At 47.2% G+C, this 235,018-nt stretch overlaps 5 protein-coding genes across 12 annotated transcripts; 2 read left to right on the top strand and 3 right to left on the bottom strand.

Annotated features, from left to right (window-relative positions):
- The first annotated feature begins 1,577 nt into the window (after nt 1-1,577).
- Nucleotides 1,578-13,231, top strand: SLC12A9 (solute carrier family 12 member 9). The gene is made up of 13 exons (XM_054074875.1): nt 1,578-1,848; nt 4,136-4,270; nt 4,443-4,580; nt 4,804-5,103; nt 5,330-5,437; nt 5,550-5,661; nt 5,772-5,929; nt 6,192-6,274; nt 6,465-6,589; nt 7,896-8,088; nt 8,258-8,432; nt 9,296-9,442; nt 9,791-13,231. Exons 1-13 carry the CDS (start codon nt 1,662-1,664, stop codon nt 10,636-10,638), a joined length of 2,709 nt encoding a protein of 902 aa, XP_053930850.1. The 5' UTR covers nt 1,578-1,661; the 3' UTR covers nt 10,639-13,231.
- A 2,737-nt stretch (nt 13,232-15,968) lies between these two features.
- On the top strand, nt 15,969-27,049 carry ECEL1 (endothelin converting enzyme like 1). 3 transcript variants are annotated; one of them, XM_054074449.1, is made up of 18 exons: nt 15,969-16,044; nt 17,725-18,615; nt 20,701-20,769; nt 20,922-21,032; nt 21,583-21,675; nt 21,930-22,054; nt 22,507-22,729; nt 22,873-22,971; nt 23,060-23,134; nt 23,621-23,724; nt 23,920-23,978; nt 24,148-24,199; nt 24,445-24,512; nt 24,620-24,744; nt 25,025-25,090; nt 25,308-25,403; nt 25,964-26,040; nt 26,289-27,049. In XM_054074449.1, the coding sequence occupies exons 2-18, from the start codon at nt 17,872-17,874 to the stop codon at nt 26,386-26,388; spliced, it is 2,286 nt and encodes a 761-aa protein (XP_053930424.1). In that variant the 5' UTR covers nt 15,969-16,044; nt 17,725-17,871; the 3' UTR covers nt 26,389-27,049. The 3 variants fall into 3 exon arrangements, with proteins under 3 accessions (XP_053930424.1, XP_053930422.1, XP_053930423.1); XM_054074447.1 differs by lacking the exon at nt 15,969-16,044 and adding an exon at nt 16,069-16,253; XM_054074448.1 differs by lacking the exon at nt 15,969-16,044 and adding an exon at nt 16,069-16,330.
- A 101-nt stretch (nt 27,050-27,150) lies between these two features.
- LOC104057859 (intestinal-type alkaline phosphatase) lies at nt 27,151-30,601 on the bottom strand. Of its 2 annotated transcripts, XM_009559298.2 has the most exons (11): nt 30,456-30,601; nt 29,794-29,910; nt 29,563-29,678; nt 29,162-29,336; nt 28,836-29,008; nt 28,613-28,747; nt 28,442-28,514; nt 28,198-28,356; nt 27,922-28,113; nt 27,694-27,804; nt 27,151-27,607 (listed from the first exon to the last, which is right to left on the bottom strand). In XM_009559298.2, the coding sequence occupies exons 1-11, from the start codon at nt 30,523-30,525 to the stop codon at nt 27,345-27,347; spliced, it is 1,584 nt and encodes a 527-aa protein (XP_009557593.2). In that variant the 5' UTR covers nt 30,526-30,601; the 3' UTR covers nt 27,151-27,344. The 2 variants fall into 2 exon arrangements, with proteins under 2 accessions (XP_009557593.2, XP_053930435.1); XM_054074460.1 differs by lacking the exon at nt 30,456-30,601 and having other exon boundaries at nt 29,794-30,122.
- A 627-nt stretch (nt 30,602-31,228) lies between these two features.
- On the bottom strand, nt 31,229-34,561 carry LOC104057858 (intestinal-type alkaline phosphatase-like). 2 transcript variants are annotated; one of them, XM_054074492.1, is made up of 10 exons: nt 33,774-34,085; nt 33,474-33,589; nt 33,232-33,406; nt 32,957-33,129; nt 32,749-32,883; nt 32,600-32,669; nt 32,353-32,485; nt 32,044-32,237; nt 31,786-31,902; nt 31,229-31,583 (listed from the first exon to the last, which is right to left on the bottom strand). In XM_054074492.1, the coding sequence occupies exons 1-10, from the start codon at nt 34,000-34,002 to the stop codon at nt 31,297-31,299; spliced, it is 1,629 nt and encodes a 542-aa protein (XP_053930467.1). In that variant the 5' UTR covers nt 34,003-34,085; the 3' UTR covers nt 31,229-31,296. The 2 variants fall into 2 exon arrangements, with proteins under 2 accessions (XP_053930467.1, XP_053930466.1); XM_054074491.1 differs by adding an exon at nt 34,481-34,561 and having other exon boundaries at nt 31,560-31,902; nt 33,774-33,890.
- A 1,455-nt stretch (nt 34,562-36,016) lies between these two features.
- On the bottom strand, nt 36,017-227,346 carry DIS3L2 (DIS3 like 3'-5' exoribonuclease 2). Of its 4 annotated transcripts, none has more exons than XM_054074487.1 (22): nt 227,021-227,132; nt 224,242-224,955; nt 207,975-208,133; nt 207,530-207,672; nt 201,769-201,822; nt 197,541-197,642; nt 167,120-167,357; nt 154,717-154,823; nt 153,276-153,523; nt 146,426-146,599; nt 129,501-129,580; nt 113,527-113,639; nt 106,427-106,534; nt 100,555-100,788; nt 74,395-74,474; nt 46,474-46,657; nt 45,182-45,268; nt 40,876-41,023; nt 40,468-40,598; nt 40,121-40,225; nt 39,338-39,439; nt 36,017-36,576 (listed from the first exon to the last, which is right to left on the bottom strand). In XM_054074487.1, the coding sequence occupies exons 2-22, from the start codon at nt 224,933-224,935 to the stop codon at nt 36,478-36,480; spliced, it is 3,390 nt and encodes a 1,129-aa protein (XP_053930462.1). In that variant the 5' UTR covers nt 224,936-224,955; nt 227,021-227,132; the 3' UTR covers nt 36,017-36,477. The 4 variants fall into 4 exon arrangements, with proteins under 4 accessions (XP_053930462.1, XP_053930463.1, XP_053930464.1 ...); XM_054074488.1 differs by lacking the exon at nt 227,021-227,132 and adding an exon at nt 227,212-227,346 and having other exon boundaries at nt 36,018-36,576; XM_054074489.1 differs by lacking the exon at nt 227,021-227,132 and adding an exon at nt 208,698-208,918 and having other exon boundaries at nt 36,019-36,576; nt 224,242-224,376.
- Nucleotides 227,347-235,018: the final 7,672 nt, after the last annotated feature.

Genomic DNA, 235,018 nt, shown 5'->3' with positions numbered 1-235,018 from the left:
TCCCGCCGAGGGGCTCCGCTGCCCGCTGGGGGCTCGCGGCCGCCGCGGGGCTCGCCCCGGCCCCACCGTGTCCCCCCCCCGGCCCCGGTGCCGATGCCAACCCCATTAACCTAATTGGCGGCGGCAGTGGGACCCCGAGGCCCGGGCAGATCCCAGCCCCGGCGGCGGGAGGGAGGGAGGGACGGCGCCCCCGGGGGCCCCGATTGTCCAGTAATTGGCGCGGGCAGCGGCGGGGGGAGCGGGCACCGCTGTCCCTGCGGGGTCGGTACCGGGATGCCGGCCACGGGGTGGCTCCGTGTCGGGGGGGTCAGAGAATCATAGAATCATCATAGAATCATCAGATTGGAAAAGACCTTTGAGATCATCGAGCCCAACCGAACCCATCCACTGCTAAATCATATCCCTAAGCACTTCATCTACCTGTCTTTTAAACCGCCCCAGAGATAAGTGATTCAATCACCTCCCTGGGCAGCTGTTCCAGTGCCCGAGAACCCTTTCGGGGAAGAATTTTTTCCCAATGTCTAATCTGAACCTCCCCTGGCACAACCAGAGGCCACTCCCTCTCGTCCTATCACTTGGGAGAAGAGACCAGCACTCACCTCGCCACAACCTCCTTTCAGGCAGTTGAAGACAGTGATAAGGTCTCCCCTCAGCCTCCCTTTCTTCAGGCTAAACCACCCCAGTTCCCTCAGCTCTCCTCACGAGACTTGTTCTCCAGCCCCTTCACCAGCTCTGTTGCCCTTCTCTCGACACGCTCCAGGACCTCAATGTCCTTCTTGTACTGAGGGACCCAAAACTGAACATAGGATTCGAGGTGCGGCCTCACCGATGCCAACTACAGGGGCACTATCGCTTCCCTGGTCCTGCTGGCCATGGTGTTTCGGATGCTGGCCAAGATGCCACTGGCCTTGTTGGCCACCTGGGCCAATGCTGGCTCATGTTCAGCCGGCTGTCAGCCAACATCCCCAGATCCTTCTCTGCCAGGCAGCTTTCCAGACACTCTTCCCCAAGCCTGTAGGATCAGGAGCACGTGGCAATGTGGAGGTGCAGGGGACAGGTTTTGGGTGCCAGGAGGAGTGGGGAGAATTTGGAAGTGGGGGTGTCAGTGCCAAGAACCAGGAGAGGGGAGGGCTGGGGGGAGTCAGGTCAGGGGGTGAAACTGTGTCACGGTGGGGGTGTTGGGGACATCTGGGGCTGAGGGGTGCGGCAGGGGGGAACACTGTAGGGCATCTTGGGCGTCGGGGGATGCGACAGGAGGACGACTGTGGGGCATCTTAGGGGCCGGGGTGTGCGGCTGGGGGGAGCTCTATGGGGCCTGGGATAAGGATGGGGTGCGGGTGGGGGTGTGGGCGTGGCCATGGGGAGGGGCGTGGCCAGTCAGGGCTGGGGCTCGGGGGTGTGGCCAATCCCGCGATTGGTGGGCGTGGTCAGAGGGGAGAGAGGGGCTGGGGCGGGGCCTATGAGAACATTGGGGTGTGTGGGCGGGGCGTGTGGGCGGGACCAATCTAACGGGGCGTGGTCAATCAAGCGGGGGATGGCCAATTCGGTGTGGGCGGGGCCGGGGCGGGGCCGGCGGGGCGGTCCCGGGCGGCGCCGCGGGGTCGGGGCCGCGCGCATTTCGGGGCCGGCGGGGGTCAGGCCGGGCCGGGCCGGGCCGGGCCATGGCGACCTCGGAGCGGAGTGCGCTGCTCACGTACCGCCTGTGCGGCGGCTCGGGCGAGGAGGAGCGGGGCCGGGAGCGCGGGCGGGCCGCCGCCTCCGCCGCCCCCCGCAAGCTGCCCACATTCCTGGGCGTCGTGGTGCCCACACTGCTCTCCATGTTCAGCGTCGTCCTCTTCCTGCGCCTCGGTGAGTGCCGCCACCCCCTCCCGGCCGCCACCCGGAGCCCCGAGACGCACCAGCCCTGGCTGGTGCCCCCAGTGCAGGCTCCCTGTCCTCTTGCCCACTCCCCAGCCCGGAGCCCCGGGTTCCTCCCTTCGCGCTGCCAGCACCTCCCAGACTGACGTCCCAGTGTTCCACGTTGGGTCTCCAGTGTCCTCCCAGTGTCCTGCCGGTGCCCTCTCCTGAGCTTCCCTCTCCCTCTTTGGAGTCCCAGTGTTCCTCACCAGTGCCCCTAGTCTGCGGCACCAGCGTCCTCCCAGTGCCCTCTCCTGAGCCCCCGGTCTGGAGTTCCAGTGCCTTCGCAGTGCCCTCTCTATTTTCCCGCAGGCTGAGGCCCCAGTACAGCGTGTCCTCGGCTGACCCCTCTAGTCTGGGACCTGAGACCCCCAGGACTCCTGCTCTACCGGCTGGACTGGAACCCAGTTAGGGGCCTCGGTGCCCCCACTAAGTGATCACAGTCTGAAGCCTTGGGGTTCCTGGGGCAGGACTCCTGTGCATTCCCAGTGCTTTCCCAAAACGTTATTCCAGTTCCCTTGTGTCCTCCATCCCCCAGCGCTCGGACCTCACTGCTCCCCAGGCATCCCCCGGTGCCAGGCTCCAGCACACCAGTTCTTTCCAAATCCCACAAGTTGTTCCAAGAACAGGATCCTGCTGTCCCCCACCAGGCACCCAGCTGTCCCCCAGCACTCTGTGCTGTTCAAAGGGCAAAGATTGGGTCCCAGTTTGCTCCCAGTTTGAGTTTTGAATCTATTACTGAGCAGCCTGGGAGAACTCGAAGGGGCAGACTGGGCATGGACCGAGGGAGGAGGCAGCCCTTTGGGAGGCCGTAGGGTGGGGATATACCCCAGCCCAGCCCGAGGCAGGCAGAGAGAGGCCTGGGACGACAGTTTCTGCCCTGGTCCAGGAACAGGAAAGGCTTTTCCTCTTTAACTTTCCGCCCACGGAAAGCCTAAGGCGGGAGCTGGCTGTGTGCCTGGAGGGCCCTGAGGGGCGTTGAGCCCCTTCCGCTACCTGGGGGACCTCCCTGAGCTGTGGGCACAGCTCTCCCCCTGCCATCGCTCACCCCCTTCCCACTCTCCTGCTTGGGGTCTTCAAATAGGCTCGGACCTCCAACCCCTACCCCACGGTGGGCACCAGGGTCCCCCCCTGCCCTGCCTCCCCCAGGGGTGCAGTAGCCGGCGGGGGGGGGGGGCGCTGGAAGAGAAGAGCAGGGCGGAGGGGGAGGGCAGCTGCTGCAAAGAGGAACTGTCCCAGTCGGAGGGGACCGTGCCTCCCCCAGCTTCTCCCTTGCCTCAGACACTCCCCAGATGTTCTCCGTGTGAGCAGCCCTTCCGGCTTACCCTTACATTGCTCTTTGGGCATGCTTTTATTTCCCCCACGCCGTGCTTACCTCCACTTTTTTGCCTTCGAGCACCCTGCACCGATCACAGGGGATGCCCACAAACCCAGCCTGTCTGCTCGAGGGCTCCTTGTGATTCCTGTGCCCCGGCCGTGCCCTGGCACTCCCCTCGCTGCCCACAGACGTGGCTGCGGCCTGGCTTGTGGATGAGAGGATGAGATAGGGCACCTCCCTGCAGCCGCAGGCAGCCCTTCCTGCCCACAGTGCCACTGGCTGGGCTCACCTCCCGTCACCCCAGGCAGAGCCACGGGGGCCTCTGGGTGCACTATCCTGGGGAAAAAAAACATACCATGGAGCCATGCCTGGCTGACAGAAATGCCCTGAGGCTATTTTTGCCTCCTGCTTTGCAGAGAGCGAGCAGCGTGGCACAGGAAACCCTGTGGGGAGCCCATTGCATCCTGGTGCCTGATCTGGGTTATTAGGCGCCCACTGATGGTGACAGCAGGGCACAGGGGTCCCAGAACCCCTTTGCCATGCCCCAGGGACGGGTGGGCAGCAGGGCCTCTGCCCTGTTGGTTTGCTTTTTGGGGTGCGCCCCTCCAAGTTGCCCATGCCCAGGGTGCACCTGAGCCTGTTCCTGATGCGGCAGGAGGATGGAGATACCCTGAGGTGGGATAACCAGCCACGCTGGCCCTGGGTGCTGCTGTAACTGGGAGGTGGCAATACTGTGAGGTAGGGGATGTTCCTATCCTGATAGGGAAAGAGATGGCGCAGTTGGGGAGACAAGGGACAGCATAGGGGGATGGGAGCAGCATGTGAAGTGAGCTCTGGGCAATGATGGTACCTGGGACACCTGTCTAGGGGCTGGTCTGTGCACAGCTAATGGGCACATTGGCCTCTCCCCATCCTCCGCAGGGTTTGTGGTGGGCCATGCTGGGCTGTACCAAGCCTTGGCCATGTTTGCAGTGGCGTACTTCATCATTGGCATGACGGTGCTATCTGTGTGTGCCATTGCCACCAATGGAGCTCTGGATGCTGGAGGAGCCTACTGTATCCTTTGCTGTGGGTGCTGCCAAGTTAGGGCACATGATCCAAAATTGAGTGACCACCCAGCAGCCTCAGGGTGGCACACTGGGGCTGGGACCCCCTTGGCCTGGGAAGGAGGGATGGGGGCACCTGATGGTGGTCTGGGCTGCTGTCATCTTCCCTTGACTCGAGTAAGACATGATCAGCCGTGCCCTGGGCCCGGAGTTTGGAGGTAGCATCGGAATCATGTTTTTCCTGGCCAACGTGTGTGGCAGTGCCCTCTATGTGCTGGGGCTGGTGGAGGCAGTAGTGGACAGCTTTGGGATCCCACCTGGTGAGTACACCTGTATGTGATGGCAGGGGTCAGTGGGTGTCCCATACCTGAACAGCCCTCGTGCCCTGGCCAGCGTGCCAAGCACCATGCCCAGCATAGGCAGCGCAGCTCACACAGCCCTCTGGCTGGTGAGTTGGTGCCCATCTTGCCTGGCACAATGCCGGTGGCTTTCAACTCTCAGTGATGCTTTGAGCTCCACTGATCCTGGCTTGTCTCTGCGCAGGGCAAAAAGTGGGCACAGGCGTCCAAGTCCTGCCCCAGAGCTACTGGTATGAGCTGCTCTACGGCACTGTGCTGCTGGCCCTCTGCCTCATCGTGTGCCTCGTGGGTGCCTCCATCTATGCCAAGGCCACCTTCCTCATCTTTCTCATCGTTGCGGGCGTCCTGGGGACCATCCTCGTAAGCTTCTTTGCCACGCAGCCCATCAGGGTGCCCATCCGCCTTCCCAGCGTCAATGGCTCCAAGATTGAGAACGGCTCCTTCACTGGCTTCTCCCTTGCCACCCTGCAAAGCAACCTAGGGGGTGAGAAGAGGCTCTCCCCATGCTGCCTGCCATACCCACCATGGCTCTGGCACGACCACATTGGCAGGGGCTCACTGGAGGGTGAGGGGAGCTTGTGGGCACAAAGCAAATGCTGTAGGGTGGTTTCTCCCAATTGTTTGGGTGTGGGTTCATTGAGGAGAGGGTATATGGTGGGACTGTGCTACCCCGGACAGCCCATCACAGCTTGTGCCTCTGTGTCTTGCAGGTGGGTATGGGGTGGACTACACCACTGGGCAGAAAATGAGCTTCAGCTCCGTTTTTGCGGTGATGTTCAATGGCTGCACTGGCATCATGGCAGGCTCCAACATGTCAGGTACAGTCAGGGAGTGCTGAGCTGGGTGGCAGTGGGAGCAGGAGCCAAAGCTGGAGAAGAGCAGGGGAGTGCTGTGTCTAGGGACATTAATGCTGCCTGCTCCTGCCTGCAGGGGACCTGAAGCGCCCAAGCTACTCCATCCCACGGGGCACCATTTCTGCCGTGCTCTTCACCTACCTCGTCTACAACCTGCTGGCTTTCCTCATGTGTGCCACCTGCAACAGGTACGGCCACCCATCCCCTCGCCAGGGCCATGGGTGCCACGGTGTGCCCAGTGCCAGGCCATGCTGGTCTGAGCCAAGGTGGGTGCCAGCGTGTGTATGTTCCTCTTCAGGATCCTCCTGCAAAAAGACTATGGCTTCCTGCGTGACATCAGTATCTTCCCACCCATGGTCACTGTGGGCATCTATGCTGCCACCCTCTCTGCAGCCATGAGCAACCTCATTGGGGCATCTCGCATCCTCTATGCCCTGGCTCGAGATGATCTTTTTGGTGAGTGCCTGGAGCATACTGGCACCTGCCAGAGCTCACCTGGCAGGTTTTCCCTGGCAGGGACCAGTCCTGGCACCAGGAAGCTCTCTTGCTGATGTGGGTGATACCTTGTGGTTTGGCTTGTGCCCTCTTGGGTTACCTATATGTCCTGGCATTTGACGCTATGCCAATACCCATGGTGGGGACAGGATTCCTGGCTGGAGGCTGAGCTTGTTGGTGCCCACTGGGATGCCCCAGCCCAACTTCCTCACTCTGCCTGCAGGCCGGGCGCTGGCACTGGCCAAGAAGACATCTGCGAGTGGAAACCCTGTGATGGCAGTGATCCTCTCCTGGGTGGTGGTGCAGGTAAGTTTGGTGATGATACTCCTTTACTGGTCCTGCTGGGTCAAGGTGGGTTGGCACCTGGGCTGGTGCTCGCATGGTACTGCCCATACTTTTTTTGAGGATGCCAGCATGGCATGCCTAAGCTTGGCAGAGATGGCTTGGGCTCATGCCAGGGATGCATTCACCCTCTGCCCTTTTGTGCTCTCTGCAGCTGGTGCTCTTCTCTGGGAAGCTCAACACCATTGCAGGGGTCGTGACCACCTTCTTCCTTCTGGTTTATGCCACCGTCAACTTGGCTTGCCTGGCACTGGAGTGGGCATCAGCCCCCAACTTCAGGTACCTGCTGACACAGGGGAGGGAGGCTGTGCTGAGATGCTGTGGGCACACACCCTGTCCTTCCAGCCATCTGTCTGCAATTCCCCTGTCATCCCTGTGCCCTCTGCCCCTCTGCAGGGCAGACATGCTGAGCACTTCTCTTGTGGGCATTAGGAGTGGCAGAAACAGGCCCATTCCTTGTGAGGGAGAAGGAGACAGGTCCCAGTGTGGCACTAGCTTGGCACAGTCCCTATGCCTTGGCACCACTTTGCTGAATGGGTAAAGATAAATCCAACACCACCAGGTACCACCCGCCCACTCCCCTTAGGCTTTCCAGAGGTAATTTATAGCCTGTGTCGGCCCGGCACTCCCAGGGAAGCTTGCCAAGCAGTGATGGAGCCCACTTTCCATTAGTGCTAATTAACCTAACAGGGAAGGGGGAGGCAGGAAGGGAAGGAGGTTCCTAAGTGGAGGAAGGAGAAAAGGTCTTTCAGAATGAAGAAGTGTGCATAGCAGGCAGCTCTGGCCTGGGGCAGGGTACAGGGGGTATGCTGGCACAGGGATGGGCCTGGCAAGGCTGCCCAAATCTGTTGAGAGTATGGCAGGGTGGTGGCGGGAAGCCTCATCTCCCTCCTGGGCGATGGCTGTTGCTCTTGGTGCAGGGTGCTGTATCTCCAAAGCAGGGAGAGTCACCCAGGTGGGGCAGAGGCAGTGCCCAGGCAGGGCTGGGTGGCACTGCCTGGAGGTCCCCCATGACACTCCATTCTCAAGGGGGAGCTGGTGTCTGTGCCAGACTGGGGATTACCCTCCCAGCCACTCCCTCAGCTGGGCATGGATGGGGTAGGAGCAGTGCCTGGGGGTGAGGCTGCTGGGGTGGGTGGTGACAGGTCCCTTGCTCACCCCACATCTGATGCTTCCCCCTCAATACTGAGGTCTCCATCAACTGCAGCAGAAAAGGATTTTAATTACCTTTCAGGAAAAACAACAATTAGAGAAAATAACAGCTTCTCGCCTTCCCGCCCTCCTGTCTCTCTGCAGCAGGCTGAGTGGGCGCTGTGGCTGCCGACACTGCTCAACACTGCCTGGCCTGTGGGATGTGCCCATTACCTTTGCTCCCTCTGTTTGCCAGGGGCTGGCAGGAAGGGGCCATCTCACCTCTGTGCCCTGTCCTGCAGGCCTCTGAGGTGCCCAATGTGCCCTGGGCTGGCACAGTGGTGTTCACTGGAGGTGGCTGTTTGGCACCTTGGCACAAGCTGCCTTGCCATGCCTGCCTTGCAGCTGGCACAAGGGCCACATGGTAGCAAGTAACTTCTTCTCTCTGCTGCAGGCCCACTTTCCGGTACTTCACCTGGCACACATGCCTTTTGGGCATCGCGGGCTGCTGCGTCATGATGTTCCTCATCAGCCCTGTGTCAGCCTCAGCAAGCCTGGGCTTCCTTCTCCTCCTCCTCCTTGCCCTCCACTACCTCTCACCCAGCAGCACCTGGGGCTACATCAGCCAGGCCCTCATCTTCCACCAGGTGAGCTCTGGCCTCCTCCATGGTCTCCTCATGGGATGGAGAGCTGATGTGTCCAATCTGGTCTCCCCATGGCAGCTCCCTCCTGGGCAGTGTTTGCTGGGGCTGACATCCCACAGAGTGATTCACTAAAGGAAAGAGGGTTCCTCACCTGCTGCCCTCCTCTCCCCAGGTGCGGAAGTACCTGCTGATGCTTGATGTGCGGAAGGACCATGTCAAGTTCTGGCGTCCGCAGATGCTGCTGATGGTGCAGAACCCACGGGGCAGTGCTCGTCTCATCGACTTCGTCAATGACCTCAAGAAGAGTGGCCTCTACATCCTGGGCCATGTTGAGCTGCAGGACTTGGGTGAGGGTCTGCACTGTCCTTGGCACTGGTGGCCTCTGCCCCTTGCTGTAGTGCTGTGGGCCTCCCAAAGTCCTTGGTGTGACACTGTTACCCAGCTTGCAGCTGGACAGGGTGGAAACAGCAAAGGAATGTTGGCGTTTGGGGCACATATGTGACATCTTGGGCTTGACTTGATATGTGGGACGTAGGTGGCTTGTGCTGTCCCACACCTCCTGCGCACACATGCTTGCACTAGTGTACTGCAAGCTTGTACATGCATGTGCTCAAGAGTTCTTCCCTACCTGTGCACATAGGGCTGCTGCAGGTGTTGGTGCATGCATGCATACGTGGCACATGTCACCCAGGCTGCTCTGGGCCCCTGGGCAACATGGTCACATTGCATGGCTCAATGTCTGTTCACAACCAGCATGCGTGGGTGTCTTGCACACATTCAGCACAGCCCTGCACATGTGTGTGCCAGTGCCCATCCTCACCCCATGCCTGATGCTGTGCGTCCACGTGCTTCAGGCATGGTTGCAGCCTGGTGTGTGTTGGTTCGCACATGTGTGCTCCCTGGCATAAGCCGTGGCCAACCCTATCCCTGCCCCCAGTGGATGCAGGGGCTCTTCTCCCCCCTCTACCGTTGCCATGGTGACTAATGGCCTGAAATTGGGGAGGGGGGATGGGGCTGCTGGCTATTTTTTATATATTCATGCATAATTTCATATCTGGCTGGAAGCGCCTGCTTCTACCCTCCCTGTCTCATGAGTGCTGGGGTGGCCATGGGGGTTGGTTTTGCGGGGGGGGGATGCTGTGGGGATAGCGGCGTGAGCTTCTCGTGTGGGGTACCCATTCCTCTGATCCTGTTCTCACCTCCCACCCAGACACGCTGCCCTCCGACCCACTGCAGCCCCAGCAGGACTCATGGCTGAGCTTGGTAGACAAGCTGAATGTCAAGGCCTTCGTCAGCCTCACCCTTGCACCCTCGGTGCGGCATGGTGTCCGGCAGCTTCTCTTCACCTCTGGCCTTGGTGAGTGGCACCTGGGTTGGGCATGGGTGAAGGTTCAGCCCACTGTCCCTGTGGGGTGATAAGTGCCAAGGGCTTTGGAATCAGCTGGATAGATGATGCCAAGGGGGTTCGAAGCATCCACTGAGAGTGGTGCCAAAACCAAGCTGGAGATTGGAGAGGTGTTGGATGGGCAATGCCAAAGCTCCATTGGGTCTTGGAGGCATCTGAGTCCATAATGCTGAGGGGTCTTTAATCACTAGAGTGAGCAATGCCAAAGCCAAGCTGGCTCAATGGCATTTGCAGTGCCAGGAGGGCTGGTGGCTGGGTCTCCAACTCTGCTTAGCGGGGCCGGTGTGGTCTCTCTGGCAGGTGGGATGCGCCCCAACACTCTGGTGCTGGGCTTCTATGATGATGCAGCACCGCAGGATGGTCTGGCCCGGCACCCCGCCTTCACCAGCACCCGTGAGGATGTCCCCTTGGGCTTCCCCCCGCTGCGGGCACCTGATGACCCCAAGCTGTTGTCAGCTCGGGAGTACGTGGACATCGTGGCTGATGCCCTGAAGATGCTTCGCAATGTCTTGCTGGCCCGGCACCTGGAGGGCCTGGACAAGGCCTGGGAACTGCGTCGGGCTGCCAGCTCCCCACCCGCCATCCATGTCTGGCCCGTCAACCTGCTGCGGCCCGACAGCGCACGCTATGCGGACACCTGCAGCCTCTTCCTGCTGCAGATGGCCTGTGTCCTCAACATGGCACGAGCCTGGCGCCGGGCGCGCCTGCGCCTCTTCCTTTGTGTGGAGGCAGGTGCCATGCCCCACGCCCAGGAGGAAAAGCTGCGCCAGCTCCTCAAGGACTTGCGTATCCAGGCCCAGATCCAGCTGGTGCCCTGGGATGCTGTCACCTGCCTACACTGGCAAAAACCCCGGGAAACCCCAGGGGGGCCGCTGCCCACCAGGGCGATGGAGGAAGAGAAGGAGGAAGGAGCTGTGAACTTCCCAGCCAATGCCACCCAAGTGTCGGATGAGTACATCTGCGCTGCCAACAAACTGGTCCTGGAGCAGAGCCCCACGCCAGCTGTGCGCTTTCTTTACCTGCCACGGCCACCGGCCGACACCAGCCTCTACCTGCTCTACCTGCACCAGCTGGAGCTGCTCACCCGCGGGCTGGGCCCCACTGTGCTGGTGCACGGGGTGAGTGCTGTCACCAGCACCCAGCTTTAGGTCACCTCCCAGGTCCCTTCCAGCTCCCTGTGCCCTCCTTTGCCCAGTGCCTTTAGCAGCCTAAGCCTGGTGCTGGCCCCTGCCCCGGCCACCCCTCATCCCAGCAGGCAGGGAGGGGTCAGGTGCCGGGCGCAGGGGGCGGATTGTTTTTTTTTCGGGGTGTGTCTCCTGCAGAGGGTTAAAGCTGCCCTGGCAGGATCTGGGCACAGCCCTGTCTCCAGCCAGGCTCTGCTGAGCATTCATGGTGCCTTTTCTGTGGGGTAGTAGTGGGGGATAGCGGGATCCCTTTAGGGCTTGAGGTCTGGGAGCCCCAGTTGGCTGCTGGGAGCCACTTGATCACACCCTGCACTCCCCCTTCCTCATGCTTCCCCTGTTCCACAGCCCCCAGCCTCTCCTCCGCTGGCTCCTCCGGGCACCCAGCCAGCAGCGGGGATTGATTAAAGGCAGCCTCGACCTTGGTGCCCCAGCTCCTCGCCATCCTCCCTCCCTTTCATTAGGAAAAATGAAATGGGAAGCAGTGGGGGAGGGGAGTCCAGATGCCTGGATTCCCTGCCTGAGGCTGGGGTGCAGGGAGCAGTCGGGTGCTGGCCCTAATGGCTGTGGGGTATAGCACCCCACACCTTTTTAGGCAGCCCCAATGCTGCTAGGTGGGGGACACCCTGGTGCATAAATCTTGTTGGGTTCCCTCATGGGCTCTGAGCCCCTGCTAGTGAGGGGGAAATTATGTGGGGTGGGGTCCTTGCTGGATACCTAGGTCTCTTGGCCCTGCTTTGGGGCAGGAATAGGCATTGTCACCTCCCCACACCCATCATGACCTCAGGGGAGCTGGCATTGCCCCTTTCCTCCCCTCCACACACCCCTTATTGATTAGAGGAGGGCAGGAAATTGCTTGGGTACTGGATAATAAATCCCTTGGGTGCCTGGCAGGTGGGCAGCGTGCCCGGGTGCTGCTTGATGGATCACTTCCTATTAGCCCTGGCACTGGGTAGCTGCTCTGGGCCAGCCTGGGTTCCAGTGGATGGGACAAGTGTGGCGCTGCCGACTGTGCCTGCTCTTGCCAAGCCTGATGTTGCCAGCTCTGCTGGAAAAACCCAGGCAGAGAGGTGTTGCTGGGGAGAAAAAACTGTGTGTGGGGGGGGGGAAGCCTTGTTCCCCATATTTTACAACAGATTGTACCTGAATTTGTACCCAAATCCTCACCCCAGCTGGTGGTCCTGGGGCTGGGGCTGGCTTTGCTCCCTGTTGCAGGAGAGGGGTGCCCGGAGCGGACACCATGCAGCCCGTGGGGTTTATTTACAAACAGACGGGAGCTGGCACAGGGCAGCCGGGCACCAGCGGGACCCAGCGGCCTATAATGTTAATTATCACCACATAATTAAAAGCCCATAAAAAGCCTCACACTTCATTAAATTAAAGCTTCCCCGCACCGTGCCGATGGGCTCCAGCAGAGTTAACCTTGGCCGTGCCAGGCACTGGCTCTACCACAACTGGAGACCCGTGGCCGGGGGCATGCAGCCCCCCCACATTGTTGTAGGGGTGCATGGGCATGCTCCAACACCATCACTCAGGGGGAGCACACCTAGCTGTAGGCACAGTGTCACAGATATGGGGATGCTGTCCCAGTTGGAGATGCCCACATGGTATTGTGTGGACGCGTGTGCCCACAGCACCCCTGCAGCCACACTGTCACATGCACCAGAATGTGGGCAGAGGGCTGACACAGACACACATGAGCACTCCCAGATGTGCACATGCAGTGTGTGTGACCGCTGCAAAGGCAGCATTACATGCCAGCCCAGCAGCTCCGGCGCACAACACCCACGCGGCACACACCTACACAAACAGGATTTTTCCCACCCTCCCTCCTAACATGCAGACAAACAGACACACAGGCAAACAGACACACACCCTGTCTTCTCCAGGCTCCCATCCATTGCTGCCAGTGCCTGCCGAGGTGACGAGCTGTGGGAAGAGCACCCATCTGTGCCTGCCTTCTCTGTGCCTCAGTTTCCCCAAGGGCACAGGGGAGTGCCTGGGGAACCACCAAACCCTCCTTGTAGCTGGGTGCCCTGAGACAGGGGTGCTGTGCTGAGGTCTGCAAGGGGGAGGGATTGTATGTGTTAAGGAGGGATATGCATGGACTAGGAGTGTGTGTGTTTGCACAGAAGGCGGGGGCTGTGCTTGGGGGTGTGTGTGTGTGCACAGGGGGTCTGTGAATGCGCAGAAAGGCTGTCTATCCATGCACATGCATTGGGGTGTTTGTATATCCACCCCTAGGTGTGATGTGCTGCTGTGCACACATCTCAAGGCAGGGGAGCACACACACATGCGAACACAGGGTGTGCAAACTGGCACACGCGTGTGCGTGGCACCCCAGGCACTGCCACCAAGCAGGGCTGTGGGCAGGGGCCAGCCGGGGTGCTGTGGGGGGCAGGCGCTGGCGGCTGCCCGTGCCCTGGCCCCGCGGGGGTGGGCAGCCAACGGGGCCTCGGCTATTTCTTGGAAATTTCGTAGCATTCATTTCAGTGCAAATAAAAGCTGTCATTGCCGGAGAAATGATACTGATCGGGGTCTGAAAAGACAGCAAATTACCCGCCTGAAAATGCACCGCTGGAAAAAAATGCATATTAAACACACAAAAAGGCACTTTGCCATCAGCCGCGCTTCCCCCGCCGCTCCAGAATAACCACACTTTACATAATTCTCCCTCTCCACCTCCGAATTAATTTCGCAGACAGAGGTAGAGGCAACCCTCTGACAATAGCCGAGGGGAGACGCGGCAGCGGAAGCGGGGAATGGGGCTGGGGCTGTTGGGGAGGTACCTGGCTTTGGGCTGGAGGCACAGTGGGCAACGGGGTGCTTAGGGTTGGGGTTGGAGAGGACTGAGGGCTTTGGGAAGGTGGGATCCATGGGTGAGGGTTGTAGATGCTGCATGAACGCACCCATCTGTGGGCTGGAGTGCTCCTGTCCTTCCCACTTTGGGTAGTAGGGATAGGATCCCTTGGGGTGGGATTTGTGGGGTGATGTCCACCCCAGCAGGCACTTCTTGGGCCAAATGTTTCCTGTGAGAGAGAAACTCTCACCCCCGACCACCAGGATGAGCCCACCGTGTGCCCATCCTAGAGCTAGGCACCCTCCCTGGAGGCAGGCAGGTGCTGGTGGGGTGCACGTACCCAGCGTGGCGGGGACCCCCATGCACTGTCCTGCCTGTCTCCCATCCGCAGTGCCAGGCACATGGGTGGACCCAAAGGCCGCTGCAAGGCCATGTTGCCCGCCCAGGCTGATATCCCCAAACTAAAACCCTTCTAAGTACCACCCGGGAATCTGCCCCACTGGGCATGAGGGCACCATGCCCTGCACCCTGGCACTGCCAAGGGGGAGCAGTGGGTGGAGTGGGGGAGTCCAATAGTGATAGTGTGGGTGTTCAGCACCGAGGGGCTGGTGGAGGGGAGAGCATCAGAGGTTGGCACTGTGCTGCTTTGCGTTTTCAATGACAGACCCATGCCGGGTGCTCGGGAGAGTGGAAAAATCTTATTTGTCACCTGCTGGTGGTGCGCGGAGGCTCCCGCGCTGTAGCTAATCTCGGGGAAAATGAGGATGCTAGCAGGGTGGCCCGTGGGATGGGCACGGTGGAGTGGGGCTGGCAAAACAAGTGCTGCCCTGGTACCTGCTTGACGCTGGAGCCATGGGCCGCAGAATGGACAAGACCCGCAGGGCGACCCCAGTCTGGTCATACCCAGCAGTATAGGCACTACGGCACAGATCCTGCCTGCTGGGGGTGCATGGACTGGGCAGCACTTATGGGCACTCTGGAGCAAATGGCCTACCCCCTAGCCCTGTCTGCAGACAATCCCTTTTCTCTCCAGCCTGGTTTCAGGAGCACCGTCTTGCCTCACAGCACCAGCTCCACAGGTTGGCATTGCCCGTGCAGGCCCTTGAGGCACTTGATGGAGATTTTTCTGAGGGGAGAGCACTCAGGAGTAGGCACAGATACTGCCTGACCCACCTGTATCCACACACTGGTATCTGCCTCGTGCTTGTCATACCCCAGCTTTTTGAGATGCCAACTGCTGTGGGACGCCGCAGCGCTTTGCGGCCGACTCAGATTTATCCATTATTTTATATCCACACGCCTTTAATTTTTACAGCCCTGTTGGAGCAATACCCAGGGCTATTAATAATGCCAGCCCCCCTCCCCCTCCCCTCCGGTGAGCATCCATCATGCTCCCACCAAGGTGCCAAGCCAGTCTTGGGGCTGGGTAAGCAGAGGAATGCAGAGGCTGGTGTGGTGGTACAGAGCGCCGTGCCCTCACCCTCCAGCCAGCCCCCTTGGTGAGCAGCAGGGCTGAGCATCGTACGCCCACCCACAAAGCAGCCTGAGTCTGGGTGCACTTACACCCTGCTGGGGTTGGTGGTGCTTGGCTGGTTGGGGTGCCCAAGCTGGGAGCATCTCCTGGTGGTATTCACAGATCCCCTTTGCCTTGGTGTGTGCCCCAGGAAAGCTTTGCTGCAACTTCTGAGTGCGTGTGAGCGTGCCAGAGGGCACTTGTAACAGGACATGGATGGCAGCGCATCTTCGTATGTGTGTGCGTGTACTGATGCGTGCTGGTGTGCATGGGTGTCCATGGGATGCACATGTGTGCTGCTGCCTGGGCTGTTGCATGTCTCGGTGCTGCAGGAGGCACCTTGCCTGGGCTGTGTCCAGCACCCCGGCACAGGAGGGTGCAGTGAGGGCTGTGCCCGCTGGACAAGCCAGTGGGTCTCACTCCAGCTGAACCACCCGTCCCACGCCAAGCAGGGTCCCCACGCCAAGCAGGATCCCATGCCGTGTATGGCACAGCACCCGGGGAGACGCCGGTTCCCGCCCCCCAAGCACCCAGGGCTGTGCCAGCTCGGGGTGCGGATGTCGGGGCGCCCCGAGCGTGGCAGCGGGACGGCCGGGCGGGGCGGGGGCGCCACGGGCACTGGGAATTGCTGGGCTATAAATCTGCTTGCTGGGCCCCCCCGTGGCAGAGCGGCTCACGATATTTATGTTGGGGATTTATCTGCAATGCAGTTTAATATTCCCGGACCTCCGCGTGTGTGCGTGTGTGTCTGAGTGCACGGCCCCCTCCCCAAGGCCCCCCCGCCGCCGCCCCCCGTGCCCGCTCCCTCGCTCGGAGCCTCCCGGGCTCCGTTCCCTGCCCTCCCACCGCCCTGCCCCTTCGCAGCCCACCCGGCAGGACGGGACGGGCGCCGGGCACGGCGGGGGATGCGGAGCCGCCGGGATGCGCCTGGCACCGGGTGCCCCCCGTGCCCCTCCAGGGGGCGGCGACAGGGTCCCCGGACGGGGGACACCGGGCAGAGCGGCGCTGCCAGCCCGGTGCCGGGACCCCCCTGCCTTGCCTCCCCGCCGGCGGGGATGAGGTAAGGCTGACGGGTGGCACGGGGCTGCTCCATTTGCATAATAATCTCGTTAATGGAGCCTGGCCTGCGGGAGAGCCGGGCTGGAGACGCCACCCCCTCCCCGCCCCGCTGCCTCCCTCCGGCCCCGCCGCTCCGCCAGCCGCGGCGCGGGGCGCGCAGCCGGACGGGCAGCGCCGGGCAGCCCGCACGGATCCCACGAGCCCGAGCAGGTGAGACCCCGAGCATCCCGGGAGGCGACCCTCCGAGCATTCCGGGAGCATCCCCGAAGTGTCTCGGCGAGCGAGCGGTGAGCGACCCCCGAGCAGCCGCGAACATCCCGGGCGGCATCGCGGGGAACATCCCCCTAGCATCCCCCCAGTGCCTCGGTGAGCAGCGCCGGGGAGCTCTCCCCGAGCCTGGCGGCGAGCACCTCGCCAGCATCCCCCTAGTATCCCGGGCATCATCCCGGAGACCACTTCCCGAGCATCCCTCGAGCATCCCCCGAGCACCACAGGCATCACCCCGGCAAGCACCTCCCGAGCATCTCGGGCAGCATCCCTCGAGCATCCCGGGCAGCATGCAGGCTGCCATACCCCGAGCATCCCGGGCACCCCCCGCTTTCCCCGCGCCCCGCCGCCGGCACCGCGAACTTTCCGTCGGTGGCAGTGGCAGCTTCCCGGCACGGGCACCGCCGGGCTGCGGCGCCGGGCACAACTTTGCCCAAGTTGCGGAGGGAAGCGGGAGAGCAGGGCTTGGAGGGACCCCGCCACAGGGATACCAGCCACCTCCCAGGCAGCTCTTTGTCCCCAGCATGTCCTCCCCCACCTGCAAATCCTGATGCCATTCTGCACCGAGCAAGGACTGAGGTCTCCTTTTGAAGATGTTCCTCCCCCAAATCCATCTAAGCCTCCCTCATTTCCCCATGGGCAGAACCCCTGCTCCCCTGTACGGCGTCCCTGACAGACTCCTCTGCCCTTCGAGCACCAGCCAGCAGAGAGGTGTCCGGTGGATGGGTGGGAAAATGGAGGGAGGGAATGCTATGAGATGTCCATGGGGTCCAGGGCTCCCCCCAGACTGGAATTAACTTTGCACAAACATCATACGGCGCACCACAATTTGACACAACGCAATGCAACACAGCGCACCGCGACCCAACCCAACACAAAGCAATGCCACACCATGGTGCAGTGCAATGCACCCGGCGCAGGGCCACACACCCTGACCCAACCTGCAACACCTCAACCCAATGCCTCCCCCTCCAATCTTCCCAAAGCCCTCAAATCTCCCCAAAGCCCCTCTTCCCCAAGCTGCTCATCTCCCCTCTGTACCCCACCCAGAGGGACTGGCAGCCCGGTATCCCCTGAGGAGGCAAGGATTCTCATGGCTGGTGTGAGGATGGGCTCACCAGACCACTTCAAACACTCATCCAGAGTGGATGCTCTCGCCAGATGTGCTGAATGGACGGGAGGTGTGTGGGATGGAGCTGTGCCAGGGGTTGAAACCCTCCTGTGATTGTGCAGACAGGACCCTGCCCCATCTCTAGAGGGGTTAGCAGAAGGGACAGCCATGAGACAATTCACAGCCCCCACCAGGGCACACAGGCAGGGATGGCAGCACAGGCAACCATGATGGCAAGAAGCAACCCACTCTTCTCTTGCTCCTCCCCAAACACCCCTCAATCAACTCCTTTGCCTTTTCCAGGAGCTTCCTGACTCACCTGGGCACCCTTCACCAACTCCCTGCAGTGGGCATGCCTCCAGCATGAACTGTGGGGTGCTTGAGCTTGTCCCCCACCTGCCTTGAGCCCCTCCACACCTGAGCTGCCCACGAGGACCCCCATCCTTGGCCATGGAGAAGACTTACTCATTGACAGCCCACTACGACGAGTTTCAGGAGGTGAAGTATGTGAGCAAGTACCAGAGTGGCACCCTGCCCAATGGCTTTGCCCTCCAGCTGGGCACTGGGGCTAAGAAACGTCGCGGGGGGCTGCCACGCTGGAGCCGCCGGGAGGTCTGCCTGCTCTCAGGGCTGGTGTTTGCTGCGGGGCTCTGCGTCATCTTGACATGCATGTTGGTCCTCAAGTACCTGGCGTCTGAAAGGGACAGCTACTGCCTGGAGGGGTGCCAGGAGAAGAAGGCCTTCCTGCGAGCGTCCCGCTTCCTTAGTGCCAACATGGATGCCACCATTGACCCCTGCCAGGACTTCTACTCCTTCGCCTGTGGTGGCTGGCTCCGACGACATGGTATCCCTGAGGACAAGCTGGTGTATGGCACCATCGGGGCCATTGCTGAGCAGAATGAGGCCAAGCTGCAGGCGCTGCTCAGTCGCCCCGTGCGGCGCCGAGCCCCTGGCTCAGCTGAGAGGAAGGTCAAGGACTTTTTCCGCTCGTGCCTGGACCGAACTGAGATTGACCGGCTGGGCCCACGGCCTATGCTGGAGGTGATTGGGGAGTGTGGTGGCTGGGATGCCACCCCGGGCCGTGGGGACCTCAACGAGCTGCTCTACAAGACGCAGGGGGTTTACAGTGCTGCCGTGCTCTTCTCCCTCACCGTCAGCCTGGATGAGAGGAACACTTCCCGCTACGTCATCCGGGTGAGGGCACCCTGTCCCTGGGGCTGCCCCCCATCCCAGCCATCCACCTGCACCAGTGACAACCACACCTGGTGCCACTGTCCTCCTTGTGGTGGCACTGCGCATCTGCCCAGTGTGTGGGCTTGGCTGCAGCAGCTGGCCGGGCTGGGGACAGCCGCCATCCTTGGAGACATCCACATCTCCTTACCGTGGGATTGCTGTGTCAGGCTGCCCTAGCGTGAGGGTGGCACCTTCAGGACTGGGTTGGGGAAACGGGCAGTGGGACATAAGGAGGGAGGCGGTGCTGCCTACCTGGGTTCTGGGGACAGCTAAGTGGGGCATCAGGGTCTCCAGTGTGCTGGCAGCCAAACTCCTCACCTTGGCATCCTGGCTGCCCTCCGGAGAGGGCAAACCCTAGGCAGCTCCAGGGGAATGCCTGCCAGCCCCACAGCACTAGATCAGGGTGCCAGGGCATTTGCCCGCGGCTTTGTCAGGCTTCCCTGCCTCTGCCAGCCCATGTCCCTTGCCTTGTGGTACCAACAGGACATGGGTGGACTTTGTCTGGGTGGCCAAGCCTCAAGCACCCTTGGTGGGTGTGGGAGTATGGTGGTGGCATAGCAATGACATGTTGGGAGCACCATGGTGGGCATAGGAGAGCCATGGGGATGGCACAGCAGTGGGAACACAGTGGTGGGAGTGGAGGGAGCATGGGGGTGTGCACAGTGTGTGTGTGTGTGGGGGGCTGGTGGGCATGGCAATGGTGTGGTGAGGATGAGATGTTTGGGATGGCGGGAGCACTGCGGGGGACACAGTGGATAAGCTGCATTGTTCCTTGGGAGACTGAGGGGCTGGGAGGTGAGTGAGTGTGTGAGTGAGTGCGAATGTGAGTGAGTGAGTGCCGGAGCAGCGGGGCCGCGCTGGCACCGCCGTGCGCACACTAGAGGGAGCGTGTGTCACAGGGAACGGGGCGGGGGTGCAGCTGGACACGGGGGTGACAGGGGGGGCGCGGGGGGAGGAGGGGGTGACAGTCGGGCTGTGTCAGTGCTTTGTGTGTGTGTGTGTGCAATGGGTGTGAGTGTGACAGGGGGTGTGAGGGGGCGGGGGGAGCAGCGTGTGCACACGCATGTAGCAGCTGGGGGGACCCAGGGACGCGGCAGCGCCTGTGCAGGAAACCAAAGTGGGGGGTGATGGGTGGGGGAGAAAGGCTGTGGGTGCTGTGGGTGGGGGAGAAAGGCTGTGGGTGCTGTGGGTAGGGGAGAAAGGCTGTGGGTGCTGTGGGTGGGGGAGAAAGGCTGTGGGTGCTGTGGGTAGGGGAGAAAGGCTGTGGGTGCTGTGGGTGGGGGTCAGCGCTGCGCTGGGTGCCTGGGCAGGGGGCTGGTGGGGTGAGAAACAGCTCAAGGCCTGAGCCAGAGAGAAAGGGGGTGTGCGTGTGTGCACATGGAGGGGTGTAACACGGTGTGTGCAGAGGGGTGTGAGGGGATGAGGGCGCGTCAGCGTGTGCACATGTGCTATGATCTGTGTAATGTGGGGGGTGTACACATATATGCAAGTGTGTTCAGGAGACACTCAAGCCTGAGTATGTGCATGTATGGTAGAGGCTGTGTTTGTGCCTGCAGGACAGCAGGGGAATGAGTGTGTGTGTTTGTCTGTGTGCCTCCATGTGAGTGTGTGTGTGACTGTGTGTGCATGCGTGTGCAGGAGGGCTGGGTGCAGTGGCTCATCCCTGCAGTGTGGCTCATCCCTGCGGCTCCCCATGGGGCAGGCTGAAGCGCAGGAGCAGGGCAAGCTGTAGGGCAGCTGTGGGGCCAACAGTGGGACAGGCATGGGACAGTCTGTGCGGGCCGCACAAGTCAGGCCATGGAGCAAGGGCCTGCCATGTGCTCAGCACTCCCATCCCATTGCCCACTGCAGCTCTGGCAGCCTCAGGCTGGAGCGAAACTGAGGCACGGGACTTACCCATGCCCAGGGCTGATCATGCTGCCACACCACAGCCCATCCTGCAGTATGGCGGAGGCAGGAGGTGCCTTGCCAGGGGAGGCTGGGGGTGCACTTGCCCAGCACAGCCCCTCCTCCCTTTGCTCACCTATTGCCCCCATCTATCCCCAGATTGACCAGGATGGGCTGACACTGCCCGAACGGACTCTCTACCTGGGGCAGGATGAAGAGAGTGAGAAGGTGAGAGGGGGCCACCGATGCCGCAGGCATGAGGACTCCAGGAGTGACACTAGCACCCATCACAGATGGCAGGTGGAGGCCACCCTGCTTTTGGCAGTGCTGGGGACAGGGTACCTGTTGGGTGGCACTCAGTGTCCCTTCCCTTGACACAGATCCTGGCTGCATACCGGGTGTTCATGGAACGGCTGCTCACCCTCCTGGGGGCTGAGCACGTGGAACAGAAGGCCCAGGAGATCCTGCAGCTGGAGCAGCATCTTGCCAATGTGAGGAGGATGCCTGTCTTGGGCTTCGGTGTGCCCCTGCCCAGCCCTTGGGCACCCCAGTCCCAGATCTTTTGGTACCTCCGTGCCTGGTCCTTAGGGACATCATATCAATCCCCTTGGGAACCTCCACTCGCAGTCCTTGGGGACTTTCATGCCTGGTCCTCAAGGATTTCAGCCTTTTGAGGACACTTTGGCAGATCCTCAACACACCAACATCAAGGGAACCCCAAATCCCAGCCCCTGGGACAACCACTCCAGCCCTTGGGGAGTATGTTCAGCCCTTGGGAACACACTCCAGACCCTTGAGAACTCCATGCTTGGCTCTTGGGGACATTAATTCCAACCCTGGGGGAGCCCTATGCCCACCCCCTGGACAGTCCAACTCCCTGTGGAATCCCAGCCCAGCCTTTAAGGCAGCAAAAGGTTTCTGGGGCAGCAAGCAGGGAAGGTTGTGGCTCAGCAGCCCCCCTTGCCCCACGGCTGTGTCCCATCCCTGTGGCACCCCAAAGGCAGGCAGCAGAATGGTGACAGCCATGCCCACCCTGTGCAGATCACAGTGTCTGAATACGATGACATGCGGAGGGATGTCAGCGGTATGTACCACAAAGTGACGCTGGGTGAGCTGCAGCGCATCACCCCTACAGTGAGTACAGCCAGTGCCCAGCCTGTCACCCTGTGTTCCCCATCTGCCTTGTGCCCCTCATTTATCCCTGTCCCACTGCTCCATGCTCTTGCTGGTCTCACACCCCCCTCCCCCCGAGATAAATCCACTTGAGGGTAATGAAAACACCCTGCACTTCTCAGGGTGGTGGGAGGATGGAAAGCCTGGAGGGACTTCCCTCCAGAGGGACAAAGAGAGTTGTCCCTGTGCCCACCTAATGGTGCTCAAACTGGCAGCTCAAGTGGAAGCGCTTGCTGGACCGCATCTTCCATGACAACTTCTCAGAGGAGGAGGAGGTGGTGCTGCTGGCCACCGACTACATGCACAAGGTGTCTGACCTCATCCGCGTGACACCTAGCAGGTGAGGGGGGCTGGCACCCCCTATGCCCCGGCACCTTTCCCAACCTGGCGGCAGATTGGCAACGGGAGTGGGCATGGGGGTGGGCACAAGGTATAGACCAGCTGTGGCTGGTCACCTGCCCCTCTGCCACCTCCATCCTGGGGAGGTTAGGCTGGGCATGGGGACCCTGGGAAGGCTCCTGGGAGAAGGCACTGTCATGAGTCCCACAACACCTGGGTCATCCCTGGCCACCTGCTGATCCCCTCTCCCTATGTTAGAAATCGCCAGACTCATCACACAGCAGGGAGGGATGTGGTGCCATCCTGTTCCTGTGCCCCAACAGGACATGGCCACCCCTGTGGCCTGTCTGGTCCCTGAGCAGGGATGTCCACACATGGCATATGTTCCCATCGTCCACACTTGCCTGGGGATGTGCCCAGTGGGGCAGGCGTGATCCTGCTCCCCATCACCAGGATCCTTCACAACTACATGCTGTGGCGCATCGTGGTGGTGCTGAGTGAGCACCTCTCCACTCCCTTCCGTGATGCCATCCACGAGCTCTCCAAGGAGATGGAGGGCAATGAGAAGCAGCTTGAGCCAGGCAAGATCTGCCTGAGCCAGGCCAACAAGCACTTCGGCATGGCCCTGGGTGCCCTCTTCGTTGAGGAGCACTTCTCCTCTGCCAGCAAGGCCAAGGTAGGTGACACTGTCTGTAGGCACAGAGCCACCGTGTCCCTCCTGCCCCTTGCCAAAGTGGCCACCTCCACCTGACACCCCATGAGGGCTGTCTGGTGGGGTGATGACCGGCACACCGCGGCAGTGCCCATGACCCACCATAGGTGCAGCAGCTGGTAGAGGACATCAAATACATCTTGGACCAGCGCCTGGATGAGCTGGACTGGATGGATGAGGAGACACGGAGAGCAGCCAGGGCCAAGGTAGTGGGCTTCAGTGTGGACCATTGCTCTTGGCCCTGCCATGGCCCATGGGCTGGAGGCCTGACCCTGCTGCTCACTTTGCCTGTAGCTCCGGTACATGATGGTGATGATTGGGTACCCCGATTTCCTGCTGAAGCCAGAGGCCATCGACAAGGAGTATGAGGTAAGGAGGCTACATGGGGGCATGGACACAGGGAGGGGGAAAAGTGGTTCCACCGCTACCTTAAGGACTGCAGAGATCAGGATGGGGAGATGTCACCCCAAAACAAGCCACCTCCTGGTAGCTCATTGTGCCTGCCACTCACATCACACAGGCAGTGCCTAGTGTCTGGGACCTGGGACAACCTCCCCTTCCCCACACTGCACACCCTCCCCTCCCCAGCAAGTTCAGCCCTGTCCTCAGGAAAGGCTAGGGTGCTCCTAGCCCTCTGTGGCCTAGAGACCCCATGGAGATGACAGAGACGCAGTCGCCCATGTGGTCACACAGCATGGGATTTGATGATACACTTGTGCCACATCCAGTCCATGACCACACCACAACCTTGGTCCCCAAGGCTCACAAGGGTGGGAGGACTCTGCTCTGCTCCCCACACTCTTGGGGCTGGCACTTGGGGATGGTGTACTCTGTGACATGGCTGTGCCCCCCTAGTTCGAGGTGGATGAGAAGACCTACTTCAAGAATATCCTCAACAGCATTGCCTTCGGCATCAGGCTCTCAGTGAAGAAGATCCGGCAGGAGGTGGACAAGTCAGCGTGGGTATCCCCTTGACATGGGGGGAGCGCAGGGGGACACAGCATGACCCCATCAATGACCCCTGCTCCTGTGGCTGGTTGCCCCCCACCAGGGTGTAAGCTGGAGGGCACAGGGAAAGCCATGAATGCCCACCTGTCCCTCCAGCTGTGCCTTTCCATTCCCTGGCAGCCTGGCACCACTGTCTCTCCTTGCAGGTGGCTGCTGCCTCCCCAGGCACTGAACGCCTACTACCTGCCCAACAAGAACCAGATGGGTGAGGCATCGTCTGGCCCCTCAGACTCAGACCCTTGGGGTGGGACTGTGGGGAGGGCCCAGGGTGGAGATCAAGGCGCAGGGTCCCCTGGTGCCAGATGGTGCTGTGGGTGGGCATGGGGCAGGGCGCCTCTGCCCTCTTCAACTGCAATGCTCTCCTATGTCCTCAGTGTTCCCTGCTGGCATCCTGCAGCCCACCCTGTACGACCCTGAGTTCCCACAGTGAGTGTGGGGCTGGGAGATGGCTGGGGGTGCCAGGGCAGGGGCAGAGACTGAGAAGAGGGGCATCATCAAGGGGTGCCAGGGCAGGGTATGAGATTGGGAACAGGGGCATGGCTGGGGGAATGCCAGGGCAGGGGATGGAACTGGGGACAGGAGCATGGCTGGGAGGTGCCAGGGCAGGGCATGGGGTTACCAGGTCCTGGGATCACATCACCTCTGCCAGCACTGTACCCTCCTCTCAACAGGTCTCTGAACTATGGTGGGATTGGTACCATAATTGGGCATGAGTTGACCCATGGCTACGATGACTGGGGTGAGTGACACCCCACGCCACGCTTGGGGCAGAGGGCAGCTGGGCAGGGTGGTAAGCAGGACGCCTTGGGCTCTTGGTGTGACTGGTGGCGGCGATTGCCTCGGCAGGGGGACAGTATGACCGGCATGGGAACCTGGTACACTGGTGGACGGAGCGGTCGTACAGTAAGTTCCTGAAGAAGGCGCAGTGTATCGTCAACCTCTACGATAACTTCACTGTCTACAACCAGCGGGTGAGAGCCCCTCGCTTGCCGGGCAATGCCTGAGCACATGCTGCCTCGTGGTGGGGTTCCTGCTGCTCTGTTGCTGGGGCTGGGTGCCCGCAGGAGAGCATGGCACTGCCTGCCTAACCCTGAGACCCAACAACTCATCCATCTCATCTGGGGACTGCTTAAGGGCCCTGGATGTGTGTGTGTAGGGGGAAACTGAGGCACAGCCTCAGTACCAGGGTGGGGAAGGGGTGATATCTGGCTGAGGAGGGCATCTCTATTGATCTCATTCCTCTCTTGGCAGGTGAATGGCAAACACACATTGGGGGAGAACATTGCTGACATGGGGGGGCTTAAACTCGCCTACTATGTAAGTGTCTCCCCACCCTAGGGTGTCATGGCCCTGGCAGGGCCATGGCGCAGCTGCTGGTGCCACCCCCACGGGGTAGGCAGAAGAATGCCCATCCCCACCTTGCTCCATGCATCGGGGAATAGGCATGATTCTGCTTGCTGGTTGCTGGGGGGGTTGGGGAGGAGGTGATTTGAGGGGCACCCACACTGTGCTGAGTGCATTCCTTGTTCTCCAGGCCTACCAGAAGTGGGTGAGGGAGCATGGCCCCGAGCATCCCCTGCACCACCTGAAATACACCCATGACCAGCTTTTCTTCATCGCCTTTGCGCAGGTGAGCCCTTGCTACCCCCACATGTGCACGCACTGGGGTGTGAGGGGTCACCCTATATGGGAACAGTGGTACTGAGAGACATGGTGAGAGCTCTGGGGAACCTGGTGCCCATGGCCAGGAGCTGGGCCCAGCTCCATCAATAGGTCAGGGGGGCTCAGGGTATGGGGCTCATCCTTGCAAGGAGCACCCTGCACAGCCCTGCTATTTTGGGGCACCCTGCAATATCAAATGTGTCCCCTCTCACCTCCAGAGGCCCCACAGTAAAAAATGCACGTGACCCCAAACTTCTAGGAGGACTCTACAGCCAGGCAGCTCAAATCCCAGGAGACCCTACAATAACAAACATGCCACTGTGCTCTCCCAACTGACCTATGCCACATCAATGGAGCTCCCAGGAGACCCTACAATAACAACCACAACCAGGGCACCGCTGTTCTAGACACCCAGCAGCTAGAAGGGCTGTCATACCCTGGTGGGTGCCAGCATCCCATGGGTTCTTGTGGCTGCCAGGACGCAGGATGCCCCATCAGTCTCACCATCGGGGTCCTTTCTCCCTACAGAACTGGTGCATCAAGCGGCGATCCCAGTCCATCTACCTACAGGTGCTGACGGACAAGCACGCCCCGGAGCACTACAGGTACCAGTTCGCCTGAAATGGGGAGGCACAGTGGGTGTCAGCCTTCCCCAAGGCTGCTGGTGCCATGCAAAGTGGGTTGTGGGTGTCCTTTGGGGTGTTTGCATCAGCTGTCTCTGAGTGCTCATCTGTGGGGCAGGAGATGGGGTGCTGCTGGAGTGAATGGGTACCCCAAGCAGGGTGCATGGCAGCAGCATGGGGCAGGGGGGGCTGGTGGGCACAGGCTCTGAGTTGCCCCCCTCTCCTGGCAGGGTCCTGGGCAGCGTCTCGCAATTTGAGGAGTTTGGACGGGTTTTCCACTGCCCCAAGAACTCGCCTATGAACCCAGCGCACAAGTGCTCGGTGTGGTGAGGCTGATCCCCCTCGGCAGGCTGGCATCCCCCAGTCCCCATCCCTGCCCATGTGTTACTTTGTGCCCACCCCACCTTTGTGCCCATCTCCCCCTCCTACTCTCCAGGCAAAGGGGGCACCCCTGGGTGACATGAAGAGGGTAACCCCCCAAAGACGGACACTCACAAGAGGGGTGGACGCAGCGGGGAGCCAGTTGGGGTGGCATGAGGTGCTGCTCAGAAGCAGCTGCCTCCTGACCCATCCACTCACTCCCTTCCTTTCCCCTGCACTGTGAATTGTGGGAGGGGAGTCCCCATGGAGAAATCAAGCAATGCTGGACACCCCTCAAGCACCCATGTACCCCCTCTTCTGTCCATCCACCCCAAACCTTTCATCCAGCCCTACCGCAGTCAGGCCATTGCTGGCTGGGGCAGGGAGGGTGAACTAGAAATGCTGTGGGGCTGTCTTGTGCCAAAAGTACACCCTGACCAGTGCCCTTCCCAGCACTCCTCATACCAGTCCCATCCTGTCCCCACATCAGCCTGGCCAGCAATGGGCACAGACAGCAGGGCCTGGGGCTGGGTGATGCCAACCTGCTCCGGGAGTGCGGGGACTTGGATGCCCACTGTATTTTTCATTGCTGTTTCTGGTCAATAAAGCATTGGATATGCCAGGCGGGTGCAAGGGGCCATGGCTGGGGGCTGCACAGGGATGTGGAGCAGCAAGCAGCACCACCAGCCCTGCCTGCATGGCACAGGAACCCCCACACTGCTAACATTCCTATCCAATCAACATAACACCCCACGTTTATTTAACACTGTGGGTGGCGTAGGACTCCCCCGTGCCCAGGATTTGATGCTCCACAATTGCTGCGTCCAGACCAAGGATGATCAAAACCACCACTATCCACCTATGGATGCTGTAGCCGGGGGGACGGATGGGGACATGGTCCAGCAGCACCCATGGGTGCTGTGGGGTCAGTGGAAGAGGGGCAGGAGGATGGTGGGCAGGAGCAGGACCAGGGCACTGGCGCGGGCACTGGGGGCAGAGTCTCGCTGGCGGCAGTTGACATAGGGCTCGAGGCAGGCAGCATAGGCCATGACGTGGGCCACGTAGGTCTGCTCCTGCACCCCGTGGAAGAGGTGGGCCATGGGGCCCTTGGCCAGGATGGCCACATCCTCACCACCATGGGTCTCAGAGTCGAGGGGCACAGCCGCTTGCTGCAAGTAGTTGTACTGATCTAGGAAGTGGCAAGAAGGGGGTGAGAGGAGCAGCGGTGGCACCCAGACCCATCCCATCACCTGGCTGCAGCCCCTCTGTCCTCACTGGCTGTGATTTCATCCACGTCGGGTCGCTCAGGGTCTGGGTAGCCTGGCCCATTCCCATAGAGGATGGATGTGTAGCTCTTCTTGTCAGCAGCTTTGCTGGGGGCCAGACCTGGGAATGGGGCGGTAGAGGGGAAGATCAGCCAAGAAACCCCCATATCACCCCTCTGGCTGCAGCCAGGGCACCCTGGAGCCATGCCCCACACTTAGCAAGTGGGCAGAGCCCTACCGAAGATGGATGAGCCACGCAGGGTGTAGCCACCGAAAGAAAAGACGTGTGAGTGGTCAGCAGTGACGACAGTGAGGGTCTGCGCCTCGTCTGTCAGTTTGCCTGCCCGCTCAATGGCCCGGTCGAACTCCACTGCTTCCGTCAGTGCCTTATGGGCTTCACCGTCGTGGTGGCCTTGGTCAATCCTACCACCTGCAGATGGACACCCACAAGGGGCTGAGGACCCCTGTCAACCCCCTTAACCCTTACCCACACTGGGAACCCCATCTTGCCCACCCCAGGAGACAAGTCCCAACTTATCTTCCACAAAGAGGTAGAAGCCATTGGAGTTCCTGCTCAGGATGGTGATGGCCGCCTCTGTCATCTCAGTGAGCGATGGGTCCAGGGTGGTGTTACGCACCAGGCTGTACTTCATGTCTGCAGGTTCAAAGAGACCTGGGAGGGGGCATATTAGGGACAGACTCAGTTCCTGCATGTGTCCCAGTGGCTGTTGGGTTCCAGCGCATGGGGCATTTGTTACCCATCAAGTAATTCACATTGGGGTCAGCAGCAGCAGCCAGCATCTCTGTCCTGTTCCAGACGTAGCGGGCACCCTGCAGGCAAATCCCATGGCAAGGGGTGGTGGTGGTGGTGTGTCAATGGGTGACTAGGGGTAGCGGGCAGAGGACCATCTCTCCGCCCCATCACTCACCGGCCGTTTGTCCAGCCACATGTTGATGAGGTTATATCCATCCTCACGCGTCCCGTTCCCTCTGCTGTTGGTGGGATACTCAGGGTCCGGTGTCCCCAAGGGGGTCATATATTTCCGACCACCCCCCAAGATGACCTGGAGGGGATGAGATTGGCACAGTGTTAGCAGGGCGCCTGGTGAGGGGGTCCCGTCCCTCCTCCCTGCTCCATGCACTGATACTCACGTTGATGTCAACGTTGTGGACCAGCTGCCAGGCGATGTCCTTGCAGCCCTCGTTGCGGGCATCCAGGGGCATGCTGGCATCTCCATACCAGTCGCGGCTCACCACATGGGCGTATGCCCCCGAGGGGGATGCGTGCTGCACCCGCGTCGTCGTCACGATGCCCACTGCCTTCCCTGCCAACCCCCACCCGCCAGACCCCGCAAAGGGTGACGTGTGGTCCCCCACCATTGAGCCCTAGGATGCTCCTGAAGAGGGCAGCCTGTGGCTTGATGTCCCTTATCCCTGCAGAGTCTGCCCCGGCCCCAACACCCTGTGCCCCTCATTACCAGCTTTGCGGGCTCTCTCCAGCACTGAGATCACCTCATTGCCCATAGTGGTCTTGCACTGCTCATAGCGGGCAGCCGCACTCAGCCCCACCGTCTTGTAGTTGCCCTTCACTCCGCAGAGGTAGGCTGTGGCCGTCCCTGCGCTGTCGGGGACCTGCCGGTCCACGTTGTATGTCTGCCAAGGACATGCACTGGGCTCAGGGCGTGCGGTCATTGGTAGAGGCACCCAGCAGAGTTCTTCCCAACCCCAGCACCTCTTGCCATGCTCACTCGTACACCGTAGGGCAAGCGTCAGACGGGCAGGGACCCATGCACCCCATATGCTCATCCCTGGGGTGCTTCTGTGCCAGCAGCCCTGTGGGCATCATCCTGGCCCCATGCCCAGTGGGGCAGGAATTTACCTTGGAAAGAGCTACATAAGGGAAAGCATCCAGGGCGAGTGGGGTCTCAGGGCCCGGATTTCCCTGCTCCTGCCCCTTTAGGATGCGGGTGGCTGTGATGGTGGGGATCCCAAATCCTGGGTGAGAAGAGAGGATCCCAGTTATCTTCTGGGCTGGGTGCTCTCCCTGCACCCAGCTCCACGAGGCAGCAGTGATGCCAGCCTGCCTGCCCAGCGTGTCAGCGCGACTCACCATCCCCAAGGAAGAGGATGAGGTTTTTGGCTTCGCTTATCCTGGGCTGAATATTGAAAGCGGCCTCGATGGCTGCAGCCGCTTGCCTGTTCCAGAAAGATGGCTCCTCCTCCTCCACTGGGACAGGACAGCACCTGTCAGTCCCAGCTTGCCAGCACCTGCGTCTCTGGGGAGCCCGCACCCCTGGGGTACCTGCACCCCTGGGGTACCTGCTCCTCTGGGCGTTCCCCATCCTGGGGCCTTCTCTGACATGGACTGAGCGAGTCAGGGTGCTATTTGGGATGGTGAGAGGTCACACGGGCTGCACCCACTGCCTGGCCTGGGGTTCTGGGGAAGGAAACGAGGGGGTTGCAAAAAGGGAAATGACGGGGGAACTATCTGGCAGGTGGGATGAGGCCACATCCTTGGAAGGGAGGAGGTTACAGCCACTTCCCGAAGCCCAGAAGCAAGCAGGAACCTGACCCCACAGGGGGAAAACTGTCTCAAAGTCCGTCAGCAGAATAGCAGATGTAACTCCCATTAACCCTTGCAGAGACAGGCAGCCCCTGGTCCCCTCCCCAAGTCCTCCCTGTGCCTAGCCAGGCAGCTGCCCTGCCAGGTTTCCCCCTTTCCTGAGCACCCACTGCAGCCAGCTGAGAACCTGACCCCATTCTTGTCCTCACCTGGGATGGCAGCGGTGCTGAGTCCTGCCCAGAGCCCCAGGCAGAGGGGGAAGGGTGCCAGGAACTGCATGGCGAGATCCACTAGCCCAACACCCCTGGTGGTGTCTGAAACTCTAGCAGATCTGGGGAGGGACTTTGGACCAGGATCAGCCCTCGTGGGGTGCGCGGAGGGGTTCAGCCCCTCTCTTATAGCCTGGCTTCCCGCTGGGCAGACAGCACAAAGGCCATGGGGATGGGCTGCAGGCACCTCCTTGACACATCACCTTATTACTGCTGAGTGATAGTTGAACTTGGGGTGAGGTGATGGGCACTGCTTGGCAGGCATTGTTGGTGCCGGGTGAGGAGATGCCCTGGCCCAGTGTGCAACGGCTGTGCTGAGCATCAGACCCAGGATAACACAGGTATCAGGAGCACCCAGAGTCACTCACACAACAAGCAGCCCTGTTCTCTGCCCAGCACTTTCTTCAGCAATAAAATCCAGTGGTTTGGATTAAAACTTTGCTCCGTGGTCAGCCCCTGCCAGGAAGGTACCAACCCTCGTGTACTGTGCCCCTAACTGGTAAAGCTGAGGGAGACATGGCCTCCCCTCACCCTCGTTTCACCATCTCCTTCACCCCAATGCCTCCTGTGCTGGTCCAGGGTAGGAAATAGGAGCTGTGATCACCTGGGGAAACTGAGGCAGGGGGCAGGAACTGACTGCTGCTGCAAACCCTCACACGGCAGATGGAGACGAACAACCTGTGTTTTATTGCATCCCTTGATCCTGGCCACAGGATACATTCAGTGGGGTGGAGGAGGGAGACTGGGTAGCCTGGGTTGAAGTGGGGCTCCGCAGAGGCTCTCAGCCCCCCACCACGCAGGCAGCCATGCAGAGGGCCAGGAAGGTGAGCAGCAGCTGGGGGGAGCACTGGCTGCCATGAGAGGCCCTGCGGGCTGCCCTGCACTGGGGATCGGTGTTGTAGGGCTCAAGGCAGGCGGCGTAGGCCATGGCATGGGCGACGTAGTGCTGCTCCTGCACCCCATGGAAGAGGTGGGCCATGGGGCCCTGGGCCAGCACCACCACGTCCTCCCCGCTGTGGGTCTCTGTCTCCAGGGGCACAGCTGCCTGCTGCCTGTAGTCCTTGTCCTCTGCAGGGGGGACAAGAGAAACGAAGCTGGGGACAGCAGGATCCCTGCCACAGGGACTTGGGGCAGCTCCCATCACCCTGTCATCATGGTGATTCCTGACCAAGTGGTGGCACCGGGAGCCCATGCAGCCCCAGTGGCCATGCCCATGGGATGCTGGCCCCAGCCTGCTGTGTCCCCCACCCCATCTCCAGCAGGCTCCTACCCACTGCGGGGAGGCTGGCAGCTGGGCGGCTCCCATCACGGATGCTGTAGCCGGGCCCGTTGCCATAGAGGATGCTGGTGTAGGCTCGCTTGTCCTTGGCTTTCTTGGGGGCCAGCCCTGGCGCAGCAAAAAACACTGTCACTCCCTGTCCCAGCTGGCTCCCTCTCCCAAGCTCCTCACCTTGGCCGGCTCAGTCTCCAGTGAGAGCAAAGGAAGAAATGGGAACAGGGATGCTTGCCACTCCTCCTCAGGACCCACCAAAGATGGACGTGCCACGCGGCGTGTTGCCCCCGAAGGTGAAGACATGGGAGTGATCGGCCGTCACAACGGTCAGGGTGTCAGAGGAGGATGTGAGCTCGCCTGCCCGTGCCACCGCCCGGTCCAGCATGACAGCCTCCATCAGTGCCTGCTTGGCTCGGCCACTGTGGTGGCCGTGGTCAATCCTGCCACCTGCACAGGGAACACAGCCGTCATCCCCCTCCCTGGTCCCTTGGGACACCCACCATCTCCCAGGACCTGCATTCCTCCCCAGCCTCAGGCCCACTGCCTGCATGGGGCTACTCATCTTCCACAAAAAGGAAGAAGCCGTTAGGGTTTCTGCGCAGGATGCGAATGGCCTTTTCTGTCATCTCCACGATGGAAGGGTCCGTGGAGGCATTGCGGTTCAGCTCATACTTCATGTCCTTGGGCTCGAAGAGGCCTGGGGGAATGGGGGCAGGGGGGAGTGTCCACACCAGGGCCACTTTGAGAACCTACCAGCACCCCTGGAATGGGGAGGAAGTGTCACCAGTGGTGCAGTCAGTGATGATCTTACCCATCAGGTGGCTCACGGAGTCATCCTTGACTGCATCCAGGCCCTTCTTATCCCAGACATAGTGCGCGCCCTGTCAGCAAAAACAGAGCTGGTACCAACAGCGCGTGCCTCCTGTCTGGCATCAGGTCTCCTCCACCCCGGCACGGTACCTGCTTGGCACTCAGCCATTTGGCAATCAAGTCAAGGCCGTCCTTCCTGGTGCCATTCTGAGCTGGGTCCTCTGGGTATTCAGGGTCCGGGGTCCGCTTGGGTGTCATGTACATCCGCCCGCCACCCAGGATCACCTGCCAGGGAGCTCAGCAGACCCTACCAATGTCCCTGGTGTCCCCCCTCTCCCACACCTGCTCCCCGGCTCACATTGATGTCCGTGTTGTGCACTAGCTGGTAGGCGATGTCCTTGCAGCCATCCCGCAGCGCCTCCTTGGGCATGTCGGAGTCGGCGTACCAGCTTCGGCTGGCTGAGTGGGCATAGGCTGCACCCGGGGACGCGTGCTGCACCCGCGTGGTTGTCACGATGCCCACCGACTTGCCTGCAGCACGCGCAAGGGTTTACCGAGACCCTATCCAGCCATGCACGGCATGGAATGGCCACGCCATGCCAGGCTCTCTGATCATTGCCTGCTGCCCCGTACCTGCCAGCCTGGCGCGGTGCAGGATGGAGTCCACCTCGTTGCCAAAGGTGGTCCGGCATTTGCCATAGACAGCTGCCCCACTCAGCCCCAGCGTCTTGGCATTGGTCTTCACCCCACAGAGGTATGCTGTGCCCGTGCCGGCGCTGTCAGGCACCTGCCGGTCGATGTTGTAGGTCTGGAAGCAAGCAGTGGTCAGTGGGGTTCTGGGCAGGGCGGCCACCTCCCAGTGCTGCCCCACTCACCTTGGCCAGGGCCACATGAGGAAAAGTCTCCATGGCCAAGACGCTCTCCTCACCCGAGCCACCAGCCAGCTGCCCCTTGTAGATCCGAGCTGCCGAGATGGTGGACAGCCCCATGCCTGCGGGCATGGCAGAGCCATGGAGTGGCAAGCCGTGAGGGATGGTCCCGCCCTCCCCAGGCACTGCCCAGGGCCAGCCAGGGAGGAGGGGACCTGCACCAGCCCCATCCTCTCGCCAGCTGTGTCTTCCATCTGCTGCCAAGCCGTGGAGCCACGAGGCCTGGCTGGGACCCAGGGCACTCACCGTCACCCATGAAGAGGATGATGTTTTTGGCCCGTTGTGCTGCCGGCTGCAAGGCTAGGGCCAACTGCAGTCTTCTCTTGGCCCCTTTGTTCCAGTACTCTGGGTTCTTCTCAGCGTCTGGAGTTGAAAGCAGAGCTGGGGGCATGCAGGGGCACTGGGCAGCCTGAGGGTCCCCAGGGACATGCTCGTCCCCCCCCATCTTCCCCCCTCTGCAGATCAGAGTGGGCATCTCCACCCAAGGGACATAAAGCAGCTCCAAGTCCCCTTCCTGGGGGCCTCAGAGGGGCCAGGAGCCCTTTGGGGATCAGCCCAGTCTTTGGCCACCCTCTGCAGAGGGGGAAACTGAGGCACAGTTTGGCAGGGAAGTTCTTGTGCTTCTCAGAACAGGTGATGAGGTGCCCGACTATCAGCCCTCTGTGAGTGTGCCACGTCTGGGCCACCACAACCAGCTTTGGCTATCGAGCCACTTGATTCAAAGCTACTGCCAGGGAGTTAAGCGACAGTGGGGCTGTTTTTGTGGGGGCTGAGACAAATCCATTCAAATGCTGGGGTCCCAGACCACCCTGTGGTGGCCGGGAGGGTTTGCCTTTGCCGGTATACCCTGGCGAGGTGACAGCTTCCCCGAGACCCGCAGAGAAGTGGCACCAGCCCCAGCACCCCCCCCACCAAGGGCTCCTACCAACCCTGTCCCACTTGTCCCCTGTCACCTGGGGCTGCAGCAGAGAGCTGGGAGAGGAGGCAGAGGAGAAGGCAGGTCCCAGCGGAGAGCGGCTGTCCCATGCTGACCACCCCAGGTTCCTCACTGAATGCTGGCTGTGTCCAGGGCAGGGGGGCAGCCCTTTATGGCCCTTCCCTGTCCCGCCGGAGGGCTGAGCCCCATCACGGATGAGATGATGGGCTGATAACATTCAGGGACTATCTCCCAGCCCTGCCCAGGGCCCTCCCAGTGCCCCCGGCCCTCCCTGGGGCCAGCCCTCCCCCCAACCTGCGAGGGAGGACCTCCAGCCCATCCCTGGGGACCATGCTAGGTCCCCCTGGAGGACATGGGTGTCCTCCCTGGGGACGAGGACAGCTTGGCAGCTCCACGGGGGCAGCTGCCTGTTGGACCCTGGGGAGCAGCAGGGAGGGTGCAGGTCAAAGTGCTGTTTTTGCAGACAGGCTGAGCTCGGCTGGGTTGGGCTGGGCTGGATTGGCCTTTTTTCCTCTGAGACAAACCCAAGGAGGGGGATGTCGGGCTGAAGGAGAGGACGTTTTGCCTTTGGTGTCAGCATCCTCAGGTCCCCTCTCCCAAGGGACACAGTCACACACTGCCTGTCTGGCCCTGGGACAGCTCGTGCCAGCACACCCGAACAGCGAGGTAGGGAACAGCCCTGTGTCACCAGTGCCCATTGACAAGCAGGAGACCCAGGGAAGAACAAGCTGAACCCACCCACTCCCACGTCCAAAGGTGATGCCCATGTGTGGTTATGCCAGGTCATCTGGAAGGACACTGCCAGCAGCACAACCCCCATAGACCATCAGTGACTCTGATGGCTTTCATGGTTTGCCAGCTGCCAGAGGGCAGGTTGACTCCCCATCCTGAGCCAGGCAGCTTGGGTTCGTCCAGCTCCCGGCTCCTGCAGAGGGCAGGTGTGTCTGTGCCAGGGCCGCATCTGTCACCACTGATGAGGCAGAGTGGAGGGCCCCCTCCCAGCATGGCTCGACGGATCCACTCCTTCTCCTCAGACAACAACCCCTCCACCAGCTGCCGCTCATGGTCCCCATGGAAGTTGTGGCGGGTGGCAGAGCAGCCCGTGCTCCCCGGGACACTTTGCACGGCACAGGTGGGGGACATGGGGACAGGTAGCAGGCAGAGGTGCTCGGAGACTGCAGAGGGACTGGTCAGTCCACGAGGGGCTGGATGCTCGCTCTCTCAACAGCAGGGAGAAGCAAGGAAGTGGTGCTGCAGCGGGGTTGGGCTGGAGGCCAGGGTGTCAGGGGCTGGAGAAGACATCCAGTGACTCCCAGTGAAGTGACTAGTGGCTGGAGCAGGAGCCAGGAGCACACATCCACCCAGTCGCCCACACCCTCCTGCCGAGCCCATGCTGGGGCTGGGGGAGGTGGTGCGGCTGCTTGGATTTCACAATGCCTGGGAAGCAGCAGGCAGGGCTTCCTGGGAGACAAGTTATTGCTGGGATTCCCAGCTGGGGGAATGTGAAGGAGACAAAATAAAACCTGTGCAAACCCCCCACGGTGCTGCTGACCAGGCTTTTATTACATGACACACAACCCTGCAAGAAGCCCCCCTTCATGGCCCCATGGCTGCACCCCACTGCAGCCCACTGCGTCCCACCTGGGCAGCGGAGGCTGCCCCTCTCCACTCCTGGGAATATGTGCCCCCACTTGGCCCTCACCACAGACACCCAAGGTGGTTGGGGAAGGACACCCAAGGTGGCTGGGGACAGACACCACTGCCTTGAGAAATAAAAAGAAGGCATCAAGCTAAAAATATCTGAGAGCAAAAATGCTCTGCCTCGGGCAGGCTCAAGCCCTGAGCCCCACTCCCAGCTGGAGTTAAAAACCAAACCAGAAATAAAAGGGCACCAGTTTTAAAATGCAAAACCCCAAACTCCTCGTGGGTCCTCTCCGTCCCCGCTGGGCACTGATGCAGGGCCTGGGAGGTGAGCAAGAGTCAGCAGCAGGGAGCACACACAGCCCGGGGTGCTCACTTCTCTGAGCTCGGCCTCTTGAGCAGGGCGTTGTACTTGAGCGGGACACCATCTGACGTCAGCACGACCTCCACCAGTGTGAAAATGGTGATCACCTTCAGCAAGGAACATGGAGAAAAAAGGTTTATTCAGGTGGCTTGGGCAAATCAGACCAGAATTTGCTTAGAGCCATGCTGGCCTTTGCTGCCTCCGCTGCTGCACCTCAGTGGCAGGGGAACAGGGCAGGATGGCTTCAGTTAGCTCTGATGGGGTCCAGGGTGCTCTCAGGACTGGATGCAGCATGTTCGAGGGCGGCACTGCTGGGCTGCAAAGCCAATCACAGAACCCTAATGGACCTAAATAAGCCTCCCAAAACATCCTCACTTATTGCAACTGATTAAGTCCCAGTCTTGTTCTCTGTGCAGCCTGGGAAGGACCGTGGATGATTGTGCCCTTGGCTTTGGGTCCCAGTCTCCCCTAAAGCCTGCCCATGCCTCCCTTCTCCAGCTGGAGAACACACATCATCCATTAATGAAACGACTTGGCCAACCGCCAGTGGCGAGCTGCGGCAAGAAGGGTTTTCCACATAATGCTGAGCATTTTCTTAGCATCCCACAAGGAGGGAACGGCCCCCCCGTGCCCGCAGAGACCCAGGAAGGGAGCATGATGGATGAGAGAGATGCAAGGGAATAAAGACCCCAGAAAATCAATCCAATCAATCCCTCCTGTTCAGGAACATGCTGCCATCTCCCTAGTCGTCTGACTCCATCTCTTTGTGCAATCGTGTGGATTAGAAGTGCAAGGCATTGACCAGGTCTGCCCATGATGCACACTTCAAGGACTGGCAGGGCCACCGGGAAGGGGCTGCCCTGGGCTGTGCTCGGGCCTCTAGGGGCTTCACTTGCTGCAGCCCATCCCCAGGACCTGTGCTACAGCAGGGTTTGACAGCACCATCCGCTCAGGGCTGGCCCACGGGAGGAGTGAGCACAGTGCCACCAGCGTAGCCTTGTCAAACCCTTCCCAGCTCATCCAGAGCCGGCTGCTCCAGATTAATCATTCAGAGCAGGAAAATCTCATTGAGACTTAACCATATCAAAGTGGCCAGCAAGGAGCAAGCCACAGGGAAATCCTTTTGCAGACGGCTGCCCAGGTAGCTGCTGGCAATCAAGCACCAGCCTCCTGCCTGCCTGGCTGGCAAAAGCACACAGGACACTGGCCATGGGCAGCCCACCCCCATCAGGGGGACTCAAGTGGGGATTATCAGGGCTCTCCTTTGGAAATCATGCCTCATCCCTTTGCTAACTGACAGAGAACAGACCAATTTCACACGAAATCCCTCAAACCCACTTCATACTCAAGCCCTGAGTAATGGCCACTGAGATCCTGGCCATCTCTTGGAGCTCGGGGAGAGATGGGGGCAACACCTCCCCTCCGCAGTAGGGCCAGACTGCTCAGACCACTCCACAGCTCCCCACAGGCAGACACTCCCCCTGCCTGGCCAGGCTGAGCCAAAATGGGAAGCAGAGGCCAAAAGCTGGGGCCAGGAAGGGAGCAGGAGGTAACTGGTGCCACAGGGTGTCTGGATGACATCTCCTGCAGTTCAGTGTGACTCCCAGGGGATCTGGCTCATCCCAGCTGAATGAGCTGGAGATTTATCGACTCAGGGATCTGCTGGCTCTGAGGACAGTTCAGAGCCTGCTCCCAGGGGAGGGCTCTGGTGTTTTCTTAGGAGGTGTGGAGGAGTTCCTTCCATTGCCAAGTGTTTGCTTAACCAAAATGGGCCCTGCTCATGCTGGGCCATCATTTTTCAAGCAGGTCTCTGCTAGGGTGTAAGTGATACCGGTTCCTGTAGGAAAGGAGGAACTGAGGCCACTTTGGCTGCATCCAGGGGGCTTCTCGGAGCCAAGCTGAGAAAGGAAAACCCAGCTTCAGAGGGAGGGACGCTGCAGAAAGCTGAGGACCTTGGTGAGTTCTGACCGCATTTCCTCTGGGAAGGAAAGGACTCCCCAGGACACCAATTGTACCAGATGGAAGGGTCAGCCCAGCCCTGTATTGGGAGCCCTTCTCATACAGCCCTAGGTGGACAAGGATGGATTGTGCTGGGCTTGGTTGGAAACAGGGTTCAAGAGCAGAGCCCCCGGAGCAGTGCAGGGAGAGGTTGGGACTCAGCCCTCCAGTGCCTGCAGCAGGCAGGGATCACAACAGTCAACACAGCTGTGATTTTATAGTGATGCCAGACAAAAGCTGGCAAAGAAGCACCACTTAATCAAGCCGGACAAAGGTGATTACTCCCTTTGATAGAGTTACCAAGTTAATAGATGACAGGGACACAAGATAGAGATTTCTAGATGCTGTTAAACCATTTCACACTGTATCGTAGGAAGTCTGACAAAAATTTCCTCCTAATCGGGTCTCAGCTGTCACAGGGATGGAAACCTGATGGAAGCGCTGTGCCAGTGAAGGGGCAAGGAACGCCAAGATGGGGGAAGGGTCTAGACAGAAGCTGCCTTAGGCTTAATTTTACTTAACAACTTAATTGATGATCTGGAAGAAGGAAGTAAACAGTATGTTAATTCAGTTCCTGGAGGAAGCTAATTGGGAGGCAGGGCACACAGCAGGCACGCAGAGTCTGCAGGCTGTGGAGGGGTCAGGTGTGGGTGCAGCAATGGGATGGAGTGTGGCTGGATGGGAGAGGAGGTTGAGGGTGAGGTCAGGCTTGATGGCAGGGACACAGAGGGACAGCAGGACCTGACAAGCTGTAAGTCAGTCCTGCCTCCTGGACCTGTTCCTGCAGAGATAGTGGGATCCACCTGTTGCACACAGCCTCCATGCCAGCCCCATGGTGTTGTGAGCCCGTCCCACGCTGTGGGGTCTTACCTGGGGCACAGATTCCTGCTCCAGCTTCTCTGGTTCCCACATGAGTGTCAGCTCCGGCTTCCTCCCTACCTTCTGGAAGTGGAAGCCCAGCAAGGGCAGTGCCTGTGGGCAGGAAGAATGTTGGGAACAGCCTGTGGCTCTGACAACATGCCCCTGCTCAGCTCTCTTGCTTGGCCTGCGGATGGGGATGACACTGATTTTGCCTGGCATGCTGCCTCTGCAGCTCTTTAACAACTGGGATGCCGCAGCCTGTGAGCCTGAGCCTAACAGAAAAAACAGGGGCTGCTGTGATACACGAATAGCCCATATATCACAATACATGTCCTGTTCAAAGATGTTATTGCCAGCCATATAACCAGGTTATGAAGAGAAGATGCTGTCACTAACTGCAGGTGCTGGCCTGCAGTGGTGCTGTCACAGCCCCAGATCCACCGTTTGATTAAATGAAATGAAACCCAGCCTCTTCCCCTTTCCTCACTTCAGCTTCATGTTGATGTCTGTGCCCCTGAATCTGTTTTTATTCCCTTTTGCCTAGACTAGATCAACCCCAGCACACTGCACGGAGGAGGTGGTACTCAGAGACTGGGCTGTTCCACACTCCCCCAGCCCCTTCTGCTTGCCTGGGGCCGAGGGATGGAGGGAAACCCCCAAGAAAGCTCCCTCCTCTCCAACCAGCCCAGCTCAGGAGCTTTGCTGGCTGTGGGGTTGTCACAGAAGGGCACCAGGACAGCCTCTGACGATGCTAGGCTGGTACAGCCCTCTCTCTCGGTGTGAGGTACTTACATTGCAGTAGATGCGCTTCTGGACACCAAACTTCAGCACCAGGACATCAAACGCCTCGTTCAGGACACCCATCACCATGGCCTCTGACTCCAGAGGACCACACTCCTGTCAAGAGACAAGGCTGTCACTACACCAGCATCTCTCATCCAGCCATCCCCAAGGGGTCATAGCACCTCCAGGTCCTGGAGCTCTGGTGGCGGTGGTGGCCACTCAGTGCATCCCCTCACTGTTTGCCATCCCCCAGGCCAGCTGGGCAGCCACACAGCCCTCCGCTTGGTGACATCCAGGCTGAGCCTTCATGGGGAAGTCCAGAGATGCCTCAGGGGAAGATAAGTCTTGGCTCTTACCCTGACGAAGACAGCGAAGAAGAGGTCAGCACTGAGCTCCTGCACCCTCTTGGAAGCCATCTTCCGGTCGTTGCAGTGATCTGCCTGTCTCTGGATGGCCTCCTTTGCCATCTTGATGGGGGAGCTGACACCTGGGAAGGGGACAAGTGACAATGACATGCCCATGCTCCCTCCCACCCTACAGCCATGCCACGGGACCCTGGACCCAGATGTCCAGCTCACCTTTGCGTCCCTGTTATTTGAGGGTACCCACACCCCAGGGAGTTGCCCCATGGGATGCAGACTCCAAGCACCCACCACCTGTGGCAGGCAAGGGAGGAAGCCAGGAGTCCTGCCTGTGCCGGGCACAGCCACCCCCTACCCTTGCAGCTCCCAGAACTGCTCTGCAAGTGTCCAGATAGCACCTACCGAGCGATGCAGAGAGGAGACGGTGCACGATGATGTCTGCATAGCGGCGGATGGGCGAGGTGAAGTGTGTGTAGAAGGGCACGTTCAGGGCATAGTGGCGAAAGAGGATCTCGTCCTCCAGGATGCCGGTGCAGAAGTAGAGAGCCATCTGAAACGGGTGAGAAGCAAGGAAAGGGTGTGAGCAAGGATGGTGGCAGAAGCCTGCAGGAGGATGGAGGGGTCTGTGTCGGTGAGACAGAGCCCCAAAAGCCAATGGTCCTTCACCTGCTGCTCAGTTTGGGCTGTGCAGGGACAAAGCGAGTGCTGCAGGAACTAAGCACAGAGCAAAGAGGACAAAGCCACTGTGGGGAGCTGCTGGCTACTAGTTGACCCTGTCTGGCTCCAAGGATTGCACCAACTTTCATATAACACACGAGTTTAAGCAGCCTCCTGCTTCCGCTCAGGCCTTGGGGCTCATTTGTGATTCCGCCTGTCTTCCAGGGCAGAGCCCAGCCTGTCCTGTGCCCACCGCGGATGCCCTGGGTCAGGCTGCAGGCTCCACACACCCACTGTGTCTGCTACGAGAGCACTGGGGGCTGGGATGAGTGGCTCTCCTGTTCACCAAAGAGGAGGAGACAATCCTGCTGTGATCCCTGCTGCTTCATCCCAAGATGACACCTGGGAAACTGAGTGGCTTGGCTGCCCAGCTAAAGCAACACTGGGTCTGTGATGGGCCCGTGCTGCCCAGCAGCCTCTTCAGCGGGAACTTCTGGCCGCACCACTCCTCTTATCCCATGTGTTACAGCTTTTATTTTTACATCTGTGAAACTCCAGCCCTCAAGGCTGGGAAAACAATGGGGCCTAAACTCAGGCAGGGAGTGGAGGCTGTGTGGGTCAGGGGGGTTGTGGCAGGGTCACAGCACAGTGGCAATTGAATGAACCTGTTTAAAAATAAAAGCAAGTGATTTAAAAAAAAACAGGAGTAGCCATCTCTATTTGCAGAGCCGTCCTGAGATCCATGGTTTGGGCAGCTGTATCCTCTGCTCTCCAGCCCAGTGGTGCAGCCAGTTCCTGCTGAGCAGCAACACACTGATCCGGGCAAGTAAATAGAGCCGGTTAAAAAAAGCAGCATCGGTCCCAGCCTTATTATGAGACCCAAGAGCTGGGATAGGAGCTGTGGTGGCTGCCAATTTCCACAACCCAGAATTAAATTGTTTCTGATGGACTCCAGGAACTACAGCCTCCACTCAATTAGCTCAGCTCCCACCGAACAAGGCTCTGCGTGGTCGGGCAGGGAGACGTGCCGAGTGCTGGAGACTGCTGTGGGAGAAGACAAGTGCCCTTGTGCAGACAGCCAGCATGAAATTGCAGGGGCTTTACAGCACCAGGCTCCCAGGCAGAAGGGAGGATGGTCCCTGTAATGCCAGGTAGGTGGAGAGCAAAGCAAATCCGTTTGAGGAAGTAATTAAAAATCCCTGCTATGAGAAAGCTACTCGGAAGGGCTCATCCCTTCCCTACACAAAGCAGTGCAGGGCAACCCCTGCCTTGTTTTAAGGTAGAAAAAATGCTGAAGGTCCTGCACAGTTTGCTGTTGCCTAGGGCACTTCTTCCTGATGATGTGCTGGCAAAACTCAGCTGCTGCTGGGTCCAGTACCATTTTTTACACCCTTTTGGCAGCTCATGACCCTCATGAGGTTGGCATCAGCTTGGGTATCATAGCAAAAATACGCCTCTGGGCTGCAGTAAGGTTACACACTGCAGAGAGCCCAGTCCAACAGGTATCTGATATTCATCCTCACCACGACAGCGCTACCCCCAATGACACCAGCCTGGCATAAAGCAGATGTTTCCTCATTAATAGATTTGACTCACAAGTGGTCTCAGATCCCCACTGTTTGCTGCAATCCCTGGAGAACTGCCAGGAGCCTGGAAATAGAGCAGCCCCAGCCAACCAAGGGCAGCTTTTGCTCTCATAGACAGATTGAATCCCCGAGTGACTGAGTCCCTGAAAAATGATATGTCGCTGCTCCTTCATCTGTTACGAGCCTCCTGGCATGGCAATCCAGGCGCTCTCCCAGACACACACATTACTAGTTGCTTCCCATCTCCTTCTTCCTCCAAAAGACCCATGTATTGACCACCATCTTGCAGCAAAGATGGAAGATGCAGGATTGGCGTGGCCATGGGTTAAACCCGTGGGCAGCCCGTTTTGGCTGCTTTAACTGCAGCCTTGTCCCTGAAATACCAGCTTTATCAAGGGAGCTGAGATGCGTGCAGGGATATGGGTGACTCCTTTGCGCCCTGGGTCCAGACGGTCTCGCCACTTCATCTGTCAGAGTGATGGCCCAGCCCTTGACACCGGCACGGGCCCCTGCGTGGCTGTGCTCTGCAGCTGTCAGTGTTCAGATCCGTCCCCTCCCCAGTGAGGGACCGTAGTGTCCAGGGACACAGGCAGGAAGGCGCTGATTCTCCCATTTGCTCTAATACCGGTGGCAGACATTAAAAAAACCCTCCTCCCAGGAAAAGCTTCTCCCTTACTGTCTGCTTTTTCTGAGGGGCATTGACGCAGCATTAAATAACCTGTCCTCCACATTTAGGAACACCTGCCCACCTGCCCGATGGCTTTGGGCAAGTCTGAAAAATCTGTTTACAAGTTCAACAACTTGTAAACAAGTAAGCTCACCCCAGGATCAAGACAGATTTCTGCTTCAAATAATGTGAGCACCCCATCATGCGCAGCAACACCATCCTGCCAGGGAATATGGACAGAAGGGAATGCCAGCAGATGCGGACACTGCTCGCCATCCAGGCACAGACTGCCCTGCAGGGCCATTGGGCTCAGCTGTAAGTGGGGTTTTGCCTATTACGGGAGTGTGCCAGGCAGCAGGCTTGCCAGGCCCAAGTGGCGCAGCACACCTGAACACATGGGTACCTTGGTCTTACAATGAAATGAACCCAGTTCCAGCCAAAATCATGTCTCGTGGAATATCTCTTTTTAAAGTTCCTCCTTCCTCTTCCCCAAACTCTCTGTCTGGTATCTACTCCGCTGAAGACTTCACCCTCAAAACCTTGATACCTCTTTTGCATACGGATCTAACGTGTATTCACAGGGCTAAATCTTAACAAGAGCCACTGGCAGGTACCTCAGAGTACTCCCACCACTTCTCAGACCACAGCCTCAGGAGACCACAGAGGCAGCATTACAGCAAACCAGTGGGTCCCCAAAAGCTCGTCTCCTCCTTGGTGCCAGGGCGGAACCAAGTTGCCTTCTCCTTGCTCACCTCTCCTGCCCCAGAGCCAGGCTTGCTCCAAGTGCTGCTGCTGGCAAGGCCCAGGCTTGCGCCACAATCAGCAGGACCAGAGAGAGACCGCAGGGAATGGATGTCACCAGTGCGTTCACCTGTTAGCACCTTCCACCAGAAAAGGAAGATGTGACAGAAGGGACCAGGACAAGTCAAAGCAGGACAACACAGCCAGCTCCAGAGGGCACTCCCTATGCCTCACAAAGCAGCATCCTGAGCAGGACACATACATGAGGGAGGGATTTACGGAACAGCTTCAGTCCCCAGTCCCACTTGCAAGCGAGCATTAAGTCACTAAAGTACAGCAGGACTCCAGGCAACTGCTAATGAGTAAATGGAGCAAATAAGCTAATTAGAAGAGTGACAGTCAAATGAGTGATGTTGGGAAGATGATTCATTCCTGCAGCGATAAGCAGGCCATTTCCGGAACATGCCTTTCTCCCTGTGCGGTAGGACTACCCTCAGAAGAGGCTGTGCTACACCCAGTTGCAAACGAAGAAAGGCAGATGATTCACAAAAACTTTTTTGATGGTGACAAGCACCCAAATAAGTGTTCTGAGCTGCAGACACACCAAACACGACAATTAGTGTGAGCAGCACAAGCCTCTATCACACAGATTTTCACAGAAAGGTCTCTTAGAAGCTCTTAGAAGCTTGTGTCCAGGTACCATGTTCTATTTTAAGGCCATTTCCACACCCCTTCCAAACAAGGTCCATTCCTTCTTTGGACCACTTAGGATACCATGATGTGAAGAAATGGCACAAACATGAACCATGGAGCCCGCCACCAGCTCTTCACAGAGCAGGCTGGGTCCTTGTGAGCCTGCTAAAATCTCACATGTAACCTCAAGGGTGAAACATCCCAAACAGTATCAACAAGGACATGATGAGGGGCAAGGAAAGGCTCTGCCTGACCCTGCAATCCACTGAAGATCCACAGCCTGATACCCCCACTGCCACCTGCACAGAGCTGGAGACAGAGGGGAGGCTGCTGGCAGCCCCACAACTGGCAGTGCTGTTCTTACCTGCATGGGCCTGGAGAACATGTTGGTCAGCACTTCTTTCCTGGCTTCAGAGTATTTGTCAGCACCAAAAGTTTCATTTAAGCTTTTCTGGAGAAGAAAAGAGAGAAACCATTCAGTGTTGGCAACCTATAGTAGCAGAGGGACCCAGGCAGACCTTACTGGGGAAACAGCAGCTTGTCAGAGCAAAATTCCTCCTTTCCCTGCAAATCTCTTTGTAAACCAGAAAGCACATGTGAAACTGGTTTTTGCTCTAGTCATAGCAGCCTCAACAGGACTGCACGTGGAGTCCTTCTGAGTGCTCACCCACCTCCCAGGGTCAATGGCAGGGAGTACCTAGGGCACGGGGATTGCAGGCTCCATCCCCAGATGTGCAGCGTGTGAAAGCAACTGTAGCCCCTCTCCTGGCCTGCACTGGGCTCCTGTGCAGCTACTGAGAGCTTCAGAGCACAGACTAATGCGGATCTGCACAGATGTGGACACAGGAGGTCACTGCCTGGGGCCAGAGGAAAGGAAGGGCTGGAGGGTTCAAAGTGCGGAAGATGAGGAGCTGAGTGCACAGTCCCGCATCTGCTGACATAGCCTTGGCACAGCCAGCAAGTGGGGAAAGCAGTCCCAGCCAATGGAGGGGTGTGCAGGAGGCCAGTGGGGATGGGATTAACAGAGGATTATCCACGGTCCAGTCGCGGTGAGTAAAGAAAATCCTGGAACCTGCGCTCTGCTGTTCAGCTGGAGTTCAGCCTCAGGACACGCTCAGTGGAGGATCAGTCAGATACCTCTCATGCTGGCTGAGCCTGACCTTTCCCAGCACTGATCTCCAGTCCTTCCCAGTCACCCTGCTCCCCACCCTGCTCTCCCCAAGACCTTCAGGAGCCCAGACAGAAACACCCCCTTACAGAGCTACTTTTCCTGCGGTACAGAGCAAATGCCCTGCCCAGGACCTGCTGAGAAGGCAGAGAAAGGAAATGCGGGTCTCCCAGAGACGGCCTCTGCACTGAAACATCTCTCCCATTGCAGAGAGGGCAGCACTGGAGTCACTTGCAAGGCCCTTGTCACCCTGCTCTAAGCTCTGTGCACAACGTGGCTAATGGGGACACTCCAGGCCACTGCTGCCTCATGCTGGTGGGGTCAAAAGCAAGTGAGGGAGGTGTTTTGTTTTGGCATGGGATAGTTGTCAGCTCTGCTTGGGCAGATGGGGACAGGGAATAAACCACACGCTGCCACGAACATGCCATCACACAGCTGCCCACCCTTTGTCCCCACAGCCCTGCTCCCCGCCAGGCCAGGGCACTCACGTGCAGGGTCCCCGCGCTGCTGAAGTCGATGTCAAGGCCAACTTGGTTGCAAAACTCCATGAGGTCTTTCAGCAGCTTGGACTGGGGTGGAGGGTGTCGGCGAAGCAGGGCCTGCTCAGGGAAGGAGCGGTAGATTTGATGGGCCACGGCCATGTTCGCAAGCAGCATGAACTCTTCCACCAACCTGTAAGCATGAGAAAAACAACCCCACAGCCCCAGTTAGAGACGCGAGTCCCCTGGGAAGCCAGGCCAATCTATAGTGTTGGTAACTAATACGGCACAGGTGGATGAGGGACCAGCTTGTAGTTGCTGTTATAAGCAAAGATTAGATGTGAGACTGCAGCAAATCCCCCCCAAATTCTCACTTTCTAGCTGAGGTTTCCCCGGGGACTCAAAGCAAGACATCCTGCTGGCGTAGACAAACAGAAGTCAGTGATAAATTGACAGCTTAAATTAGGATAAAATAATCTCCCTTTAGGTCATTTTATCTCCTGAAACACTCGACAAGCAAAACAAACGCTGTGTGAAAGAGAGCACAGAAAACAAACACACATTGCTGTCTTCCTGGGCCAGAGAAAACAGCAGCTTGCTCACTCCCCCATCCTGAGCTTGACATGTGTGGTCAAGCCCAGCCACTGAGCCCTGCTTTTGTGCTGGGATTCCACTCAGAGCAAAAAGCAGCGTAGTCCCTGGGCAGAGCAGGCCATTAGTGTGTCTCGTTGCAGGGCTGCCTCCAGCATGCAGGTGATGCAAGGACTCTGGGTGCTCCTCCATGCAACCTTCAGACTGCCAGGTTACCCCAGGCTTGGGTGAGCACACCACCACTTCCATCTCTGAACATACACACATTGAACGGAAATCTCTGGGGCTACACACAGCAAAGAAAAGAAATCCTAGTGCTACAGATCGTCTTTGGAGCATTTATGGGTTACGCTACCAGCTGTAGGGCTCTGCCACAGGAGACTTGTTTAACTGGGCTTAGATAAGCAGAGAGATGTGCTTAACTGGGCTTCCTGCTATTTGCTGCGTGTATTCCCAAGGCTCCTGGCTGGTGCTAATTGCCAAAAAAGATAATAGATTTATAGAAGTAACCTTATCTTCTGAGCAATGCTCAAGTGAGCTGTCACTGATTACACCCGCTCAGCCTCATCGCTCTTGCAGGCAAAGCAGCGGTTTTGCAGGGCTGGCTGGGGGATCCGGGCTGGAGCTGGTGGTTCTGTAGCTCCCAGCTCTGACCATCACTGGGGGCACTGGCTACGTGAGATGTGCAGGGTGCTGTGCTCGTGGGGTACTTGCTACAGCAATGACACATTCCCAGCCTGGGAGTACTTGCCAAGAATTCAAAAGAGAAAGGAAATAAATGCAAGCCCAGAGAAGGAATAAGCACCTGACAGTGATAATCAGCAGTGGAAATGTTCATCTTTAATGGGAAGGAGCTTCCTTAGTAAGAGCCTTGTGGGTTCTCTCAGAGTGTGCTGTGCCAGAGGCCAATACTTGAGACCCCACAGGGAGGGCAGGAGAGACACCATCTCGCATGGGCAGTGTGGGAAAAGGTGGGGAGCAGCACAGCCTAAGTGGGGCAGGACCAGCCACTGTGTCCCCCCAGACACTCGCTGATGGGCAGATGCTACCCGAAAGCCAAGGGCTGGGTCAGGGCTGCCGGCGTGGGAGCGGGGTCCCTGCACACTCCTGATGGGCGACTTCCAAAAGGGTTGAGCCAAGCGCTTGCTGCTCCTGTGCAGCTAAGCCAGCAGATGGCAACATCGGTCCCTCTAAGGCCAGCGGCACTTGGGGGCTGCGGGACAGCATGGCCCAAGGGTGCTGGGCACCCCAGCTGCATAGCACCCCGCGGTGGGAGGCAGGGAGCAGCACTCGGTGGGTTATGGCATGACCATCCCCATCTCCTAGCTGCGGGTGGACACACCAGCTCTCACCCAGGTGCCACGCTTGTACGTGGAGAACAGTGGCCTGGCTCATACCTGGGAAGCCCTTTCTGCCCAAGCCAGCTCGCAGCAAGGCACAGCAGACAGCGCAGGCTGTGAAAGGCAGCCTCTCTCCTTCCTGTGGGTTAAGTGCAAAGAGAAAAGGAGACATTTCCAGCACTGGCCCCAGCTACACGGATGCACTCACGGGCAAAGGCTGGCCATGGAGCTCCTGTGCCTCCGCTGAAACGTGGCCTCTGTGGACCAAGGTGCAAACCCGTTTTTAAAGACCGATCAACAGACACTCATGAACAGCATCTCTTCTTTGTCAGAGGTGTAACATGCTTATGTCATATCCTACAGATGAACACTACACGAGTGCTCAAGCAGTCCCCGCCATTCTTGCTCTTGTTGTGCACTGGAGTGTGAGCCCTTTACCTCTTACCTCCAGCAACACGTCAGGCTGAATGCCATTTCCACCTGATTGCTAAGCTCTGTATTTTGTTTTAGCATTTTGGGGCTTGGGGCTTTTAAATTCTTCCTGGAGATACCCTTGTTCTGATGTTGCAGGTAGCACTGATTTCAAGGTAATAGCTGAGCCCCTCTCCTGCCAGGGATGCTTTTACACCTGCAGGAAAATTAACAGCACGTATTTCCCACTTTGCTCTGCAAAACCCTATCCTCTCTCCTTTCAACATGTCCACACCTGGAGCAGCCCCCAGATAGCATCCAAGAGAGCTCCTACCAAGAGGAAGTACCAGCACATGGTCGGATTGACTGCATGGGCAGGAAAGTCTTTTCAGGAAGGAGTCAGGAGTTTTGCACCCATGACAGAGTAAGAAGGATACGACCATAGATACTCAGAACTGAAGAGTTACCTTGCTTTTTCGCTCACCCAAAGGTACCCTGCATGTGGGGTGAAGAGAAGCCCCAGGATCCAATGGGTCAGTTCATGTCAGCTTAGGTTAAAGAACCACAGTGGCCCAGGAAGGCTCACTGCCCTAAGGTTGAAGCCAAACCATCCCACAGCGTTGGAGGGTCCTTGCCAGCTCTGGATCACTTGGGAGTCACAAAACTGCTCTGCACACAACACCCATTGCAGCAGCCCTGCACGCATGAAAGGGATCAACACTGTGGGGCTGCTCCATGCTAACTCCTAGAAAGGTTTGTTTTAAACATCAAGATTTAGTCCTCAGAGAGAGCAAAGCAGCTTCCAGAAGGGACAGGTCACAGCTGGGCTAATCCAGAGCATGTGAGAGCCTGCTGGGATCAGAGGGAATGGGCTGGGGACAGCAAAGGAGCTGGCACCTGCACCCAGAGTTAAGCTGGAGGAGTAGGGTCTGTGGCTCAGGACACAAGGAAAGAGCCAAGATCTGCAATGCACAGCTTAACATGGTGGTCTCACTGGACCTAAAGAAAAACTATATTCCCAAGGGTAGTTCATGCTGAGACTGCATGGGATGTTGGAGACTCAGGAAGATGAGCCAGGGAAGGGCAGCCTGTCAAGCCAGCATAGCCAGGCAGCTTTGTTGTGCCTTCCTGCCCTCCCCATTCCGCCTTTCAGGAGCACTTTCAGCTTAGCATCCTCACCAGGGCTTCGACTCGGCAAGCACTACACCATGGCTCAGAAAAAAGCAATCAGTGATGAGGCAGGCAGGAGGTAAGGCTGGCTGGCAGTGGCCAGGGGCCAGATCAGCACCTGGCACTGGTATGACAGGGAGCCGTGCTGAAGCTCTGGTGACTTGTGGGCAGGTCAAGTAAAAAGGTTTTTTGGTTTGTTTTGTTTTTTTCCTTTTTTCTTAAAACAGCCTAGCTCGGAGCTTGGCTCAGTGTGGCTGGCAGGCAGGACTGCAAAGAAAAATATTTCATGGCTAAAAAAATGGAGACAGAAAGACTGGTCCATCTGAACGCGCACTGAATGAATACCATGTGAAATGCATTCTAACGCCATTGCTACAGTTTCCTCTGGATTAGCTGAGCTATCCTTGGCTCCTAGCTCCATAAAATCCCATAAACAATCTGATCTGAACTTTTGCCCTTTCTGTGCTGATGCGAGGTTTCCTCTGCTGTCCCGCAGAGAGGACTGAGGGTTAGCAGGTGGCTGTCCCTCCCATAGGTGCCTTCAGATCCTGGCTGTCCAGTTCACAGAGGCTGCAGGAGGGAGCACTTCCAAACCTGTTCAACACATCATTTAACATGAGTATATGCAAGAGGGAGCAGAGGGAGGGACAGGATGGCTTTTGAGCTCTGTAACATGTATAAGTATCTTCTGCCAGCTCTTCCAATACCCAGCTTTTGCTTATGAGTAGCGGGCTTAGTGCAGGAGTCAGTGGGAGAAACCCTGTAAGAATTCTATATAAACTCTCTGCCTTATGAAAGGGGTCAAACAGAGTGTAGTTTTCAAAAGTACCCGCCTCCGAGTTTCAAATGTGATCAAGGCATGCGGCTCCTAAATCCCACTGATTGTTAGGGAGATTTCAGGCTCCTGAGATGCTCTTAAATGTTCTTGGTACTTTTCAAAGTATCTTAAATAATGGTCATGGCTCCTGTGGGCAAATAGCCACTTAGGAAACCATCCAGCTGAAGAGGACTGATGACATCTCAACAGCAGCCCCGAACCCAAGCTACTGGGCTGTAACTCTGCTTACACAGCTCCTACCAGAGCCAAACATCTGTGGGATGCAGGAAGAGGAGCTGCTCATTCAGACCCTGGAATTGCTTTAGTAGCAGCTTTACTATTTGCTCCCTAAAAGGTTTGCTAGACCCTTCCCAATCTCTTGACACTAACCTTGAAAAACTACTCACATCCTCAGCAAGTTGATTGGTTGACAACAAATAAAATATTGGTTTCTCATGCCAAATCTCTGCAGAGCAAAGCAGGGCAAGTAAAATGCTATTTGGCTGCTTGTCTCCATGGCAATGCGGCCAGGCTATACAGCAGCCACCGAAGTGCCCATTCTCCCTGATTAACTTGACAAGTGATATTAGCTAAGCAAGGTTCACTGCAAGGCAGCGACAAGGAGTACTTTGTTTGCAATCCAGTAAGTGCAGGAAGGAGGCAAGCAGCTTGGTTAAAGCAAAGCAACACTAAAACATCTGCTGTTCCACCAGTGTAACAGACTTGTAGCCTTCAGAGCAAACGGCAGTGACGCAGAGCTAAACATCTGAGCACGGCTCTTCCCCTATGCCGCCTTCCTCACCTCCACCCCCTGCTGTAAGACGTAACTACTGGGTGTAGCCAGGTGTTGGAAGTGCTCTTACAACTGAGGTGTAGACTCAAGCCAAGCCCAAAACACTGCAGCTCTCCCACGGCTATGTCGACTTTTTTGCTTTTGACAGGCTGGAGAAGTTGGTCCTTTCTTCATGCGTAGCTCCTCGTGAAAACCTGCTCCCAAAGGGACAGAGCTGAATTGTCCTGAGCTAGAGTCAGAGGACCCCTTCCAATGGTGGTCCCTCTGGTTGGGTGAGCCGCTATCAGGTAAATCTCAGCATGTTTCCAGCATCTCAAACTTGAGCCAAATGTAACCAAATAATTTCAGCAAAGGTTACCAAACTTCCTTCCCCTATCCCATTAAAAAAATCCCATCTGCTCCTTTCCATTGTATTTCCCCACCACACCACATGCTCCCTCCTATGCAAGGAACAAGGCTTTTGCTGTTCAAACTCCTCTCCACCTACAGATGGGTTTACCACACCAGCTCAGCATGAATTTGTGCGTCAACCAGCATTCAAGGCCTCTGGTTTCTCAACCCACAGCTACATGTCTGCCTCAAGTGTCCAGCTCTGCGCTGGGTCCAAATAGGGATAGGATAGTAGAGCTTTGAAAGCATCACACTTGGTTTGCCTGGGAACCTAACAGTGCCATGGGAGGCTGGTGCAGAGAAAAGGAAATCCTGGCCTGTCTGCGTGTGTCTGAGGAGGCTCTAAAGACACTGATGGGTATATGTCCCCTTGCTAAGGGCAGTACATTGCCGAGAGCCCTCGCTGTCTGCTGGCTTGAAGGGGATTATTGCTGCAGTACAACCTCATAACAAACGAGATCTACAGCCACCTCCTGGGAATGGGAATCTAAATTCTGCTGCATTCACCAAGAGAAAGTCACCTTCTACAAAAGGCCGCTAACAGTCCTGTACACGTCCAACAGCAGCATCAGCTGAGGGAAAACGGTAAAGAAATAGCACCACACTTCAAACTCCCTCCAAAGTGTTAAGTCCAAAGACGCTGGATGTGGTACGACTTTTTCTTCTTTTCTTTAAATCATGTACGTTTATTTTTGATTACAGCTCTTCCATGAAGCAAAGGAACTTGAGAGGTTTCTATAAAAGCTCTTCTAAAAGCAACATTAGCTAATCCCGCATCTCCTGAGAGCACAGCCAATGACAGAATCAAGCTCTTTGGTGAGTAGCTGGACTGGTGCTTGCGATGGCTCTTTTCCATGCAAAATCCTGCAAGAATGGTATCCTGTCTTCCTGGTGACACTCTGCCTATTCAACAAATAGGAACATCTTCAGTCACTCACTCCAGAACAGCACTGCTGCTTGAAGTATTAAAAAATCAAATCCTCTGTTATCCGAAAACTTGGATAGCAGTGTTACATATGAGCCTTGCAATGTTGGTGTGGAGCGCCCTTTGCCAATAACAGTTGCCAAAAGCCCAAAAGACCTACTTTTTTTTGAAAGAAAAAGTAGTAAAAGGCAAGAATGCTGGCAGTTCATGGCCTGATGAAAGTCATTTGTGCTTCTTTTGCAGCTAGCGGTAGCCTTGAACAAAGCAGAGCTGAATAATGGAATTACTCCACTTTCTGAGATTGCTCAATTAGCTCTTGGTTAAAACTGTTAACATTGAAACTTGATGAGAATAGCAGCTCTGAGGCAGTTTGAGATTCATTTTTTACTAAGCTAGAATAGAATTTTCCCTCTAATGAACTCCCTTTCTGGGGTACAATGAATGCCCTTTTTATTAGCTATGGTGCCTTCTCAGGAACAGATGCCTACAACACAAATGCATGGGAGGGTTTTCTGAATACAAATGTCACTTATGGGCCACTCTCACACCTTGACGCTGGAAATGCCATGAGACCACTCTCTTTGCTTATCCAAATTAACTGCGGTACGGTGGAAAACGATTTTAAGCTCTCAATAATAAAGCTGGGCTACTGAAGGCATTCAATACGATTAGGAATTAATTGCTTAAAGCCTGATGTACTGCGTTTGCACACAGGGATTTAGACTGCTAGAAAAACCTCAACCATTTGCCTAAGTTCCTTTGAAAATATCAACACCACTTTACAGCCTTGTTACATAAAAGAGCTGACTTAATTTGGTAGCAGGACGTCAGGCCAGACATCAGGGTGTGGAGTCAGTCATGGGGCCTCTGGCACCTCTTGGCGCTCAATGGCAAATGCTTCCCACCTGGCCTGGGGCTCCTCAACCTCATCTGTTATTTGCATGGAAGGGATAAAGGCAATGCCTGCCTGTCCCACCACCCTCCATCCCATCTCGATCGAAGTGGCAAAGAAAACATCACCAAACTGAAGAGTGAGCGTTGCAGAGGACGCAGTCTCTGCAGGCTGCGCCTCTTCATTAAATGTTAATATGACTGCAGTCTGCTCCTTTTCATGCAAATTGGTGGCAACCTTCAGACTCCTGGCATGAAGATGAAGTGTCCCTTTGAGACAAAACAGTGTCTTTAGCTGCTGCGGGCCAGCAATGAAAGCTTAGACCTGCACCCACATGCTGGGCCACACAGGACATGAGGGTACAAGGCTCCCTCAGTGACAGCTCCAACATTCTCCACAATTTTCTCAGAATCACCACATTTCTGAGCCCAGGGCAGAGGACTTCAGCATCAGCATCACAGACAGAGGAAGATCTCCCTCCCGGAATGGTCTTCCTGGATCAAGAAAACCCATGGGCCCCAAAGAAGCCCACAGAGTGCTGTTTGCCCAGCGTGGGCACACAGCCCTGTATTTACCTCCTCCTAGAAATGCCGCCAGTGCTGCCACTGCCTTACAGACCTCTCCACTCATGCTGGATGTCAGTATCAAACTGATGGCACTGGTTCAAAACTCCTCCATTCAAATGCAACCGCTTTGTCCTGCCTAAGCACTTCTCTGTGGGGAAGATGATGGCAGCATTAGAAAGGGTTTGCGATCCCTGCACTTATTTCCAGGAGCTGGATGGCTGGAAATCCCAGTCCAGACCCTCAGGGATTCCTATCAGATCTGGTTTGTCTTCCCAGGGAGCCACCAGCTCACCAAGATCTCATCTGCCAGAGAGAGCTATGATAGCCAGGGCCCTGCTTCCTCTCTGCAGAGCGGCAGGGGAGGGATAAGCAGTAACCACTAACGCACAAACTCAATGCTGTGTTCAGCTAACAGGTCTCATGGGGGCAATCACTGCCTGGACTGGCAACTCTTACTTTTGAGGATGCTTTAGGAAGGTCCCGAGCAGGGGTGCTGCCCAGGGCCAGTTCAGGAACCTGAGACAGTTTTCTCCAGCCCATGGGAACTGCTGGTGGACTTGAGAGCCCAGAGTCAAGCTGGGTCTGCAGCGGTACAGAGGAGAGGGGAGGTACCCCACAACCAGTGCCCAAAGCTGGACTGGCAGTCCACATTCCTGAAGCATATAGCCTGATAAGCTACTGGCTCCAAAAGTGAAGCTTATGACAAGAATACATTCATGGATGCATAATATTAATGTCATCCAGGACCTGGCTAAGGGAGGAATGGAAAGAATTCCTGAAGAAATGCAGACAGCTCCTCTCCTGACAGGAAAGCCTCCAGCCCCACACATCAGGTCAGCATAGCCTGTTATCAGGCTGTGTTTCCTACTGAAAGGAGGAAGCAGGAATGAAAGGCACTTTTCCTCGCTGTTAAAAGTTTACACAAGTGATTTATGGGTCAGAAAAATTAGCAAGTCTGTTGCTGAGTGCTCCATACAGCAGCATGTGTTACATGGCTGCTGACCAGAAATGCCAAGACCCATTAGATGGAAGCAAAGGCCAACACGACAGAAAGTTAAAAGATGCTTTTTGCCCATTTAATTAATTAGTCAGGTCTTTTTTCCATCCCCTGCAGCCTTCATTAATGTAACATTGAAGTGAAGGAATATTAACAATTCAGACAACACATTAATACTAACACAACACCTGCAACATGCAAATGTAAGTCCATTAGGTAAACAGATGATCTCGCGCTATTGAGGCGGAAATAACATTCTGACATTTCCTAGCACAAGTATCCTGCAGAGATACTGTCCATTACTTCTGCTCCATTATAAAGCCATGGTCCTTGTGTGCTGGGGGCTCCTCATCCGTTACTTGTCCCTGAAAGGATGAGAAAAACTTATATTTCCATTAAGACATTTGCCAGTTTCATATGGAAAGTGTCTTACTAAAGCCATGTCGTGAACCAAAAAGATCAGAAGGTATTTTTAAAAGCATTTTATGTTTGTGCTAGCAAGAAATGGACATAAATCCTGAAGATGATCGCTTATAAATATAAACCTATACTTGGGACAGCTCCAGAACCTGAGCTTTCTATTATGGTGGTTTAACCTGAGACAAGTTTTCAACGAGGGAGAAACAAAGAGTTAATCACCTGCAGAACCAATAGTGCTGTAGGGAGTCACGGACTCTTAGGACCAGCCTTCCTGTACCACATTCCCCATCGGCTAATGCTCTCCCAGATGTTTCAGCTGAGGAAATGTTCACACACTGTGTGTGTTTGTCCCTTGAGTGTTTGGCTTCGCTTTTTCCTAGCTTACCTGGCACTGACAAATCGATAACTTCCAAAGCAGGAGGCAGACTGATAGACAAGAGGGAAATAAAGAAGAAGGGATGAACACCCTGGACTGGAAGCATACCCTGAGATGACCAACCACTGGGGAGAGCATCCATCTACCAACCAGGACACGACGCAGGGACAAACAAGAAAGAGCCTGCAAAATCTCATAAAGAGATGAACAACAAAAGCTAGCCAAAAAGAGTTTAAAAGAATCAAACCATGCAAAGTAATCTAAATAATCCAGCAGCCAAAGGCAATGGACAACCCAACATGCACCCCCCAATGTTCACAAAGCGAAAGCCAGGCAATGACTTGCTAAGTAAGACCCTCTTTTCCTGCAGGTCTCTGGTCCAACCTCCCACTCGATGCAGGATAACTTCAAAGTTGGATCAGGCTGGCCTTTTCCAGTTGAGTTCTAGCAATCTCCAAGGACAACTATCTCACAGCCACTCTGGATCCCTGTTCCAGTCCTAAACCATGTTCATAAGTGTTGTTTGGGCTCACGGGAAGAGAACTCCAGGAGAAGCAATCACCCAGACTGGCCAGCCTTCAGCAAGAACCTTGCCAGAGGAGGACTGCTCAAGAGAAACTGGCTGCAGATCAAGGGGATTAGAGCAACCACCAGGACCGCTGGTTCTGACAAGATCCATGTCAGGAAAACACATCCAACTTAGCAAGGTCCCCAGTAGACAACACCCTAAATGCAGCTGTTGCCTGGCTGTGCGATGCTTTGCTGGGGGTGCTGCTTTCCAGGCAAGGCTGTGGCTGTGGTCATAGACCAGAGCTCACAGTGCTGTCCATCACTGCTCCAGTTCAACCTCAGATTTGCAGTTGTAGCACAGAGTGTGGGCAAGTTAAGGGGAATAGTTGTATCAATATGGAGTGAGGGATCCAGCTGGCTCTGGCTATATTATTCTTGGTTTGAAATGATTGCAAAGCACAACACATGAACCTTCTGGTTACCAGGACTTTCAAAGACATGGAAACCCTAGGAGGAGGGGAGCAAGATCTGGGGGACAAAGACAGCAGATTGGGGTTAAAACAACCAATAAAAGTTGGCAAGGGGATTAAAGGGAAAAGGGCAACACAGGACTTGGGGGTGATGTTTTCTAAATAGGGACTACTGAAATACTCCGGATAAATTCTGTTTTCAGGCAGCCTCTTGGCAGATTAAAATGTCCCAGAAGGTTTTATATCCAGCTCCTACAATCTTAAACTAAATATTAGGTGAGAAAAACATGTTTCTAAAGAAAAGTCAGGCATAGCCCTGAGTGAAAAACAATAAGCAGGAGAATGAATGTATCGGGTTTGTTGAATATACAATCAACAACAGTTTTCTTTGTCGAAAATAAAGCCAAGGGAATGAAATGCAAAGATGAGCAGGATGGAAAAGCTGCAGGAAATTTAGGCAGTCTGCCCCCATCCCACATCTCCCCTAGGCATGATTCTCACCCTGCCTGGCCTCAGCAGGCAGGCTTGGAGCTATGCCGTAAATTCCTGAGAGAGCCTTACCCCCTCTGCAGTGGGACCGACTCAAGGTACAATAGGACTTTTCCATCTGTAACTTCTCTCTTTTGACTTTTATGTGCATCGATTCAAAAGCTATTTGATTTACTGGCGTAGGGGTTGTCAAGAGCCTGGCTTGGTCTAAGGACAGCCTGAGGTTAAAGGCAGCAAAGCAATTTCACCACCCCGTCCATTACAAGAAAGTGTTCAGGTCTGGATTTATAGTCATGTTCCAGTGAGCCCACACATCATGGGATGCTGAAATTAGCCTCGTTTACGCAATGAGATCGAGAAGAAATGGCTAAGCATCCTAACGGAGTTCAGCACACAACAGAGAAAGCCAAGTGGTATGGGAGTGGGTGTTGAATGGCACGCTTGCTGTCAGAGAGGAGTGCGACCAGTTGTAGTGACAGAGGGCTGTTTGTCTCCAGCTGGAGCTACTTACAGACAGATGGATAGATGAGGTAGTTTCAATGAGACTGTAACAGGTAAGGATGGGTGGCATGGGATCTATTTCTGTAAGCAAGGAAGAATCATATCCTTAAAGCGCAGAGATGGGTGTGATGACTCTCCCAAGCTGGATAGTAAGAAAGGACTTTGTTTCACATCACAGTTGAGCTGAATTAGTAAGAAAGGACTTTGTTTCACATCACAAAGTCACTCTGCTGAGATTGCATAAAAGAGAGAACAAGCTCTGTTCATACTGAGGTCTGCAAAACCTCACATGCTGCTGCATGAAGGCAACAAACATCTGAGTCTCTGGCCATCACAGCCAGTAAGCCAATCTGGTTCCTCCTTTTATGGGTCCCTCAGGTGCATCTAAGAGCAGAAGAGCCAAAGCTGAATCCACCATGATACCCTGGAATTGCTCCTTTGGGCCACGGTTTTACTGGATTCAGGACAGTTTGGTTAAAATTAAGTCAGAGGTGTAATGAAGAAGAGCTCTTGCAGTGTTACCTTCTAAGCCCTGAACTGGAAGCTACAACCAGCGTTAAGCAGTGCAGACAAACCTTCTGAAAAAATCTACCATCACCAAAAAGCAGACACACGGATCTGTCAGCACATTTGTGCTGCTGAAGCCAATGGATCCCAGAACTGGATCGTGATGAGATTTGCAACACTGTCATCTTGCAAAGCCTTGGCAGTGCCTTTTAATCTTTGGAAAGTAGCATTTCAGGCATCAACTCCTGCTTTTGCATATGAGTTTTGCAAAGCCAAAACAACAACCTTTCTTGGAGCACAAGACATATCCTAAGATGCCCCGGAGTTTTCTTGTCCTACAGACATTGAGTAGTGATCTCCAAATGACAAAACAGAAATAAAACAATATATCCTCATGTTTTGGTAAGCCTCCAGTCCAGGCCTGACAAATACCTGGCTCAGCGTGCTGCATTTCTCAGACTACTTAACCCCTGAATGAACAGGGTAGCTCTGTACATTTAGAAGCAGGAGGCACAATATTAAATCTGCCTTTAGTTCCTAAATCACCACCTGGACTGAATGGCAATGCCCATCCCCTTTCCTAGTGCTCAAAACTGTGAGGCCACATCGGGAATCATCAGGGTAGGTCTGCAAGGACCCAGCTCTCTACCAGGAGTTGTTCTATAACATCAGAGTAAAAGTTTTAGGAGCTTCCCCCAACTGATCAACCTGTTAAATCCAGACAGTCAGGAAGAAGGCCAGTGAAGCTCTATCCGAAGCCCTTCACTGACCAGTTTCAGCAGGGCAGTAACACTCAGAACCCATGCCTGCAGCAGCAACATGACCATGCCAAGAGGTGTTAAGAGAAAGGGGGCACAGGTGTCAGTTATAATAGACAATCCAACTACCTAGGAAAGGGCAGGGATTATATGAACCTAGTAATCCACCACAGGGGCTATAACTGCTTCTCTTATTGCCCACATTTCACATGCCTACTTACTGCTGTCTGGACATGAGAGACACCAGCAACTTTTGTGAAGGTTCATGGCAGCGTATCCATCTGCAGCAGGAGTGGTACCAAATGCCACTGCAGACTGAGTCTGCTCCACAGCACACTAAGACAGATTCCACAAAGAAAGGAAACGGCTCAGGAGCGATGCATGGATGGACTGAATGTCAAAGCATGGGAACTACAGCTTATGGTACGTGCAATCCAGGCACACATACCCTCTTTGAAAGCCACTTTCCCATTGTTATTTAACATCCTTCAAGTTTCAGCCAGAGACGCAGTCTCCCATCCGCGCCCCAAACTGGCCTGGGAATAGCTGGGAAAAAGAAAGGGAGCTTGAAATGAACTGTGGAAAGATTTAAGTGCTCTAACCACTGCTTTCCAATACAATTTTCCACTTGGGGCAGGGAAGGAGGAGAGCTTGACAGCAGTTTAGAGCCAGTCACAATTGTGACAGGTTCTTCTTTTCCATTTCCAACTATCTCACAGGCAGAAGGAGCACTTTAACCTCCATTAATTATCACAGCCTTCTTCCAGCCCAGGGTTTCAGAGCAGCAGTGGTAAGCTCTTTAGGACCAGTTAGGAGCAGGTCCTGCCTCAAATTATGCTCTTCAGCTCAGTGCAGTAAAACTCACATTTGTAGAAGCAAGAGCTACTGCAACTCTTCCTACAGTACCTTAGTGTGCAGCTATGGGCACCTCCCATAGGCACCACTGCTGCCAGAGGAGAGGATCACACAAATGACTTCTTGCACCGCAGACTCTGAGAACAGGTTAACAGCCATTTAACAGACAGATCAGCAGACTCTGAGAACAGGTTAACAGCCATTTAACAGACAGATCAGTTGCATGCTCAAGCCCTATACACAGAAAAAGGAGCTTAACAGAGGAATACATCACTACTCCTTGGCTATTGGAGGCTCCTGACGTAACGCTACCACCATGTGAAGTTTATTGCATTTATCACTACTGATCATTAGATATGCTGCTTGAAGGTATGCATGTGGTGTTCAGGGAGACACAGACAGCTTAAATACACACAGCCCCCATATAATGGGGGCAAAATTATTATGAAATAATACTATTTGGTTTCTCCCGCTGTTCAGCTTCATTACCAGCTATCGAAGATCACTACAAAAAACCAGTTATGACTGAGACGTGCCTGTGCAGGGACTAAGCATGCCTTAGCTCAGCATTTCAGCCCACACTGCCCTGTGTCCCTTCCTGCTCTGCTGCTGATGGGGCTGGTCCACTCTCATCTGGTTTCCCCTGCCAAGATCCAGCCCTTGCTCCCACCCTCTCGCAGCACCCAACTGCAGGTACCATCCTTTCAGGCTCAGTGACGACAAGATGCGTCATTCTCCCTTCCTCAGTGACACAAGACCTTCGCAGAGCTGTCTCCTCTGACACTAGTGGCTTGCAACCTGCCCCCAGGTATTTTTAGGATTAGCCTTTGGCACTGAATAACTGAAGCGGGGAGATGCTGCTGCTGGATGCAGCCAGAGCTCCTCCTGGCCACCCCACAGTCACACCAGGAGATGCTGATGAGCAGTTGTCTCAGGGTTCAGGTGCTTCCTGGCTCTGAGTCAAAACCAGAAACAGTCACAGGGAAGGCAGTCACTTCCCCCACTTCACCACCTGGAACAGCTGATGGTTCCAACCATGGCAAATTCACCAATATACAGGAGGTAAGGAGCAAGGCAGAGTGCCTGCCTGTGCACAGACACGTCATAAAGGAGGATGGAGGACTGGCTGCAAATTCAGATTTAGAATGATTGGGACATATTGTGCTGGGATACTGAAGTTCATACAGTAGCAGCCGTCTGCAGCTCCACATTCAGCTCTGAGTCACACAGGAACCAGCCTAGGGAGCAATTACTGGTGTATACATGGTCTTTAGCTGCAACAAAAGGACAGAGAGGAGTTTCCCATCAGAAATCTTTATCTACTCCACTTAGGCTTGGGATGATACTTCCTCCTGCTTAGACAAGTGAACCCTCAGCAGAGCATCTGTTGCGGGGGGTCGAGATGCTGGAGGGGAAGCGTCCAGTGACGTTAATCGAGCATGAACAGCAGCCACCGCAGTACAGAAGGTTCACCCTGCCAGCATCACCCTACTCCCCTGCCAGCACTTGTGACTGCAGGAACTACGGTCCATTACGAACAAGCTGTTCCTCTAATTCAGTTCTCCTGACTCCTCTGTTAAAGAAGATTTTCCTGAAATTTTCTGTGGCTTTGACTAGCCAAATGCACTTTTAAATCTGACATCAGCCCCCTAGCTACCACGACAATGCTCCCTGCAAGTCCAGCCTGTGCTACTAAGAGCCACGGGGCAGAAGGAAACCTCCAAACCACAACGTGCTCCAAAAAGCAGGTCTGCAGCACTACCAAGTTCCCCACACCTTGATCCTTACCCCTGCATCCTTGTACACCCACGAGCTTCTTATTCTAGCGACCCCACAGACTACCCTAGAACTGCTACGGAAAACATAACAGTGAGCGCATGCCTAGATGGTCATGTTGTATGTGCTGAGTCTCACATTAATCCTACTTTCCACATTTAAAGTGTTAATGGGAACCTTGATGCATTTCAAAGGGAACATGCATGGATAGAAGATAAGACGGGTGAGTCTAAAACCCCACTTCCAGATTTCACATCAAGTGCTGGATTTGTTTATATCCATATGATACAATCCCCATAAAAGCAATCAACCACCACCAAAAGGAGATGTTTCAATATCTGCACAACCTCTACACAGATCAGGCATTAGGTTTGCTTTTATGATGCAGAATAATATAATGGATTTCTTCCACAAGTTCCCAAATGCTGTTATTAAGTATTGCTTCTCTAATAAAATATGCTGCAACACACAGTAGTACATGCCGTGGCATTTACACAAGTCTTTTCCTTATATAGGACTTGCTGGCTTTTAAACAAATCTGTCTCTTCTATAGACTACAGAAGCACAAGATGAGTAATTATGCTCTCTGCTTAATAATGTTTTTGCACTGGCCAATTTAACAGCTAATCTCCACAAACCTCTGAGATAGTCCCCCAGCAGCTACATTTGCATGTTGTAATCAAGTCTCGCTATTAAATCATACTTTGCAACAATAGCTGAGCTGTCAAGCACAAGCAGCGGCTCTCATGCTGGCAATGCACAGGCAAAAGCCCTGGATAAACACACACAAAGCCACAGGGCTCTGCCAGCTAAGAGAGCATCCCTTCACACTTCTGGGAGCTTGAGGATGGCTGCACCAACCATGGATCTCAGGACAAGCATCCTTTGTCTCTCTCTACTTTCTGCTAGGCAGCTTGCAGGTTATTTCCTCCAGGCCTGCATGTGGCACTCTGCAGTGGTGCAAAGGCCAGCTGGTTTGGCTGCTCTGCTCTGACTCCTCAGGCTGCTTTCGATGGTGTCTTTGAAAAATTGAGCACTCCAGGTACAACAGAGATCCCTTTGTTGCAAAGTCCTCCCCCTTGGCTGTATGGGCAGAACAACTTGTGGAATCATGTTGTGAATCAGAGCACTGCACCCTTCAGGGTTAACAACCCTCCTTGAAAACACCCTGCCCAATTTTCCAGTTTTTTGCTGTACTTGCTGATCACAGTACAGCATGAAGATGTGGCTGAGAGAGAGGGCAAGCCAACACTCATTCAGCCAAGTGCCAGTGGTCAGTGTTAATGGTGGTGTATTTTGGCTGTGCAGCCTGGGAATGGCTGGAGTGACACATGGCACAAAGCAGATGCCAGATATTTGATCGTTCCCTACTGGCTTCCATCAGGGACTGATCCTCTGCTCCTTGCTGTGCCAGTCACCCTTCCAAAAACCCATCCTCAAAGAGACACACTGACCCCAGCTTAGCTCAACACCTTACTCCTGCTCCTGTATGTTCACTGAAGCAACGTGTTCCTTCTCCCCCACTCTCCCATGATCGCAGTTGTCCCTTGACGGAGATAGAGACTGTGAAGATGCGAGTGACTCAAATGCATCTATGAAATAACTGCATCAGAAGGCAATTCCTACAAATCCCCTGCAGCAAACACCATTGCACCGGTTCAGGCTGTTACCAATGCAAAAATCTCTTGCTCTGAACCAGATTCGGCCTCTCTGCACTCCTGTACAATGTGCTGCAAATGTGCAATAAATAGCAGAGCTCTTGTTGAATTCTGCCTTTTGTACATACCATGAGGCAGAGTTTCAACACAGCGCTGCAGATCAGCTGCAGTCTGGCTGCATCAACGATGTCTTTCTGTTCTAATGATTCTTCCTACGCATTAGCACAACATTTATTTCTACCTTGCCCTGTACTTCTCATGTATCCAGAAATCTGGCAAGGTGTCTCTCCTTTTAACATGGAGACAGAGGGAAAGGAGAATTTCTTGCTGGAATGGGCTTGCTCTGCGCAAGCTGACAGATCAATCTAGATTCAATCTGTCTCACTGATTGCTGGGGGCTGGAACCGACCTCAGGCTGGCCTGACTGGGAGTGAGCGGGCTCCTGTGTTACACTGCAAACAAGGCACATCAGATCTATCTGAGCATGGACCCTCCCCTGTAAACTGGACACTAGTGCCCAGCCCCATGTTGCCAGGCAAGTGGCTCTGCATCAGATGGTGCTTGTCTGGCATCGAGACTGCAAATGACCAGCATGAAAACCTCATTAATAAGATGACTTGTCCAACAAGTGCCCTGTTTTACTGCAACAGAGCTGCCTCCCCACCTTTCTAGGTCCTATTTGACAGTAAAGTCCTTCCTAGGGGTAGCTCCAGTGGTGACAAGCCATTGTGGCTTTTCTTATCTGCTGGGACAGCTGCACGTGTAGCTGCTCACTGACCTGATTATGCTGAGATGAATAGGGTTTGCATCAACTCTTCTACTTAATCAGGCTGTTCAACCTGGACTGTCCGAGCAAAATGAGGTCATACCAGAGATGCAACACTGTCAGAGAGCTCTGTCAGGGCTGGCTTTCACTAGGGGGGTGCAACGAGCCATTAGGATGTCGGTCTCTGCTCAGCTCGGTCAGACACAGTAAGAAATATCTACCAGCAGCTCGGAAGGAGGCAAGAACTCTGCTGAACAAGGCAGAAGCAAGCAGCAATCCTACCAGTGAGAGATGCTCAGCAACAGTTAATCACCACTGTGTTCAAGCATCAAAGTTAACAGAGGAGCAGGAGGGCAGAGAGCAATGAGAGAGGGAGGGGAAGACAGGGATACAGAACTGCTCAGCTCACCAGACCAGTGCCAAGAGTAGCAGAGCCTCACAGTACAATAAAGCCACATAAGATCTAATCCTGGCTAAAAGGCATGCTGGGCTCTGGACTGCCTGTGAGTAGGCAAGCCTGCCCGTACCAGCCAAACGAAGCGTGGCAGGTAATCGCGCCCGAGGCAGCAGAGCTGAACCACCCCTCTTTGCAGTAACTGAGACTTGAGTAGCGATGACAAAAGTTCACCTTCCTCTACTCCCTCCTGTTTGATGACTGCAAAGTGCTTTATATATGCTAATAAAAAAGTCCCCAGAGGACCCCTGCTCTTTTCTGCTTTATAGAGGATGGTGGAGCAGAGACAGACAATGTGACTTGTCAGAGACCCATGCCAAGAGACAGCTTCAGAGCTGAGAGCTGACCCTGGACCTCCTGCCCTGCATGGTGACCTCGTCGGGGCTCCAGTGGGTTCACGAGAGAACAGGACATTTCCAGAGAGACCAACAGAGGCAGAAGAACTTGCAGGACATCTTGGCCAACAATGATGCTGCTCATTCAAAGGTACTTCTGCTCATCAGTGCCATTTTAGATGAGGCAGGTGAAGGACACAAAAATTCAGATGTTCAAAGCTGATCTGAGGAATTTAGAACCATCTCCCATTAAAATTAATGGAAACATTAATGCAAAGTACACTTAGATCCTCAAGCAGGTTCTTTCCAAGCAAGATCTTTCCATTAACTTGAAAGGAAATTGTACTCAAATCCTCTTATATTGCTGGGAACATCTCAGACGATACAGGCAAAGCCAGGTTCCAAATCCATTAGGCTCCAGATTGACTAGTGCACGGCAAATTGACAGAGGTGAAAGTGCTAAGCTGTAATAGGAACCCCACTCAGGGTGACCTTGACACTGTGAGGAGCTGAGCACACAAAACATGCCTGTGATTCAAAACTCTTTTTTTCAATGAAGAAGTCGTTGGGAGGCGTGGAGGAAACAGAGTCCATTGCCAGACTGATTTAGCTGCTCTGAACTATGGAAATGCAACTGAAAAAGCAGCAAGACCCAGAGCAAAGCACAGCAGTAACTGGGGAAGTAGAACTGCTCATCTTTGCTGCTCAGGATGGAGTAAGGAGGGATGCTTCCTTTCTCACCTTCTGATTTGCGAGGACATAATTTCGAGCAATAAAGTAGACTGAACGCCTAGCTCGGCAGAGTATGTGGAGAGGGGACAAGACTCAAAGCAAATGCCCTGTTCTTCCAGGCCCAGCAGCTGCCAAAACCCATCTTTGCAAAGAAGTGAGCAATGTCAGTACAAAACCTTAATGCAGACTAGTGTGCCAGGAATTTAAGACTGGGAGGACAATTCCAGCAGCTGACCTTCTGTGCCTGGAAGGCCTCATGTAACTACTGATCTATTAAATCCACTGACTTGTAGGGTCTAAAACACCTTCCAGAAATGTGCTTGTCCTTGAGAGATGGAGAATTCCCAGGTCTTCTCTTCGGACATTTTGCTAGTGGTTAATCTCTCTTGCTTTTGAAATGTGTGCTTTATTTCTAGTCTGAATGCTTCAGCTTTCAGCCAGTAGCTTTTTATGAGACAGCAATCCCAGCTGGCTGACAATCCACCCAGTTACTCCAGCTTGCATTGCCGATTCCCTGGGGAACAAAGGTACTTAGTGCTGAACAGACTGTAGAAGTCCTGCCCATGGCAAACTGAAAGCCCTCACTCTCTCCAGGCAGAAGGCACAGATCAAACAGTAAGTCAGCGAGCAGGACTGGAAGGCCTGTCTCTGAGCAGAGCATCCTTCATCACTGCCAGCACAACGCGTGCTCCGAGTACTCAGCATCCCCTTCACCATCTTTGGTGTTACTCCACTGCTTGCCACTGCACACAACTTCCCACTGTTAGTTTGTACCTAAGGTACACACTAGCAAAGCAAAAGAAGTTGGGACACGCACTTGTCCACTGGTCCCAGTACTCCCTGATTGTAACAGAGTGATGTTACAGCAAACCTGTACCTGGCAGAGAAGTCGCTCTGCGCTACAACTATTCCTTCAAGGACACAGAGACTAAGACAAAGCAAGGACTCCTCCTCCATATTTGTTATAAAAAGTATGCCTAGAAATCCTGCTGGGAGAGGGATGGCTAGGGGGTCTGGTGATTTTCTAGCCAGATCTCAGCTCAGGAGAGGTGTTTCCTTGACACAAAATCAATGCAGTGACTTGGGTTCAAGATGAAATTGAGTGGTGCTTCTTGTGGAAGGACAATTATTCACTCTTTCCCACGTTAGATCTGCTCTCTCCCATCTGCCTAAGGGCTAATTGGAGAGTCATCCGATTCAGGGCTAGTAAAAAAACCCAGATCCATAGGTTAGCAATTCTAGCCCAGATATAGCCCACTGCCTTGGGCATTAGTCAGAAATATATAGGCCAGGGAAATAGTGCTGAAATACTGTTGAGGGCTTCCAAACATATTGTTAAGCAAATGGATATGTAAACAGATCTCCAGGGATGACACATCTCTGACTCAATTACAATTGCATCTGATTTTCTCACCCACTTGACTGCCACCATACAGTCAGACATTTAAACTGACAAAGAGGTTGTACAGCTCCTCTCCAAATAAGCATTCTGAAACAGATAAGAGCTCAACGCTCCCCTCATTCAATACAGGGAGGGCGGGGAGGTCACCCACCCACCTGACTTTAAAAGCCCAGTTCTTCCTCCTCCTTGAGGGTGGGAATACACACTGACTGCTCTGGCACCCCATTGAGGATTTAGAGAGAGATCTACAGGTCAATATGGGACCAAAGAAAGCTTCAAATGATCATTTGGAAAGGGTCAGGTTATCTTCAAATCCCATCTGCTCGCTCAGAGAAAAGGCACGTTTCCGTGATCACTTTCCATTCACAGCCCACACATCACACTGACAATCCAAGGAGTTGGCAGTTACTGTATCTACAAGTACTGATGGACTGGAAACCTGTTATTAAGCAGCAGGGGGGCTGGAGAAGGCAGGTCAGAAAAGTAGCTAAGTACTACCTGGGCAGAGCCTTTTGCAAAAACCCTTCTTCCTCACCTAGAAATAGCCATAGGGTTCCTTCTGCAAGGAAAGAACAACTCTCCTCGAAGTCTCAAACAGCAAAGGCTATTTTGTAGCATATGTCCCAGCAGCCTTTGGTTGTGGCATACAGAAAACCGAGCTTGTAACTCAGGCAGGAAGGATTATGTATCTTTTGATGTTTTAAAGGTCAGCCTTTAGACTCATTCTACTGGACAATTTACCCTACACTGAACAAATGCCAAAACCAGGAGTACTGGTTTATCTCCACATACCGTGGCACAATAATTCACCAGCCTCGCCTGGCCAACTCCAATGCTTACTCTTTAGCAGTTGAAGGATACACATCACCTGCTGACCTGGGTAAAGTTTAGTGCAAATAAGTCAAACAAAAACCAAGACCCAGTATCAAAAGAAAAACTCCAACCCACTTAGTCTTCTCTTTTGTAAAGTATATCTTCTGGGAACGCCCTGGCTTGCATTTTGCTTACAATCCTATTCTCATCCACGCAGACACCACTTCCACCACAGCTTGGTAGTCTTTAAAGCCCAGAGGGGGCTGGCTTAGTCTAAAACCCAGGAGATGGCTACCATCAAAGCTATGGTATTCCTTTTCTGCAATGAAAATGCAGGCTTACTTATCCCAACTGCCTCTGATGCTTTTCTGTTTCTCCAAAGACAGCTAAACCCTTCCACAGCTCACCAAGGAAGAGCTACCTTCAAGTCAGCAAGACTTGGACAACACTTGCAGAAAGCCAGTGATGTGCAGAGATGTGCCCACAGAACTGCAGTAGCGGGACACGGCTCATCCTAGCTAAGCCACCTTGCCCAACGGTGCACCCTAAAGAGAAAATCCCACTCTGGAGAATTTGATTCAAGCTAGCAGATCTACTTCTGGAAACTGAATTAATTTTATTTTGATCTGCAATCTAAACAAGGCATTTCATAAGCTTCGGGTGAATAACTGCTACTAGACAACATCCACCCAAGCTTGTGATATCAAAGGATTACATGTATACGAATTTCTCCCACAAAATCCCAGTCTACTAGACAAAACAAACAAGATAAGATCCCACCTTCAGAGATTTCCCTAGCCACGCAGGTCAGAGTAGGGCAGAGCACATATTTGCTGATCACTGACCAGAAAATCAGATGCCATCAGGGAAGAAAACCACTTCCTTTAAACCAATACATGCAGTGCTGCTTCGCTGGGATATACGCCATGAAACAGCCATGTAATAAGGCAGGTCAGGCACCCAGCAACTGTGTGAGCTATGCAGCAGCTCCTTGTACAAACAATCCACTTTGCAAGCCTCAGTTTCCCATAAGGAACAAAACATATTATGGTAAACCTGCCAGCTCATTACAAAGCAACCAGGTCCATGCTAAAGTCCAACACATGAACTGTACACCTGGGAAGTACATCTGAAAACAAATCAGTTATGCTGTGTCAGCTGCTTTACATATATTGCACCTAGTACTCCTAGATCTCCTAACAAAAAAGAATAAGCCCCAAATAATTCTGTTTTGCTCTATTCAGAAAAATACCTCCCCCAAACCTCCACCCAAGCTCTGTTTACACCAAAGCTGCCGCAGCCCTGAATGGTAGCAATAAATGGACTGAGCTAATGTGTTAGTGACAAATAATCCGTTCAAACAACTCAAGCATAATTATAGGCTGGCTTTCCTAATGTAGCGTTGGGTACATCACTGCAGATATTACATTCACCTTATGAAAAGATTGCATGGAAGTGCTTAGTTGGTAACCCGAACAGCATTATATATCACTAGCCTGACAGCATCACGAGTGCATGCACCCTGGCATTTGAAGTCCTGGGGTTTTAAGTGATAATCCAATGTACCAGGCATCATTGATCTCTATATAAAAGGGGGCATCGCTTTTCCTTTCAACTGGAGCTATTTTTCACATCTCATCCTGAAGAGTTGTGTGGTGCTGCCCGCAAGTGGCTACACTGCACAGCAGCTTTATCTGTAGTACTCTGGGTCCCCAGAGAGAAAAGATGATCAATACTCCAACGGTGCTTTTGTAAGAGGTCTCTAAGTGCCTCCATGTGAGATGCAGCTCCTCTGGGCTTAGAAATTACTCTGAAGAGAATATGAAAGCCCCCACTGCAAATTTATAATCCCGATACAAACCCCAGCTGCAGCAAGGAATTAAAATGAAATTAATTGGCAAACTGGAGGCTGGTCTATCAACAAAGGCAGTGTCCATGATGTAAGGATGAGACCTACAAAAGAGACCAGTACCTGGAGTCTAAGGATGCAGGAAAACGATATTAGAGGAGAACAAGCTGCACACAAAGAAGTGACACAAAACCCTGCAAATATGACTCATGTAACAGGATGAATCTTGACAGGGATTTATGGCTCCTCAGCGAGTCTGGGATGGCAGGGACTGCATCATCTGAGAAAGGTGACAGTGATCAGAGAGTCATGGGAGGAAGACAAAAGCATTTCAAGAGTCCGGCTTGCTGTGTGTAGGTGAGCAGAGCCTAGGAGGTCTCTAGCAAAGTGTCTAGACAGTGACAGTGAATGCAGAAAACAGACTGAATCTTCTTTTTCTTGGATACGGCCAAAAGACACTGAACTTCTTGCAATTAATTTCTTCCAAAGGGATCTCAAGTTGGCTTTGGCTCTTCCTGCGCTTGGGCTGGAAGAAGTCTTTCATGTTCACCTGTAAACTTTCTTGACCTCATCCCTCCGCTGCCTGGCAGCTCACACGAGCAGGCCCAGTTATGCCGGTGAGACAGGCTTCAGAGCAGGCAGCCGGAGCTTCCTCAGCACAGCTGGTAGATTGGGGACTGGTGAGTGCACGTTGTAAGGTGGGATTCATGAGCCATGGTAGATGCAAATGGCCTTGATGGTCTTTTACTGCCTGGCAGAGTTTTGCAATTGGATTCTCTGCAAGGCCAGAGAAACCCAACCTGTGCAGAGGCAGAAAGCCAGTCCTACCCTCAACACAACTCATGCCGCAGTCACATCATGGGATGGCTGGCAGGGCTGTCCTCTCCTGGAGGTGACTGCACTGGGGCCATGTGAAGGCTGACAATACCGTGCTGTTCCGAATGTCACCCAGCACGCGTCACCAGCCATCTCCGTGTTAAGGCACAGCATTCCCATTGCAGGACAGCCTTCCCGCAGCAGCCGTGCGCAGCAGCACACTGCTCTGATGATTATACTGACTGATCTGCACTAGGGAGAATTTAAGAAACATGGCTTAAAAATGAGAAAGCAGACCGCCTGCTTCAGTATGAGGTCAGGTCCTTTCCTATAGGGTGAAGAAGGACTGAAGAGCTAGGAAAGACTGGCAGCCACAAGGAGGAAAGTCTGGGTCTGTGTCCAAGCAAGGCAAAAGAAGAGAAATAATATCACTGGGTCTCACCCCTCTTACCATAGGGGCAGTGAGAGCCTCTCTCCTCCAGCACAGCTCTTGGATCGCTACTGGGACTATCAAGTACCACCATTGTACACCAATATATTGTAGCAGGGGGTGGAAGAGCTCGGCACCTCTTCTGTTCTCAGTTCAGGGCTCTCAAGGCTCCACTGAGTTGGGTCTCCTCAAAATCCTCGGCACTCAGGGTGCAGTAGTAGAGTGGTCATCTGGTGAGCATTGTGGCTGTGAGCACTCCTGCAGGCAGGAAGGCGACGGGAAGCTGTCCAGAAAATTTCGCTGCGCAAAAATTCTCTGGCAGTGTTTTATCATTTTAAAGGGAACAAATTCCAATTGATTGCCCTTGTAAGAGTCTGCATGGTACTTGCACTTCTAGCCTAAGCGATAGAAATTTTAATTGCTCTGGTAATTACACTTTCAGCAATGCTGCGCTCCTTTGCTCTGCAAGTGGGAGGCCAGTATCTGCTGTTCTCCGGTGGCCCCGTCTGGCTGCAGCTTGGAACAGCATTTGCCACTTGGAAGGGAAGGGACACTCTGGTGACCAGGGCAACACTGAGCCCTGCCACACACAGCCCTGCTCACACGGATCTCTAGGGCACTGGGCACACTGCCCAGACCAGAACGGGATCCTGTCTACCAGGATCACCTCCGCTTCCTCCTGTTAAAGCTGGTGCTCAAGAGCTTCACACACCTGTGCTCCATCTGTGAGTCTGTCCCCAGCCTGTGTCCCCACCCTCATGCTCTGCTGAGGATGCTGTGCTCTGGGGTGCACATTTCCAGTCTCTCCTATGCACAAGCTTGTGAGGATGCACAGTGTATAGCCACCATTTCTTCTCTGGGATGTAAACCACTCCAAACCATGTTGCAGTCACAAATATTACATTGCTTTAACTTCTAGATACATCTTCAGAAGAATGCAGAAGAGAGTTAATATTCCCTTAGGTCCTGACGAGTACCATCAAAACCTGAGTAGGCCTGGGAGAACACAAGGCCTACAGTTTAGCCTAGGAAATTACTAAGGAAAAATTATCACAACAACCACCATGCCACTGTATGGATAACAAATAAACCTACGAAAGGCCCAGTGCTTCAGAGGTATGGTCTCTGCTTGGCTGAGCCAGAGCCGTTGTCTAGTGCTCCACTGCACTATTCCAACACAGCGCTCTGTTGCCAACAAAGCTGCAGCACGTGTGAGGTCCTCCAAAATCACTCAGGGTACAAACGGAACTGAGCACTCGTTTGGCTCAACGGCACTTTACCTGCAAGAACTCGTCAGCTGTAGCATAGACCTTCATGCTTCAGTCCACCGGCAAAGGATTGTTGGAGGTGCTGGGTTGAGTGCACAGGGCTTAAGGGGATAAGCGTGTGCACAATCTTAGTGAAGGTCTGCCTCAGACATTGGATCCTGCTCCTACAGGTTGGTCAAGCAGATTATAAAATACAAAGCACAGGGCCCCACAGTGCAGTGTATCTGCAGTTTGGATCCATCAGACATACACAATGTCTGGGTTTACTTGCATTCCCACTCGTTCTGCCCACACCACATTTTTCCAACCCCTGATCCCAGATTGCATGGCTCAGGGTGGCTTGGCTCCCACACTTGCCGGAAATGCAGATCACAGCCATACATCTCTAAATCAACAGCTGCCAACATGCCACAGCTACTTTGTCACATGCTGACCACTCACAACTAAAAGCAAGGTTTCCAAGTGAAATTGCAATTGGCCTTAGCACTTCAACAAAATAGTTCCACTCCCATCCTCAGAGCTTCCTCAAACAATAGCACAAAACATCCACTAGACTCAAGGGATAGGAAGGTCTGTGGCACAAAACCCACGACTGCTGATTTCTGAAATATACACCACACAATCAGAAACACTGGATCTATAAACATCCTTAACAGACCCCAACAGGTCTGGGAGTTTCCTTTTTCCTCGCTGTTCAATGTGTGCCACTGCCTTTAAATAGAATGCCCTTCCCTTGCTGATTTTATGCTTTTGTGCTGAACCACATCTCCCTGTTAGCTTGGTGGTGCTGGAAGTACTGGTTCTCCCCATCTACGCCTCCGGGGCCGGGATAGTTGGGATTGGATCATGTACCACATGCTAATCGCCCATCCATAGATGGGAAGGATTCTCCCAGAAATGATCTCCCTTCTTGTTTAAACACAGATTTCTCAGCTTAGGAAGGGGCATGTGCTGCTTGCAGATGTCCCTCTTCCTTGTCAGGACTGTTCTTGTCAGCGTTTCAAAGCAGATCTAATTACAGGCTGTTCTGTTCATTTACAATTTCATATACCCTCCTTTTTTAGGTTAACTTTCAATAACTGGCAAGAAGCAGAACTATATGGGTGGAGGCAACAGGCTATGGATTTATGACATGATGGTATTCAGGCAAAGTAACCCAGCGCGAACATAGAAATATCCTGAACTGTGCTGCTGCCATCAGTTTGATAATGAGAATGTGATTTGAAATAAAAACATCTTGGGTGCCAATTCACTACGGCAGCTAATAAAAATAGGCAGAATACCTAGAAATTAAGGACTCTGTGCTCCAAGCACATGCAAAGCTTGAATATCATATGGTGCCTTACAAAAACAGAGTGCGTGGCTGCACTGGGGCTGTAGTACCATAAATGAAAGGCCACTTCGTAAACCCATGCATGAACTTTGGCAGGGAGAATGGGATGCTCAGCAGAAGCGAGGGCTTCCCTCTTTGGGACTTGTGTAGTCTTGGATACTTTTACCCCATGCCCATATCCCCACAGTCACCTCAACACGAAATAGTTCAGTGTTTGAGCTTCAAACACCCCTGGGCAAAGCCTGGCTGAGTTCTGCCAGAGCCCATGGTACCCAAGAACTGGCCTTTTAGCCAAATAAAAGCAGCTTTTAAACGCTGTAGAAGAAAGATGCAGGGCCTTGTGCACTTCAAAGGATCTGGCCTTTTAGGAGCTACTCTCAGTTTCAGGTCAAGCCTGAAGCCTGCTTTAATCTACTTTTAAGTGGTACAAGCAGTGTACCACCTTCTGCCAGAGGGCAGGGCAGTCTCCTTTGAATGCACCTTCCCCTATCTGCTGTGTGCAATCTCCCGAGGGCCTTACTTGTTGCTGTCCCGGTACTGATAGATATAACAGCCTTGAGGCATCCCACTCTCCTGGTCCAAGGTAAACGAGAGCTTCAGCTGCAGAGAGGAGAGGGGGTGGGGGAGAATGAAAAGAGAGAGAAAAAAAAAAGGCAACATTTTAGGCTCTCAGTCATCACAGCAACTTCAAGTTGGTGAGGCTTGTGGGAGAAAGCTTAACTCATCAACACTGACACGCAAACACCGTGGCCTGGAACATAATGTGGGGTTCCAAACCTCAGGGAAAAGTCACATGCGTTGCAGAAACCTCTCGCTTTTTCCACCCTTTGTTACTATAAAGTGTTTGTGGTTCTTCTGAAATGCATGGGTCATAACGGTTCACCCCTCCAAACCCACCCACACACACCACCCTTCACCAAAGCGATTGCGGTTCCCCTCAGACACTAAAGAAATTAGTCTTCTCCATCGGCGGCTGTAGTTCCCACGAGTCTTTCTCTGAAAACTTTCCCGGCTCCATCTCGTTCCTCCAGTGCATTAGAACAGAGCAGAAACCACAGAGGGAAAGGTGACAGATTTTTCCTTCGGTGCAGAGTTATTAAAGAGCTGTTAGAAGGGTTTGCAGCTTGGATCTGCATCCGGCAGGAGGCTATGATGTGACCTGGAAGCTGCTTTCTTTGCAGCTCCAAGAAGGCATTCGGCAAGGGCTTTCAGATTTCAAACACGGCTCATTTTATTTAAGGGGGAAAAAATTAATCCTCTTTCAACAAGCAACAGAACGGTTTTGCAAGGAGACTTTTGCTGAAAACGTCTCCAGTGAGTTTGTACACTGAACTGCCTAGAAAACAGCATGGGACTGAGCCATGCAAGAGAGAACAAATCCAAGCAGACCCTCTTGCCCCAAAGAAAGACTGCTGGCTCCCAGACCAGTGTCCCACCCGCTTCTGCAGCCACAAAGTGCAGTCTCTGGGCTCTGCAAAAGGGCTGCAGACCCAACCAGCACCCAGCAAGTGGGTGGTAAGAGGGACAGCCTACTTTGAAGAAGGCAGCTGCAGTCTTCGTGCACTAAGTGCATTGACTTTTGGGGGGTTCATAGAGATTACTTATGGCAGGGTTGTTACCACTGCTGGATCATGCAGAACTCTTGAAACTGAACTATTTTGTGTTGAGGTGACTGTGGGGATGTGGGCATGGGGTAAAAGTATCCAAGACTTCACAAGGACTAAAAGACAAAGGAGACTTGTTATGATGAGCCCGACTTTTTCAAACAGGGAAAGGAGGAGAGAGTAGCATCAAGACAGTCTGCTTGATCACAGGTTCCTCTCCTCTGGGCTTCAGGGAAACTGCTAACTCAAATTAATGGCTTATTCAGGAATGAACACAGAATTAAAACATCTTTCTCCTATAGGCTCTTAAGAAACTCTGTGTGAATCATTAGACGGTGCATTGATTTTCCCTTTCCTAAAGGGTAGCAAAGTCATATGCTGTGTTCTCACTGACCAAATAAAACTGCATACCATGAAATCACCAAAAAATTCACCATCCTGGACACCGAGTTAAAAATCAAATACCAGTGCCAGGCTGAGGCCAAGTCTAGCTGATCTCCCTTGAATTCTATGCCCCTAACTCTATAAGCCATTCTGAAATACACACTCCTGCGACAGCACATAGCACAAGTGTCCCTACTTTGCATGTGTCCATAGTATCAAGATTCACACCACCATTCAGACGGTAACCTCTTACACTCTCCACAACTCCCCCTTCCTACAAGCTGTGATCTCACTATAGCTTAGCAGAGTCCTCAGATCCATTTAGGAGACCAGTGCCTAAGGCAACTCTGGCAGGATCTGATGGGGACGTTTCTTCTTGCTGAGATCCATGAAGCCAAGCTGCAGCTCCAGCCTTTCCGGATGCTATGATGGCACACAGCAGCTACCCCACGGGAGCAGGAGATCAGCAAGAAACAAAGAGCCACCCGAAGGGAGGTTTGGGGAACTGAAGGAAGAACTGGGACCTGCCCAAAGCCATTTTTTTCTGAGCCAAATTTTTCAAAGCTTTCCTGATAGAGTATCAGGAGGCACCTCTGAGGCAAAAGGGTTATCTCAACCACCGGGTCCTGTGCTTGGAAGAAAGGGCATTGCATTGCAGAGTCGCTAGAAATGAAACACAAAAGAAAGTGCAAAACTGCAAAAAAGAGTTTCTTTGACCACTTTCAACAACATATCGGGACAAAGTCAGGAATGCCTGAGCCTCTTGTTCGCAGCTCTCAGCTCTCAGCTAAGCAGGCTTCAGGCTTGCAGCAACTGAGCACCCCTGGTTACAGCTCACCTGGGCTCTGGGCTCCTGGCACCACCCAGGGCTGGAGGCAGGTCTGTACAAGGAGACAAGTGCAGGGAAGGGAAGGAAGGAAGGAAATGGGCTGGGAAGGAAAACAGCCTTGTTTGGACAGGCTGCTGGAGAAAGCTGTGGGGCAATCAGGTATGGGAGGGTGACCTTTCCACTATCTGGGGGTACTAGGTCCCATGGAACCTGTCTACCCAAAATGGAAAGATCACAGTTCCTGGAGATAATGGGTTTTCAACTTTCTGTTATTTTAACCCTTCTTTGTCTGCTCACAGTACTCCAGACAAATAAAACACACCCTGTTGGGCAGGCTCAACGGTCTCTGCTACCCAACAGTGCCAGTAGGGCCTGGATAACAGGGACTAAACACAGCTTGACCATTTGGGACAACATTGTCAGGCAAGAGGATGCTGCTGTCACTCGCAGTGACAAGAAGGCTCCACTCAGAGAAATGTCAGGGTCAGGAGAGACATGTAACTAAAGCCATGTCCCAGCAACCATAGCACAAGGCAGCTGTGTTGTTACTGATGCACAAACCCCTGCCCTTCTGCAGATCTGCCCTCCTGATGCACTGTCATGGCAGCCAGGAGAAGGAAGAGGGAACCTGTGATGCTCACCCAGGCCAGGAATCCTTACAGACCCAAAACGAAGAGCCAAGCTCTGGTTGTACAGCCACCAGCAACGCTTCAGCTACCTTTGCTCGTTTGGTGGCATTTGGTCTCAGCAGAGAACATGGAGCTCCCAGGCAAAACTCACCACAGGGCAGAAAGAAAGAAGGTAAGTCAAGTAAAGAAGAACTAGTTGAGTGCTGCCAGGAGGCAAACTGGGATGCAGAGACTGTAAGCTTCCTAATAAGTTTGAAAAGGTTGCCCACACCCACTCAACATCATGTTAGGTCCTCTCTGCCACTGGAGTCACAGGAGTGCTCCACTGACTGCCCTCAGACCCACACTTCTGCATGGCCATGTTCAGCTGCACAGGTGCTTACACACCCTGGCACCTTGGTGCTTTGGAGCATTTGCGCCACAGATCTTTCCTCTCATGCTAAAAGCTAATCTGTGAGGCACCTGCTGCCAAGAATAAAATTCAAGTTTTCTTTTCCAGCTCTCTGCACACCCTACACTGCTGCTTCTCCTTGGTCTCATTTTCTCCAGCAGCTGCCCTTTCCTTTTGCCTTCTTTCACTAAGCACAAAAACTCTGCTTACCTCAAAATTAAAGAAGGTTGAAGGTCAAGGCTGGGGATGGGAAAGATGTCAGGAGCTGACCGACCGACCACCTTATCATTCCTCCTATCAGACTCCTGCTACAGCAACGTCACAAGACACGCAGGGCCTCTCAGATACACGAAGCCATACAAAACACACATGCTTTTGCAATTCTCCCTCTGGCACAGCTTTAACTCCTAAGCAATTTGACAACATTGCTACAACACCATGTGCTGCTTTGAAACTCCTTCTTTTTGTGTGTCAGTGCTCCTTGTCAGAATGCAAAGGCTTGCTGTAAAGACAGCAAACAAACTAATACCAAGACAAAGGAAAGGGCACTGCTTTTCAAAATACTGGATTTTATGCCTGCAGGGCTAATGGGGGACTGAGGTTTCTTACAGAAATGCAAGTGCAGGGTGACCCCATCACAGTGAAGGCTCATCAGATCAAGGGATCTTCAACATTAAACATATGAGATGAGTTAATTTTACAAGACACTGCTGGGTTTCACTGGGAAAGGAGGGGGAAAGGAAATTTCCCAGCACTGTACTGTGGTGTGATTTGGCTTGCGCTGCCCCCTTTGGTAGTGTAGCCCTGGAGCTCACATGCTAATAAAGATCCCTTTCCACTTCAATAGCTTTGCACATAAAGAAATGCTCAGCATGGTGTGTGCGTGAACTCAATGGGAAAAGGAGCTGGAACACAGCCATGCTGAGAACAGAGTTCTGCCTACCAGGCAAGCCCCATCAATAATTGAGATGTCAGAGGCACAGGGAGGTGCATGAATAAGAGCTGTCAAAAGGAGTAATTGGGATGTATGTGGATTCAGTGATGGATAGGCTCGCTCACCATCAGACACAATTGCAATACACCCAAACAGAAGAGGAGCAGGGCGTTGAAATTCAAAGGGGCTGGGGCGGGCCGTTTGATGGGCCAGACATCGATGCCTTCATAGATGAGAGCAACATGCCCAAGTTACCAAGCAGGCATGGACCTGCTGTCTGGCGACTGGTGGATGGAGTGAGAGAATGCATTTATTGCACGTGGACGTGCACTGGTGATGTTTGGTGGCCCGTACTGCAGGCTCAAGCTGATGGTAATGCCACCTCCATGGGGAAATTCATCTTCTGCCCACAGTGGTCACTCGGCACAGAGCGCTCTATTCTAACACTAATTTGTGCAATGGCTCCACTCTCCAGATTGGTAATGTCCTCCGCCTCTCTATTCCTACATCCTTGAATCCAACAGAGGTTGCAGTTGGCTGACAGTGGGATGCCTCCTTGCTCCTCCATCCATCAGATGCTGACATGGTTCATCTGCACTCAAGGGTTCCCATGCACTCCCTTGACAATAGTGAGCAGACACCAAGCCAGCACACAGACACAGCCAGACACAAGATGCCAGCAAAAGCAGAAGGGCTCAGGGCAGCTGCCCTTGAATGCACTAACAGCTCTGGGCTGCCTGATCCGTGCAGGGACCCAATGCTCCACTCTGAGCAGACAGACCCTTGTGGGAGGTGCAGCGGAAGGTGCCTAAATATTGGGACTTCCTCCACCAAGGCCACCAAGAGGCTTTTCAGAAAGTGGGAGCAATGCTTAACACTGTCATGGACCTCCAGGCTTGCCTGAGCTTTGGTGCAGCCAGCAGCCCTCTTTATTTTAAAGAAAATTTTAGACCTGCAGCAATTAGGGGCCCAGCCATGCAATAAAGCCTGGTTGCTCCAACAAGGAGAGAGCACGAGGAGCAGCCTTCTGGCTGCTGAAACACTGCCAGTATCTATATTGACTTGACTGGGCAAATTCTGCATGCCCCTTGAGTAAGTGGTTTGGCTTGGATCTCCCCTTTCCCAGCCTTGGCTCTGAGCAGCAAAACCTTTGTCATTAAACAAAAAGTTTTCTCTACACATGCACTGTATCAGAGAGGCATTATCAGTTCAGCCAAGTAACTAGGCCAAAGATTTCAGATGTCCCAGTTCTGGGGCAATGTAAGGACATGCTCTGGCCAGCCTTCGTTATAGCTGTTCAAGGTAATTCCACCAATGGGGAGGGGTATTCAAGCAGAAGTTCACCCAGGGCAAGGAGGAAAAGCAGAACATGAGCCTCCAAGACAAAAAACAGGGGACTGAATCTGAAGATTAAACTGAAAACACTCTTCTGAAAGGCAGGGGTTCTTTTCTACCCTTGACACTCATTCAATTTTAACCCCGTTTGTGTGGAAGTCCAAAGACACTGGTATCAGTTCCCTCTCAGAATAAAGGCTCCTCTCTCCAGCAAGCTCTAGAAAGCTTTTTAAGAATAAACTTAGTCATCAAGCAGGTTTTTATGCCCTGCCCAAACTTTGGGTTTGACCCGAAAAGAAAATAGCCCTGAAGTCCTGACACTCACTTTTAAAACCACAAAAAACGAGCCGTGCTCCAGTAACGTAATCACAGAGTTTTCTGGCACCTTGTCCCTTAAAAATACATCCATCTGCCTCCACACAGGCCATCAAACTCAATCTTGTTCACAATGGATTTCCCAATTCCCGTGTGCTGGAAGGACTGCAGTGGTGCTGGCTGTGCTGGCTCAACGAGCCTTTACAGAAGCGCAGCCTGAAAACCTCACAGCTGTGTTTTCACTTAAAGAAGCTGCTCTTGAGACCAAGGCACTTCTCCTTCCATGAGTTTTTCTATTTGCACTGCAGTTCGAAATTGCTGGAGAAAGACCTTGGGTAAAGGCTAGAGAATATGTGGTAAGGACAGGATAGGGGTAATAAAGGAGATACAAAAAGTTCTACAGTGGAAAAAGAGGAAAGACAAGGAAGCTTGGTACCAGCTACCTGTCACGTTGGGTTGGGGCTGCCTTTCTCTTTTGGCTTTGCAAACAGCAAATGTTTGGGCAATCTCAACACCTGGTTAGGAGACTGCTGTTGCTCCCTATCCTAAAAGTATATTTTCCAGATGAAGACATAAATTCACTAGGAGGCTCCTGAAACTGTCCCTGCTGCCCTTGTATCCTCAGCACTGACAATCTCCAGGAGACAAACAAGCAGAGAGAGAAAATCAGCTGTCCCATAAGCCTGCTCCTCTGGAAAAGGGTACTCAGAAAGGGACATCACTGGCAGCTGCTCTTCACCGCTCCTCCTGCCCCACTGTCACCACTTCCAAGACACGTTGACCTCCAAACTGAAATCCAAATCAGCCACAAGAAGGAAGCAGCAAGAAACATGCTGGGTGCCCAGCATACTCCACAGGCAGCCAATCCACATATCCTGGAGCTCCTGGGTATGAGATGACAGTGCTGTGACGGAAAATTGTTATCAGCCTTGCCTGCTTTCATAGGTCAGACAAACAACTGCATGTAAACAGGTAGCAGAGCAAAGGGTGACTTATTTCTAGGGGTGGGACCTCCTCTCTGTTCCTGCTTTACGTTCCACTCTTGACATCTCTCACATAGAAGGGTTCTCTCTTTATTTGCAACAATGCAACAAATCATTTTGGGGTTTACTCATTCTGCACCACCCACACCTCTCTCATGTCTCTTTCCTCTCATGACATTAGCAAGCAAACTACCTCTGTTAACAGGCTGCAAGATCCATGTGTGTGGCTCCAGGACAATGTCAACCTGAAAGCCAACCCAGCCCAGGAAATAGAGCTGAAACTCATTTGGGATATTATTCTGCCCTGAATCCTTCTGCCCCTTTCTGTTTTACAATTCCAGTTTACTCAACTGTTATTTCTCCCCTCTGCTGCTGCCTGCAACCCACAACTGCATAAAATACAGCCAAAGACAGTGAACCCCTGACACATGTGAAGATGAAAGATTGCAGATAGCTTTTCCCGCTTTTTAAACTAACCTCCAAGGTCAGAAGTTCTGAGCCTGATGCCCAAAGCCTCAATAAGCTATTACTAAATTATCCCACAGGCTGCAGCAGGTCTTGCTCTCCAAACTTCTCCTCTGGGATCCAGTGAGGACTCTAGGGTCTTCCCATCATGGGAGTGAAGTCACCAGCATGTGTTCCCTAGCACATATGAAGGCTGCTCTGCTGTTCTCTAGTGTCCCCCAAAACCTCCACTACAGCCGCTCAGGCAGTACAGCAAAACCAGAAAGAAGTGTGGCTGCATCCTTTGCACAGATACGTGGATGCTGTCATCAAAATGGCAAGCTGGCATCACACCCACAGCTTCTATTTTACAGCTGCAAACCAAAGCTGAAGAGCCTTTCTGAAAAGACAGGGCAGGAGACAACTTTCACCACCTGGCAAAAATGTAAACTGCAAATGAGTTTATTTTTAAACAGTCACACTTGCTTGCATTGGAGTTTTCGAACACAGTATGCAATCCACAAAGAAATGGATCCAGATTTATTTAGAAAGAAGAGCTGAATACTTCCGCTCACTTCATAATTTATAAACTGGATGAGCTCATTCTCTAGATGCATGATTAGGAAACCACAGGACTAAAACACAGATTATACAATTGCAAAGGGTTTATATTGGTGGATTAAAAATACCTTCTTCAGAAGCTAACGAATTGTGACACCGCACCGCATGCTCTAGACCACTAGGGAACTGTCAATGAAGTTAAAAGTATTTTCTACACTTTCATCAATTTTAAAATAAAAGCAAAACATCCCTAGGAAATGCCACATAAAAAACTGTGACACTAACAAGATATATGCCAAATCTCACTACTTGGCTGTTTTATGTTACTCAGAGCCAGACTCAGCCTCTCTTTAAGGCACGCCCAGCTCTTGTGCTTCTCCCAGCCCTGCCAGTGCTCTGACAAAAGACAAATTCATCGATTTCATCTCATGTACTAACAAAGCCTTCACAAGCCGGGCTTCACCAGCCTCAACAGAGACAAGAGGTTTTGGGCTGCAGAAAATTCTTGCTTTTTTAAAGACTGATGGTGACTTACAGGCTTTACGTGGCCACAGGGGAACAGTTAGGTCCTGCCCAGTCCCAATGGCCTCTTCTTCACCTGGGAGACATGGAAATTCACTTGGGAAAACAGGAATTTTGGAGAGAAAAATGACTGAGATTCTAGTAAGAGGCTAGATTGCAATCAGGAATTTGAAACAACTCCAGAGACTCGTGGAGAGGCAGGGCCCACCCTTTTCAAAGCCATTAGAGTTGCCAACAAGTCAAATTTCCCTGTCCATGAAGGTGCTGATGGCTGAAGGGCAGTGCCTGAATGCCACATAGCTTATTGGAGAGTTAAAATTCCCCAGGAGAGACCAGAGGCCAATAGCCAGAGGTGCAGCTCAGGGACCTGTAACTGGCCTGAATGGGAACAGGCAAGACTGTGGTCTGCTGCACAAGAAGAAAGACTGAAAACGCAGGTGCTAACACCACACTGCCCAAAGCCAGCTGGTGCAGGACCCGGAGAAAGTGTGACACCAGTAGCACCCAACACCCAGGACTGAAAGAGAACCTGAGCCTTATAATCAATGGCTTGTAGGAAAGCCAGAGCAGCAGGTACATCCACTGCTCTGAAAATCCTGGAACAAATAGAGCAAATGAATTAGTTATAGTAACTACAATAAAAAAGAGAAATATATCTTTCTCATAGCAAGGAGAGAAATTTTAAGCGTATGGCTGATGTAAAATTTCCCCTAAGCTGACAAGTGTCAGCAGCAGAACTGACAGGCACTTCTGTGCAGCCACGGTGCCTGCAGCCTGCTCGCCAGTCCTACCCAGGATCTTAGGGGACCTGAGGGGTAAATTCATCATGTGGACAGTATGGAAGTCCATGTATATGCCACTTTGGTCTGCTGAAGAAAAGTAAACCCTGATCAGAAACGGATCTCTAAGTCATTTCTGTCCCAAAACAGTACATTAGAGCCCAAAAGACTTAAGAAAAGCAATCAGTATGTTTCACGTTTGCTTTAGATGAGAAGTGACACAATCATGTGGAAAACTCTCTCTATAGTCGCTGCTTGGTATGTCGTTATTAGAGAGTACTGCAGATAAGAGGTCATTATCCCCAACTACTGTTACTCCAAACACCTGACAGTCATGTCTGACAACAGGTCTCAACTTACTGACCCTAGGTTTAAGCAGTCTGAAGTTTAGCTTAATGTTTGGCTATTTTGTGAGAGCCCACAGTCAGCCAAGAACAGAAGTCAGTGGCTCCCAGAAAGACTGCAGACCAGCCACTGATGGATACACAGCTCTGCTAATGAACATAACACCACAAGGGAAACATGACATGTGGCTTGCAGGCAGTTTCTTTAAAGGAAAAAAGAACAAGGACATCAGCAATGGTAAAAGCTCTTTTGATGAAAAGCAAGAGAACAAACAGCCTTTCAGAAAGCACTGGATGGTTTCCAAGAGCTGCTCCAGTCCACGTCAGCGACAGATCCCAAAGCAGCGATTACCTGAAGGAGGATGGGACACCACGCCATCTTCACATGGCTCAAGCCACAGGGAAATGCAAGGTAAGAGCTGTGTATGTGCCAGGTGGAAAAATGGTTCGGTGTCTCTTATTGCATCTGACTATAGTACAACTTCCCCTCCCCCCACCAAGTCTCTCGGAGGATGTTGATACACATATTACAAATCAGCCTATTTGGTGTCTACCCTATGATTATTTTATGTCTTCCTGTAATGCGCCCAGTCTTTGTCATTCCTGTTGGGAGGATATAAGGAGCCGAGGGCAGATCAAACACAGCAAATCCTATTTTCTTAAGTTTGTTAATACTAACTGCTTCCCCTGCTAAGCCACTAATGGAGCTGTGAGAACCCAAGAGCACAGATTAATTCAGTGCCCAGGTAATGCCTCATGCCTAGAGGCATTTCCGTAGAGTTGCAACGGAAGACAGACAAAGCTTGTAATACCCTCCATACAAGAGATAAACCCATTCAAATACGAATAGCCCCTGTGCCAACATGATAAGAGCTCCACCAGGTAACAAGAGAGATCACAACGGGATTTCTCGGTTTAGTTTTATCTCCAAGCCGTTAAACTGGAGCCGAGACTATGAATACGCAAAATGCCCTGATCCCACCATGCTGATCTCAGTTTGACAGCCATGCTATTCTACCCTATTCTTTGGGGTGCTGCTGTGAAATACTGGGCAGTCCCAAAATGCAGCCCTAGCACTGCTAACTCAAGCTTTGCCCGTTCCCTGGGGATGATCTGGACCCTCCTGCAGCTTGTTACGGCCTGCCAGGACTGCAGGCAGCAGGCAGCTGTGCTGTGTCCTCTGCCAAACCTTCTCCCGCAGGCACTGTTGGCAGCACAGGGTGGGAAGGCACCTCCTGCCATACACACTCAGCCCACGGCCTTCCGCAGAGCATCTCCTCCACACATCACAAGCCATAAAACGCTACCCAGCATCCTGCCATGGCAGTGACGGCTCCCTCCTCCTTGGGCAGAGGCAGGATGCGTGTCATGACCTCCTCTCCCTTACTGAACCAAATCTTGCAGTGTGCCTAAGCATGGTTACTCGGTACATGGGACTTGAAGCTTTCCAAGGACATCCCTGCTGATTCCCATGGACGGCAGGAGCTGTCGCCACTAGCACAACCACCACTGGCTCCTGGGCTTCCCCAGGGATGGGCTGGCTGTGGCTCAGTTGAATTCCTCTGGCAGCGACCTGCTCCTGCTCATTCTTTCCTAGGGACTTCGCAGCTTCTCTGTCACAGGGAAAGAAGGAAATGGGAGTGGATGGCAGCCAGGCAACTTGTCCCAGCGAGCCCAGAGCCCGCTTGCATCAGGACGGGCACCCTGCCCTCCAGCTAACCCATGGCCAGCCGTCTTTCTCCAGTTCCAGCACGGCTGTGCTTCAGCAGGGAAGTAATTCCTGCATGTAGACGCTTCGGAAAGGGCTCTGGAAATGTTCACTCTGAAAAGGTGCAGTATAAAATCTAAAGTATTTTTGTAGGGTCAAGTTGATGTCAGAGCCCACAATGCTGCTGTCGATCCCCCGGCTGGAGCACAGGAGGCAGGATCAATGATCTTCTTCTAGCATTAATGCACAGCAGGCTGTTTATAACCCTCTATTCCGCAATGTTATTTAACATATGTAAGGGGCTTGACATGGTTTATGTTCAGTAGCTGTGGTTTCCAAGCAGTATTGCATTTCTTCAAAATGAAGATACACAATATTTTAAAACAATTTTTAAAACCATTCACAAATCTGAAATCATTTACGTCATTTCTCTTTTCTCCTACCAAACCCAAACCATAACACAGTCACAGAAGACAAGCAAGCTCATGTGCAAGAACTCAGCTGCAAGAAATGTGTGTGCATACACACACACAGAGGGAAACTCAAAGCTGTAATTCAGTTAAATTGGTACAAGCTATGTTTAAGGTTTCTAAGACATCCGGGATGTAGTACACTGTTTAGAGTTGTGGGTACCAGCATGCCTTATGTGGAGAAGGAGAATCTAAAAGCTGAACCAAAGCATGAGGTATTTATTTAACAATCTGCCTCAGCAAGTGTAAGGAAATTAAAAGGTTTCCTGCCCCTGGGAGTTCAGCATCCTAGCAACCTGATCATGCATCATCCTAAAGTCTCATCATTGCCTTCCCTTGATGGGACTGACCCCATCCACTCCTAAAAGCAAGTCACAACACAACTGAAGCTCTAATTCCTACTTTTAACATAATCCCTCCACAGACCAGAGCCGACTGGGGCAGGGAAGTCTTAGCAGAACCTTTAGGAACCATCCTAAAAGACAGTCTGCAAAGCACCACTCCCCAGAAATGCCTGGCTTTCATGGAGCATGGCAGCTCTTGCAGACCTTTCTGGTTTTTGCAGCAGTTTTGCATAGATCAGACTTTCCAGTTCCCCAGCTTGATGGAATTGGGGCTTTGTTGGGTTAATTTTGGCTGGTCAGTCCTGGAAAGGGAGTTGTCCCTAACAGAGCAGTAAGTTTTAAAGGCAGAAACCAACACCATATTTTACAGAGACAGTCAAGTTCTTTAAATTAGTTATTTATTCCAACAATATTAAAAGGAGACACACTGCTTTGTCAGTCATTTTTCCATTTGTAGTATTTTGTTTTGTTTTTTTAAACCCATGAGCCTAATCTTTAATTTCTCTATGGAAAAGCTGGAAGAAAAAGATCACAGGGACAAAGGATCAGCCTCCTAGAGCATCCACAGCGCTCGTTCACCCTTTGGAGAGGTTGCTGGGTTTGTTGTTGAGATTTTTTTTCTTTAAATACACTCTGAAAATAAATAAATAAACCAACAAATAAATAACTCTCCAGGCATGGATACTAGCTTGTGAAGGAGACCCAGACAATGCATGGGAGGCTAGAAAGGAGCCAGTAAATTCTAGGGGTGTAGAACAGGAGAGGGGATTACGTCTGGTGATTAAATTAGGCGATGCATGAATACATTCCAATGTGCAACATCACTCAAGCACTGGACAAAACATATGGCAACAATGGAAAGTGCTGCCACAAGGTCACCTTTAATATGATTAGCCATGGGCTCCTGAAAGGAGATCTCCCAAGTACTGGCGTGCTAGCCCTCTTTTGTGCAGGGTGGAGAAGCACCCTCTGAAAGCCTTTGAGGCTTCATGAACCCCACACAAATGGCTGCTGTGTGTTAGGTGATGTGCCCAAGTCCATTGAAAAATGAACAAAAAAAAAAAAAAAGAAGAGCTTCGAGGCCAGGCAAGTGCACTGAGAGCAGCTTTTGTTCCCTGCTTGCAGGGCACCGTCAGGAGCCGTCCCCAGGGTGTCCTGCTTGACAGCTGGGTCACCCCATGAGCTCCCCTGTTCCGCTTGGACTTTTCAACTTCACTGGCCTACATTCACCGGCACGGTTCAACTCTTTGAAGGGGGAGAAAGCGCCTCATCCATCACTGACACGAAGGGAGTTAATTCACTTCTTTACAACTGGAAAGGCTTTTGCTGTGAGCAGGAGGGAGTGCAGGAAGAGTAATGAAATCCAAAAGGGAGCCAAATGATGCTTTCCTCTGCTAGACGCCAGTGCTGGCAGCGCTTGCTGCTGGCACAGCCTGTGGTGGGTGAAAGGAGACTCTTTTGTGGTATGCCATTAGCTACTTCCAAGGCCTCAGTTCATGTTTACCACAGCCACTGTGTTACTTGGTATTTTTTTCCAGTCCTGTCGATTGTACTGCAGAACTGACTGAGTCCGTTTGGAAGCCTTGCTCACAGAAAGCAGAAACAAATTGCTTTTTGAAAGGACTTATTTTTTTTCTTCCTTAAACCAAACCTCACTCCGCTTTCCAGAAACCCAGCCTGAGGCTGAAATCCCCACTTAAAGCTGAAGAGCAAAAGTCCCTGCCAGGCTTTGCCCACTCTGGTTATTGCTCAGCCGTGCCACTCGCCCCCAGCATGGCTGCGATGCCACCAGCTGTAGAACACCAAGCTGTGCTGCTCGGACTGCACACTAAAGGGCATCTCACACTCCAGCATTTCTCCACACCATGCAACACTGCAGCCACATGAAGTAAAACCTCATGACGGCAACAGCCAGCAAGGCTTTCTGATCAACTGTAATGAGAAGAAACACTTGATGACATTAAAGATAATGTTGTGTCAGTCATTTTGCGTGACCACCTTGTCATAATCAGGTGAGCCCTTCAGGCTGCTGAACTCTACCCCAGAGCACTTTGGCACTCTCAGCCAAGCACCTCACAAGGTTTCTGCAGGCCTTCAGTATTTCAGATTCCACGCAATGACTAATCAGGGACATGTGAGGGACAGGTCTAAGGGCAAACTTCTTCCACATGCTTTGTATCTGCATGGCTGTGTGGGTGAAAGTCAGGGAGACAACCTCAGCAGGAACTCATTCTTGTTACACAGGACCAGCTCAGTGACAAAGCAACAACAAACACGGCACAGGACCGCTGCCAGACAAGTTCCTGCTATTGCCAGGAAAAGGAAAGGATCATCTTCTAAAGCTCTCTCCAGCTTTACATTTCCAAGATGCTGTAACTGCAGCTCAAGCCTTGACACAGAACGTCCCAGGCACCGCACTGTCACAGCCGGCACTCAGCAAGCTGTGAAATGCCTGCCCTCTCATAACAAAGAGTCACTCTAGACACTTCTAATACATCTCATGGACTCTCACAAGACCTGCCAGGAGTGAAGATCAAGCCACTTTCTAACAAGTAAAGGTAGACCAGGGAGCTGCACACTAGCTCTAAAAACATTTTGGGGCAGCAGCTCCATGGAGGAGGGTAAGATTTCTTTACAAAGAAAACCTTGGCAAACAAACTCTTTCAAAACAAAAATGAATTATGGCTGGGAGATATGTCTGTGGTGACACCTGTTTCTTGGCTGTTTAAGCTCTTTTCAGCAAATCTTCCTCCTTTGAATTGTAGTTTGCACCCATCACTATGCTACCACTATTACAAAGGCTACTAGTAGCAAAATCACTGATCCAAAGTGCTGGATCTGAAGCAAACCACAGACCTACAAAACAACAAGAGCAAGGGTGAACCAGGCCTGCAACATACCTAACCAAATCTCTACAAGAAACTCAGCTAGCCAAAGAATTCAGTCACAGAAACTGCCTTTCTTTCAACAATTTTCCTGAAGGGATGAAGCCCAGATGATGTCACCTTGCCCAACTGCTTGGGGGTTCAGATAAATCCTTTCCTTCCTGCAGTGCTCAGCTGCAGAAGGAAGCTATGAACTCAAAAGGAAGAAGTTCATCAAGTTCATCCTAAGGTGTAGCCACTTCCTCTCTACAAAGCGGGCACATAAGGGCAGGTTTAACACACCTCCATCTGCTGGATTTCTCCATTCCAAGAAGCATGTACATTATTTTCTTGGTCCTGGCATGCAGAGACCAGCTGGCTTCTATGTTGGGCCCAACCTATAGTAACTCCATTGACATACCTTATTTCTATCTGGCCTCTCTCACTATTCATAGTCTGCTCTAGACTTCATCTCAAAACTCCCAGGACACCAAAGAACAGCATTCCTCCAGCAAGGAGAACCTCGGAGATCAGGTGAGAAGAGGACCGAACAAACCCAAGAGCAAGATCCTTGTGAGTGGGATGTTCATCCCACAGAGGTTTATAGTGTTTTGCACTCTTTCAAGAAAAAAACCCTCATCTGTCTGCTGCCTCAGCTGGTTGCAAAGGCACCATGTTTGTGGTCTTCAAACTGATTTCAAGGAACCTGCACAAATGCTTCTTGAGAATTTGAAAACAGATGACCACAACTCACAGGGATTTCAAGGTTGCTTAAATGCGATTTGACAGCATCACCCCTTGGCATCATGTTATGGATTCATCAATACACCTACCTCTCACTGTTACCTGAACATGAGAATCCAATAACTCTCCAGCTCATTTAATCAATTATATGTTATCCATTGGCTTATTTTAAAAAAAAACAACTGAAGAGCAAGGCAACGCGAGCACGATATTAAAGACTATCAACCATCACTTTCAGTAATGTTTGAAAATAATAAAAAACAGAGAGCTGAAGTGAAAATTCAAAACCTCAAAGTAATTTCAACCAAACATACAGGAGAAGGGAAAATTTATAGATGATGCAATAGAAAAAATGACTCACTTTCTGAAATGCCAAAGCCTGTTTTAGTTCACTCTGTCTTCTATACCTGCTAAACACATCACTGACAGAGAAATAATTTAATTGCATTTTTTTAGCTATTTAAGCATTTTATTTCCTAGCATTGTGGGTCGAGTTCTACTCTAACATGCTAAGCAGAAGCAAAGCACTAGCTCTGTCAATGAGGTTTCTTCTCAGAAAAGGAAGGACAGTCTTGAGATTAAAACAGAGACAATAAAATTGAGGTGAAGCTGCAGCCTTGAAGCTAATGCAAAACCTCCTGTTGATTCATGGGACTACGAATTTCTCAGTCAGAGGGCTGATCTCAGCATTGCCACAAGACACCCAACATGCTACAGCTCAGCAGTCCCCAAGGTGGGCAGGATCAAGGGATCAAACCCACGATGTGGCCAGTCTGCTGCAATTGTGAAGGAAGGCACAAATTAAATTTTGTTGTGTTCAGGCTAGGTTGTTTTTTTAAAAAACCCAAACAGTGACCACTTGTTTAGTTTGCATTTATGTGACAGAAACAAGTTTTTCAAGTCCAGCTAAATGAATTACCCGCAAAAACACCTTTCCAGTGATTTTGCATGAATGGTTTCTTCCATACATACGTCTGAAGTATCTCAAGCCACTCTAGTCCAACAAACTCTTGAGGATACTTTCTCACTGCCTCTTGCTTAGTTTTCAAGTGACCATCGATTTTATGGTAGCCCATCACAGACGGACAACAGACTGTTGCCAGCTCGGCTGTTAACTGATTAGGAGAAATGCAACACATCTGCTACCAGCCCAGATGCAAACTGGAGAATGCATTCCCTTCAGAGGGCAAAGTTTAACAGTCCCGTCAGGTTTAAGGTGTGAACAACTTGTGAATATGTATCCTTGAGAAGAGATTGGTATTTGTGTCTCAAGATGGGAGCAGGAAGCAACAGGGAATGACAATGTCTTTCGAACACAGCACTGCATAAAGAAGGAGCACGTTCAAGCAGCAGGTTTTTCTCAAATCTCCAGTATGGACAAATCTCAGAAACAATGTGCAACGTGGACCAATAGCCTATTCTGAGATGTCGTGCGTCACGCTCCCATTTTATGCAACTAAGTATTCAGTGGAAATCTACACTCTGACTTATGCTCATATGTTTGAACTTCCTTATTGCCACACGAGGACATTAAGAAGGGCAAGATAAATGATCTAGACTACTAAAGACGGATTCAAAGCTATTTGCTTTCAAAACAAAACCAAGAGGTTGCTCAAAAAAATGTACTCCCAATGAATCACTGCAAACTTTAGCAGGACGTATAATTTCAGGAGACATGGGCTTGGACTTGGAATGTTTATAGATGAACATGAAAGTGGACTTCAGCATGCACTGGCTTCCTCTGATGGGGCATGAACAGCTCCACTCTCAGCTCAGCTGCTGGGATGTTGGCTAAGGCTCTTGCAGCTTCATTTCAGAGGGCTACAGAAAGCACAGGTGCTTTCTGAGCTTCTTTGTACTTCAGCTTCCGTATGCTACAGATGAGAAAAGATAAAACGTCTCAAGACTCAGAAGGAGTGGTCATGCCCAGAGACACCTGATAACATGAGCTGTGGCCATGGAAAGCATGACTTTTCCCCCCCCTCTCACTTTGGAATTGAAATGTGAACTCAAAGAACTGTAATGTCCGAATCGTTCACCTCCTTCCAAACATTGTCTTTTGTCATTATACAATTAGCCTTTCTTCCATTTACAATAAGGTGAAACTGAACTGGCTCTGACAAAGAGCTGCTACGTCTTCACCTATGGCAGACTGATCACATTTGAAGTTACATCACTCAACACCCAGTGACTCCATCTAAAGTAAATGATTGATTAGCCATGCAGTCAGCTATAATTAATATCTGAAAAAAACCCTTGTCAAGTCTCTGTTCAAATACATGATAAACGGAATCTGAAACAAGAGACTTTCTAATGACGTCCATTCATCACCAGGGAAGAAAACCACCATCAACTGGATGGCAAGACTCTCTGGGAGCAAGGACTGTTTTCTCAGTAGAAAACAGAAAATCAGAATTTCTTCTCAGCACTCACGCCACATGCACCTCTACAAAAACCCATATCTTAATGGGTTTTATCTGTCTTGCTACTACAGACATTAAAGAACCAGTCTGGTTCTGTGTCACTGAGAACCAACTTGTCCATCCTGAACTTCTTTCAATATAACCATCAAAAGCCACTATTTCTCTCCCTGCCAAACTCAAAAATACTAGTGAGTGGCTTGCTCAACTGAATCAAGCACTGAATCCTCTGTTCACCTTGGCTATCAGCTTCACATTTGGGCAACATTCCATCACACTATGCCACCACCTCCCACAGATCCCCTCTTTTTCTCCTAGAGATGCTATTCAGCATCGCATGAGGTCCCTATATGCATGTGACCCCGGCTGCCTAACACACATGCATGGATGAAACCCATCTGTCTCCAGCTAGTCCAGAAACCAAGAGGTATCTACCATGTGTGTGAATTTGGAGTACCTGCAAACAATTTCAGCCATACTTGTAGGTCACCATGTGATGAATGCCAGCTCACTGCCCTTACAACAGCTGGTCACCGACTGGTGATCACTTTCAATCAACACAAAAAGCGAAGCAATGTGGAAGGTATTACGAACTACTGCCCACTGCAACTCTGTCCTGTGTAAGCAACCAAGACTCATCGGATAGCAGCACACTGGCCTGGTCCTGATGCACGTAGGCAAAGCCTGAGTACTGGAAGGACTGGGGAGAGAGACCACTTGTGAAACACGCTGACTGCTTCTGTGTGCAGAGAAATGTTGGCCACAGTTCAGTCCTTCATGCAGATGTGGCTTCTTTCTCTGCTCTGCATCATGAGAACCACCTGCTGGGGAACCAGGATAAAGAAATTTACCTTAACTGAGCCAGCAATAAACAGAAGAAACAAAAAAGCACCAATTCTTATTCAATAGGTGTCAGTAATAAATGTGACAGAAAGAGAATGGTCAGCACTGGCCTAAGGCGCTAGATTTGGCATGGGAACCAGGAAAAGGCTTGTCCTGCCAGCTCTGCCACTGACTCACCGCCATGAGCTCAGGCAACTGCTTCATCTCTTCAGGCCATTTGCATCTCCTGGAAGGATGGAGCCAGGCTCCCCTCTGATACTTGCTCTGAGGCTGGCAAATGAAAGCAGTTATTGCTGTCACAGACAGCATCTCAAAACCAAAGCATAAGACACCCTTTTTTGGAGAAGTTTCAGAGCTTGCAGGTCTGTGACTTAGGACTCAAGGGTTAAGCTGTGTTTGTTTAGAAGAAAAACACTTGTATATGACTGGAGAACTTGAATATCTGAGCTAGTGGCTGGAATACTTACTCCAGGAAAAATAAAGTCATAACCCACTCTTGCATAGTAATGGTAAATTACTATGGTAAATTAATGCTGGAGCACTACTGCGCAGGGAGCTCCTTACCGGCCATATTTGCCCAGACATCTGGCTGTGGTGGCTCCCAGCACAATGCTCTACAGCCGAGCCCTGTGCTCCAGTGTTCGGGTCCCCCCTCCTGCCAGAGCCAGCTCAACCACTTCACCACCTGCTCCTGCTGGGACACAGCTGCTCAGCTCTAAAAGAACGATCAGGGAACAGCGGGACATGTACAAGGACATCAATCCTACTCACACCCCTGGGAGGACTTCATTAAAATCCCAGGGCAAAAGATTAGATTCTGAGGGCTTTCCACTCAAAATCCTAATTTAATCAAAATATTTTAAAACCTACTGGAAATGCAAATATCTCCATGCAAGCAGAAAGATGCTCAGCCAACAAAGACCCCCTCCATAATATAATCCTGTAACGCCTCATTCCTGTGTGCATCCTTGGTGCGTGTGCAAATTGCCCGACCTGAGTCATTAGCTGTTCCTGACGACAACAATGACATTTCTTATTTGTCTGTGAAGTACCATGTTCCCTTGTGGTATTGTAGGAAAGGCATTTTGAAAATCATTCCTACTTCCCTAACGCACCTTTACAAATACATTTCGATCACTCCTGCAGGGAAGAGCAGTATCCCTCAGTAGAAAGCTGTGGCCTTGGATGCTCATTTTGGTGTATTAACTGGGGCTATGCAAAAGACATAAAATCCCCAAAGGAAATTAATCTTCAAATACATCCAACATCCTCCCAGCTGCCTTATGCATCACACAGTATAAGCAACTGTCCATAATGATCATATAGCACCTGCTGTCCCCATTCTGGGCATCAGTGATGTCTCTTTAACCAGACATCAAAGAGAAGGAGCAGACAATGGTGGAATTGTGATAGGAAGTGAATAGTGAAAGCTCCTTGTCAGTCTGCATTTCCATTTATCTTACAGCATCATACACACAGCCCACCCTGCCTCTGCTGTCACGTTCATGCACTGTTGCTGTAACGGCCTCCTTCAGGAAGTATCACAGCAGTTTTCAAGATTTTATAAATGGGCCTTTTGGATTTTCTCTTGGGCCAAAGCAAGTGCTAAGGCAGGTACACACCTCACCCTACTCTGAAGGAATCAAATCCTACACAAATTCGGTACCAGTGTCACATCACAGGCAATGAGCACCAGGACTTTCTCTTTGAGATTGGCCAAAAACCCAACAAAGCTGAGATGTAGCCAAGAGCCAGGGGTGGGAGCAAAGCCATTTACTCCTCCCTAGAAAGTTGCGTGTATTGAGAGTGCGCAGGAGTAGCACATACAGCAGCCATGGCTGGAACACCTAAGCGCTGCATCAGGAGTATTCAAGCCAGGATGGTCCTCCTGCCCAAACAGCATTTTAAGACATAAATTCAGATCATGCTATTAGGGAAAACACAGGCGCATTCAGTTAATGGAGGTCTATACAATATTATAGCCCTTTGCTGGCTCACCTAAACAGTTGTTCCAACCAAAGTGCCTTCCATTCTTACACTAACACATTGTATTTTGTGCACAATGACTGTTTAATCGGGGTAGAAATATTTATTACTTCCACATAGCAAGACGAAAAGACCTGAATGCTTACTATACAGATATGGGGAAGGAAATATGACAAAACAATTTCCCATAATTATTTCCAGTAGTCATTCATATTGGAAAATTTTAACCGTGATAGTAATTAATCTGTGGCTCTTGAGATTTCCAATTAAACAGCATTAGCAGGAGCAACTGTCTAAAAATACGTGTTTCTGTCCTGTCCCATTAGCACAACTAAATATGAAATTTCCCAACACACAATGTCACATCCTGCATGTACAGTGTCCTTCTTTCTCCTTGTTTCTCATGTGTGAATGGCTTTAGTCAACTTCTCAAAGCTGTTTGCATCAAATAGGCAGAGTCAGTTCCGAGAGTTTCAAAAATTATACAGAGCTGGTTAATATGCCCAGAATGCCATATACCTGTGACTTTTGGAGCTGGTATTCTGCACATATTCTAGTGTTTGAGGTCTTTGTGCTTGTTTCCCTGTGTTTCCTGCAGCAGAAATACTCTATTACTTCAAGGGCCCTACCAACCTTGATTAAACAAAGCTATTCTCTAAGATCATTTATTTTCTTATCCCCAGCAGCCACAGGACAGGACTGCAGGTAAGGTCCCCAGCATGGAGCAGAGGTAAAATAATATCACCTTTTCTGTCTTTAAGTTACTCAAAACAGTAGAGACCCACAGGGAAAATCAGCCTTTTCTCAATGAGACAGTGGCACAGCACACAGGCTGGGAGCAAACACAAGCGAGAGAATTTCACTAGCAATTCAACCTTTAAATTTGCATAACATCCATCTTTTCCATTTTCATCCTTTTTAATTCCCTTTTTGCACACACCTGCAAAGCTGAATGTCTGCTGTGCAGAAAAAAAGGAGAGAAACTATTCTAGCAAACAATTCAATGCCATTAACTGTTCTAACGCAAATGCACTTTGGGTTGTTCTCACAATTGACTTTGGGCAATGCCACTGTTTTAAGCACCCAGGTGTAAGTGCGCTGGCAAAGGCAGAATCACCAGCACAACAAAAGGCACCACTCAGCTCACAGACAGTTGTCATAGAGACAGATCAGCATCCTGGGGTATTCTTATTTTAAATATGCACAGAAATCCTTTTTAACCTGTCTTCTTGTAGGCATCTGTCCTCGTGATTCATTTATAAACTGCTGAGGCAAAAAAGTACCATTTATCAGCAGATCATCTCTAAGTAGGCTGGAGCTAAGGAGCTTTTCTGCAAACTTGATGGTTTTTGTTGAAAGCAAGTTTCTATCTGATTCTCTGGCTAGTGTTTCTAAAAGCTGTGGTTTGGAGAAGTGATCCAGCTCCAAAGTAACCTGGCCAGGAAAGAAAAGGAAAGATGTGGGTTGTGCTCACTTCGGTTTTTAAACCAGGTCAGATCCCTGCTCCAATTTTTACTGTGAGTCCACCAAGAGCTGTGAGAGGACAGCACAGGGGTGGCATTTCATGGTCTTGGGCAGGAAGGAGGCTGTGGGGGAAAGACAATATCGTAAATACCTGAACACTTTTTCTCAAAGCCACGGGAAAAGGCCCTCCTTGCCTGTACATCTAAAAGCTGCAGCACCAAATGAGAAGGAAAAGAAACACATTAATCTCTGTCTGTGTGGACAAGGTTTCATAAGCTCCTTAGCCACTGAAGGTGCAAAGACTTTAAACCTCTAAAACTCAGTGCTCAGCTCTCTTCTGGAACTGGGAAGCTGGCAGGCAGTACAGGAAACCATATTCTGGGGAAAAAAAACCTAGAAGGGGCCTATGGGGACAGCAAGAGCCCACAGAGTAAACAATGTGTGACTCTGGTCACAAAGAAGGTCCTCAGACCCAAGGTCCAAGTCCAATGCAGCAGGATTCCCCTCAGGGCTCTGCAGGGGCACAAAAGGAAGTCGGTCGGAAAAAGAGAGCCAGGTAGGCTGCCATGGCCAGAACCAAACCAAGGCAGTAACTCAAAATTATATAGCCCCAAAGGGACACACATATACTGACACTGAATCCACAAACCCTAGGTTTTCAAGACTGTGTGTTACCTCTCTTTTGTCTCAAGGTTTTCTCTGTGACCCAGATATGCAATTCCCAAGTTATTAAAAAAAATAAAATATATTCTTCAATCTGTTGAGCTACAGAGATTCCTGCTTCTAACACCACTGTTAAAAGATAAAACCACAGGCAAGCAGTTGCCTCTCTCACACTAGGTCATAAAAATTCAGCAATGACATTCATACAGGAAACATTCCCCCTTACCATGGCACAGCCAGCCTGATGCCACTGCATCTTACTGGAGCCATCGTAGGTCAGGTGCAAGGAGTTCTCTGGCTAATGACTATTTCTGCTACTGTAAAGATATGGTCATGAATGGCATCAGCTGAGAGATGTTCTTAGTTTTTGAGAATAAATCCTAAGTTATATGGATACTATGGGGGAGATCAATCTCATTCCAAAGGCGAAACTGAGGCAGGAAGGGAGAGTACCAGCGCAAGGCCACCGTGGCCAGTGGCAAAGCAGGATGGAAGATTTTTCCCCAGTTACTTTCTTAATGCCCCTAGAGCACATCACACTGAAAAATGGCAGGATGAAAGTAAGATAAAAAAAAAAGGCATCACTGTTCAATCAGGAGTGACCCCGACGTAGTCTTTCAAACGTATCGCAATGTATAGGAAGAGGGTTCACATCCCCTGGAAAAAAAAGCACAGGAGTCATCCATGCCCAGCCATCCCCTCCCTTAAAACTGTAGGATGATCATTTCCTTCGCTAACATACTTATTTAGAATCTGATAATTCATTGCCTCTAGTTTCCTGCTGGAGTTTGTCTTCCATTGTTCAGGATTTACATTACTCAACAGGAAATCAGTGAGAGGTCCAGCGATTAGAAAGGTGTGTTTCCCATTCGGACCCACCCCTGCTTGCTTGCTCAGGGCTGGAAGTCATACTTGGTGCACAACTGCATCCATGGGAACTCAGGGAAGTCACAGAGCAAAGGCAAAGGGACTCATCTCCTTCTGTTGAAAGCTACAGATTGCTTTGTCTGGTTTCCAGTGGTCGTTCCCACACATCCATCCCTCACACACTGTTTTTACTCGGGCCTTACAGTAACTGCTTTTCCCACTTGCTGGGGAGGGTGTTGTTTATGAAAATACAACTATCAACGCAGTACTTGAAAAGAGTGGTGAAAGTGTCCGTTGAACTAAAATACACTTCATTCTCCCAGACCACTACTTTCGCTCTGACAGTCTTGCCATGGGAGAGGGGTTCTGTGCAGCATAAAGAGCCACTTGTGACATACAATCCAGTTTAGCACGTTGGTTAGAAACTAGGCTGAGTAGGAATGACCCCTCTCTGGTGCCCTTAGCAGTGTCTTTTAACTCCAATCTCAGAAAAGACACTCCAATACGTTCTCTTTAACGGCTCCTCTGTAACAGCACAGAGCAAAACAGAACACCACTAATCTTTTAGAGGGTATCACTGGGACAGGATGCTTCACTGGCCAAGTCCTCCCATTGCAAATGTCACAATTGTTTTAAAACATACTTCTCTGAGGTTAGTTTGATAACTGGTACTCAACTCAAACACAAATGGCAACCACTCAGCTCTACACTGTAAGCACGACTTGTGTAAAGCAGCTGCTGACCTTTCTGGGCCATAGCTTCCAGTCACTGTGGACTGTTCTTACCCAGACATCTTCAAGGCTTCCCAGTTATCTCATCAAGTACAAAGGTTGGGGCTTTTTATGTTTCTCTAGCATTCAGCGCGTGCCTTGCGGGGAAAAAGCCCAGCTCATTAGTCATTGTACAATAACCCTAAAGAGGTTTAAGCAAACTGCAGGACTTTAAAGTGGGAGTCTGATTTCTAAAAATTATTTTAATATAATTCTAAGAATAATTATTTCCTTTGAGTAAGAAGGGACATTGAGGAAATGCCCTTGCTCCCAGCTGACTTATGCATGCCTAACCAGCCCTCTAATTCCCCCTTCAACACACTTATGCAAGATAGCCTTAGACACCACAGTTCCTACACCTGAAAGTTCATCCTACCACATAACCGAAGTATCCTCTACTGAAATTCAAGATACAGATGTCTGATCCCATCCATTTTACACATGGGGAACAGAACATTTCCTTCTCTGCACAGTTTTGCCAGACTAAGCCACGTGCTGTGTAATGGAAGGTCACATATTACAAACACTTGTTGCTCTTTTGCTCTGCAATGATTTCTCTAAAATTAGATTTTCCTGCAACTGGAGAGAACACCACAGAGCCATGTAAAATGAAAGGGTTACAACATAGCTCTTACGTACAACAGTCCTGTTTACACATCTCTGTACACTAGCTTCTTTCTCATCAATATCCTTACGTTGACTCATGCTCATTTTGCAAAATGAAACAATAGAGCTTCCTTATATTAACAGATTATTTCGTCTCCTGCTCAGGAAGGCCACTGGGTTCTGTCATTTACTGGAACCTTCTGTGCATAAAACCTGTCAGAAGCCACCTCAGAGCAGCTGAATCTCATATACAAAAGCATTTTTGCTGTGGTTATCTAAAATACATGGATCTACTTGTAAAATAGAAATGGCACATACCATAAGTGATACAAGATTATTTATATCATGCCAGACAGAAAACCTCCTCACTAGCATTTCATTCTCTGAAATGCATCCATTACTTATAAATACTTGCTTAGATAACATTTAGTCATTTTCCCTGCCCAGAGAACTGCTATGAAAGCTGTGGAAAACGTGCATATTGCAAGCACAGAGACAAATGTGGAGGATAAGGCTTTCACAGTGAAACATGCACTAGGGATATCTGAACTGCTTGATAATGAATGACAACACCATGATTTGTTTCACTGTATGAGTTACTTATCCAGCCCACCACAGTTTTGAGATTTTGAAAAATGTTGGAAGATGGATCACTCCTTAAAAAATAGGAACATTTTCCTTTTGATATTGCTTAATGCTTTTGGTACATAATCTTACGCTACTTTTAAGAAGACACTGGCACACAAACCTGCCTTTCTATTCCAGCATTGACTTTTCCCATTGAGTTTTTAGACTGGTTAGGAAATCCTTTGGGAGTATAATGTGAAATTTCTTCAGCAGACTGGGAGCCCCTTACGGGGGCCAGACTCTTACTCACCTGGTCTAAGCGCAGAGCACCATCGATGAAGCGCTGTTTGCGGAGGTGCTGGGCAATTTGATGCAGATTTAGCACAGCTTGCTGGATCTCAGCTACTGAGTGTTGAGAGGAGACAGGGGGAAGTTCTTCAGGTAAGAACATCTTCCCAGGGTTCTCAATCATCGTCTGTGCATGGTCATAACTTAGCTTCACGCAGGAGCAGATAACTGTCCGCCCAAACCACTCATCAAGGATCTGCAAAAGTGAAAAGCACAAAAAGGATCTGAAGATTTTCTCGTGTGGGGCAAAAAAAGATTGGAAAGTTGTGGAAACACTGGAAGGAATGACACCACACCTCATCACTGACTGTGATCTTTAAGTCAAGAACTTATAATGAGGCCAGAAGAAGGCCATTTGCCTGTATAGATTGTCTAGTAAGATGTACATGCATAATAAAGTCTTTCTGTCACATAGGAACTGCTTGGACCTCTCTCCTCTGCCTGATTTCCCTCTTTCATATAACTCATAAGAGTTACGGCCATCTGCGAATTGAAACCAGTCCCCTGATTCAGAGGTTACTAGGTGCCAGTGTGGCAAGAGGCAGACAGACACATGCAAAAATGGATCTCGTCTCTAAAACAAAGTAGATTGCACTCACCTCTTTGATTGAACTGTGGGCAGCAGGCAACAAGGGGCTGGCCCTAAAATGCTCAGGTTTTAGGAGTACTGCAGGGACCTCAACGTCTGACTAGCACTTGTGAAACTTTGATGGGTCTGGAGGAAAGATGGCCAGGCACTGACTCCATGTTTCTCTGATCATGCCTAATGTCCTACGCCCAAACTCAAGCCAGGAATCTTCCTGAGCTCCTGACTTATTTTGGAATCTAGATGAAAATAATCTATAAAATTATTTTATTTTAAACTAATTAAACCAGGAGCCACTCCCACTTTAAACTCAATAACAGAATACAAATGTAGAAGCAGCAGTTCAGAATTATTTCTTAAAGCAGAAAAATCTATTGTCGGACAAGATACATAACAGAGTCCAAAAGCTCATCAAGCAAGTGAGAAAGTGTGAGGGACAAAGGGCAGAAGGCTCTTCAGGAAAGTCAAGAGCACTGGCATGAGGGCTCTGGAGAGGGATGCAGTCTGTGATAAACTATTCAAACCACAAGTGCTCAAGAATGAATGGAGAATTGTAATTCTGCCTTAGCTACAAGATCCACCTTATCCCTTTGTCAGCACAACACAAGGTAAATCCTAGAAGTGATGGTGTCCAGGCAGAACAGCCAGCTCTCTCTAAGACAGACTCATCAAGGACATTGCTTTAGAAAGGAAAACTCTCTTAACAGAGAAAGACAGATCCCCAAGATATCTTTGCTGTTTCCCTCCCCTGTGCCCCACAGAACATATGTGCAGCATAACTCAGCAGCTCAAAGCTCTGAAAGTCGCAGGGCATTTAAGCTCATTTCTAATTTGGAAGCATCCTAATAGTGGAGGTGCAGCAAGTGATGTCTTGCAATGTGAAGTGCTCCGACTCTTGGCTCAATGTTACTCTGTGTGCCCCTTTCTTTATGCCAAGGAGAAAGAAAGGAAGAAAGAATCACAAAGCTCCACAACGATGCTGTGACCATGCTGGCAGCACCTGCTCTGTGCTCTGCTGCAGCCCTTTAAACATGGTCCAGCTTCATGTGGTGATTGGGGGTCCATGTCTGGCAGATCAGCAACAACTGATGAAATCTGCTGGACCCCCAAAAAACTCCTGATATTAAGCAAGCACGATCTCTGGCATGGAAAAGGCTGTGTTGCTCTTTAAAGGATACACTTCCAGCAAATTGAAGACTATTAGCTGATTGGCAATAGAGATACTTCAGATTTCAGTAGGACATGGATGGTACTTGGGCACCATAAAGGTAGTGCTCCTTGTTGAGACGATCTGGGAGCAAGGCTGAGCAGCTCCCATTTGAGTTGAGCAGTTTTACGGAACCTGCAATTGTAATAGGCGGCTCTTGCAACGTGATGTTTAAACATTTTCAGACACTACTTCTTATTTCCCTGCTAGTTCCTCCATCTCCAGCTATTAATTTCTGCAACAAAGGTCCTTATCAATTCTGGCCTTCGTTGTTATTATCCCACACTAAATATTTTGTGTTTGGAAAGTAGTCTTATTTGCCTTATAAAGTAGGTGAGTCGATTCTATCACATACATGCGTGTTGAAAAGGGTTAAGTACTGGGCAAAAACCAGAAGGGCGATTCCAAAGAGAAGCACTTTCCTCAATCCTCCAGCTAGCACTGAAAGCCGGCTCTCAGGCTACACAGTGCTTTCTGCCACTGGTTTCCAAGAGCCCTCTCTGTCCCTTGCAAGAGGCAACAACCGGATTTCCACTTTGCTGTCTGAACTTGAAGCTTTCAACAAAATCTCATTTTTCTGCTTGCTTAGAAGAGGCCAAATATTTCAAAGCTCCGCTCACTTCCTTGTAAGATGAGAAATGCAGCATATTGGGCCCCCAGAATATAACTAGAATGTCAAATCTCAGGCAGGCTGCATTCAGGGCAAAGCATCAGGACAAACAGCACATTACTAGCAGATATTAAAATTCTTTTTTTCCCCTCTGTTTCCTCAATTTATTTTTCTGTTCTTGGTCTCTCAAAAGCAACCAAGCAGTGAGATGCAGAGCATTGCAATTTCCATTCCTGCAATTGTTCTAACAGGTGTAAGCAGGACAGTGATGACCCTGAGAGATCTCTTATTAAGGTACCAAATAAACACCATCACACCAAAGTTGCCTGGATGCATTAAACAAACTTCATATAGGCAAGAAAGGGAGTTTTGGATGCATATTGCCCCATGCAGTCCAGTAGTCCCTGTGGGTAGCGAGCAGAGCTGCCAGGCTCAGTCTGGCTGGAGCAGGCTAACTTAACTCTACCCAATCTCCAAGTATTTCCTGGAAATGCCTTCCACCTCTGCCTTCAGTGGCCATCGAAGCAGACTTAGGGTAACCACAGCATCCCTGGTTTGGAAACCCCAGCAGAGCAGTGGGTAAGTTCCACTTCTACAGGGAAAGCCACTCAAGGCTGGCTGGCCCATATACCAGAGGCATAATATACTATACACCAGAAACCAGAGGCCTGGATGGGCAAAGCAGTGCAGAGAAGCAGCATTAGTGGGTTATGAGCTTGGACTGGGAGATTACAACAAGTAGCCCACACAACAGGTCTGCAAGGTCTCCACCACCACAGCAAATCTGGTGCACCCTGTCCCCAGGTGGATACTATTATTTAAGATATTTCTAGGGTTAAGGCTTCCTACAGCTCTGGGAAAAAGCTGCAGTCTGCAGCACATCACGTGACGGCAGTCAGTCTGGCTCAGCTGAAACCCTCCCATTAGCACAGTCCCTGGTGGTACAGGTCTCTCTGAGGCTGTGACGTAGCTGTGTATGACATTGAGGACTTTCTCCACACAAGATGTGTCTGTATCACATTCTGGCTGACAACAGCTTTGAGCCATTGTTTGTATAGGTTGTTTCAGACTAAAGCAATTTCTCACTAGTAGAAGGAATCAGCAGGGCTGTGCTTCAAATATCAGCAGGCGATAACTTAAAAAGGATAGTTGCATCGTTTGTTTTCAAATATCTTTCTGTTGACTGCATCCAAACAAGAACATGCTTCGTTGTTCCTTTAAACGCCCAGCTCCGCTTCTGAAGAACAGTACAGATGCAACAACACAGTTAACGCCTCTGGCTTTGGAAAGTCATCTCAGATACATCATGTCACACTATCCCACTGGAGTCCGTGAAGCTACGTAGAGTGCTGTTCAGACAATACTTTGTTACGCTCAGGGAAAACAAGAAAATAAAAACTCCAAAGCCCAAAAGAACAGAAACAAGAAAGTGCCTGTCTCCGAGACAGGGCTAAGCCTGGCATTATTTTTCTACAAGAAATGAGAATTAAAAACCCCAACAACTTATCAATAGTCACATTCAAGTGAGGAATCTCTGTGCCTTTTCCTTGGGAGAAGCATTAGCTCTAGACTTATTTGCTTTGGAACAGTGACAGTGGGAGCTCAGAGCTGCTCTCACCTGTAGCGGCACTGTCAGGCTCTGCTTTGCAAGTTCAAGGTTACAAGACTGTTGTACCAATACGGTGCAACAAAGTGCTCTTTGGCATCATGCATTCCCCCTCACTGAGGAATGTCAGGTCCTTAGTGTCAGTGTTCTCATGGCTCTCCACCAATGACTGAGGCTCACAGGTTGGGTTCAGGCCTTTGACTGGCCTCCCTTTCACCTAGGAGAGCCTAGAGAGCATGTGATCCTGTTTACACTGATCCCAGGCTGTTGTAGCACCTAGAAGTACAGGAGACAGACACATTCTGTCCCAACTCAGAGATAAGTTTTTACAAGAATGCCCTGCTGGGCAAAAGCCCTACAGGTAGCTTTCCTCTTGGAAGGCATAAATTCTTCTCCAGCCTTCACCTGATATTCAAATCAAGTGACCTTGATTAAGACTGCAGTCCTGAAAGGCCTCCTAGGAGAAACCAGTTTGCTGAGATGGCTGTAGGCAGTCTGCTTTCCAAGGGGCAGTGCAGTCATGGCCCAGACCACTGCTCCAGCAGATATCGGCTCCCTGAACAGGCACAAGGCAGATGCTGCAGCTTCTCTATTTTCTCACTGGCCAGCCAGCACTGGTCCGAACACTGTTTCTAAAGCAAATGACATATATATTGCAGGGGACAAGAAACAAGATTTAATTAAAAGCTCTTAATTAAGACTTGACTATTAACTGTTCAAAGACCACTAGGAGCAAATAAAAGGTCCACCAAGTAGGTACTGTTAGAAGGCCTCATGAGTAATCATGCTGTCTCTATAGAATGTAGAATACTTTTCACAGCAAACAAATAAAATCCACCTCAACAGCAGAGTAGGGACTCGCTGGAGAAATACAGATATAAGACTGCAACTATAATTTGCTAAAGCACAAAACAAGAGTCAGTGTCCTTCAGAGCAGCATGGACTAAAATAAGGAAGTTAATCTTTGTGAAAAATGACCAAATTGACCCAAGAAATACTCCCCAGAGAGAGTTGTGCATGAGCACAACACTGGCTAAAAAAAACAATAATTCTGAGTGCAAAAAGTGTACATTGCATAGATTGGAGAGTTCTCTGGTAATGACGGTCTTTAGCCCTCCTCAGTTAGTGAGGGGACCCTGAGATCACCAAGGAGAAGATTGTTAGGGCTACAAAAAGTGTCGGAGAGGAACAGGGAGAAAAATGAAGACCTGAGGAGAGTTGGCAGGTAGCTGAAGTCAGCTTGTTGCATTCACACACAGCCTGCACAATTCCCTGGGAATAACACATGCAGAGGATGGAGCTGTACCTTTGCAGAAGAGCTATCACACTTTATTTGAATCGATGTAATTTGCAGCTCTAAAGAGGAATTAAATTGTCTGTTTACCAGAGAGGCCACAGAGGGATACCGCTCTCATCCACTGCATTGCATAACTGCCTATGAGCACAATGCAGGGTTGGAGTTGGGGGCGGGGGGGAAACATCTTGTCCCATCCAAAGCATTAGCTTTGAATTGCCGCTGGAGGTAAGATATTAAATGGATGGGTGACCTGGCAAAGAGCAGGAAATCCTCTGTTCCTGAGATTCATACATATATTATTCTTTTCCCCACCATGTTGTTAGATTATTGCAGCTGGAAGTTCCACAGTATGTCAACAGTAAGGCAAGACACAAGGCCAGTCCTACACCCTCCAGTATTCTCACCAAGTCCTTTGTTATCTACCTAGATGTTAAGGTATGGCATTTTTACCACTCTTGTTTGCAAGAGTATGGGCTGACCGTCAAGGAAGGACTGATTAACAGGATGACTGCACTCTACTTGAGGTACCTTGCCTTCTGGAGTCAGCTTCCACATCACAGAGAACGTCAGCCTGTCTTGCATGGGATTGAGACTGCATAACTCTTCACAGAGCAGCCTGGGAAGCATTGGGATCACCTGGAAGAGAAGAGAGCATTGGTAAGACACACGCTTTTAGTAGTGACCTACCTATGGCCAGGAAGGAAGGAAGGAAGGGAATGAAAGGACTCGATGACCCAGTGGGTCCCTTCCAACCTAGTGATTCTATGACTCTATGAAGTCAGACACTGCTGAGGCCACCAACACTCACTTCAGCCCCAACCCTCAATGAGACCAGAGGGAGCTGTCAGTCTCCCACCTGGGAATCATTCCCAATGCTCCACTCTGAGACATGGAGTAAGCATCCTGGAGCATCCTGCAACTGAAGTTATGCAAGCACTTCAAACTTCAGCTTTCAAGGTCACAAAGTTTGCTCTGTTTTCCACTTCTTCCCAATAACCATTTTGACACGGGGAAGAATGAGGAAGACACAGCACATCAGGAAACAATGCTGAAGAAACATGACCCTGGCAGTCAGGAGCTGAAGAGCTTGGATTTGGAAACCCTTTCCTGCTTTGCCACTGAAGACAAAGCCTGTGTAACCAGGCAAGTAGTGCAAGGCTTTAACAGAGACTGAGCCAGGCTTTGTAGCACAGACAGGGAAGCAAAGATGTCGGTAAGAAAAACAGAAGCACCTGCTTTGACTACTGAACAAGGTGTTTGCAAACAGAGGGAGAACAATTATTATTTTACTATACTCAACTGTTTGAGCAAAATGTCAGCCAACAGAAATTTCTGGCAGGGATTTTTTTAACCTGCGTCCTAATTCCTCACAACTCATCAATATTTCTGCTGCTGAACACTGAATTACCAAACCATGAATTACTCACCTGGCTACAGCCACAAAGCAAAAGCTTTGGAGAATATTCACACTAGAGCAAATCTGAGCAGCTCCAAGTGTTTCTACCATCCCTAAGTTATTTCCCAGATGAAGTCTAGAGTAAAGATAATATTTAGCAGCTGTTTAATGAAGCAAACCTAATTATTAGAGTTTCACATTCTTATCTCCCTTCTAATTATTTACCTTTGTGAAGCAGCAGTAATTGCCCTCAAAGAAGAACGACATCATTCCTCTTGTTTGTTTTGAGTGGCAATGTGGGCTAGTGCATTCCAGAAAAACACAGAGAGAAATGCTCTACTTGGCTGCCATAAAATGTTATAGCTATTTAATTTAGTTTCCATTTTGATTGCTCTGTGTGCTACTCTGTAAACACTGGACCAGCAGGAAGCCGTCTGGCATGCAAACCGCAGCTCTTCCAAACTCTGTGACACCAATTCAGTGATTTCAGAGACAACTTTTTCTACCTGGATACCAAGGGAACAACTGTTCTTCAAAACAGTAAGAAAGTCTCAGGTGTCCACTTTCTCCTCAAGTGCGTGCACTTCATATTTACCTTTTGCTTTGAAGGAAAGACTTAAAATATTTAATCACATTTGTGGTTTGGCACCAGATGATGGCTATAAATCCATCCTAATTGCAGTGCACATTAATGCCAAAAGTTTAACTGTATGGTCTGTGACTGTCAAGGAGTCGCTTGCAACATGAATCAGCAGCAGCGGTTCAGCTGGAAGGTCACAAGGGGACAGATTATGATAAGCTGTTTCCTGCAACACAAAGGCCGTCAACTCTGTTATTCCAGTTGTGAACAGTACATTAACAATACTGGTACATTCATAACTCACAGATACAGTACGTGAGCTCAGCCATGCTGCCTGGAAGGACCCACACCACAAGGCTATAAATTTAGTGTAAGTGGTGCCAACCCATATCAGAAAGGAGAGAAAATAGTTTTTCTAGACTATCGGAAATCCCTGCCTGCCTAAAATCACCTATGACCACCGTGAGACCCTGAAGTTCAGGTCACAGTGAACAAAGTGCTAGTAATTTAATAAAAGCTCCCATGCCCTTTTCCACCCAAATTAAAAGCTGCAGTTACTTGCTTTCCTCTCTCCTCTGGCTCTGTGATTGATTGTCAGATAATAGTATGTTCTTATTGAATATTTTTGTGTCCTAGCACATCCTCTTTGCCCTCAGATCTCCTGAAGCAATAATAGTCTGCTAGAAAATACCAGTATGAAACATTAAAGCCCATCCATGAAGAATAGCCCAAGCGAAACAACAAGATGCTTGTTTTAAGTATACTTGAGCAGGATTAATATCTGATTCAAGAGGCTATAATTCGATGGAAGGGCTTTCAATGATGTGAAACATAAGCAAAACTTTAATTCAGATCATAATTACAGCACTAAACACTCACCAGGCAATTAGCTGTAACAAACCTACTGTTAAATAAGGAAGCATCAGCCCATGTTACCCTTGTTTTACAGAAAAGAAACTTTTCCTAAAGTAACAGCCTAACCCATGGAAGAAGCTTCACAGGACAGCAAGAATTCAATCAACCTCTTCCTGGGCTCAGCAAATATATATGTAACATAAGACAATGTGACCCTGCATTGAAGGAATTTCAATTTTATCTTCGTTACTGAACAAAAAGAATAAACCTGTTTTCAGCATCATGACAGTCCTGGCTAACTGCCTCCCCCTGCTTTAATATCACAATTCCACTTCTCACTCTACAGGGAGAATAAACTAACTGTTACAAAGCACAGAAGTTTAAGCTATAAATACACATTTCCTTTTTCCTTAACGTGATACAGTCAAAGGCTGAAAGGATTCTTAGTAGCTGCAAGCCCAGCATTTAATATACAAAGATGTCACAATTGTGTCACACTTGGAGAGCAAGACATTTCAGAAGCTATCCCAGAGGCTGCCCAGAAGGAACTTTTGCAATAGGATTATGTCCATCTCTTTCTGCAGAAGAAGCAGGATGAGAGAAGATTTCCCTAAGTACGCCTTTAATGCCCAGATTTGCAAAAATATCAGGGCTGCATAGCATCATCTCAAATAATCCAGAGGTTGTCCAGCATCTTTTGAATGCTTTGCCCTTCCTGTGACTGTCTGCCAAGAGACAACAGCGTCTGCCAGCTGCCCTGCAGAGTGCCACGGCACGCAGAAATCCAGCTAGCTGAAACACTGCCGAGGGATATCGCCTCCAGTGTGAAGTGGTTTCCTTAGCAAATTGCTAAGGATCTGCTTATGTTGGGGATCGCATCATTCAGCTTGATTTTACTACAGGTGGAAATAAAGTTGCCTGGGCTTATACAGGGATCATAAAGCTGGAACAGGCGGTTGTATAAATGTAGCTGAATCTAGAAATTCAGTTGGAGAAATCCAGCAGGACTAGGGAAAAAACTTCTACAATGAAAAAAGGACCTGCGAGCCCCTGGAAATCTTTTCTAATAAACGTATCATAGAAACCAGAGCTGAAGAAAGGCTCGGGTGGTGAGAGCTTCTTTGGTTTTCATCCCCCTCTATCAGTCAGACTAATAAAAGACATCATCTCTCCCCACAAGCCCAGCAGGGCCTAAGAGATCCTACAAAGGGCACTTCTTTGAGTGAAAGGCTGATATCCACAATGCTTGCAGATGTGGGCCTGCATTTCAAATCAAATCATAGACAGAGAATTGCTCTCTCCCTCTTTACAAGTCCCGCGTGGGAAATTTCCAGTGCTTCCATAGGCGGCTTGAGACTTACTGCTCCAGCACTGCCTGGCAGCCCCCACTTCATGCCATCTTCCTGCAGGCAGCCACACATCCTGGAACACCAAAGTGGTGGCAGCAACGAAAAGCAAAGAGAAGGCACTGCTGAGGCTGAGGGATTTCCTACATGTTGTTGTCCAGAGGTTATAAGACACATGGACCTTAAACTTTGGTGGCCACACTGCTTAGCAGCTGGCTCTTCTGCACGGTGGATTCACTTCAGACACGGGAAGATGTAACTTCTACTTCCCTGCTAGTGAGAGCCTGTTGTTTTCTTTTGCCTCTTTGAATAATGAAGTGCTACCAAAAGCCAAATGCAAGTTTCCAGCCTCAGACTCATTCTTAGGGAGCCGGGCAGTGGGAGGGAGCACACTCATACACACTCATGGGATGATACAAGTCCCCTTTCCCTTTAAAATCAGGAACATCTGCTGCAGCCAGGACTGACTCACTGGCCAGGTTCAGAGCGGGTTAGTCAGGGCAGTTCTCATCTACGGACTCACTGTAGCAGCTTTTCAGGATGGGGAAGATTGATTAGTCAACCAAAGGAAAAAGGCAACAAACTCTGGTTTAAGAAAAAAAACTTACTTTCACACAGTCACATGGGTAGCTTTGCTCCCTTCAAACAAACCCACTCTGCTGGTGCCCTGCTTGAACTGCCTGCTCAGGCTTGGTTGGTTCAGTTGGTTACAACTACAGCTGACTCCCAGGGTGACCCCTTCTCCCAGGGTAGCTCTGATGGGGAGGGATTGTATTAACCAAGAGTTTCCATCAGCTGCTTTCCCCAGAGCTGGGAGGAGGACATCGAGGTTCAACAACGGGGTGGGCTCAGCAAGCCTCTTGCTTACACACTAAAAGATACTCAAAGGAAATAGGCAATTTGTTTATGAGCCAAGATTTCTGCTCAAGACTTGTATCAACACTTCCATGAATTCAGATTTCGAGCAAATCTTTGTTACTCAGACTGAGATTATCAAAACATCAACACCCTGACAACCTGCTGGTGTCAAAAGTGAATGTCTCGAAGTCCTTGGACTCAATGTGAAGATAGGCTTACAGTTCCTATCTTTGATCTCCAGTATAAAATAGGACCAATAAAATATTACAGGGATTTAAGGCTGACCTCTCACTTGAGCTGTTTCACACCTAAAATAACAGTGTAAGATGTGCCAAAAAGAGGAAACTGTTTAGGTTTTCTTGCTTCTTAAAACCCAATACACTCCTATTTCAAAAACTTTTGACATTATTAAATAGACTGCTAGCAATTACACAATGACTCCCCTTCTGGACACACGGTTCAGGAAAATTAAATATGTGGCTTTATTTAACTTCTTTGGGAGGATTAGCATGGTGCTAACCTCTAGCAGGATCACAGCTGTCTTAGGAAACAGTTCCATCAAAGGAAAGCATATTTTCTACAAGAGTCACGCTACCATTTTGTTTCAGACAGCCTGGCTGCTTTCCTTTGCTCATCCCCTCTTCTCCTTTTCAACCGTTACAATTAAAACATTGATCATTTCATCATCTAACATAGTTTTGATTCTTAAAATATATTTTCTGCAGGACAAAAGTGTGGGTAAAACACTAGTCCTAACTGCTGGGCAAAGGTAGTCGAAGAACAATTGAAGATTACAAGCAATAGATAACTTACATTGGCATTGCACACGACTGACTGGTAGTGTGGGGGAGGGCAGAAAGAGCTTTGAAAGAACACTGAATTAGGTTTCACATTCAACTAGATTTTCATGAAAAATGTCTCCTTTCTAAATAAAAATCTTCCTTCTCCCTTAAAAAAATATCACATGACTTCAAAACACAGTATTTTGACTTGGAAATAATGCCATATCATCTTCCTGGACTGCAGTTTTGCTGCCCTGCAGTGTTATCCCCCCAAAGCTGGCCAACATCTCCCATGGTGAGCTGTGGCCAATAGTCATCTATTAGAGGGGAAAGCACAGCACCACAGAAGCAAAGAGCTTTTCCCTAGAGAGACTCTGCTGCCAGAATTGCTGTTTCCATGAGATACGCATTGCTTCCCACTCCTAGAGAACAACACATCACCGGGGTAACTTGGTTCCACATCGCAGTATACCTTTGTTGGCCTCGCTTCCAGTGACCCAGCTTGGGCACTTCTGCATTGCTATCAGGGTTATTCCACGCAACACATACCCACAGAGACATTAAATCCACCAGCCTCACCAAGACCCCCTGGAGCCGTGCTTTGTTATTTCTACCCAAGGAAAGTTGTGGAACAGCCACAAAAGATTAACAGCTTGACATCAAACTACTAATTTGATTTCAATGATGTAAAATAAATAATTTTATCATCTCGGAAGTGTGGAGAGAACATGGTAAGCTATTGGAACAAGCATCATTACAAGACCCTCCCAAGACATGAACCCTGGGAACATCTAGGAATGGAGGGGAAGAATCACTCATAACCCTAAGTAGCAAATGTTTATTTATTATATAAAAGATGCACTGCCATCCCAGAAAGGGCTGCAGAGACAGGGACTTCAGCCTGACTGAACAGGAGTGTGGAGAAAGGCAGATTAATCCGCTCCCACAAGACTACCTCAACAATACTCTTCCTGCAACTGATGCTTCAGGCCAACACAGGATGCTAACATCCAAGCTTGCTGGCTTTCATGCACACACGGTACTGGTGGTATCTGATGAGCTAGGAAATTTCTGCACATTTAACTGAAAATGAGACAGGCATAGACAAAACCTGGATGTTTCCTTTCCAATAATGTTAAACTTGAACCTGTTAATTTTTTAAGTTTAGAAGTCAACTTTAAACTGGATTTTAACATTTGATTCTGTTACAGTAAAGTCTGTACAATATCAAACACCTTTTCACTGTATGATGAAAAGACAACTTCCGTATCTGGGATACCCAGATAAAAGAAAAGTGTGTGAAATATTATTGTACCTCAAGATGCGAGATTACACAGGATGCTTTACACTTTACTCTCTATGCATCTACTTCTGGGAGAGATCAGCTACTGCACTCAAGCCAATAACAAAACTCTCCACCACCACATCTGCAAATTTCAAACTCCCACCAGCAAAGCAGATGACCCAGTTTGGGTCTGTCAGGCTTATCTCAGGTCAGCACAGTGTAGATGTACCTGTGCAGCTCTGGGCTCTGAACTAGCAGTGTCCCATTCACACGGGGTTGCTCCTGAGCTGGCAAGCCTTGGCACACCTGGGTCCCTGCCTGCAGACACAGGATCAGGAACTGGTGGTTCACCCCCTGCTCTCTCCGTAGGCACTGAGGTAGTCAGCAGCTATGTTAGCTCTTGCATTTGTATCAATTCATTTGGCTTTGTACGTTTGCTGCAGTAATAATCAGATATTGATCGTGTTGATTAAAATGAATTTATGGTAAACGTAAGACACAGTTGTCAGATGAAAAAAGTCCTTACCTTTTGCACTAGATAGACACTAGTTGCTCTTTGGCTCGCAACTTTATCCAGTGCTGTTTCTTCCAGTACAAAGTAGCTGACATCCGCGATGTGAACACCCACTTCGAAGTTCCCTGAAATTGCACAAAAAAGTCAGTAGGCTGCAGGCAGAAATGAACTGCTGACATATTTAAGTCTGAATCTCTCTTCTCTCTCCCAGTGCTACCATAACCTTTTAGCCTTATGTCTAGACCTCACAAAAATGATACTTCTTTCCATCTCTTCCATCTGAGATGAAAATTATGGTCTCTCAGGACACTACCAGATTCACAACTACAACACAGGAGTGAAAACACAGAACCGTTTAGCTTGGAAAATACTTTTAAGATCAAGTTCAACCATTAACCTAACACTGCCAAATTCACCACTAAATCATACTCCTAAGTTCTACATGCCTTTTAAATACCTCCAGGAGCAGTGACCCAGCCACTTCCTTGGGCAGCCTGTTCCATATGAGTGAACCTTCAAGCACAACAAGCAGATACGTGAAAACCCTTAAAAAACATGTGGATAAGTGTTTCCAACCAGGAGCTTGTAATACTGAGCCCACTTCTTATCCTTTTGCTGTCAGACAACACTAAGCAAGAAACATGGGACCCCACCTTACAATCACGCAGGCAATGCAGGACACCATTGCCCAGGTATGGAGCAACAGGTCACACGTGCTTCTGGGTTCTTGGAGCTCCCTTTGTTTCCACTTCACCCTGGTTGAGCCTAAATTACTTCTGATGACCTGGGAAGTCTTCAATGACTTTGGATCAGGCTATGCAGAAGCACAGCTTTCCACAAGCAGAATACGCCCACTGTTATCCTGCCTTCCCTTCAGGTTAGGCTTTTGGTCCTTTAATTAGAGCCTAGTCTAGAAGTATCTTAATTCAAAAGTTAGGCTAGAGAGGAGTACTACTGAGGTTTATTATGAGGTTTTGGCAATAATTTGGATTTGGAAGTAGTGATCATCCTCAGCTTTGGAAATAACCAGTACCTTGGTCCAAGAAATTCTGGTTTGTTAATCCTCAAAGCAGCCTATTGACCTTTGTTTTCTCTGGAAGGAGTAGGCTAGATTTGAGATGCTTATTTGTAGAATAGTTCTAAGTGCAGTGGGTTCCTAATTATAACATTTGGTTCTTAAGAGGAATTCACTAAGTTCTTGGTATCTATAAATATTTTTTCTTTCCTTGATGTTTTAGAAAAGAAAACATAATAGGATACCATGCTGCTGACAATCCTGTTTGCTTATACACCTTGCAAAGAATATTATCAAAGGCTCTCTCTAGAGTGTCACGTTTTTGAAGGATAAATGGTTCACAGCTGCTGTCATCACACAGTACCTCTGCCCGTGTGTCCTTCTGATGAGCAGCGGTGCTGGATTTCAGCAAAGTGGGAATGAAAATGTATGCAGGAGAAGCAGCAGCATGAGTAAGTTCAAGCTCGTTTTAGGAAAGCCACTCAGCCCACCGTGCTCCCAACTGGGAGTTCAGGTGAGTGAGCACCAGCCTGCCCTGTGCAACTGTTTGAATTTGTAACAATTTTAACTTAACTTTCTTTATTAAGCCATGTTTGCACAGCACTTTGAGTACATAAAGTATTATCTTGCTTTTTGAGCTGCTTTTGTACACTCATCCAAGTGCAGATGTAAAGGCAGCAGAAAAGCACGTGAAAGCCAGGAGTGCTGTGGTTTAGATTTGTCCACATAACCTACAGTCACTGGAAGGGCCTGCAGAGAGTAAATATGATGGCAGCAGGGGAAGAGGGCAGTAACCACATCGCACACCAAGGGACAAATTCCACCACTCATTAGGAAGCTGGGAGAAAAGAGTGCAGATTAAATGGTTCACCTTAGAAAGCTGCCTACAGCTGTGTTGCGATGTTATCACATGTCTTGAAAGCTGCTCCACATGGATTAGGCATCCAAGCCTGAAACTACTTAGACCTTAAGTCTTACACCAACAATTCAACCAATAGGTTTAATATTACACACACTTGAAGCCAACCCACTCAGAAGGTAAAAAAAATATAGAATACTTTGAAGTCAATATTGTAATGTATTGACCCTGCAGGCAAATATTGATAAAAGGAAAAGGAGAGAGGATCATTACATCATGCCTTTAATCGTACTTTAATTCAATATGTGCACTGTTACATACATGAACTTCTTGTCCTCAGTAGAAAATTGACAAACCAAGATAGATCTCATTGCATGAGATAATAAAATATGGAGTCAGCCAACAAAAACACACTGAGCAGAGTTAAATTTCATTCAAGTTTCCCACCAGAGCTTCTAAAAGCCAAGGTCAGCGTAAGCCCCCTGCTTTTGAACTCTTAATGGAAATTCTATCTAAATATTTTCTTACATACATTGACATAATGCAAACTGGCAGTTCTTGGGTTTGTCTTGCTCAAGTATGAACTCACCCTATCCCCCTCACCCCAAAAAAACTGAGACCAAGAGAACTTGAAGATACACCACCATGATCAACCAATCCGACTTCTCTCTGCTTTTGAATGCATTAGACAAAACAACAGCCTAAGCCTGGACAGAAATACCTGCCTACTTCTCTCTCCCAGTTTATTTGCTAATTAAATGAAAGAGCTTTGAGGATGGAGAAATACTATTCCCTAGGATTCTCTTCCAGGTCCACAGTTTTTCTAGTCTCATTAATTTTTATGACAAAGTCACAAAAGGAAAATTTCACATTGTAATTCTTGTGTTATTTCCTATGGGAAAAAAAAATGTGGCCTGAATGAAAGACAAGAGAGTTAAACTGGCACTCATTTATTGAAAAAGTCTTGTCAGAGAGCAGAGAAAAGAGGGAAAGGGTGGACACCACATGTACCACACACCACACACATGCACATGGTCTACTCCTCCTTCATTTTAATGAAGAGATCTACTTTTCCAGCAAACGGAGGCTTCAAGACTTGCCATCACGATAGACTTTATAACTTAAATTTCTTAGGGAAATGAGTACTCTACAAACCACAGACTTGTTTCACCCCAAATTTAAAATCCTACAAGGAAGCTAAAGCTGCACAACAACCCCTAAGGCTATGTACACGCAACCAGTTTAAGGACATTTTTTTTGGAAAAGGAATTTACATAAGAATGTACAGGAGATTAAGCCAGGCACTCTACGGGCTGATATCAAAGCAAGAGCTGAAGGGAGCATCTATTGCAATGAAAAATGCTGAAGGCACTTGGATGGTTTCTTTCACTGAAGATCTGAGACTTTTTCATCTAAAAGCATTTCATCTGAAAGCGGGTGTGAATTTGTCATTCCATTCCAACCCCTCCACCACAAAGCCCCTACATAGGAGAAGTTTAGCAACAACGAATGCAGTTTAGACTCAAGGAAGGCATGTTTTATTAACCAGCTGTACCTTATTATTTTCCCTCTGCAAATACAGAGACGTGACAATGGAGATGGGAGACAGGAATAGTATTTGAAATTACCCTGTAGCATTGCAAAACCAAATAAAGAGGCCCATTGCAATGACGAGCTCTCACAAGGTCTGCAAATAAAGAAAGGACCTGTATTTCTCCAAGTTTCTAGAAGCCTAGATACCCTCAAAGCTCACCAAATGACAAAGCTACGAGTGGAAGATCTCCCCAGCATGATGCTGCACTAGGCACACAGCAGCTCTGGTGAAGGTTTGGCTCCTCAGTCTGGGAATCTGGTGTGTTTGAACCCACTTCAAAACTTTGCGTGGGTAACACTGAGAGGATGCTAAAATCAAAGCAGAGCTGGTGGCACCTCACAGAGGAACAATCTGTTCCTTTTTAAAATTTTTTTCACTGATGATCTCATTCTCTACTACAAAACAGTTCAAAGAACTTTTTTTATGTCTTTATTGAGGAAAATTATTACCAAAAAAGGATTAGCAAGAAAGAGTTGGAAGAAGAGGAGAAAACCCTTTCAGTCTGTAAACATTCCATAAAAACTGCCAACCCAGCAAGTTGTATCAAGTATTTGCCCCAGGAAATAGAAAGTGGAGTTGAATGTATTTGAACAGTATGCAAGGGAACACTGGCAGGAGATTCCTCTTCTCTGTCTTCAGCAACTCTAGTCACTCTTAGCACAAATGCAAAGAGAAAGGCCAAACAATTTCACTTCATACCCTAGCGTATGCTAATTTTAGGACCACGGCAACTTAAAACCACAACTCGTCAAGGATACAACAGTAGAAGGTAATTTCCTAGCACAAAGACATATTTCCCTTTATTTTCATCTCACCTTCAAGCATCATTATTCTCAGGAGGGAAGACAAACACTAGTAGAGTGTTAAGTCAAGTTAAAATTTAATGCCAAGTTTTTCGCATTAACCACTACTTCTTACACAGTCTTCACCCCTCAGTTAGGGAGACAGAAGAGTTCCAAGCAGATTGCAAAGTGCTTGCTCTAGCCAGAAAACAGCCAAGTACCTGCCTGCTGCCAGCAATTAAAGGCAGTTGGCTGTTCCCTGGCTGGACCAAACTCTTGCAGCAAACAAGAACTTTCCCATTCCTCTGCCCTGAGGATATCACACTGCTGCTTTTATCTGCAAAGCAACATTTAACGCTTTGCAAAAGTATGGAAAACTTGCATAAAGGGAGACAAATGAGGCCTTTAACCTACATGCACATTTTGGTGCCATTAGCAGTGCTTCAGTGGAGCGTGGACCTTCATTGAAGCTCAAGTTCTCACAGTGATTATGGGCAAATGGACAAGGATAGCCCCTACTGGGGTCCCAGTTACAGAAAGGACAGCCAGAGGGGCTGCAGACAGAAACAGTGGTGGACACAAAACAAACACATGTTGCATGGAGGCAGAAAATGGCACTGTGATTGGGGAAGCTGCTAGAAGTAGCTAGGGACCATCAAAGATCTCTAATACATGCCTCTACACGAAGGACCTGATCCAAGCATGCAAATGTACATCCATGGCTCAAGTGTTAGAGAAGTGTCCCTCTTGGGATAGAGAGAGGAGAAAAGAGAGGGAGAAAAGAGAATGACAGCATGAGTGGGACAAAAGACCAAGTGGGAAAGTAAGAAAAGAGCAAGAAGTAGAAGAGGAGAAGAGTTTAATACAAAAATAAAAGTAGAGCCATGGAAAGAGCAAGTTATTTTTCTGTTCTGAAGCCTGAAGACAAAGGTGGGTGGCTCTAATTCTCAGCTGAAGTTACTTTTCCACCACAGGGATCCAAGTTATTGTTCAGAAAATCAGACAGTGTATTTTATTTTACTTATTTTAAAATAACAAGGAAAGTGCTTAAATTTTACTTGTGTGCCCCAGGGCCATTTTGTTTTTTGAAAGCACTGTACAACTGAGCATGAATCCATTAATTTATTTACCAAGAAAACAATTTTTTTTTTTTAGATTATCATATGATGGTACTTTAGCCAACTGAAATACAACTAATTACACATTTTTTTATAGTTTTTTCCTCCTCTAAAGGTCCCCTCTCTGACACAACCTTACGAAAGGACTCTGGCAAAAGGAGTCAGAATTCTGTGTCTCAAGAAAGCAGGATAAGTCCTCAGGGTGCAGAGCAGCAACCTTTTCAACAAAGCATGAGTACGAATTCAGTGAATGTTGCAACAACTTCAAAAGAAGAAAAACCATCTGCCCAAGTAAACAACAAGCACCTCTACAGGGTAACGATCCACAAAATATTATGTACTACCACATATTGCCTCTAGGAGATGTCCTCATCCAAGCTCCTTTGCCACTGGTTTGCATGAGAAACATCCCACAGAAACAGTCCCCTTCATCCACCAGCCCCAGAGGGACTTTGAGACCATCAAGAGCAGCTTGCCCACGGTTTCAAGATATCTGAACTCTTCTTTGAGCTGTGCCTAGTCACTTTTTTCTGGGTTTGTAGCATCTGGAGAGGTGGTCAAGATCAGGCCCTGGATTCCCAATGGGATGAAGGGAGAGGGAGCAGAGGCACACGTAGCACATCTGCTCCAAGTGCCTGCACCAGACTGCAAACAGCAAAAGGGTTGGGTGCATCTGGGCTTTTGCTTTGCTTCTAAAATCACAATTAAAACCCTTGTTTCCTTTCAAGCTTTTAACTCTTCAGTCTTTACAGAACACATTCACAGACTTTCCTTCAGGACCTGGGCTGATGTAAAGACAAGAAAAGCTGTGGCTTTCTTCACTTAGCTGCACAACCTCAGGGGCTGCAAGGGGGATCGAATCCTCAACATCAGCAGAACCTAGATTGGCCCCAATTCTTCCAAAGCGAGAAACAGTGAGATCACAGGGGAAGGGAAATAACAAAAATATAAATATAAATAAAAACATCTTTAAGTGTCAACTTTTTCTATATAGAAAGTCTTGGCACTTCCTGGATTGCTGGAAGTATCTGAGAAACCACTGATAGGAATGGTGATATTGCAAAGTGATGGTTTCAGCAACCCTGGGAGAATCAGGAAATATTCAGAGTATTTCATAAAAATAAAGCATAACAGGTTTTTCGTTATTTTCTTTTTTTCTTAAGTTAAAAGGTCAAAGTGGGACATCAATGAGTCTAAAATCTAGAATAACACCTACCTGCTTTGCAGTGACTTTTAAAGCACTGGTTTGCTTAGGTCTCAACTACCCTGAACTTTGGCCATTTTGTCTCTGGCATCAACTGAATGTTATGGAGACAACTACAATTTCACAAACCAATTTGGGATTGGCTCCAGGTAAGGTACAAAACAAAATTAATGTGTTCATGAAGTGCAATGAAGGACCAAGTGAAGATGAAAAGCAGAAAAACATACTAGGAAAGGAACCCTTCCTAAACAGAATACTTTCCAGTTTTCCATGAGCCATGAACAATGCTTTAAATAGTTTCAGAATTATGAGGAGACATTACCAAATTAAACGCTGGGAGCAGGTCTTCTGTGTGAATTGCATACAGTTTTTGTCTGTAACAGCTAATAAATTCAGCAATGTCCTAAAACCATTTAATAGAGTTTAAAAGCTACCTCTTATACCTCAAAACAAAGCCAGGACACCTCCATAACATGGCAGTTCACACATTACAGAGTCCTGAGACTTATACACAAACCAGCACAAACCAGATCCGTTAAGAATCATTTCAAATACTTTGGCTAAGGTTAGCACTTAAAGCCCCTATGCAAAAGGTGCTCCGTTGCACTGCCCAGCTCTTACAGTAAGCCCAGAGATGGTTCTTGGTCAGCATGAGGCATTCCAAGGTCTCAGGAGAGGAGGGGGGTTGACCCTCCCATGGAGCACAAGGTAGATCTCTGTGCTGGTGGTGTTCTCCCAACTTCCAGCTCCCATGAGCTGGAGAGATTGAAGCTGGTGATCATTGAGAAATCAGGTCTCCAGACCTCACAAATGATATCATGTTACGGAGGCAGAGAAATATAAGACAAGAATGTCCTGTCTTGCGGGTTGCCTGTCAACACAGGTCAGCTCTTCATCACCTTGCGACAGAAGATGCTGCCATACAGAATACACCTACTGCCTACATCATTCCTGAAAACTACCTTCAAACCCGAAGTAATAACTCTGGAGGAGAATGAAAGAGCTCTTCTGTGCAAGTGGACCATTAAGTTGGATACTTATACAAGGAAGGAATTTTCCTAAAAGAAAATCACTAAATACTCAGGACAGAATTTACACAGCATGTACAAGATAAAACATTTAATTGCAAACTGAAGGACACAGGGAATGATACTGAACAGAATAAGCATGCTGCATAAAGACTTGCTCACATTGCTGAGCAAGATATAAGCAGGAAAATATAGAAGAAAGTGGAGCACAAGTAATTTTAATAATAAAAGTCAGGCCAGAGCACAAGACGGTTGGGGACAGACAGTATAAGGATGGAAAACAAACAGAATACATAATTTCTGTGATATATCAAACGTGCCCAGCATTGGCAGACTGAGACCAGACGCAACGGCTCCTTATGCAGCAGTGCCTACGTCTCATCTTCTGCCTGTGCAGGTTTTCTACCCTTTCCTATGCCAGTACCTGTTTATGCTGCAGAAGGTCACGAGTAAGCTGACGTGCCTGAACAAGTGCCCAGCAGACTTCATGCGGTGTCAAAACAGCAAGTTCCACTTAGAGGCTTTATAAATGGTATTGATTTCTTTGCAAGATTGAAGTGTTAATGAGCAAAGTGAAGAGGAGTCAGAAACCTCAAATACATCAGACTTATCCAATGAGTGCCAGTACTCGCTCTATGGTCATCTGCGGGAGAACCTCTATATGACTACTTACGACTTAGACCCTCACAAACATCTGCTGCTCCAAGTCTATCCCAAACACCTGGCAGATCGATCTTCGACCCTTCACTAAGACATCAAGCAGGACACTGAAGGAATGACTGTGCTGCTGTGAACTCAGATTCCTGCCTCAGAACATACTCTTTCCTGGTAGGGAGAAGTTACCAAGGCTGAGCGCTCTCAAGCAATCTCTTAACAATGAGGTTTCCAGCCAACATAATGAAGGTAAAAGGACAATTTCTGGTATTCGTGTCATGAATTGTTTTTATCACTATTCCAAGACCAATTCAAGAGCTAACTCTTATCAGGAAATCAGCAGTCTTTGAATTTAAAGAGATAGGAAGTGGCACCAAGCAGCTTTCAAGATTTATTACAATCATTTTGGGCGTAGGATGTCATCCTGTTCCTGAAGCAAAGGTTTAGAGTGAGGTGGGACCAGCCTCTCTCTACTGCTAGGTCAGTCCCTTTTGTCATCTCTCTACTGAACACAGTAATGCATGGCTGAGCAAGCATTCCCAGGCATTCAAAGAGACCTTGGGATTTACTGCTAGGCCAAACACATACAAGGTACTTCCACTGAATAGCCTTGACATTTCTACTTCTTTGAGAACAGAAGACAGACGCTGAGATTTTGCTTTTAACCATCCAACTTTTTTTGTTTATTTTTAAAAAGATTTCCAAAATATTTCCATCTGCACCTGTTTTATTCTTTCTGTGCAACTAGCATAATATTCAACTACCAAGAAATATAGTCATGATTTGTACTGTAAGATGTTTTTCCTGTTCAGCTATGTTCTGAAACTCCTGCAATAAACTGCAATAAATTAAAAGTTAAAACAATAGCCCAGTGGTTCTGAGAGATCCTGCCACTTAAGAAAGCGGATAATAAAGAATATATACAACAGTAACTTCTTTGCTGCCTGCATGCAATGGAACATTTGACTGAAGTTAACTGTGTGGGAATTTATCCCTTGCCACCTGTACCATTCTAAAGTTTATCTTTATCACATTTTCTGATTCTTATCTGCTAAATTTACTGAAAAATCCTGTTTTCTCTAGCTCTATCTGTTCATTACGTATCATTTGCGGTCCTTCTCTAAAGACTCTTCTGGACCCCAAGGTCCTTTTTAGCGAACAGAAATCCTACAAAAAATGCTTTTAGATCTCTTTGTACAGGGACTTCTGGATCTTCTCCTCATTACCCAGTTCCTTAAAGGCTTTTGTGGGGTCTTTTTCTTCACTATACAACCAGATGCTATTGTTTTTAAGGCAGTATCCACAAACACCAGTAACATCTGCTGGGACACAAAATCCTGCGCCTCTAAAATCTTTGGGGAATTGTCCCAGGTCCTGAATTTATGAACTGAACCGATCTGGAAGGCGACTTCACCCACAGCATCCCTCCTCCCTGCAGGAAAGTAAATTCACTATTATGACTAATTCTACTGGTATTTGCGCACCCATTTGCAAGTTCAGCAGCCATGGTATTAGAGAAGTCCTTCATAGACAGTCTACCTTCTATATTGTTTTATTCCTGTGTCTTTTTCCCCTACAGCTTTCTTTGTGTACTGCCAAAAATAAAGGTTTTTGAATAAGGATAGATCTCTATAAAATATCTATACTTGATACAAACAAATATGTGCAATAAATATGAATTACCAATAACAAATCCTGCCCATCTGTTCTTAACCAAGCTTTGAACCAATCTTTTCCCAAGTAGCTTTCAAATACACGCAAGAAAAGCTTTAAGAAATTTTGTTCCAGCAATCAACGGTCCAAACAAATCCAAACTTTCTTAATTTCCACTCCAACACCTGATCAGTTTAGAGCACTTGTCCAGGGATTAGGCTCAGTCTATTTCCATTGGTTTGGAGCAAGCTGTCCTATTTCCATCCAAGCTGAGGGGAGCCCTATGCTGCAAAGCTGTCTCACTGATTTCAAGACAGATGTTCGGTGGAGGAAGGGTGATGCAATCCAGCCCTCTGATTCCATTCAACCCTGCATTTGGAAATTGGAAGTGATATGTGTTTCCACACACAATGCCATGTTACTTCGAAAGAAGAGGCAAAACATACTGTCCATGCTGCAACTCCCCAGCGTTACATGGGATTACATAACGGGGCACAGCAGGGATCTGGGTTAGGCACAGACTTGAACATATCTTGTATATTTCAAAGAATCTGCAACCACAAGCCCTTAATAGAAGAAGATATGTACCTGCTTCTAATCATTGAGATACGTCTCATTCACTTGCCTAGCAACACAACAAAAACCCACTAGACTGATCAGCAGATAAGAGGAGAGCCAGCTAATTGTGCCCAATATCAAAGGAAAAACTGACCAAGCATTATGCACAATCCCAGTCTTTGTAGGTCTTCTTTATTTTTTACCATATTTGACTCCTGCAATAAATTTACTTAAATTGCAGTTTATGGTCATTTTACATTTGACTCTTATATCACTGTGGAGTTTCTGTCATGATCTCTCTAAGCTGAGTCTGGTATCTGTTCATCTGAAACATCTTAGGAAGAAGGCAGCATCATAATTTCATAATGTAATTTTTAACTCAATGCTAGTCCATTCTTCAGTGTTTATCTTAAGCAAGTCAGCCCAATACGAGTTCAGTTACAAACTCTTCCTACACTCTGCGCTGCAGGAACCAAACAGATTAGCTGAAAGGTCCTGTACCATACGTTGTTAGAGCAAATTTGACCCTACAGCCCCCTTAAGTGGCCTGAGGAACAAAGCTGAATAGAAGAGCAAATATTTATGTCTCCAAAAGCAAAATATAAGTGCACAAAACTGCAAAATTAAAACAACTCAAGTGTTTGCAACCTACATCAGGCAAGAACAAGCATGGAAGGAGAAGTAGTGCTGGAGGTCTCCTGAGATAGCAGAGAACATCTTGGGGCTACCAGGGTTCTACAGATGTTTTTCAGGCACAATATGCTGGAGCTCACGCACTAAATTATGTCTACTAAAGCATCCATGAGGTCTAAGAAAAGCAGCCCTAGTGTCTGTAGGCCTGCAGTAGAAAATGGATAACTTTATCAATATTTGGCAAAACATTGGTTGGTTTTACCAAAATGCATAAAATAGGCTCCTTAAAGAGAGATGCAAGTCCTCACTCTCTGCAGATCTCTATATTCTCTGTAGAATATATTTCCATTCTGCAGTACAACAATTCCTCCTAGAATAAGATTTAAATTACTGAAACTTGGATTACTTTTTCCAAGACTGTAGGGGTACAGGAACGAAAGAGCAACACTAAGAACCATGTGAGTCATCAATAAACACACAAAAAGATGTACAGAAGCTCTATGTGGCCAGAAGTAGTGCTTTGAAATCAGCATCAAAAGACCTACACACAGGTAAGACAACCCTTCAGAAATGCACCTCAATCATTTCTGCTGCCTCCTTCCCCATCACAGCCTGACATTTCACTAGAAAGGGAATTGTCAGCCTTTACATTTGTCAAATTTCATTTCTGTTCCTACTAGTAAGCAGCTTTTGAACACAATAGCATCAGCTGTATACATTACCAGAAATACAAATACCAGTTGCCATCGATTCCCAGAAGATGTCTGGCAAGTGTGGGAAGCTACCCTGGTGCCACTGGGACATGCAAGTCCCCTGACAGTGTCTTACATGATGAGATCAGAATAAATCTTTAAATATCTGCACCCTAGGTGAAAAGATTCATGCTTAAAAGTGGTACTGTTGTTTTCTGAGAACACTCTGCAACATTTGTACAAACTAAGAACGGCTCTGTGTACACTCCTGGCTGCAGTAACTTGCTAGAAGACGTGCAGAAAGGACCACAAAAGAGTATTGGCTCAAATTGACTTGCTTAAAACCTCAAGCTACCCTGAAACAGCTCTACAAAACTAGGTGCAGTCCAGATCCATCTTTTACTCCAAGATTATGCTGAGTCATCTAAATGAAGTACAGCTCGTTCATACTTCTAAAGCCATTACATAAATAAGTCTATTTGCCTTCTTTATTGGAGCTGATCTCTTTTAAACATGTACTCACAAATGTGAACAGCAAGCTTACCTCCCTACTGCTATCATTAAACAATAACAAGGAGTAAAACTATTAATCAAAAGCAGACTCCAACATAAAATCCTCTCAAAACCAGACTGGCTCACTGAAGACGTATCTCTGAAAAGTTTCCAACTGCTGCAATATCCTACAGTGAGCTCCATTAAAAATACAGCTATTCCCACAACCATTCCATGCCTCCTTTGCTAGTGACACTCTGCTACTGGATAGGTCTTCATGACAGATTTGTGGATTACTTCTGCAAAAAATTTCTTTCCATCTTTTACTGAGTAGGTAGCACGGTTGATTCCTTCATCCAGCGACTGGAAATGATGAGGATTACTCTGAAAATCACTCTGAGAATTACTTTAAAACAAAGGTGCAAAACCAGTTCCTTATCTCTCTGCTTGTTGCCCAAGATCCTTCAAGTCAAAGACAGTGCCTCAGCCTTGAATAAATTAGCAATGAATACTTTAGGACAAAAAATTTCATTCTTCAAAATCTTCTGAAATGCACCAATTTTGCTGTCTGATAGAAGTAGTGCAGACAATAAGCAGTCTCTTTTTCCTTGCCGTTACTACGGGTGCTATACACCAACAGAGAGACATTTTCTGAATTGGGTTCTGCATTCTCTGCTGATTTTTTGAGATCTCCTGACATCATGAGGATGCCAGATATGTGGTTTGCTCCTGTTGGGGTTTTTTTGTGTGTTTTCTTTTAAGTGTTTTACATATGGGCAAAAAAGATGGAAAAAAATAATAATTTCTTGTAACCACATTTACATTTGGAATAAAAGGCGTATTAACTCTTAACACAACTATGTCCTCATGAGAGATGCAGCCTTGCCAGCCCTGGATAAGCTCTTAACCTCTAAAAAAACTCTTTGTCATAATAATTACAGCTAGCATAGCTACTTTTAAAGCCAGTATTCCGCAGTGTACCTCCAAAATATATGAAGAGGCTTTATCAAGCACAAGACAGAGGTTCCCATAAGGGTTTTCTTTAACACTGAAGAGCTTTGCAAACAAGTGAACCCAAAGGACTCCTGGAACCCGTTTTGGACCTTTCAAAGTCCGCAAATTCCTGAAAAATTTAAAGTAAGTGTACAGGTATATTCAAAAATTTCACATATGTTGATGGATTTATATGCCTGCTTTTGCCAGACACATTTAATAACCCTATCATAGTAGTCTATGTAGTGCCACAGTGGACCACAGGCTGGAAATCACCGAGTAAAGCTATCACCTCACTGTGGGCCAAAAAAGTAACAAATCCATAGAGATTCAATTTGCATGCAAGAAATTGGTGATACAAGATGGATCTGGATGCCTCCTGTCAAATGCAAAGGACAGGTCTGAGGGCTAAAGTCTTCAGTGATGGAAGCTGAAGAGAAAAGTCTTCCCATCTGGGCAGAGCCCAGTCCTGTCCAGGAACAGGTTGGTGGTAACACAGTAGCTCTAAATGCTGATTCCCCCTCAGGATGCAAAAGTAAGGGCTGCAATGAAGAGTTCATATGTCAGGTAATATAAATATATATGCTTCTGTTACTTCCTCCTGGTAGAACAGACACTATATGATGGTCATACCCTGCCTGAGGATCTAGCACCTTGTCTCTGGGAGACAAAACTGTTCCTGCTCCTGTGTTATACAGAGGAATAGACAACCCCTGAAAGCATGGCTTTGACATAATCCTTTCACATACTCCTGAGCCTTCATAGAAGACCAGGGAACAGCTTCATCTGGAGGCTCCAGAAGGCCAGCACAGGCCTGACACAGCCTCTCGGAGAAAGACAAGTCAGAAATAAACAGGCCAAGAGGACTTGGGTGTTTTCTTTCTCCCCTACATGCAGGCAGATCCCTCTGCCTCATGCCTGTATAGAAAATTATCAAAAGCAACAAAGCAGGGAAGATTGGCAAAGCACAGCAGCGTGAATGAAGCTCACACAGAGGGCAACTTCAAAAAAAAAAAATCTATTTTTTTTTTTCTCATTTTGATTGCATTAGAAAGACTTGCTCTAAAGAGACTTAACCAAGGCATGGGGCAGCACTGCAGCCACCCACCTCCGCATCACAAGGGGATTTTTAGCAGCCATGCTACAGAGCTCCTCCAATCAAGAAACATCCCAGTAACACCTAGAACATTCTTGGCTGAACTTTTCAAGTAGAGGATTCCTGCTGCACAGGTACATCTCCATCCTTATACAGGGGATAAAGAGGCTTCAGACAGCATTTTCTACAGTTGAGGTCAGAGAGACAAGGCAGACTGCGGTAACATCCCTGATCAGCAGGTATCTCAAAAAGTCCCAGTAATAACGGACAACCCTGCAATGGCTTTGCAGGCTTTCTGGGAAAGAAGAATTCTTGTTTAAACAGATATGTCGCTTGAACACTTTCTCCATATGGCATATGGATAAGAGAAAAATGCAGATGTATGCACGACAAACCAGCTCAGTGAATGGCTTTATGTAACAGCTAAAATCCACAAGTATGTGAGCAGTAAAGGCACAGAAGTCAGACTTCAACACCTCAGATCTGAGGAGCTGTGGGATCACACCACTGTCATAAATCTAGAGATAATTCAAATGACAAAGCAGAAAGACATACAATAGAGTTCAGCTTAGGTTCTCTCAAGAATACCGTTTAAATTTTCTGTGAAATTGAACAGCAAATTTTCCTTATTCTTGCCTTAAAACTGTTATTGTGCAGTATAATTAGAAATAATTTTGCTGGCCATAAATTTTCTTCTATCTCTGATTTTGTTATCAATTTTATAGCCCTGTAATACTAGGCTGTACCTGGGTCTAAATGACATGACAATTCATTGGCCATACTGCACAGAATGAAATCAATCCCAAAACCATGGAATGAAATCTTTGATATCATCATATTGTGGTGATTATCAAGACCAAGGAAAACTAAACATACACACCAAAAAAAAAAAATCACTTTAGCATTTTTATTCATAGCAGATGGACTAATCAAATCATGCAGTGTTTCTAACCAAGCCTGTTACTGGATCTCATCAAACTAAATGAGCAGAACTTGGATGGCAAAGTAAGCTTACAAGAAGGAAGTTCCTTAAGTCAGAATCATCAAGATTTGGCTTCTGGAGCTTTGCTTTCTGTTCTATTGGCTTACGGCATAGTAAAAGTACAAATAAGGCAGAACAGAAAGCTTAAAAGGCAATGAGAAGAATAACACAACTTATAAGGCACACTCTGCTCATCTGACAATTCCCAGCAGCCTATAAACACCCAAAAGCAATTCAGCCAGCGACCTTCAAAAAATTGGATTCCTTTATCAAGGGACTGCGTATTCAAGGTCAAAGTTCCACTAGACTTCAGCTTGCAAGACTGGCATATTAGCTATCCAGCTGTAACTCCTGCAACGACAGGAGACAGCTGAGATCTGCTCAACTCAAATTACAGCTCTGATTATGCCACATGCTATGGTTCTGCACTTCCTGATACTAAGACTACCTCAGAGTGCAGCCTGAAGATATCTGCTCTAGGATTTCTCAAAAGAGGCAATTAAAACAAGAGGAAAACTAGTTTATTATTCTATTTGTATTTGGTAAAGAATACTTTATAACAAATTACACATACAAATGTGTTAATGGCTGAATATAAACACTGAGAAGTATTTTGTAAAATATATCTCATACCGTCAGAGAGTTGTTTACAGGATAAAGCATCATCAAGATCCTTGGCAGTTGATGGGTCAATGGTGAAAATGCATTCCTTCCTATCCAAGACAAAAAGAAGAAAAGCAAAATTTATCTTCTAGTCATGAAGAAAGTATCAAAACACAGAGATCATCAGAGACATCCAGACAACAATAACCATGTTTTCAGAAGACTCTCTCTGTTGAAACATCTTCCAATCTAATCTGAAAGTCTAAATCAGAAAGAAAAAAAAAATAAAATGTTTTCGGCAAGTGAATCTTCTTGGGTTTTTTTAATTTTTTTTTATTGGTTTAACTGCTTGTTCTTAACAGCTTTCATTTCATTACTGATTGTCCTCCACAAAACCTAAACAATTTAGCCCATCAAGTTCACTCCAAAGAAACAAGCAGGAAAAAGCCTTGATGCCTTGCAGAGAGAGTAAAAATAGATTGTTGCTAATTGCAAAGCTAAATGGAACACAAATAACCCCCACTCCCATACTTAAAAGCAGATATTGCAGCATCTGAAACTCTACAAGCACAGCTAGCAAGGAGCAAAGGCAGTGAAACATCTACAGACCAAACTGGATGATGACAAAACTGAGTGAGAGTTCTGGTCTCAGTAAAGACACCAAAGGGGTGCGGTACTTTATAACATCTACATTGCCTATTCTGCACCAGAGAGAAAAGCAGGTTAGGTAGGAAACACTATGAAAGTTGTAGAATGAAAGAGCCCTAAATCAGCTAATTAGATCTAGCAAATCAACTTGATGCATAGGAAAAGCTGAATGCCCCTCTGCATATGCTGTACTAGGTGGTACTTGCAATAGGCAGCCCTGCCCTGGAAGGCTTACATTGTTAAGTCCCACAGCGGTAGGTGGCAGAAACACTGAGAACATACCTAGATGGACCACAGATATGGTTCAAGGCCACATAGATGAGACAAAATAGAGTATCTGACTCAGGAATTACTATGTTTAACGTAGGGCAGCCTGGCACCAACAAGACCCGAAACACTAAACAGCTTCCTAAACTCCTATTTTAAGACTTCCCTTCATCCTGGGCTGAAAGCAACTTCTTTCCCAGGCCCCTGTCTACAGCAGGCTTCACCCACGCAAGATGTGGAATGTGAGAGTGGCGCTGAAGAGCAGTGAAGACAGTAAAGGAATAGGTTTGCTAGCTGATTTTACTTTTAACCTTTAGAGTAAGTTCGGTCCCTTCCTGGTTAAAAGATCCCTAAAGCACAACAGTATGGGCTGAGGCTGCCAAAGAAGAGAACAGACCACATCTTTTCTTCTTTGCCATAGAAAAACATATATCGTCATGACAACTCCCTTCTAGAGATGTATAATGAAAGCACGTATTAATTTTCTTACAGCAAAACCACCAGAATACTCCTGGGGTAGAAGAAGTGGGAGGGGAAAAATTACAGCAAACTTTCAAAGGAGCAGGTGTCACATGGAATTAGCAAGCCTTAGCCTTTTTGCACGGGTGCTTGCACAGTGAGACCAATGTCTCTGTCTTCCAGGCCTACCACTTGAGTGCTTAAATACCCTGGGTGGAATCTGTTGGTGTCAGACAGCTGGCAGCATATATTTATATCATTCCACCAGACACACTAAACAGAGATTTTCAAGGACATAAAAATCAGTAAAGCACTTCACTGCCTTCTGAGACTTTGAAAATCTTTTGCTATCCAATCTAAAAACTAGCATATTCTAAAACTGCCTTAATCCCCAGACGCACATTAGTTTCTGATCCTTCTCATGCATCTAAACAAATTACGGATCATGACACTGAAAGATATAAAATCTTTTAAACTACACTGGGACTTTGATCTGTTGCAGCACTGGGAATCGTAAAGGCTTTCAAACAACCTTACTTTCATAAATATATATTCCTCAAAATTCCAGCTAAGGGTGGAATTTCAGGATGCCGCCACTCCAAGGTACTGTGCAATGTTCTTTGGGGAGATACACAGACACCCATACTACAAGCAGCGTGTAAGGTTGGATGCGTGCCAGAGTGCACATATGGATACACCAGGTCCCACTAATTCACTGGATATAAAGGCAACAGCATCCCGGCACTGCAACTGCCCCTGCCCGAGCCACATTGGGTGAATCTTCCTTTGGGTTAGTTCACTTAAAAGAGCAAATGGCACTGAACAGACACTAATGGCTTGCTTTATCTGACACGTGAGCAAGAAAGGCTTAAGAGCTTCTTCAAAAAGGATGTGGGTTCCTGTGTCAGGCAAACAGTTAGCTTATCCCAGATGTTTGGGGCCTGCAACCACAAGCATCTGCCACCCATTGTGAATTGTAGCTCCGGGCACTTAAAAAATTAGCAGATTGGTTTCAACGAAGTGCATATTTGCAGTCTGCCCTGGAAAGAAGTGAGCATAAACATGCGGGTGCCAAAATCTGAACACGTTTATACAATGGCAGTCACTAATGGGATGCTTTGCTGAGATGTATTTGGCCAGCCAAATCTACTGCCCAGATCAGCGGTGGCCCCAGTTCAGAGAGCCCCAAGCTCTGCTTGTGCAGTGCTTCGTGCACAGCTCGCTGCCCTCCGGGATGCGCTGGCCGGGTTCCGAGCAGCCTCTTAGCATGCAAACTGCCAGCACAGACACAGCTCACCGTCTGAGATACTTAAACTCACAGATGCAAAGCTGAAGAGGGGTCCAGACAAATATTGATTTAGCATTTCTCAGCAGCATTTCTATGTGCAGCACAGCTGGGATATATTTTACCACTAGACTCTGCTCCACTTCTCCTTTAAAACCACTCAAGGGACTTGGACTTGTAGCTTGTCACAGGCACTTTATTCTGGGCACAGACTGCAAGGTGAGGTAAGAAAGTCACTGAGCAAGTACCACTGCGAACGATACTCTCTGGCACAAGGGCTCTGCAGAAGTATTACAGAGCCGATGGACAGTTAGTCAGTGGGACAAGAAGCCGATCTGCAAGCAGAGCTCAAAATTCATAGCGATGAGATAATCCTGGCACAGAGGAATACACCTCGCTGAAGTTTTCTAAGTGAATTCCACTCACCAGTAATTGCATTATTAAGTGTGATATTTCTGGTTTTCAGTTTTTATTACTGGAGAAGTTTCAGATGGCTACAGGAACCAGGACTGGCATGTGGGAGAGAAAACAATTCACAGAGTGATGGGACCATAGCGCGGAGCCCATGGGCAGCACCCCACACATGCTGCTCCAGATCAAGGTCTCTGAGGAAGGCATGTTCTCTGCTATCTCCTCTTGCTTTTCCTCCAGCCCTAACGGTATCACATTTTATTTCCAGCACACTGCAGAGACCTGCCTGCTGTCCCAGAGAGAACCGGCACAAGGCAATGAAAAACAGGGAGAGGAAGGGCCGGGTATGGGCAGAACAGCCTGCCTGCTGCTGCCCAAGCTGTCCCCTCCCTTGGCACCCACACCAGCCACTCCTGTGCAAACCCCTGGGGAGGATCCTGGAGGTAGCTGACAAAACCCACCTGAATGAAGAAACAACATTGCTCCCAGTTGTGTGGCAAGCCCACTGTACAAAGAGGAAGGAATCATCAAATTTCAACCCTGACCATTCTGTCTGGCTGTACAATAACCCAAAGGCTGCGCCACAGAGGATCTCAGAGAGATCAGACCACATCTCTGACTGTAACCAATAACAAAACCAACCTGCACTGGGTTGTATGACTAAATCTCAAGGCAACAGTTCTTTTAATGCACCTGCTAGCAAAGACATTGCTTAAACACAAGCAAATAGCCCAGCTACATGCATGCACATTTGCACTGGCCACAGGTAAATAAAGCTTGGCAGTTGTCTCCAGCTCTGTAGGGCTGTCAAGGTGACCTTGTGGGTTAAGGAGCTTGATCATCCCCCTCTCCCACTTTTTTAAGAGCCCTGAAGGAGCCATCTCTCATTGTCATTACAGGTAATAAAAATCTGGTTTATTAATTTCAATTGTCAAAACATACTTTGAAAAAGTAATGAAATGTTCCAAGTCCATTTGTTTCAACACACTGAACTTGGCTAGTTAAAGGAAACCAGTTTAGGAGATAGAGACACAGAGTTAAGAGGTTTTCTGGTCTTCATACTGGAAAACACTAGAGATAAACAAGTGTCTTTATGAACCCCCCAGCGCTGATCAAAACCAAACATTTCAGCATGGAAACTTCCATTTTTTAGAAGAGCCTCTTTGCCCAAAATGTATTTAACGCAGGTTTGCATTAAGGTGGACTTGTCCTGGCATGGAGTTTCTGTCAATGGAAGAATAAAAATCTTTTCTCCCTCCTCCTCACAGCCAGAGGTGTTGTGCACCAGAGCAAAGCAATACCTGCAAGAGTTATGGAGGATCCAGGGAACAGCTCACAGAGAGTGTGGTGGACCTGCAAGCACGCATCAGGAAAGCACATGCCTCGCAGACTTCCTAGACCCTGCCAGTCCTAGGCAGTGCCTGGGAGCACTGCTCCAGCCACTTCTCACCCTGAGGCAGTGACAAGAGCACTGCTCCAGCCAAAGCTAGTGTGCTGGTCCTGTCTGCCATCTAACAAATCAACCACCTGGGAAAAAAAATTGCAGAATAAAGCACTTAGTTTATTAGACAGTAACAATGGTGTCAACATATACAGGCCGGTATATCAATTCTAATTTAAGGAAAGCTAATTAAGTGCAGTTTCTCTTTGCACAGCTTAAGGAAGACTAATTAGAGTAGACAAGCATATCTACAGAGCCGTTAGTCTATTTACCTTTAACAGAACCTAAAATAAATGGCTAATGCAGCAGTAGAGGTAAGACAAGTAGTCTGTTGGTGTGCTGGAATTACCATCATGGTAATTAGAATGTTCACAGACCACAGGACCGCAGCAGCAGTTTGGTTTTCTTTGTGCAAATACAAACATCTACGCAAAGGTATTTGCAAGAATCAGCAGAGAAAACACTGTACAGTTGGTTCTGCAAGGTTTGGTGCATTATATCAATTTTTACCAGCTAAACTGTCCAGAATTCAACATATCAGTTAGTTTAGCCATAAAACAAATACCTACGACACAAGGAGATTGATTACAAGCCCCAGTCATCAGGCTTCCATCTTCACTCAAGTGGAAGGCTACTTGGATCAAGATGAAGCATTGCATTTGCAAGCCGGAGGGCTCAGACTGTACTTGAGGCAAGGTTTCTAGCATAGCCAGTTATTGGGCAAAGTTTGGTCATTGCCAGTGTGATTTTCTGTAAAAGCAGCTTGGTGCTGCTACCAGAGAAAAGTGCCTGTTTGTACCAGTAGGCAAATCAGCATCCTGCAGCCATGAAGGTCCCCCTAGCACAACTGGATGGCCCTCCCAGCCAGCAGCAGATGAGTCAACATGCCAGTGGAGACACGGAGCTCAGATTTTTACCACTCTAACAAATGCCAACAACCATGAAAGAACAGTTCAGGGAACTACATGTACTCACATCAGAAAACCCTTGATGATGCCAGATGTTGTCCTTTCCAGCTGAAGTTACCATTCAGAGGAAGCAGAATCCTAAAGAAGCAAGTATGAACCAGCTATTCGGGAACCAGGGGAAGCAGAGGATGGAGGAAGGACATCTGAGGCACTGTGAGCACAAGTCAGATGGGCAGCCTAACCATGTCCACTCTCCTGTGTGCAACAGATCACCACTCCTCCTGGCTCCAGCTGCAGCCACCTCTAACTCAAGTCACTCAGATTGAAGCCCCAGCTTTGCCATTTGCCTGAACTTGGACGGCTCAGGGCTGAAGTCGTGGACAGGATTTAAACTGCCAAGTCTCACAAGAGAGAAAGAGAGACATGGGTGCCTCCGCAAGCAAACCAGAATACCTAAGGAAGGGGCTGAGCGAGGAATCACCAAAGGTCTCCCAACAGGAAACCCAGGCAAAGGGTTTAGAACAGAACAGTCTAGAATAGACTACTGCTGTTGGAAGGGACCAACAATGATCATTTAATCCAACTACCTGACCAATTTAATGTTGACCAAGTTAAATCACGTTTCTAAGCACGTTGTGTAAATGGTTCTTAAGCACTGACAGGTGTGGGGCATCAGTCATCTCTCTAGGGAACCTGTTCCAGTGTTTGACCATCCCCTTGGAAAAGAAATGCTTCCTAAAGTCTAAACTTCCCCTAGTGCAGCTTTGAACCATTCCCATGTGTTCTGTCACCGGATATGAGATAGAAGAGATCAGCACCTCCCTCTCCACTTCCCCTTCTCAGGAAGCCGACAGAATCTAGACGCCTGAACTTAACTACCTTACTTACCTCCTCATCCTGACTCTCTCCTGAGGGCAATTTTTGGATTGGAGCAGTCTCCTGTTTACTGGTCATTCATGAAAACCAACACATACAAAACAACTACGAAAGAGAACAAAGAACACACCAGAAGGCCATAGCACTCACTAGCCTGGAAAAGGTGGCCAAAACCCGGCACCTGCAAATTGCCAGCACACTGCACAACCAAATATTCGAGCAGCTCAGTGACTACCCACCCTGGCCACCCTGCTCTGCCCGGGCTCAGTGCTCACAGCCCAGAGTCCCTACAGTCACCCAACAGCTCCTGAAACACCAAGCTAAATCTTTTTTGGAAGCATTAGCCTATTTCCAAAGACCAGACTGCTGCAGCTGGAGGTGAGACAGTGATGACCATCACTTTGTTTATTAAAGTTTTGGTAGTGCAAGCCTTTAAAATTGAGTATGTCAGTGCTAAGACATTTACAGTGCAAATGACTGCATGTCTAGACACTTGCAATGCATTTACATTCTTTTAGGGACTCTTTAGATTGTCCTGTTCTCTCCACTTTGTGAGTACATACAATAGCCTAGTGGGAGTGAAAGCTCAGCCTCCTGGTTTACACTTATTAACTTCAGCTCAAAGCTGGCATTTTAAAATTAGGCACAGCAAAGGCACTTTTAGAATCTTCAAGCTCTTCAGGTAATTTCTAAGACCCTGCTGAGCTCCATCTTGGAAAAGTTAAACAGACACCGTTTCTCAGAGCTGGAAATAGTTGTTTCAATTTGGGAACAGGCATCCTAGAGCTGTCAAATCGCTCCAGTGAACACTACTAGCATTTTTTTCACACAACAGTCCTATTGTTATGGCAACCACAAAAATCAATCTCGTTCTTCAATCACAAGTAAGCCCAACTCCACCACGGTAACTGTGCAGGTTTGTTATTAAGTGCCAATAAGCATGGGACCAATTCCACTGATGCTCATCACTCAAACAGGGATGAAATACTCTTTCTCCGAGAGAAATTTCAGGGAACAATCAGTGCCTGAACATCTTAAGAGACTTCAACATCCCACTCCTAAAGACATCTATTATGTGTAGTGTCTACCACATTTGTCACACTTGACGCTGGCAGATTTTAGCTAACACCCCAGAGTGGCTGCTTCCAAGACAGATTCTTAAAAGGAATATATTTTTAAAATACCATGCAACAGAAGTACCCTGACAAATCCCTGATGGCACTCTGAATGCCCTGTAACACACCAACAAAGACAGCTGACACATCACAGAAGACTTTTTGCACAGTGCATAAATTTCAGAATGAACTAAAATTATAAAATAATTGAAGCAAAAACTGCACCCCTCCAAACACAAATTGTTATAAGTCCCACAAAAATCCAGCACAGGATAAAATGCATTGAAAGCTCAACTTTCTACATCAAGCCCACACTGTTCTTTTTAATTTCTCTGTGTTCATGTTTTAGCTAATGTCCTGTTCTGGTTCAGAAAATAAACCATGGTCCAAGAGAGTGACTGACAGTGAATCCTGAGGTGCTACACATCTACAACAATATATATTTACATTTTCACCAAGAACTGCTCACTGGATTGCCAAATCAGAATCAATTATTCTTTCTAGATATTCATGACCTCCAGGTAAGGAGGAAGGAGAAAAAAGAGCACTGCTGTCTTGTAACATAACTAAATGGCTTGAAAAGCCAACATACATATATAAACAAGACCAGAGTCTCTGAGAGACCAAGTACAAGCAGTATTTCCTACAAGTCATGCTGTAATTGTGCCACAAATATAATGAGGTCTCTGCACCACCACTATCCCACGCAAGAAGGTGGAGTGTAATTAAAAATGCACTTGCATTATATAAATTACTTTATTCATAGATGCACGGAACTAGAAATGGAAGAGACATTAGGTCATCTAACCCCCATAGTTCAGAGCCAGACTACTCATGACAATATAGTTGCAAGGACTTTCTCCAGTATAGTATTAAACATTTTTAGTGATAGAGTTTCCAATACTTTCTTTAGCAATCTACACTACAGTCTATTTTAGGTCAGACAGGAAAGGTTTCCTCTTTGTTTCACCTTACTTGTCCTCACAACACCCTTTTCTATCCTGTCATCACCTTAAATTATTCTTTTTTTTTCCATTTTGGTCCACATATTTTAACTATCAACTACTATATCACAAACTTCTACTTTCAGTGTTGGCAAACACACATTGAACAGTTAATCCTTTCTTGTAAATCAATTCCTCATCTCCCAGAATATTTCTGTTAATCTTTTCTGGACTACTCCACTTCCAATCCATACAGTGATACCTCCAGTACCTCCTTGCCTCACACACCTGCACGTGTGCCATCTATATTATGATTTTTTTGAGAGTGAGGATCTAAGAATAAATCTGGGAACTAGGTCCAACCACCCAAAAACTTCATGGCAGATGGACAGGTCAAAGCATGCTTCAGAGCACTCCATCAGAATGGAGCCATGAGGAAAGTATCTTTGTAACGACCAGCTTGTCCTAGTGATCAGCCCTGAAATACCACAGTAGGGATACATCACCTCATCTACTGAAGCAGCTCTGGGTTTCTTCATCTGCAGTATGAGAGACAGATACTTGACTTGACACCAGGACTTGGATCCTTCATCTCCTCTCTCCCCTTGTGCTATCTGATTTGTAGAGAGAGAAAGGCACCAGCAAAGCACTGTGATATCAAGGAAAGCAGTAGTATTTGGCACACTTGAACTGGGCCACTTAACATATATAAACATGAGAGGATAGAGTACTTTCTTCTGCTCATCAAAAGCCCACCTTATGGTCCAGTGGAATTCAGTAAGAAACAGACACGTTCTCAAACTGATTTAAGATTTTATCCTTGTCTCCCTCTGATATTCTCTCCATTTCTCTCCCTAAAATAGGCAGCCAGGCAGGAACAAGACTGTATGTATAACAATGTATTCACAAAAGTTATTACTGTTTTCCTCAGCTAAACAGATGCTTAACTAAGTAAGCTTTGTTTTGATGGCCTACAAGATCAGAACACAATAATACTGTTGAACTACACACCACTGATTCCGCTTGAAACTGCCCTTCCAATGACCACACGTGCCTTCCTGTAAGGAAAAACACCAGTGAAGATGCCAGTGTTTCTGTGTACACCAGCAACTGGTAACAACAGCATCTGAGAGCAAAGACCGTGCATCATTTTGTACAAAACAGTGTCACCACAACTGCCGTAGCCATAGTGTAGTAGAAAATGTTATGAAAACAGAGGAAGACCCAAAGAAGCCAACCAGAAGCAAGGAGCTGAATCACATCCCTCTGACAGCAGCACCATATTTATTCAGAGTTTTACTCAATCAGCTGATGGGTGAGGATGGAGCTAACGTGAGCTCATCTCACCAACCCAAGAAGGGTACCGTTCCACAGACAGCTGCTTGGACAGCAGAAGTACCCAGAACAGGTACAGACATCATCACCGTATTCTGGAATCAATCCTCTTAGACAGGGACTAGATCTGATATCCTTAGATAGCACTGAGTAATCCTTTGTACACCTTTTATCTCCCTATGGAGAACATTAAATTAGTCACAAAACAGCTCAGTGAAAGGGCAGAGATCATAATCGGGCCATGCTTGTGTCTCCACTCCGTGCCAAGAAAACAGTCAGGTCTGTAGCAATGTTGCTTATACATTTGCTAAACAAGTCATTGCTCAGTTTCCATCAGAAACCAGAGCATTTTTACATATCCTATTATAGCCGAGTAAGTCTTGTTCTACTTAACACTAGCTTTTTGTAGTGGAAAATCTCCAGGAAACAAGCTGTTTAATGATGTTTTATCTGACTTGCACTCATTTCTAACTAAAGTTGTCCACCTGCCTAGTAGAGACATCTGTTTCAGAGGCTGATTGTTTTCCTCCAACACCCCTCGCACAGCTCAAGGCTGCCATTTTTACCACCACCTCTAATTTTATCAGCCAATAATCTCCTCGGGCGTCTACAGCAAAGAGCGTGCTGTCAAACCTTTACTATAAGGAATGCTAATCCCCGTTACCACCTGCAACACTCCTCAAGAAAGAAATAAATGGCAGACAGAACTGCTGCGCAGACACTGTCCCGCTGCCAATGCTTTCCAGTTACCAACAGTGCTACACAGCTTCCCTCCACAGTGGAGAGAAAGACGCAGCAGAGCACCTCCACTCCTCCCCCCTTATCAACCCAAGGGAGGATGCTGCATTTCTGAACGGGCAGCCAAAATTATAATTTAGCCTTCAATAACTTGGATAGCTTCAGGTCAGCTGCAATTGAGGGCACATGCTGAGACAGAAAGCTTCACTGCATTAGAGCTCTTTGCCTGCAAGAGCAAAGTTCGTTAACTCTGCCCTGAAAGGGAAGTAAGTGAACATTGTCTCCTGCCAGTGCAGTGGATCCTTGCTGTCCACTGTCTGACAGCCTCCAGGCCTTTCAACCTCGTGGGAGGAATGGACAGTTATGCTGCAATTCAGAGGGACCTCAGCAGAGAAATGGGCTGATGGGAATCTCATGAAGCTCAAAGTAAAATGCAAAGTCCTGCACATAAGGAAGAATAACTCTGTGAATCAGTACAGGCTGAGCACCAACCAGCTGGACAGAAGCCTGGCAGAAAAGGACCTGGGGTCCTGATAGACAAGCTAAACATGAACCAACAACATGCTATTGTAGCACAGGAAGAGTGTGGCCAGCAGGTCAAGAGACGGTGTCCTTCAGTCCTTCTGCTCTAGTTGGCACCGATGAGAGCACAGTTGGACTCCTCTGTCCAGTTCTGGGCTCCCCAGCACCAGGCAGACATCAACACCCTGGTGCAAGTTTGCTGAATGGCCTCGATGATGGTGAAGGAACTGGAACATCCAATTCTCCATTCTCTACAAGGAGAAGCTGAGAGAGCTGTTCAGCTTTGAGAAGAGAAGGCTCAGGCAAGGAGATCTTATCAATGTGAAAACATACCTGACAGTAGCGAGCAAAGAAGACAGAGCCAGATTCTTCTCAGTAGTACCCAGGAAGAGAACAAGAGGCAATGGACACAAAATACAGGAGATTGCATTTAAAGGTGAAAAATACCCACATTTTCACTGCAGGGGCAATTAAACCCCAGAATGTGTTCCTCAGGTGGTTGGGGCATCTCCATTTTTGGAGGTCTCCAAACCCCAAACAGCCACAGCCCTGAGCAGCCTGCTTTCATTGACGCTGTTTTCAGCAAAGGTGATGGAATAGATGGCCTCCAGAGGTGCCTTCTAACCACAACTATTTGGTGATTCTCAGGAGTTCAGAGTCGCTCAGTTGAAGTCAGTCGGTTTCTGCTTCTCAGGCTACATCCATCTTGTAGATATTTCAGAGTTTCTTACCACAGCACCCTTTCTCTGCTCAGTATTTTTAGCTCATTGTTTTGTATTTTGCCAGCTGAGAAACTGCAGTTTGTAATTTTACCTTCAGCTTCATATTTCTTCTTAAAAGTGAATACAATGTCCTGTTTATAATAATAAAATCACTAGTTGGCAGGATGACATCAAATGGAAAAAGAGAAAGCAACTGGAAAATTTAGAGCAAGCAATTTTGAGTGCCAAGTTTCACATTTGTAATAGTCCAGCGGAGGTCAACAGGCTCGCTTATTATTAGGCAAATGGTAAAGAAATAGATATCTGAAAGTTCTTCCATGTTAGACTATATAAACCATCTCTACTTGAACAGGCTCTAGCGCCTTCCAAAAGGGTGATGTTATACATTTTCCACTGTAACACCAACAATGGGAGACAAGCAAAAGGCAGAACTGCTTTGCAGAGAACGGTCTTTCTTCTCTCTCCAATATTTAGGTTTTTGTTTCCCCACTATGATTGGACTTTCCTGGCTTTAGTTTCTTGTCCCAGTTAAGCAGTAAAGGAAACAAAAAGATATGAATGAAATTAGAAACATTTGGAACGAGTCTTAGAAATAACTTTTGGGTTTCTTACATTCCTGGCTACACCTCTTCAAATGGCCTCTTCCTTCAGCCCTCGTTCTCCTGCACCCACCTCTGAAATTTGCATTTCCTCCTTAGCCCTGACCCCTCTTCTGTTTGGGACTATATTTTGTCCCACACCATTGAAACACTAAGTGCAAAGCAAAGCAAACAAGGAAATAAAAATTACATATTGAAACACTGGAAAAGACTGGAAAATGTTTGAAACTTTGCACCCATCAAAATTTGTCACTATGACACTAATCGTCCAATGTTTCTCTAAAAGCAGAAACCAAATACTTCTCAAACTTCTAACAAGAAAATACCAATAGCAGCCAACCTGAATCACAAAATGAGAACTCTGGTCCTATCTGTATCATCACATTTAAAGTCTCAGTTTCCTCAGCTGCACTATTCTGATATTTTAGGAAGCTTCATGCTCTCTATAAAATACAACTGCAGTATGAAATGCCAACACCCAACACTTGCCTAGTGCTTTTCGTTAGAAGGTTTTGGTGCTCTTTACAAGTAAGTAAGCCAGGAGCAACCATGAAATACTTGCCTAATTTTACAAACAGGTAAACCCATGCAGGTAGAAAGCAGATGCCCATGGCAAACCTATGCACTAGTAGCAGAGCAGAAAGTTAAATCTGCTAAAAGATTTCAAAACCATCCATGGGGTTTGGATCTTTTCTGTCTTAAGCAATATTAAAATATTATGTAAACTTTTCTTTGTGAGCCATTACTGGAGAACCGAGGGAAAAAAACATCTCTTGGAAGGAATTCTGCATAGGCTATGTAGGTGAGATCACAGTTGCTATCCAAACAGACCACGCGTGGCAAGAGCAGCCTTCCTGTAAAACTGAAAGACTTGCAGGAAGATCAAGGAACATATTTACAAGATGGCATGGACGAAATATCTTTCCCTCCTCTTGCCTCAGCAGCTTGGTGAAACACATTGTCTCACTTTCTTCTAAAACCACACTCACAAATGCTTCCAGTGCAGAACCTCCACCTCTGTGCTGTATACACTGACTCACAAACAGACCCGACCGCACTCGGGACACTGGTTAGCAGAACACAAGCTACTTTTTGAGGAGGAAAGAGTCACTTCCTATGATGAAAGTGAACAAGGAAAGGTTATCTCAGGGAGAGAAAACATCTGAAAACCCAAGACTTTGCCCGGGTCTCGGTTCCAAATCCCAAAAGCTTAATGCATGGCGCTACATAATTTACAGCACTGCATTACAGAACTGGAGAGGATTTACTAGGGATTAAAGTATTTTAAGCCAAATTCTAATATGGGTTTACTCTAGTCAGGTGAGCAATATGTAAACTGAATTAGGATTAGCTGTTTAGAAGTGTTAACATGGCTGCTTCAGGAAGAAAAGATGAGTGTTTATTTCACTGCAATTTATGTTGTATCGTAATCCCAGAGTACTATGAAGTAAACTGGGAAGCCTGACAGTTCAACGCGCACAAAGTACAGCAAAGACGGGTACCCGCTGAGGCAGGTGCTGCTAAGAATGGTGTGAGCTCCCCTGGAAAACAAGGCACAACTCCCATGTGCATCCAAACCAGATATCCAGGTGCCTTCCTCTTGCTGCCAGCCTGGGCCAGGGCATACTAGCGTTCTGTACAACACTGCAGACCACAACACACTAATTGCTGGAAATATGGAAGCTAACATTTAACACTAAATTAAAGCCAAGCTACCCTGGGACTTGTCAAGAACAGTCTCTCAAGGTCTGATGGGCGAGACCAGAAGAGATGGCAGACAGGTCTCCAGCTGCAGGACTCCATTCAGCTATAGTTCACCCTACGTTTACTAATAAAACTCATCTTTTTCTGGGTAGATGTATTAAGTTTGTGCAGCAAGGTTTTGGTAGCAGGGCGGCTACAGGGGTGGCTTCTGTGAGAAACTGCTGGAAGCTTCCTCTGTGTCCAATAGAGTCAATGCCAGATGGCTCTAAAATGGATCTGCTGCTGGTCAAGGGTGAGCCCATCAGTGATGGCGGTAGCACCTCTGCAACAACATATTTAAGATGAGGTAAAAAAAGCCCTGCACAACAGCAATTGCAGCCGCAAAGGAGGAGTGAGAATATGTGAGAAAAACAGCACTGCAGACACTAAGGTCAGTGAAGAAGGAGGGGGACGAGGTGCTTCAGATGCCAGCACAGAGATTCCCCTGCAGCCCATGGTGAAGACCATGGTGAGGCAGATTGTTCCCCTGCAACCCATGGAAGTCCACAGCGGAGCAGATATCCACCTGCAGCCCGTGGAGGACACCATGCTGGAGCAGGTGGATGCACCCAAAGGATGCTGTTATCCTGTGGGAACCCCGCGCTGGAGGAAGCTCCTGTCTGGACCTGTGGAGAGAGGAGCCCATCCTGGACAGGTTTGCCAACCTTGTGGCCCCACAGGAGATCCATGCTGGAACAGTCTGTTCCAGAAGGACTGCAGCCTAGTGGAAGCCCTTACAGAGAAGCTCATTGAGAACTGTCTTCTGTGGGAGGGACACCACACTGGAGCAGTAGAAGAATGTGAGGAGTCCTCTCCCTGAGGATGAAGGAGCAGCAGAAACAATATGTAATGAACTGACCACAACCTCCATTCCCCATTCCCTGTGCTACTGGTGGGGAGGAGGCAGAGAATTTGGGCATAAAGCTAAGCCTGGGAAGAAGGGATGGGTGGAGCGAAGGTGTTTTAAGATTTGGTTTTATTCCTTATTACACTATTTTGTTTTCATTGGTAATAGATTAAACTAATTTTCACAAGTCAAGTGTGTTTTGCCCATGATGGTAATGAGTAAGTTATCTTCCCATCCTTATCTTGACCCACAAGGCTTTTGTTATATTTTCTCTCCCTTGTTTAGCCGAGAAGGGTAGTGAGAGAAGCTTTGGTGGGCACCTGGCATCCAGCCAGGGTCAATCCACCACAGCAGAGAAACCTCTCCCTGTGAGGAAACATAAAAAGACTCATCTGTATTTTACTTTCTATAACTAGACATCTCATGCTATCTCCGTAGGTGTTTAGACCACAGACTAGTTAGTTGGTGTGGCAGTTGACATTAAAAGGATTAGTAAATTAAGCTCAAATAATTGTCTTAAAAACCTTGACTGTTAAATGTTTATATTTGAGAGGATCAAAAGGAAATCTACTTTGTAGTGCGCACTGTGGTTGGGAAGGGGCAGAGAGGGATTTAAATGGCTTAACTGCAAAACTGTTATCACCTTGATAAGTCCCAGTGCAATAATTCAGCAATAAAAGTAAGAAATGCACTTGGAATTTGTTTCTAAAACCAATTGTGTGATTGGAGACAAGTCAAGCTCTTTATTTACTTGAAAGAACTCGGTCAGAAGAAAAAGAGAATGCTACAGAAATATAGTCAGGAATATAAAATTAAGCACTTTCCAGTGAATTTTGAACTGCAGCTTTCAGTGAGTTTTTTTAAGCCAATTGAAGGCTACAGTCTCAGTCTGGTATTTGAGTGTTGCCCCTAGTCTATCAGGAGTGACATTCTCTCCTGAATTATTCCACTGTATGACAATCAAAATCCAGCAAAGCTTACACAGTAAGAAGGTTCCAGGCTAAAGTGCAGGATTAGGTCCAAAGTAACATCTGGAGTCCATGTACAGATACAAATGACTGCAGTGTATCAGCTTACATACTCAAATTGGTAACGTCCATGCCAATAATACAAATAAAGTAAGAGAGACAAGAGCTTGCTACATACACACAGGTGCTTGTACCAGCACAGCAACTGAAGAATCAGGCTCATGGGGCTGTTTCACCCCAGCAATATGCAAGAAAGCAATGAATCTGCCAACTGAGACAGGATGCTCCAGCATAAGCATGGATGCAAATGGAACACAGCATGTCATCTTAGTAATGCATTTACTGTTTTGATTTCTCGCACCTTCCTTTATTGCAAAGCAAGGTTCTAAACAAATATCTCGTCTTTGACTCTTTTCTAGCAAAGACATCTCTGAAACCTGACACTTGGAAGTGCAGCAAATCCACTAGTGTTGGGTAGACCAGCAACGCCAGAGCGTTCACCACCCCACAGACCACGTAGTTCCCGAAAACTAGTGGGAGAGTCACTACGTTACAGGGGTGGGTAATGTGAGGTAGGCAGACAGCACAAAGTTGCCAGGCTATGGAGAGGGACTGCATTGGCCAGCTGCTAACCTGGTCAAGAGCTGTCATAAACTTCACATGACACCAGCTCTTCAAAACAGAAAAAATGTTGAGACTAGACAGGAAAACGCAGGACAGTCTCTACCTGCACTTAAGTTTCAAAGTAACAATGTCCAAGAGCATTTGATCTGCCAGGCATTCAGAAAGTCTCTGCTATAAAACTACCACTAAAATACGTAATATATTCCAGACAAAAACATAAAGCTTTCAGATTAGTTGCCAAACACTAAACTTTTCGTTTTCAATAGCTCTTTTGAGAAAAAGTCTCATTGCCTCACAAAATATTTCTCCAAATAACAGATTTCTTAGGTTTGTAGGTACTTTCAAAAGCAGTTTCTTTTCCTGCTAGCACAGGTAACACATAATATGGTACATGCAACAAAGTCAAGTGCCTTTTCAAAGTGTGATGAAAGCAAAGCAAAACAAAACACAATACAACATCCCTGCACCAACTCAAGGAGTGTCAGACCACGCTTTGTCATTACCTTAAGTCTCTTCTTTTGGCCAGCTCTCCTGGTGGAATAACCCAGGGCAGACTCTGGGGAAGACTTTCCAGGGCTTCAGGGGAAAAGTCAGAGAAATCCACACCATACTCCATCAGGATCCCTTCCGTTTCAGGCTCAATCTCTCCAGCCTGCCCAAGACTTTTGGCCAACTGCCTGCAGAAAGAAAGAAAAGGATGGTTTTTTTAAGTGTATAATTACTACTGTCATGTTGTTACTGTCCCTGCAGAGAGGTTGCTGAGCCCACAGACATTCTTTCCCCCATTCAATTCTTCCTGAGTTTTGGCAGAAGACCTAGTAGGAATATTCAGACCATACCATGACTTATGTCTGGCTAGAGATGCAAAACACCAGCCAGACAGTACCCTTTGCTGTTTCATGCATCTCATTTTAAAGAGACATTAGGTTTTCATAGAGATGAGAAAGCATCAATATTTACAAAAAAATAAATGCAACAGAGATAAGAAAAGCACAGCCCTCCACACAGGCAGCTCTAGCTTTACACATGGCTGGTTCCCTTTGAGATCCTCCTTCCTCTCCTTACAACTGAAAAAGGTGACTTACCCCTACTACCCAAGATAAAGAACATATTCCCACCAGATCCCAGACAGGTCCACAGAAGACAGCCCCCAGGGAGCTTAGCACACTGCTCTCCATCCTAAAGGATATGTATGCAACTCTGCCTGGGCAAACTGATGCTCTATGAAGACAGAGGCATGAAGAACTCTTACTGCCTTCCTTACAGGAGTCGCACACACAGATATGCCCACAGCTCATCTTTCCAACCATTTTCCAGGCCCCTTCCAGGACTTAAATGCTCCCAGTAGTCTCTCCATCCTCTCCTAGTTAAGCAGAAGCCTCTGGTACCGACTGGAGAGGATCCAACTACCTAGAAGCAAGCCATAGACAGGCGAAGCTGTCCCCCACATGCTAATAGTCTTTGATGAACCATTCTGCATGTGCGTGGATGAGGTTGCTGCACTATTACGCTTAGAGAAAGTTTCCATCTGCTCCAGTGCAAACCCCAGCACACAGTTTCTCAAGAGCTCTGATGTCAAACCAGCATTCAGGTCTGGACAAAGCACCCAAACTGGGACTTCCAAAGGAGTGGGACATGTGTTCCTGCCCTGCCTAGTCACAAACAGTTGTGTGAAAACCTATGTCCCATGGTGGCTTCCCTTGCCCCCTTTCCCACTCCCAGATGCTCTACGGTACACAGAGCTAAATTCAGAGTTCTTTTAAAGCATTGTCATTAGGGCGAATGGGACATTACAGCCAACAGAGATAATGCTCCTGACCCAAGAAAATTACAACTGAAATTAAGGCAAATCCATCAAAATATGACACAAAAGAGAGGGGTAATAACACAGTACAAAAACAGCCACTCTAATAAGTGTTTTTCCACTGCATAAAATACACAATCATTATATTGATCCTTCTGCTTTAATTCCAATGAGTGAGAACAGGCACTAATTACTTTCCTAATTTGGGGCCAAAACAGTGCACTTGTCATTTAGATGAGCACAATGCTCTCAGGGCTTCAAATGTGCCATAAACCTACAGAACAAACCCCATCCGTGTGGCGCAAGCAAGTCCATCTTCTTTATGGGAGCAAAGCTATCTCTCTTCACAACGGGAAGGGCGGCGTAATAAACTTGTCACATTGTGTAATATGCTGGAAAGGATTGTGCGCTTCGTGGTGTGGTAAATTGTAGCGTTCACATTGCCTAGCTTTAAAATAAAAATGAAAACAAGGATAAAAGATATTTCCCTTCATTGTTTCAATTTTATGTACAAACTGTATGGTAGAAATATGTGCACGTTTGGCACTGAAGCTGAGTTTTCTGCTCCTGCAGCTTGGTCCCAGTCTGACTCTTATTTTAATGTAAATAAACGAGGCATCAGTTTTATCTCCCTCTCTCTCAGCAGTAACAATAAACCAGAGAAAGCACCACTTCATTTCCAATGTCTATTGCAGAGCTGGGAGTCTGAGCAAGGATGGGCCCATGTGTCTGCAGGCCTGCCAGCACCACCAAGGATGGACTGATAAAAAAAGAGGAAAAGAGGGGGCACATCACCCTATCAAAATTACATGGCAACGGCTTGAGTCTCAGGTGCCCCTTCTCTTGGAAGGGCAGAGCTGGGAGGTGCACCAGGAGGGCGGCTGGACGTCTGCAGGACAAGTCATGGAAAGCACCTCTGAATGCCAGTGTGCTTTCCAGCTCAGTCTTGAAACCCATGTTCTCTTGATCCATTTACTGAAATTAGATTATGAACCATAAGGGGTTTACCCAGAGGTTTGATATAGGACTAATGTTTTTTTTTAATAGTAATTAACATTTGATTTACAGTGTTCCAGGGAACATTTCCCAAGTACCTTGAAATAAAAAGTGTACAACTGACTTTAATTGGGGCCATGCTACAGTCATGCAGACATGATGACTTGCATCAGAGCAAAATCTGACAGGACAGTATGTGATCAAAGGTAACGCATATAGGATCACCGGTGGCCCTGGAGTAACACCCAGGCTGTAAAACCACTCATGGGGCTCCACAGCCACCAAGGGTAGCAAGAATAGTTCAAGAGGCTTATAAACAACAACAGGCACAGGGCCCAGTGGCAGTCAGACGTTCTCTCCCAGGGAGTCACGGTGTCTATGACACTCAGGCTTGCGTGTATCACTTTAAAAAAAATAAATGTTAAAAGGTAAAAAAAAAAAATAATATTAGTTACAGACGTAAACATTTCTTTCCTGTGACGTTGATGGGGGAGCATTAAAGCACCTTGGAGGGTTCACTGAATACCCTTAGACTGATGTCAGAGAGTGGCAGCAGGCACTGATGGGAGCGTCCTGACGCTGGGGGCTTGGGCAGCGTGCAGCACAGGGTATTCCTCCAAAACAGCCATATCTGCAAGATCACTGAACTGCACTGAGCTGTAGATTCACCGGAGCTTGACCCCTCATGCATGTGCCTGGGGCAGAGCCACACTCATGCTCCCATCTTCACCTCCATGGTGACACTGATCGCAGCCATTTCTACAGACATTCAAGCCCTCTCCAGACCTCAGACTCAGATGAAACCAGCCAACATGTTCAAAGGTTACGAGATAAGAACTCTCCAAAAAGACAAAGCATAATTACATAAGGCTTGTTTCCTTCGGAAAGCTGGGCAGGCTCCCAAATGGGAGCAACTAACTTCCATGGGAACTTAATCTTACTCGGTCTCTCCTGGAGCAGACTTGTCCACAGTCATCCTACATGAAGAGTTTGTTTCAGCAGCTGTAGAACATCTTACACATCGATAATCCATCACTCCTAGGGTAAGATTGTATAGGAGAAGAAGAGGGACAGCAAGGAAGGTCACCTGTTTGCTCGCACCACCCAGGGCCCAGAACTCACAAGGAGAGCTGCACAGGCTTGATAAAGCCCAAAGGTCCCAGAGGAGATATCGACGCATATGCAGGGCAGAGCATTACAGTGACACAGAGCTGTGACACAGGAATGCCCAGCACTAGAGAGTGCAGTTTGGCCCAACTCCACACCATGCTCCTTCTCTTCAGCTGCTGGGCCACCCGCTATCGGAGTGCAGGTGGGGCCACCCCATGCTTCAGGGTGGTACAGTGATTAGCTGTGACGAGGGAAAGCAGCTTTCCTGAGAGATAGTCTTACCTGCAAGAAGGTATTTTTCCAGCAGAGCACACTGCTTAAGGATCAGACCTTCCCTCAAGCCTTACAGTGACCTGCCCAAGGTACCCAGTCATTTCTCCTCACACCAAATACATTTGTGAATTAAAAAAACAATAAAATGCCAGAGATGAATGGAATTCAAGTCACTTGGATGGCTTTGGAAAATGTGTCAAGTGAAAGAACATCCTGCAATGTTTCATTTTATTGCAAATGCTGTGACGAATCTTGTCACCTTGACAGACCAGTATCTAAGGCCCTGAGCTTGAACAGCCACAAGTGACACAGAGGGAGTCAGTGATTCAACATTTTACTATTACATTTTTTTTTTAGCAGTCTGATTCATCTTCATATGTGGGGGCAAAAAAACCAATTCCACCTTAACCACCTCTGAAACTGCAGAGATGTCCAGACTAATTCTCCAGAGAGCCTGAGACTCCCAACACCAAAACAGGTCCCCAGAAAATGACTCTATAATGGTATTACTTCTTTATCTGCAAAAGGAGAATCTTCTGGAGCTATTTTACTTTACCTGCTACCTGACGCAGGTACAATTAAATGGCATTTCACTGCCACAAAGTCACTTCTCATGCAGGAGAGCGTACAACAGCACACACACAAGGTATCAGGAGCGAGACATGGAGACATTAGTTCTTTCTTGCCCCTTCCAGCACAGCCAGGGTGACAGGGTGGCCTTCAGAGGGGACTGTGTCTCGCTGGTGACCACCAGGTGGCAATCACGATACAGAAACACTCCCCCCTCCTCACGGGGACCTCCAGGGACTGTCAGGTCGTCCCTGTGCAGGTGACCATCCTAGGCAGTCACTGTCACCATCAAATTCTTGCCCAGGGCTTCCCACTGCTCCAGCAACACGCAGTGACTGTAAATGCCAGAACATGCTGTGAACTGTGGTTGGAAACGTGTCACTGAACCTCCCAAGGGAAAAGAAAAACTGAGGAAGATGCATGCCTGGCCTGGGGGAGTTCAGCTGCAGGATGGAAAGTGCCTGGAAACACCAAAGGCATCCAGGGAAATGAATGCCAAGAACACAGGGAGCTTCCCTTGTCACACTTCCAACAGACTTAGACAGTGCAGAGTGATGACCGACAGGCTCTTTTAGTCCAGATACCTTCAAAATGATGGTGGTGCTGCCAAAGTGGTATCATGAAGTCTGTGTGCAGAACTAAAGGATGCACCAGAAAGTTCAGACCCAAGCATGCAACGAGCTGTGGATAACTTGCTCATCTCTCCTTCAGGTGGGTCATACTTACTAACATGGCTTATAAACAAGCTGTAAACCAGCCCAAAAGCAAGCAGGAACTTTTGAGACCTTCAAAGGGTTTCCTTCTCTTCCAGTGTTTAAACAAACACATATTTATAGTTAAAAGCAAAATGGGTCACCGGGTCTTTTATATTCTGATCTCCACAAGGCACTTATAGTGAAGTGCAATCCATTTCCAGAGGAAATAGCTATATATGAAGACAATCGTGTACGTTTTCTTTCCTGACAACACCCGTTAGATCTTGGAAATTACCAAAACAGCCAGATGAGAGTATACAATGCTGTCAAGAAGCACAGATTAAAGCAATATGCATTAACCAATGAAAAAAGGCACTAGACCATCCTCCTAATTTCCTCCATTTCTGCTGTGAAGGGGGGTTGTTCAAAAGAAGCCAAGCAGTACAATCACCCTCCAGTCTTTTCTCTGTTGGAGGCTAAGAAGACACAGAAAATCTCTGCCAATAAGAAATTTAGTCATAGCGAAGTTCACAGCACAGCCAGCCCCCAGTTAAGTGGGCCTCCAAGGGAGGCTGCTCCAGTTCACGCATTGCAGTTTAGCTAGGAAATACTGACTGACTTAACGGCTCATGTGGCTCTCAAGGAGTACACGTGAAACTTGCTTTTACTGGGCACACAAATCAGCCACAAGTGATAACGAAGTCAAACTCAGGGCAATAGGGACTTCAGTTTAGTTTACTTTTAATTCTAGGGCTGATAGTTCTGTGCCAACAAACTTACTTTAAAGAAAAAGTCTTACTTAAGTTTTAAGTTTTACCAGGAGTTTGAGCTGAGGACTCCAAAATCCATGGTACTGATACTGCAGGTCAGTTGTGCTACCCCATCAGAACAGCTTTGCCAGGGGCAGAGAAAAGTGGCTTTACACCCAACTCCCACTACCACACACGCTCTAGATAACATCCAGAACACTATCACCTGCAAAATCACTGCCATAGCTCAGAGTTACCTCCTCTGGATCACCCACTAAACCAGGACTACTCAGTTTTTCCCCAAGATAACCAAATAGATTTATTAATGCCCACCATTTCTTATTGAGACCCACTCAACAGGAAACAGCATGGCCACTTGAGGTGGGAGCTTGGCATATGGTGGCCATTCCCAAGAGTGAAGATGCTGAAAACTACAGGACATTAGTCATGGGAGAGGCAAAATAAACTTGCAATTTGGATCCAGCCTAGGTCATTTGTGTAACCCTAGCTTAAAATCTCTTTCTTCATGATAGTGCTTGCAATTTGAACTGGACAACAATGGCTTTACAATGCCTCCTGAAACACAGCGTGCAACACCCTTCTCATCTGCCTCAGGAATGAACGAATCTTCCCTTGATTTCTAGTATACTTCCTTGAAGCAGTGCAAATTTAAAATTCTGGCTTCTTTCTGCTTTTTATCAGTAAAGATTTAAAAAACAAAGATGAGCCTCACGTCTACTGATCTTCCTCTGGCAGAAATGAAATGCCTACACACTGTGTACTACTATTACCTAAAAGGAGGGAAGATCAAAAGGGGCCAGCACCCCACAGTGCTTGCGCTGGTCAGGCTAAGCACCTGTGTGTGTTCCCTCTAGACTTCAAGCTCTTTTGAGCAAAGATCATACGCTCATTAATGCTGTGTTGTGCCAGCACACTGCAGCAAGCACTGAAAGAAACTAACAACATGTAACCATGAGATTAACTAGCAATGAGCTATCCTTAGCCTCACCACAGTCTACCCATCAAATTCCAGAGGGCTACAAGGCAAGTGTCTTGTTAACAGATTCCTATCGCTATTGCATGTATTAAACCAAGCAAAACCAAGAAATCTGACTAGAAATCTCAGTCATCTATACTTCTAAAGGCAGCCACATACCCTGTTGCAAAGTTGCTGTCTTCTTTCCAGTCCACTATGCGACAGATGAAGAGTGTATTTGAATAATCCTCAGGCCTGGTCACAAAGTCTGGAGGGCAATCAGCCAAGGAAACGTAGGCCCTGGGCACTCTGTGGTCCACAGGTGAGAACATGGCACACCTCCTGAAGAGTTCACTGTTCTTGTCTGCCAGAAGCTTGATGAAGCCTGTAGCTGCTCGGGAATGCTTTTTTTCCAAAATATAGACCACCTGGAAGAGGCAAAGGTTTCTACAGTTAATGCCTTCAGAGAAACCTATTTTCTTTAACAGAATAGGGATACACAGAGGCTTAGCAGAATATCTGGAAGAATCGCAAGGCCTATATCATGTTTTCCATGTGTGTGTGTGTGCGCGCGCGCCTGTGTGCATTTTTTAACTGAGTGCCTATTTACAATGCATTTTCCTTGCCATCTTGCTCATGGCTATGGAAGAGCTAAGTGCCTTCCAAGTGCTAGCTCTCTACAGCAATTTTCTTGATTACAGAACAAAACCAGACAAGAAGCAGATGCTTCCAAATGTAGGGAATTAGCCACAACATACAAGCAACTCCTGTAAAATCTTTCATTTGTATCCTCAGCCTCTGATTTCGACATTCAGCACAGAACAGACCAGTCCAAAAACGGTGCCGTTGGCAGATTCAACACTAACCACAGGAAAGGATGTGCTGTGGGGAATTTGGCAGTTCTCTCCTCCTCTCTGTGCGTTCTGAAGTTAGGGGTTATTTTACCTTTATACAAGATGGCTTTGAAAAGAATAATAAATTACAATATCACTAAATAATTGTTCCAGAGAGGTGTTCATCCAGGCTTTATTTTTGTAGACCATAATAAATCACTGGATAACAGAAATATTATAGCCAATTTCCTAAGCTTATACAGAACAGTCCTTCCAGAAGGTTTCAGTAGCTGCACCTCTGTGCGATTCTGAACGCTCAAACTGCCATACTGGATGAGACCAGAGGGCAGCCCAGGCCAGAAGTGGGACCAGAATCAGAGGCTGCAAGAGAATGCACAAGACATGGAGAGACCTGACCCAGCCTGACCCAGTAGGCCTTTTCTGGTCTCTTAACATTCAGAGATTGACTTAGATCTTGAACCAAGAGCACTAGCAGCTTTTCCAAAGTCTGTAAGAATTAATTCTGACAACTTTGGATATCCTGACACTCATATTAGTATCCAGCCTTTTTCCTGAACCTTGCTAAGTAATTCTGCGTAACAAACAAAGGGAATTTAAACTAGGATAATTGGTAAAAATAACAAGACAGTTGATTTTTATCAGATTGGACAATTACTCTCTTTGAAACGGGGAATGAGATGCAAAGGAGACTACAGCGAGGCCAGGGCTGGTCTCCTTCAGCCTTTGGGAGCACATACGTGCTCGCTTGTCACTCTCCATGGAGTTACCTTGGCTGTCCTTTGAAGAAAATTATCTGGGAGGAGCTTGGGATCATTCACCTTGGGTTCGTCATCTTGCTTTGTTCTGCGCACATCGCCAATCCTAACAGCCTTTGCTGCAACAAAGAACACAACAGTTACTGTAGGACATTTCCGTGACAAATCTGTGTTGGGCCTTTGCTGTAAACTACAATACAAGGTGCATGTAGTAGACCTACTAGAAAAGAAGGTCTCTCAAGTGTTAGAATAGCCAAGCATGAAGCAATTATTTCTCCAGACTACCACAGAGAGCAGATATATGTTCACTTACCATGCAGATCTACTGAAAAACAATAAAAATCAAAATAAATTCCAATTTGACAAGTAGAGTCACACCAGCCATAATAAACAAAACAGTGGAAAACACATTCTGTGTATTAAATACTAAGAACTACATGAATTTCCTGGTATTTCTTAGCTGAAGTCATTAAAATTATATAAGTAGTTCTTTTGGTACATACATTCATTTAATATTTCATTTCTTTTAAAAATGTTATGCAAGGTTACAAATTGCATATTTATCTCTGAAACTGAAACCATATCTACTAAGCTGACCCTCTTCAGCTGTGAACCGGGATTACGAAAAAACTTTAAGAAAGTAATTGCCATATGTGACAAACAGCTCACACTCCTTAACATCTCTCGACCAGATACTGAGAATATTTAAATCAAGTATCAAGTGACTTCTATTTTGCAATTTTCAAATATTCAAGTACGTAAGTTTGGAAGTACCTGCTACAGATGACTGGCACACCAAATGCATCTAGTGTTTACAAACACCCAAAGTGATCTTTGCCATGGAGAAGGCTGGGACCAGTCCATTCTTAAGCCGTATCCCTGCTGAGAGCCTGTGGTTACTGCTCTGACAGCATTTTTTGGATGGAAACATCCTCATGCCCTTCTCTGGAGGGCTTATGGAAGATGGCTGCCTTTTTCCACTAGTATGGCAATCACATTGATCTCAAGCACACAGGCAGAAATTAGACCTTGAGCGTTCAAAAGAAATTTTGCTTTCTTAAAGAAAGACTGTGGCACTGAGTGCAAGTTTCAAGGGACACAGCTGTCACTCTTTCCCTTAGAAGACAGAGATAAAGCAACATTTCACCAAAGACTGTGCTCCAGCAGGCCAATGGTGCTCACGCGTACCAGAAAGCTTGCTGGAGAACAGCAGTGACACACAGACCCCGGCCTCCGGATGACACCCATCTGTCCCGCAGGGACCCTTGATGGAGGCTGCTGGTGACATGATGGATGGAAGAGGATCAGGCTATGAGAGGGGAGGCTGCAGCCGCCGGCAGCACTGAGCAGTGCCAGGGCACTGGGGGATGGCACTCAGGGGGAGCCAGGGTGGCAACAGGGAGCAGCAGAGTTCCTCGAGGATAACAGCTGTGCAGCACTGTCAGGAGGGCACATTCACAGATGGTCCTGCCACCACCAACAGCCTGGGTTGCCTTCGGGCAATGTTACCGCAGCAGTCGTCTGACAATGACAGCTATCGCTCTAATGACAAACTCTGGTTCTCATATGCCACTAATTATCCCCAGCTTTGCCTTCTGATACAAAACTCTTCAGACTTCACCTCTCCCAGAGATCGGCTCTCAGAAGGATCTAAGTGACTTTAATTTTATTTTATCTTTGCTGACTTGCCAACAAGCAAGGCTGAGAGGAGAATAGACAGATATTCAGGGGCTTAAATAAAAATCTACTTTCCTAAAAAACGCAGCATACGCAGCAGCAGCAAAATCTTTCTCTTTTACTTCTACTGAAATGAACTCAGATTTGCCACAACTGGGGTTACTAAGGGGTAAAACCAGCCAGAGTATCATAGTGACAAACAAGTTGGGGAAAAAAATTGCTCAGAAACTTATAAACAGTTTAAAAAGTGGAGATACACAAGTTACACACCTCAATTGCCTACCCCCTCTAAGATCTTTGCCAGCTAAAGGCAATACCAGGCAACCAGTTAGTAGAGAACGGAAGCAAGGAGCCGGTTTGTTTCCTTATAAATTTTGAAGTCATCAGTTAATAGTCACGGGTTTATGGTGTACCAACTGTAAAGGGTATAACAAAGAACAGGACGATCTGAGAAAAAGAAAACCTGGCGGGGCAGAGGGCAAGGGGATGTTGGTAACCTTCCAGAGGCTCAGGCACACCTGAGCCCAGGGCTTTACTGGAGTGAACTCTCCCCCACTGAAAGACACAAACTGTTTGGAAGAGAAACCAGATCTAAATGTGTTTGGGGGAAAAAAAAGAAAAAGTTTTCCCAGCACAGCAGAATGACAGAACCAACTCAAGGCATAGCAGGCAAGAATGAGAAAGCACTGGGAGCCACGTGAGGAGCATGCCCTTGTTAGCACTGCCTTCTTTCCACTTCTCTTTCCAGCTCCTATTTCTCCAAAAAGTTGCTTGCATTTTTTCACAGAAGCAGCTTTCCCTGTCAATAAAAGGAGCCAGCAGTGGTGTCCTTGGGAGGCATCACATACACGCGTGTGAAAGGGCAGAAGCACCATGAGGGAGCTGTCATGGGGAGCACGGCAAATGAAAGACCGTGGCTTCCTTTGCCTGGGATGAAGAACATGCAGCGCTAGGGCATTTCCCCCAGCCCTGCTGAAGCTGAGCTCCATGCAGACCCACTACCAGTACAAGAAAGCACCTTAATTCTCACTGTGGCACATGGTAGAACCTGCCTTTTTCTTTCTCAGCCAACATCAGGGGACTTTGGCTGGCTGGAGAGTGCCTTCTTCCTTTGGGGTCTCTCCAGTTTCAGCATCCAATTAAAAAATTCTGGGATTATAAGAGACTCCAGCAGACAGAGTCTGAGATCTACAACTACATCATCAACAGAAAGAAAGAGGCAAATCCCAGCAATCTACATATTCCTACTCATCTTTCTTAATCAACTTCAGCATCTAAAAGGTCATCACATATATGTACTGAGGGGCAATGCTTCTGAAACAAGGGACAGGGAAGAAGACCACACGAGGAACTCTATACTCCTGGAGACAAGAGGTGTTAAATTCTCTATAGCTTACAGCTGCTTCTTTTGAAGTTAAAACCCTGTCAATACCAGGGCTACATCTAGTACTTGGAGGTCTACAATAGCAGAGTCCCAGTGACGAGGGCTCCCTGTGACAAATCCCTCTGCTCAGAAAGGACAGCTGCCTACATCCAAAGTCCATCTGACTCAGTTGTGAAAACTTTGCACAGAAACCTGTCTCAACTGAAGTATCAAGACGGCGATACCATGACAGTCTGGTATCCGAGTCCCCTAAACACACTTCTGACAGTCCCTGCCTTTCATTGCACATTCCCTACAGTGAAGCAAACTTGGTGGGTGGGCAGGTGGAGAGGAGAGGTATTGGGGCCCCAACAGAGACTGGTTGTCTAGAAAATCTGATCTGTGAGACACGGAACACCTCCCACAACAGGAAGAGCCACAGAGGCAGTCCTAAAGGAGATTTAACTTGTGAGAGAAGCAGTATTTTGAGCAAGAAGAAACTCCTTGCACTATGCCAAACTAAAAATGAGTTATTCTGACCCCTTTACTGTGGTGGTTATCCAATGACCATTCAATATTTCCACCCTGGGCAAAGCCATGTTTGCTAAGAAAGATTTACTATGTTAGCTTGGGCAATACTTCATAAGCTTATCTTACAGTGAAAACACACTTCAGCTACTAGGATCCACTGAAACTGCATTATAATCTCAGTGTTTTCCTTTCAGTGATTATCTGACAAACCAAAACTGTAATAGTCTTACTTAAAAAAAATTAGGCACTAGATACAAAAGGCAACTCAAATTAGTTATGTTACTACCAACACAGTAGTTCCAGGACACTTGGAATTTGTCTCCCTCTGTAAGAGATCAGTTTAGGCAACTTCAATACACATTTATATTTGCCTGACAGGCACTCCTAGGTCAAATATTATTTTTTTAAAGCCCCCCAAATTTCCTTTTACAATTAAATTACCAGGACATTAAAAGGTGGCCAAGGTGGACCAAAAGCCATCAGACTAGAATTCTGATTACTTGTGACAGATTCAAAATTATTTTCACTAGGTTTGCATCGGTCACTGTGGAAATTTGCAATTCTGTCCAAAAAGAATACAATTAAAGATGCAATATCCATTTGCAAATGAAAATATATCACAGTTTCAGATCTCAAAAACAACGCACTGGAAAAAATATCTCCGTCCCTGGATGGAAAGAAACAAGTTTTAAAAAAAATAGTTCAATGTTTGCTACTTCAGCTAGAAAAAGAAAAATCTACTTGAAAAGTTGTCTGGCTGAGTCTACGTGGGCATATCTAAGAATTCCCTCAGAAGGCATTATTGATATGAAGCTTTTAGAAAACAAAACGCTGCTCTTCAGCCTTAGTGCTCAGATACCAGCACGTCCATAAACCTTTCAGTAGCAAAGTCTACTACTTACTAATGAAGTAACAACACTTAGTGCCTCTGATGTCTGCTTCAATAAACAGTTTACAGCATATTATATTTTAGCACCAAATACATACAGAAGGTGATGTAAAACAAATCAATTTATTGTAAGTAGCTTAAGGTCCGTGTGTCACACTCAAAAAGGATGTGCTTTTAGAAGTTCTGTCTGTATCAGCATAAGAGACATGGAAACGAAAACTCCCTCCAATCAAAACGCAAATCATTCCAATGCACGCACAGATTGGATTACACTATTCTGCCACAAACTTCATTTTTTAGGAACAAACAAGAAAGAAATGCATTGCTGTTTAGAAGACAGCGCGAGGGCTCTTCATGCTCTGTCACCAATACTTATTGGCACAGAACTGTTTTTTCCTCCAGAACACAAAACTGTTGGAAGGAACTAGTGGTTTCCACCATACTTGGTCCTCCCAACACCAAGTAAATGAAAATGTAATTTTTGAGGATCAAACCAAAGGGATCTGAATTCTAAGACACACCTGTGCCTAACCGGATGATTTCAGTTCCTACGAAATTATTGTGGTACCTACAGAGGTAGGAGCTCTGAGCTTCTCTTGACTGACCTTGGCAGATTTCTCCCTCAGAGTCCACAGCATAGAGGTCCAAGTGAGCTCTATCTGGAGTCTCACCCAGCAGGCTGAAGAGCCTCTCTTCCCTACCCAAAAGGTAGGGAGAAAGGAAAGAAATTGCCATTTCACTTGGTACCAGGTACCATCCAAAACTGGAATTTATTTTAAACAGGCTGTAAGTAGGCTCACTTGGGAAAATGTTGTGCAAGCAGCACTATTTTGCAAGTATTTACATCTCCACACACAGAGCTTTCCACCTGTGATGGAGGGAAGACAGGCAGTTCACTCTGATGAGACTGTTGAGCCAATAGCTTGAGAATTGAACATGTGCAGCTTGTCCAAAATCAAACTAACAGCTCCCACATGCAATGTAAGAGGGCTCTGCAGGTAAGAATCAAAGCCACTCCTAACCATACTCCAAACCTTGCACTCCCCAGTTGTCTCACCGCAGATCTGTGTTTCTAGTGAACAGGACTAACTTACTTAGAGATGTTTATTTTGAATACCCATTTAAGCAGGCTCATCCTGCCACAGCTGTTCATGTCTAAACACATGAACCTACACACCTGCATGCCCAACAGCACACTGAAGATGAGACCAGGAGACTCTGATGATTAACAAGATTTTTGAAGATGCTCAGAGAGGGAGAGATCCTCAGAGAGAGAGAGGAAAGGCATAACAACAGATGTATACAAGAGAGACAAGCATCTGCAGTAACACAGTGAATAAAGCTGACTTCCTTACACACGCAATGCGGCCATGCATAGAATTGTTTATCTTTAGCCACCTCCATGAAGAAGGATGGAAGACATGGCAGAATGAAGAGACAAGAGCGTCACTTCTTCCCTTAGACCCTTCCAAGCCTGACCTACAAAAAAGATTCAAGATCCTTCTGGGTAGCTGCCGTCCAGCCCAACAGATCAAATTGTAGCTGTCTCAGTAGCCACAACCACAGCACAGGTACTGTGCTGTACCTCCTGGCCCTCTCATGTCCTTGAGAAGCTGCCAGTCAACAGGGGAGCTGGAAGCTTTATTGCAACAGAATTAAACCTCAAAAAAATCAGGCAGTATTGCCGTCTACATAAATACAGTTTTATTACATTAATAGCAAGTAAAATTAAAACGTTACCAATGTTTCCATTGAGTATTTTGCCTATCTCCTTAACGTTCTTCCTTCCAGCATGTGCATTTCTTCCTAATGTGCGTGTGTCCGATTTTACTCTTGTATGGAAAATATGTTAGCTGAATGAATCCTAATTTGATTCATCCTGGAAACCTTGCTGCTAACGATAACCATACTCTAATATGTTTGTCTCCACACCCACCATTCATTCTCAGTATCGCGCCCTCTCTCCTACTTGACCTAAACTTATAACTCAAAGGAGAAATACGGGTGAATTCAGGAACATATGGTAATATGCTGAATTTAACCTAATTCCTGTTATCTAATTGCATAAGTGATTTTTTTTTTTTCCTTACTTAAGAAGTCATTTGAGGGTCAAGATAACTTACTAAGGAAGAACAGCATAAGAAGCTTTCCCAACATTAGCTTCCATTGCAGGCTTCAGCTGTGCCACAAAAGAATAACTGGAGCTTATTCAGCCTGTAGCGTTTAATCAATGCAATTGTAAAGCCCAATTTGTTCAATAACAGTAGAACACTTTCCTTAAGTTGCTATACTGTTTATTCTCGAAGAATGGTCTCATTTAAGAAAAGTTATAGCAACAACCAAAAGACCTAGATCCAGAGACCTGCAAACATGAACTCAGGATAAACTAATATAGAGCTGTCTCAAGCAGCTGAAACAGCTCCAGCTTCTCTGCTGGTTTTCCAGGCTTCAGCAGAGTGAAACCGATCTGATTTTTGACAGTTCCACCTCAAGGATTTCTATTAAAAGCTGTGTAACTGAGAAGATTTCCTGGTGAGCTTTCACTCTGCTGTGGCCTAGAAATGTTAAGAGTTATGCAGTGGAGATGATGATCCATCTCCAGAAAGCTGCAGGCTAGGAAAGAAGCATGAAGACTCCTTAAAAGCACTCAGAGCAAGCGAGTGCCTCTGAAGAGCGGGGAGAAGAACATTTATTCCTTCCAGCAGCCAGTGGTGTTGGTGGGCTCCAAATTTGTTAGACATTTCGTGGCAGCTAAACTGAAAGAAGGGGGAACCTGAGCAAAGCAGAGGGACAGCACACGGTCCAGATTCTTGTCACCATCATCCTTTCCCTAGCTGCCATAGCTAAGGAGAGGAGTAGCAGTCTCTCCCTAAACTCTGCTTATGCCAATACAAGACAGTGCTAAGTGCAGAAGGACTCCAGGTGCCAGAGGAAGACACAAAAGGCAGACACCTAGTCAAGCTAAAAGAAGGGAGCATGCAAGCACATAAAAAGGTGCAAAAATGCAAAGCAGAGATTAAACCCTAGATTATAAATAAGTTTTTCTCCTTCACTAGAAGGATCAATAAACCTTTCTAAACATTGACTCCAGAGCATCATCTTGAGAAAAGAAGGGGTTAATACATTACCACACAACCACACTGGGAAGGTACCAAATGCCACCACTTCTGTTGAAACACTCAATTACAGCCTCCGGTCAGAAGTAGCATGGACACTAAGCAATTTTAGATTATAATTTCTGACCTTCCCAGGGCTATTAGAGACTGACAGTCACATTTGACTTGAAAAGAGACCAACAAACATCCACCTGGCCAACATGGAATAGACAAGCAGACAGTATTAAGCTGTGCAGCAGCTCCAATCCAAATTTGGTTGACTATCTATTAAGCATCAGCTACTCAATTCAATTCATCACGCAATTGGCTGTTAGCTATCAGTTTACTCTGCCTTTAAATGAGCTATTTCTATTCAAACTTCATTAAGTCAAGGCAGTGAGCAAGCCTCGGACATTCTGTCTCAGAAGTGTAGGTGTAGGTGGAAATCCTGAACAAACAACAATCTGATTACTGCCAGGGCAGCCAGTTCACCAGCTTGATGACTTCTGTGAGCCACCCCGTGGGAAGGAGGATATTCTGTGTATCTGGGAAAGTAAGATCTCTCATGAGAAGAGCTGAAAAAAGCTGAGCAAACCAGTTTGACAAGGATAGCTTTTGGCATAGCAGCACAGTTTTACAAACTTTTATTTGAATATCCTTTCACTAAGAAAAGCTGAGGCACTTTTATGAGCACAGCTGCCATTCTCAACAGTACAAGTAGCTGCTACTGTCCGATTGCTGATCTTTTTTTTTATCAGAGTAATCTGATTCCAATATTTAACAAGAGACAGCTCACATTTGTACGAAACTCATATGACATGCAAATCTGTGTAGGGATACAGCATCATAAAGTATTCTGTACGGAACACTTTGCACTTCCCACGGGTTGGGAGGATACAAAGAAGTTTCTGGGGTTTATTACATATTAAAATTGTGTATAAGGAAAATCCTTCTGTTGCTGTGAGAAGTCACAGAAATAAAATAATGTATTACAGCTCAGTTCTAAGTGATAAGATGAAAGTTACATTACCTCTGTTGCAGCAGTCAACGTGAATGAGAATTAAGGAAAAGAATTACAGATCTGGCAAAGGTCGTGTCAACTGGTGGGTGGCTTCTTTGGACAGCAGTGACACAGAAGAATTTGAGGTTTCAGGATAAAACACACAGGACTTGCACGTCAATACCAAGCACTACAGAAAATTAATCTTTTCTGTATACATAATACCAGACTCATGCAGGATGCTATCACTTTGCTCTTTGCCTGCATTTCAACAGAGCACAGAAACCCCAGAGAGGGTTTAAAGGACATTTGTAGGGGAGCTGAGAAACTTTCTTCAGGGTGCTCGTTCTTGCTGCCTTTGTAAAGAAAAAAAAAAAAACAGAGAGAAAGTTTGTTCAGCCTGTAGAGATATTTACACCTTGGAAATGCAGCTGGAAAATGCAAGAAGAAATAGATTTCCAACTCTACTAAAAAAGGCCTACCTCAAATAACCATAACTTATCTGCCTTTGGAACAGGATAATATCACTCTTTGTGTAAAATAGCATGCTGAAGAGGAAAATGGCTCATCACTTCCTAGATCAGAGACTTCTCTGAAGATAATCTTTAACCCAATTTCTTTGCAAGAAGAGTTCAGAAAAGCAGAGCAAACTTGTTTGACCAGGACACCTTCTGGCACAGTGACACCAGCTATGAACTTGTATTTAAATTTCCTTGAGCAAAGCAAGATTGACGCACTTTCACGAGCACAAGAGCTTTCAAAAATTAAGTGGGCTGAGAACTAGGCTGAATGTGATTGATGTCAATTTCTGTAGACTTCCCTTTTGCTTCTCCCACCCCTTCTCCGTCTTAGGAAGAAAAAGGCAGCAAGCACAGCTCTAATAACTGCAGCTCTTAGTGAAGACAGATCCAACACCCAAGTCTCGGTCTGCAGCCCCATGTATAACAATTTCTACCAGTTTGCTTTAAGCCCCACAGAGACGTAGGAAGGCCAATGTACAGTAACATCAGGAATTCAGTCCACTCAAATTTGGGCCTTAATCAGTGTACATGATGTTTCATGCTTCTGACAGCAAGGCCCAACCTCAAATTCTTTGCCCTAGCGTATAACTAGAGATGGAGAGGGTGAATCATGCTCTGAAAAGTAAGAGCCACCACAACGGATGGCACACAGGCCAGGACAGAAAAAAAATATCAAAAAAGCCTGTGCTCCCAGCATGATCCAGTGTGCTCTTATTCAAATGACACATCTACTTTCACTCTTCATGGTTCGTTCTGACTATCAGCAGCAGAACAAATGGGCCAGCAACAGAGATCTTGCATAATTCTACTCCTCCACCAGAAAGGACAAAAGTCATCCTGCAAATGAGAGGCAGCAATCTGCAGAGCTTGTGTATGTGCACAAAGGTTTGAGCACTGCCTGCCTAATGAACTCTACAAAGCAATGCTCTCAGGGAAAGTAAAAAAAGCACCAGTTTAGTAGGGCAGCCAAATCTCTCGATAGGATCTCATCTCCCATTCACCTCTCCATGTTTTGATGCAGTAGTTGTTTTGAGCAGAAAGGATGTAACTTAGAAGGCTCACACGCAGTTAGCTTGACAGGAAAGTTCAACAGGCAGCACCAGCGCAGCAGCCCGCCCAGGGGACACCCACATCGCACAAGGAAGGGCACTCGCCCTCACTGTGGTCCAACCCTGCGAAGCACTCTGCCTCCCAATGCCAGTCCCACATTTGAGTAGATGGCCTTAGGAAGCCCGATGGAAAATATCCTCTAAGGCCAAGTTCCACCTTTCAAAACCATATGTTTGGTCCTTTTAAACAAACATTTAGAGCTACACCTGTGATGGCTGTGTTTGGCAGTATCTTTTCTTTTTTTCATGACAGTTATTACCGATACTAGAATAACTATAGCTGTTTTTCAGGCAAGACTTAAAATCTGAAAAAGTGATGATATGTGAAGTCACATGAAAGACAGGAAACAAGCCAAAGCAATCATCAGCTGCTCAAAAACACCTTCAGAAAAAGCAGCATCATAAACTTTATATGTATAAAAAAAGGAGGGTATTAAAAAGCAGCACAAGAAGAAACTAGAGAAAAATCCATATAGGTTATATGTCCAGAGAAGCTGAAGCAACTACGAAAACGGGTGATAGCAAAATACAAACTCAGCAGAAATCTAACTGGCACATTCACACCAGCCACAAGGGTCGTGAAGGACAGAAGGTCTTGAAAAAAAGAAAACAGTTGGCTTAGGCACCTGCAATGGAAAAACAGGTTGCATTTCAACCATGTAGACAATAAGCTTATATAACATTTGACATACAAATATTCTCCAAAGATATAATTAAATGGCAAAACCACTCAGATGACATAGATGTGGAAAAGATGCCTTGATAAACTCCAACACGGATCAGTCCAGAGCATCTCAAGAAACTATGATGCACCAGGAAAAGTAACTCTCGGCAAGCCTTTACACTAAAGCACAGTTACACAGGTAAAGCAAAATATTGGCTCAAGCCTGTATTTATTTTAGATCCTGGTGTCAAACTAGAACGCATTTCTCTGAATTTTAATTTGGTATTGCTATCAGAAGCAACAGGGATGTAACGGATGAGACACACGACTCAGTAGTATTTTAGGTGATCTAGAACTGTCAAGTCAAAGCGGGAGCTGCAACAGAGCCTAAAACTACAAAAAAGATTAGGTTAATCAGGAGCTGTGAAAAACATCCACAGACAAGATGAGTAACTTCCAACTCAAGCCCTACACCAGAAAGTAACGGAACATGGTGGAAGTTGGTTCACATAACTTGGCAGTAACTCAGACAATGGAGGTACCCAGAGGGAAACAGCATCACAAAGTGGTGAGGTGGCAGCTCCATTCACGAGCTGAAACTGTTTTGTCATAAAAACTATAATTCCACTCAAATGTTATTTCCAGTTTTATTAACAGATGGGTGTAAAAAAATGGAAGTCTACTAAGAGTATAGGCAAAGGTCTGTGCAACCTCTCGGGAAAACACGAGGTATTAAATAGAACAGCTTTACAACCACTACCACGATTTGTCAGAGACCAACAACCACGTACATCCTATGTTACTGCCATCTTTTCTGGACAATTCTGGCATGCATCAGGAATGCACCAGAATATCTGCCCTGGCAAATTTTTCACCGGCAGCTGAAGGCACACATTAAATGAGCCAATTGTCAGAATCCTTTCAACACACAGCTCTTCAGGAAAGGATTTAGTACTAGAAAGGACATGCAAAGAGCAGCATAAGCATAGTTTGGGACAAGGGAGCCTATTTTATTTTGCCCTAAGCAACACTTGATGGTTTGGATGGAATTCAGATTCAGAATAAAATAGGTTTGCCTTCAAAACAGATTGCATAATTGGCTTTAGGTTTTAGTGCAATTTTCTTTTTAAATGGACCAAATCTTTAAGTTGCTCATAACTCAACTGTTTGAAAACAGTAACAAACCTAACTGCCCCCAAGGAAATATATTCTTATCCCCTAACTGAGACACATAGATTGGCCAGCCAAGCTGCAATGAAGGAAACTGCTACAGCAGCATCTTGAATTAAACAGCAACCAGCAGTCCCCAGATAGCCTTGCAAATTGCAAATCTAAAGGTATGACTTCTGTTTCATGGATTTACTTTGCATCAATCAAAACTATATCAAACTCAGACCTTAATATCCATTCAAAACTATGAAGGCAGTTTAGCAGAATGGGATAGAAGTGATAAGGCATTAAGCTTTTATGCCTGTATTTTATACCTTGCAGCAAAGCAAGACAACAAAGTAATACTTCAACAGTTTGCTCAGATAAAAGTTTAAATCAGCAATCCCATCTACTCACCCTTTTCATCGGTATCCAGAGAAAGCTTCTTAACATCATCAGTCAATGTATCCTGAAAGTGGTCTTGTCCATGCTCTGCATCATCATCATCATCAAACTGAGCTTCTATAATGACATCCGGACTTTTAGCATTGCCTTTCGCTGTCTCTTGAGGAATGCAAGTCCCCAACATATCCTCCGGGACATCTGATTCATGCGTGATTTCTGTTTCTTTGTCACTACCATCTGGCTTTATTACCTGAAGGAACAGGGGATTTAAAAAAAAGGCAAGCTAAATCACTGGACTGAAGAAAGAAAACATTATCTTCCCTTTTTCATCAGCATTCCCAAGAAGCTGACAATGAATTGTGGGTGGCTGGTGGCACACGGCAATAGCTGTGTAATTAGCCACAGATATTGCACAATTGAAAGAGGTACCTCACTAGGATGAAGATGGGAACAGCAAGGCTTTTGCAATATCTCAACTGTGACAATAATGTATCCAAAGCGTATCTAGAGCATAACCATACAGTTCCTGCCAAGCCTCTAATCGGCTCTCCAGAAGCTGGGAGTAAGCACAGAGAGAGAGGAGGATACACTACAGTTTAATGAGTTGCTTAGACCATTGTTCACCAAAATACACTAATCATTCTGGGAAGTCCCAAAACTCAAACAGTTCCAGTGAGTGCTGGGACTGCGTCAAAGCACATCTCTGGGAGAGCTCCCCACACACGATTAGGAACAGACTGAAAAAGTACAGACCAGAGAACACGGTGCCCTGCAACCTGCAGAGGAACTGGACTGTGGCAGCTTGGTAAGGCACCAAGCTTCGCATTTACTTTTTAGGCTCTGGTCTTTTTGTTAAAGGCACTCAATTATTGCTGTTACTTACACAAATCTCCTAGTTAAATGATTGAGAGGAATGAACTCAGTTACAGCACCAATTACTTAACCATTGACTAACTGATAACTCAGATAAGTAACTGTGACCATTGCTACAGATTTGGTCCCAATTCAGAGCAGCACTGGAACAGAGGGAGGAGAAACCGTACGTGCAGTCACATCAAAAGTGTTAAAGTTTCACTCAAGTTCTGGTACTTCAGTACAAGATTCAAATCAGCATGGGATAACAAATAACTTACTAAATATTAAAAGCACAAAGAAGCTGGGGGACCCCATTCCAACGCATTCCCAGCAACTGAGCTCCTCTCCAGCTGGTGTTTGCCAGGCAAGTGACTCCCTGGAGATGCTCCTCCAAGGTCTCCAGACCTCAGCATTGCTCACCCAGTACATGACAGCAGCAACTCATGCCATCAGCAAGGTAAGTGAAGGGCCCTTTAAAAATTGCAATTAAAACCCCACCTTTCTGGTAACTTGCTTTATATGATAGACTCACTAGAAATAAGCATAAATAGCCTCAACAGGTGCCAGCTGAAGACAACTATTCCACATAAGTAAAATACGATCCAAAAAGCTCCACAAATGACTGTTTAGTAACTAAAAAGCAAATAGATTACATCAGATCTGTAGAGGGAAGACTTCCACAATTTTACACACACAGAGCCACAGTCGTGCCTTCAAGCAGTACCTATTTCTTCATAATCTTTTCACAATATGTAACAGAAATAAAATCAATTTTAAAATGGGGTTGAATTCAAGTCTTAAAAAATAAAACAACTCAGATGACATTACTTTGAACTCTTGTTACCTTTTGTGACTCTGCTTTCCATCTTTATTTTCATTTTTTAATATGTATATAATTTGTTACCATAGCACATTTTGTCTCAAACACTAAATTGTGACAAAAAGGGAAAAAGTTTGGCAGAAGGTGGGAAAATGGCCGATTATTAAACCTGGCTACATTTGGTACATAAAATACTGACACACAATAGTCTGGGCAAGAACAGTCTATTAGATTAGAGAGCTGTCAAGGCTCCACACGCTCATGACTCTGCCAGTGTGCCTATCCAAAAAGAAAACCAGTGTCAACAGTAATGTTTGGACCCTACCATGGTCAGATGTGGACGTATTCAGCTCTTAAATTTCAATTGCACCAGATGATTGCAAGTGTGCAGCTGTGGCAGGAGTTCATTTTCTTCAACCTCTTCAGGCTTTGCCTGAATTTCTTTCTCTCTAAGTTATTCTTTGGAGAGTGTGAGATGTGTTTTGGGTGCTAAATTACAAAGCTTTCTAAATGCAATGCAGAGAATATCAAATATATCTGAATGACAGGAAGAGTTTCTCTAAAGATACAGCACTGAAAAGCTCAAGCTTGAAGAGTTTACTTCACATTACAGAAGACAGCAGGTATAGATTTCTTTTTAAATGCTATATGCTAAAATTACCGTCCTTCCCCCAAGCAAGAGGATACACACCACTGTCACTAGCTAGGATAATACTTCATCTGTGACTACCTAAGCCCTCAGTCACACATTTCCTTATGGATTCACAAATGGACTTTTAAGTAAAGTTTTCCAGAGCCCACAAAATCAGAACCTCCACAAAGTGCAGAGCAGCAAAACGTCCAGATGCTGGAAAGCATGGGCTATAGAATTTGCCTTCTTTTCAGGGCCAAGACAGATTGTTCAGGCTGACCTCATACATAACAGACAAAAGAATTTCACCCAACATTTCTTACATCACACCCAAAATTCAGGGAAGCTGTACATCACAAGACTGAAAAGCTGCATAAGACTTCACAAAATCGGGAGCTCAACAGATACAATTACTCCATTCAAGATGATCACAGCAGTTGGCCAACAAGCACTCATGGCACAGATTCCAAAAATTCAGGATCCTTCTGTATATAAGCAGCAGCAAATTTGACCATGACAGAAGAAGCATTTCTTACACACAGCATCTTGGAAAACAGAAACTGATGATAACACACGCTCCTATTTCTTATTATGCTGTTGAAGCTTGTAGATGACATAACACATACAGTTAGAATATATCAGTACTTACCAGAGATACAGAATAAATCAAATACACAATTGGCTACATCTATCATGGAGGACATGTGCCATACAGAGCATCATTCTCTGCCAGTGCAGCTGACTGCATGGACCCAAAAGGAAAGGATTGCCCTCCAAGGCATATACATTAAATGTACAACCCTACCACCATGCAAACACCTCAGGATTGCATGGTTAAACCCCCTTAAAGGACCTCAACTTTCTGACCTGGGAGATGTCAAATGCCAACCTTACGGTTGTATTATTTTCATGTGCTTTTTAATTAAAAAATATTTTCATAAGCATTTTGTTGAAAGCCAACTGCTTATTTGAATGTCTGATCCTTAAGATAATGGCTGAATAAGTTGTCTTCCAACTTGAAGCAAACATCTATCACTGAAAAAGCATCAAGTTTCTGCCCCACAGTGACTGATTTGTAAAGTCACAGCTGACTGAACACAAGACCTTTGAATAAAAATCCCATTTCAATCATAAGCGTAATAAAAAACAGCTAGTGGGCAAGTACATCCTGGCATGGATATGTAAAACCTGGACAGCAGAGCGATTACTGCATCCAGCCTAGTCTTGAAGTAGCCATCAAACGAATAATTGTCCTTACTTGGGAGGAATTTGTTCGAACAGAAAACTGAACCAGGAGTCTGTGCATCAGAAAGTACAAGGGCTACATCCTGAGCTGCAGGAGAAACTGCTTTCTCCTGTTTTCTCTGCCAGAAGCAATCTTGTACCTTCTTCATAGTTCCAAGCTGTTCACAGTCTTTCCACCTAAGCCTCACATCTACACACGGACAAAACCCAGGCCTGTTTATTCTTGAATGAGGTATGGGGCTTTTATTGCCGCCTTCTCAGTGGCAACAGTTAACAACTTATACATTAGTCTATAATCTCCAACTACTGAACAGACCAGTGATTTTTTAGCATCTTTGAGCTGCTAACCCCCAGGCTTTTTCCAATAAATCTACCAAGCCTTCAAAGTGTTTAATCCTGATACTAATAGGTTTGCTTTTCTTCCTTATTCATCTTTGATCCTTACAAGCAATCCATGAATCCTCACAGATCTGAAGACAAGACGTGGATGACTGCTGGACTACATAGTCAGATGGATGCACCTTGCATGGGTAAAAACTTTCCACATAGAGTCACTGTTCCAAACAGAAATTTGTCCCTTACTGGAAGCATCTTGCAGGTAAAGAAGCACGATCATCTTCGCTACAGCTTTTTGGACACAGATTTAGTAGAAGTTAAATACTTCATCTCGCTCAAAATTCTGGGACTAAAATACTGAATTTCAGACATTTCCACGAGAGCATACTGTTCTAGGGATTCTTCAGGTCAAACTTGCTCACCATGGTCTGGGACATCACTGTTACTTCAAGCAGAGAGCATCCTAAATTCTTCTTTAAATATCCAGCTACATGTGCTCAGTTTTTGCTGTCCTTTTTGCCATAGCAGAATTGTTTCAGAAATTCAAAGACAGCACTTGCTTTCCCTTGAAAAAGAACCAACAGATACATGACTTACTTAAAATAAACATTAAAAAAAAAAAAAACCACACCGTAAAAGGATTTAGATTTGATAATGGAGTACACTTATGACACTTGCTGCATTAGCCAAACTTGGTCAGCCAGATCCCTTGGGAAGTATCCTTCCCTCCACTGCAGAGCTCACCAAAGCCCCCAAATGAGGTCTCGCAATGAACACACAGTAGGAAACCCACAAGTACAGAGAACAGTCCACTGGGAATTAAGTTTTTTGGTGGGATTCCACCGAGATCTGCGCTAGGCCAAGTATTCCCACTAATCTGAAACTAAATATTAAGTCGCTGGTAATAAAACTCGTGGATGACAAAGACCTGCACAGCAGTGAAGTCCAATTGGTGAACAAGGCTGATCTGAATCCAGAATGTTTGAGAATAGCCAAAAGTAAACTGAAGAATCTAAGAATATGAAACACGCCTGTGCATGGGTCTGCCTTGGAAATCACTGACTCTGAAAAGAATGTGAAAGATTTCAGATGCACAAAAATCTCAGCAATAGGATCCTTAGTATTATAAACAGCAAAAGCAAGCTTAGCTGTGTAATACTGCACTGGTGAGAGACGCCAGACTCGTGCAACATGTATTTTCTCATGGAAAAACAGAGATGATATAGCACAACACCTCTGCTCTCTGTCAGTCAAAATCCAGCACAATGCCTCACAACGAGTAATCAAACCCAAAATGTATGACTTATGCAAAAGATTTTAACAGTGACAAGCAATTAATGGTAACTCTCTTCACTGGCACAAACAGACGGTGCCCAAAGAGGCTCCTTGAGCTGCTACAGAAAGGTCCCATGGATTCACCCTCCAGCGGGAGTCAAGACAGATTCACAGCAAGCAGGGAGCTTGCGTTAAACAGGAGGGCTAAGCATGGGAACAGCCATAAAGGAAATAAGGTCTTCAGCCCAAGCATACCTTCTGACATCTGCAAACCAAGGTAAGATGCCTTTCTTCTAAAAAATACTTTGTTCAAACATAAGTTCTGCTTTAGCCACAGACAAGTTGTTATGCTCAGTTCTGGGTAGAGAGACAGAGTTTAGGTCAGAGTCATTGGTCCCCCCTGCAGCTGAGCCTTAGTTAAGCAACAAGTCTGAGAAACAGAAACAAGTTGAAAGCAGTTATTTCAAAAGGAAGACAGCTGAAAATAGGGGCTTTGGATGAAATTACCATCTCACCGTTAAAAAGACCGTTGCTACCACAACACTAACACAAACACCACATTTCATACCAATACTGTGAACACCTGCATCTATTAGTTTCCCAGCTTTTGCCATATTAAACAGGCTTCACTTAAGAGCTGGTTCCCCTAATGTTCACTCACGAGGGAGTAGGAATGGAGCCTGGCTAACATGAGGATGCTGTCACAGCTCAAACATACATGCTAGAGCCAAGGCAGCATAAATATTGCAAGGAAGAGCTTTGCTTTTCTGAAAAGAGCAACCAAACAAAGGCTGGCTTGCTCTAGCTCATTCTTGGACAAAAAAAGTACAGCACTTCCAATAAGAGAAAAACCACCTGTCCCTATCATCCTTCCTTCTCCTTATAAACCCACGGACACCAAACAGCTCTGGCAAAGACAACAACTCGGTAAACATAACTGGTCTCAAGAGAGGCAGTTATGGCATTACTTTTAAAATAACAAGAAAGTTAGACTGGGTTTTTTTGTTGTGGTTTGGGGTTCTTTTTTTTTTTAAAAAAAAATCTTTTAATTCTGAATCACTGGAAACACTTGCTAACAGCCCACAGGATAGCTATTTTCTATTAAACGGCACATTATCGTTTACACTCTAGTCATCACACTAGATGCAATAATCATACAAACATCCAAACTAAAATCTCTCTCTCTTGATTAGGAAACGGCTACTTGCTCCTCCCCAGGGCACTCTGTTGTTCCCAGATGTCATACGGAGTTTTGTCACAGCAGTTGCTACAGAGCCATCCTGCTTGTGGATTCAAAGGGGAAAACGAGTATGCAAAGGCTTCTTGGAAATAATGACTTTCAAGTCTATTCTCTGACTTGTTTCCATCGTAGCAGGTGAGAGGTGGGAAAGAAACAACTGAAATTTAATGCATGTATTTTCAAAACAAAATGTAGAGACAGATCTGCAATATGCCCACCAAATCTACTGAATCACCGAAGCCATTTCCCTTACCCTCGCCAACATCCTGCATCCTCTCTGCTTAGACTAACACGCAAAGTAAATTTTTAGTGCAGAGCTAATCCAAGTAATCAGACTGAGCACCCAGGTTCAGTCCAGCCCAAGCAGACAAAGCAGAGAGCCCTGCATCCAGGTTTGTCAGGCAGGTGCACAAGCACCAGAATTAATTGCAAAAAATCCTGTATCTCCAAACAGCCACTGCTTCATCTTATTTCCACCAATAAACCTCATTCCTGAACTGTTCACTCATCTTCTCCCTGTACTTCAGGCTGTACCTAAACATCTCAGTTACAGTCTGTCCCTCCAAGTCCAGCTCAAGTCCTTCTCCTACCACCTTGCACAAATAACCAGAATAACAAGTGGAAAAGGATCAACAGGAAAAATTCTCAAGACTGACCTTTCAGAATCCTAAGCCTGTCTCCTCACTATGTATCTCCACTCCCTCTCTGGTCCTGACCTATCATTTGCTTCTGAAAGCTCACCGCTCACATTGTCCTGGCCCTCATCCCACACCTACAGTTGGCTTCAAAACATGTTTATCAACACTTCATTATCACCAAGCAGGAGACAGTTGTCTCTGCCTCCATTTCTCCTCAAGTATACTCCTGCCTTCACCCGGTTCCTGCCACCTCCCTGTAGCCTTCCTGGACTCATCTATCTCAAGCCTGACTCTTGCGCTGCTGTCTGCAGGATATACAGTCCTATGATCTGGACCATGTTCCTTCAGGTTCATTTCATCTGGTTCTACTAACAGGATAAATTAAACAGCTCCGTCTGTACACTCTTGCCTCTTGCATCCTCTAACAACTGCTAAGAAGCAGGAAAAGAAGAATTTGCCAGAAGCAGATGCTCCCTGTGCAGCACAGGTACTTCAGGCCACCGCAGCATCAGTGTCGTGGATCACATTACTGCAAAACTCCAAAAAGGAGCCACTCTGCAGCCTGCGGAGGAAATACCTGAGCTCAAAGCAGACCCCTTGCCCCAAACTGCTTTGAAAGCAGAGCTGGAAAAGGCTCATAATAGGCCCCTGGTAGGACTGCACAACCTTTCCCAAGGATTACTTGGGAATACCTTGAGAGATCTCTCTCTGGGCTTGATGGGATTCACACTTCAGAGCTGCTCTATGATATTTACACATGCTGAGGGTAATGGGCTCAAGGAGACATGAGTAAGGACGATGCCCTGTGCCTGCTTGCAGCGAACACTGTATGATCTTCCTTTATAGAAAAGCCAACCTGGTAAGGACTCCCAGCAGCATTACAGAGAGCTGTGTATTATTACAGCCAGATCAACAAACTTGTTCCACACTTTCCACTCCTGCAGCCACCCCTGGGATTTGATCTGGTGCTAAGAATAGAATACCTCCTGCTATTGCACTGACCTTCCCACACACATTCCCCAAAACACAGGAGTCCCTGGAGCAGAAGTGATAGCACAAACACCTCATGTCCCAGCCATAGCTTCTGAACCCACATGCTGTTCTTTTATGCAGCTATGTGTTGTCACGCTTAAAGCGATGATGAATACTCAGCTGTAGCCCATCAAATCAAACCCCTCTAGTGAGAAAAGTTTGACCCCAGGGAGGTGCAGAAGATCTAGTTCAGCATCCAGCCTTTAACAACACCCAGGAATCAACCTTTGCCTACACACTCACAAAACCCGATGAGGCATACGCATTCCTCCATCTCCTACAAGCAAGCTCTTTTTATAAAGAGGCCCTTAAAACTGGCAGCCTCCCTGCTGGACCCCAGCAAAATGTTCCTTGTACCTTGGGTCTTTGTATTGCCTGCTCCTCACAAGACCTCCCACTTTGGTGCATCTCATGAGCTGTGTTGCACTCCAGGCCACAGCGAACTGGAAACAAGAGTGTAATGCACTGGGCCCAGCTATGAGGTTGCCAGAACATATTGGTTTGAAACATCACAGAAAATATTCGGCTCCATATTTTCAACAGTAGCCAGGAAGAAAATGCATGGAACAATTTTGAGAACTGTTTTTCAAAAGTCATTTAAATCAAATTATGCCCCATCCACACTGGCAGCAAACCCCTCTGCTCTAACTGGAACTGGTTTTCTTTTCTTTGTGTGTGTGTTCTTTTCTTTTGGGTTTAACTTTTTTTTTTTCCCTCTAAAACTGTCTCCCAGCCATCTTTTTCTGGTAATGTGAACGGGCACTGCAACACTGCAGGAGTGGGTGCCAGGACAAAACCTACGATGCACAGTCTCTAGTATAAATCACTCAAGAGGGGTGGATTAGAGGAAGAGAGCAACGTAAGGTTACATCTTCAAAGGTATGATTCTCTGAAATGACTGCATTTTCAGCAAACTCCTGCAGAAAGATATCCAGTTGGTATCTGATCTAAAGAAGCAGACAGGCTTTTGGATTATTCGCAACTTCAAGACAATACCATGAATCAATATATATATATATTTTTAAAGATTTAATTATCACACAGTGCTTGCATGTAATCAGAAAAGAATCTACTTGTGCTGAGTGTGTATCATTTGAAAGCTGCAATGCCAAGCAAATCCACACCGTTGGCTCGCACAAACCCAAAGTATTATCCATTACTGCCTTTTTTTTTTTTTTTAAACAATACAAGTATGTATGAAAAACATATTTCCTGGAAACAATTACATGCTTTGAAGACTTATTCAACATTTCATAATTTCATAAACCGAACAAGTCTGCACCCGCACGTGCCCATAAGAGGAAAGGGAGTTGACAATGCAAACTAATTGAAATGTACTGGAAGGGCTATCCAAGATATTTGCATACCTATACCTCCCAAGGCTATATAGGTTTGAAGCTCTGTTCAAAAAAAAATTCCTCCTCATGTGCCTAAGAAAATCTCTTACTGGTGATCTGCACTTTAACTCAGCAAGGGAAGAAACAAACAAATCAACCAAGAGTTAACATGCTGGGGCTCCTTCCTTAAGCCCCTCACCTTCTTTTTTAGTTCCTTTTGATCCCGCTCCCAGTGCAGGTTCCCAGGGGTCTCAGCCCTGCACAAGTTTTGACACACTTTCAAAGCCCAGAATGGTACACCTGGGACAGAGCACACACTGTTCAGGAAGTGCACAGGGGCCAAGAAAAGCAATAGAAATTTCCACAGTTAACTTGCATTACTGGTTGCCAATAGCCTCTTATTTTGAAAACCCATAATCGGAAACTTTCATACTACAGAACAATTTATGGAAGTTTTCAGAGTATATGTGGCCCAGTGGGAACTTCCTTTGACTAGTGTGTTCCATCAGCCCACGTCTCCTTATTTATTCATCAGGTGGGTGAAGAGCATCAGGAACCTAAACAAGTCATTGCTGAGGCATCATCAAGACTCCTAGTCTAGGATTGCTTCAAATAGTTCTTCGCTCCTTAGTCTTTTCAGTCATTCATCTTTATGGCTGCATTCAGTCAACAGCTGAGCTGACATATCTTTATCTCAATTTATTTTCTGCAGAAACATTCTTGCACTTTCATTGTGATCAATTGCTCCTTTGAGGATGCAAAACACAGCGGCTCTGGGCCAAGTGCATCCCACTATGTCTGTCTCAACCCCATCAAATGAGCTTAGCAAAATAAGGTCCTACTCCTACAGTTTCTACTCCGTCACACCAGGGAAACTGGCACCTACATTAATTCCTAAATCAGATTTCAATTGTATTAAAATACGGCTCCGACCAAGAATAACAGCCTGCCCAATGCCAGCACGATACTGCTTTGCACATAGTCATGCTTGCGTGTGAAGGTAAAGGGATTTCCTAATACATGCTAAAGATGCATCCCAGGAAATAGACTTTCAGTGACAGAATATTGGAAGCGCACATTAACACTATATTTTCCGTTCTGGAGCCAGTACATATCTGTCAGAGTGGTTTCTCACCACGAGCAGCTCCATCTTCTAGAAAATGGGTTGAGACATCAACTGACCATCAGGTTAGCTGTATTCTGGCATTCTGCGCTGCTGCCTGTTCCAGTCCCGCAACCAAGAGCACTGTGAATTCAGTACCTTCCCCATCAGGGCAGTCACTGAAAAGGCTCTGTGCTCAGGGGAAGCTATGGCAGAACAGGGACAGCCACGGCTGAAGAGGATCACCCACAGAGGAAAAGAATTGAAGGAGATAATCCCTGCAAGCATGGTGAGTCAGGGAAAAGAAAATCAGATGATTCTCTTGGGATAAAAGAGAAGAGAGCTTTCTCTACGGTTGAGAACTTTCCGTGTCCCTTAAAGTCATTTCTGCCGAAGAGAAGGCAAGCTGTGAGCCAAACATAGTCCTTCATACTTGACATCAGCAAATTCTGACTCTGGACAGCATCTCACTGCAAGATAAAGCACCAAGTGCCTGCGGAGGAGAGAAGGGAGATGACAGCAACACACTTTGCTCCAAGATTCCTGCAAATACACGGTCTGCGCTTTCAAACTGGGAACCCCCCCCATCTGTGACCTAAATCTGCTAAAAATACATTTATTTGGGCTTCCTGACCTAGAGATTGTTTCACTCAAATGCACAGAGGAGTGCTTGAATACCTAGCTAGAAAGCACATGTGGGACTGCCTTCATATTAAATCACTATTATGGCCAGGAAATCTCAGACTCCCGTATCTACCTTAGACTCTCAACAGGTTCCTTATGAAGTGCTTAAGGAAAATAATGCTATTTTCAATTGCCCACTTTTGTTAAGTCATTCAAACTATCTTGCCTAGTTCGCACCACTTGACACTGTGCTAGCCAAATTGACATATTCTGTCCCAAGAAGTTAGAGCTGAATTTCAAACGGTTAGCAAGGCAGAGACCAAGTGTGAAAAGAAGGCTGAAAACAGCAAAGCAGCTGTGGTAAAGCCACACACACACAAATACCTGACAGTTTTCATACAAGTGTCTTGGGTTGCTCTGCTTCATGCATATCAAGGCAAAAACACGCCAAAGGAATACAAACTGAAGCAGCCGAGGAGACAGGTGTCCCAGGAGAAAGTAAGGGGGATTCCTTCATTCAGAAAAGGGGGACGGTAATTGGTTTACATATACAAGCCAGGATTAACGTATCCAAATTTTTCACCTAGGTCTAAAGCATTTTTCAAGTCCTGGGAGGTTATCAGAAACACTAACAGACCAGTTAGCTTTCTATCAGCAGAGAGAGCTTTCTCTTTTCTTCCCACCCAGGGACTAAGGCTTAACCACACAGACTGTGTTCAGGGTTTTACAATCTTAGATGAGATTTTCACAGCAGGTACATAACCAAAGGGCAGCATTAGTTTATTTACAGCTGTCAGCTGAAATTAAGACAGGATCGAAACAAATGTCCCACAGTTCCAAAAACAAAGCACCACTACTTTTTTTGTCATTGGGAAAAATCATGTTCTTACCTCTACGCAAAAGGCTAACAGGCTTATTGCTAATTTCAGTAATTATTTAATTCCTATTGAAAGATGACCTGAGACATCATTCTGTGTTATCACATATGGGAATATCATTAAAACAGCAAAAGAGAAGCAAAATTGTGAATGAGTCCACAGTTACAACCATAGCATGGCTACCTGTTCAAAAGTTTCAGAGACTTACTAATAAGAATTTTTGGCAATTTGGTTATCCATGCCTATCCAAAATTAGTTCATACCTTCACCAAACAACCTAAAAATGAAATTTCAACTTGTTTAGAGCCGAATTATCTGTTTCTGAAATGTTTAAGTAATTGTCTACTACAATAACAGAAAACAGAATTTTTAATAAAGACTTCTTCACTTAACTCACCTCCGGCACCAAAACCCTTTCCCCAAGGTGCTCTCTATAACTACAGTTCTGCTGTGACTTTTTCATGTTATGTAGATTCACCTATACACAGGCAACAGCAACACTGCTGAAGAACTAATCTCTTTCTAAAAGCAAGTCACAAAGCCACAATAGAAGATGAGCTAGAAAGAAAGGCACAACAGCAGTGTAACTGCTCTGTGTCTTCAGGGAACAGTTATGTGTGTCTTCTCCTGCTGGAAGGCAAGAAAATGTCCATTGAAGGCACAGGTTTTACACACTGCTATGTCTGAGAAATGCATCCCTCCCAGGGTTATTTGTTTTCTAACTGTGCTCAGTTTTCACAGTCCTAACTAGGGACACCCTAAACTGAGGGCTTTATCAAAACATATTCAACATTTTTAACACTCCATAGAACTTTCAGGAAGTTTTTATTATAGACAAAATAAATTAACAGGAGGGAATAGGTGAGAACAAGAAGATTACACAGAGATTACCTTTGAAAGGAGCTCATCTTAATGGAAGTTAAAACAAACTAAGGGCCCAAGGCTTGTTACAGATGCTTCTTGAAACAGATGGGTGATGCTCAGCACTTTACAGAGGACGTATTGCTGCAGTGTTTTCCCTCCATCTAATGAAAATAATCAGTATCACCAGGTTTCCTCTTGAAATGGCGGCAGGGAAACGACTGCTGGCATTTGCGTCATATGGATCTGCTCACATTACTTTAGTGACGAATCTTATTAAAAACAAGCACCTCAAGCAAAATGTTTACAGCTCAGTTTGCATGCATTTACTTTTAGCAATATGCTATGCTTCATTAAATTTCGAGGCAGTGTTTGTTAAAAGAGTAAAATGCATCAGCATCCTTCACCAGGTTTCCCAGCTTATTTTCGTGACGTCAAATTTCACTTTTATTTAATTCAGTGAAAATATACATTGATTAAACATGGTCTCAGTGCATCTCCTGCAGCACTGAAAACTGCAATAAACAGGAATGGCAGATTTTTTACTTCTTTCCTTCAGAAAAAGATTTACCATTACTATAAAGAAACTATACCTCACCTTTGCAACAGCAATTTAAAAAGCCTCTCCCCGCAGTGTGCATTGGAAAGGACTGGCCACCACAGACTTCCCCGCTTCTTGATGCCAGGTCCCTTCTGGTCTGTTTTTCCTGCCTGGCAATGGATGCCGTTTACCAAAAGATTTTTTTTTTTTTTAAATGAAAAGCTCAATTGTTATAATTCCATTTAAAATTTAATCCAGGGCAAGGGACTAACATGGGGGGGATTTCTGTTGTACTACTTCTCTACAAGCTGAGTACCACTAACTAGAGATTTCTATGTATACTTCTCTGTAACCTCAACTTACAGTGCAGTCCAGGTTTTCTTTCCTTCTCTAAAAAATTCATCAAAAGGCCTTATTCCAGCTGAGATTTTGTATACAAGTTTTCTGCCAAGAACAAATTTTTACAACAGAGCTTTAAGCTCCTTTAAAAAAAAATCCAGAAATTTATAATGGAAACATTGACAGTGCCCATAATCACAAGTACAGAAACATTATTGCGATAAGTAGTTTGTAGCCCATCCAAAAAGAAAAGTAAAGTTGGTCTCAACCAAACTCCACTTTTGCTCTGCAACAATGACCAATTATGAGATCAGTGAAAGAGGTGCAAACAAAAATACTGGGGATTTAAGCATCAATGATGGCAGCATAAAGCCATCATCTTGGTCATTACGTTCTGACTGTGCAAGAGGTTTTTTTAGAAAGTCTTAAATTACTTTATAACTCACTTCTCCTGGGCAAACTCTTCTCCCAGTGGTCATCAGAGGCTAACTTGGCAAATCTTTAAATCACGCTTCCAAATCCTAATAGCTTTGTCATTTTCATAAATTATTAATATACTGTTTTATATTCAGCTTTATCAATTTTATCTCTTGGCTCAGTCTGACGAAGCCCACCACTATACGTGTGCAGTTCAGACAGTCACACAAAAGCCAGCTATTACCTGCTGATGAACTGAAGCTCTGCACTACAACTCGCCATAAGGTCTCTCTTTTGCCTTAGGATAAACCTTGTGTTCCAGTAAGAAATGGATGGCTGCACGCCGCAACAAACGGAATCTCGCACAAAAGCAGAGATGAGCTACCTGCAACATTGCCTGGAAGATTTGTATCTCTGAGAATCAGTACCCACGCGTAGCAATATATTCCTCTTAATATTCTGAGCACACTTCCAATTCTATTAACAAATATACAGCAAACACTGTAATACAAATTAGAAATACAAGAAAAATTATACGGCTGGTTGTGTTAAGAGGTCCAAAGTCGAGGTGCTAACAGCTACATGTGGAAGCACCGCAGCATCAAGTGTTAACCCCTTTCAACACTTACGAAATGAGTCTGAGAACGGCAAAATTCAGAAGCACGGCTCCAACACATGTGACTGTGAACTAGCCTTGACACCTGCTTATGTCATTAATAAAATATTTAACATATGAAGAACACTAGGTCTCCAAAAGTGCCTTAACCGGCACTGAAATGTGTTAGTCATCCAACAAGAACTCTCACTTCAACACTGGAAATTACAGAACAAAGAAACCAGATCAAACCATTTCAAGGCATCCAGCTCAAACACTGTCTGGGCTGTGCTACTTGCAAATACTCATTACTAAAATTGCAGACTGCTAGTCCTTTTTACCAGAAGGTAAAGGGGTTATCTCTCCCCTGCAGCATACTTTATACATTTACTAGACTGAACCAGTGATCTCTGCCGTGCTTTCAACACAGTCATCAAACCAACACGGTAAATTCAAAGCCTCTTCACGCAGATCTGCTGGACTCAAAGCAATCTTCACTTAGTCAATCTTCCCCTCCACGTAAAAGACAATATAGGATGACATTTAATGATTTTCCTTACTTGGAAGAACTGATTTCAAGAAAATTTACAAAGTTAAGTTGTAAGACAGTAAATGTGTTAATGATAAATTGTTCAAGCAGCATGAAAAAAGAAAGAATAAAAGGCAAATATGCTTCCAGGCAGTTTATTCTAGAAAACTGAGAAGAAAGTACATTTGTGTTCATTACAACTATTTAAGTATCATACAATTAAGCTGTTTATATAACTTCTGTCATGTAACTTAGGAGGTCTTGAAAAGTGTATTTTTTAAACTCCAGAAGTGACGGGACTAAATCTCAGCTCCACTTCCTCGCAGAGAAGTTTGGAAGGCAGCCTCTGGAAACAGTACTGCCACTCTGCAGCTCACCAAGTTTATGTTTTATCTTGTAAAAAAAGGAAAAGTTAGCCCTTTCATATACACACACTTTTAAGATAACAGCATTTTCTTCACAGTTTCAAGTTAGGCACTGAAGTACTTTGTTATGATTAGTTTTATCACATTGAATCCAAATGCTCTGGATTATTAATCAACCCTTCTGACAGGTCTCCAATAACGAAATACGCCATGTGGCTAACAATGACTCACCATTCATCTTAAGCCGATAAAACAGAAAAAGACTGACAAGTTCTCAGATCCTACCCAGGCAGCCCACAGCTTTAGGAAACCCCTTCCATTTGCTTTCTCACCAGCAAAACTAGTGTAAGTTCTTGACTTTGACATGGAAAAAAATCCCACTTCCCTGTTCCCATTCTACCTGTAGATAATAGCTACCATGGCAAGGACTAGTAGTACACAAAGCACTGACATCGCCTGGAGAGCTGGGGACGTGTGAAAAGCAAGTTAATGCCCTCTCATACACCAAGTCCTCCACTTCCTTTTTGCTTTATTCCCCCTTTAATTTAGAAATGTCTGTTCACCCTTCCAACTAATTTGCTGGTTTATCATGTACCATGCTATGCCTATGCCATAACACCATTATTAGAAGAGACCACTTCACCCAGCAGTTTGTTCTTGGACTGCTGAGGATCTAAATTCAAATCCCACTTCTCCATTCAGGACCCAAAGTCATCCCTTCTGCCTCCACAGCTAGACTGTCCTGGGTCCTGGTACTGGCAGATGGAGGGTGCATAGAGAGAAGCTAAATGAAGGAAAAGACATAGGGGTAGGGATCAGCCACATCAAGCACTGAAGCATACACACACTCTCTCCCACACCAGTCTACCCATTCTCGGCTACAGGCTACGGAATAAAGTACTTTATAGCTCCTCGCCCCGCAATTATACAGCGTTGGGAGAACTCAAACAGCACCAGCTGCACATTCTGCACTAGGAGCAACTGCAGTTCTTTCTTAAGCGGTTATAACAAGCCAGGGAATACTTGCTCCATACCCTGCAACACCCCTGCACACACACACTGCTCAGTGGCATCAGCAGCTCTGCTGGGGCAGCACCCCTAGAAACCTTGGCTCCCCTTCACCACTATTTTCTGAAGTTAATGCTTTTGTTCCAAGCTTCAGATGATTAAAAGGCTTTTACATTCCCTGATCCAAAACAAATTAAAAGGGATACAATCCAAAAACATCCGGTGATAAGCATTTGTTCACAGTGAAACAATTAAACGGAAGGATTTGTCTTGTTAAACATACAAAAGGTTATCGATAACCTACCGGTTCACATCATGTCTTCCAGCTCCAGGGTGGGACTGGTTCCCACTCTGTAACAATGCACCTGTGCCACCTGCCATGAGCAGACACGGCTGGTGACCTCCAGTAAAGGCATCCTTCCTCTCAGGAGTACTCTCGAACCCACTGAGAAACCAACTGAAGAATGAAGAGTATCTACAACACAAACTTGACTTCAAACCAAGTACAAGATCAAACTTGCTTCCTTGTAAAACTTTAATTGTAATCCACCATAATAAAGCTATTCAATTCTTAACTAATAATTTTCTTTCTAATTTGACCACATTGTAGAGTTGTCTTGAAACCTCCCAGAAGTTATTTTACTGCATTATGCATAGTCCTACGAGTACAATTAAAATGTTCTGCCCAAGCTCTATAACGGGAATTGTTTTCATAATTTCTTAACAGTATTTTCCTTTCTCTGCCCAGCACAGTCCATGCACACTCAATTTATCAAACCCTTAGTCTAGCCTAGTTAAAAATAAAACTAATGGTTCAAAAATTGGATGAAAATCAGCTTCACTTCTCACTCAACTGTATGCCTCTTAGTTTACCTTCTCATCATGACTTCAGGAACTACTCTCACCAGACTCCACTTCAAATGACACTGAAGAAAGCTATGAATTTGTACCTGAGAGATGCAACTTAAACACCTCATAGCTTCAAGACTGCTGATGATATAAAACAACAAGCCAGGATCAGCAAAGTCTACAAGCACTAAGACCTGAACTAAAATAAAACCAGAAAGTCGCTATATTGGTTTGAAAATAGGAGTCAAGGTAAATTAATACACAAATCAGTCTCACTACAGACATTGTTCTCACCTGCATAAATATTTCACAGCAAGCCACGGAAAACATATGCATATTGCAACAGAGGTAGAGTGAAACAAGCATGATAAGCCTGTCAATATAAAAAGTGACCTGTCTTATTTTTCTTTAATAATAAAACACAGAATTTTAGAAGTATAAATTATTCCAATATACTAGCTCAAAGCCTTGCAAGCTACAGTTCATGTAACTATGCATTACTTAGGAATTTAAACCACTCTTGTTCCTTTCAAACAGTCAAACATTGCCACACAAATACCAACGTACTCTTGACCTCCACAGGGAGAGGCTCATTCCTGTCTAACACGTCAACAACTGCCTGACATAAGGTTTACCCATCACTGGCCTAACGTGCTCATCTATCACATCAAAACTGCCACGTGCACTTGTATGATTTACTAGACTCTAGACATACTTTCTTCTAATGAATATTAGCATTTCCAAAGCAACCCCCAAAAGTTTAAACACATCCTAAAAATTCTGAGCCTTTCCTTTTTTTCTCCCCTTGTAGCCAAGTGGAAGCTCACGTGTCAACTTTTCATCCTGGAGTCACCAGCTGCAAACCTTCATCCTAAGAGAAAATTCTTCAGAGAAGTCCTTCAATAGGTACAAGACAAAACGAACGCATTTTACTTTAATTTGAAAAGAATCACTGAATAGACTTACTAAATTTTATCCATTAAATGCCAACTTCAAATCAAATCTCTAAAGTCAGTTTTCTGTGCCGGACAAGTTTTATTGTGGACCTACACTCAATTCCCTAAGCTTGTAACACAGACTAATCTCAACTTTAACTACAATGTTTACACAAGTATAAATATCCTGCAATGTGTAACGTATTAAGGCATGATTTAAACCTCCTTCAGTGAAAATTTTAAAAGTCATCCCCATCTGTCTGTATTCACTATCATTTATCAAAGACACATGAATTGGGATTCTCTATTCTCAACTTACTCATTTATTCTGTATTTACTTCAGCCCAGTGAGAATATCAGGAAGACTGTGCTGGAAAAATCTCACAGTTCTGGTGTAGAATTTTTCTCACAACCATGTATCAGAGATAATTAATGCAGATGGGGAGGCAGTATTTTTATTGTGAAGAAAAGCTTACATATACCTGGTAAAGAAATAATGCAGGCTTCCCCTGATATATCTTGGGAAAGAGCAGAGGTTTGGCTAAGCCCGTATTATTTTTCATTTCAGAGCTGAGGGGATGCGACACAGGCAGGAAGATATTTATTCCGATGCTGCTCTGATTAACTGTGGAAAACAGAAAGACTTGAAAAATTCTAAATGGTGGCATCAACTAATAAAGCATTTCCTGTGGGAAACTTAAAAATTGATGTTCATGTTTTTCATTGCTTTTTTATTTCATAATCCTATAATGTACAGTATATCTGGCCATGGACTCAGCTGGAAAAACATTCAACACTAAAAATGTTTGATGGAGTCTAAACAAAGAGCATTTCCTCTGGTTTCTTGCTGGCTAGGACCTAGGAACCACGCTCTACAATTCCTCATGCCTGCAAAAGGGAAGAGACTTTCTTTTAAGAGACACAAGGGCATCAAGCTGAGAGGCAGAGGCAAGGATTTGCCCTCATCCTGGTCCTTCACCTCACCCAAATGACATGGATCAACCTATGCCACCAGCTATTTTGACACCTGATGTTAGGGCTGAGAAAAGGTGCAGGGCACAGCATTTTGGGCCACGAGGAGGGGTAGGAGGGAGTGCACCCAGCCTGCTGTGAGCAGTAGAGGTGTTGAGGCAAGTAGATGAAGACAAAAGGATCCGGATGTGAAATATCTGAAGGAAGAGTATTTGACAAATATTTAGTGCTTTCTAAAGTAATCGATCCCTAGCTGGCGAAACCACAGTGTTTAATTAGAGAGGGTGATATGCCAGGGTTAGGAGCTGTGTTTCCTAACACCACAAAAGCCCAGCACAAAGAAGTATATTTTGTTGTCTGTCATTCTGTACAACGCCCTTCCCTCAAGCACCGGTCCTCAAAACGCATTATACATTGTCAGTGGAGATTTGTTTACCTACAGACTTTTTTTATTATTTTTTTCCTTTCATTCACAAAGTGCTTAACAGAAATCAGTGCTTGCGAACTGGAGCTCTGAAGCACAGTCTAAGAGTTTATTCATCATCATAGCAACTAATTGCCCAAAGACAAACCCTAGGACCATTCCCATGTCACTGAAGTTGCCTTCTGCAATGATGTGCCACTCATCTCTGAGAAACCAGTATTGTTAACTTACTTAAGTGGCTCTGCCAGAGCAGGAGAGCAGACAGCTGAATAACTGACCACTGGATAATGCTGACTCCTTCAGTGACAAAAGGACAATGGCAAAAAAAAAAAAACCAAAAATCAATTTTGACAAGTGGTGGTGGTTTTGTCAGCAAAAAGTCTGCCCAAGGTCTCAGTCAGCTCATAGGAAATTACTGTATAGATGGAGACACTGCGCCGACAAGGCCAGCCTTCCCCTCCCAGCCCTTCCTTTTCTTGACAGCAGCAGCTGCCTCCACGCCTAGTCTTTGGGCTCCGTTATATCTTAGGCACTGATAGGAGTCACCCCCTGGGACAGTAGGATGGTGGGACTAAAATGATGTCAGGCACTATGAAGAACATTTTCCCTTTTTGCTTTACAAACTTTTGAACCTTACAAGAGGGGAGCCATCCGCTTCCATGCCTTTTTTTTTTCCTACAAACAAATTTTAACAATGCATATCCTGCCAGGAAACGTTACCATGCATTAGTAATAAAGCGTTACATAAAAAGGTAAATTAAGTTTCCAAGATGTGAATATGAGCTGATAAAATGTATTATATCCACAGTTCAACAACTGTGCAGAGAAGAAAAAAGAATAAACAGTTTTAGAGAAAGCTTCAGGAATATGAAGGAAAAAACAGGAAGAGTAGTTAAAGTAACGCCACACTGTCAAAACACTGCTTGGACTATGCATGAAGCACAGCTACCGAACTAAATCAGTTAAACTAATGGCCATCCATTAACCTTGAGTATGTCTACATGGACAACACTGACCCAAAGAGGTGAGCTCAAGCATCAGAAGGCTTGCCAACACAGCACTCACTCACGGCATCAGACCCCCTGCTCATCTAGATAAATAACCCAGAGCCAGAAGGGCCATTTATTCTCACCCAAAGGGCGGCAGCAGTGGTGATGCTGTACAGCTCTTCAGTATGGCAGGCAGCAACTCTGCTCCCAGCCGGGTCATGCAGCCGGGCGCAGTCGCTGGGAAGGATGGTTGGTACGTTCCCTCTGGCTACTGCTCTGATACAGAGATACTGAAAGAAATTAGCAGGGAGGCCATACGCTGCCTCTCTAACACCAGCAATCAATTATACGTTTAACAACTGCAAAACAGGCATTCAGTTGCTGGGCTGCTTTTCCAAGAGAAGAGCACAAGCCCAGAGGTCAGGGGATGGTACTTGGTTAGAAAGAGACTGCGCTAAAATGGGCAGCAAGCAGCTCCTGAGTCAATTGGGCTGTGTAGGGCATGGGTCCCACAGCATCATCAGATGTAGCTCTGCCCAATTTTGTTATGGATGGGATCCTTCAGAGAAGATACTTGTCACTGGACAAGCTCTCATGATCGCACCAAAGAGCTACAAGCCCAAACCTAAACCAGACCATCACAGCAGCTGCAGTCACTAACTTGGCTTGCACAGAAAAGACAAAAAGAGTCAGTCAATCTGACATCAAAAGGGATGATAAAACCCTGGAGGAAATTTCCTTTGCCAGGAAAAAAAAGTCAAGGAGGGCACAGAGGTGACTTACCCGGCTACCGTACTAAAGGCTTTTACCAGAACTCCCCACCCCACTTGCCTGAACAGTCAAGAGGTCAGGAAGAAAGAGAAGTTGCTGAGATAATCCTCCCACTTCACACAGCTCCTTAGGACTTTTCCCAGACAACCTGGTAAGCACGATGCCATTCAGGATTTAAAGAGACCACAGGAAAAGAGATGCCAATTCCTACAGAGCTTACAAACAGAAGTGGCCAACACTCATCCCAAAAAAGAGGCAAAAAGCAAGGAGAAGAAGAACAGAAGTATGTCCTGGCAGCCAGCTAATTAGCAAAAGCATTACAGTTGGGACTTCCAAGCATCAACAAGAACTAAGCAGGAGCTATACCTTTATGCAGGATTTTTTTTAGACAGAACAGAGAACAATGTCTGCAGAATTTTTCACCAGTCACTTTTTGCAACCAAAATACACAAGTGCTAATTAGATCACGCCAAGTCTTCATTTTCACACTTCCAAAGCTGCTCAATTAAAAGTATGTGTTTTGGCACTGCTCTCTGTTTTAAAATAATTTAGATAAAGCTAAAAACAAACAAATGCTTCAATCCCAGGAGACGATACAGCTGGAGATGAATGAATCATTAGCATATTGGAAACCTAAAAAGCTCATAAGATACATAGACAGACCTACTTTCATGAAACAGCAATTGTCTAACATGACAGAACGCAGAAAATGAAAATAAACCCATAGAAACAGTGAGAAATCAATGAAACGTATGAAAGCGATTGCCTTTTTCAGCATAGTTAGTACAGCAGCAGTCTGTCCTGCAGTTTTCTCCTAGAGTCATTAACAACACTTGAAAAAGCCTACAGGCAATTAAGGCTGGGACAAAAACTGGAAACGGGGACCTTCAAAAACATGCACCAGCTGCCTTATCAGTGCACAAATACTGAGAAATGATGTCAAGTACACAAATACTGAAGCAGTGAAGATTTTTTTGGAAAAGATAATTGGTATGAATTTAACTTATCTTTCAGAGCACCACCTCTTAAACAAAAAACTTGATTGGAAGGATCACTTGCAATCCTTAAAGATGTTGCAGAAAGAGATACTGCTATACTGACAGGTTCCAGGGCATTGATTTGTAAATTAATTGGGTGAAGGACAATACCAAGCAGCAAGCAGGTAAGACTTCTTAAGTTAGCAGTGTTAAGAAAATTGCTGTTGATGCATATAAATTACTGGCCACCTTCCACTGCATGATAGTGCACCAATAATGGACTCGTTCTCATTCTTGTGATGTGCTTAGCAGTTAAAACATTAGCTTCAAAAATTTGAGAAGAAGGCAATGCTCCCCATAGCAAATAATGTCACAAAGCTAGGGAATGGGAGACCAGATGTCCTCAACCTTGTTACACTTTACCTCATTTGGAAGAAGACAGAGAAACAGTGTTTGGGAGAAGGCACAATCACCAGCCCTTTGAGGGCACGCTGATTCAAAACCTAACTATTAGACTTCAGATAACTTTATCTTAGGTGGTTACAAATTACCTTTTGCCAACAACAAATTTAAGGCATCCCACCTCTGATGAAAAATATTTTCCTTATTTCCAAGAACTACGTGGTTATAAATGAGGTCCCACATTTCGCCCCAAAGAAACTGTGGTAGAAAAATGCCTGTCAGTCCTCCAGCTGCTGCAATTCTTCATTTACATAAATCGCTTCTGTTTTAGATTCCTTGTCCCTCTGATTTACGGCTTTAAGAAAAATAAACACAAGTTAAGGAAATAGACTTAATGAGCCAACCTTAGTAACTTTGACCACATGTAAATACTGCAGCCAAATGTCATCTCTCTGCCAGCTGATAATAAGAACAAACATGCAAATAGATATGTAGGACTTTTCCTTTTCTTCAGAACTTAGGATATGATCCAAAACCACCTCACGTAGGGACTTCAACAGCTTTTTAGCATCATACCAGCTATCGAGTTAAATCAGGGGTAGAATCTCCTTAAAAAAAACCTGAGTATTCATTGTACAAATTTTAGGTCAGATGGAACTTTCAGCATCAGTGTACTTTATTTAAACCTAGTCCTAATTATATGGATCTGAAAGAAGCCCAGACTACCGAAAACCTGGACAGTCTTTCAAGAAAGCATTTATAAAAAGTTAAGTCAGTTTAATGTGCGTGACATTCCAAAGACCAATCCCATCACAACAGGTATCCTGACTTACTCTTATAAGGTGCAGGCTCCAAATACTCATGTGATATGATTAAATAAGTCTCCAAACTGGCAAAAACCACACAGTTCTAAGAAATACTAATTCCACAGGAACCAACAACCAAGAAAAGTCCAAAATGATAGTGGTTATATAAGAGACTGGATTAAGAATAACCTACTGTGATGTGTGCATATTTACAGAAGACTTGGAAGAATAGAGTTTAAAACAATCACTTGAAGAAAAGTTAGTTGTTAAAGGAAACAATTTGCTGTACTAGATTATATTCATGTGACCAAGAAGAAGAAGTGAGCAGAAACACAGATCAGGTATTAAATGTTGGCTTGACTCCTATTCTAAAGTAAGATCAGATGCCCCCATGAGCACTTCCTTTCATTCAGGACAAAGCTCTTCCAGCAACACACACTGACATTTAGCAGTATCTCACAGCCTGAAGTCACCCCCACCACAAGGGGCTTATCTGCCATGATTCCACCAAGGATATATCAACTGACCACGTGTGAGATGAATGAATATTTAGTGCTTGACTGTTCACATAGGAGTGACACTTTTATCTTATTCTGCATCTGTGCAGCCAAACCACATCTGCAATGTAATTCTGCACCGGCAGGACAGGATGCAGGCAGTCAATAAAAAGAAGTTTGCCTTCCTACCTAACTGAATAATTCACCTTTCAATATCACTCTACCCAGCACAGAAGGAGGAAAAGGAGATTCGATTGTTCAAAAACTCCGTACCTTTCTAGTGATTTCATTATTTAGAATCCTGGCTTTGGCTTTTCAAAGCAGAGGCAGGTATTGACAGGAAAGGTCCTTCTTAGGAAGATAAGGTGGCTTGCAATATCCAAAAAGATGGTATTGCTGCCTTCTTGGTTTACGCATCCTGAGGGAGGCAAGGAATGAATGCAGCACTGGGTCACGGTAATCTCGCACAACCCAGATAATAACAGTCATTTTATCATTATACACCAAAAAAAGACACGCCAGATCTTGCTACTGAAACTCACTATGTTAAGACTTTGGTTGATTCACTTCAAGTGATATTTGATTAACAAAATGTGAAAACAACATCTGCACAAAGAGCAAATTTAATGCCACAACTGTCTCCATAAGCAATGCTTCCTATTGTATCAGCTTTTTTGCTATCAATCTATTGGATTGCTATTCCATATCCGCCAGTTTAGAGTTAAAAAAAAGTCTGGGAAGAGCCATGTCAGCTCACGGCAGCGGTCCATGAAGTTCAGCAGTGTGGAACAACATGTGGCCATTCAGAGGATGGCACAAGCAGAAAGTAAGCAAGTAACGAAGCTTCTTCAGATTAAAACCTATTTGTGGTTTGGGGATTTTCTGAGTTGGGGAGGGGATTGTACATATCACATGTGACCATGAACATAGAGCCCTCGCTATAAAGTCTACAGCAAAACAAATTTAAAAACAACAACTACTCTTCCTTCCTACAGCATCCATCAACCTTTCAGATTTGCTAGAGCTCTGGACATCTTCCTAGCTGGCTTCTCAGGCTTCCCACTTTACTCCTGGATATCATGAATTACATTTGAATGCTTTCAGCATGCCAGAACACTTACTATTTCAATAATGACTTCTCCAGAACACCTTTTCTTATTATGAATGTAATGTTTCCAAACAACATTCTTGATTGTTAGACTCAAACACTATTCCTGTGATAACCCTCTAAGAACCCCATCTCCTCCTGAGTTACTGTTATCCTTACATTAGCAGGGAAAGTTTGAGAAGAAATCAGCTCTCAGAAGTATATAATTGAAACAAATCATTATTCACCAGGGCAAATCAATGCTAGCATCCCCTCTGGACAACTAATGGTTCACAGGTTTTCACCAACAGTTGGAGGTGCTGACTTGCCAGGATCCATAGCTCTGTTCCAAATATACATGGTGATATTTGTGACGTCTGCTTGAATCAAATTGTTTCTTCTCTGCGTTTGTTCACAGTTATGCCAAGAACGGTCACAGCTGGGAAAAGCGAACTGTAGTTTACATCTTCTGTGCAGAAAGTGCATAAACATTTATCCCTGATGCACGGCTCTAAAAGAGGCAGCTCTAAGACCTCCTGCTGCGCTGTATTGTATCTGACAACTCAGTGTTGAACAGAACATGTGCTTTCATAAGCTATGAAGAATTACTATTTCTATCACTTTCAGACACTTCATGACTAAAATGTGGACCCATTATCCTTTCATCCAGCAGCACACACTGTACATAAATGAGCAGTTCTACATCTTGGCCTTGGTGAGCTTCTGACATGATCAAAAGAACCAGCTGAAAATAGTGCAAAGGAACACTTCAGGCTGAGGAGGAAATGATTCACCAAAAGCCAGCAACAACAAAAGATATGACTTGCAGGCAGTGATTTCTGAGAAACCGTCAGGCTAATCTGTCATTATTTGAAGTACATTATTTTATGTACCTACATAGTATACGTTGTTATGGTTTTAATACACCGCTGCTGCAAGCAAATGCAGAAACTGAGATCTCTCCTGCATACTGCAGCAAGCAACAGGGAGTTGGACCCCAAAATTCCTTTCAGGCAGTCTTGAGCAGCAAAAAGTCTTTGCCTGGGTACTATTTTCAGACTAAGACTCTAACGTTTCAGCCATCGCATGCAATGCGTGAGACGGTTGTCATGAAAAACATTCCACATTAAAAACTACTACTCTAAAAGCACCAGAGATTGGGCCAGGAATCCAAGCCCCAAGTGATATCAAATGACTTATTATTCTATTTCCTTCTACCAAAGAAATTACATCTTGCAAGAAAAACCAAAGCAGATATCTGAAATTAAACAAATTCTGTCTGGCAATTAAGCAGATGGTAAAAAGAGCAAAAAGAGGCTGTGAAGAAAGATGGTTAGATTTATCCTTTACACTGACATGCTGCTTCATTCCTTGATGAGCCTGAGAAATATTGCTGTAATCATCGTATCAACTTTTTTTTGCCCTCCAGTAATTATGCCACCGTATAATTGAAGCTTCTGAAATTGATGTAAGGACAACTCCATAAAATATAATAAGAACCCACAGGTGGAAGTTAAAGTAGTGAAAATCAGTCAAGAAATAAAGCACCATTTTTTTTCTTCACCAGAATAATTGACAAGGACTGAAGTAAATCTTCTATCAGTGGCTATCTTTTATTGTGACGTTCTTCCAGAAGATAAAGGCACAGATCTGGGGAAGCCCTACAGCTTGAATTAAGAAGGGGACAGTCTAGCTACTGCAACAATACTCTGACTTCATTCACTAAGAGTAGGTTAAGTACCTGGAAAAACAGTCTAAGTTAAATACCTTACTTTGCAAAAGCTAAATATTTGAAAGTTACCATAGCACCTCAATATTCCCAAGATGTAACACAAGAGGACAAGAGAGGAATTTCTGAAATACAGCCTCCAAATGTGGTCACTGCAACACATGCCACTCGGCCCTGGCAGGACGCTGACGGCCACCTTCAAGAGCATAAGATAACAAATTTCGGGGGTAAAATGTCTCTCCCTTTCTCCCTCCCACTAGTGGTGCCAAAACCGAAATTGTTGGCTCCTGATCAGAACTAAGAGTGAGCACAGAAACATGAACTGCCAAACTGATCATCACTGAATAGCAAGCAGCTCTCCCAGAGGATGGATGAACAAACAGAGCTTTAAGATCAGACACAATAAGCACAGGGAGGACCATCCAAGCACTTGGTGCACATGCTGGGAAGGACATGATGTTGAGAAATTCAAGCCTGATAAATTTCCCACCACTGAGCCAGGAAGTAGAGGGCTGGAGGAAGAAAATAGTGCTTTTGCTCGCAAGAACGTATTACATAAAGTTTAACCACGCATCTAGAGTATTTCAACATTCCCTCATATTTCCCTGTGGCATTTATACCTGTGTGTAAGGTATCAACCATGACAGGCTCAGCAGAAATCTCTGGAGAACTACAGCCAATGTTTTTCTCCCATAGGCACTTGACCCACAAAGACTGACTCACTGGGTACAGGGCAGCTCCTAAATTTCTTAACTCTTCAACCAAATAACGTGTTTTCCTATCCAAAACCCACAGTTCTACCAGGCACAGGCTTTCCCACTTCCTCCCATTTACACACATGAATTGAACCAAAATTCCAGCTAAGTCAATCCTGCCACCACTGTGATACAACAGTACACTGTGACTTTGCACAAAGAGGTCCATGGCAGGAATCATCAGCACTAGGAACAGGAAGATCTTCCCATGGAGCATCTTGGGGGCAATCCAGGGTGCTTGACACACAGAAGGCGCAGACCTGCCAGCAACCTTATCTTGTGCAAGACACAGGCTTATCAACAAAAGAGCCAAACCAGTTCTCGGTGGAGCACAAAATAATGGGTTGGGACTAGTGAACCATAACGCACATCTCAATCCTAACAAACTAGTATGTACAGAGCCTGTAAATTCTCCTCTAAGAACACCAGTTATACCATACATCTGATTTACATTTTTCAAGGAAATAATTGAAACTGTTCAGCTTGCTTCAAAGGCCCATCAGGAAGGAGAAAAGCTCCTCAAGACACCTATGTTGCATCTTTGCAGCAGCATGAGACTAAACAAATGGAAAAAACTAAAATAGGTTGCGACAGTTTATCATCAATCAGTATGAATTACTTGGCAGAATGCGGTATCTTTCAGTGCAACTTAGTGGCACCTTTCCCACAGAACTAATACAAACATAAGAGCATAACAAGAGATTGAGTGAGCAGGGAAAAAGGGATGTCATCGCTGATTAAGTTGCTGATGGCAAGAAACAAAAAATGAGAATACATAGGGCAGCTCCTGTGTGGCTGAACAACATCACTAGCATGTTCCAAGCTGCTTCATTTGGCAAGGTTAAGTTCACCACAGAAGAATCGTAATCATACTACAAACCACCAAAGTCTTCTGAATTGCCTCCTTGCAGTCAGACACCACTTCTCCACCAGTCTATTTCAGTGTTTTCCCAGGACAGGAAGAACATTGTGAGCCCCTCCTCCTGTTGTCGTAAAAGAACATTACTGTCGAACACATGAAGGTATGAGGATATGACAGAGAGAAGCTTTACTTTTTTAGAGCCAGATATTAATGGAAAACTGCAGACAAAGCCTTCAGCTCACGCAACCTCTATCGAGCCTACAAAGAAGCTCTTGTGCTGGCAGGTCCTGGCAAAGGATCTAAGAGCCCAAACTATTCCATTTTTTCAACTATATGAAATGGTCTAACAAAGAAGATAATTTATGTATATGGATTTGGTGATCCAAACATATACTAATCACCACAGCTTTAGTGAACTCTGATTTGGACTCTTGAATAGCAATCAAAGGAATTTTGCTTTGACCCTCAAAATTGGTTTTCAGAGGTTACATAGATAGCAGCAGACCTCTTTCCTATATTTGCATATATATATATATCTGTAATATCTTAGATCCCACTTATGATTGCCTTTTGCATAACACAGTTTTGCATTTACATTTGTCAGTAAATACTTAGGTTGTTTACCAATTTTAGACATACTTAAAAGGAAGAGAAAAGTTCTAGTCTTTCAAACCATCATTTCAATTGCTATTAGATTTAAACAGATAAGGCAGAAGGTTCAGCAAGTGACGAGAATGAAGACTTTGCATATTCAAGCCTAGACTCACATAACTTCAAACAAAGGCAGGCAGAGAAGGTAGCCAGAATGAGTAAAAAGCACCAGGCCAAAGTAGTTCAGACAGTCACCACCCTTCTGGAATCACCCTCACAATTACTTCTGTCCAAAAGATACACAACAGTCTTTAAATTCTCAAGAATCATTAAAAAACATGTTTGTAGCAATTCTGTCATGCTTAAGTGTGAAAACCCATGTTAAAATTTCTAACTGTAGCTTTCATCTCCTGGCAACGAGACAAAAGGAGTAAGAACTTTCCTTGCATGAAGGTGTTAAAAGATAAACCTGTAAACAAGATAAAACTATCCAGATGTTTGAAAGGACTTTGGGCTTGACCACAGAATGAAGAAAAAAAAACCAGGGAGAGTGATGTTAGCGAAATTCTCAAGACATGAAAATGAAAAACAAATCGTCTCATATTAGCATTGCTCTAGCCATTTCACATACTCTTCATTCATGTAAAGAAGCATGTTACCAGAAAATCTGGAGCTGTGACAAGATAAGTTTTCTGTGGACTGAGAACTCACAAATTAGAGTGAGTTAATCATTACTAAAGCTTTGCCAACAGCACTTGTCAAATATATGAGCAATTGCGAACACCTACACAGAGCTATCCATTGCCACAGCATGGACACAGCTACATAACAGATATCAAATGCCACCTCTGACAACCATGCTTCGCTGTCAGACTTCTCCACACAGTGATAAAGAAGGCCATTCTATGCAAAGAGTGAGGTTTCAACACTCCAGGTTTTACTTCTTCAAAACTTTGTATTGGATCAATTGTTTTGATCTACCACAGCGTGAACCACAACTTAGATAATCTGATTTGTAGGAATTTATCTACTGTCTGCCTCAGGCCCTGAGTTTAGCAAAAAATAAAAAACAGTAAAAAGCTCTTTCCATCAAATCACAGAAAAATATACTGCACTGACCTTCCATTGTTCTTTGGGAAGCAGTTTCACTACCACGATGTCACCGTTCAGGGCTCTGTTGCGAGCAACCACTCCATCAATAAAGATATCACGAGTCCCATCCTAGTCAAAGAGGAAGAAAAATAAATGCCAGACTAAAACATATTAAATTACAGTTGTTATGAGGTTTAAAACAGTGTCATCAAAAAAGAAACACACCCTGCTGAGACAAATATCCCACAGCTGAGCACAGAAATTAAATGGATTCACCATATGCCCTTGAACATGCAATATCTTTCAACAAATAAGCTCCTTTGCATGTATGTGCCAGCACAGTAGTTTCACTGTATTTATTCAAGACAGAGTCAAGCCTTCAAGATGTATTGTCTGCAAGCTCTCCTCAGTTCCTCTACAGTTACTCTTGGGAATGGGTAGAGAGATTTCTACACTCGCCGCTTTTCACACATCAAGTTCTGAACTCAAGCACTCGGAGCTATTGTTCAGAATTTGTTTACAAGACAGTTTCTGCAAAGTGCCCTCTGCAGAGCAGTCACTGCTCTCCTGGTGAGATGGGAAAGCTGGGACATGCAGCTCCAGGATCAGTGGGTCAGTCTGTGAAAGTGGCCGGGGATGCAGTCTCTTTATTGAACGAGTTGACACCATATATTCTACATTTGGCACAAATAATGTTAGAAGAGATTAAAAAAAAAAAAAGTATGACTACAGACACCAAACGCAAACCAGATCTTTTGCTGTAACAGACATGTTAGGACACCTTCTCTCTATGTTCTGGGTTAACATCCTTGCACAAGAGCCTCTACTAATTGTACGCAGTATGATTATCCACCCTTGACATGCCTGGCATTCAGCTAATCAAGACCTAGTTTGGAAGATTTTCTTCATGGGGGAATAAAGATGAAGGTTCCTGAAAACGCCAACACAAAAGTTTTAGTTTTAAAAGGATTTCTAGTTTTTGTCCTCTTTTTGGGATAATTATTGACAGTGCTCTCGCTGCTTTCATTTCTGTTTCTCCCTCATTCAATATGTGAAAAATTCCACGTAACTGCGTACAGTGCCATGAATGTGTCAAACAATGTGAGCATTCAGCATCAACATGAGCAGTCAACACTTTTCCTAGGGAGTGTTTTGCATAGTTTTGATGTACCAAAAAAAGATTAGTGTCTTTAGATTAGTAGTTCCTTGCTTTTGAATTAAAAAAGTCTCACGAGAACTAAAATCTTAATCACAACTGCAGTCGTTTCTCAGATATACACACTCCTGAGTCTCACATGCTTGAGTAAATCCAATCAGAATTACCAGTGTGCTCAGCCTCCAAGAAAAAACTTCTTTTTAAGCTTTTATAACCTGAAAACATGAAGCCCTAATATCACATAAATATCTTATTCTGCTTAGATACCAAAACAATAAAACGGCAGAACCCTGCCATGATGTAAAACTAAGGACGTCCTCCAAGAGACCAAATTACTCTTCGAAAGAAAAGCAGCAGCAGCTCAACAGCTGTGTGAAAGCTGCCTCCCATGACAAGATGCAGAAAAATTGCAAAGCCTCTTGGACCAACATAATTCAAATTGGAAACTGTTCTTTTCAAAAAGGCAGATTTTTTACACATGGTCTTATTCTTCATTCCTCCCTGCCCTCTCCCTTCTGCTCCAACTCTTTACCTAAACCCACCACATATATAAAAAGTTCAAAGTCACTTTTTAAGGAAAATGCCTGCTTTTTTTTTTTTTTTTTTTTTGTCTGTACCTGTAGCTGCTCTGCACTCTGGGACACAGGCTATATTCATGATAATTCATTTCTTTTTCCTTCTCTCCTGTGTCCAAGAAAATACAAGGCAGACCCCTTACCCCACCCCCTGTAAAGATGCCTGATGCACTGCACCACGCAGCCAAAGCTGCATCTCTGTGCTCTGCAAGAGCCTTGTCTTGAATTGCAGCCAGTCACTCTCATCCCAAAGAATAAATGCATATATATATATATACACACTTCTATACATGTTTGCACATCTATTTTACAGCAGTTAATTTCAATGCCTGCAACAAAGCTGTAATTAGAAAATTACAATCAAAAAAGAAACATTTCCAAATCCTGAGCTCCAGGTTCATGAACGTTGGGAAATTTATGCACTTCCAAGAACACACGTACATCACACTTTTTCTGTAAGCATCCCCTACTCTGCACAGCTGGCACTCTGGATTACTAATGCAAATAAAATGGCACTGAATCCCAATAGAACACAATCACTCGCAGAGTCCCAGCTGTCCCCTGGGTGCATGCACTGTACTCGCCACCATGGCTTCAAGACTTCTGCAGCCCCCTCAAAGGAGCACCAGGCCACCTATGAACATCACTGGCAGGGCTCTCTATTCCTCTCTGACAACAGGGAGATCCGTCATGCTTTCATCTGCTCTGGACGCATCTTCCACAACCACAGCACTCAATCATTCATGCTCAACGGGATCACTTTGCACACTGACAATGCCGTCATTTCAAATCACACTGCCATATGCAAGGGAGACATAAGATGCTCTTGGTCCGTTCTCTGGGAGGCTTTCAAGAGACGGGGCCTTGGTCTTCCCCACAACTCTTCATGTAACAATGAGACAAGCAGACAGAGCACATCTGCAGCAAGAAACACCCACAGATTTCTGGTGTTAGAAGGTGAACAGCTGTTGCATTTGTGCTCCATGAAGCCATAGCCAAGTCAGAGCTGAAGAGAAAGGGATACAGTGCTCTATTCAACAGTGGGAGAGAAAGGGTGATTTTTCACAGCTGCAGCTCCTGCAGCATCTGGCAATGATGGGAAATCCTGCAGAACACAAAGGCTGCAAACCCTCCCTTACCGCAAATAATGTTATATAAAGGATAAGCTTCCTAAAGCACCTGTCTTAAAGTGAGGACTGTGTCCTCATCAGCCAGAGTCATCTTTCCAGGTGCTGATTCTGCCTGTTATCAGCAACAAGCTGGTTCCGGCATTCAGCTCCACAAAGGGCAGAAACGTAGAAAGATAGTAGAGAAAACAACCTCAGCTAACCCTCCTTAATGTCTGTATTCCTGCATGCAGAAAAGCAAGCAATTTCCCTGCACGAGGCAACAGCTGGACACTGGGGCTGATTAGGGGTAAAGCTTCACATCCAATAAAACTCATGCAAGTAGCTGTATTTCTCAGTTAACCTTACATTTTGTAATTTCAGAGACTGTTTAACAGCTTAGATGTACCACGTGCATGAGGACACCTGTAAAGGTAGGATCATGGTTCCCTTCCGCCTTACACACACACCAGTGCTGCTTTACTGATGTACTGGAGAGCTGCCCTGTACTTCTACCTCTAGTTTATCTTTATCTACTTCGGGCACCCCCTCGACCTTCCTCCCTCCCCATCCAGCCTCCTCTAACAAAGTGGGCTCCAAAACATTACCCCAAAGGAACAACATGAACCCACAATGCCATGAATTTCAAGACTTTCAATCCAAGTCCCAAAACAGTAGCACTGTCAGTAGCAGGGACAACAACAGAGTCAGTGTTTCACTGTCCCAGGGCAGGCTCTGCCTTCTCTCTCCCACCAACAAGCGTTTCAATATGAAATTCTCCCTCATTGATGGTAACATTTTGGCCAAGTCAGTTCTAGATAAGAAGCCTTGGCTGTGCCAGCTGTGAGGTCACCTTCCCTACGGGAAGTCCCTGAAATTGCAAGAGCCCTTCTTTTCTGTCAATATAAGGAAAGAGAGAAGAGGCATAAGCCAGCACCATGTGACAGCAGCGCACCCCAAGCCAACCAAGACGCAGTCTGTATAAAAGCGGGCACATGAAAAGGAATCACGCATATTATTTCTGGAATGACTTTTCAAATTAGCTCATGCAGCAGATCGAAAAGGGAGAGCATATTTGTTTAGGGAAGATTAACTTCAATCAGTGGAAAATCTATAAAACCTCTGCAGTCATAAACCAAGGGTTTCCGATTACGCTATCTGGTGGTCTGCAAACCTGACTTCAGCAGGCTTCTATGGGACCCCACAGTATCCCCAATTTCAGCACAAGCTAAATAAGTAGTTCTTTGAGGTATGGAAAAAGCAGGATTTATTTGGGAATATCTGATTTAAAAGAAAACCCAGATCATGTTCATTTATTCCAACTCATTCACCTCTGAGTGACCTTTTGTGCACAGCATAACTCCTATCTTAATGCACCTTTACTTATGAACTTTAAAGCATTATAAAATTACACTTACTGGAGACGGAATGAAGGCTTCATGGTACTTCTTAGGATTTATTCTCAAGGGTCCCTTAAAAAAAAAGAGAAGGAGGAGAAAGATTATGCCTGAATCTTATTAATTTTATATAACATCAGTTAAATTAGAGAGCCGTGGGTAATATATCTACTGCGAAACATGAGAGATACATCTAAATTTCCATTATACATATCAAGTCTTGACAACTTAGCATCCGAGCAATTTTAAGCCAAAAGGCAGTTTCATGATAGGCTTAAGCTGATCTACTGCAGTCTGTCATCAAAGAGACGTTGAATCATTAGTTGTTGCTGCTACTGGGTGAACTGAGGATCCAAGCTCCCTTCACACACTTTATGCTGAGCATCTACCAACTTCATTAACAAACAGACAATAGAAACCATTTGTTTTGATTTTGTTTTGGAAAATGAGGTTTTGCTTGTTTTGGAGGACAGGAGGGAAAAGGAAAAGCTGACCTGCTGAGCTTGAAAGGCAGCAGGTACCAGCCTTATGGGGATCTGGGTGCTTAGGCTGTTCCTGCAGAGAGACAATCACAGTAACTCTGTGATAGAGAACATTTCCAAAGAAGAATCAAAGGGATTTTCCAAAAACAAACATTTAAAGTCTACAGGATTAGATTCTGTTTAAACATGTTTCAAGTCAGAATATCTTAAATACATTTGAAACTCCACGGTCTGCCTATTTCTGCTTTATTATCTGTGAACTCAAAAGCCCAAATAACCTGAAACAAATTCCTATCCCCCCTTCAAAGTAAACAAACCAGTTTTGCTGCTTGTGCTTAAGTCCATCCAAAAGAAAGGGAGAGTCAACCAAGGACTTGCAGACCACACAACAGTGCGGTTCCCATCCCAAGAGGGTCGCTGGAATTACAATTCAGGTGGCTGCAGTTAAAACTGACGGCATTTGATTCTTACCTAACTACAACTAGAGATCTGCCTTCAGACAGACTTCTGCTTTGGGCTGAAACTTGAAAGCTTTCTCCACTTGTGTATTTGAAATAACATTGGCCAATTTGTTATACGAACAGATTCCATCTGTTTGCACTTCTGTGTTAAGCAATCATAGGAACCTCTCACAGGAATTGCTTCCTTAAAAATTTACTGTGGCATATAATTTTTTTATGTATTCTGGGAAACACTCAGACAATTGGAAAATAAAGCTGATTACACGTGAAAGTTTTGCTGCCTTGAAGAAGAATTTGCAGATTTATGAAGGTTTTCCATTTTTTTTATTTGCTTAAGTTTGGAAATACCAGCACCACATATTCTATATTCTTTAGGCATTATATGAATACTTTGCTGCCATATCTTATTTTGTGCCTTATGTAACTGGAATTAACAAGCACACTACCCACATGGCAGGCACAAACCAGGGCAACAGGATAAAAACAAAGAGGACCCACTGGAAGCCACCCTGGGGATATTTTATGCTTAGGCAAAGTGAGACCTAACTCACTGTCATCAGCCTCTACTAGCACTGGTACTCACTGATGCAAAACTCTAAATGGTCTTTTTTTCCCCCCTTAATTTTCCAGAATCAGCCATCAAAATCAACAGGCTGTTACTAAAGGAAGCTGCTATGGAAAGGAAGGGAAAAGTGAGAAGCAATGGTAGATTTGCCTGACAGCAAGTCAAATACTTCCCATACCAGCATCTACCCACCAGCACAAAGCAGATGAGGGGATATCCTGTGTTACTCCGCAGAACCCCCTTGAATAGTTTGGGACAGCTGTCAATCAGCCAGGTGCAAACACCCACTATGCGCGTGAAAAATCAGGTTTTGTGTACATGGCCCGGCAGGCGCCAGAGCAACTATGTGCACATGGATGCCCAGCTCCAGCAAACACACAGAGCAGCAAAGTGTTACCAGGTCTACAATGCAGTGGGTTTCTCTACATTTTATATGCACTACCTAATTATGATCAGCATTCGATTTCTTACGTCAAGTAGAGTTAAAATACTTCAGCTCCTTCCTTTAAGCAAGGAACTCCCCAAATTTGTCTTAGAAAGCAGATGGGCCCTATTATCTGTGCCTATGTAAATCCTATTTACGATGTTGTACATTTCACGCTGTGATATCATATCTGGAACCAGTCACTCTCCCCATCTGCAATGAACAACTGTTCTCATATGTGTATTGGGGGTGAGGATCTGGCTGCAGAGTCTCATGATGTCACACTAATGTTGTATTACTTTACAATAGCTTGCAAATAATAGCTGCTATATTTACCAGTGTTTTATGTCAGTGGGGCCTTTGTTTTGAAAAGGAAGAGAAAGGTTTGCAGCAAGGCTTCTAAAACACTTTCTGATGATTCAAGTCAGCTTCACACATACTTGCCAAAAATGTTTCTAACCCTATTGGACTTCCCCAGCAAGATATAAAAGGGTCATGTTTTCTCAACTTGCACTGCTAGAATCAGAGCAGGCAACACTCAGATTAAGCTTCTCCCATCTCAAATCAAGCAGTTTATAACAGCTATGGTAACACACACACCTAGGTTGGTTTGTATGTACAGTATATCAAAAAAGGACAGAGTTCAAGTATCTCCTTGCTTCTAAGGCCACCTTTGAAAAAACGTTCCATGCAAATGAGGGAAACCCCAGCCTTCCTACCCCCAAAAGGAACAGCTTTCCAAAGAAAGACTCTCATTATGGCAAAGCAGGCTCCCCACCTCCATACACTGCACACTCTTCTGCCTGACCCCAGCAGCTCTGCAGGGAGGGTCTGGGAGACACTGGAGGCGGGGAGCAGACATAAATTCCTGGCTGACACTTCACAGGGTGATTATGGTCCTTTGGGTCAATGGTCCTTAATACAAAACCTGATTTCATCTGTTGTGTATAGCCAACATCATCCGCTTACGTAACTACGCAGAAGTTATTCAATCTTGTTTGCCTTCAGACCCGCTGCTGTGATTCCAGCCAACCTGATATGCTTGGTGTTTGCTCACTGCACAGTTTTACAGGCAGAGAAGTGGGAAGTCTGTTTACGCACTCTTAGGCGCCCTAAGCTCAGATCCTCTTTCTTGTGGAAGGACACTTCCATACACATCGCATGATTAAATAAATTCAGGAATCCCGCAGGGCTCACTTCCCCTTGTTACTTATCTCAAATGGAGTTATGTCAGATACGGTACCAGAAGCCATTAAGACTAATGTTATTGACAGACGTCAGCACCCACAGAGATAGCACTTGTTCTTCCTGACCTAGGCCTGCCTAATCTTCATGGCACTCATGTTTTATCTGAGTGATCGCCACATCTGTTGGTAGTTTCCATGGGTGGGGCTTCAAGATCATTTAGTTGCATAGTTCCATTGCCAGGGTCCAACAACATCCTCAGATGTCACAACAGGGTCTTTTCTCTCTAACAGATCTCTCATGTTTTTGCACAAATACATGCAGATCCAGTGCTACCAGAATGCTCCAGGGGACACTCCCGCTCAGAAAGTCACACTTCTGTCTGGCTAGCACTGAAGTTTGCTCAGGACCATCAGATTCAGAAGAACAGGTTTGCTCTCACCTTCCACAGGCTCTTGTGGAACATTTTTTTGCAGGTTACAACACAAGACCAATGCCTCACTTTTGGGGATTAACACAACAAGTATTTCTTCACTATGTCTCTTTCCATTGTATAGAACAGTACTGAATATTTGTCTTTTCAGTACAGCTGCTTTCAGGATCACGCCTATCTTGTTTGAGACCATAACAATGAATGGTCTTGATGAAATCATAAGGATGAACGAGCTGAAGATGAGAGATACTGAGCTGGGATGCCCATGATCTGACACTAAACGACTTAATCCAGCTTCCACAACCTTAACTGTTTCCCTGAAAAGTGGAACTGGAAGACAGGAAACCAGACACAGCCTATGAAAGCACCTATGACACTTTCAGTTACGTAGCACATGATCTGGAATAGACACAACACATTTACAAGAATTAGGAATTCTTTTGCCAAAGAACATGCGATCACAGGTCCTCTGGGACTCAGCATTTCAATGGGATTCTCAGGTAGTAGTCATAGTCTGATATGCCTCATCTGCAGCTGCACTAGACCTCGTGGGCAGTCTACATGCTGCACTTAATGTTATGAGACTGTGATACTAAAAACAGGTGCCAAAAACACTCCTGTAGGTGAGGCAGAAGATTTACTTGCTGCCATATGCCACAACAGGCTTGGTAGAAGTCATATCTCAAAGGTCCCCTTTCTTCCCTTACCATTTTCTCCATGGTGGGGATGTCTATGGTGGTCTTTAAAAAGGCCCTGCCCAAGGTCTGGGTAGCCCAGTGGACCACTCTGATCATCAGCAGGGATACATAATATAGTGATTGTTCTGGAAGCTAAGGGCTGATCAGATCGTCTTTAAGAGAGAATCAGGCAATCTTACACATGGCATCCACATCACACCTCCAGAAATTATGTTGTTATATTATTATACAAAAATTATTATACTAGTATAACAAAAATTCAGACAAAAAGTAAGGTGATGCCATTTACAACTTCAATGTATTGATGAAAGCATCATACCCTCACCAGCACTGCAACACTATTTGAGCAGGAAGGTACCAGTGTGTGTTTGGGATGCCTCCACACAACTGTCCGTCATGCCCTCACTAACTTCCACCTGCCTTTCTTCCCCAGCCACTCTGATCTCACTGAGATGCTGCATTACACCATTTTGAGAACTGTACGAAAACAGTGGTTCCAGGATGTTGTCCTCTTTTCCTCAGGGAACCTCAGTTCTGCCTGTCTTCATGCAAAACAATTCCTGAGATCCAGCTACCCACACAAATGGCAGGTCCAACTTACATTTTGCCAGATATTCAGAGAATTGCTGCCTAATTAAGGCTGCAGTTTTGCTGCTCCAAATGGGAGCAAGAAGTCCAATCTTTGATCTTCATAATCTGTAAAAAGAGAACCTGCTTATTGGTAGCTGTGCAAGGCAAATGACCATACACACAGGCACAACTGATTTTCTGTATCTCAATGGGCTCTTCAGCTCCATCTAGTATCTGTGCCTTACATCAGTAAACCATAGTGTCATCAGTGGCTGGGTCAGCCCTATGACCTCAGAGGAGTACAAAGAAAATTACGCAAGTAAATCAAGGGTGCCTGGCCATTTGCTATTAATTTAACCAGTTACATTACAGTTTATAACATGTTATTGCAATGCTCTGGTAGACACAGCCCTGTGAGACCCCAGGGACCACAGCACTACCCACACCATCACCCTCCCCTTTTTCTGTAGGTGGGAGACTTCTGGGAAGAGTTGATAAACTGAAAAAAGAAGAGCAGATCTGGAACCTGAGGCATCTGCATCACATCACTAAAGCCTAATGAATGCCTTTGTGAGGAAATGTTAAGTGTATTCATTTTCACTTACACTAACAAAGATAGAGGCTGCTAGGACCTGCTCTGTATTTGAGCATCACCTGTAAAAGTGAGTGTCTCCACAACAATGACTATTGAGGATAGCAGGCCATCCAGACAACTCTGCAATTCATCATGACCATGGATCGGGAATTTTATAGAACATGCTATCAACCCAAAAGCTATACTTCAGCTGAACATAAGAGGTTTCAATCCACTTCTAGAACTTCCTGAGAAAGGGAAGAAAGCTTCCTCTAACATCTACAAGTGATACATCAATTCCCTGTTATGCAACCAACTGCCAGTGATTTTCACCGTCTGCAATTTCCACAGACTTTTCACAAGAGCATGGGCATTGCATGTTCCAGGCACCTGAATTAGCTTTCCTCTTTTCAGTTCTGCTGAAACATCTTCTTTTGACATGTAGGCTTCAAATATACTCTTCTTCCTTCCTCGAGTGGGTTTATTTCGATTCTTTCTATCACCTGATATTGGGACAGCAGCATAGGATCCTCCTGCAAACAGAAATTCGTAAGTGTTATCTTGCCCACCAAACTTGTCCATGTATCATAGCAGCAGCTGTACAGAGGCTTTCTATCAAAAACTGAGCTTCTGAAGAACATTTTGCCCAGAAATACTGGCACCCTATTTCAGAGTACTGAAAAGACTGGAATAATTATATTTTACAAATAACGGACAATCTTTTACAGCTCATTTTAGAGTCAAGAGCACTCATCCCAGCCCATCTTTTAATAGCGCGGAGTACATGCTTCAAGGCAGCTTATTCCTGAAGCGTGTACGCACACTGCTTTAATACCTCTGGGAGTTCCCAGTTGTCTAAGGTTTATTCTGCTGTCTGAATTGCTCATTGTTTCTGTCTGCGATTCAGAGAGCTGCCTCTTCCTATCGAAGTTCGGGGGAGTTCTTGCAGATTCAGAGTTGTTTCTGGTCCTTGCAAAACCTCTCTTTTCTGCACCTGAAATGAAACACAGGTTTGAAATAACACGGGATGGAAGAGGAACCCCAGTGCCAGCTTGTGGTCCTAGTGAAACTCACAGTCTGCAGTACATCAGTACAATTCACAATTGAGTCATGCTCTTTATCCAAAAGAAAAGTCTTCATTGGTTCAGTTGTAATCTGTTGGCTCTCTGTGCTTCTTAATCCACCACTAACTTATTTCATCATAAGCAAAAGTCTAGAAATTATGATACTAAAGTTGGATATAACCCTTCCAAAATCCTGGGAAATCCATTAGAGCATATAAAATGCAAAATTGCTCAACTCTTTCCAAAGCCCCTACCTCCACCCCATCAGGCACCCAAATAGTGAGAAAATACAACCTCCCTACAACTTAATTAAGCAGTTCATGGATAAAGGAGGAAAAAAAAAAATCTCACCAACCCATCCTGGAGTAATTAACTTTTGAGCTACCAGAGACAGCAGAGTACACAATCAAATCGCAAAGAAAGGCCAAGGCTCTGAATGCCCAGCCTGCTCAGAACAGGCCACAATCATACAAAAATATTCTGCAAAGACTCACCCCTTCCTTCCCTGCCATCACCTCAGCCCCTTCCCTACAGCCAGGAGAGCAAGCAGCAGCTTCCAAAGCGTATGCCAACGCTGTTCCACGGATCAGCACATTGGAATGCAACCCAGCGCCGCACAGCTGCCCTCTTGGCCCTCCACCTGGATACTGAACATGTCATCACAGCTTTGCCTTCCAGCCCCTCCTGGCTACGCTCCCTGGGTCCAAGCTTGTACCTGCAAGTCAGAAAACGTGCAATGCCAGCTTATGTGCTACACGGCTATCCAAGTTACAAGGCAAAGTTTTTATGTATGGTATCCTTCACAAACAAACTGCAGATTGCTTCATAGAAATTAACTGAAGCAGTGAGGAGGAAAAAAAAAAAACTAAGAAGGTGGAGAAAAAAACATTAAAAAAGGTGTACTTAAGCAGAGCTCTTTAAAAAATATGGCACAATAAAAGAAAACTGCTACTTTACCCAGCCAGAGACAAAACCCAACTTTCACGTATAATAAAAGGCACATATACTAATCAGAAAAAGGGAGGGATCCTCCTAATTCAACAGAGGACAGACCAAGACAGAAAGATGAACAGCTCAAGGTGACAGCTCAGACCAGCCCAGAAAGAGGCGAAACAACGCCCCAGCAGTGTCTCTGAAATGCCAAGGGAGCCTCTGTGTTCAGTGACAGTAAGTGCAACGCAGTTTGGCCTTTCTACAAGATCAAACTTTTCATACTGTGTGTGCTTCCAGGGAGGAGACTGTCCATGGGAGGCTGCAGCCATAACACAGTAAGACCGCAGCCGCAGATGGAGGTTTCAACTGATGCAAATGAGGCAATACTACCTGTACGGACCACATGATGGGACAGAACTAAAATTAACTAATTTGCAAATGCTTAATGAACTGATTTGCAAATGCCCTAAGGGTTAGGAGATTTAGTTCAAAATCAGACATTGAAACTAAAAGTTTGGACTAGAGAGATGTAAGCACAAAAGCTTTTGAGTTTGCAACACAGTTTGCTCTGGAGAGGTTTCTCAGAGATGTTTTGGTGAAGGAATTTTAGACTAGATATAAGGAAGACTTTTTTACCATGAGAGTGGTGAAACACTGGAATAGGCTGCCCAGAGAATTTGTGGCTGCCCCATCTCTGGAAATATTCAAGGTCAGGTTGGATGGGGCTCTGAGCAAACTGATCCAGTGGAAGGCATCCCTGCTCACTGCAGAGCATCGGACTTGATGACCTTTAAAGGTTCCTTCTAACCTAAACTACTCTATGATTCTATAAACTACAAAATGCAGGATCTTATGAACATATTAAAAAAGCAAAGAGCTAAACTGATCATCCAGAGAGGTCACACAATCTGCTTCACTGGAGGTTCTTAAAAACGGGCATGAGAGATGTCTGCCAGAGTTGGTCTAAAGAGAGTAGTTTTACCCTTGAGGTAATGAAGTGGGTTACACGAGCTTGTCAGGTCCTCTAAAGCCCTCGTTTCTATGACAGCAAGTCACAGAAAATACTCCTATGAATTAAAGAACTTGGGATAAAAGTGAGGCTAAATTTTCACATGTAATCAAGAAGGTGCTGAAAAAAAAAAGAGCAGAAAACTAAAATGCAGGGTGGAAAAAAAGAGTAAAACATGGAGTGAGTTGGAGTGAGCCGAGAGCCAGAATCAAGCACTGCAGAGCAGAGCTGCCCAGGAATTTGCCACGGCCACCGTTTCAGAAAGTTTGGGACCAGTACTGACAAAAATAATGCACAGCAACTGCAAAGGGCGGAGGAGCACCTTTCCGTGCTGGAAGGTAGACATGCAGAGAGGCACTTGCATGTTTCCAACACTTAGCCTTTGGCGTGCTCTCCAGTGGGATTCTTCATCTTCTCAGACTCAGACAAACTCAATGAAAAAATTTACTCAAATGAACAAACCCTGCTTCAAGATAGCTGGCTTGCAAGCCAGTTTGCACACAGACGTTACAGATAAGCATTTGACCCGGCTGGCCGTGAAATTTATGGCTAAACAAAACCACCCCTGTTACAAAGCCACAGACAACTGTCACAATTAGCACTCAACTGGAACACATCAAATTCTGCATGACTGTAGTTTCTCATCTTTCTCCTTTTAAAAGAAAGTGAGCTAACTACAGGTTGCCATCTGTTTCAATCAGATTCAAAATTTGCTGCTGTAATGCACCTGTCCTCTTAAACTGGAAGTTAGAAATACTTCTCATGATGGGCTTTCCTGCTGTCCCTGCCACCCAGCATTGACATTCCGATGGATGGACATCATTCCATAAAGCAAACTGTAACCTAACTACTCCAATAGATAGCGTAGGATATATTGAAACTATCCTTTCTGAAATAACTGCTACCACAAACTCAGTTAAACTCTACTCCAGTACCAGCTGTGCCATAAGCCTTACTTCTTCCATGGTGTTACAGTCATGTTATTTGTTCGGCTATAACAAAGTTGGGAGTGGAGGGTGGTTGACACCTCCTAATGGGAGGGCTGAAGCAAGCATGCGCAGTATCACTCAAACCTGAATGCAGAGCAATTCTAATGCAAGACACAGACTTATTCGCAACACACAGCAAATGCAACATGTTTGGTCTGTTTATCTGGCTGCACAGATGGTCTAGAGCAGCTCTCCATGGATGGAGCCATCACTTGCCTGAGATTTCTAGATGTTCTGCCATTTCCAATGGGAAATAATAAAGGAATAATGATTTGAGGCAAGGTGGCTGAACATTCATCACTTAAAGTTCCCTGACGCAAGACTTGGGTTGAAACAATCCAAACACCTGAATCGGGCAAGGAGGCTCCCTACAAAGTGGACAAAGGGACACCTAAACAGGACCAGTACTTCCACATGCAGAGCCAGGAACCCTTTCAAACTAGCCAAGGGGAAGCACCTGCAGGAAGTATAAGAATCATGGAATCATTAAGGTTGAAAAAGACCTCTAAGCTCACCCAGTCCAACATCACTGTGCCTACTAAACCATGTCCCCATATGCCACATCTACACGCTTTTTTTAATCCCTCCAGGGATGGAGACTCCACTACTGTCCTGGGCAGCCTGTTCCAAACCTTTACAGCTCTTTCAGTAAAGAAATACTTCCTAATATCCAAACTAAATCTCCCCTGACGCAACTTGAGGCCATTTCCTCTCATCCTATCACTTGTTACTTGGGAGAAAAGACCAACAATCTCCTTTCAAGTAGTTCTAGAGAACGATAAGGTAACCCCTCAGCCCCCTCCAGACTCAAAAGCCCCAGTTCGCTCAGCCACTCCTCACAAGACCCTTCATCAGCTTCACTGCCCTTCTCTGGACACGCTCCAGGACCTCAATGTCTTTCCTGTAGCCCAAAACTGAACACAGTATTCAAGCTGTGGCCTCACCAGTACTGAGTACAGGGGCACAATCATTTCCCTACTTCTGCTGGCGACATCGTTGCTGATACAAGCCAGAATGCCGTTGGTCACCTTGGCCACCTGGGCACACTGCTGTCCGAAACACACAATTCCCACCTGAACAGCAGGAGAGGCATGAAAAGAAAAGCGGGTGGCATTTGTGGACTTTCAGAACAGTCCACGATCGGTGACTGGCTTTTATTCTCAACACAGGCACCAGGAAATGGAGCAGAAAGGATGAAGCTGAGGGCTGGCTTCAACCCAGGTACACAATCCAGCATCCGGCATGCAGGCAGCAGTGGCTGATTGAGCTCTGCTGGTAAAACAGCACTGGAGTGCAATCTAGATTCCAAACTATCAAACTTCATCTCCATCACAACAACTATGACATCACACAATGGCACATTTTGGTCTTTAAACCTAAGTACCTATTAATCTTTTCATATTTTGGAAAAAAAAAATGCATGCAGGCAGCTTCCCAGAATAATTGGTCTGCCTTACAGTAAGAGAGGAGGTTAGATGTTTAAATCAGCTTATTTTGACAGAGTTTATACAAAATCACTCTACAATTTAGGTTTTGAAAAGTACTGCATTTAATTAAATTTACATCCATTAGTCAGTTGATCAACTTGACGGTCAACTAAATCAACTAAAATGTTCAACTAACCACAGAGTTAGCAAGGCCAGGAAGTCCTTAATTGTCTATTAAAATTTGCATATTGCTTTGAACAAGAAAGAACCAAGATCTTCAATTTTATTTACCAGAAATAAAACACTTACAACTGCCCTCTAAGACCTGACAAGCTATTTGATTACTACCAGCACAGAAGGAAAGTGTTCCTCACTGAATTTGCATCAGCACATCCATGACTCCTTGGATACCTCCGATCCAGGATCGAGAGAGAACTAGTTTTACTTGAGAGATCTAAGTGAATTCCAAGATATGGACACCCTGGTAGAGCTTTCCCCTTTCCTGTCAGATGGCATCTCCCTTGTGAAAGGTATTTTTACCTTTAACTGAACTTCCAGCTTTGTTACCACCCACATTACTTAAAATAAACCCAGCTTCCTGGGGTGGGCAGGACTGGGACAATATCACAATTGCGCTGGTAACACCTCTACACTCCTCTGACAGCTATCTTGACATGCAGTGGTTACTTTTACATCTCAAAAAAAGTCATTGTGTTGAAACCACTGGACGGAACAATATTGTTATAATCTTTTCCAACACAAAATACTTCCTTCTACTGCCTGGCCTCATCAGTCCATGACTGGGCATCAATACCTCCGCTAACTCTGCTGTTGCTAAAAGGATTTTCCGTTGCTTCCCAACATTAGATCATGATCTAGATACGCAAAGGAATCTTTCAAATGCATTACAGTTATAGCATAAGCATGAGAAGAAACAGAACCATATCCCCCAAACTGATAACACGCAACAGAACAATTTGTTATCAGTTAATGAGACAGTCTTAATACAGGGTTACCAAATATTTGCCCGTATTTCTACAATGTTTCATTTCATTGCTGACACATCTGGGTGACTTAAACTAATTTTCTTCAAATCTTCCAGGAGGTTCCTGACACTTAATTCTTCAAGACAACCTCGCTATGCACTTAGTAAAACACTGTAAAGGTACACCCATGAGCTAGAAGGCATGGCAGCTACCAAATGAAGGATGACCCAACATTGTCCTACCTCCAAAAGCAGCAATCAACTAAAGACATTGAGAACTACTCTGATGCCAACCCTCACTTAGTCCTACACTCCCATTTAAGTCAGACTAGGCTAAGCATAGCAAGAAAGCTAAGTAAAGCATGTTCCTGCTCATCCTTACTAGAGACTCAAGGAATCAGAGTCCAGCCTTGTCGCAGCCCAAGCATCACCTCACAGATCTAAAGTTCAAGTTAGCCCTTGGCTCCTGGCAGAGCTGGTGAAGTAAATTTAGAAACCATCAGACCTGGTCTTTCATCAAACAAATACTCTCCATGACCTGCAACTGTATGAGCCATTATGGATGTTGACGTGTAACAGGGCATGTCAACAGTCTCAATATAAAGAATATAAAGACTCGGCTGACAGAAACTCTGCCTTGTTTTGCAAAGATGTCTAGGATGCCAAAACCCCAAATCCTACACAGCTCCTGATCAATCCATCCCGGTTACTTCTGTGGATCTAACTTTCCAGCAGCTTCGACGAGCTGGGGGGGATGCTGGCTGGTAGCTCTGGACAACTATTCATTTCATTCTCCAAAGTCAAATAAACTCTACTAGCAAAAACATGCTTTGCCAGCACAAAATGCATTAACATCAGGGCAGTTTTGCTAGGATCCCCATGTTCTTCCCCTTTCATATGCTTAAACAGGCAATTTTAAAGCTATTTGATATTTTCTGCTGCTCAAAGAAGCCTCTAAAATAAAACCCTCTCCAATTTTAAAAGCTGAAATATACTTGTTAGATTGTTTTTAATTTCTAGTGCACCAGTGACAGCCACTATATGCCACATTATATAAGTGACTAACTCAAAAACTCCAAGCACTTAAATGACTACTACAATATCCGGGATCAAATTACCACACACAGTCAAAACTAACAAACACTACTCAAGTGATCTCAAATGCGAGTTATGTCAACAAAAGCACTGGTCACAGACAGGCCAGAAGTAACTAGCTATTTATGTTTTGCAAAATATTTTGCAGATTTAAGAGATTAAATGTCCCACTGATGGTAATAGCCAAGTACTTTTTTGTTCTGTTCAGTTTTAAAATGAAAAACACAAAGGCAGCTGTTAGTATGGCTGCTCAGGGAAAGAGTTCCATACCAGAAAGAAAAAACACTCCTTGGAAGATATCTCAAGCAAAACTCTGTGCTAGTGCCCCAATAACACAAACAGGACCAAAATCCATCCACCACGCTCCCCGTGAGCTCAGCTCCGCTCCAGCCTGTGCTAGGAACAGCCGTGCTTCCACACTGCTCTCAACATGAATCAAGTGAGTTCAGAGTTCTCCAATAATCTTGGAACAGAACCACCTCGATGCATTTTACTGTATCTTGAAGCAAACCGGTCAAATAAAGTAGATGGCTCAAGATTAAAGACAAAGCAATAGGGAGAAATGGGGATGTCATAGGAAAGAATTCATTAGAGGTGTAGGAGTGGGAAGGCAAGACTGAGATACGTTATCAATTCAGTGAGGCTTCATTGCAGCAAAGAGACTTTCAAGAGATAAACCTGGTAGGCAGTATTTCAGATGCTCCATCTGGGGTCTAAGAGAAAGCCTGAGTGCACATTCTCCTTATTACGAGCAAATGAAAGAGATCCTTCTTCTCTAATGAAATGTAAACTGAAAGAATCCTGAACTGGAGGCTCTGCAGCACACTCCTGTGCTCAGTCCAAGCCCAACCACAGAGCTAAAGGGAGATCCTACAACGTTGCTCTGAGGTCTCCTCAAAACTAACTAAGGATAGGAATGATTTGAAGTTACCTCAATGATTGTAAAGTGGGGCAAAATTCTGGGAACACAAGCATCTTGGTGAAAGTGGAAAAAGACAGTGATATGACAACACTGTAGGGATTTAGGCAGATGGCAGATTGCATAATTAAGTTTAAAGTTAATTAAACAGTCATTCAAAGAAGAGAAACAATGCAGACCTACATTTACATGCACAGGCTCAGCCAAGATGTAAATTCTATGCAAATTTCCTGAACTGAATGGATGATGTATTGAAATTCAGCTGCCAGAACTAGCTCCCATGCTCACCAGCCTCCTCTAATTGACCCATTACGATGGACCACCAGGGCTCAGCCACAGTGTAAGTCTGAGCTGTAACTTTCCACCACCTAGACAAATGAAAATGAAGTGAGAAGACAGTGCTTAAAGTGAAGGCCTGTCCATACAGGTCTTAAATGTGGTTTCAATAGTGATTCAAAGCAACTGGTTGCTCTAGCAGTAGTCCAACTGGTTACAAGAAACCCTGCACAACACCACACAGCTCCTTTGCCGGTGCCAGCCAGTGGCTTGTCTACCAGCACTACTGTGTTCGTGCACCAGGGCACGGCACGGCTGTGAGCCATCTGTGCACCCGGGAACAAATACGCCACTCTTTTGCCCTGCCTCTTTGGAGAAGGTGATTCTCTAAACATGTTTGGCAGGAAGTCTGCCAAAACTTTCACAGAAGAGTTGAAAGTCCAAGGAAAAAAAAAAGCACAAAGGGAATTCTAGCCACACAGGGGATGAATTGGCTGCAAAAAGGCAGCCTGGACCCCAGCCGGTGGCTCCTGGGTGAGGAAATACAGGCTGTCATGGTTTGAGAGTGAGTTCACAGGGCCATGAGCTGCGTTTGGAGGTGACCATGCCACTGTAGCTGGCTGTAAAGATTCAGACATTCAGCATTCTTACAACATGCTCTTGAGGAAGAAATACTCCTATTTAGGCATGGAGGTAGCAAAAAAAGTGAAGTGGGATGTTCATGGATACTCAGGGAAGTCAGAGGCAGAGACAGATGCTCATTTCCAGACCTATGAAAGTGAGATGGGAAGCACAAGTTGCCACCACTCTTTTGCTTTAAGCTGCACATACTTTAAAACTCTTGCACTGCACACCCCTAGACTTCAACATGGAGCTAGGGAAAATGAAAATGTTCTTGCTGACTTTGGCTTTCGGTAAGGGTCTATGCTTTGAAAAACTGAAATGAAGAAAAATGCACAATGGATTCTTTCTGCTGTGGAAAACAATGCTGTGGAAACTGCTCCTAACCGCCAAGATCATGCACCCACGACACCATGCTTCCTCTTCCAAAACACTTCCAAGCATCCTGATGCTTGCAGGATTTTAACCTCAATAACTCAGACAGTAATTGCAGTTTTATTCAATTCCTCAGCAGGGTTTGTGTCGTAGAAATACTACAAGAGCACAAGAGCCAAAGATACAATTCCAGGCTCTGAACTAAGGGTCGGTGACGAAACTCATTTAGTAGCAATAGACTAAAAGTTTATCAAAATAGTGACTGTGCTTCAGCTGCATGCAGCAGCCCAGCGGCGTTGTCAGGGAGGGGATACAGCTCTTCTGGTTTTCAGGACTCTCTGTGAACCTGCTCCACCCTGCTCGTGACCTCCTAACTACCTACTCCGCCTGATGACTGCACTCCTCCAGGCTTCCACTCCTGCCTCGGGATGTAGGACAGGGCCACTTCCACTGCCCCCTCATCCTTCCATCCTCCCAAACATCTTCAACAATACCCTCTGCTTTTTGTTTTATCTAGCAACTACACTGTGAAAAGGCTTCTTCAACACCACAAGAAAAACACTTTAAAAGCATAATATTGCAGAAGTTTTCTCTTTGATTTCCCTGGGCCTTAGCAGTTTGAGTGAAGCAAGTCGCTCAGAGGAAGTCAAGAGGCTTTGAAAGGAAAAATACCTGACAGGAGGTGCTAACATCCTAGAAGACACTAACAGCTGAAGAAATTAAAGAACTGCTTTTGGATTCATACCTATCCTGAGGTTACCAAATGTGCTGCAGAACAAGACAGCTTGCTGATGAGCCATTCCCATACTGCCCATTCAGTGGCATAGGTACATAACTCACAACCCTTAGTACAGTGTGGTGAAAAGAAATTGCCTAAAATCATACAAATTGAACAAAAATGTGTTATCGCTACAGGCTTGTATCTGCAGAGAGCCTGAAAAATTCTCCAAGGCATGACCTGCCCCATACATCTGTAGGCTGCAGCTGCAAGTGTTGACATTTTCCCTCAGCACTCTGGAAATTTTTATTTTTGTCATAGAAAACAATTTTATGCAAGAGATCCCAACATTTTGTTTTCCATCTACCCCAGCCAAGCTTCGACTCTCCAAAGCTCGTATTTCCCCACAAGAGGGAGTTATGGACAAGCAGCCCACAGCATTTCATGGAGCCAGTTAGCAGGGGGCTTAAGGTGCCACCAGCATGTAGGACAGAAGAGACAGAGGTTGGAGAGCAAGGCAGCAGCGAAACCCCTGCAGCAGCTATAGTGTGGACAGGCATCGCAACTAGCTACCAAAGCCAGCAGCCAAGCACCTGTCCTACCTACCCAAGTACCCAGAGTGAAGAAAACACGTCAGCACTTATCTGAGCAGCAGGACAGAGCTGATGGGGGTATGAAGGCTGGCTGACCTCATGGACAACAGAAGACAGAGGGCTTTGTCAAATTAATTCCTTTGCGAACTGCAGTATATTTTGGGGTTAGAGGTTGTTATGAGGGCTTTTACACGTGTCAGTGACAGCCCACATCACACAAGTCTTGGTAAAACTGCTCCAATGGTCATTCACTCTCACTGCTAAATTGTGAGAGTATTTCAATTGTATTTCAAGCTTGGATTTGTTTAGCCTCAAATGCATTATATTGTAATCTGCTCAACTGAGTAGCCTATTATGGAACATCTGTTCCCCATGTAGGCAATTTTCTGAGAGTTGCCTTCCCCCATGCATCTCTGATAAGTAAAGCAGGGTTCCTCAAATCACTCACTCACAATCCCCGCATTTTAATCTTCCTTGTGGCCATCCTGCGTGTATTCATCAATCCATCACCATCCACCCTAAACAGAGGGCATCACCACAGGATACAACAGAAGCTGCTGCTGCTGCCATGCCAGACACATGCTGTCCATGCTCCGTCTTCCAATTCCCATGCTTGTACGTTACCCTTTTGGCCACATTTCACAAGAGGGGGATGTTCAGCTGATTAATCCACCAAAAGCTCAAAACTTCTTTCCAAGCTGTTGCTTCCCACACTGGGATCCTTGCACTGCTAGCATGGCTCTACACTCACCCAATAAATGGATTTGTTTTGCCTGCTCCCAGTCCACCAGGTGACCCAGACAGCTGCCAGTAACTGCCCCCATCATTCAAAACTCCCTGCGGTCTCCAAGTCATCCTAAAGAACTTTCAATCCTACTTGTATGTTTTCTTCCTGATGATTGACAAAAGCATTAAACAGCACAGGGTGAGAACATTGCACTGCAGGAATCGGACACACCGGCTGGTAACAATTCTTGATTTATTGCCCCATTTAGTAACTGCAGTTAAATAGCTCTTAAACTGCTACCCATGCTCAACTGTGCTAACACCCTAGCGTTCATCCTCACACCTTTATCATCAAGCTCCTAATCTCATAAGAAACTGAAACTGCAAGAGCTCAACAGAACCTTCGTTGCCTAACTTGATGACAAGTCACATTAAATAAAAGATTTAAAGCTAATTAAAAAATTAATTTAATTCTTCTATTAGCCTACTATTTTCCTGGGACCAACATCATGCTGACAAGCAGTTATCTCAGCTACATAACAGTGGCCAAATGTCAGAGACTGGAGCTAAAGAGAACAAAAAACATAGGGCTAGGTTCTTTTTTAAATAGCAGGTCAACAGCAAAAAGTGTTCCCACTGATGAACATTTTGAGGTGAGAACTAGCAGGTGAAGGAAGCTACCTCATGAAGGTTAAAGCTTTGCAGCCAAACACAAGGGCTCCCACAGTAGAACTCTGTTCCTCTGCGCCACAGCGTGCTCAGAGCTCTGGTGACGGGCATGGAAGATAGTTATTAGATCACACATAGAAACCACAGTCCCTGCAAGGGCAGGATCTCATCTCCCCAAGAGAGGATACCTCAGATATTAACTCACATACGACAGATGATGTTAGCCAAAAACATTAGTTGCACAAGACTCAGGAATGCAGCATTTTTCCTATCAAAAGCAAGATAGAAATTTATGTTTGTGATGACACTGCTAAACCATTAGAGAAAGGAGCATTCTAGTTTTCATGCATTTCTCAGATGGGGCCATACAGTAAATCCAGTCTTCCCTCCTCTCCCATATCTTATTACTATGATTAACGTCATCTAAGGAACGTTACATTGGACCTGGCAAGATGAGATACATTTTAAAGATTTCCACAGCAACCAACATTCTCCATTTATTGAGCTGATTCCATGGCCTTTAGTAGATCGCTGGCTCGTATTTACCAGTGCCAGAAAGGGAGATAGCAGCATTCTTAAGCACTGAATTTTGCCACAAAAGAACTGGAAGGCTCACCGCTGAAAAGTAGCATTATCTTAAATTTGCCTTACAGAAGGGGAAAACAGAAGCTTTTGTGCTTCCTCCAAAGTTCCCCCAGAGAAATAAAGGCAAATACAGAATTTACTGCAGTGTAGGATTGAAAGACAAAACCCCTAAGATTTTGCCACGTTGTAATGGTTGGTATTTCTTCACCGGCTGTGCCCATCAAACACACAGGAAAGCCATTTCATGACATTTCCTTTACCTATCTTGAACCTTTTAATTGTCAGGGTTGCAGCCACAAACACACCACCACCATCCAACAGCAACAACTGCTTTTAAAGCTATGACGCTAAACACCAACCTGCTTGCCAGTGACACTCCTCCATGGAAGCTGCCCAAGTTGGTTAAGTACCACAGGCTGGGCAAATAAATGCCAAGTGTCAGACAGAAGATAAATCAAAAGGGCCATGAAAATCTTAGGTCATTTCAGATGAGGTACATTGTTACCCAGGACTTGTCTGTTTTACTCAGGGGACACGCTGACCCTGGCAGTTGGGCAAGATGCCTCCATCACATCATAAACCTGTGAAGCTTTTAGTGAGAGGAGCCTCAGGAGGCTTCCTAGCGATGCTGGTCGTGGTGGTCTTCCTAATGAGGATGTCTGCAGATATGGACTGCAACTATATATACAGCACCCTGCAAATTCTGAACCTATTTCATAGCTATCAGCCTTCCCAAGCATGCTGCTCCACACAAGCTTTCAGCATCAATAAAGCCACTGCACTCTCAGGTACTCTAGCTCCTAAGATCCTCTGAAATCAAGCATGACCAGGAGGTGGTGTTCCCAAAGACTATGCTGCACTTCACATTTGGAGGATAGTTCTCTTCTGCAGACGTCTGGGTTTTAGGCTTTCCAGCAGACTCAGGAACGTGCTATCAAAACAGTAGTGTTCCCTGAGAAACAGGCTGGAAAGTGCACATACTCAAAAAGCAACCAAAATCTTGTTGTCCTAAATAAAACATTCAGCTTGGTCTAAACGACTTACTGCATAAAGCAATGCACCACAGATATTTAAGATGAAGTTTCATTTAGCAGCCATGCAAATCTTAACTACGAGCATGTGACAGATGCCACAGAATAAGTCAATACTTCTGTCCTCAAGGAAAAGGGGGGTTTAAGCCCTTTTATGACAGAAACATCAGTCAGTCTGAAAAGAGCTTTTGATGACAATCTCTGGATTGAAGTGGAAGAGCCTTTGAAGAAAGCCAGAAGACAACCCAAGGGACTCCATAAAAGATTTTCTGTTAAGGAAGTTTAACCAAATTCTAGCATCCAAAGAACCTAGAGGATCAGAGATTTAGGCAAAAATACCAGCAGGGAAATTGTATTAGATGGAAAACTACAAGCAACACAACTTAAAGTGGCATTTTAGGATTATTTTCCATCTTATCAGGGGTTTGTTTGAGAAGAAACTTTAGAACAGGAGGCTTTTATGGCAATTCTCCTCACAGCAGTTATAGCTGCACAGAAAGGAATTCCAATCTGTGGAATTCATCTCTATGCAGCTTCATCTTCCCAAGCCCCAAAGTGCTGATGCTGTAGAGTGAATCTAACATGCAGTTTCATGACCACGTTGTATGTTTCAGACAAGAGCTTTGTTCACACTCAGCACTTTCAACTGCAAAGTTCCCAGCACTTGGTCAAAGCAGTTACTAGATGGAACACAGAAGAGATTGCCATAGTCAGTCTTCTAATTATCTGCTATGCAATTATTTCTATCCCCTAAGTCCCGGGGCCTTACAGAACAGAACAACAAAGCAAACCTTCAGTGCTTCTCACAGACAGCGCAACACCTCAGCAGCCACCAGCTCCAGGGCTCAGTGATGCCCACTGGGGCTCCACAAACCGAGGCCACAGGAACTGCTGCATCACTGGAAGGACACTGACAAGGACCAGTGCTTCACTGTTCACAGCTTGCCCCAGGGCACTCAAAGGGTTTTCTCAGCCCTCCTTGTTTGCCTTCAGTTTCAGTACTGTCAGTTTTCGGGCTGCTGCAAACATCAGCATGGCTAAGCCTGAGCTGAAGAGCTGTTAAGAAGAGGACAATGAAACAAAGTGATATAAAGAAAGATGCTTGGCTTTGAGATTAGCTCAAAGAGCCTTTTGGAAAGCCTACAACAGCCTGAATATAGTTAATTTGTGAGGAAATGTCACTTCTGAAAAGATGATATGCCTCACCGCTATGACAGGAGCAATTCTTGCTATCACAGTTTCACAAGCCTTGATTTTAAACTGATCAAACCAGACACCTGCCTGTGCAACGTAATCTGACTTATATCAGCATCAAGAGAGAAAGACAAGCTTTGAAGTGAGAAAATATTAGTCTGGGACTGTGATGTGCGAGTTCTTATACCTAAGCACTTCCATACTGTAAAACCTTCATTTCACTTAAACAAGAGTGCTAAAATACACTCAGACTGAACAGTAGAAAAGGCATTCCTCTCAATCAAATTACTTTTTATTTTCCATATTTCTTTCCTCCCTAAGAAACTGTTTTCATGTCCCTGCAAGTGTTCTGGAGAATAACCAGTCTCAGCGACGTAGGACAGCTGTGGAGGCAGGCAGGGGGAAGAAGAGGAAGGGTGTCACTGTTAAGCAAATAATTTTCCAATAATCTTCCCCACAGTGTGATTTTCCCACCTGGAAGGTCAAACATGAAGGTCAACATTTTCTGCTCTAGGTCTTTATACTAAACAAGCAACTAATTTTCAAAAGGTTTATGCAATCACACTCCCAACTACAGCAGGAGGGAATTGCAGGTATTTGCTTTTGAAACGCAGGTTATTTTTATTTTAGACTAAAATCCATATGGGCACCTATCTTTTTCACAGCTACAAACTCTAAGCCTTCTACACTCTCCATCTCTGCTCACTGCTCTTCCCTACTCTCCAAAAGCTGCTGGGTGAAAGATAGCCAAGTCTAACAGGCTGGCACAATAAATAGTGTTACAATGAAGAATGCAAAAAAAACACCTCTCGTAAATCAAGCTCATCAAAGTTTAATATAATCTGTTTGTGTTAAATCTCTAACTACGATCTGTCTTGCAAGAACTCATGAAAGTTTACCAGCTTTAACACAGAATCTACTGTCACAGCTCCAAAAATACCACAAGCCCAGTAAAAAGCATATTACTTGCCACTCTTGAGTGATGGAGCATAGTTTTTTAAGACTGATTTAAACATTTACTTCATATCCAACCCAGAAGCTGCGATAGGCCTCGGGTCCATCTTACCCAGCAGAGAAATTGATCTCTTTTCTAGTTGCTACAGGGAATTTAATAGTGACATTTATGAGTTCTTCCAAGTAGTAGCTCACAAGATCAGGATATCTAAGTATTTTATCATAAACAACATTCAGAGGGAGTTTAAACTCATTACACTGAAACATCAGATTTAAACTACCTGGCTTTGTTTTTTTCTTGATGCTGTGCGTTGGGTTGGTTGTTTTTTTTTAATAAAAAATTTTATTCATCCCCCTAAGTGGGCTTTTTGCCTTGAATATCGCATTTAAGAGACACATTCACTTTACTACTGTAAGGCATGGTCTCTTTGCTACCAATAGTAAAACTTACTGGAGTCAACGCTCTGTGTCAGGAATTAAATATTACAGTCATCTTAGCCCCTGAGTATCAGATGGACTTGAACCCTGCGCAAAGGCAAATCAGCACTCCGGATTCAAAGAGACAATGTAGAGAAAAGCGTGACTCTGCCCCGAATCAGCTCTGATCCAGAAGTCTATCAATTTGGACTCCACACCACAGAAATTGGGCTCTTGTAGTCTTGAGCTGATCCTGGAAGCAGCACAGCCACACTCACAAAGTTAAGGCCAGGGATTTAGGTCAGCTCTACCCAGCACCAAGCTAGCTCCACACAAAGCCATTTGCACATGCCAGATGACTTACTCATAAACCAGGACAAAGCCACCCACAGGTAACTAAGAGCGGACTAACTTGAACAGAGAAGAACTGGCTCATGTTAACTCACTCATGACTAAAACATCACATTCAATTCCACAGTAATTGTAGCAAATGGACCAAACAGCTCATTAGCGTGAACTCACCTTGGACTCGACCTGGAGACAAGTGACTCTTTTTCCTGGCATTTATTACCAGCACATCCTCACTACACTGCTCAGCCAACAAGCGTCCAGCTGCTGTATCTGAGTTGGCAGGACACCTGCCTCGTTTCTTATGTTTCTTCCGCCATGAGTCCTCCTCATCCTTTTCATCAGAACCAGAAGACTTCTGCAGAGCTGCACCGTGTCGGTTAGATACTCTCCCACCTGGGGCACCACTCATATTTAATGAATCAGCTGCAGCTCCACGTTGATGTACATAATAGTCTTCCTCCACCTCCAAGTCTCCTTCTAGACCAGCAATGGCATTTTTTTTAAGGGGACATCTGTTCAGAGCAGTTTGGGGTTTATCGTTCTCAAATCCTCCAGGCAGAGGCTGTTCCAGGTGAGATGTTCTCACTGGTGAATAACTGTACACATTCAACCCATTCCTGGCTGGGTTATCGTTCACCAGGCCTCTCCTCAGTGGCGGGTCCAGATCCGAGCTGGGTTCATGGGACGTGCTGTCTTCTAGCTGCATCTTCTGTGCAATGTGATTCAAATAGGACTGGAATCGGCCGCTGTGGTGCTTTTGCACAAGCCTCGCATAAGCATTCTTCTGAGGAGGAGCGGGCTTGCTCAACCCCTCTTTGGCACCTTGGGCAGAAGGACTACTTCTCACATGCCCCAGCTGATTCATAGTGCAGTAAAAGGCTCAGACTTCAGAGTTATAAATAGACACAGGGGGGAAAAAAAGGTTATTTTCTCAAAACAAAGTGTCAAATAATTGATTACGCTTAAAGACACAAAAATGTACTAAATGAGAATGTAGTGAGGGTTACAGAAATTCCAGGTTGATAAGTCAGTTTGCGGGGGGGAAAGGGGTTTCACAATGAACTCAACACTTGCCCTGCACTGAATCCCCATCTGTGCCCTCGGAGTGACCACGGCTTGTACCTGCCCATACACCACACAAAATGGTTATTTTTGTCCTGAGGATGACACCCCCAAGTACAAAGGATGTCTTTAAACCCAAGTACAAAGATGTCTTTAATCCACTCTTCCTTGCCTTTAAAAATGCCAGGTAAACTAAGGCAGTGGCAGACAGACTGTAGCAGTCGCATCAGTTCAGCTGTTAACAGAAGTAAAATCTTGTCACGTCCAAACTGGAGTCTTCAAAAACAGCCGCATCCTGACTGAAATGCTTCAGTGTTGCAGTAAAAAGCACACATTGCCCACTACCTCGCTGCCACAGTGATTTACACTTCAAGATTATATAGGTCATTTGCTTCAAATATCAAGACTGGCCATTTCAGCTTGTCTTTCTAGCTATGAACTCACTCTCAGCACGACTGACAAACAATAAATTCTCCAGCACAACAAACTATCTTGCCAGAGCTCATAACTCTTATTGACTGAGCTACATTGGCCACCACTCCACCCAGTGCCAGTCTCTGTAGATGGTATCACACCTTCACCTTTGCAGCACAAGTTTGGGACTCAAGCAGAACAAGCGTCTTTCAATCCTGTTTCAGCTGCTCTAGCTTTTAAGTTTTTGAAGGGAAACAATTTAGTAAATTGTTCTCTGCTACTATTAATGTGAATTATAGGTATGGAGAGGTCACAGCAACGACTTTTGTTGTAACAGACATCAAAGATGAAAACAAAACTACACTGATAATGGATCCGGTGCAACTGCTGTCTCCTGTGGGTTTTCATTAAAATGCCTCATTTCCTTCAAGACATGTTTGAAGCTAAAAAGCTGAACTTCACCCCAGCAGGTACACCGAGCACTTCAGGGGTCACTGTCGGCTCTTCTAAGCCAGAAGCAAGTGGCACTGGACTCTCAGCTGAAATAAGGACACTGACCATTAAACCCCTCTCTTCACTTCTCAGAGCACAGGGCTGTTGGCAGGACACAACATAAAGCTCAGCAGAAGAGAAATTCACATTCTCTTCTCTACTCACACCACACCTAGATTGTTTCTTCACGATTTCCCTGCCCTCTTCTCCCTGTTGATGCAGTTGCTTAGAGGACTGAGCACTCAGGCAGCCTCCTCCATGCGTGTGCTGCCTGCAAACAGGCCATCATCCAGCAGGGACCAAGGACTACAGTGCCAATGCCTCAGAGTGCCTGCTCTGGCCCTTTTGGAGAAACAACACATGTCGCGGTGAGATTTACTTAAGTAATTGAGCACGGATGTGAACAAGCTTCACAACGCAAAGCAAAAATTGCAAACCCCTGAATAAATAGGAAAAATTCTTTGTGCGGTTTGTGATTCTTTTTCCTAAGATTTTCCATTGGTGCTGGCCAATAGCTGAACTTTTCTAATAGCGTGACCTGCTACAGCACTATTACAAAACCCTCACACGGGTAGGTCTACAGCAAGCTTTCTGTTCACGTCACCTTCTCCCGTTACCAATTCAACAGAAGCAGATAACATTTACAGCAGCCAGTGAGACTGCTTTCCAAACACCGGTTCTGGGATACAGGCGTTTACCATCTTTATTGACAAGTAAAGAATAAACATTCACACCTCGTCTCCCCTGCAATTTCTGCAGTTTTAATCACCTTTACGGTCAGCACTCGGCACACGGACAAAGAGGGGCCTTACAAGCCCCACGTGTTACGGTGCCGTCAGTTCTCCACGGGCAACCCGGAGCGGGCAGCTTCCCGACAGCCGAGAGGCGCACCCAGACGGGACAGCGATGCGAGAGAGGGAAGCGCCGAGAGAAGGCGCCGGCTCAGCCGGGCCCTCAAGAGAGCGGCCCCCGTTATGCTCACCTGGCTGCTTCTGGGCAGCGGCACCGCCCGCCTCTCCGCCCCGGGGGGGGAAACGTACTGGCACCCCCCCGTCCGCCACCCCTCGGGATCGCCGCCCGGCCCCCCGCCATCGACGGCCGCTGCCGGGGCCGCCGGGTCTGTCCGCGCGTCCGCTGCCCCGCCGGGGCCCCCGCAGCAGCCCCGCCACTTACCGGCCGCGCCGCTCCGCGCCGTTTAAATGTCCCGACGCCCCCGTCCGCTTCCGGGTCGGAGGCGCTACGGGCCGCCGCGGGGGACAAAACGCCGCTCGCGAAGCGCTCTTCAGTGGGGTTGTTCTGGTGTGTGGCTTCTTGCACCTGCTGGGGGGCGACCTGGGAGGGGAAAGGGGATAGGGGATAGGCCTGCTGGGAGGAGACGGGTGCTGGAGTGGCCCTGATCCAGGCAGGCAGCTCAAACGGGGTTGACTGGGGATGCCATGAGGCCAGCTTATTGCATTCCAATTTTAGTTCTGGATGAAGTTCTTTGCAAACCCCGCCTGAGTTTACGGGTGACACCAGGGTGACCAAATCACTGACTTCCAGTCAGCCAGACCTTGGCTCTGACTCTGCTGGAAGGATATGTGCTCCCCTGCTTCCTCCTGCTTACCCTGCTGCTGCTAAAGCGAGGAGGTTGGCATCTGCTCTGCTGAGGCATAGTGGTGGCACATCTCCAGCTGTGCAGTGTTGGCCCACACCATCCCTCTAGAATGCTCTTGGTGCACACAGAAACCAGGAAGAGGGGGAAATGGGTCAGGGGTGACCCAGGAGCCTCGAGCCCCAATGTCCTCTCCCTGTGCCAGTCAGCTGGGAACAGCAGCTTCTCTCCATGCCGCTAAGTCACACCGTGTCCATGCTCTTCTTCAGCCCCATGTGGATGAAGCCAAGCCCAGAGCGTGGCCGACCTCCCTCCTGCACCATGTGGTGCCACCAGCTGCAGCGTACCCTGTTCCTTCTTCAGGAGACCAAAAATAGTGTCAGGAAATGGGGGGGATTCGGTGTTTGTTAGCATTGCTGCCGACGTTGGGGCCTGCGGTTTTGCAGTGATATCATGCATGGCAAGAGGGATATGGGTCCACAGCTGGATGCCTCTATCATCCTCACCTCTTGCCTCCAGCTGAGCCTCTGCTGCAGAAAGGGCTGTGAGCCCTAACAGATTGGCACAGAGTTTCTCAGCCATCGTCTCCTAGTAGCAGCTGAGGATCTGGAAGTCTGGTCTGGTCCATGGGACAGAGCTTGCATTTGTGCCACATCACTGGCCCAGACAAACAAGACACACAGCAAATACGTGGCTCCTTCCCAGTGCTCTGTGGGCTTACAGTAGATCCCTGTGTGGCTGGGACCAGCTGTGTGCCCATTCTTCACACCCTTTGAAAGAGGCCACGTGTAAACATGGCAGCAAGTTGGTGCATCATGCAGATTCTCACCAAAAACAATCCCTCCCAGGGAAGGGCTGGACTGCTTCAGTCTTGCCTTTGGCTCCACCTTCCACTCACACCATCGTTGTGGCTGCTGAGCAGAAAGGAGCAATCACCATACTACTGCTTCCATGACCCTCCATGGCAACTCATGGGCTTTCTAAACGGAAGCAGGTCCATGGGCAGATATTTTCCCTGCACTCTCATTTCCTGGGGTCCTGTAGCAGCAAGCCCAGCCCGGTGCCCTGACTTGCTTTCCCACAGCGCAGCATTATCTCACCATCTTCCCTCAGGCAGTAACTGGTGGCTGAGGCTGGAACGTGTTGTGGCACCTCAGCAGAGGTGAGAGCACCACATGGCTTCTTGGCTGGGAGCACCCCGCTTACGAAGGCTTTGGCTCCTCTACTTGCTGTTTCAACAAGGAGTAAGGGCCCACTCAATGCTCGTATACATGTGTTAATCAGGAGTGAGTGGCCAAAAGGATGGAGCCGCCCTAAGATGACTCAACATGGGGAACCCTGGATGTGAGCAGAGTGGTTCCTCTGATGCCTCCATCTGCTTCCCATGGCCCAGCCAGTGTGAACCAACACTGCACATGGAAATGTCATCCCTGCCAGCCTGAGTGTCACTGCTCATTGATACTGAATATTTCAGATTGCAGGCTATGGTGGTGGGATGGAGATCAGCAGGTTGCTCTGCCTCTGCCTCCCTGTTGTTGTCCAGACACTCAATCCATACAGCATGAGGTTATGTTTGAAGGAAGAGTGGGGCCACGGGCTTGCTCTGAAGCCTCTGAGCACCCTTGTAAATGTCTCAATTGCAGCAGCAGTATCCAGAGTTAGGCCAGAGTCTCAATCACTTTGACATCAGTCAGGCACTGGGAGCCGTCTGGGCACTTGACCTGAGGACACAAGCTATGCTGGAGGGGGTAGAGAGGATGGAGACAGATTTATTACCATAAATAGGCTAAAAAACATCTCTCTCCACAGTAGATACCCATCTGCTAACAGTGTCACAACACATGTGGTCTTGCCCCACCCGTCCATCAGCTTCTGCTGTCTTCTCCTGAGCCCTCCATACCACTGGTTGGGAAACACACCGCCCAAGATCAGGACTGATGTGTTCCCATCTTCTTCAGATGCAGCAATGCCTGGAGGAATGCCTACGGGGGGATGGGGAGTGGGGGGAGAGGTGCAATTTGGTTGTTTGTCCAGCAAAAGAAAGGAAGATCCAGTCCCCAGCAAGGATGGACAGGCAGCCAAGAAAGAGGCAAAGGAGGCTGCAGAGGAAAGAGGTGGGGTGCCAGAGTAGGTCACTGAAGCAACAGGGTTAGTGCCTTGCTCCTGATTTAGCTGGAGTCTCCTGGCTAGCCCAATCTATTTTAAAACCCAGGCCTCAGTTTTCCTGCACCTTCCTGCCCTGCCAGTGGCAGGACAGAGCCTCCAAAAGGTGCTTAAAGTGTTTTTTGGATGATAAAGCTCTGAGGTCCCAGAGCGCTGAGGCACATGAAGGGACACAGCTCCATAGGTCCCATCAGTAAACCCAGGAAGTCATCTGCCCTGCACCTACCAAGTTTGTGGGCAGTGGGACCAGGGGATGGAGGGAACGAGGGGAACAGGGCACACAGGATAGGGGATCAAGCCCTGTCTGATGCTTCCAGGGAGGTGGAAAAGGTGCCTTCAAAGCAGGCAGGGACTAATAAACCACACTGCTCTGCGGTCCTGGGGTTATAGACTCATGCACAACCCCCCATCACTGCCACCCCATCCCCTACCCCACACACATAGGACAGGGTCTGAACAGCCCCTGTGGGGACCACTTTGGGGCTGCAGGCTGGATGGGGACAGCATGGCAAGAGTGATGCTCCAGTAGAGACCACAGGATGGAGGAGCCATCAGGCATGTCCCCACAGCTCAGAGAAGGCAAATGGGGGCCACTGCCCACTCCACTGACGGCTGGCAGGCGGAGAAGTGAGTGAGAGCGTAACTTATCAGTATTACCTCATGTGAAAGCCCTGTGCCTTTGTATCTCAAGCAAACACCGGCCATTATACCCCAGCCGGCCAGCATTGTTATTCTGTCTGGTTGCAAAGGGTTAGGGCTGTGGAGCCCCGCACGTCCACATCGGCTGCCCGTGGGGTGGCAGCAAGGCCACCGTGACGCCCCACAGCCAGCAGTGCTCCCTTGCCACAGGACTGGTGGCCCTGGCTGTTCCCAGGCAGTTTGAGGCTCATCCGGACTGTTATCTGCTCCACAAGGCTGCCCTACCATCCACAGCTCTGAAATCTGCTTCCTCCCTTGCCAACCCCTTGCTCTGGCTGGAGCCACCCTGTGCTGCTCAGCTTGACACTGACACAAACCTTCCTGTGAGAGACAGACAGACTTCTCCACCTACTCCTCCCAAAAAAAGAGGCAGAAAGCCCAAATTTGGCTTCAACAGGATCACAGTGCTGGCAGGAGGCCAAGGACTTGACCACCAGCATCTCCAAGACCAGCATGGATTTGTGTCCCTTGATCCCCGCACTCCCCAGGAGTTTCCCACACCCAAGATGCTCTGAGGAAAGGCCTGGGAAGCCCAGAAGTTTTGTCTCGAAGGATCTGTGCCTAAAGGGGCTTCCCACCGTCTGAGGTTGGGTTCCTGGGAAGCTGGGAGAGGCTAAGGGGTGTTCAGGGCTTGGTAAGGTGGGGGACAGGATGAGACTGAACTGCAAGGAGGAGATGCAAGGGAGGTGCTGATGGCATCTTCAAGGGTGACAAGATTTTGCCAGCCAAGCCAGGTGGAAGAAACAGCTGCCAAGCTGGGGCGTGCATTGCCACTGGAGCCGCTGGGCTAGTGAGGACCTGCTTGCTCAGCCCGGGTACAGACATAGCGCATTAGGGCACAGACTCCCCCAGGGCTGCACAAGGTGATGCAGTGTGGCAGTGGCATCGGGCTGCAGCACCACAATGGGGTAACCCTGGGTACAGGCTGCTGGTTCATCCCTGCTGACCTGTCTGATCCCTGCCTGGGATCTGTGTGAGGCACAGCTTCCTGTGGGGAAAAACATGGTGGTGATAACTCATTCTTCAGCCTTTCTGGGCCATCACCCTTTTGGGCAGTACCTCTTCCCAAAGTGATGCTCAGAGCCAAAACCGACAAGCCTGGGCTGATATTGGGATCTCCAGGCTGTGGGTGAAATGGTGCCAGACACCCATTTCAGGGGTGGGAGTGTCTGAGAAAGGGAGGACAAAGGTGACCGTGGCATTTAGCTTGGAAAATCCCAACAACCTGCTTCTACGTTAGCTGCAGAGCCGAGGCTGCCAGCAGCTGGAAGCGATGCAACTTGTGTCCTCTGAGGACTGACACAGAGGGAGGCTCATGGCGTGGACTCACATGCAGTAGAATTGCTTCATTTTCTAAACGTTCGGTAGAAGTCTGAGACATCGTGTTTCTTCTCGCATCAGCCCAGCAAGGCAACCCAGCCCCAGAGCACAGCCATCCCAGTGCAGCCCTGGGGAAAAGAAATGCTCCAAGAGTCGGGAAGAGACTGGAGCATCCCAGGGAGCCAGGCCAGATGGCAAACCCCAACAAGAAAACCCCACAGCAAGCCCAAGATTAGGGGGAAACAGACCGTGCCTGTCAGGATGCCACTCACTAGCAAAGACCTAGGAGCCTCTACTTGGGGCTTTCCCTTGTCTCCTCACCCTGGGAGGTTGGGGAAGGGACAGAGATCCCCCCTTGGTCTCTGGGCCATCGCTACATCTGCAAACCCATCCCCACATGCCCCATAAGGGCAGGTCTGCAAGACCTCTCCACATCACAGTCCCTGTTTGGGATAAGGGGACTTTGTCCCTGTGTGTGTCCTGGGCCATAGCCCTCTTCCAGACCCAAAGGAGACAGGGGGAAATGTAAAATCCTGTAGTGTTTCCTGTAATGCCTCATTCAGCAGCAACATCCAAAATAAACACCAGGGATGTTCAAACAGGCCAAAAGCTCCATCAGCGCTTTAGGCATGGAGACTTGGAGGTGAAGCAGCCACCCGTACCACTGCAGTGCCTCAGGAGCATCACACCCTGGCATGCAGGGCCACCTCACTCCCATGACTGCCTGGTGGCCCATGATGGCCCCATAGCCACCAGTGTTCCTGCCCTTGGGGTCCATAGGGCTATTCCCCAGAACCACTTGCTTCAAAGTATCCTCAGGAGGCACATTGCCAGCTGCATCCTCCCACAGTGGTGGGACCAGATTGTCTCCTGCCACCGCACGTGCCGGTGGCTGGCTGCTCGTTCATTCTTGCAGCCAAAATCTCCCCCAGACTGCTTCTCACTGAGTCTGCTGTCACCAGACCTCTGGAGAGGTACTGTAAAACCTGTAAAAACCCCACAGACTGCAAAAACCTCTTGTTTGGCACCTAAACCCTTGGTGGCATTCTCTTGGCAAACACCAGTATGCGTCTTGCTCCTGGGGACTGGTAGTTGGTGGCTGCACTGGAGGAGAAGTCACTCCTCCATCCTTGTCCCTGCTTTGCACCCCTGCCCAAAGAGAGTACTGAGTAATGTGGGCAGGACGAGCAGAAAGCAGCAATGTTTTGGGGCTTGTTCCAAAGCTACCAATGGACTTTGGGATAGTACTTAATCAACAGCTCCTTGGGCTGACCACTGACTGCAGGAAAATGTCGTTTACTCTGGCATCTCCATTATACATGTGCAGCTTTCTGATACATATCAACCAGCCATTCTATGGCATCATATGGAAATCCTCACACTACAATTATCCGTTGCTCCATTGGGAATACTCCATGGCCCATGGCAGCAGAAGAGACATAAATCTAGAAAGTGATTTCCCCAAATCAATACGGAAACTTGCTCCCTAATGAAGAGTGAGTGGGAGAAAATGGGGATTGATTTGTTCACAGCTGTGGTGGCACAGCTTTCTTCAGGCTAGAGTCCTTGTTTCTGTCCTGTAAACCTTCTTGGAGTCATCCTCTGGAAGGTGCCCAAGAGCTGGCTCCTGGCTTCAGCTGAGAGAGCCAGGATCTCAGCGCTGCCCAGCAGGATCCAGCCTCACCCATAGGCATTGCTCACCCCTTCCTTGTGATGGGGCTAAAGCACCCCGTGCTGCTGTTACATGTACCCCCATGACCCATCTCCTCCCACTCTCCAAATCATTCTGTCGCTGGTCACGCTTGGATGAATCCTTCTCCATCCTCAGGCACAGGGACCTGTGTGCTCTTTCACACACGCACACACTCCACTCCCCTTTCCGCCCCCTACGCATTGACTGCCCCAACCCACCCGAGCATCCCTTCTCAGGTGTCACCCCCACTTTAGTAAGACTTGGCAGTATCTCCGTATTTTTAGCCCTACAGCAGTGGTGTTCTCTCCTTTGGGGCAGTTTCCAGCCCATGCAGCTCCCCACTCCACCCGAGAAGTGAAACTTTTCAGAGGGCAGGATACATCCAGACTTTGGATGATGCCCAACAGGATCCAAAGGGGTGAGAGGCTTGGAGCCAGCACCCCTGCCACCACACGGACACCTTTGAATGGCCCTTAGTCACACGGGAAAGGGTGCTGGGGACATTATGAGACATGAAGAGCAGTCAAATATGTTTTTTCACGCCTTTCTTAGGTTACTCTGATGAGCCCCCTCACCAAACAGCCTGCAGCCCATCCACCACTGACTGTTGGCATTCCTCAGGTACTGGCCAGCCATGGAGCCCCTCTCTCCTCCCACCTCTGTTTGGACCTCTGGGTGAGATAAGAAGGGGAGTCTCCTCCTCCAGCCCACCTTGCAGGGTGTCCATCACTCCTTGTCCTGCTGTGCAGGACCCCCTTTACTCTCCAGCTGCCAGGGAAAGATCCCAGCGAGCACAGCCATCTCTGCCCCATGGTCCCAACTTCCACACATGCCCCAAGTCTGCCAGTTCTCAGCCTGGATGAGCACCCGGCAGGGCCATGGGCAAACACAGGCACATCTCGTGAAGGGTTAAAAGCTTTCAGGCCCTCATCCCATGAAGCACAACGGTTTCATGCTCTTAACCCTCTCCTGCTGCCTCCAAGATTTTTGCCACCCTGGTTTGCAATCTGGTTTGAGTTAAGGGAAAGGCTTTGTGTGCACCCGGCTCTGACTCCAGCGATGTTCAGCAGAAAAGGCAGAGTAATTTGAATAACACCACTAATTGGATTTATAAAGCACAGCCTCCCCCAAACCCGAGGCTGTGCACAGTGTGACAAAGAAAACACACTAATGAAAACCACACTGGTGAGAGCCGAGAGCACGGAACAAGCCTCCTGCGGGCAGGCGCTGGCTGAGACCTGACCACATTGTGGCATTTGTGGCAATGCTCTAATCCTCCAAGGTGAGGGGCTAGTGGAGAGGCTCTGAGCCGGCTCCCCATCCCGCGATCAGCATGCATGGAGCAGGTAGCCAGCCCTTCCTGCCCACACTGTGACATTTCACCCCAGCTGTCACCCCATCTCCTTCCCCATCGCTTGTCCCTCCTGGGAGAAGCCGCTGGGCAGGGCTGCCCACAGCATCAGGTCAGGAGCCAGCACAACCCGGACAGCGATGGCAGGACCCCATGTTGG

The sequence above is a fragment of the Cuculus canorus genome, chromosome 9 (genome assembly GCF_017976375.1).
Source record: "Cuculus canorus isolate bCucCan1 chromosome 9, bCucCan1.pri, whole genome shotgun sequence".
NCBI lineage: Eukaryota > Metazoa > Chordata > Aves > Cuculiformes > Cuculidae > Cuculus > Cuculus canorus.
This window is presented reverse-complemented; position numbering and strand designations above follow the sequence as displayed.

Bases quoted from the DNA above. Each gene is read 5' to 3' on its own strand.
- LOC104057859 (XM_054074460.1), bottom strand. From the start codon at position 30,025: ATGGGGAACGCCCAGAGGAGCAGGTACCCCAGGGGTGCAGGTACCCCA. The intron at 29,679-29,793 runs GTGAGTCGCGCT...CTTCTCACCCAG, and splicing joins CATCCTCTTCCTTGGGGATG to GATTTGGGATCCCCACCATC. The intron at 27,608-27,693 runs GTGAGGACAGAG...GCCACTTCCTAG, and splicing joins CGTGGATGAAATCACAGCCA to ATCAGTACAACTACTTGCAG.
- SLC12A9 (XM_054074875.1), top strand. From the start codon at position 1,662: ATGGCGACCTCGGAGCGGAGTGCGCTGCTCACGTACCGCCTGTGCGGC. The intron at 6,590-7,895 runs GTACCTGCTGAC...TCTCTGCTGCAG, and splicing joins GCATCAGCCCCCAACTTCAG to GCCCACTTTCCGGTACTTCA. The intron at 9,443-9,790 runs GTGAGTGGCACC...TCTCTCTGGCAG, and splicing joins TCTCTTCACCTCTGGCCTTG to GTGGGATGCGCCCCAACACT.
- LOC104057858 (XM_054074492.1), bottom strand. From the start codon at position 34,002: ATGCCCACTCTGATCTGCAGAGGGGGGAAGATGGGGGGGGACGAGCAT. The intron at 32,884-32,956 runs GTGAGCCGGGGA...GCTCCCTGGCAG, and splicing joins TGCACAACACGGACATCAAT to GTGATCCTGGGTGGCGGGCG. The intron at 32,486-32,599 runs GTAAGATCATCA...CCATTCCCCCAG, and splicing joins CTCCGTGAGCCACCTGATGG to GCCTCTTCGAGCCCAAGGAC.
- ECEL1 (XM_054074449.1), top strand. From the start codon at position 17,872: ATGGAGAAGACTTACTCATTGACAGCCCACTACGACGAGTTTCAGGAG. The intron at 23,135-23,620 runs GTAAGGAGGCTA...GTGCCCCCCTAG, and splicing joins CCATCGACAAGGAGTATGAG to TTCGAGGTGGATGAGAAGAC. The intron at 24,513-24,619 runs GTGAGTGACACC...TTGCCTCGGCAG, and splicing joins CCATGGCTACGATGACTGGG to GGGGACAGTATGACCGGCAT.
- DIS3L2 (XM_054074488.1), bottom strand. From the start codon at position 224,935: ATGAATCAGCTGGGGCATGTGAGAAGTAGTCCTTCTGCCCAAGGTGCC. The intron at 207,673-207,974 runs GTATTAAAGCAG...TTCTGTTTGCAG, and splicing joins ACAACTGGGAACTCCCAGAG to GAGGATCCTATGCTGCTGTC. The intron at 201,823-207,529 runs GTGCCTGGAACA...TTTTTTTTTAAG, and splicing joins AAAGAGGAAAGCTAATTCAG to GGACCCTTGAGAATAAATCC.